The sequence below is a fragment of the Carassius auratus genome, linkage group LG30F, assembly GCF_003368295.1.
Source record: "Carassius auratus strain Wakin linkage group LG30F, ASM336829v1, whole genome shotgun sequence".
NCBI lineage: Eukaryota > Metazoa > Chordata > Actinopteri > Cypriniformes > Cyprinidae > Carassius > Carassius auratus.
Window position 1 is genome coordinate 2,860,696 of NC_039294.1, and position 226,805 is coordinate 3,087,500.

At 36.0% G+C, this 226,805-nt stretch overlaps 7 protein-coding genes across 13 annotated transcripts in view; 4 read left to right on the top strand and 3 right to left on the bottom strand.

The window, feature by feature from the left end:
- Positions 1-974: 974 nt before the first annotated feature.
- Positions 975-16,914, bottom strand: ywhag1 (3-monooxygenase/tryptophan 5-monooxygenase activation protein, gamma polypeptide 1). The gene is made up of 2 exons (XM_026240618.1): positions 16,678-16,914; positions 975-3,505 (listed from the first exon to the last, which is right to left on the bottom strand). Exons 1-2 carry the CDS (start codon positions 16,762-16,764, stop codon positions 2,849-2,851), a joined length of 744 nt encoding a protein of 247 aa, XP_026096403.1. The 5' UTR covers positions 16,765-16,914; the 3' UTR covers positions 975-2,848.
- Positions 16,915-19,280: 2,366 nt separating this feature from the next.
- On the bottom strand, positions 19,281-32,128 carry LOC113067916 (scavenger receptor cysteine-rich domain-containing group B protein). Its single transcript, XM_026240400.1, has 11 exons — positions 31,718-32,128; positions 30,352-30,384; positions 28,956-28,994; positions 27,596-27,898; positions 27,430-27,495; positions 24,693-25,007; positions 23,691-23,768; positions 23,384-23,455; positions 22,545-22,859; positions 21,210-21,308; positions 19,281-19,977 (listed from the first exon to the last, which is right to left on the bottom strand). The coding sequence occupies exons 1-11, from the start codon at positions 31,833-31,835 to the stop codon at positions 19,664-19,666; spliced, it is 1,752 nt and encodes a 583-aa protein (XP_026096185.1). The 5' UTR covers positions 31,836-32,128; the 3' UTR covers positions 19,281-19,663.
- Positions 32,129-46,827: 14,699 nt separating this feature from the next.
- LOC113067917 (peripheral-type benzodiazepine receptor-associated protein 1-like) lies at positions 46,828-111,026 on the top strand. Its single transcript, XM_026240401.1, has 11 exons — positions 46,828-47,039; positions 47,310-47,354; positions 48,986-50,005; positions 98,732-98,839; positions 99,839-99,967; positions 102,212-102,388; positions 103,096-103,248; positions 109,711-109,872; positions 110,655-110,738; positions 110,835-110,924; positions 111,012-111,026. The coding sequence occupies exons 3-11, from the start codon at positions 49,085-49,087 to the stop codon at positions 111,024-111,026; spliced, it is 1,839 nt and encodes a 612-aa protein (XP_026096186.1). The 5' UTR covers positions 46,828-47,039; positions 47,310-47,354; positions 48,986-49,084.
- Positions 109,716-141,775, top strand: LOC113068052 (peripheral-type benzodiazepine receptor-associated protein 1-like). 3 transcript variants are annotated; one of them, XM_026240621.1, is made up of 27 exons: positions 109,716-109,872; positions 110,655-110,738; positions 110,835-110,924; positions 111,644-111,766; positions 111,856-111,960; positions 113,309-113,359; positions 114,197-114,217; positions 116,022-116,175; positions 117,107-117,184; positions 119,337-119,560; positions 120,311-120,417; positions 120,619-120,728; positions 121,629-122,507; positions 123,957-124,108; positions 124,776-125,258; positions 125,859-126,398; positions 126,806-126,961; positions 127,391-128,128; positions 130,422-130,518; positions 133,580-133,710; positions 134,265-134,433; positions 135,739-135,807; positions 136,691-136,744; positions 137,761-137,864; positions 137,947-138,018; positions 139,733-139,852; positions 140,831-141,775. In XM_026240621.1, the coding sequence occupies exons 5-27, from the start codon at positions 111,859-111,861 to the stop codon at positions 141,047-141,049; spliced, it is 4,830 nt and encodes a 1,609-aa protein (XP_026096406.1). In that variant the 5' UTR covers positions 109,716-109,872; positions 110,655-110,738; positions 110,835-110,924; positions 111,644-111,766; positions 111,856-111,858; the 3' UTR covers positions 141,050-141,775. The 3 variants fall into 3 exon arrangements, with proteins under 3 accessions (XP_026096406.1, XP_026096404.1, XP_026096405.1); XM_026240619.1 differs by lacking the exons at positions 109,716-109,872; positions 110,655-110,738; positions 110,835-110,924; positions 114,197-114,217 and having other exon boundaries at positions 111,648-111,766; XM_026240620.1 differs by lacking the exons at positions 109,716-109,872; positions 110,655-110,738; positions 110,835-110,924; ... (2 more) ...; positions 113,309-113,359; positions 114,197-114,217 and adding an exon at positions 113,367-113,540.
- Positions 141,776-158,059: 16,284 nt separating this feature from the next.
- Positions 158,060-159,575, bottom strand: supt4h1 (SPT4 homolog, DSIF elongation factor subunit). Its single transcript, XM_026240414.1, has 5 exons — positions 159,375-159,575; positions 158,884-158,990; positions 158,554-158,609; positions 158,404-158,457; positions 158,060-158,323 (listed from the first exon to the last, which is right to left on the bottom strand). Exons 1-5 carry the CDS (start codon positions 159,441-159,443, stop codon positions 158,256-158,258), a joined length of 354 nt encoding a protein of 117 aa, XP_026096199.1. The 5' UTR covers positions 159,444-159,575; the 3' UTR covers positions 158,060-158,255.
- Positions 159,576-160,058: 483 nt separating this feature from the next.
- On the top strand, positions 160,059-165,361 carry hsf5 (heat shock transcription factor family member 5). Of its 4 annotated transcripts, none has more exons than XM_026240417.1 (7): positions 160,059-160,147; positions 160,357-160,856; positions 162,146-162,415; positions 162,689-162,783; positions 164,588-165,019; positions 165,114-165,188; positions 165,281-165,361. In XM_026240417.1, the coding sequence occupies exons 2-6, from the start codon at positions 160,388-160,390 to the stop codon at positions 165,156-165,158; spliced, it is 1,311 nt and encodes a 436-aa protein (XP_026096202.1). In that variant the 5' UTR covers positions 160,059-160,147; positions 160,357-160,387; the 3' UTR covers positions 165,159-165,188; positions 165,281-165,361. The 4 variants fall into 4 exon arrangements, with proteins under 4 accessions (XP_026096202.1, XP_026096200.1, XP_026096203.1 ...); XM_026240415.1 differs by having other exon boundaries at positions 164,588-164,994; XM_026240418.1 differs by having other exon boundaries at positions 164,588-164,980.
- Positions 165,362-166,643: 1,282 nt separating this feature from the next.
- Positions 166,644-226,805, top strand: part of rnf43 (ring finger protein 43) — an 84,599-nt gene continuing 24,437 nt past the window's right edge. The window contains exons 1-2 of one of the 2 annotated variants that reach the window (XM_026240622.1): positions 166,644-167,726; positions 226,467-226,589. In XM_026240622.1, coding sequence (XP_026096407.1) covers positions 167,487-167,726; positions 226,467-226,589 — 363 coding nt within the window. In that variant the 5' untranslated portion in view covers positions 166,644-167,486. The remainder of the gene's footprint in view (positions 167,727-226,466; positions 226,590-226,805) is intronic. The other variant, XM_026240623.1, reaches the window with a different exon arrangement.

Here is a 226,805-nt window from a genome sequence, read left to right on the forward strand (position 1 = left end):
CAGGTGGTAAAAAAAAAATTGCGCATGCACTGAACACAAAATATGCATGCGTGTAACATCACTATTTTCACTGATTCCAAGTTTTATAAATGGCACACAGTTGGAAATTGTAATTTTTCCAAAAATGTGCACTTTGAAACCCATTTGCAAAAGTTTACATTTCTAGGCCCCCAAAACACAATTTTCATGTAAATAAATGACCAAAAATGCATAAAAAGTTTTTCATTTATAGTTGAAAATGGCTTCGAATATATGCTTCCTTGGTTAGAGTATATCTATAGCTTTCATTAGCACACTTAATCAATATTAACTTTTATGGTTGCAAAGTGTTTGAACATTTCCGGACGTTTCCAAAAAACTTTGAGCCAGTTTGAAACCTTATGAATGTTACATATAAGTGATTATCACTTATCAATACCTTTGCAAAGATGAAGTTAATAGGATACTTCAATCAAAAATTTTAATTCTATCCTCATTTTCAAAGATGTTTTAAAGAATGTGGGTAAACAAATGTTTGTTGGTACCATTGAGTTCCCAAGTATGGAAAAAAATACTATGAAAGTCACTGTACGTATACCCTTCATTTTTCAAAATATCCTCTTTTGTTTTCAGCAGATGAAAGAAATTCATCGTTTTGGAAGAACTTGACAGTGAGGAGCCATGACTGAATTTAAATTTTTGAGTGAACTATCCCTTTAAAGAAAACCAGCTTCACCCGAATGAAATTTAAACTAAATCAGAGCTGTTGGCACTAACTGTGTGGCAGATGCTAGCATTAAGCAAAGCGTTAGCAGAGACAGCTTTTAGCCGTCTAGGAGATGGCACGGGATGGCACCGAATGGGAGGGGAAACATGAGCTCAAACAGTGTTGTTCACTATCATCTGACTACTAGACGATTGGATGTGCACTTATTTATAATAGCACATCATGTTTTCTCTGATGATGTCAACAGGAAAGGACTCAGTCACTGAAATGGTGGTTAGAAGAGCACAGTCATGTTTTATTTTTTTTTAATTATCATTATTATTATCATTATGTTTCTTTTGTGCAACCGCTACATGACTCACATTTAAGATACCAGTAGACGAGAGAAAGAAAGAAAACAGAAATCATAAGAATAGGTAATGTTCCATGAGTGAATCCCATATTCAGAGGAGGGAAAAAACCAAACACTGATATTACAGCAAACCTTAAAAAATCTCACAGTAGAATTTGACAGAAGAAAGCACAGAAAAAAAATATTTTAAGAACAACATTAATCATTTCACAATTTAATGGTTTCTTCTCTCTCTCTCTTTTTTTTGTCTTTTCACTTTTTGTTCTTTTTGTTTTTTAAAAACAGAATACAAGAATCGCATGTCACTAGAGCAACATCCATAACAGATTATTTCATGGTAAACACGCACTGTTTTGGTATAGCGTACTTCAGCAAGGAACAAATATGTAAGAAAAAGTCATAACATTGAAATAATCCAAAAGTAATAAATAGAAAATAATCAGATTAAATTCATGTCATTTTTTGTTCATATGAATACATAACATCTACAAATTTTAAAGTCGAGCTATGGTATATAAATACATCACCAGCATGCACAATATTGTATTATCAAGAATATTGGAGCTGTAATCGTCCTACATTGAGAAACAGTATAATACGCAAGTGCATTTCATGAGAATAAAAAAAAAAAGAGAACAAAAGTGATTTTATGCCAGTGCACTGTCAAAAACTTAAAATAAATTAACTGAACAACAAAAAAATAGTCTATGGTACCAGTAATATTAATTGAGTGTATTAAACCAAGTGATTAGGGATTACTTTAGAGTGCTCGCATTCTTTAGTTTTTTTCAAGCATTGGAATTTTAGTTTTTTTGTTCTTTTTATAACTTTTATTTTTCGCCTGTACCATCATTTGATTGTTTTATCTATAATATTTAGAACTATTCTTCAGTGCATTAAAATCAAATCAAATTTTCTCATACAATGTGGATCAGGCTTGACCATTTTTGAAACGGCATCCATAACAATAATGATAATAATAACGACTGTAAAACGGATTTAGCTTTGGACTGAAAAGGCGATTCGTGTACAAGGGAACTCATAACTGTGTTATTTTTGCACACCTAATCAACGTTACTGTAATACAGTAGTTTCGTGTGGTTCCGTGGTGAGATGCATAATAATGATGATGTGTATCATAAATGGCACAGACAACCAGTCCGATGTAAACGACTTTCTAAACACTAGTGGGTGCAGAATCCCTATAAACTTATATATCAGACAAAAACACGACCGTTTACGCTCAGTGCAGCCTGTTTGCAAATATCTACTTTTGCGAGGCGACAACATTCAAGTTTTCACTTAAAGATTTTTTAGTCATTTAAGCCCACCTTTTTGATGCTTTAAAGTACTCTTTACTTACAATGTAAATGAATATAAGCAGCTCCGCTTCGTATTACGCTACGAGAACAGTCCCTATGCCAGCGGGTTTAGCGTAACCCTTTAGTCATTTAGAAACGACGTATGTACCGACAAGCTTGTGTTGAGTAAACGTCACCGAAAGAAAGATTCAATTTATTCTTTTTAAGCTACTTCTTAATTTTTTTAAACCTACCATTCTTTATAAGTAGCATATTTCTGTCACTTGTAATTTCGTGGGTAATAAAGAAAACTGCGCTGCTTTGCTATCAGCAAACGTGGCTGACACAGTTCCATCATGCCGCCCTTTTGTGAATTTTTCATGTAACTTATACTTTTTTTTGTTTTTCTTTGTTGTGTGAGCACGCGTGTTTTATGTTACGGCTGAGAGGATAAGGGTCTTAAAGATCTTCTCTTTTCATCTTCAGCGCTTAATTGTTGGCTTCGCCTCCCTCGTCGTCTTGTTGGTCGCTCGTCCAGAGCGTTAAGTTGTCTCGCAGGAGCTGCATGATGAGCGTGGAGTCTTTGTAGGAGTCTTCGTTCAGGGTGTCCAGTTCGGCGATCGCGTCGTCGAAAGCCGTCTTGGCCAGATGGCAGGCCTGCTCAGGTGCGTTCTGGATCTCGTAGTAGAAGACGGAGTAATTGAGCGCCAGACCCAGACGAATGGGGTGCGTAGGCTGCATGTGCTCTTTGCTGATCTCATGGGCCTCGCTGTAGGACTTCTCAGAAGACTCCACCACCGTGGCTTTCTTTTCACCCGTGGCCACCTCCGCCAGGTAACGGTAGTAGTCGCCCTTCATCTTCAAGTAGAAGACTTTGCTCTCGTGCTGGGTGTCGTTGCAGTTCTTGATCAGGAAGTTGTCGAGGAGGTTGAGCACGTCTTGGCAAACGGCCTCTAGCTCCTTCTCGATTTTCTCACGGTAAGCGCGGACCATTTCGATTTTCTTCTCGTTGCCGTCAGCGGAGGTCTTCTGCTCGATGCTGGAGATGACGCGCCAGGAGGAGCGGCGCGCGCCCACTACATTCTTGTAGGCCACAGAGAGCAGGTTCCTCTCCTCGTTCGAAAGGGCCTCATTCAGTTCCGTTACCTTAGAGACAGAGAGGAGGTGGTCAAATTTGAACAGGTTACAAAGTGAGAAACAGGCCCAATGATACATGTTCCTCTTCCTCGATGAATAAAATGATCTATTAGCACTACCTTTTAGCCTCACCAAGGCTGAATTTATTTGATCAAAAAAAAAATGTAATACTAATTTAAGAAATAAATATATTGCAAAATGTAATTTAATTTAATAACATAATGTCATTTAGTACTCAAAGTTCAGCATAATTACTCCAGTCTTCAGTGTCACATGACCCTTCTGAACTCATTCTAATATACCGATTTACAATTTACCAAAACATTTCTTATAATTAGTGTTGAAAACCAAGTTTGGGATAAAAATAAAAGATTGTATGCCAAATGTTGTATGTTGATTTAACCATGGACGCATTAAATTGCTCAAAAAAACTGACAGTGGAGACATTTGTAATGTTATAAAACATTTTACATTTTTAGACTGTTCTGTTGAACTTTGTGTTCATCAATGAATTTATCACTGATTTTACAAAAACGTTATGCAACAAAAACTGTTTTCCCGATCGAAAATAAGAAACGTATTTAAGCACAAATAGTAATTGATCATTTTGCACCAAATCGGAATATTAAGACTGATTTCTGAAGAATAATGCATTGCCAACACAACAATAAATTTCTTTATTATTTTACTGTATTTTTAATAAAATAAATGCATCCTTTGGTGAGCACTTCAGAAAAAAATATTATTCCAAACTGTTGATTGGAAGTGTACAGTACATGTATGCTTTAGGCAGGCACTTTTATCCAAAGCGATAAACAGTGCATTCAATGTATACATTTTAACAGTTTACACATTCTTGCAAATACACTCCAGGTTAAAATTTGACAATCTCCAATGGCATTGAAATAGGGTGCAGTGTAGTCTTATTTTATAAACTTGTCTTGTTTTTTCCATCTTGTTTTACTTAAGGAAAAGGAAGAAAGGAAAACCTGCTGTAATGCACTATGCATTTTGATGATGTCTGCTTAAAGCATGGCTTGCAAACCAAAAAAGCACTCTTAACTTGACGTTTAGTAAGAGAGCTGTTTATGCAGCATTAGGGAATCCTTCTTGGGTCACTAATGAAAACCCAAAGGGTGGTGATCGTCTCTACACACTAATCTGTGTCAACTTCAGCACAGAATAACAGCAGAGATGTGGATAAAGCATTGTGTTATGTTTTGAATGGTAGTTCACAATGTCCTTTTGTGAGTCATTCGGTTGAACGGTTCAAGTAAGCTTCAATGTGGTGATTTGCCAAATGCCTATTTATGGGCATCTTCATTGTTGGTTTTCACCAGCACATGCACCACATGTCCTAGTGTAGACTGGAAGCGGTGTAGTAAATCTATTCATAGAAGACTGGCAGCGTTTCAAAATGAAAGATTCGTTTGGACTTACACGCCACTTGCTTTGTTTAAAATCAGCGGATGAGCTGGTGCCTACAGATCTCTTGCTCTCTCTCTTCTACTAGCTTTCAGATGCAATTTCCTGCATCCTTTGGAGAAGCTCCATGATTTACTGCTGTATCATTCACTGTTTGCGTCATCGTCAACCAAAACGCCAGCAAAACCACATAGCATACAGATGCATCATATCAAATTTAATACTGAGAATGGCTTTTCATAACACAAGCTCTCGTCAACAAAGCAGGTTTGATGTTGCAATTATTCATATCCTGTTTATTTTGACCAATATTTACTTGAAATACCCAGAGATTATGTAATTATTTAAATAATTGATCAACACACGCTCACAGTCCTCTGGCAGTTGTTAACCCCCTGGTGCTGTTTAGTCATTTTTTATTAAAACATTTTATGTTTAGTATTTTTTTAAAGATTTTTTTTTACCTCATCGGAATGGTATAAAACTTGGTACAGGTTTTGGCAATTGCCCTTGAGAACACACAAACACTCACACAAATGATTGAATTTAATCTAGTGAAAACATTTGGTATGGCACCCAAACAAAAACAAAAAAAGAAAAAAAAAAGAATTACAAATTAAGTTTTTGACTGGGACTAAGCCATGTCTGTGAAACCTGGGGTTTAAGTTGGAAATTTAATTTTCAGGTCTACACTCAAAAAGTGGTACATATAACACTTTTAACCAGAATATAGTACCTTCATTTCATTTTGACCTCCATGCAAATATCACCAGAGGGTAAATGGGCACATGACATGCATGTAAACTAATAAAATATATTTTTTTATTTAAAGAATTAACTTAAAATTGAATTAATCATAAAAAATATGAATGAATTTATAAATAGGTTCCTCTTCAGGAACTCAAGCTGCGTCAAACGATACGGGGAATGCCCTCTACGGGACCACGCTCTGAATCACATGTGTAATCAGCCCAATGGAAAGGCAAGACGTCATAGGTGGGTGATATCATTGACCAGGAAGCTTAAAAGCACGTGCGGGAGTGCTGGCATTAGTCTTCTCTCATTTCAGCAAGCACTCTGTGTGTTGTCAGTCTCAATCTGTGTTGTGAGTCTTATTTACCATTGTCTATCCAGTTACACAACCGTAATAAGCTCCATCATGCCCAAGGCAAAAGGAAAGAAAACATATAAAAAGGGCGAGACACTGTGTGTTCCTCCCTGCTCACACAACATCACGAGCCCCCTCCGCGTACCAGCTCCTCGTATAGAGAAGTTCAAAAACAGACCATTGACCTGAGGCCGAAGCAACGCTCTGGGTTGGGGACTTCCCAACCTAAGCCAGATCTGAGGACCGTACTTCAGGATAGGAGGTACTCAGCCAAAAAGTCCTGATGCAAGTCGGTCAAGACTTTAGAGTGCGGCCCCTACTGAGGTAGAGCGGCGTACACCACATCACACGGTGCCTTTCTCATCTCATTGCCCTTGGGAAGTCGGTCTGTCAACCCTGCCAGAGTTCTAGGGCACAGCGGCTTCCAGCGAGTGCTGCTCTTAGTTTCTTGTGCCCACGAGCGTAGCGGAGCGGATAGGCAGTTAGTTAAAACAGTTAGCTTGGTTGCCCCAGGCTAGTTCTCCACTTCAGGGCACTGATCTAGCTGGCTCTGTAACACCAGAAGTCAGTCTTGAGAGACTGATTCCCTTAGTAGATTATTTAGCAGCGTAGAAAATACTGCAAAATGTATGTCAATGGGTCCTGCGCACAGTAAAAAAAAAGCTATCATATTCAGTTCGGCTCTCTACCACCGAAATTCAATGGGGTTATTCCGACTGTGGTCGGACCCGAGCAGGCTCTGGATATGGAAGAGGAAGTGAATACCCTATTGAGGAAGGAGGCCATCGAAGTGGTCTCTCCTCGCGAGAGGGAATCTGGGTTTTACAGCCGGTAGATCTGCATCAGTTAAACCACTCAGTCATGCGACTAAAGTTCCAAGATGCTCACCATCAAGCATGTTGTATCTCAAATCAGATCTGAGGACTGGTTTGTCACGATAAATCCCAAAGATGCATACTTCTATGTCTCCATCCTTCCCCAACACACGAACCATACCAATATCGAGTACTTCCATTCAGCCTTGCACTCTCACCCTGCATGTTTACAAAGTGTGTGGATGCTGCTCTGGCTCCACTGTGACTCCAGGGCATCTGCATACTAAATTATATTATAATGATTGGTTGATTTTAGCTCAATCTGAACAAATGGTGGTTCAACAATGAGATCTCGTTCTTGCCCACATGGGGGAGCTGGGTTTGAGACTGAACACCAAGAAAAGTATACTTTCTCCATCTAGGCGTGGTGTGGGATTCAACCACGATACAGGCACATCTGTCCCCTGCTCGTATAGAGTCGATCATCATGTCGGTCAAGAGAGTCAGAGAAGGCCAGTCACTTACTGTCAAGCAGTTTCAGATATTGCTGGGTCTGATGGCAGCTGCATCCAATGTGATACCTCTTGGCCTGCTGTACATGAGGCACCTACAGTGGTGGCTCAAGACCAAGGGATTTCCCCCAAGGGGGAATCCACTTCGAACTATAAAGGTCACTAGGTGATGCATCCGTGCCTTAGACATGTGGAAAAAATCTTGGTTCTAGAATCAGGGCCCGATGCCGGGAGCTCTTTGTTGCCGTGTAACGCTAGAGACGGACACATCCCTCACCAGATGGAGTTTTTGGCCAGGCTCAGGTGGACCTCTTTGGACCCAGGAGACATAGCAATGCCAATACCAGTTCTGATAGTTAGGCTCTCAGATCTGATCTCGCTCCTCGACCACTTTCCATGGCTGATTCCAGTCAGGACAGATCTACTACCCTCCCCCCAGGGTTGTGGAAACTGTGGGTGTGGCTCCTGAGGGGGCACAGCTCATAGCATCCGGTCTCTCAACCGAGGTTGTTGAGACCATCCCCCAATCCAGAGCTCCTTCAATGAGGAAACTGTACGCCATGAGGTGGAACTGTACGCCATGAGGTGCAGAGAGCACCAGCTTGACCTAGCTAAATGCCCAGTTGGTACAGTTCAGGAGTTTCTACAAGCCAGGTTCTCTGCAGGGTTTACCCACTCCACCTTAAAAGTTGATGTGATGGCCATTGTGGCCTAAAATGTCCCCCTCGGTCATGGGCAGACACCCCCTACTGACACATCTCCTCTGTGGTCCACTAAGGCTGAGGCCCCCAGTACAGTCCCCTTGTCCCCCCCTGGGACTTGGTTGTGGTGTTAGAGGCTCTCTGTAAAGCAAGATATCAGATAGTCTTCTGACTATAAAAAAATGCCTTCCTGCTGGCGATTAATTTTCAAAGTAAGAGTTGGAGACCTTCAAGTCCTCTCAGTGGCTCCTACCCATCTTGACTTTGCGCCCGGCATGGCCAAAGCATTTCTTTACCCTGGAGTGGGTTATGTTCCAAAGGTTCCATCTGTCACACCACAACTGATGCAGGCCTCCTGCCATCCTCCCTTCCGGAAGCCCAACCAGAAGAAGCTTAACTGTATGTGTCCAGTTCGAGCGCTGGTTACATACATCCACAGAGTTGCCCTGTGGAGAAGGACGGACCAACTGCTCGTGTACCATGGTCCTCCCAAGAGGGGTCTCCCTGCAACTAAGCAGCTGGTGGGTAGTTGAGGTTATAAACCTCACCTATCTGGTGGGAGTCAAGGCTCACTCCACACAGGGTATGGTGGCCTCCAAGGCCTTCTTAGCAGGTGTATCCATGCAGGACATCTGTAACGCTGCGGGATGGTCAATGCCCTCCACCATTGTGAGGTTCTATGGCCTAGATATGCGAGCCACTCTGGGCTCTTCTGTTTTCTTGCCTTAGCTATGCTCTTCGGATACACACTAGTCAGGGATGTGGAAGTCTGGCAGCATGGGCACCTCATTCCCCATAGCATTCAACACAGCTCAAGTTCCTGAAGAGGAACATTTCAGGTTACATATGTAACCATAGTTCTTCGAGGGAACAAGACGATGTGTCTCGAAGCCATACACCCAGCACCCCTGCCAGCACTTGCTTCATTCCTAGAGGCTAACGCCGGCACTGCCGCACGTGCTTTTAAGCTTCCTGGGCGATGACGTCACCCGCTTATGATGTCTTGCCGTTTCATTGGGCTGATTACACATGTGATTCAGAGCATGGTCACACAAAGAGCATTTCCCATAGCGTTTCCCATAGCATTCGATGCAGCGTCTCATTCTCTCGAGGAACCGTGGTTATAAACATAACCTGAGACAATTTTTATCAACCCCTTGTTCCCTCACAAACCTCAGTTTGGGAAACCCTGTGGGACTGGTTCAGTGCAGACAAAACAGCATTTTAACATGGTCATCTCTCTAAAAAGAGACACGTGATAAAGGTTTGTAGTAAATGTTACAGCTGATTTATTTCAATTAACAACCTGTGCTTCATCAAAAGAACTAAAAGAATCTGAATCAGAAAGATAATTAGGGCTGGACATCGTTTAATTTTGAATAATTCTGATTTTTAATGATTCCAAGTTTGTTGCAAAACATTCTATTACAGCTGAAGCTACGGTTCTTGGAAATGTGTAACCGGTTCTCAAAAATCGATTTCTTTCATCATGTAAGCGACAACATTTTTTTCAAAGCCATGTTTAGTATTTGGTTTTATTAAACATGCACTCGTTTATGAACAGACACACAATCTGTTTCCTGCATCAGACCGCAAATAATTTATAGTATTACTGATCAATTATTCCAAAACAGCCATTAAACACTCTGAGATTTAAAAGAGACAGTCACTGAATCACTGTGTAACACATGTACTGGTATTTGCAGATATAGTTCTGGTTGTGTACAGTGGTTGTGTTGTTATGTTACCATTTACAAGCTGCCTTTAACCTCTTCTGCACATAACCTCCCATCCAGACAGCGGGAGGTAAGTATAGAGCAATCTCCCGTCTCCATAGAAACAAGGCAGTCGTCTTTGTTTGGATGCAATCGAGTATCTCTGCTGCTGCCGTGGCAACAGCAATGATGTCCACGCTACGTGTGTGTGTGTGTGTGTGTGTGTGATGCACGTGCGAGCTTGTGGGTGGATGTGTTGTGCTGTTTTATGTTGTCACACATGGACTAAACTCAAACTGTCAGAAAAATCTGCAGATGAGTGTTAATCAAGCAGTGTAAATAGAATACCCTTACATTATTTACCAAACTAATTTTATTTCCAACAAATAGGGAACATAGTGGGTGCAGCAAGTGTGCTGCAATATATAAGGTGCACTAATGCAAAGCAATTCGAATGACACTTCTGGTGTAGTGTTTATTATGTATCTAGTTCTGTTTCATCACTTATGCCTGGTAGCCTTTCCTCTTGATCTCACTGAAGTAAGTTGCTTAACATCAAAATCAGCTTGAAATCAAAATTTACATCAACCAATGGATTAAACTGTTTATCTAGTTTCTTGTTAAATATCCTATTTCACATACAGTAGTAATATGTTACATTATGTCATCATTTAGCCACAGTAACGTTGTTTGGAACCAATAGGAACTATATCTACAAGTCAAATCCGGCAGCTGCACAAAATGTGTCTACAGCTGGAAAACATGGTACTTTTTGTCTTTTTTGGGGTTGACAATCACAATTACTAGTCACTGTGGTTGTATGAAAAAAACAACTTGGGCATTATGCAGAAAAACAAAACAAAATCACAGGTTTCAAACACGAGTCAGTATATTCGAGAACAAAAAACCTAACACATTCATTATAATTGTAATGGTTTTAATGGAAGGCAAATCTCAAACTACTTTGTTTTTATGATGCCATGTCAATTTCATAGTGCTTTGTTGGCATGTAGCCTTGAGTATATTCCTATTATAGCACAAGCATGGATTATTTGTCCTAAATAATTAGATACAGATGCATTGAGCAGTATTATTCAACAGTGCAATGATACAGCTTTCATAGTGTGCTAATTCTGTCTGTGAGCCCTTTTGTAGTCTCTGTAATCTCGGAGCACTTGCAGTTGGTGTTGCATCATAAGACTCCAATAAAGCCACCAGCTATTTCAGCAGCGAATGTTTGTCAACTTTTAGCCCCAGTTGTAGATTATGACAAATACAAAAGTGTGGAGAAAAGAGAGATGGACATGAGATGGCAGGAAGTAAGAAAAGACAAGTTTATGGCCATCAGAATCTAGTTAATGTGATTTCAGTGTTATTCTAAAACTCTTTTCCACTTCATTGCTTAATAACCAAGAAAGCTCCTTTAATGACCCGCTGTTACTGAGCCATGCAGGCTTTCTCAGTAATGAATATTATTGACATGATGGATGAAAACATTGTGGACTTGACGGATAAGTTCCATATAAAAGAGCGCGCGCTCCCGTATAGCAGAGCACTGAGAGCACAACAGACTTCACTGATCAGAGCCAGAGCGTCGCCAAATGTCACAAAAGAAGTGTGTTTTTGGTTGCCAGGGCAAGACAACCCTGCACAGATTACAAAAGAAAAAACAGCATTAAGGGACCAGAGGATGGAGTTTATTTTTACAGAGCATCAACGGAGTTGTGCAAGTGTTTGTGTTTGTTCCCTGCATTTCTAAAATGCTTGTTTTACGACAGTTTGACGACGGATTTGCGTATCGTTTATTTCTTAAGGGTGATGCAATCCCAACGAAAAAGGGTTTCAGCCTTCACAGCTGTCACAGCTTCCAAACGCTCTCAACGCAAAAGCCTACTCGCGCTCGTGATTCTTTAGCTCCGCCCACACGTCACGCCTCCAGGCGCTCGTGTTTTTCCGTGAAAAATCGGTAAAGACTATCTTTCTCTTATGAATATAATAAAACTAAAGACTTTTTGGAGTTATGAAGGATGCAGTACTACTCTATAGGTACTCAAGATTAACAGGATATTGAGTGAAAACGAGCATTTCACCCCCCCTTTAAGGGACTTCTTCATGAGTGAATCATTACATCATTAAACTATTAAAGGTGGGATTTTTTTTCTAATGAAAGAGTGCATTTCCTGTCTTTGTGATTTTAAAATAACTGAAGGAAACAAACTATTTGTGATCATTTGTTGAATAGTTTCAACAATTAAAATCAGAGATTTCTTAAAATGAAGACATCTTATGAAAAAAAGTCACATTTCAGTTTTATTGTAAAAAGCAAGATCCTTTCTTGCAAACAAAATAAATGAATATTGACATATCAAAAGTAGAAAATAACCAGCATCTCTTGCAAACAAAATAGCCTGCTTTTTAAACATTGTCATGTGAAAAGAAGAAAATAACCTACATGGGAAAATTACGTCGGATCAAGGTTTCTTTTTCTTTCTTCGATTAATCGTACAGCCCTATTATGAACAATAAAACAATATGACAATGGATTGTATAGTATATACTACACTATATTACTATCAACGTCTAAATTCTTCCAGGAAACAGTAACTATATAATCATATATACAGTATCATGATATACAATTACTCATACAGTGAAGTACAAGACATTGGTCTTACTGCCCTCTCCTTTTTATCATATTGGGAAAAAGAAGGTGGTGATTGATATTTATCATAATAAAAGCAGGATCATGTGGCGTATTAAGACTGATTTGACTGACAAGGCGCTATTGTAAGCCTGACTAGTGCTATGGAGTCATCATGAACACAAAGAGGCTCTTTATTCTCTTCTACAACCTGACCGTCTTATACTCCAGCTCATAATTTATCTGCATGTTGTATTCATCATTCATCTTCATGTTAACATTTAGAAGATTATCTGAAAACAACATTTAGGTCTGAGGTTAAAGTCAAATATGCTAGTGCATCTCAAATCAGTCTCTATTTAGTGAATAGGGAGTCGAAACAAAGCTTTGTTTCTGAGTTCTGATCAAGTTGTGGTGTTAAGTTAGGAACTGAATTTAAGGCTAAGTAATACTCATAATTCAAACAGGTAAGTGGAAATGCCCAGTCGACTCTTTGTCAAGCCTGTCGAAGTCTCTTTCAGGAAACTTAATGTGCTATTTTCCATATACAGGTGCATTTGAATAACATATTTCATGTCAGCAATTAAATTAAAGAATATAAAAGCACAGTGCACTGCATACCGCAATACTTTGGTAAAATGAAATCATGGCTATAATTATGACTATTGCTTCAAATCAAAAGTAGCTGTAAAAATGCACAGAAATGAAGTGACTGAAGCATTTCCATGGTGAAAGTGGAGCAGGAAGATGTGTTAACGAGTGGAGGATGGGATGATGGGGATGCTGTAAGGATGGAAGAAAGAGATTCTTACTTAAAGAAGCTCATTGTTGTTATATAACTATCAAGTGATTGCAGATTGTTTTTTTCAAGAAATGTTTTTGCAGCTGCTGCAGGCTTCTAAAAATAAATTGCATAAAAGCTTTATGACCATGCTGTTAGGAAAAAAAAACATGAGTTACTGTCTTAAAGCCACGTCTATGGTAATGCCAGTTGAAAGACAGCAGAAGAAGGTGGATGTGGGTTGAACGCCACACATGTACGATGGATAATTCAGTGCAGAAGCCCAGAAATTTCACAATTGTTTAAAAAATGCAATGCCTCTAAAATTACTTTCCTTTTTTATGCAAATTCCTGGTTTTCAAACTAACTACATTCTGTTACGTAATGCCAAAGACTGTCTAACACACACACACACACACACACACACACACACACACACACATCTATGGGGTTTGGCTGACAAAAAGGTTTGTATAATATGCATGTGCATAAGTATGAGTAAAATAAATAAATAAATATTTTGCATGATTTAAACTTAAGAAATATATTTTGCATGATAAATATATATTATAAATAAATATGTTGCATGATTTGAGCTTAAGAAATCAAATCAATATAATTTGTTGTATGATTTTAAATATATATTTTGAAACTGTTTCAACAGGCAGTTACAGATCTTGGTCTTTCCTTGATCAAGTACAGTTGGAGCTTTACTTACATGACTAAATATTTTGTAAAGGAATGCGAGCTGAATTTGCTTAATAAGCATTTTTCATGTCAACTTTGATGACTGTGATTTAAAATCACTTTTTAACCCACACCTTTTCGTTATACTTTCTGCTTATGAAAGAAAAAACTATTTCTGCTGAATAAATGTATATAGGCTAAGCTACGGTTTATCCAAAGTTTCAAAACTGTGACAGATTGGTTAAAATGTCAGAATAAATATACTATAATTAAATAACTGAATCAATGCATGCTTAGACGTCTACATTAAAAGACACCAGACATATAACCGAACATTTCACAAGAGTCAGAACATTATAGTCTGGAAGCTACTAGCCATCAGCAGAGGAAGTAATTACATAATAACACATTTTTGTATATTTTTTGCATTGAGAATTATTAACTGCACTACATCTCAGTCTCATCATTAGCAAGGTATCTGACTTCTTAATTCCAGGCCTTTATAAACGCAGGCTGCCAACAGTCAGTGAGCATCGCTGCAGTGACTGAACACACACCCCTGAGCTGCTGAGGGACCTTCCAGCTAGCTGAGGAGTAAATCAATACATGGACAAATCAATCTGTCCTCCAGTGTGTCTTAAAAAGAGACGATGCAGAGTAAGTTGCATCAATCCCTTTGCATGCATAAGCAAACTGAATGACACCAAATACAAAAGGTTTAATCAGTCACTTCTGCTTGTGTGTACTGTATGGAAGCCAATTTCTGGCACTTTCATGATTCTGCTTTTGTCTTGTACTTGCAAAAAAAAATTGCAGCTGTTATTAAATTGCAAGATATACATTTGAGTTTACATCTGGCAATTCTGACATTATAACATGCGGTTGAAACTTTCTTGTTTATATCTTGCAAATGCAAGTAGTGCAAGTGGGCTGCCATGCATGTGAGATCAAGTATGGACCTTATAAATATTTCAGATTCACATTTGTGCAGAAGAAAGTGACTCTTGAGAGCCAACATGAGCCCAGACAGGACTGGTTGGTACATGCCATTAATGGCCGGTCGGAATTATTTATTAGTATAGACCATGTAAAAGCAAACAGTTTAGAAAGATGATGGAGATCTGGGGGAGCTAATCATTGCATAATATTTGAAATACAAAGAAGTGGATCCAGTTTGTCAAGCTCATCATCTATGAATGAAAATTGTTTAGTAGAAATCATTAAATGAAGCACACTAATGGCAGACCGGTGTATCAGAGGCACTGTGCAATACACCTTATCATTTCCCTTTAGTAACTACTCATCTACCCAAAGCAGATGTCAAGAGATTAGACGATGACTGAGCGTTTCTCAGTAATGTACAGCATCCAGAGTTAGTGAGTAGCTAAATGGAAATGCACTTTCCTTTTTATTTAAATGGTTGCAAGGAGTTCATTAGTCCAAATCACAGCTTGACATGCAATGATTTGCAAACCATTTTTTTATCTGCTGTTGTATGAAAATGCATACTCTTCTAGTTTTTAAATGTTTTATTGCGTTCTAGTCCACATGTTGTCTTTGCAACATTAATTTAGGCTTAGTTTTTTTCACACATTTATGATGATAAAAAAGATGTATTTCCTACGATATAATATATTTGCATTTAGAAGTCTGTTTCCATCTAAAAACTTATTTATTTCCATTTTTATGACTGAATTGACATGCAAAACTTCCTTGAGTGATAACACTGAAATAGGATTTTTATAACACTGGTTTTAAAAATCTAATGCAGACTATCTAATGCAGAAACCTCTTTGCATTACGGCCCTTTAAACTTTCAATGCAAACCTACGCCCTTGATAGAGAAAGAGAGAGAGAGAGAGAGAGAGAGAGAGAGAGAGAGAGAGAGAGAGAGAGAGAGAGAGGTTGGTGATTGGACCCTGGATGGAGGCTGATGGATCGGATGAAATGGTGCATTACGGACACTGCACCTTGGCACACGTTGCGACACGCCTAGTGCGAGCGAAACTGCAAAGCCACATGCGTAAAAGCAGATGCATTGCTTTGATTTTCACGACATCTTCAAACGCGAATCGATGCACGCAGCTGTCAGCGCTGCGCGTGCAGGAACGGCTTCGGTTTGCCTCGTTATAATAAGGCCAAGAGAACCGCCTCGATTTCTGGGGTTTTGCATCTTTAAATAACCAGCGTTATTGCCCCTAATAATGCTTATAAATCATAAAGCGCTTTACTGTGACACAATTTCAAATTCTGGAGAATTCGGCTCTGAATCTGCAAAGACGCGTACTGGCTAACATCATATGCACACTGATTTTTAAGCAAAACTTGCGTTCCGATCACGTCCATGTGCAATAATTTCGTGTCTTCATGTGGTCATGTTGTCCAGTTCGCTCGGATCTCGTCAAGGCACCGCCCAATGATCCGCTGCCAGTTTCCAGTTCAAATCCGGATTTACATTCAATGTTGCATTTCACTCTAGTTTCAAGAATGACGGACGGTGACATATAATATCAAGAAATAAGCCTCGTCATCATTTCAGCAGGACTGTGACCTGTCAGTCGATCCGGATCAACTAACACGGGCCTTTAAACTGAAGAACGCGCACTGAATCACATAAGAACTGGTAAAGGCGAAAATGAGCGGAATCTCCAAGTGGCAATGCGACATGATAAATGCATATACCTTTAGACAGCTAGAACGTGATTATGAAAGAAAGCACGTGAAGATAACTATCCGAATAGAGGAATCATTCATGAATTATGAATTTTGATAATATAAAGCAAAAGTTGCACGTACCGATTTCATGGCAGCAGCCATATCATCATATCTCTCAGCCTGCTCTGCCAGTCTGGCTTTCTGGACCAGCTGCTCGCGGTCGACCATGTTTAGGTTGGTTCAGGAGCTGTGTATGGGTGTGTGATCGAGGTGTAGTTGGTCAGAATGCAGTCTTGCCGCTGCGCCTGCTCTCTGCTGTCTGCGCGACGCGCGCGTGCCGATGCACACTTTCACTGGATTGCGTCATCAGTTGTGAGGAGGGTACGGTCAGCGCGCCCTCTCCGTTGTGACGTCATTATCATGGGAATCTTGCGCGACAGTGACTTGCACAGAAGCAGTTTTAAATCTCTGGAGTATATTTGTAGCAATAGCCAACATCGTGTGGGTCACAATTATAGATTTTTCGTTTATGCCAAAAGTCATTATGATGTTATGATCATGCTCCATGAAGTACATTTCCTATTGTAGATATATCAAAACTTAATTTTTGATTAGTAATATGCATTGCTAAGAACTTCATTTGGACAACTTTAAAGATGATTTTCTCAATATTTAGATTTTTTTTGTACCCTCAAATGTATTCAGCTGTCAGATGATGTGCAAATCTCAATTTGTATTCAAATCCCAATGTACCCTTGTGAATGGCAAATCTGAAGAGATATCAAAATAGATTGTTCTCTTTGTAAAAGTCATCCTGAGACTGTTGTTTACATTTGTAGAAGCACAGCAATGCTTTATCCATGTGCATCCTTAGGGACATTGTTGACATTTTTATTATGTCTTAATGCAAACAGCATACATTTTGTAAAAAATGTGTATTTTAATTGTAGATTTTACATATGACTTATTTCTCTTCATAAATGTATTTTAGATAAATTGTTAGCCTGCTCTTAGAAACTTAAATATATTATTCATTAAAACCACAATATTTAATGTAATTTAAGCATAAAATAATGCATTCTTAACAGATTTTGATGTTGTTGTTATTTTGTTTTTACTATTATTATTATTATTATTATTATTTTATTTTACTATTTTCCATGTGATTGCACACTTTTCTAAGGTTTGGCTTATGAGCTTTATCCTGTTTACTGCATCTTTTCTGCAACTAAAATAATGACGCACAAAAATAATAATGCATAAATGAATGTTTTTAGTAATCATTGACATATCCAAGATTGTAAGAAAGAAAGAAAGAAAGAAAAGAAAAGAAAAGAGAAATGCACTTAGTATATGGAAAAATAATTAATTTATATACCAAAATTTTATAGTCCAGAAAATATAATTTCATAGATTTATTTCTGCATTCAGATTTTCCATGAAATCATCCCTAACTTTTTCGTTTTTGTGTGCATCTATTGTGATCTTATGATTGCTCTTTTAAAGGATCTTGTGATTTATTTTAAGAGAGCAATTTTAAAAAGTATAGCCACATTTATTTATGTGCTTGTTTATCTATTTTTATTAGAATTTTTTAAATAGGTTTGAATATTAATATTGTTAGCAGTTTGCTAGCCTTTGTATGATAACCGGGGCTTGTTGTCACACGGTACATTTTACTCCAGTGAATTTGTTTATGGTTGATTTAGTCTTCAAAGTCATTTTCTGTAGAGATGCGTACTGTACCGGCTTCTTGGCTACAGAAAAGCTATTGAAGAAAAAAAAAGTCAAAATCCAGACTCCCTTTATTACTAACAACAAATATGCTGATTATAACTAGTAAATTAGTAATATATGTATTGCATATTCATTATTTCATCAAACTTTTTAAAATGCAGATAATTAAACTTTTATTATGTAGACCACCTGCAGTAAGAATAAATAATGTGTAATTTAATAGAAGAGATTTCTATAGATGTTTAAATAAAAAAACAGCTTTAGTCCACCTCTGTTAATAATAAGAGATTCATAGCTTTATTTCCACATATATTGACAAAAACAATGATGTTTCACCCCAATATTTCAGGAAAGTCTGTACAGTAAAAAAGTTGCATCAGAAACATTTGATCAATTGTCTTCTCTTTCTTTACTTCATCCCCTTCTTTTTTATAAAATGTTTAATTATATATTATAAATAAAATACCGTACCATCATTTTTGCCCCAAATTTCTTTCCTAGCTCATAAAATAACCACCTAATACATTAAGAGGTTATGCAATTAGGCCAATGATATGGTTTAATTTCCTCAGTGGAAATGCAAAATTCCTTTTATCCCATTAATTTATTTTTCTTTATTTATATCTACTCAAAAAAATAGACAAAAGAAGAACAGAAGAAAATGAAAACTATTTTTTTTTGTTGCATTAAAGCCATAATTTATCCCAATCAAAATGGACCTGAGAAAATATTTTACTTAACGAGCCAATTTTTTTAAAACTGAATAATGAAGGCTATTTTTCATTGAATAAAATGCAAAGATCTACATTCTTTGAAAAATCTTCTAATATTTAAAATAGAATTATTTTATGTTCTACTTTTAGCATTCAGGAAACAGAAGAATCTAATCTTTATATATATATATATATATATATATATATATATATATATATATATATATATATATATATATATATAAAATCAGAAACGTACTAGATGTACAGTACATAAGTTTTCTTTATGGCATAATAAATTTGGTTCGTGCAATCAAAATGACAGGCTAAAAAGAGTCTAAAACTTTGGTTTCACTGTATATCAATAGTTTAAAATTAATAATATTCACCTATGTATACACATTCTTATAGTTTATAAAGTGCATAATTAGAATGTTCATTCATAATATTTATTACGGTTATTTATATACCAGTATTAGCATAATTTATTTTTTCTTGTTTGACACCCAATTACTATTTCATCCTTAAAATCTCCTCGTCAGGGTTGGCGTGAGGTGTTATGTACAAAATGTATGCAAGTCCTGGAAACGACAAGCAAGTTCCTCTCCCACTGCATTCACTGGACTGGGGTGGTGGGTGTGGCATGTGGTGGGCGTGGCCTGTGGTGGGTGGAGTCATTAAAGTTCACACGTGACACTGGCATCCTCTGAATGGTCACAGTTGTGGACGTTCCATGCTATGTGTGAGCACTGAGTGAGAGCAGCTTCTCTGCCTGTGCACTTCAGATTGTCCATCTGGATTGTGCCACCGCCGGGACCGAAGTAGGCCATCACCTGGGCGGCTCGAGGCAGTCCGCAGCCCATCTGCCTGCACACCACCTTCCCATCCGCCAGATCCCAAGCGTCATCGCACACGGTTCCCCATTCTCCTCTCAGGAATATCTCCACACGGCCCTCGCAGCGGTTTATGCCCCCAATGAGCCTGATGGTACCTTGAGAAGAGAAAGAAAGACTTAAGCTGTGTGCATCCTAAATGTAAGTGAGATTAGACACAGTGTGCACTAAATCACAGTATATAGAAAACAGATGGTCAAAGGTGAAAAATGTGTAGTTTTGTAGAAAGTGGGCATGCATTCAAGCAGGCCTTTTCAGTCTTTATTTCCCACAACCCCTATATTATTTCAAACATTTTCTTGCTTAATATCTTACGTTTTTTTCTTGAAAAGATCCAGACTTCTATAATAGCTAATAACATTCAATACCAAAATCTTATCACGTCTATCCAATCTATCACAGATTCATTATTTCACAAAATGTAAATAAAAATAATGAAACTTTTATTATGTAAAAGTTATTATATGAAAACTAAATAATGTCTTGATTTGTCTTCATATCATATCAGAACATTTAAAAAAAATGTATGTGGTTAAGAATTGGGATGCAAAAAAATGTATCGCGATTAATTGCATTCAGAATAAAAGTTTGTTTACATACTATGTTTGTGTACTACATATATTTATTATGTATATATAAATACACACACATTAATATATAAAAATATATATTTTTGTATACATATTTACACTTGTATATAATTCATTTTATTTTATAATATTTTATATACAAATGTAACATATTTTTCCTTGATAAATACATGCATGTGTGTGTATTTATATATACATAATAAATATACACAGTACACACACCTATAGCATGATATCGTATATAAATATATATAATTTATAAATATCTAAATATATCAACTTTTATTTTGAAATGCTATTATTCGTTTAGCAGCTCTAGAATATATTATAGATTCATAGCATTATTTATTTCTATATTCACTAGCAAATATGTTGCTGTTTTTCTCCAATATTTTATAAAAGACTGTAGACATTAAATATAAAAAACATATAAATTAAAAACATTATGTGGCGTGCAAAAAAAAAAAAGGTTTGTTTTCCAGTACAAATATCTACATATCCTTAAATCAAGACGCATTTACTTCAGATGCCATTTGAACATATGAAGACTTGTTTTCTTAGAAACTGAACAAATTGAAGTGAATCTACGCCTAAAATGAGAACAATCTTCTGTCAGTGTCATTTGAAAACGTTTTCCCTTTAATTAAGCTTGCAACCTGACCCATTATTTTAAAGGGACAGTTCCCTCAAAAAGGAAGTAACGAATGTTTCTGTAATGAATTCGAGTGTGAGGTTCTTACCATCCGCTGGTGTTGGTGTTGTAGTTGGTCTTGCAGTTGTAGGTTTCTCTGTGATTCCTATGCTAAAGTCTCTTCCGGCTATCTCAAAATCCATAGGTGCTAAAAAAAGAAAACGCAAATTAAGTTAGGAAACTTTGATTTACTGTGACTGAACGTAATCTTTTATACACATTAAGCTGTGTTTCTTATTCATGAGGCAAGGGTTGATTGTTTCATTCCTTTATCTGGTGTTTATTTGAGTCTTTCCCTTTTCTCTTCAGTGCTCATCTATTAGACGCATGCATGCATATATTTATGCGTTAGTGGATGCACGTGGCCTGTGTGGAGGACGGCTTTCCCTGCGGCTCTGTGCTGATGATGATTTGCTCCGACGGACCTCTTTTATTTTTCATGTAGATACGGAGACTGACGTACAGAGGATGCTTCTAAAGTTGCTGAAGATTACAAATGCTGATCTGTAATCAGTGTAGCGATTTCTCTAACGATGGCTGAAGAGATTTCGAAAGGAGACCAAGTAAATGTAACGGATGTGAGTCTGTATGTGTTTGAGAGTATTGTTAATTAAAGGAACAGTGAAGGACAGATGTATGTGTGTGTGTGTGTGTGTGTGTGTGTGTGTGTACAAGAGGAAGCATGCATGCAAGAGGAAAAACTGCCCTGGAGACTTGTCTTAATCCAGCAGAACATTGTGTTGCAGTGAGTTTGTGTGTGTGTGTGTGTGTGTGTGTGTGTGTGTGTGTGTGTTTGTGCACGCGCGTGCGCGTGTGTCTCTGTGTGTGTGTGTGTTTGTGTGTATGTGTATGTTCTTTCATAGTGAATAAATGCTGTTGTTGTGAATGACTGGGTGAATTTTATGAATGAAGTACTGAAAGCACATACACATTTTATGAAGTATGTGAGAATATACTGTATATATAATTGCAATATAATGTGAATTATTCACACACATTAAGATTCAGATTCAGATTTAGATTTAGATTTACATACACTGAATTTACATACAAAGGTTGAATTTATTTGATAAAAAATAAAGATTCTTTATTTCATTTAATTTTTTATATATTTTGAAATATTATTGCAATTTAAAATAATAGTTTTCTATATTAATACTCAAAATATAATTTATTCCTTTGATGCATAGCTGATTTATTTTATATATATATATATATTTGTTTTTTTTGTAAAGTGTAAAATTATACAGGATTATTTGATAAAAAGAAAGTGAAAAAGAACATCTCGCATACATACTTAACCCTTGTAAATGTAAAATGCATGGCTTTTCTTTTCTACAGTATGTGATCATTGTATGAGACTGTGATGTCATATTTCTCTTACGTGCACAGATGACTCCAGCGTCTTCGTAATGGCCGCAGTTATGCTGTCCCCAGCCCAGATTGAAGCAGTCAGACAGCTTCTGCTCATTTCCGCGGCAGTCCACGTTATCCAGCAGTATGGGGCCAGAACCGTAGCCGAAGTAAGCCAGAGGTTTGACTGCAATAGGCGGCCCACATCCCACCTGTCTGCAGACCACCTGACCGTTGTCCATATCCCAGTCATCATCACACACTGTTCCCCAGACGGTGAAGTAGAGGATTTCCACTCGGCCCTGACAGCTGTTGAGACCATTCACCAAACGGACGCTCGGCTTCTCTGAAAGAGCCACGGATGAAGAGGGTCAGAGAGAGACAACACACACTACTGGTCAAACACTTGGGGTCAGTGAAAGAGACTCTTCTGCTCATCAAGGCTGCATTATTTTTTTTACTTAAACAGTAATATTGTGAAATATTATTTGCTGATGTGCTGTATAAGAAGCATTTCTGATTATTGTCGTGCTGCTTCATATGGTTGTGGGAAATTTGATACATTTAATTTTTTAAGGATTCTTTGATGAATAGAAACTTCAAAAGAACAGTGTTTAAATGAAACAGAAATAATTGGCAACATTTCATAAATGTTTCATAAAATCTATACATTCATCCATTCTAAATGCATAAGTAAATAAATAAAATAATGGTGTTCAAATAATAAATAAATAAATAAATAAATGTGTATTTAATGTAATTTATCAAATGTAATTGAATGTAAAAGTAGATTTTTGCTATCTATCAATTTAAATGCATAAATACATCCATAACTGATTTAGTATAGATAGATAGATGTGTCTTTACTACCTTTAGTTGTTGAGGCTGTAGTGATCCCTGTGGTTACTGTTTCACGTTGTACTGGCACTGGCATTTCTGTCACTGAAGAAAACAGAGAAAGATGTCATGAAAGAAGGAGGAACAGAGAAAACATGTTCGCTCAGTGTCGCCATCTGCTGGTGCTCGAAGGGGCTTCTAATGCAGGACGATCCTGACCCAAACTGATGGTCAGGCACAGCAGTTAATAACAATGAATTGGCTTTTAAATCAACCGTGCTTTATTGAAAGTAGCAGGTGAAGTCACAGGCCCTATGTACAGTACAGACAGTGTTTATACCTGCTGTGCTTTCAGGAACGATGAAACCTCTGCCTATAGTCTCTGTGTTGATGACTGGGACCATGGTGGAGCTGGCATCTGAAATATACGAGAGAGAGAGAGAGAGAGAGAGAGAGAGAGAGAGAGAGAGAGTTAGAGCTGCTATCAAAGGAGATACAGCAGCACAGAATATGCACATACAGTCAGGTCTGAAAGATCACATTGAAAATGTATGTTTATAAATAAAGTTTCACATAAAAAGCATCTGGTAAATTAATAAAAATGTTTGTTACATTTGTTACAATTACATTTAATTTTAATATTAAATGTAAAAAAAATTAGTGTGTGTGTGTATATATATATATATATATATAATTCAAGTGATTATATTGATCATATTTAATTAAAAAAATCAGTATATTAAATGCAAATGTAAAAAACAACATATATATAATGTTTATTGTTCAAGCAGTTATGATGATGGGAATAAAGTTAAATTAAAAACATTACAAAATATAATATAATATAATATAATGTGTGTGTGTGTGTGTGTGTGTGTGTGTGTGTGTGTGTAGTAATAATTCAAGCAATTATATTTATCATATTTAATAAATGTAAACAACAACAAAACATTTATTCTACACGCGCACACACACCCAGTATATTTATACAGTGTGTATATACTGTATGTATATATATATATATATATATATATATATATATATATATATATATATATATATATATATATATATATATATATATAATTCAAGCAGTTATGATGATCATATAATTACATAAAAAATAAATTATATATATATATATGGTTTGTAGCACAAGTAGCTTTAATATTCTTTAGCTGTTCTTGTAAATATTTACATATGATAGAAAATGTGGATTTTGTGAGCTCCATTCATTTTAGTATAAAAACGAATGAATCAGAAGTCTTGCACATTCACAGAAAACAGCTGACTTCTGTTTTGTGAAATAAGGAGTATCCTGAAGGAGAAGAAAGAAACCCACCTGAGCAGATGACCCCGGCGTCCTCATGATGACCACAGTTATGTATTCCCCAGCCGAGGCTGTAACAGCTGGCCAGGCTGGCCTCCTTCCCTTTACAGTTCACGTTATCCAGCAAAATCTGTCCCGTGCCGTAGCCGAAGTAAGCGTTTGTAGGTGCTCCGACAGCCAGTCCACAGCCGATCTGTTGACACACGACTGCGGCGTCTGCCATGCTCCAGTCATCATCACACACCGTCCCCCAGCTGCCCTGATAGTAGACCTCCACCCGGCCCTGACAGCGGTCCCCGGACCCCGCCAGACGCACCGCTCCGTCTCCTACAGCACAGGAGGGTCAGGTGTGCTTTATATATACAGTACAGGAATATTAAGATATGCATATAGCCAGTATATATATATATATATATATATATATATATATATATATATATATATATATATATATATATATATATATATATATATATATAGATATAGATATATATATATAGATATATATATATTAAGTGAGTATGTGCTGTACTGTTATAAAGTAAACATTGATTTACATAACAAGCATTGGAGTTTCATCATATAAAATCAGCATCTGCACCAAATTCATAGTTTTTGCTCAGATTGAGTCTTTGAATAAAACTGAGCCTCCTTTTTTCCTCCATATTCTCACTACATCAGACTATATGAGCCATAAAAGCCTGACAGATCAAATGTTTCAAATGTAAAAAAAGTGTATGAAATTTTCTCTCTCTCTCTCTCTCTCTCTCTCTCTCTCTCTCTCTCTCTATATATATATATATATAATCTTTATTTATGTATATATAATCTTTATTTATTTTATTAATATTATTATTTTATTTATTTATTTATAAACTGTGGCAATGCACCAGATATCTCTGAAATATTTACTACTCTTAATTTGAAAAACAAAAATATTCAAAAAAAAAATATATATATAAAGAAAATATTCTTGTTTTAAAGAAAGAATTCATCCCTCAAATGATTAACACTGTAAACCCTAACATAAAATAATATGAAATCTACTAATAATCAGAAAAACTGTCAGTGGGAGTTGATTAACCTAATATATTTAAAAATCTCAAAAAGTTTTGTTGTTGTTATTGTTGTTGATATCATATTTGATCCGTCAGGCTTTTATGGCTCATATAGTCTGATGTAGTGAGAATATGGAGGAAAAAGCAGCTCGATCAAAGCAACGTTTGCTTGATAAAAGTCAGTCAAGATTTGACAGAAAAAAGGCATGAAGCATGAACTGAAGCTGGACGACTGTATGTGGCACTAAAAGAGCTTTGACCTGATAAAGAAGAAGAAGAAATCTGACGACAGAAGGCGGTTTGATCATTTAGACGTCTTAGAAAGTCATGTATTCTTTTCACTGTTATCTATTATGTCAAGATTTTTCCAGAAACATTATGAAATCATCAGGAAACGCCTGTTGTTTGTTCAACACAATTATCTACATTGCCTCTAGAAATCATATGGTTTGCTCCATACAGGGTGTGGTCAGATCATCGGTAATATTATTCTGCTAATCATAACTCGCCATTCAATATGAAGCAAACATAGAGCTATGGTTTCCAGAAAACACACACTGAAGTTCCTCGTAGTGTTTTATTGAGTGACGCCATCACAAGGACTCAAAACCCTCTCGTATTGTCAGAGGAACAAAGCCTCGATGGTGATTCCATACTAAAAAATGCCATTCAATTCCCAAGGCGTTGTTACTTTCTTTAGATATCATAACCTCTGAACTAGATATGGGCAGCCAATTCTCACAACTGAAACAAGACATGAGGAACAAAGAGAGGATGAACACGATCCCTCAGAAAGAGTTCGGCTGTGATCTTAAGTTCAGTCCATTACTAAAAAACAAAAATATATATAATACTCAATAACTGTTATAAATTAGAAGTTGAGCTGAAATTAAATTATATAATAAAATAACTAGATAAAAAATGATTAATTCTATGTAGACAAAAAATTATAACTAAAGCAAAAAATTAAATTAATAAAATCTATATAGACATATTTAAAAAATACTAATAATAAAAATGACAACACAACACAAATGCAAATAAAAACAAATTTAAATATAAAAATTTGAGGTTTTATATTATGTGATCTAGGATATTGTGTCACATTTTAAAATATGTACAAAAAGGCCCTAATATTTTATATTTTGGATAATTTGCTATGCATTACATCATGCATTTCTTAATATAATAAAATATTAAAATGCATAAATCTTTATTATGAAATTATTAAAATCGCTAACTCATATAAAATATATTATTTATATAATAAATAAAATATTAAAAAATATTAATATTCAAAGAAGTCAGATTGTTTTCAAATCAAAATATCACAGTGAAGTGGATTAAGTTTAAATGGTTTTAGGATTATCCTTGTTCTAATCAAAATGTTTCAATCAAATATTGTTTCAATTCATTATCAAATGTCCTTAATATAACGTTGTTGTAAAATCCCAAAACACAAAATACAAGTTCCTAAGAATGACATCATCCTCCTCTTCCAGGAAGTGACATCATTTTGGAGGGAAATCAACAGTACAAAATGAATACAATGAATGAATTCTGTGGTGTATTTTGTCTCTCTAAAATCTTGCATCATGTTTAATCAAATTAGCTTGCTGATATTGACATTACATCGAAATGAAGTTCAAGTTGATATCCTCATGTGAGAGTTATTAAACTCTGCAACCTACTTAAAGCAGAGATGGGACCGGGCGGCGTGATGGGCTCCAGGCTTCGAGGTTCTATCACAATATTGCCTGTGAGAAATGAAAAATGGATGATTAATTAATCTTGAAATGAATAATTAGTTGAGCTCAGTCAAGAAAGTCAGCTTTGATGCCTCGGCTTCCTCCATACCTTTACAGGTGACGGCCACGTCTTCATAGTGGTAGCAGTTGTGTACGCCCCATCCCTGATTCCTGCACTGACTCAGTTCCATCTCTCCTCCCTTACAGTCCACGTTGTCCAGCAGGATGGGCCCGGAGCCCTGGCCAAACTTGGAGCTGCTCCCCACGGCCACAGCCACACCGCAGTCCAGCTGACGGCAAACCACGTTGGAGTCCACCATGTCCCAGTCGTCGTCACACACCGTCCCCCACGTCCCGTTATGAAGCACCTCCACGCGCCCCTCGCAGATGTTCCTGCCGTTCACCAGCCGCACTGAAGGACCTGGAGCACCAGATCATTACTTGGTTAGTATTAACCAGACACTATTAGAGTTTTCATTCATTAAATTACAATATAACTCTAGTGTGTTTTTTGTTTTGTTCTTAGACTTTACGAAATAATTTTGCAACTTAACTGAGTTTAATCCTGCCAATATATATTTGACTCAAACTAAACAAATATTTGCATGCATATTTACATGGATTTACAAGAATGCCTTGATATTTCCATTATATATTACCATGATATATTATCTTAAGGAAAAAAAAACATGGTTCATGTCCCAAAAAAGTTATTAATTCAATAATAATAATAATAATAATAATAATAATAATAATAATTGCATATTTATATTTGCATGTATTTACAATAAAGCCATGATATTGCCATTATATATTACCTACCATGGTATCTTATCTAAAAAAAAAAAACAAAAAAAAAAACAAGGTGCATGTCTCAAAAAGGTGAATCATAAAAAAAAAAGTATAATAATAATAATCATATTTGCATATTTATATTTACATGGCTTTACAAGAATGCCATGATATTGCCATTGTATATTGTCATAGTATTATATCTAAAAATAAAATAAAATAAAATAAAAAATGGTACATGTCCCAAAAAAGGTAATCATAAAAAAAAAATACAAATAAAAAAACGATATGATTTTCTGGTCCTTTTTTGCTAGTGTTCATCATGTAGTGCAGATGAAAGCTGTGGGTTTCTGAATAACACAAGCTGAAGCGCAGAGCTGCACGGCTCACATATAATGATATAATGAAGCCTGTAAGAATGTCTCTAATCCCCTTCAACTTAACACACAATAATAAGTCTAAATATGACATATGACTCCAGAAAGAGAGCGAGAGCATAACGCTGGAGAAGGGATTGTGTAAATTGTGCGAGAGGAAGTGTCCTGTCTTTTTTCCTGTGCCTTAGAGGCAATTATGATCCGGTCCTGCCGTGATCCTGCCAATGGGCAAACATATCTTCTCTTAAAAGGCTGTGTTCTTGTGTAAAGGGTGAGAAAGTGAACTGCAAAGACGCTCACCTTGAGACTGTGCTGTCACCGAGGCATTTGTATTGTTGGCTGTGAGAAAAAAAGAAAAAAGCAGGAGAGAAAGTCAGAGAGCAAGAGAGAGAGAGAGCAAACAACGATTGTGGTCAATTATTTGTTGAAAGGAGGTTCTTGGCCCTCCAGAGCTGCAGCTCTCTATATCTACTACATCTATTTTCCTGTAATTTAAGACTGGTGGAACAGGAAGACTGTGACTTCAGCTCGGGCTGTGAAACAGACTCACAGAAGAAAATCACACGCTCTCGTCTAATGCATGATCAGACACTGAGATATGTGCTGTGAATCTGATCAGATCCAGCTGATGAGACAGTGGATACAGAATCTGATCAGTGCTGCTGTCATTATAGTGTGTGTATGTAATGTATAACATATAGTTCCAATCCAAATATATTTAAAAAATCTACATTTTATGACACTTTGCCTGACATTTCACCTAGACTTCACCTAGAATGTTGTGGTGTTTTTCACAAAGCGTTCCTCCTCAGACACACTTTCACTGGGGTCTGTTTGTCCTGTGTTTTGTAGCAGTGTTGAGACGCTAATGCTAGTTCCTATACAAGCTTTTGTGTCAAACTGTGAATCGATGGTGTTTGATTTCAGCGTCTGACAAAGACAGCAGAAAAGAGGCTTTTTTCCCATCACATCTCATTTAGGTCAATTCACAGACTTCTCCTCCTTCTTATTAATGTGCATGTCGCTGAAATGTTAGTCACACTAAAGATAGCACTTCAGACGTGTGGGATAATTCACATGTACACTTTAGGATTCATATAAAGCAGTTGAAAAAAAAGTAACTTGCTGTAGAAATAATTTTCAGTTCGATCATGAGTAAATTTCAGGTTTGATCATAAGTAGAGCTTGAAATATTTTATATCAGTTTTGTTTTATTTACAACTTTGAGAAATCCATTTTTTATGTTGTGAATATGGAAATCCGTTTCTGTTGAATAAAACATTTAAAATGTAATTGTGACTTTTTATCTCACAATTCTGAGTGTATAGAGTATCTCATAATTCAGACTTGAGAGGAAAAAAAGTCTAAATTGCAAGATATAAACTCAAAGCAAAAGCAAAGCCTGAATTGTAACTGAAATAAAAAGCTGTAATTATTATTATTATTGTTTTAATGTTTTTATTCCGTGGCAGAAACAGACTTTCAGAAGTTCCGTAAGTTTTTACATTGTACATTTTTACACTTGCCGCTACAATGTTGCAAGTGATTTAGAATGTTGCTTCATGGTTGCTATGGTGTTCTGAGTTGTTTTTAGAATGTTGTTATGAGGTGGTTGCTATGGCTTTTGTGTGGTTTCTAGGAAATTGTTGATGAAAAGTCACAGGAAATGCAAAGTTTATTTTCAAATGATACTTACTGGAAATGGATCTTCGTTGGAGTTTGAGATCTTCTGCACAGAGAAAAAAAGATCAACACCATTATAAACATTATCTTCAAATAACTTAAATATGATACATACTGTTCACACATTATCTCACATCATTGTTAGTGTTTGCGTCACTGAAGATCATTTGTAAGATCTATTGAAAGTCATGGATCTGCTGGGAGTTGGGTTGTGTTGTGTATAGTGGAGGAAAGCACCCATAAAACTCTGACACACACACACACACACGTCTTCTCAGATGTCCATGTCCTCGTTAAGTCTTTAGTTCAGCTGTCTTTTCACTGGGTATTTCCCGCTGTAGGCTGTCCATCCTGATGAATTACTCTGATCTTTTGGTTCCATTCATTGAGCCTGGAGGCTGTTCACTTTGATTTTAATTATTGTTCTTTTAAAGCAGATGTTTAAAGACAGTGATTTAATACTTTCTGGTGTGGCGCGGTGCTTAAAACTTAATCTTGGTAACCGAAAGGTTCCCGGTCTGATTCCCACGAGGAGTCTTGACCATTGAGTCATCGATAGGGTCTGCATTTGTCATTTCGATTTTTCGATTTTGGTTTCTAGATTGTTCTGTGTGGTTAAGTCCACTCTTTATTCTAAGGGATTTATGCTCTTTTATTGTTGTTGTTGTTTTTTGTTTGTTTGTTTTTGTTTTCTGAACACTTAAATTACACAACATTTGATGTGAAGTTCATTAATGATCTTGGTTGAATTACGCATTAAAGTTTAGTAATGCAGTTATTCAGTGCAGTTTCTCAGTATGAAACCTGCATGTATATTATATTATATTATATTATATTATATTATATTATATTATATTATATTATATTATATTATATTATATTATATTATATTATATTATATTATATTATATTATATTATTAGCTAAATGCAGTTTATATAGTTTTAGATGGAGTGTTTCATACAAACTGCTAACATATATCATACAATAAATCATAAATATCTAAAGATTAATCTCCGAAATCTTCTGCTCACCAAGGCTGCATTTATTTGATCAAAAATACTGTAAAAAAGTATTAAATAGTATTGCAGTTTAAAACAGTTGTTTTCTATGCAAATCTCTGTTAAAGTGTAATTTATTTCTGTGATGCTCCGCTGTATTTTAAGCATCATTCCTCCAGTCTTCAGTGTCACATGATCTTCAGAAATCAGAATAATATGATGATTTACTGCTCAAGAAACATTTCTGATTATTAACAATGTTGAAAACTGCTGTGCTGCTTCATATTTTTGTTGAAACCGTGGTCAAATAAATGCAGCCATGGTGAGGAGAAGAGACTTGATTACTCCAAAAGTCCTTCTTATGTCAGCTCCGACTCACCGTTTGGAAGGAAGCTGGTGACGGCGATCAGTAAGAACGAAGCCAGCAGGCAGGTGAGGATCCAGCCAGCAGATTTCCAGCATCTGCGCAGACCGTCTGACACACGCTGACCGTTCATGATCCAGCTGGACACCTACAGCACACACAAACACCTTCAATGAGTGCTTGAACTTCTCGAGATCCACTTATCTACTTTTACTGCCCTTCTTCTCACTGCAGTTGTCTGACTCCACACAACCAGGTTATTCCAGTAACTAGGCTACTACTGAGTCTGCTGGTCAGTGATTGGACAGCTTCTCCTCGTAGTATGTTATGTAAAACACATACTCTCACAACATCAACAAGCACACATGCTCAGCCTGCAGGCCACAGGCCGATCTGGACAGACACGCATTGATTTACGAGAGCAGACCGATCGTTTGTGTGACCTGCTGCATGTTAATACGCTGTCCAGAGAGGTTTTTATGCTCCAGAGATGGTGTAAAATGGGACTATATGTAAATGAGTGAAGCATTTTTGTATGTGAAAGTCATTTTTAGATGATTTTAGTTTGATTGTACATACAAGTTTGACCTTTTTTCCCAGACACAGATAAACACATTCAAATCACAAGCTACTGTGAGTACACAGACCAGACTTTAAAATCTTCCCTAACTCATATTCATGGTCTGATTGTGAACGATAAGTTTCTGCACAGAATTTCAATGCAAAACATTTTTGGGCTAATCTTCTCCTGTAGCTCAAACAGTAAAGCATGATGCTCGCAATGGCAAGCTCACGTGATCCATTCAATTACTAGAATATGCATGATATATCTATATATAAATGTGTGTGTGTACTGTATACACACACACACACACACACACACACACACACTCCAACACTATTAAATTGTAAACCTTTGCGCTAATTAATAGATTGCTTTGTGAGGTTGCATTTTACAGTTATCTTTGTAGCTCTATAAACTGAATTCAGTTGTTGTCAGGATACATGTGGATTTAGCCTCGTTTATGACACTGAAATATTGAATAAAAAAGTTTATTATTATCAGTTTTATAAACACAACACATTCTATATCTGTTAAATTATTTTATATGATTATATTCAAGTTTCTAACATTTCTTTCTCTTTTTTGTTTTTCCCAAATCCTTCCTGACCTTATGCTGGAATGCGTGTAAATGGTGGGATTGGGCTCAGGATCTCGGCTCTGGGGGAGAATATGATATTCCGCGGCGCAGATAGTGAACATTCCGGGCCTAGGGCGCACAAAAAGACATTTCTGCTGTCTGTGGTCACCATCGTCAGCGGCTAAACGCTGCTTCCTGCGAATCTGTCACTGGGACCGTCCTGAGCGCTGGGGCACCTCTCGGGTGCTGAAGGGGGGCAGATCACGCAGACTGGACAGAAAGCATTTAGCCCTGGTTATACCAGTGAGAACCATGGTTAACTAAAACCATGAAAACGTTTTATTGTTTATTATAAAGATTTGATTTTAATTTAGTTAGTTATTTAAAAAAAATACAAACTGAAATAACATTTGTAAAAAATATATTTTATCTAAGCATAGTTTCCATGCCATTTTAGTTTAACTTGATGTACTAAAATAACTAAAAAAAAAATGAATATAAGTGACAAAAATGCACAACAAAATTACTAAAACTTTAACTGAAATAAACATGAAAGCAGAAAATATAAACAAAATATAATTCAAAATAATAACAAAAACTGTATGTGTCTTTATGATACTAAAATAAAAATGCTGAGAACTAACCATCAGATCAAACCAGAGTTAGTATAAGTAGCTAATACAACTAAACCCATTTTATACAAAAATAAAATGTTAATTAAATAAAATTATTTGATTTTAGCTTGTTGCAAAGTCAAATAACTAAAACCGAAATACAAAATAATACAAGTAATTTATTTAAAAACAGAAACTAATAGAAATTACAAAAGCACAACATAATGATTAAAGCTTTAACTAATATTAAAATGAAAACTGATCATTTCAAAATAATAATAAAAACTATAAAAGTATCTACCAAACTAACACTGCTTCAGCCAGCAGTTGACATTAATAGATGCTCAAAGGAAAACTGTATTGTAAGAGATCTCATTTCATGTTTTTCTCTTCTACAGGTGCCTCAAAAGTTAGAAACCTTGCAACGAGCATATAAAGCAGCCAAAACATAATCTAAATCTGACAGACCACAGAACACACCTCACCAGCCAAGAATAAAATCCCATCCGCATGCACTTTCTTGCATTTTGAAAGCTAAAACCCTGACGCTCAGACTGAGCAGCCAATTAGCTGCTGATGGTGTGGTTGTGAAGGCCTGAAAATGAATCTAGTCACCAATATTGTGGTTTTCAATACTCCATTCATAGCTGGATGCAGCAAGGATCCACGAGGGAATAATGTTGGCTTTTGTGTCGCCAGTGTTTGCCCTCCCTCTCTCTCCTTCTCACGCTGACAGATCCCAGGCGCTCGCGAAATACCCCAAGATGAACCGGGAGAGAACTGTCATCTCGCTTTTAAATCCAAACTGGATTTTGATTCAAATTCCCAGTCAAAAGATCAACTTTGATTGCTTTCTTGTTTCTGATGTCATTTCTTTTCAATTAAGACTTTGAAGAAACAGGTGCAACAGGTGAACCTTAAGTCTAAATAATGGATATTTAAAAGAACCCACTTTTGAGGAGTAACTTAAATATGCAGTATGTGTGATTATATATATATATATATATATATATATATATATATATTGTGAGTTATATATGCATACATATGCACTATTTATTTACTTTAAATTATATAATAATTGTATATATAATTTTACATTAAAAACTTGTATTTTAAAAAAGCAATAACTATAACTTTTTTCCACAATAACAGAATTAAAAAATATTGCTTTTAATTAAAAATATTTTTTTTGCATAAAGCATATTTTGAAAAGTTTTGTTTAAGAAGCAATCATTTCAGAATTTCTAAAACACCAATGCAAGATGTTAATTGCAAAACGATCTTAAATTGTGTCCCATAATGAGAATGGTAAACAGACCTCAGTTGAAAAGCAGTTTTCTTCAGACACAAGAAAAGTCGATTTTTGTTTCCCAATGGAAATGTCCACTGTGTTTTATATTCAGATGGCTTGCAGCTCACAGGACGATTCTCCAGCTCTCAGAGTTAGACCGTGGCATGGAAAAGAGAAAATCCGTAGTGCATCCGGCTGAAGATCAACAAGGTGTTTCATCTCACTAACCTTGTGAGTCTATAAGTACCTGGCTGCTCGAGTACGTGTTACGTAAAAAAAAAAAGACAACAGCATTGTGTGTTAATGCGCTGACACCTAGTCCTGCCTGGTTTATGTGAATGAAGAGGAAAGGGAGGAGGAAAGAAGACAACAGTGAAAGCCGGCCCTTCACAGCTATCTCAGCATCTCTGGTTTCAGCTTGTGCTCACGAAAGCTGCAGTTCATCCGAAGCGCTCTGCAGGTTTGTGCTTATGCATAATTACTGCATAGCATTCACATTTTGCATATTTTATCATTTTGTTGTTTCTAGCCATCAACTGTCCTGCTCCTCTGCTGGATCAATAGTGTTCGGCCGCAGCCACAATATCAGTTCAGTGGCTTTCATGGCGCTTGAGTTTGGACAGCTTCCATAATCATTACAGTCCATGTGTGTTAGTGAAGCGCTTCACCCCAACCAGCCTTTGGCACATTTCTACTTCAATCTATACACCACAAAGACTTCATGGACCAAAAACTACAGATTACTAGTTGTTTTTATTGTATTTTGTATTAACCAAGTTCAGTGTTATAGTAATTTTCTTGTATACATCCAAGATGTTATTTAAAATGAGAGAAATAGTGAATGTAAGATTAATTTGTTTAATACCAGACATTTTAATCTATTTGAAAATGGTATGTTTTAATGCGTTTTATGCCTAAAAAGGATCACAATTAAAATTAAAGCAGTCTGCATGCTCCCAGATGATGAAGGGGTCAAAAGCAAAGTCTGCTGTGTATATAAATGTCTTGTTAAGATATTTATTTCATTCATAAGAGTCAAGAAGGATTTCAGCCAAAATGTTAGTTTAAAAATTCCTTATTGCATTCAAAAACATTCCATTAATTTATAATACAATGTTTTAACATAAACTACTGAACTTAATGTGATGCATAATTCTCAGTCATGTATAAATGAAACAAGAATGAGATTATATAATGTTTTAGATACACAATAAACATCATATATTTATCATCATTCACATAGGCCAATCTAATTTATTTTAATTAATTAAATCCGGTTGTTATAAATCTATCCATATATAAACTTGTTTAGACTTTTTAACTAAATCACATTGTCTGCTCAAGTAAAACATTTATGCTGATTCTATGGAATTTGAATAAATGTGGTTTTGAAATATAATTTAAATAGAGGCAGATTTGGTGAAATGGATCCTCTGCGGTGGATGGGTGCCGTCAGAATGAGAGTCCAAACAGCTGATAAAAACATCACAATAATCCACAAGTAATACAAACCTCTCCAGTCCATCAGTTAACATCTGGAGGAGACAAAAGCTGCGTGTTTGTAAAAAAAAATGAAGTTTGAAGTTGCTGAAGTTTTCTAAATCGCTCACACCATGAATCTGGACTCAGACGGCTCTGAAAGTCACCAATATTTTTTTAAATATATTTTTTACATACTTTTTTTCTTTTTACCTATGAGGTCATGTAATTTGAAGACACTGGAACAAGAAAAAAAGGATGAATTATTATTTCATGCAGAAGTTACGTAATCCAGGAACTAGTTTTTTTGACTTTCTATTTGTGTAGCTATCGGATATGTAGTATATTTTTTTCTTTCCTGATTTGGCATAATCTGATGTTTCATAAACCCTGAAATATAATCAGCCCACATGCAGAGTAGCTTTTACTGTGAAATGACCCTTGGATGGACATCATTTCTATCCATTTGATTGATAGAAATTGATACATTATTGGGTGATTTTGTATTTTGATGTTTTACTGTATATTTTATCATTCTCGTGATGCCAGTGATGGAAACATACCTTGTTAGCCCAGTCCTGGCATTAGATAAAAGTCTAAATGAGAATTTTCTGGCAATCTTTATAATTTCCCTTTATCAGCAATAGACAAAATGTGCACAGAACTAAATTGTGTGTATGTTGTTCACTAATGGACTTCCACAGACCTAAACACTGAAATTCTGACCGAAAAAGAATTTGCACGTTTACAATACAATAAAGTTAATTATGTCTTTTTTTTTATTTCACAATGATTTCTGAATTTTTTTTAATTTAAATGTAACAGTTATATTTTTTTATATAAAGTTATATAAAGGTAACTGATAATTCAGACTTTATTCTTTACAATTCTGAGTTTAAATTTATATTTTTATTTAACAATTAAAACATTTTTTTTTTACTTTTTTCCTTTACAAGGAAAAAGTGTCTGAATTGTAAATAAAAAGTTTTTTTTCATTATTTGGATGTCCTGTGGAATAGATATCTGCCCAGTATTAGAGGATTAGTATTAGAAAAACAAAACAACCTTTGATTGGCCACTCTGCGTGTCAGTCAAACAGTCTCTTCCTGTATAAGTAGGCGGCTCTTGATCTGAATAAGCTGCAGTGTTATCCAGACTTTATGTAGATAAACGTCTGGCTCTGTGACAGATGCACTAAACTCTACAGACATCTAGATACATACAGATCTCACACACGAAACATGTTGATGATATTAAGCTGTGATCTGTAATAGCCTCCTAGCAGCAGGCTAATCCCTCCTGAGCGGGACGGATGGGGCTTTTGTTTGGGCTGTTGGAGAACTTTACTTTCCAGTATATCACCTATTGAAGAATTTAGCAACGTATAAACTAATCCCCGTTCTGCAGGACCTCATTGGCTCTCGCTTTCTGTTTCTGCTAACCGGTTATTCACCAGATGCTCCGGCTGCCAAAGTAGGTTACATAAAAAGAAGAACACAAAAGGAAGTAGGAAATAGTCACACAGCTGATTCACAAATCTCAAAGGTGACACAGAGAATGTCACTGCAAAAAAAAAAAAAAAAAAAAGTTATTTTAACTAAACAGTTTCTCTCCTATTCAAATGTTGACAACTTAGATTAAGTAAATAAAGTTGAAAACCTTTTTGAATTGCAATTTTTAACATATTAAATAATGCAAATACAGAAAAAATATTAAGACCCAATCCAGTTTAAAGTTTAAAGTTAAAATAATTCATATTCTTATTGTCTCAAGTCTTATTGTGCTTCTTTGTTAATTAGACTTTCACAGAAACACTGTTAAATACACTGATTCATACAGTATACAGTATTTATTCTTTTGGAATTTAATAAATAAAACAAAGATAATAAAAGAGTATGTTTTATAGGAAAATACTATTGCTTTTTCAATTTCATGTTTAACTTAATTGCTTTTGCTAGCAATTTTGGAGTGAAGATTTTCCAGTGCAGTGCCAATTATAGTATATTTTGCCACAGTAGTAAAAAAAAATGAATAGCTTGTCAAATAGTTTGTTATTTTGTACTGTTCTGTATTAAATCTGTATTATTCTGCTATGTGAGAATGACCTGACAACAGAAACTGTGACAGATTGATTTTTGTGCTTATTCTTTAGACATGTTTTCTCTGACACTAAAGACTTCTTTACACAAAAGCTTTTATAATACTGAAGGACCATATGTTTTTAATGCTTCGGTGTGTCTGTTGTTTAGTCAGTATTTTGGTTATGGGAACAGTGCTTCAGGGTGACAGGAGAGATTAACATGTGATGAAAGCCATAATATTAAATGTCACAAATGTACTGAATAATCCACGATTTTTTAGAGGATGTGACTATTTTTTCCTGAGATTTTAAGATAAATTACAGGAGGGTAAAAATGACTTTAGAAAGATGGTTGCATCATTATATGATTTTTACACAGAGATTAGCAGCTCTATAAGTAAAACATGTTGACTTTAGCAATCTTTGTTGCATTATGTGCCAATGGTGACTATTCAGATATGGGGAAAAAGCACTCTTCAGGTTTTTTCTCCACTGTTTGCATGCCTCTAACCTGTACGTATCTTAATATCCTTTTAGATTTTGGGTCTTAACAAACTTTCCATTTGCTGCTTCTTTTTTAAGGCCCTGTATGGTCCAGTTCCACAGATATTGGGATCTAAATAAGGCTTCAAGACTAAATTGATAAACTGTACAAATTTTCAGTGGTCAAAAACCGAATGCGAGTCACTTTGCATACAGACGATAATTTTATTATTTACTATATTTTTTAAAGAGGAATGCCTGAAGAACAAATAAAATTGAAATAAAAAATTTCTGCAATCATATTTCCCTCTATTAATAACCATAAATAATCATTTTCCAAAGTTTGCAAGCCTCTACCTCAAAAAGTGTTAAATGTATTCATTTTAAATCCTGATTCTTAAACTGTATTTAAAGAGGAAAAAATATTTTTTTAACTAAAATTTGAGCTTTTTCCTTTTATCAAGAAAACTGCATTGAACAAACATATCTGTGTAAAATATATAATACTTCATCCAGAGAATAGTAATATTTTCTTAATTTGACTTTCTTTCAATGACTTCTTATTTATTTATTTAGTTTTTACTAAATGTATCGCAGTTTCTACTAAATTGTAACTATGATTGTGTTCAGAATATCACACTAATTCTATAACAGTATGTACAGTATGTATCCCAGAATGCATTGTGTTTGACCTTCTATCTCCAGTGTAATGAATAAACCAATTGTAAATTTTAGCAATGCTTTCTTGCATAATTGCTTGTATTAAAAAAATTGTAATTGCAACCTATCAACCTGAGACGATAACTGGATGTTGAATTAAATATGCAACATAATGAAGCCACATGGCAACAGTGTAGAATAATGCAGCATGTAATGCATAATGGTAATGATACATACTCTTTCATTGAATATTTTTAGGCCAATCTCCTATTGTTCTGTTAACCTTGAATATGATATCAGATATCTGTATTTCACAGCATATCCAGTGCACCTGTGATCTTGAAGTGCAGTAGATGTTTCTGTCGGACTCTCTCTGGGTGGTTCACACAAAAAAAGAAGCGGATTAGAAAGGAAGGGACTCAAGTGTCCTGGAATGAAGCCGTGGATGTGAGAACACAGCCTGAAGCTGCAGGATCATCCGTCATGAGGTTTTGTTGGGTTCCATGAATTAATTTATAGCGATTACTGAAGGTGTAGCTGCTCCAGTTTGCCAATGAGGATCATGTTATAGCTTCTGGGGTTTATTATTGAGAATGAAGTATCAAAACAACACAAATACATACAAATATATGCATTGGGCTATGTGAGATGGTAAAGTATTCTGCTGACAGTTTGAAGAAACAGTGTCAAGTATTATTCTGGTAAATCTTTTTCCAGTCATTGGAAACTCTAGCATAACCTGGAGCTATAATATGACAGAAATATATAAACGGATCTGATGAGATAACATATTTTGATCTCTAAAAGAACAAAAATACTGTAAAAATAAACACAGAGTACATTGCTGAACCTAAAAAACATCCAAAAATCATCTTCTGGCTTTTATTTAAAGGATGTTTGGACAAATGATTGTTTTAGGTTAATAGGGATTTGTTTTGTCATCTGACAGTAGTATCATTCATAAATAAAAATGATTACTCTGATAATAATGAGAATAAACAGTATTAATAAATATCTGATTGGAAGGAGTTACACTTATAATTATGGGTAAAAATGAGCATAAATATGATTAAATATTACCTTACCAGAGTATTAGATATAAATATGGATAATAGTGAGAATGCTCATTATTCATAAATAGGGTATTAATTCGGATAATTATGGATAATGAAGAGAAAAAATATTATTAAGCATTTATTTAGATAATTATGTACAACAAAGAGAATAAATATTAGTAATAAGTGTGTCTAATTAGAAGTATTAATTCTGATCATTTTGGATAATGATTTGTCACGGTTCATGAATGCACCTTCTCCTGCTCGTCTCATGTTACGTCATGTTGATTGTTTAATGTTTGTGTAACTGCAGCTCATTCCACCAGCCTACTTAATGCCCTGTCTTTCGTCTCTTGTTTGTCAGATCGTTATTTGAGGTCCTCCGTGATTCATGTCTGTTAGTCCTCCAGTTCTACTGCTTCGTGTCTTGTTTCCTGTTCGGTCTACCTTGGATTACACCATCACCTCGGATCTATCACCATCACCACCTCCACCAGCGCACTCAAGAACCTACTCCCCTGTCTGTGCTACCGTCGAGGTCCCTGCGTCACCTTCCAGCATCTCCTCATCATTCACTCATCTACCAATAAACATTCTTTAATTGCATTTGCCTCCTGTCCTCCATCGTATCGTAACAGAGCGAGTAACCAATCATCCGCCCTGGAAGATTTTCTCAGCGCCAGTGCTCGGAGGATGGACTCCCAGGAGAGGAATCTTAACGACACTGGTCGCGCGGTTCAGGCTTTGGTGGCGCAGGTGTCCAAGCTCACCCAACAACTACAGCTGCTATGAGTTCCCACTGCGCCGCTCACACTGCCTGTTCCTCCCACACCACCGCAAGCCCCCTCCCAGCCGGAACCAAGTTTCCCCATTCCGGAGTCCTACTCAGGTGAGCCTAACTTTTGTAGAGCTTTCTAGAACCCGATGCGATATGCATTTATCTCTCCAACCTAGAACTTTCGCCAACGAACAAGTCAAGGTGGCTTTCGTCTTGACCCTGCTCACTGGGAGGGTGGCATTATGGGGAACAGTGGTGTGGGAGAACCAAGATCCATGCTGCGCCTTGTTCCAGACACTCTCCGCCGAGATGAGGTGGGTCTTTGATCGGGCGGCGAGGATGCTCGCCGAGTTACGTCAGAATGAGAGATCCATCTCGGATTATTCCATCGAGTTCCGTACTCTGGTGGTGGAGTGTCATTGGAATGAGGAGGCGCATCTACGCTCCTCCCGGTAAAAATAAGATGGTCAGCACAGATTCACCACTGTCAAGCACTACTGGACTCAGGGGCGGAGGGTAATTTCATGGACATTACACTTGCATGCAGACATCACATTCCCCTCAGACCCCTCACGCACCACATCACGGTTCACGCCCTTAATGGACAGAAGCTACTGGTCATCTCTCACATCACCGAAGACATCACCCTCATCACATCAGGCAACCACTCTGAAACCATCTACTTCCACATCCTTGGCTCTCCCCTTGCACCCATAGTCCTCGGTTACCCCTGGCTCCTCCTTCACAAACCCAAAATAGACTGGCAATCCAATTCCATTCTGGCTTGGAATAATAAATGTCATGAGTCTTGTCTAGTGTCTGCCTGTCCGTCTGTTTCTATGTCTGTGTTTCAGGAGGAGGCAGTGGATTTGTCTAACGTGCCCGCTGAGTACCTCCACCTGAAGGAAGTGTTCAGTAAGTCTCGTGCTTCTCTTCCTCCGCATCATACCTATGACTCTGCCAAAGAATTACTGTCAGGTAAGTCTCTGCCTAAAGGCAAATTATATTCACTTTCTGTTCCTGAAAGGGAGGCTATGGAGAAATATATTTCTGATTCTCTAGCTTCGAAGTTCATCCGCCCTTCCTCTTCTCCAGCGGGGGCAGGGTTCTTTTTTGTGGGGAAGAAAGACGGATCGCTGTGACCTTGCATTGATTACAGGGGACTGAACAACATCACGGTAAAGAATACTTATCCTTTGCCGTTAATGTCTTCAGCCTTCGAGAGGTTGCAGGGAGCGTTGATTTTCACGAAATTGGACTTACATAATGCTTATCATTTGGTCCGCATCAGGGAGGGGGAAGAATGGAAGACCGCTTTTAACACCCCCAAGGGGCACTTTGAATACTTGGTCATGCCCTTCGGGCTCTCCAACTCCCCAGCGGTCTTCCAGGCATTCTTCAACGACGTGCTGCGAGATATGATTGATCAATTCATATATGTCTACCTGGACGACATATTGATTTTTTCCTCTTCTCTCCAGGAACACGTGCAGCGAGATATGATTGATCAATTCATATATGTCTACCTGGACGACATATTGATTTTTTCCTCTTCTCTCCAGGAACACGTGCAGCACACTCGACGAGTGCTTCAGAGATTGCTAGAGAATGGGCTTTTTGTCAATTTCTGTCAAGAAATGTGAGTTTCATGCACAGTCGGTTCCGTTTCTTGGTTATATTGTGTCGACTGAGGGAATATGCATGGATCCCGAGAAGGTTAAGGCTGTGGTAGAGTGGCCAAGTCCAGATTCCCGTAAGGCCCTACAGAGGTTTCTGGGGTTCGCCAACTTCTACTGGCGTTTTATTCGCAACTTCAGCCTACTAGCCGCACATCTGACTGCCTTGACCTCCCCCAAAACTACGTTCAGGTGGTCAGACACAGCCGAGGCTGTGTTTGCCAAACTGAAGAGCTGCTTTGTTTCAGCCCCTATCCTGATCACCCCGGACCCATCACGTCAGTTTGTGGTGGAGGTCGATGCGTCGGAGGTGGGGGTAGGGGTGGTGTTATCTCAATGTTCTCCCTCAGACGACAAGGTGCATCCATGCGTTTTTCTCTTATCGATTATCCCCTGCCGAACGAAATTATGATATTGGTAACCGAGAATTGTTGGCAGTCAAGATGGCATTGGAGGAATGGCGCCACTGGTTAGAAGGATCGGGGGTTCCTTTTATAGTATGGACCGACAACAAGAATTTAGAATACATTAGTACTGCCAAAAGGTTGAACTCCAGGCAGGCTCGGTGGGCACTTTTTTTCCGGACGTTTTGACTTTACTCTCTCGTACCGCCCAGGTTCCAAAAATATTAAACCCGATTCCTTGTCACGTATTTTTGACCATTCCGAACACCCATCCACTCCCGAGTGCATTTTCCCTGAGACATTAGTGGTCTCCACACTCACATGGGAGATCGAATCGAAGGTCAAGACAGCCTTAGAAGGGGTAACGCCTCTGCCCGGGTGCCCACTGAATCGGTTATTTGTGCCGGAGGGAATACGGTCCAACGTCATCCAGTGGGGGCATTGTTCTAATGTGGCTTGTCATCCAGGAGTTAACCGTACTAAATTCTTAGTCAATCAAAGATTCTGGTGGCCACTTATGGCTCGTTACATTCACAGTTTTGTTTTGGCTTGCTCGGTTTGTGCCACTGGTAAGATTTCCAACCGCCCCCTGATGGTTTACTTCAACCGCTGCCGGTCCCTTCGAGACCCTGGTCCCACATCGCACTAGATTTTATTACCGCCCTCCCACCCTCCCAGGGCAACACGGTAGTTTTGACCGTGGTGGACAGGTTCTCGAGGGCCGCACATTTTATTCCCTTGCCCAAATTACCCTCAGCCAAGGAGACAGCGTTGACCATTGTAGATCACATCTTTGGTTTACATGGCCTCCCGATAGACGTGGTTTCCGACAGGGGACCCCAATTTGTGTCCAAATCTTGGCGAGAATTCTGTAGATTACTGGGAGCGACTTTAAGTCTGCCCTCAGGGTTTCATCCCCAGAGCAATGGTCAAACCGAGAGAGCTAATCAAGATTTGGAAATGGTGTTGCGATGTTTGGTTTGCAAGAAACCTTCCTCATGGAGCCAACAATTGTCAATGGTGGAGTATGCCCACAATACCTTACCAATATGAGCTATGGGCCTATCTCCATTTGAGTGTAGTGTAGGTTACCAGCCACCTATTTTTCCCAGTCTGGAATCCGAAGTCGGGACGCAGATTTCAGTACTTGGTGGACTGGGAGGGTTATGGTCTGGAGGAGAGAAGTTGGGTGCCTGCTAGAGACATCCTGGATCACTCTCTTATTGATGATTACAATCGACAGGTAAGGGAGTCTGGGGACGCCAGTAGGCTTCCTTAGGAGGAGGGGTACTGTCACGGTTCATGAATGCACCGTCTCCTGCTCGTCTCATGTTATGTCATGTTGAGTGTTTCATGTGGGTGTTATCGCTGATCATCTGATCAGCGGCAGCTGCAGCTCATTCCACCAGCCTACTTAATGCCCTGTCTTTCGTCTCTTGTTTGTCAGATTGTTATTTGAGGTCCTCCGTGATTCATGTCTGTTAGCCCTCCAGTTCTACTGCTTCGTGTCTTGTTTCCTGTTCGGTCTACCTTGGATTACAACATCACCTCGGATCTATCACCATCACCACCTCCACCAGCGCACTCAAGAACCTACTCCCCTGTCTGTGCTACCATCGAGGTCCCTGCGTCACCTTCCAGCATCTCCTCATCATTCACTCATCTACCAATAAACATTCTTTACTTGCATTTGCCTCCTGTCCTCAATCGTATCGTAACATGATGAGAATAAATATTTGTAAATGCTTTTAACTAAAAGCATTTATTTATATAATAATGTTAATAAATATTATTACATTTTGTCTAATTAGAAGTATTTATTCTGATAATTATGGGTAATAATGAGAATAAATATTCTGATGACTATTACTATGAATCATTATAATTATTTATTAATCATTCTTTTAGATCACTGTCTCACAGCTGTCCAATAACAATAATGATACCAATATCTGAATACATAACGGAAACAATTCATGGTTCGCAGTCATTCAGTTTTTTTTTTTCCAAGGCCTAATTCTGTCAGTAAACCCTGCAGAATAAAAGAGGTTATAATGTGGGTGAATCCTATAATGTTTCTCCATAGAGGAACAGACAGTCTTTCTATGGACATTGTGTTGTTTCCTGACACATGTGTTCCTGTAGGTCCTGTAATACAGGTTCATTTTCCTGGGAATGCTTGTCTTTCCCAGAAACTCCTCTTTATCTAATAAAGCTTCCTCTTTCATTTTCTTGATTTTTTTTGTGTGTGGCTTTTTTTTTCATATTATTCTCCTAAAGCTGGTTATTATCCATCAGGTTTCTATGCTGTGTTTGTTATTTAGCTCGTCTTCTGTTGTTTTTGGGAACACCTTAATCTTATGACTTATTTACTTAATTGTGTGATTCGTTTTGTGTCCCAAATTAATCGTTTGGGGGGAAAAGGAAGAAGTTATTGTAAAAAAAAATATTATTGTGCAGGATAGTCCCTTCATCTCTACTTTACAAAACTGAAATCTAATGCTCTGGCATCATAATCAACAATAAACATACAATAAACAACTTTTGATTGTTAAAAATGTTCATGATCTTGCAGTGCATTAACTAATAAAACCTCATTATTGTGCACCAAATATCACTGTTTAGAAATAATAATAATAATAATAATAATAATAATAATAATAATAGTAATAATTATAATAATAATAATAAAGATATAGTATTCTGGTGACCAAATTAATTTCAAATATTAGGAAAAATGCTAAAAGGCATTTTCTTTATTAAATATATATTAATTATAGATTAAAAGGTCAGTGTGGAGAACAAGCACAAAAAACAGATCAAATTATATTAAAAATATTAAGGAAAATTGCGAAGCAGAATACTTTCTCTTATACTTATAGCAGAATACTAAGCACTTCAAAAGCTATAATATATAGCTTATATATATATATATATATATATATATATATATATATATATATATATATATATATATATATATATATAAAATTTCTGAATGTGCAAATTCCTGATTTTATTATATAAATTATATATATATATATATATATATATATATATATATATATATATATATATATATATTATTGATTCAAATGTCAGTGTTGAGATTATGACACAAAAATAAAGACTTCTAGTGGCCAAATTAATTTAAAATAAAAAGGGAAAAACTGCAAGATAATGTTTTTAAAGTAATTATATATATATATATTATAGATTAAAATGTCAGTGTATAGCCAAACACAGAGCAAGGTTTGCAGATAACACCTTTAAAAAATAAAAAAATCAGGAAAGTTACACTAAATGATTAAGTATTAAATTATTATTAGTCATTTAAAAAAGAAAAAGTGTTTTTTTTTTCTTAAAAATAAATGAATAAATAAAACATGCCCTAAAGTGATTTAACATTCAGGTAAACTCGAGTGTTGTGCTGTCTGCAGGTGTCCAGCAGCGGGCGCTGTGTCCTCAGTGGATCTCGCAGCCGGACATTGATGTGGTCACTGAAGCAACTGGTGCTTAAGACGCGTTCGCATCGACAACAGCAAACAACGAGTAATATCGAGCTGACGCGCTTTCTAGAGGATTAATGCGAGGCTGAACGCGTCTTTCTGACGTGTCCAGTGAAACTGAGCAGTATATGAAGAACATCTTGAAGTTTCCGTGAGGAGGAAGGTCAGTGTTTACATCCCGCTCGTCTATTCTCTCATTAAAGTCTCTGTGGCGATAATGACACGCGTCCGACTGTAGCATGACACTTAAATGTTTTGTTTCAGGGACACGCGATACATTGTATCGTCTTTGAGTTTGTGTTTCATCGCGCTTTTGTATCTTTGTATCCTCGCGTTTGTGTCATTGTATCATTGTGGCTGTGTGTTACTGTATCATTGTGTTTGTGCGTCGTAAACAATCAAACCAATGATATTTACCGCGCTTTCTCTGCAGGTTTCTGAGGGACAGAGTGGTTTTGGTGTTTTCTGTGATACATAGGTGAGATTCAGCATGCATGTTACATTCTCATGTTTAACCTGTTTTGTTTTCTGTTAAAGGAAATGAATTATTTGTCTTGGCAATATACCTTCATGGCAGCCAGTCAAAAGTTTTGACACACTTAACTGACTGAATTTTTTTTTTCTCAAAAGCATTTAATATACAGGTTTATGCTTAAACATTTGAAATAGGTTTATAAACAAATAAATTTCGCTGCAAATAAATAAAAGTAGTCTATGTTGTCATTTGCCTCACGTTTTTGATCACTAAATAATTACCATGCTTACATTTGTGTTATTTTATAGACTTTATTATTATTATAAAATGTTGAAATCAATTATAACAGGGTGTGTTCAAACTTTTGACTGTCAGAGTTTTAATTGTTTATTTAGCGTTTAGTTTTGCTTGTTCAAACAAGGGCAGTATTGGTGCATTCTTCTTGTAAGTTGGTATTTAGCAGTTGGGAAGTTGTGATAGCAACATCAGGAGCTGTCACTTTGGTCAGAGCTAGATGGAGATTTTTTTCTTATAAATTCATAAAAAAATACTTATGCATTTTTTTTTATATTTTTTATATCAATTTTTTTTAAACATTTATTTTAAATTAAAATGTTTCAGATTTTAACATTTTATTTTTAAATTCAATATAATATCGTAATTGTACAGTACTGTCATATTTTGTACATGCAACTTAGCTAGCTCTATTGTAACTGAAAAAAAAAATCTATAATTTTAATAACTGCATGAAATATACATATGCATGATTGTAAAAATGTTGCATGTGTTCATAACAGCAGTGTTGGGGGCAACACATTACACATCACATGAGTTATGTGTTCCGATTACTTTTTAAGTAGTGAAGTAGTGCATTACTTTTAAATTTACAATAAAGTATTGTAAAGTTACTTCAAATAAGTATTGGCAATTAGGCTACTTTGTAGTCCCATTCATAGCCTGACAGCTATCAGAAATCAGGAGTAAGTGCAGAGGTGTTGTGTACGCGGTGGAAACATGATGTTACTGTAGTTCTAGAATAAACATGAACATGCATTTAATCATCTCACCTGCACAAACACAGATTCAGTATTCCTCAAAATTAATAAAAACTGTCAAAAGCAAACTCAGAGTATGATGTAATAATTAAATGTTAAATGACACAAATATCCTTTAAGTATACAGTTTTATTAACCAATGACTTTGCTTCTAACCTTGGATGATCCATTTCAACCATATTAATCAATCTTATATAAACATTTGCTTACATTTTTTTATTAGTGAAGAGTATTGAGCTCGCTTCTGCTGCGTTCTATATTTCATGCAATCCAGAATTAGGAATGTTGAGCTGCTGTATGAAGAGCTCTACTACAGATGTGAATTTACATTTCCTTCAGCCTGAAATAGAAACTTAATGATTTTTGACTTTTGATGAGAAAAGGCTTTTACTTTTGCAAAAAAAGAGAGAACTTTTTACATTAAAAACAAGCAAGCAAGCACTAATAACTTTTTTAGGGAGTAGCGCAGTATTTGTGATGCATTACTTTTAAAAATAACTTTCCCCAACACTGCAGAAAAGCTTTCTGAATCTTTCTGTCGCCATGCTGATAATCATCTTTCATCTCTGCTCTTTTCAGTTGGCATGTTGGATTGTGTGCGCATGCTGTCTGCTTTATAACGGCGTGATTTCCATCCCACCTGCATGCTACTTCTGTGTGTCCACCTTTAACTCCATCATGGATGAAAACTGTGATAACCCCCCGATTCTTTCCTCCAAGAAGCGCTGCAGCTGCAAGCGGGATTCCGGCTCCGACCCGTGGCGGGATGTGGAGCGTCTCCACGCGGCGTTAGAGGTGGAGCGCAGCCGCAACAAGCAGGCCCACCGGCGCTTCTCTCTGGAGCTGCGGAGGCAACGTGAGGAGGCTCGTGAGGAGCGGGAGCGAGCGCTGAGAGAGCTGACCTACAGACTCCAGCAGCAGAAGACGCTGGAGCTGCTGAGACAGCGGGAGGCTCTGGGCCGAGAGCGTGCGGCGGAGGTCCGGCGTCTGTTACGCTGGCGGAGTCAGGAGTTGAAACGTAGTGAGAACTTGACGCTCAGGCAAACCCAAGAAGTGCATCGTCAGCTGGTGGATGAGATCACAGGTGGATCTACGTTTCAAGGTCTCAAACCTGGATGTAAAGGCAACGGGGCGGCGTATCGCAAACTTGAGGAACTCTTAAAGACTCTGCTTGCTCAGTCAGATGGACGGCAGGTCGCTGTCCTTCAGCGTCTCCAGCAGGAAGTGGAATTAGAGAAGAGCTACTTCCTGTGCCACCTACTGGAAGCCCATAGTGGGACGTCCTGCGTCGTGAAACGATCCAGACCGAGGTCGAAGAGTTGCGTGCATCTGCTGGCGCAAGGCCTAAACCACCCGGAATCCTCTAAGGAAGGAAAACTCGCTCTATTCCGGTCTCGTTCGCTATCCCAGACGTCCCGAAGCAATTCTCCTCAACCTATGAAGAAGAAAAAGAAGCGGGATTGCGAAACAGCTCCTCTCAGCTCATCTCCAACCGAGGATGGAGATCTTCTAGAGGATTTACCTGAGCCGTGTTCATCTGATGAGGCATTGGAGAAGTGCTCACCATCCAGATGTTCAGAGGACAATATGGATGATCTGGTAAGAACTTTGTGGATTTTTTTAATATGTTTTCTACTTCAGGGCTGCTGTGAATGTTCTAAGTATTCAAGCAGGATTTCATGCATTGTATTCAGAAATGTGCCATAATTTGTTACGCAATGCCAAGATGGTTTGCATTTTCTGCATTGCGCTCAGTTTTCTTTTTCACCTGCTGTCATAACGCAAATCAATTCATTTAGGTCAGGGATTGAAAAAGCAGTATTTGTGTAGATTTTTCTGGGTTCACTTGCTTTGTTCCAGGATAAACATGGGTTTTGTTCAATTAACCAAGCTTAAAATTTATCCAGCTAAATTGGATAATCCAATTATTGCAATTCCTGAAAACTAAATATGCTCAGTATTGTTTTGGTTTGGTTTTATACACACACACACACACACACACACACACAAACATTCTCACTCTACCATTTAAAAATTTGAGGTTGGTAAGTTTAAATAACTCTCTCCTGCTCACCAATGCTCCATTTATTTGATCTAATATACAGTAAGATCAGTAATATTGTAAAATATTATTAAAACATTAAATTATATATTATATATGTATTTTTTAAATTCTTTGAATAGAGAGTAAAAAAACTGCATTTAAAAAAGAAATCTTTATATTATAGTTGAAAATGTCTTTACTGTCACTTTTGATCAATTTAATGCATCTTGATTGTAGATATATATATATATAAGTAAAGATGCATTAAATGTTTGATGGCTAGTGTATTTTGTATTTTTGAACCACAAATTGTTTGTGTGCAAGTGAGTTAGTTGATCAGAGCTTGTATGGTTGTGTCGTTCTACAACATTTTTACCAGCTTGCACATCTTGCAAAAAAAAAAAACAACAACAACAAAAAAAAAAGCTTTAATTGATGCAGTTTGGATCTTGCTTGCAGAATCTGGAATTAGATCCAGCGTATACAGGCACCTCTTAAAAAGATCACTTGACACATTTGGGCAGAGCTGCTGAGTCTTTAACCTTCTTTAGATGTGATCGATTGTGACACTGAACGTAATCAGTCAGGAAGTGTTCCCTAAACAGTCACGTCAACTTCACTGCATTTCAACCGACATGCTACTTTTTAGTCACCAGATTTTTTAACATTCCCCTTGGTCTTTAACAAAGTAGTTCACCCAAATGATAATTAGCTGAAAATGTTCTCACCCTCAGGCCATAAAAGATGTAGATGAGTTTGTTTCTTTATCAGATTTGGAGAAATGTATGCATTGCAATGCATGGCTTGCTCATCGATGGATGCTCTGCAGTGAATGGGTGCCGTCAGAATGAGAGTCCAAACAGCTGATAAAAACATCACAATAATCCACAGCACTCCAGTCCATCAGTTAATGTGTTGAGAAGACAAGAGCTGTGTGTTTGTAAAAAGGATATTTTTTAGATCAAACCATTGCATCCATTATCTGTAAAATTGCTTTCTCCATTGATTTTAGCAGAGGAAGAAAAATACATTACATTTTTGTGACACAGATGTTGTTTTCATTAGTAGTTTCTCTGCTAAGGCATGCATCACTGTTGCTTTTACTCGTGCACATTGTTTTAAAGTTCAATTTTAGAGTCTTCAGAATATGTATATATAAAAAAAGGTTTTATTGTCTAATGCAAACCATGAGGAGCGAGTGAGTGAATGTAGTCTGCTGGTGCTATGAATAATTCAGAAGTACTGAGAATAGCAGTCTGCTGCCACTGTGTCCCGCAGACTAAACTCAAACTGTGTTGTTCAGTCCCAGAAGTGATGTTTATGTGCCCTGTGCTTGGAGAGAAACGGATAGTGGCTTAAAGTTGAACGTTTGGACATTGGCCTATAGTGTTTATGCACTGAACAGTTTTGTAAGGGCTCTTATGATGTTTAAGATCTGGATTATGGGAACTTGGTTCAATGAAAGCTCCAATTCTCTCTGGATCTAACTCTCAGATGGCTTGATAACCTCACTCACAGGCTATATAACTATGATTTTAGCTCAATTTATTTGATTTCATCTTATATAATGATGATTATGTGCACATTTCAGGCCTAGAGGTTTGATATCTGCAGTCATTTGAATCAGAAAGACATCTGTTTACCTGACAGTCTGTTTTTAATCAGACAATAGCTCTAATAAACCAAACTATAATTACTGTGAAAAAATATACAGTTTGAGTGCAATTTCAGTGTTTCAGTATCATTTGTATAGTATTGATTAATATTTTGGATTAATTTTTGTTTCTATTTTCAATTAAAGTTTTAGTAATTTAGTCAGTTTAATTAGTTTTATGTAATATTTCTAATTAGCTTTATTTCTATTTCAGTTTTAGTAATTTTATTACTTATTTAATTTCACTTAATTGACAAGGCAACGTTTTTAATTTGTAAAGCTTTTAATGTTTTTTGCCTTAAATATTTGTTAAAAATGAAGTTGTGGTAATTTAGAGAAATATTAAGATGGGATCATAAAAAAAGAGCTGAGAACCCTAACTTATGGAAGTTTGTTTCCATAGGATAAAAGATAATAATTAAAAAAAAAACGTAATTGTGACTTTCGCACTATTCAGACATTTCTATCTCAAATTTCTGTCTTTTTTTCTGAATTGTAAGTCATAAACTCAGATTTGCAAGATATAAACTCAGAATTGTGAGATATAAAGCCAGATATGTGACAAATAAAGTCAGAATTGTGAGATATAACTTTGCATTACTGGGGAAAAAGTTGCGAGATGTAGCAATTAAACTCTTTGTATTTTTATCACGTGGCGTAAAAGTGCTTCCATACCTACTGCATCAGTTTATGAATTATTGTCTGTAAGAGTTTGGCCTGTTAAGCTTTCAGTGTTATATAAATATCTGATGTCCTCTGAACGATGCTGGTTCCTGATCTTTCTGACCTGGGAGCAGACTGCAGTGGCTCCAGTGAGGTGAAACAATAATGACTTACAGTAGTTTAGATATCTGCATGAAAACTGAGGTCAGAAAAGCTTTATCTTATCGTTCTGAGGTCTTTATAGCTTTTGTTTTAGGCTCTGCACAGATCAGACCACTAATTTCTGTTTTTAATCTGTAGGCGACTTCATTTTAGTCCTTCAGTGTTTCTTGCAGTAAACATAATCAGCTACTAATGAATTCATTAGGATAATGTGTATATTCGTGGGAGTGAGCGATCGACTGAACGACTGTTTAAATGAGTTGGAAGTTTATAGTAATTTAATTTGAAACCGTTAATGGTACGTCTGTCAGGGAATCTGAAAAGTGAAACACATTACAGGAGACAGTTAATTAGATCATTTTTGGTCAATAATGTCTCTAATTATATACTGTCTACTGTTTAGAGAAATAGCATGTGAAGTAGCATGCAATAAGCATGATAAACCTTTGATACAGTAGCATGCTTCGTGTTTGTCACTTGACAAACAACATTGCATGATTAATCCAGAATTGTATCCATTTTTTATGGGAAAACGGCAATCAAATTATTGTCTTAAGGTCTAATATCACATCTGGCTCATGAAAATGAAAGGTCGGGTTCAGTGAATGCAGTTGCTCATTTGAATATTTAATATTTTCGTAAAATATGCATGCATAGATTTAATTGTGCATGCTGTAATATTTTCAATATGCAATTGTGCATAAGTATGCGTACTGTATTCTGCTTCTATTAAAAGTAGTGGTGTGTTATTACACATAAGCTATGCAGTGCAGCTGGTGGCATGTAAGAAGCCACTGACATGTGGTATGTGTGTGTGTGTGTTTATTTTAAGAAATATACTTAAATATACTTAATATATATAATTTCTTTTTTCAAATATTTGGTGAGATTTGTAAAAAAATATTTTGGAAGAATCTTTTCCGCACACTAAGGCTGCACAACTTTGATTGAAATGCAGTGAAAACAGGAACATTGTGAAAAATTATTACAGTTTGAAATAACTGTTTTCCATTTGAATATATTGTAAAATATATATATTGCTGTTCAAGAAACATTTCTGATTATTATCAGTGTTGAAATCAGTTGTGCTACTTCATATTTTTATGGAAACGATGATTCATTTTATTTTTCAAGATTCTTTGATGAATAGAAAGTTCAAAAGAGCAGCATTTATTTGAAATAGAAATCTTTTGTAATGTTACAAATGTCTTTACTGTTACTTTAAAAACAAATGAATGCATCCTTGCTGAATAAACGTATTCATTTCCGTAGTTTGTATTAGATTCAGAAATATTTATCCTCTTCCTTGTGTCCTTCATATATCTCTTTGATACAAAAAACATTTGATTAAATATTAATAAACAGATTCCTGTTTAGTTAGGTTTGGAACCTATATATTTGTTATCAATATTTTGGGTCAGTATCGCCCAACCACATAGTATACATTTTGGTTGTCACTGAAATGTAATGACAGAGATCATTGTTTTGAGGTAGTGTGTTGCTTATGTTTTATTTTGTGCCAATAGAGTCGCTGGGGTCTGTTTTTGGCATAACTGGGTCACCCCCTCCTTTCCCTCCCAAAAACTGGTGCGAGGTTACACAGAGCAGCTCTGAATTATTGATATTAGCTTGAGATCAACCCAAAGAGCCGTGTGACAGCGACAGACACACGTTCAGAACATGACAAAGAGCCGATACAGCATTCACGTGTCTCAAGCTTTTTCACGCTGGAGAAAATAAAAGCCACTGTGTGTCTGGAAGACCTGCTTCTGAACTCCGTGTCTCATGTGTGAGTCTGTGTTGTGTAGTTTTTGGTTTCATGGAATCATCACTGGTTCATGAGATCTTACTCTGTTTTTGCCTCATTCTTTCTTATTGTTTTCTCCCCAGTGTAACATTAGGTCTTTTGAAGTAAAGTTTTAAGGATCAAACAAAAAAAAGAAAGTGTACACACACACACACACACACAGAGCTAAACATTAATAAAAACCTTATAGACATAAAACAAAAGCCAATGCAAATGTCAAAAACACACAAAACAATTACTAAAACTTTTACTTAATGAAAACAGAAAATCGAGAAAAAAAAACAGACCAAAATATTAATAAAATCTATATTAGTATCTCAATCATACTAAAGTAAGACAGGTTGTAATCTCATTTCTATTTATTTTATTTTATTTTTCCTTTTTTTTTCCTTTTATTTATTTTAAATTTTTATATACAAGTACTATTTTATTTTACTCCTATTTATTATTTTGTTATATATATGTCCATACCACATAAAAGTTGATTTGTTAAATGCGTTTCACAACAAAAAAAATTTTTCAAAGCAGTTTTACAGAAGATGTCAATGTTTATAAAATCCCAATATCTTCATGCTTTCTTCACATACAACTGATTTTCAACATTTATCAGATTAGAGCTGGGGGATAATGTACATCATGTGATGACACAGGCCATCAAGCAGTTGAGATTTAGTATATTGCCTTATGTGAGTGCACTGTTAGTATGTGGAATAAGTAGGATGTATTATGTCCATATATTTTTATCTCTCTATATGGTACATGAGTCAACTTATTCAGACTATTTGGCAAACATTCCCTGCTGATCTCATTTTCCTCCCTGCTTAAGCCAAGACACTGTTGATAAATTTCATTTATATATTGGAAAGAAAAGCAAACGTCTGCTGCCTGTGCTTTTTCTCTTGGTATTACATTGAAGATCTAAATTAGGACGAGTCCATCCTTCGTGCTGTTCTGTGCCTGAACTTCCAATTAGGAAAACTGTTTCAAAAACTTCAAAGAAGTCTCATTCAGTTGGGATGTCTAATGAATTCCCTCAATGTTTTTTCATTGCATGAGTACGTCCCAAGCAGTTAAATCCATCGGAATAAAAACCCTTAGTAATTGATGAGGCAGCCGTGAGCGCTGTGTCTCTTTTTGTGAAGACCTGACGTCTAATGAGATGTTAATGGAGCGTGTTTTACCTCATACACACACACACGGGGGGTTTTCATCGGTCTGAGTTGGGTTCTCCTCCCTGCGAGGGTTACACTCTATCGCTGTGTGTGTTTGCTCAGTGGAGAGGCAATTAGCGCAGTGTTTTTCCATACGAGAGCGAGCCAGTTGAACTCCACAGAGGTGGATAGCATTGCAGGATAATTCGATTTAAAACCGCTGGGGTTTTCACTGCACTTTATCTGCTTCTGTATGTATTTGTCTGTCTGACATTAGATTGCATGACTTCCGTAATTATAGTTTTTATGAATATTTTGAATCAGTTCTTATTTTTTTATTTTCTGTTCTCATTTTAGATTTAGTTAAATATAATTTAATTAAATATAAGTTTTACTATTTTGTTTTGTGTTTGTGGTGATCTTCTGTGCTGGTAAAACATCTTGGTGTTGAATCACTCAATAATAAAATGTGACATTCTGTAGTTTTGTCTCATGTTCATCTTTTAATCATATTAGCAGATTTGTTGACTCAACAGCAAACAGAACAGTTTTGTCTTTAATGTTCCAATACTTGTGGAGGGCACTATATATATATATATATATATTTTTTTTTTTTTTTTTTTTGCACACACATGGCTATATATAGCTTTTATCTCCATTTCAGTTATTTTAGTACTTAGTTAAAAAAGTATATATAATAATGCTAATGCAACCCTTTTACACTGCAGTACTTTATTTTCTTTTCAGTCTGTGGTGTAAAGAGTTTGTACTAGCAATTAAAGAAAACTTAAGCAAAGCATGATCAGGTCAAAGTGTCTGAATAATGTTTGGTCTGTATCAAGAATTTTTGGCTATAATATGTCAGTTTTTGGGGGGTATTTGGTTATCCCCACTGACATAAACGGTCACATTAGGTGATGTGTTACCTTACATTAACTAACAATAAGCAGTACATTTGTTACAGTATTCATTAATCTTTGACAATAACATTTAACATTAACGTCTAATTTAAGATTTGGAAGACTTGCACTTGATAAATAGTTCACTGTAAGACCAGCAGCATGCATAGAGTAACCAGTGTCAGTGTTGATTTCAGTGACAGAATCACTAGTAATAATGCACTGTGGTTGTGTATTTCTACATCTTCCACACTCTCCTGTTTAATTCCACATTCCAGACACTGTACGTCATCACTACCATTGTCTCTCAATGCTAATATTGGAGAAAGCGCGTGTGGCCGTCCTTTGGTCCTTTCTGTTGAGCAGCGCTCCCTCTTTGATGATCAATAGAGCGACATCATTCCAGCGTCATCTCCATGGAAACCATCCTGCTCCGCCGCGGGGATTGGCTCCCTCCCAGAGCCTGCTTGAGTGTGATTGGAGAACCCCCCCCCCCCCCACTCTCTCTCTCTCTCTCTCTCCCTCGCTCACTCACTCGCTTGCTCAACCACACGCTCTCCTCCTCTTCATCTTAATGTCGTTATCTCACCAAACACACATTTAGGCAGAGCACCGAGATCCAGCGTGACCGCTGAAGCATCACTGAAAACCAGGATCGCTTCTTCATGAACTGGCACATCCGAGCTGAGGAGATGATAAGGATGAGAGGACGGCGCAATGAGCCGAGTGCAAATCCAGTCGGTGGAGAGAGAGGAAATTAAGAGACCTGTTAGAAAATAAGACGTCACCTTCTGCGTTGGCTTCAAACTGGTCTTTAGACAAACCGTTTGTCTCTTTTTCTCAGTCTATGAGTCTTTTGTATCAACAGCAGGAGGAGGTCGACCAATATTTGGATGGGGACTAAACATAATCAGAGCATCGTCTCTTGATCTAGGATTTCATTTTGTACTGGAAATGCATTTTTTACAAAACATTGACATTTCTGCGTTTTATATAATGGGGGTGTTATTTGGAGAGCGATGCACTTGAGCTTGTGGATGTCTCTTTAAGAATTTAAACAGCCGTGCTGCGTTTTTTGCATTTTGATTTGCATTAATGAATTGTTTTTGCTCATTGATAAGCGCGTTATTGCTGTGCATTTACAAGCTGGAGCAGAAGAGCTTTTCGCTCTAGATGAAGCATTTCTTCGAGGATTGGAAGATTTTTAAAAAAGTGTTATTTTTCCTTCATGTCTTTAGTTGCTAAAATACCCTTCTCAAGACATCCTGAAACCTGTCTTTGCACTCATAAACAGAGTAATGTACGACTTGTGTACTAGGCCAGACCCTCCTGAACCAACTCAGCACGGTTCACCCATGCCGGAGATGAGTAGTGGTGGACCCGAGTCTCCGGCTGGACCCGGGCATCCAAACAGAGCGAAGCCAGAAGAGAGAGCGCTAGCATCGGATGCACTGAGTGGGATGAACCTGGGATCCTCCAGCACAACTAATGGAAACGGGAGCGTGACGGTGCCATCCGCTGTTCTGTGCAAACGGCATCATTCGCTCTACGAAGGGCTTAACGGATGTGAGGCGGGAGGCTTCGGAAAGGTGTGTTTTGCTGGTAGAAAATATGGTTACTGTGTGCAGATTTTGAGGGTCTTTCTATTATACAACCAGATGGATCCATTTGATATTACATCTATTCTTTTTTTTAGGCCATTCAGTTATTTTAACCCTTGATTAATGTCGTATTGCATTACCTTGTTTCATATTTCACTCTGTTAATACTTGTATCCTTTTTTCAGCAATTAATCTTGGGTATTTAGTATTAAGATTTCACATTGTGTATCTGTAAACCTTGAGCTGGCATTCTTGACGTTGTGTATTTATAATGTTAATAAGTAATTGTGCAAGTATAATGTGCATTGATTATGCAGTATATGTGGAAATGCCACAATTCAGATCTGAAATTGTGTCTGTGTGAGTCCTTTTAATGGTTTGCATGCATTTTTAACCAAAAGCTGAAACTCAATCCACTGTGTGAAAGTTTCTGCACTGAGCTCATGAATAATTAATGAGGAAAGTATCTATGCAGTTAATGATTGGTTGACTGTTCTGGAACTCTCTGTAGTGCGGCATTGTTTCACACTTTTTCCAAAGCAGTGTGAACCCACTTTTAACATTTAAAATGTGGCTTGACCCAGGGTTAAATCTTTCCATTATTCAGGGTTAACCCAGGTGTGAAAATCCCTGTAGTATTTCACCCGATCGTTCCTGTATTCATTTGCATTCATGTGTCAGAGTTCAAGGTCTAGTCGAATCAGAACACATCCAGAATAGTAAGTGTTTACTGAACTGTCGGTTTGATGCATGCATCTTGTCTGCAATGTGTTTGACAGCAGCTAAATTCAGACGCAGTGAGTGACCTCAACCCATATTCCTGCTGCTGCAGACTCAATGTGGGACAGCGCAGGATTCACTTAATGCGGCATCATTGAAAATCAATAGCAGTGCTGCAGATTGTCTTGTTCCTGTTACTGACCTCAGTGATCATTCTGAAGGTGTGAACGCATGGCTTAAGTGACCTTGACCTGCACACGTGTGCTCTTTTCTCATGTAGGGCAGCAACTAGTTAATCTAGTAGTGCTTAACTGGACTCTTTTAATAGAATAAAAGTGAGTATTATGTTGTTTTTCCAGTAATAAGCAACAATTAGCAGCATAGCATGACAAAACATGACATCACTGACTTTTTTGTCACACGGTATCACTGTATTAAGTGAGCTGAATAATTAAATGATAAATTTTATTGCATTGGTACATTAGTATGATTCATGTACCAATTCAGTTAAAAAATGATTCACACTTAGTATTAGAGCTGCAAATATTGTGAAAATATTTGAAAAGTGAAATACTTAATTTCTGGTATTTGAAGTTTATATGGTTACACTAAAAGCTTTTATGATGCATCATCATATGAAAATGCATCATCATAAAGTGTGTTGTAATGCATTTCATCTTTGCTTAAATAATTTTAACCAAATTAAAAATACAGTTATTCATGTGATCATAAAATGCATTGTAAGGTGCATTACAAGGCACAATTATTGAAACTGCTTCTATAATGCAATATATGTGTGTGTGTATATATATATATATATATATATATATAAGGCTGTATGTAATCTCATAAATGTATTTTCATATTTGCTCATATATTGTCCCATTCTAAAAATTACTTGATAGTTGTTTAACTACTTTTTTTTTTTTAATACAGTTTAAACATGGATATGCACACACATTATGCAGGGTTATTGTTATTCAGCAGAAGTCATACCGATTGTTGTGAACACGTAGTGTGGATTAAATATGGATTATTATGACGTTTTTCTCAGATCCTGACCGAAATGGATTTTTTTGGGGCTGATACCAAATCCGATATTAGGGAGTAGAAAAAAGGTTGACACCGATATATTGGCCGGTATTCTTTGTGTATATTATAGTACATTACTTGTCAAAAGTTTGTACATTTTCCCATTTGTGTGTCCAAACCTTTGACTGTTACTATATATAGAATACAGTATATACATAAATAGAATATATATACATAAACACATTTCTTTTGATGATCAAACACTTATAATAATATGACAGAGATATGATAGGCAGGGTATTTAACAATTTAACAAAATTTAAATGTACTATCCAAAAATAGTCTGACATCAGTGCACTGAACAGTAAATTTGAAGTTTATTCAACTTTAATTAAATTAAATTCTATTCAGCTTTATTCTGTTTAAGTTTATTTCACTTCGGAACATTCATACACGGATTTGCACTACTGTCTTCACAGACGAAACTGTGTGAAGTGTGACATAATCTATCCCAGTAAATAAATACAATATAAATTCACCTTTAATGCCCTTTGAATGTAATGTGTTAGGGATGTTCAAATTAACCGGTTAACCATTAACTGGCCGTTAAGAATTTTTACCAATTAATACAATTAGTTAAACGGTTTAAAAAGTCATTTATTTATGTATTTTCAGTAATTTATCTAAATATTTATAAAGGTTTGGCTGCATGGTTAAAATATGTATGCGTATAAATTAAAATTATTTTTTTTTAAAAGAGATGAAAAAAAAAACAAGTCGCGTAGAAGTCGCATTTTATTATTTGATCCCCCAAATGTGGTGCTGATCCACTGCACTTTATAGAGATACTGTATGGCCATTCAAAGTTTCAGTGGTTTTCCATAGACTTAAGCTTTAAAGCGTATCATCCAGGTCACCAGTAGCAAACAATGAAGCGGGACAAACTAAGTAATTACACCAATTCAAGCATTTTATCTGAATTACATATATATATATATATATATATATATATATATATATATATATATATATATATATATATATATATATATATATATATATATATATATATATATATATATATATATATAAAAAATCATATCGGCTGCATATTTGCCGATATCGATATATTGGCGACAGGCTCATATTGGCCAATAATATCGGCAAACCGATATATCGGTTGGGCTCTAGTTTTATCAGCTGTTTGGACTCTCATTCTGATGGCACCCTTTTACTGCAGAGAATCCATTGTATGCAAGTGATGGAATGCTACATTTCTCTAAATCCGATGAAGAAACAATGTCATCTACATCTCAGATGGCCTGAGAGTATTTTTTCTGCAAATTTTCAACTATTCCTTCAAAACCAGTCACTAGTTATGTGAAAAATCAATGCAATAAAACTAGAAAAGTACAACCAGACACTTTCTCTGTTCTTTGTTAGTGAATGGTGCTGTGTTTTTGGTCAAGTTCTCAAAAGTCTGGAAGCTTAGTTTTTTCCTGTGCATTGAAAAAATTGTAAATGTTTCCAATCGAAGAAATAGTTCCACACATTTTTTTTCTTCTCGAATACAAACCATACAGTGAATAAAAATCATAAAAGCAGTCCAAGTCATATGCATTATTTTGATCATCCTTTTTGTGCCATTTGAAGCTTGACAGATGTAATCGATTTGCAGTGTCATTCTTCAAAAAACCTTTAGTTTTTTTGTGTTCTGACAACATGACAGTGAGTAAATGAATTTTGGTTGAACTATTCCTTTAAAAGACTCGAATTCTAAAGGCTGGAGCTCCAGGGCCAGAAATTGAGATGAGGGTTGAGAGGAAGATTGGGACCCTGAGAGGGAGGAGGGTGAGCTCTGTTAGAGGTGTTCCCATGGGAAGCTGGGATGGATGGATGAATATAAAGATGGATTTTGGCTCATGCATGATTGAATTGCTGGCAGGGATATGGTGTAGTGCCTTTATATCATCCTGACCAATTCGTGACATGCTCTCCAGCCCTGCGGGGGGCAAACACAGTTCAGACACTGTCTGGTATTTAAAAGGCCTTTCTGAGGACGTTCAAATTATCATCTTGTCTCAGTCTAGTTTGGATCTACACCAGATATGTGATGCTGTGTTCTTTGTTATTCTCTTGTGTACCTACTCATTTGGTGATGTTTTCTCTGTAGGGGTTTCCTTCAAATGTTAGTTCCCTTCTTACGGAACACCACTAGTTTCTTGCTCCTCTGATACAGATCTCAGTGAGTTGTATTTGTGTTGTGAGTTGAATAGCTATATCATTTAACTACTCATCCCTGGTGATTTTTATATGCTTAGCAGTTTGTGATTAGCATGTACATGTTGCTTTGCTGGAGTGTCATTTCAAGCTTTGAAAAAGACCAACAGCTTGATTAAAATGTATTCTAAAGCACCGTAATGTTAGGTTTGTCTGTGAGTCACTGAAGTTTATATGCATGTTCTTCTTCTGTGGTATTGTAAAGTTTCTGACTGTATGCAAATAAGTTCAGACATTTTTTATCCTATATTCATTTCGCCTGGATTATTTGCATGTTCATGATTTAAGTCTTCATGTCGCATTTCTCTGCACATTCATAACAGACATCATAACCAGTGTGTCTATTGTCCTTCTGTTGTGTTTTTGAATACATGTAAATACATATGTTTTATGTATGTTTTAAAGGCATCAGATTTCAACAACAAAAACCTGTTTTCATCTAAAGCAATTTTCAGCAAAAGCATGCATTTGGCCCTGTTCTTTGCACAACAGTTTTACATGACGTTAGATGACCATGAGTATAGTAAACAGTTTTATGGTGGATGTGCTGCATCTTTTTTTTTTTTTTGTCATTTTTGGAGCTCGACCATCTGGCTACTATCTGCTTTGTCATGCATTCTGCTTAACATATAGGCACAGAAATGTTAAATGACTTTAACAAAAAATATATCCGAATTATGATTCAATCAAAGGTTGATTCATTGTAGTCATTGACTCGTTAAATATTATATTATTAGTTTATAGGAATGAAGATTCGCTTCCTTGTCATGCTCAAATCACTTTTTGTTGAAAAAGCAGATCAACACTGATATTGTAAGAGTGAACTGATTTAAATGCTTTCTGAATGCACATAGTTTTTCCAATATTTTCCAATATTCACAGTTTAGCGAGTGGCTTTGCTAAATGCGTGAATGTAAACCTGAATCTTTTGCTGTAAAGTGTTCATGGGAAATCACAGAAAAATAATCAATTGATGCAGGGGATTTAGCAGATACAACTGTGTCTCTTGAATGTTTCTGACAGTATGAATAAGCTCATCTTTTGTAGTGAAATGGAGTTTGCTGGTTATTTAAAAGCATTTTTTAAGAGGGTTGCTATGATTTGATGTTATTACGAGGCTGTAAGAATATCTATTATTACGCCCCAGGACACGCATGAACAAAACACATATGTTTTCTCTCTCAACATGTTTTGTTTTGTCTTCAGACTATTAATCATCCTTCTGCACAGATGGGGGGGGTCTCTGCAGAAATCCCCCTCTTCATGTTTGCTGTGTTCTCCTTTAAATCTCTCACTTTATTACATGCTGAGTCTGCTTTTCTCCTTTTGTCGCCCCATCCCTCACATCCTGTTTTATTCCTCTCACTCTTCTTCACTGGATCCGTTTTGCTTTAAAGGCTGCTGTTAACTATGTTATTTTTGGTTGTGTGTCCCGTCTGTCATTGGCTGAATCAGTTTTTGGATGGGAGACAAAGCACTTATCAAATTGATTAGGATGTAGTTCATCTAGCAGATCTAAAGTGAGTGCACTTATTTCAGATACAATACCACTAGAGTAATTTGAAGTTCAGTGAGTTATTCAAAGACGCATTCCTAGTTCAGGACTCTCTTCATATATAAATAAGAGACCATGTGATTTTTGTGGATTACATTTCAGTTAGATTTTAGTAATTGAAAGGCATAAGTATTTAATTAAAATCATGAAATTTATTTTTTTAGTGTATTAAAAGTTTAATAAAAATTTAATTGTTAAGGCCCTATTAAATGCATTAATTTCTTTTTTTTAATCAAACTGTTTTTTTTTTTTTGGATTCCATTTTAATGGTTTAATAAAAAATTTATAATTAAAAAAAACATGTCTTATCAATAAAATTCATAAACATCTAACAATTTAATAATTTATTGTACATTTTACAATAATTAGGCCCTACTTTTTTTTTTTCAATCCAAGTTTTCTGGATTGATGATTTAAAACAAATGTCCTAAAAATCAGTGGTAATCAAATAACATAACAATTTAATTAAAAACATTAGCAATTTAATGAATCTTTTAAAATCTAATTATATTAAAATGTAACAACTCCTTTAATTATTTGGCAAAAAAAGTGCTGCAAAACAGATGCTTACTGTTAAAAACATTGAAGTAAAATTGTGATATTCCTTGAAAAAATTTATTTTGAGAAGTGAATTGTTCTATACAATAGTAGTTCATTTAGTTAAACCGACTAGTTAATTAGCAACTTTATATAGTTAAACCGAACATTCATTTTAAAGGTTTGTAATGAAGAGCATAGTGAAATGTTTATGAAATGAATCTCAGTATTCATCATTCAAAATTTGACATTCCCTGACATTCACGTTATACAGAAAATTATTTTGTTTTAATGACTGGATTCTGCAAATTTTGTATTTATTTTTTCGCATCATGGAACTCCCGTGCCATTCAGAGTGGAACTAGTGATTTTCAGCAGCGCGTGTTATTTGTGCATACAGTAATATGCATCACTGCCAGTCGCTTCTGTTGAGTATCTGTCTGTAGAAGAGGGCTGTGTAGGGCATTTTCTCACGTTAAATGTATGCAGGATCAGACCAGGCATGAAACACACACTCTCACACATCTCACACACACACAGCACCTGTCAGACTTCCAAACACCCGCTGTCTTCACCGGGTGGGCAAGGTGACACTTTAGCACAGTAATCTCTGACTGCGAGCAGATCTGACATCTACAGCCCCGTCTCACACTGCCGTCTCCACAGCGTCACACTTAAAACACATTTATCCTACACTTTTGTAGAGTTTTTTTTGTTGTTGTGGTTTATATGATTATTCAAGGTTTTTTGCATCATACTCAGCCATACTTTAGTCCTTAATTTTCGTTTTCCATCCTCATCCAAGCTGTCTTTGCTGTACGTTCAAAGTGTGTGTGTGTGTGTGTGTGTGTGTAACAATTTAGCCTGAATTTAGCACTGTAAGTCACTTTGGATAAAATCTTCTGCTAAATGCATAAATTTCAATTTAATTTTAATTATATATATATATATATATATATATATATATATATATATATATATATATATATATATATAAATTTAGTATGTTAAAGTAGTAAAATAACAAACTAAATAAACTAGATTTATTGAGAATAAAAAAGACCAAAAGCGCACACACACAAAGAAAGCTAAAAAAAAAAAAAATCTGAATATTGATATGCTAATATGTTAATATGCTATTTTCTTTTTTCGTATTGCATGAATGTGATGTCCTAAAAATAGGCTTTATTTTCTTTATATAGAATATTATTGTTTTGTTTAGTTTTAAAAGTAAAATATGACCTACGCATGTTCTTGGCTGGTTCAATGTTATTCAGTCACATAGTACACACATATCTTTTATTTAAAAAACACACAATCTTGTTTGCAATGATAAAAGCCTGTTATAACCTGTAATTCTGGCAAATCTCCGTTAGTGTCTTTTGCTGTCGTAAAAGATCAATAATATCAGAATGGAAAGAGCTCTTTGAGAACATAAGCATTAAGGTTATCTGATTAATAGCACTGAGCTTTAAGACACCTCTGGGAGACTGTGTGTGTGTGTGTGTGTGTGTGTGTGTGTGTGTGTGAGTGAGTGAGGGGGTTTTGAAGGAGATTCGACCCCTTTATATATTGATCCTCTGTTCTCCTCCATACTGTGCTTTTCTGCTGGAGCTCTCGGAGAAGATTGATTTCAGCTTTTCCAAAACTAGTAGATGCTCCTTCAGTCTGACATGACAAGAAAGAGGTTTTCTTTCAAAGAGCCCTTGAGTGATCTTGACAGCTGGGCATTTTCAGTTCAGTTTAGAGCTACAGAACAAACAATCACTGTAAAACCAGCAAATAGTCCTTTCCTTCTCCATTATCTTCATTTTTACCCTAGATGAGCTGTTTTCTCATGGATCAGGCTGAGTTTAGTTCAGGACAATGTCATCTGACATCTGAACAGGACGGTGGTTGGTAATGAGTCGTGTTTAAGGTCGTACTGAGTTTCTGCTCACATTATTATAGGCAGTTTCTTGCTATTTGGGTCTGTGCTGTGGGACTTTACATGACAGGAGATCCATTACACGGATATTTTAGGCTTGTGTCCTGGTTTTTAGCTAAAACTAATTGGCCTCAGTCTTTAAACCTGACTCTTTTAATGTGATGTAAAAAGTTATGTAAAAAAAAAAAAAAACATACCCTGTTACGAACATAACCTCGGTTCCCTGAGATACAGAATGAGTACTGCGTATGGGGAAAAGCTCCTTTTTCCTCAATACTGAAGACTTTTTTCAATAACACAGTGCAACTGCACTGCCATTGGTATAATCTGTAAACTTTTCTAAAACAATTACAGCACTGCGTAGCTGCGCGAACCTGTGGCAATGCTGCATGCCAAAGCCCGCCAAAATGGGCGGGGCTAATGGCTATATAAGCAGGCAAATCACCAGAGGAAATCAGGTCATACGACTGAAGTGACGACACTGAAGCCGCAGCCTCGTGGCATGACATAAAATGCAGTACTCGTTCCGTATCTCAGGGAACCGAGATTACGTTCGTTACCGAGTATGTTCCTGAGTACGTTCCTTTTCGATACTTCACTCATAATGCGTATGGGGAACGAAGTCAACCGCACCGTGCCACGGTAAGGAACGACAAGACTTATCTTGAACACCTTAGGGTCCAGGGGATAAGTGAGAGGCCGGAGCCATCGAACCCTTGACGCTACACTGCTAAGAAGGAGTTAGCTCCCTGGAGGTGGCATGAAGACGGAGTCTGATAGAGGCCGTCTTTTCAAATCGAAAGAACCAGAGCGTGCAAGGTTGGGATGTCCAGGAATGTGACAAAAGTGGACGGCGATGACCAGCCGGCCGCCTCACAGTTGTCCTTGATATAGAGACACCACTAGACCAGGCCCATGAAGAGGTCATCCCTCTAGTGGAGTGGGCTCTTACTCCTATGGGGCACTCAAGGCCCATAGAGGAGTAGCATAGAGCGACAGCGTCGACTATCCAACGCGAGAGGCATTGCTTTGAGACCGAAGACCCCTTGATGTGGCCATCGAAGCAGACAAAAAGCTGGTCAGACTGCCTGAACGGCTGTGACCATTCAATGTATATCCTCAAAGCCCTCACTGGGCAGAGTAAATCCAGCTCTCGCTCGCCTGACAATGGAGGCAGAGCTGAGAGGGAAATTGCCTGTCGAGGGCACTTAAGGGACGTAGCCATGCCTGGGTTTTAAAATGACCTTCAAGTCATTGGGCCCAAACTCAAGGCATGCAGAGGCTCACTGAGAGGGCCTGCAAATCACCAACACGCTTGACCGATGCTATTGCAAGTAGCAGAGCGGTTTGAGTGTCAGGGGCGAAGGTCAGCTGACCACAGTGGCTCAAAGGAGGTCCTTTGAGTGCTCCAATGACCGTGTGAAGGTCCCAAGTGGGAACTGTGAGGGGACGCAGGGGTTTCAACCACCTAGAATCTCTCAGGAAATGCACAGTGAGGCTGTTTCGACTCACTGATTGGCCAGCGATAGGAGCATGAAATGCTGTGATGGCTGCTACGTACACCTTGAGCTTGGAAGGGGTGAGACCCTTGTCTAGACACCCTGGAGAAATGACAGTATAAGAGATACGTCACACTTAACAGGGTCTTCGTTTTGTGCTGAGCAGCAGTCAACAAAGACTCACCATTTCTGGGCGAAGAGGCATCTTGTAGACGGGGCTCTCGTCTGAGCAATGGTGTGTAGCACGTCCCCGGAGGGACCATACATGCAGAGCCCAGAGTTCTGGCTGCGGATGCCAGATTGTCCTGTTCGCCTGAGAGAGGAGGTCCCGCATCAGGGGGATCGGCCATGGGGCTTTCATGGATAGCCTGAATAGCTCCGAGGACCAAACTTGGGTCCTCCAGAGTGGGGCCATCAGGAGGACTCTGTGCCTTTCTTCCCTGACTGATGACCTGAGGGATCAGATCGATCGGGGGGACCACGTAAAGAAGGAGGCTGGGCCAGTCGTGGGCCAGCACATCTGTGTCCTTTGAAAAATAAGTTGGGCAATGAGAGTTGCTTTCTGAGACGAAGAGGTCAACCTCTGCCATCCCGAAAATCTCCCAGATTTTGAGAACCGTCTGGGGATGGAGCATCCACTCGTCCGAGGGGACATTGCTCCACGAAAGCATGTCTGCTTCCAGATTAGTCTTGCCAGGTATATGCATCGTATTGAGCAATTGCAACCTAGGTAGTGCCAATTCCAAGAGGCGCTTTGCTAGGGGCCGCATTTGTAGGAGGCCAAGCTGCAAAACTGAGGAGGCGGAAGCCATCAGCCCTAGCATCCTCTGAAAGAACTTCAGAGGGAAACAGGTTTTGTTCCTGACAGAGGCCGTGAGCTGCTAAAGTACCAGAGTGATGTGACCGCTCTCATATGGACTGAGTCGAAAACTGCTCCCAGGAAGATAATGCGTTTTTTGGGGAGCAGTGAGCTACTCCTAGTCTTAAGTCAACATGTAGCACTGTTCTCATCCTATTTTACGTTCAAACTTATGTATTTTTTTGGATGATGAAAGTACGCGTTTTATGTCTGAATGTAGGCTGGTTTATTGTTACATCTGTATCTGTGTGGTGTTTTTTTTTTTTTTGTCATCAAGCTCTTCTGCTGCTTTTCTGCTGCAGTGAGGAACTGCATTGACCCAGTTCTCTAGCATGACAGTAGCGAGAAAAGTGGAGCGATGCTTCACACCTCCCTGCTTTCATCCAGGTATGTGTGTGTGTTATTTTCACTCTCTGGTTCTGCTGTGCTGTCAATCAGAGCTGTGTGTTGCTGCAAGTGTGTTCAGTCTGGCAGCAAGCCGTGTCAATCAAAGCTCAGTGGCTTCTACACACACACAAACCCGAAGGACTGCGGTTACCCCTGTTTCTGATCCCCCTCATAGAGGCTTTTGGGACTTTGGGAGCTGAACTGTCAAAGCAGATGTGAGTGTGACCCGGGCGATCACACCCGATGCTCTGATGTGCTTTGAAAGAACGCTTGTGAGCTGATTCTGACTGTAGACCAGTCCATCGCTGTCCCGTTTGGGAACGCACTGGATGACAAATAAAGGAAACATTTCCATCGGATTGAAATGGAATCCAAATATCTCCTCCCAGAATGCTTTAAAAACACATCCAAAGCAAAACAAAGAGAATTCTGATGAACTAGACATGTCAAGAACCAGGGTTGATATAGTTAACTGAAACCGTAAAAAACAGCTTGAATCAAAATAAACTTTAACGGAAATAAAATAAAATACGAAAAAACGGCAATTTAGCTACAATAATTACAACTGAAATAAAAATGTATAATAATAATAAAATAAAAACTATATTGACATTTAAAAAGTAATAAAAGTTTGATAAAACTTTAGCTCAAATTCAAATGAAATTAAAATTAAAATAAAACAATAATTAAAAAAAAACATTTAAATATTCAGAAATAATTAGTGATACTAAAAATATCATATATAATTTATTAATGTTTTGTTTAAAATATAAAATTTTATATAATGGCTTATTTTATTAAATTATCTATTAATTAATCTATTTAACAGTTTTATTTCTTTATTTATTTGCATTATAGGAAAAGTCATGAATATAATTTCACAATGCAAAAAAATAATCATAACTATCCTAAAATAGCCCTCATTTTCTTTATGCAAAATATTGTGGTCACTCTGAGGCTCGCTTACATTTTTGGTTCAGCTCCAGTCATGATCCAATTATGACATTATGATGCATTGATGCATAAGTGTTGCTATGCGTATTGTATCATAACACAGGATAGTTACTGATATCCTAGTGCACACACACACACACACACACACACACACACACACACACACACACACACGCACACACACACTCTCTCACACACACACACACACAAACACACACACAATAAGCTCAGAGTCGTTTCATTCCCTCATGCTGTTCAAAGCATTTCCACCCATCAAATGTGATGTTGCCAACCAAACAAAAATATCTTGTCAGACATTTCAGCCGCCTGGATAACAGAAAAGAGAGAGAGAGAGAGGCAGCACAGCGAGGCATCGTTAATATTCACACAGCTGCATTCTGATGCGACACACAAATAAATAAATAATGCTTCCAGTCTTTTGATCTTTTCTGAAAAGTATTAAGCTGTGTGAATTTTACAATAATGAGATGAGCTCATATTGTATAATGAGTGTGTGTGTGTGTGTGTGTGTGTGTGTGTGTGTGTGTTTTTGTGTGTGTGTGTGTGTGTGTGAGACAGCCATATTGTGAAAATTTCAGGTGATAATGATTGGTTTCTCTTAATATTTGTGTGGTGTGTGTCATAACTATGAAAACTATGAAAGCGTGTTATCCTCTATGGGATGAAAAAGGGGAATGGCGATTTTTTTTTTATCTGCTTCAACAATGACTGAATAGCTGTTTGGCTGTTGCCTAACATTAACTAATATGTTGTGCAGTCAAGATGATGTCAGCTTAAAGAAGATGAAGAAACTTGCACTAAAAATCATGATGACAGTGAGCACATTTAGAATATCATGCACAAATATCATTCACAAAACATGTTCCTGGTTGTATTAAGAATGCAAATAGAGGCAGTTTTGATTTGATATTGAGTGTAGAGCAAGAGAATGTGAACACAGACAAGGCCTGTTATCTGAGTCAGTTGTCTTTTGTAATTTCCAGTATGTTTGCTTCATTCTTTTACTGGGTCGAGGGGATTCATGCAATGACACCTAAGCTCTGACTGATATTCAGCAAAAAATATTGAACAAAACCATATCTAATGATGCTTTAATCTTGTATTTGAAGTGCAATGACTGGAAACTGTCTGTAAGCAATAGTGAGAAGCTACAGCGAGAAGTTTATTTAAATGAGCATTTGGGGTTTCCAACAATTTTATGCTCATGTTGTTCTTAAAGTACGCATTAAATCTATACAAAAATTGTTTTTATCATTAATGTTTCCTAGATCATACTGTTTCTTTCCCATTACAGTAAAATAACTGAACATAAACATAGGAGCATGAGAAAATAATAATTTTCAATCATTTTGAAATCTTCACAAAATTGTAGAGGTCCTCGCACCCCCCTTGCGATGGCCTTGCCTGGACAGTCCCTATAATTATATTCATGGAAGGGGCGTGTCTTATGGTGTGGCTGTGAATGGGGCGTGTCTATGATGGATCAGCTGACCCTTTGTGTTTGTCACTCTCATTTACTTCATTCCTGAACTCTGACCTTCACAGAAGCCTTCAGTATCCTTTCTAGACAGAAGACCTTGACCAGCACTCTTATTTTTATCTAACGATGAATAACATTAGGAAAACAGGCTCAGCGATAGATCTCTTCCTGTCTCTGACCGTCCTTGGATAGTAATTCTGATGTCTCGCTGACTTTCGTGTCAAGGTCTCGCAGCAGCTGCCGTGTCCTTGGGTGTGTTAGAAATACTCCACAACCGTACTGTTATTTTTGTAATGTGTATTCGTGACATACTTCATTTCCAAATATGAAATTACAGCCAATAAGGTTTATGAGGCTTATATCAGTGTAATGTCTGATTGTTTGCTCATAAAGCAATTTTAGGCCTTGTACATGGCCTACTTTTTTTAAAATAGCATTTTATACTTACAGTACAGACGGATTCAAAGCAGTTTAGTAATAAACATGAAACTAAATGTTAATGTTTTAAAAATTATGAAATGGATTAAACTTCATCAATTAAGAATCTCTACAGAAGACACTAGTGTCATTATTCAGCTCGATTTAAATCAGTGTTGCATCAGCTCAGTTTAATAAGAGTGCCAGTGTTGCGAAGTTCATCAATTATGAAAAAACCTCAATTAAGTTTAACGATAAAGTCATTTGACAGAAGACAATTATTCAGCTCAAGTCAGTTTAGATTCAATTCAGTTTAATAACAGCACAATATACTATAATCATAAATTTCTTGACTCCTAATTAATATTCTAGTTAAAAAATTATAAAATTCGAAAACCCAAATGACATATGCACCACAGTGCAATGCAGCACATGAAGTTAAATGCCTACTTTTTTTTTATTCATAGGCTGTATGTAGTATATATCACACAAGTATATAAACAGGTGTGCTGGAGTCTTAAGGCTGATTTATACTTCTGCATTGGATTAATGCCTTAGCCTCTGCGCCGTAGGATGTGTGTCGGTTTTCATTTATACTTCTGCATCGTTGTCCGCGTCGACGTGCAGTACACATGCAAACCACTAGTCAGCAGTGTCCATGGGCATGTCGCTTGTGTAACCCGCAGACCACAGCAAAAGCTGAAGAAGAAGCAGCTTGTCGGAGAAGCATCAGCCGTGATGGTGGCAAATATATATCAAAGAACAGATCATTTATTTAAAACGACAAAAAACAGATGATGACAGAACAACGGCATTCTTTCAATCCTTTCAATCTCCACAAGGATTTGCACCATGGTTTGTCCCAGACAACAAAGTGATGTAATGCTACATTTTATAATAAATCATAAGACGCTTGTTCTTTGCTTTTTTTTTTTTGTAACATTAAAATATATTAAAGTGCAAAACAAAGACAAAACTCAAATATATATGAAGAGAGGGATACTAGCAGACCAATCACATCGCTTGCAGTCCGCATAGATTTGACGCACTGGGACATTTTTGGAGAGGCGCACATTGCATGTACTACGCAAAACCTATGGCTTAGTTTTGATGCAGAAGTATAAATCAGCCTTTAATTTAACATCATAAGATGTCACTGGTCAGCTCCCTTGTGGCTAATTAAAGCTGATTGGTGGGTGATGGGGTGGAAGTTAATGAGGTCTTGCATTGATCTGATCTGTTATGGCCGCAGTGAGATCAAGTGATGGGACTAGAGATCTTACCAGAGCAGACCAGAATCAGATCCGCTGTATCGATTCATATATGTGACCATTTAAATCAGTTGAGATGCTAAACAAATCACGATTTGATATAAGTATCTGAAACTGTTTTAAAAGATCTCATTGATTTACTTCACAGGCGTAACCAGCTGTTACTTTGTTCTTGTTCTTATTTGTTATGGTTCATTTCTGACACTTTACAGCATCTTAGCAAATTTCCAGAGCTGTTTTTAAGAGAAAAATACAGAATATGTGGGAACACCTCATGCCTTTGTCTCATTCTGTCCCTCGCTCTCTGATGTGGCTCATTAGCGGCTCGTTTAACCCCTCATCACTCCAGACTGTGCTGCTGGGACTCCCACAATGCATTAGTATTCTGTAAACATTGCATTGAGAGGGACACACATCTGTATCGACCGCGCTCACTGTGTTAACCCTCGTCCCGCTGGATGTTTGCGTGACAGACACATGCAGGTAATCTCCAATAATCAACATCTCAGTGGGAATTTCACCAGTCAGAGACACGAGGAGGATGCAGATGGTCACTGATTAGGCTGGGATCATTTCTGATGACTCTGTTTAGTGCCTTGGCGACAAAAATATCGGAGTACACCTCTGTCATGATTGTGATCTCTAGCAGAAATGTGGTTAGTGTGTAAGTTGTGAATATTATTAAATGTCAGGGGTGCAAAGTGGTGGAAAATTTCTATTAAAGTTCCAGAAACTTTCCCAAAATCCTGGAAAGTTTTCAGTTTTTGAAATGTTTCAGAAATGTTCCACCTTTATTGCTACCCTAGTAAATGTGTTTGTAAATTGTTTTTTTTTTTTTTTTTGTAGTAAACATCACACGTTGTTTGATGACAGAGTTTAATGTTACATTTAAAATATAAGTATTTTAAATTTTAAACTTTTGAGTTTTTTATTTTTATTTCTAATTACTAATTACCTGGAAAAACATAATTTTGTGTGTGTTAATATTGCCCTGCTGTAATGTTACTCTTGTTACACGCAACACTATTTATACACTTATATACTTATTTATCTAACACACATACTTAGTTTGCATTTCACATTGGCACATAATACACCTGTACATACAAAACTGTCTATTGTAATATTCCTGTTTATATACAATTGTCAAGCTGGATATATTGTTATTCCCTATTTACTTGTTCTATTTATATTCTTTTATTATCTGTGTTTTTGTCTTGTCTCTGTCATTCTGTTGCACTGTGGAAGCTTCTGTCACGAAAACGAGTTCCTCGTATGTGTAAACACACCTGGCGATAAAGCACATGACTCTATTAGAACAGTAGGACTGAACTAGAGGTTGAAGACACGGGTTAGAAACACAGTAATTCACTCCTGACATGATGAAAGAGCCATTGCGAGTTGCACCATGAAATGCATTTGAATTGAACGGATGAATTAATATACTGCTCTCTGATGTACTTCAGCTGAAGAACACAACACATGCCTGTCTGCAGGGAAATAGAAATCACTTTCCCTTGTGTGTGTAATTAAAACTGGCAGTGGAATTTGAAGGCCTCTAGGCTTTTCTCTGTCTCTGTCTCTCTTTTCCGGAGAAGTCCTTTATACTGAGTCTATATTGTTCTTTTACCACATCTACAACAAAGCATCCTTATCTAGTTGTGCACACACAGCATCGTTTTACTTAAAGTTGGAAATTGCCAAAGTCTCCAAATGTTTGCTAAATGGGAGAGAAATTTCCGACATATACCTTCTCCGGAATCTGTCTGCATTTACTTGTCTGTTTGTATTGATATGCTTAAATGCATGAGTTTTATTAAATGATGATGGAGCGGACGGCGTGTGGGTGTTTCAGACACGAGGTCAGCCAGATCCGCTGAGAGCTGATGACACCCCACTGTGTTAATGGAGCTATTTCTGCACGTTTATTTGATTATGGTTCATTTGGGGTCTGCTGCATAAGCGTAATGCACTGAATGTGTTCCTGCACATATTGAGGATCCATGTGTCTGTGGGAATCCCTGACTGGAAGGACTAGATCTTCTAGGGGAAGGCTGCCACTTTATGACTTTGATTAAAAACAAAATAAATATTTGAATATCAGACAAAGATACAAGACTCTGCTGAGTGAAAGAACTATGAAGCAGTACAGAAATATAAAATACAAACTAAATATAGAACTATTCATTTGAGATATTAACAAAATATCTATGTATTTAAATTATAAATGGTTACATTTAATGCTTACGAGAAACTCTTATTTAAAAAATGATGAGATAAAATTCATCTCATGGCAGAAACAAGCTTCCGTAGTTTACTGATGGATTATAATGTGCAGTTTATATTAATGCACAGTATATTTCTTAACATGATTGATTTCAGTTCTCTTTATAGTGAATGTCTGTGTGAATGCAGTTAGGGCTGCCCCTTAATTTTTTATTTTTTTTGTCTAATAGTTGTTTATTAATAAATGTGCAATTAGTCGACTAATGCTTCAAATGAACCAGAAAACTCTTTGGTCGGGGGCAGCCCTACGTACAGTATGTGTGTGTCTCGATGCTTTAGGCCACTTCTATTAATATCCCCTGTATCCTGCTGTGGAAGTGATATTAGCCTCTCGTGGAGTTTGTAGTGCTGTATGAAACACATGATGAGATTAAGGGCTTATGTGCGTTTGAAGCCGTCGGGGTCTGGGCTCTTTTGGGGGTGATGGGATTAGACGGAAAACACAACCCCCATTCTTAAACAAGAAACTAGACACAATTACTGACCCGCTGTGAAATACATGCCATAATCTGAAGACTGTGTCTCTTGCATGCTTGATATGTAACGCAGGAGCCACAGCTGCGCTCTGTAATTGTGTTGATGAAGCAGCAATTATTTGGAGTTAGTCGTTGGAGTTCTTGATTATGATGAAGTCTTGTGATTATGATTTTTGTATGTGTGTGTGTGTGTGTGTGTGTGTGTGTGTGTGTGTTGAACATCTGTGAGAGTGTGAGCATGATGCGTATCCAAGAGGATAAATGACGGGTTTTTGTGGAGCAGAACTGAGAGAGAGATTTCTATTTCAAATAAATGCTGTTATTCTGAATTTCACAGAAAAATGAAATGCATCACAGTTTCCACAAAAATACGAAGCAGCACAATTGATTTCAACATTGATAATAATCAGAAATGTTTCTTGAGCTGTAAACCATATTTTCATGATTTCTGAAGATCATGTGACACTGAAGACTGGAGGAATGATGCTGAAAATTCAGCTGCATATCACAGAAATAAATTAAACTTTAAAATATTTTTATGTTTTAAATTGTAATAATTTTGAATCAAATAAATACAGCCTTTGTGAGCAAAATAAGACTTATTAATATTAAAAAATAAAAAATCTTACCAAACCCAAATGGTAGTGTATGGTGGTGAATGTATGAAAAAAAAGTAAAATATTTATTTTGTAGGTGAAGATGCGTTTCCCATGAGTCTACCCCTTCTGCTCTTTTAAAATGTCAGGGCTAAATTGATTTGCCGTTCGGTTAATTTCTGCACTGAGCGCTTGGCTTGCTAAGGATTTATTACAGCAGCTGTAGATGCATAAATTCCCAGTTTGATGCTGCTAGTCAATAACCGAAACACTTTGTTAGCACCAAAGAGACATTTAGTCCCAAACGGCAGCTTATCATTGATGTGCTGTGGATGCGAGATACAGAAACTAACTTCCCATGCAGAACAGAAGCTGCTGTTGGCTAATTCAGTCAATAAATGTGAGCGAAGGAATGGAATTAGTCTTTCGTTGCTTGTTTTTTCATTCTAACCACATGCAAAATACATTTTTCTTTTTATTGCATGAATGATTAGTCAACTAATCGCTCTTGTATATAAATCTACCAATGCATGTGTACATGGACAGAATGCCTGCAAACTCTCGTGGTCTTCTGTAGATTCAAGTGAGAGATGAGGTTGACCTGCAGCGGAGGTTTTCTGTGAGGACTTATAAAAAATGTCCAGCTATACAGTGACAGCTGAGACCTTTTTTAAGTGTGTGTGTGTCAAAGCAGATAATGCACCTGAGGCCTTGTCCAGTTTATCCTCTTCAATGCAAAGTGCCTGGAGCAGACAACAGTTAGAAGGCATGTGGCTAATGCCAGTGACAGATAGAAATGTTAGCGTGTGTGCTGTAAAAGATGGAGAAACTGCTTGGAGAAACCTGATGTGATTTTTAGTTTTGCTGATGTCTGCATACCTCCTCATGAAACCCCCAACACACACACACACACACACACACACACACCCCAATCCATCACCGTCAGGTATCCGCGACAAATCACATGAGGGAAGCAAACGGCACTTAAGGGGCTCTCTTCATGACTTATATATGAGTTTGGGGGGTTGAGGCTCGTATTATCACCCTCAGTGCTGCCATAACCTCTGCCTCAATATCGCACAGGTTTCATTTTGTTTTTATCTCTCTTTTCCAAAACATAGTGAACTATATATGCAGCATTTTAAGACATTTCAGTTCGGTACGGTTCGGTACGTTTTAGATACAGCAAAAAGAAAAATTTGGCAGATAAATTTCCTTGATTTTTAAAAAAATGTTTTATTTATTTAAACTAAGTATGTTTTTTTTTTTTACATTGAACAATGATGGAGCTATTCTTTACCCATCTTCTATGGTGTTTTCTTAGCAGCATATAAAACAAAAACAGCTCCTTATAAATAAATAAAAATTAAAATTTTATATTGTTGTAGTAGTTATGAACAAATACAAAGATGTAACTCTTTTTATATGGAACTCTATAACTCTTTATATAGTGTGTTTTTACTCAATTGGTTCTCTATAGGGCTTATGTTTTTTGGAACAAAGCAGGAATTACGGTCTGGCTCGTGAAGGAATATTGTAACGGGGCTCAATTACATTAAGCATGTTCTTAACCTGCGTTTTCCACTATAGGCGCTCGCTCACTCAGTACGCGCTGAAGGCTCGTTGCAAAATGACTAAAGTGTCTTTCACACAGGACGCGGTACGCGTGGCGCTGGACCCTGGGCTCAGCGTTGCCCTTCAGATACAACGTGATTTGTGCTGCTTTATGCCAAGAGCAAAGTAGGTGGAGTTTTCAAAACTGCCCGTGCATACGTTCTATTTATAACAGTTCTTCTATCTAATAACGTGCAGGCCTGTTAATTGTATCGTACTGCTCAGGAATTTCCGACACAGTACAGTTCTAGTCCATTTTGATCATTTTGATCGATTGGTAAAGTGCACCCAAACACCAGACCTGTTGGTTATTGGAGGATCTTCTATTTCTGGTCTGTTAAACGCATTGGCCATTTTGCAACGAGCCTTCAGCGCGTACTGAGTGAGCGAGCGCCTGACTGAGTAGCATAACATAAACATTGCAGTTGGTGTTGTTTTTTCTTCTTTGGGGAAATAATTTGCTTCAGGGGCGTTGCCTGTTACGGTTATTGGGCTACCTTGTTGAACATATCATTATATTTCAATTTTTATTATTTATTTTCCAAATTTAATTAATTAGTCCAACGAACCGTTCGGTACATAATGCGTACCGTGTAACGAACCGAAAGCCTCGTACCGAACGGTTCAATACGAATACGCGTATCGTTACACCCCTAATATATATATATATATATATATATATAAGGATTTATTATTATAGGATTTATATATATATAAGGATTTAATATTAATATAACTATATATTATTATTATTATTATTATTATTTTATTTTATTTTATTTTTTTTGCCTGTGTAGTTTTATTTATTTCAGTTTGAGTTATTTTGGTGCATCCAGTTAAAATAAAAATGAGAAAAAATATATTTCTGTATTTGTTCAGTTATTTTTATTTTATTTATATTTTTTTTAAAGTAACAATTTTTTTTTATATTTTCATTTTATTTTTAATTCACTATAATATCCCTTCAATTTAGCAACATTTTAATGTCAAACTGTTGTCAAAGTTAGTTTTGATAAACTGATTAAATTATTTTACATTTAATAAATATCAACATGTTTTATTATTAATAGTAGTAGTAGTAGAAGTAGTAGTGGTACTATTTTATTAGTATTATTAGTATTTTACAGAAATTGTAAAAGTATCAAATATTATAATGCATTCCTACATTTTAATTCATAAATGCTTGCTGCAATCTAGTGATTAAAGTTATATTATATTAAATATTTAGTGGTTATTCTTTTATATATAACGTATTAATTTTGTCTTCTTTAACTATATATAATACACACACACTTTCATATTTATAGAATAAAATATTTAATAATTTGAAAATCAAAAAAAAACTAAAAAATTTGCCGATATTGCTAATATATTCATAGAGGGTTGCTTAGAAGTCAGCTGCCTATAGGCTGTAGACAGCATGCTAGGGAACAGAGTTATTGTGTTTCTCCTTCTTAAGGGATCAGAGAAGACCTAGTCCTCATCCTCAGGGGTTTTTGGGTTGTTTTTTATTCTCTTTTCCGTGTGCTGCTCATTTAGGATTAGATTTGGAGTCGACCACACTAGCCTGGGTTTTCAATTAAATGCAGAGGCATTAATCACGTGGTAAAGCGATCAATATTATAATCTTATTCCTTGTAATATGTGCTGATGTGAAGTTCAGGGAAGCAATAACAGAGACATGCGGTGTGGGAGTGTTTAATCACACCGGCGGCGTGTGTGTGTGTGAGAGAGAGTGTGTGTGTCTGGCTTTGTTCAGCTCCGCAGACAGACTTGATAAAGCTAAATAAAGGTGCAGTTTCTACAAAGACTGTAGATTCACGCTCAATCAAGTAAGCTTGAAGATGTGGGTCATACACTAAAATGATCACATTGTTAATGAAGACAAATTAACAGTTTGTTCCTGTATGACTGACTGACCTCTGTAGGCCAAAACAGTTGTTTTCTTTCCAAAAGATGTTTGCCATGCTGTAGAGTAACACGTTGAACTTAATGACTTTTATTCACTGCTCAAGTGTGGAAAATATGACGGCATGGCTCATTGTGTGGATGTAGGTCACAGGAAGCCAGTTATTCTCCAGCTCTGACTCCGAGAGAACGAGCTCTGGATCAGGCAGCGAGGAAAAAACACCACTTAAACCTCGAAAACTGCAAGAACTTAAAGGACTGCGTTGAGGGGAGCTGAGCAGATACGCGTCTGTTTGAAGTCAGATGAAAGGCAGCACAGAATATTAATGCAGTCGTTTTTACTCCAGGTTGCACGCAGTGAATCTAGGATGATAGTAAGGAGTACTTTTTAACTTAAAATTAGTTCTGGGTGTGTATTGGATTGCCAGTAGTTGTTCATTTTATGTCACAGGCCTGAAAACATGGCGAAAGGCACTTTTATTTCAATTTTTAGTTTTCAATACAAAACAGCTGTTGTCAGGCGACATATCAAAAATAAATATTTTATTTCATTTTATTTATTTATTTAGAATTGACATTTTGGTAATTTATGTTGATAATTTATGTCACAGGCCAGCAAACATGGCAAAAGTCACTAGTTAGCAAACTTATTACATTTTCTGTTTAAAAACCAAGTTGGCATGGGACATATTCATTTTATTTTATTTTATATTTTATCTTTATCCCAAAAAAAAAAATATATATATATATATATATATATATAATAAAAAAAAAAATTTGTAAAAAAAATTGTAAAAAAAAAAATATATATATATATATATATATATATATATATATATATATATATATATTATTTATTTTTTTATTTTTTTATTTTTTTATTTTTTTATTTTTTTTGGATTGCCACTAATTGTTAATTTACATCACTGGCTGGCTAGCATGATTATAAGTTTGACCTTTAACATTGTGCTAATGTTTTGAATGAAACCTTCACTGGAACAATCCCTGTCTGTGAATTCCACAAATCAAACTATGAAATCACATAATAATGTGGCTTCCACTGCTTTTGTAAGCATTCTAGAAATCATGTAACTTTGCTGAACAGAACAGTTTTGAATTCCTTATTTATAAAAAATCAGATTACGCTTTGTGTTACGATTATTAAAGGAGAGAAAACACAGGAAGAGCAGGTTTATTTCTGATGACCATGATTCGGTTATGAGCTTTAGTTTCACTGTATCATCAGGGTGAAGGACTAACAAGATGTGCTTATATTTCTATACAACACTGAAAGGTTTCCAACAGTCGTGGATGTTTCTGGAAGCTCTTCTTACACCAGGTGAAGGTTTCTCCTAAATTAAATTCTTCTCAGTCCAGACAGACGCCATTTCTAAGACGATTATTGCGCAGTGCCAAAGGCTTTTCCCTGCTAGCAATGGAAATCACATCTCGCCCATCACATCCACTCCAGAGCCAGACGACGCAAGTCCAGATCCAATTTAGATGGTGAAATGAAATTTCCCTGCATTCCAAAGCATTCAGACAGCGAGGATATGGAATTCTTAGTACAACAGGAATTCCCTTGAGGGAGAATTTTTGGAATAAAATTCCACGATGGTGGATCAAAACACGAGCAGCATCTCATTGTTATGCAGATGTGGCGATTGTTCACAGAAGCAGGGACGCTAATATCCAATTCTAATTTATATTCTGACACTTTAGACAAATGCATCCCGTTTTGTTTTTAATGGAAACAAATCACAGGATGTTTGATTGAATGAGACGGGAGAAGGGATGAAAATAATGAGCTTTATTGTCTGAGTATATTTTAGGGACGCAGACACTCTTATCACAGCCGTACACCGCATCGTCTCTGAGCTATCAGTCATATTAGTTTATTATTGAATGTTAGGTTAACTAAAGCTCTTTCTCGTGGAGTTAATGGCCCCCGGTGCTTATTTAATGAGCGACCTCTCGTACGCACACATGCGTTTAATGTCGCTCCAGCAGTCTTTAGCTAACGCACCTGACTGTGTTCCTCATGGACCTGCAGAGATGCTGATGTTCAGTTATTTAATAATACACACTGAACTGAATCCAGCATGACCACATCTGATTGCATTTTATACTGTCGTCTCTTTGCATTGCTTCAAGAAAAGGTCAGTAATTTTGTGTAGACGTTTCTGATTGTGAATGTCAAGCACCGTTTCGTCCGAAACACAAGTGTTAGTGAAAACTGAGCTGTGTGACCTTCAGTGTTTGGCTGTGCTTGAAATATCAGTGTCACGCTGCTAATACTAGTGCTGCACAATTTCATCAAAATAACATTTAAATCAGGATATGAAGCGCTTATAAAGCAATTGCTGTTTACACAAGAGGCTTTAAGGGCTTCTTGAAGGTTTCCCTGAAAATAAAAGCTTGATGGTTGAACGTTTGAAAAGATTGAATTTAAGAACAACTAAATAATTCCTATTCTAAGTTTACAATTGTACAGTAAAATTCAGAAAATATATTTTTAATTTTTATTATATTTTTCTACTTTTTTATTTTACAGGAAAATATTACAATTATAATTTAATATATATACTTTTCACTACTAATTAATTAATATTATTGTAATATTTTTTATTATTATAATATTATATTTTTCTTAAATAATTGATTTTTTATATTACAGTAAAATATTGCAGTAGTAATATTTCATACTTTGTACTGAAAATAAATACAAGAATTGCTGTTGTTTTATAAATCTAATTTATTATTATTAATAATAATAATAGTAAAATTAGTAGTAGTTGTAGTAGTATCAATAATATTGTTTTGTATCATAAGTCGTATTGATATATATTAGCCAAACCTGGATTTTTTTTTTCTTACTGCCAAAAGTCAAGTTGTTTTGACATAATTAGATAAAAAATAAAAAATAATAATAATATTTAATAAATTGAAAACTAAAACCTGGATGCCACTAATTGAGTTAATTCAGCATGTATAGTACTGTTTGAAATCTTTAACGCTGCATAGATTTTCACATACTAGTTAAAAAAAACATAGGGGTGACACTTTACTTAAAGTCTTTATGTATAATGCATTATAAAAGTAGTTTTAATACATTACGTATTGTGCACCTTATAATGCATTGTAAAATCTCATGAATAATTGTAACCACAGTTAATACAATATAACACTCATTGTTACACTATGCAGCTGGACTCAAATGAAGGTGTAGAAACATCTCAAGGATGATCAGAAGAAATGGACAGCACCTGAGTTAAATATATGAGTGTCACAGCAAAGGGTCTGTATACTTAGGACCATTTGATATTACAGTTTTTCTGCAAAAATGTCAACAATTCTGTGTTTTTCTGTCAATGTGGGGTGCTGTGTGTACATTTAATGAGGAAAAAAAATTAACTTAAATGATTTTAGCAAATGGCTGCAATATAACAAAGAGTGAAAAATTTAAGGGGGTCTGAATACTTTCCATACCCTCTGTAAAAGCAAAGGAAAGTGAGGAAAACTCAAACACACACACATTTTATTATTGTGTTGTTCATAACAGCCGGTCTGCTCATGGTTTCTCGTCTCTGGGGGTTTGTTGATGGTAAAATGCTGATACCTGTGTTTTCGTTTGACCTGCGAGAGGCAGATTTGGTCATGTGCATCTACACAGTAATTTAAGAAGGGAAGTGCACGCTTATTTTTCAAGAAGTATAGATACATTCATAAAAAAAAAGCTTCTTTATAGGCCTCGATGGTTCTGTGAAGAACCTTTAAAGGTACAGGTTGTAGGACCTGCCACTAGAGGGCGCAGTACCAAAACAATAACAATCGCGTGGTTTGATGACGCTAAGAAAGAGCATGAAATGATGGGATTTGTTGTCTTCTACCCAACCGCTGACGGCCATCAATCAGACGATATGAAAATGATTACCACTTGTTCAACACATATATACACTCGTGTACATTCAAACATTATAATTGGGCATACATAGCAAATGTGAGTTCAACGATTTGCGCGAGTAGATTACATACAAGGTCGCGATCAGACTATGGATCAGACGTGTCCTCGAGCGGGTCTAGCGACGCGATGCCCTGCATTTGGCGTGTATGCCCCATAATACTAATCTGTTGATCGTTATAATAGCATACGTTTTCTGTAAGGATACGAATCAAAACAACTCATCTGTCGAGTAAAACACAAGCGAGATCGGCTTCTCTTTCTAGTTTAAGTTTGTTGTGAAGCTCTCTCCATCTAGAAAATGCATAACCGATAGTGATCTTCGCTCTTTCTCTCCTCTTTTCCAAAACTCTTCTTGGGTCGTTTGGTTGGCCCGTACGCTTACATTTACGGGAGCTGTCCTTGTTGACAGAACCAGCGGCAGACAGTAAACAGTAATTATGTTTCATAAATAAGTAACACAATCCACCATAAAATGTGCAAGAAGAATTAAATAAGGAACTGCTTGAAGCAAGCTAGTGGTTTGCAGGACACTAGACACTACTTCATTTGTCCATGACACTGTTGTCATGTGATGTACCCTTTGACATCCATAGAACCTTTTAGAACAAAGTGAGAAATGTTACTTTGGCAACTTGTAAATAGATACTTTCAAAATATATACTGTAAGTATGTGTATTTATATATACATAATATATATATATATATATATATATATATATATATATATATATATATATATATACAGAGAACACACACAAACTTTTATTTTGTATGCAATAATCGTGATTAATCGTTTGACAGCACTAATCTGTAACCCTAGTTACAGTCAGTCTGTTTTGTTACATGACATTGTGAATTTTTCCTCATATTTTTGTTTTCTGCAGACAAAAATAGACTAGCTTATACTTCTGATAAGTTAGATGTCTAAAGATTCACAACAGATGTTTCTTTCATGCATTCTTTGTATCACTTTTATTTTCAATTTTTAAGAAGTTACAAATTAGCAGGTGCACCTGCCATCCTCATTTGTATCGTTCTATTTATCTCTGCCTTCCCGTTTTCACTCCATTTCTTCAGCTTTCGAGTGTGTGTGTTTGTGTGTGTCAGGATGTTTTTATGCTGCTCTGAAAATGATTAGACATGTCGTCTTGTCTGTCTGTCCATCTCTCACTCTCACCCAAACTGAATATGTTTAAAAATCCCACTCCAGTTCTAGACGGTGTGTCTATTCAAGTGTTTCTGACATGTCACAGTTTGACTGTCGCATCAAAATCGATGCACTGACATATTCTGGACTTATCATTCGCTTCTCACTGCTGGAGTTTAACAGCACTGTAGAGTGACTTTTGAGTTTTTTGATAATTCACCTGAAAATGAAAATCCTGCCATTATTTACTCACCCTCATGTATTTCCAACCCTTTATTTCAGTACTTTTTCAGTAATATTTAAGATTGAATATCTTTTGTAGAGAAGAGCCCTATGAATTCCAAATTCAAATTTATTTAAATAGTTTATTATTATCATTATTATTATCATTATTAATATTATTGGTTTTCATTTTAGTTTTTCTGAACTTAATTTTAATGTTAGTGATCAAAAAAATATATTTAAATTAATTTAAATCATAAAACGTATACAATATAACAACAATTTCTTAAAAGTGTAACAAAAATAAAGTTTTTTAATTTTTTATAATTTTTTTTATTTATAAATAAATAGACAAAACATCAACAATAAATATTTTAATATGCAATAAATTAGAAATAAAAAATGCCTTTTTTTCAAACATATTGCTGCACAACAAAGGTTTGACTTTATAATTATTACTATTATTATTACTACTACTACTTTGAAAAGTACAGTTTCTGTAACAATTTCAACAATTTAAATTTCAGCCAGAGTTAAATTGTTTTAAAGATTCTGTGTGTAAGTGATACAATGATAGATTTTCTCAAATTAAATCATAGGGCTCTAGCAAAGTTTAGTAGAGCTTACATTTTGCAGTTTCTTTTCTGTTTACATTAATGCATTTTAACTGCATTTTTATCTGAAGTTACTTGCAATAGAGGAGCGTAAGCAATTTGTCGCAGAATTGACTCTTCATGCTCCAAAAAGGATGCAAAAGCAACAGAAAAATATGCAATTCATGGCTCTGCGGTAAATTTAATTAGCTGTGTTTGTTTTAATGGAAGAAATGACATTAAGATGAGTAAACGATGACAGAATTCAGGCAAACTATTCCTTTAACTCATTAAAAGTTTTAACAAACCAGTTTTACGGACTTAACGCATTTGTTCACTGCCTAATTTGTAGTGTTTATGTACTGTTCTCCAGTTCAAAATTTATTCCACACATTATAAATTCATGCCATTTATTCATCTTTTTTCTTTCAAGGTCAGTTAGTCACTGACAATATGGCACAATAACGAGCTCAGATTTACTCTGGCAGAGCTTTGTTAGATGGGCTTTTTTCTCTGTGCTGAATTCGGTCTGATTAATTGACTTCCCTTGGAGTTCTTGGCTGAAACAGCCCAATTTGTTAAAGGAGAGTCTTTGTGCTGGTAACCCAGGGGCCGACACACTTCATAAAAGAGCCCTGAAACATTTGTGTGCAGATGATTGTGTCGTCACTGATCTGAGAACAGCTCCACCTGTGTCTCTACTCACACGCAGGGGTCACCACCTGCGTTTCATTCGTTATGTGTTTGTTAATGTTATTTCCCTGGAGTCACAAACTAGGTGGCCTTTAGCAGAAATGGCTGATGGAACGCTGGCTTAAAAGTGGCGTTGCCATGGAAACTGCATCCAGACTTGTCACCGGGTCAGCATGTGTTTGAAAGCGACACCCAGCCTTCAATTATTTCTGTTTGTATCTGCGTTGATTAGAGAGGAAGAGAGAGAGAGAGGCATGATGGGAACTCCAGCAGACAGTCTTTTCTCCGCCTGAATCTTCCCACACCTGCAGTCTGTTTGTCAAATGCGCTAAAAAAACAAACAAAAAAAAACCATGCAGACAGCCAGCAGTCCTCAGGAGCGGTGATTAAAGGAATATTTCACACAAACATGGGAATATGTTTCTAAACAACAACTGTTTTATGTTTTAGAATTATTAAGTTTAAAATAAGTGAAGTTGAATTGAGCATTTCTGAAAAAAATTCTGAGAAATAATTGGAATTGTGATTCATAAACCCGCAGCTGCAAGTTACTTATTGCATCTGTAAGTCAGAATTGTGGGAAATGCACTTGCAATTTCAGATTTTTTTTTTATTATTGCAAGCTATATCTCACAATTGCAAGTTATTAATTGAGAGACGTCAACCTGCTAAGGAAAAAGGACAAAATTATTAAAAAAGTCTGAAATTGCGAGTTCACTTCTCTCTTTTTTCCTCAGAATTCTGACCTTGCAGAATCTGAATCTCACAATTATTAACTTGCAATTGTGAGGTATATACAAATTATACTAATTTGTATGAATCGAAATTGCCAGTTTACATCTAGGACTCCTTTAAATCTGAATTCTGAGTTTACATCTCACAATTAATAACGGAGACGCCACGTCGGTGACCGACGAAAATGGGATATCGCTTCGATAGACCAATCTACTTTGAGTGTAAACTAAACGAGCCAATGCACATTGGAATGCAATTATTGCATCCAGCTGCCGTTGATCACTGCGTGAGTATAAGAAGGCAGCAGGTGCAATTCATACCAGGTTTTTGCTTTGAAGCCGATCCGGTGACCCGGCAGCTCATCGGTGATACAGCAACCATGGAGAAGGGACGTGGCGTCTCCGTTCCCTCCTTCAGGGAATGAGGGTTACAATGGGTAACCGAGATGTTCCCTTTCAGTTGGTCACTCTCGATGCCACTTCGGTGACCGATGAAAATGGGATCCCTACCAAAGCGCCATGGGTGCTGTCCCTTCCAATGTGCGGTGCGGTGCGGACACGCCTGTAAAAACGGGCGCATCGCACCGTGTGCGTGTCGAGACCGCGTCACTTCCATTATGAGCGCGCATACTGCACGCCTACATTGGAAATAACGAACTTGAGCGGGCAAAAGATGTGATATGTGAACGGCCCCTTAAACAGTTCAGTAGTGCAGAGTTTACAGGTTACTCTTCTTTTTTTGAAGGCTCAAAGTAAAGTACTCCCACATCCCGCTGAATGCTGCAGAGATGCTGTTCGGGAAGCACGTGACATAAAACGAGGCCAGCTATTGGTTATTCGCTACTTCTCCTGCTGTACTGGCTGAGTAAAACCTCCGGTGGCTCATTACTGCCACACTTTGGTCACCGCAGATTTGAAAAATGCACGAAATGAGCCGCTTACGGCAAATAAAAGTTATTTAGCAACGAATCGATGACTAAATTAGTTGACAACTATTTTAATAATCGATTTTAATCTATTAAATCGATTCGTTGTTTCAGCTCTAGTTTTCAGTGAAAGAAACTTTAGCTCAACTGAATGTAAAGGCTCAAATGGGCCTTGCTGTAGTGATTTAAGCATTAGAGTCAGGTCCCAGGAGGGTATAGAGGGGGGCCGGAAAGGATTTAACCTGCATTCGGTTTAAATAGTGAAATTACACTTATCTGTCAAGTATTTCTAAAATGTGAAACCTTAACGTTACATTGGAAAAACAAAGATGTGGCCTGGTCAAAGAATAACGTTATAGCTAGCGCCTAGGTAACGTTACATTGCAATGCAGAGTTGCATCCACACATTCAAACCACTCGCGTTAGCGTAAACAATTACTTAAACTTCTGTTCACTAAGAAGGTAATATCTTCCTTTCTTACCTGCTACAATCTCAGAAATGCCAGATGTTGTTGAAGGGGGCAGGTTTGACTCCGATGAGGTGAAAGGCTCCTCTGGTTCCATCTTTTTACATTTGAATACCGTGCAACTTTCTGCCTTCATATTGATCCCGTACATGGTCAAATGCTTCATTAAATTGGTGGTATTGCCGGCTTTGGTTGCAATACTCTTATCGCATATGTTGCACTTTGCTGACTCGGCATCCCCTTTTATAACGTGTAGCCACACTTTAGACCTCTTTGGCATTGTAAAACAGAAATGTTATGAGAAAAAACAACTACACTTGTGTTGTGTGACTGCGAGTATCTTCAGAAATCCTCCCCATCACATGGTGGTGGACAGCCAATCACGGCAAATTTAGGTCCTTACATGCACGTAGCTACAAGCTCACACAGACACAGCCTCTTGGCAAAAAAAAATGTGTGCATTCTCCATCTCCTGAAGAGCAGATCCCTCCATCTCTGGGTCGCCTGTCTCAGGGCTGCTTGATCTTTCGTTTACTGCCAGGTTTGGTGGTGGCCTGGACAGGCGGGTCAGCCTGCCCACGCCCGGCTCCACGGCATCGCCCACGGTGGGGCCCCCCTGAAGGTAGCGGAGCCTGGTTCGCAGCTCTGAGATGGTAATCTTCCCGCAATGAGAACATGACGCTTCCACGAAAGCCACCTTAGCGTGCTTGACGCCCAGACATGTGAGGGAGTGATCATGACCATCACCTGGTGCCAGGTAGCGACCGCATGCAGAAACGCATGTGTGAAACGTCATCCTTAAAAGGTCGATCCATCGTCTTTATAAAGACATACCCGTGGAGGTCTTTTAGAGGAAATTTGCTCTTAGAAAATGCTCTTTTAGTGCTGAGGTGCACTAGGGAAATGGTCGCTTGCTACACGACAGGGGGTTGTGCAGCCTGAAGTGTGAAACCCATTCGACACTGGAACGACCGCCGCTGAAATGCGTCTCACCAACACAGGAATCTACCCAGAGCGTGCAGAACGATAGTGTCACTCGGCTTCGAAGCGAAAAGCTGGTTGCACCTGCTGCCTTCTTATACTCACGCTGTGATCAGCGGCAGCTGGATGCAATAATTATATGCCAATGTGCATTGGCTCATCTAGTTTACTCTCGAAGTAGATTGGTCTATAGAAGCAATATCTAATTTTCATCGGTCACCTACGTGGCGTCGAGAGTGACCGACTGAAAGGGAACTCGGAATTCTGAGAAAAAAGTATAAACTGCACACTGAAAAATGTCTGAATTGTGAAATAAAAAGTTGTAATTTTGTATATTTTTGTTATATAGGTTATTAGATTGTGATAGAAATGCCAATGCGGAATAAATAGAAATATATACAGTACAGACCAAAAGTTTGGACACACCTTCTCATTCAAAGAGTTTTCTTTATTTTCATGACTATGAAAATTGTAGATTCACACTGAAGGCATCAAAACTATGAATTAACAAATGTGGGATTATATATGGAATTATATACATAACAAAAAAGTGTGAAACAACTGAAAATTTGTCATATTGTAGGTTCTTCACAGTAGCCACCTTTTGCTTTGATTACTGCTTTGCACACTCTTGGCATTCTCTTGATGAGCTTCAAGAGGTAGTCACCTGAAATGGTCTTCCAACAGTCTTGAAGGAGTTCCCAGAGAGATGCTTAGCACTTGTTGGCCCTTTTGCCTTCTGTCTGCGGTCCAGCTCACCCCTAAACCATCTCGATTGGGTTCAGGTCCGGTGACTGTGGAGTAGGGCTGCACGATATTGGGAAAAAATTACATTGCGATATTTTATTTTTCTGCGATATATATTGCGATATGAAATCTAATCAAATTTTTTCTTACAAACAAAAATGGGGTAAGCACACTTACATTCTCATTTAAAATGATTTAAACATCAACACCATCATGTCAATTGATTAATATGCGCGAGGGAGAGAGAGCAAGACAGCGCTCTTGTTGTTTGAAGACATTGAGCGTGCTGCCGGGGCTCGCTCTCTCTCTCGTCGCGCTCTTTCTCTCATGCTCTCTCTCGCGCGCGTGCTCGCTCTCTCTTTCTCTCTCACACTCTCTCTCTCTCGCACGTGCTCTCTCTCTCTCTCTCTCTCTCGCGCATGCTCTCTCTCGCGCATGCTCTCTCTCTCTCTCTCGCGCGTGCTCTCTCTCTCTCTCTCTCGCGCGCGCGTGCTCTCTCTCTCTGCCTCTCTCGCGCGCGCGCGTGCTCTCTCTCTCTGCCTCTCTCATGCTCTCTCTCGCGCACACACTCTCGCACTCTCACGCGCACACTCTCACGTGCTCTCTCTCTCTCTCTCGCGCATGCTCTCTCTCGCGCATGCTCTCTCTCGCGCATGCTCTCTCTCTCTCTCTCGCGCGTGCTCTCTCTCTCTCTCTCTCGCGCGCGCGTGCTCTCTCTCTCTGCCTCTCTCGCGCGCGCGCGTGCTCTCTCTCTCTGCCTCTCTCATGCTCTCTCTCGCGCACACACTCTCGCACTCTCACGCGCACACTCTCACGCGCTCTCTCTCTCTCTCTCGCGCACTCTCTCTGGCCCATACAGTTAATGAATAACGGATCAACTACGACAGCCTACATCGCACATCCTGCGATGTGACTATCGTGAATTCTACATCACGATATCGATGCTTAAATGACACATCGTGCAGCCCTACTGTGGAGGCCAGGCCATCTGGCGCAGCACCCCATCACTCTCCTTCTTGGTCAAATAGCCCTTGATGCCTTCAGTGTGACTTCAGTCATGAAAATAAAGAAAACTCTTTGAATGAGAAGGTGTGTCCAAACTTTTGGTCTGTACTGTATTAAAACTTGTGAAATTTAAATTATAAAAATCAATTAACGTATTTTCCGCATTATAAGGCGCACTTAAAAGCCTTTAATTTTCTCAAAAAACGACAGTGCGCCTTATAATCCGGAGCACCTTATATATGCATCAAGGCGCTCTGTCAAAATGTTGACATTCCCTTTAGCACAACTACATCTAGTGGATGCATAACACAAACCCAGTCAAACGTTTGACTTCTATTCTATGCGCCTTATAATTCGGTGCCCCTATATATGAAAACAGTTCTAAAATAAGCCATTCATTGAAGGTGCTCTTTATTATCTGGTGCGCCTTATAGTGCAGAAAATACGGTATATAATAAAAATGATTTAAAAATTATCATTATCTGATTTTAAAATAGTTATAAAATACATTTACATTTAGATGACGCTTTTATCCAAAGCGACTTACAATTGCTATATATGTCAGAGGTTACACGCCTCTGGAGCAACTTGGGGTTAAGTGTCTTGCTCAGGGACACATTGGTGTCTCACAGTGGATTCGAACCCTGGTCTCTCACACCAAAGGCATGTGTCTTATCCACTGCGCCAACACCACCCTTAAAATAATGTAATCAATTTTAACAATCCCATTTTAATTTAATCCATTTAACATCACAGGATGTTAAGTAAACTATTTAATTTAAGAGAAGCGAATCCAACAGCATATGGTGTGTGTCATAGTTAAATGCTAATTAAGACATAAACAAAATATTCTCATAATTAATTGCTCCAACAGGTCGTCAAGAGATATTTACTGGAAAATATTAATGATAGAGTATAATAGTGAGAGTAATACTCGTGTGTGTGTGTGTGTGTGTGTGTGAAAGAGAACGAGAGATGAAAAAGGAATGATATATGAGATCCGTGTAAAATTAATGACACGCAGCTAATGAGTGTTTTCCTTCTCATTTGTGTCTCGTATATCCTGAAAATCCTGTCTCATGGAATGATATGCATTATAAATCATAAATCATTGTGTTTTTAGGGAATTTAGCATTAAATTAGCATTACATTGACATTAAGAACTTATTCATCCTGATCCTAAAGTATACAAAAATATTTTGCATAAAGGAAATAAAGCCTCTTTTATAACCTTAAGTTATTTTTTTGTTTGTTTTCATTTTACATTATTTTAGGACTACTAAGTGCATTTGCCTGATGCATAGACATTTTATATATTCCCTTTTTTGTAACTCTCATTTCTCATTCTTTCTGAATGTGATTCTCATTAGATTAACATGACTTTAATATAGTATTTTAGAATGTGTTGTCATCAAAATAATGTCAAAATGCCGTTGGCTGATGCACATTATAAATCATAAACCACATTCAGTCTGATATTGTAGATGTGACAAAAATAAGAGATTATACTTTGCATAATGAAAATGAAGCCTCTTTAATAACCATTAAAAGGTTTTTTTGCATTTTTGGAACTATTAAACACATTTCCCTAAAGCGTAGATGTTTTACTTATTTATTTTAAAATTTGTATTTTATTTATTTATTAGTTTTTTTGTCATTCTAGCTCTTTCTTGATGTTATTCATGTTAGATTATCATTACTGTAATACAGTATCTTAGAATGAATTGTCATGGAAATAATGTCAAAATGCAAAAGCTTTCATTGTACTAAAATAAGCCTTATATTCATTAATCTCAAAACGTCATTTGTTTTTGTTTTAGGGTGAAATATCTAGACATTTTGTTGAGAATTCACTCTGTGTTTTCTCTTGCTTGGAGCAGAAAGCCCATCTGTGCGCGGGGAACCCCTGTCGACTCCATTATGCTGCTAATGGAGGTTTGTGTTTTAATGGAGATGAGCTTTGCTCCAAGACCTTTCACATCTGAGATGCAGCTATTACTGTAGAGCAGTGCGACTCGTCTATAATCAGGACAAAAGGATGGTCCTGCCGTAACGAGCAGGCATCAATCATCTCCCAACAGCCCCGGCGGGACACACGAGTGCTTGGATAAGAGTCACATGTGAGTGCCTCGACCAATCACAGCGGATTCAGACAGAATCGCTTTCACACCTGATTGACAGCGCTCTTAAACATTACTTAAAGTGTGTTTAAGATAATGTCAGACCTGTATGACTGCAGAACGACTCTCATGAATATTATAATTCAGCAGTGGTGGCTTTTATTGGGGTCTTGTATTGATTCATATTGTTATTTTTTGGTAATAAACCAAAAGAATATGATTTTTTTGGTGATTACTTATTTTGGTGTCACCTTTAATATGCCTTAAGAAGAAATTCAGTGCACTTTAAAGATTTTTTTTCAGTGTAAATACATTAACTACAGCCATGCAGACAAGTACAGTAGAAACAGTTATATTGTGCAAAATTTCTATCAATTAAAATAACAGTTTTTATTTGGATATATTTAAACATTTAATTTATTCATGTGATGCAGTTTATTCCTTTACAGTGTTTTGGAGCTGTAAGATAATAGGGCTGCACAATTGTAAAAAATAAAATAGATTTCATGATAAAAATGTAAATTAAAAAAAAACATTAATTTGATTTAAATAAAAAAATTTATTTATTTTTGATCTTAATAACAATAAACAGAAACAAATACAAGAACTGCCTCGAACTAGACTGAGGAGATAAAATACAAAATCAAATAATGAAATAAATATAAAAGATAATGATTATTATTATTATTATTGTTGTTGTTAATAATAATAATTATTATTATAATTATAAAAATATCAATAAAAAAATAAAATTTTAAATATGGTTGTAAAATACTGTTGTAACCTAACCCTAACCAATAACAACAACTATTATTATTATTATTAGCCATATTGCTTTATCATCATATAATCACAACAATTTGGCTAAATTGAGCAGGCCTTTTTACAAACCTGAATGTTAATTTGTAAATTGCACTAAATTGTAGTTTTTGTTAGAAAAAAATAGTTTATCCACAAATATGCAGACCTAATAGAGAGTAACCAAAAGTCCTGTCACTGTAACTAAAAGTAAGAATTAAGATGTAAGAGTAATTAATCCCTCCATCTGGTGTAGTAAACAGGTCATTCTTTCAAAGCAATTAAAATGATGATCCCAAATGCTGGACGCTGAGCACCTGTCCGCCTGGCATCTGGACGTCCTGGCAGTCTCTGACGTCTGGTTTCGGTTCGGTCATTAGAGGAGAAAGAGAGAGCGGCAGATGCTCAGATGAACAGCATTTATTCCTGGATGGAGAACTGCATTGCTGTCTCATGCATGTTAATGTGTGTGAATTCACAGATCTGTGAGTGGACTGCTTCTAAATGACTTGCGTAGGCCTGCATCGTGGATGAAGAGGGCATCTTTTCTCAGTTTGTTTGTGGAGTCTGTCTCTTTGGCTCTAATCTGATCATGCATATTGACTCTAGAGGGATTGCATCCCAGTTGCACTCAGCAGACGTCTGGATTGGCATCTGTACAGTCAGAATGAGCAGCTTGTTTGTATTTGATCTGATGCAATAGTAACACCCAGTCGACACCAACAAAACAGTGTGTTGTGATTCAACTGAATCAGATCAACTGTGAAGCTGTGTGTATATTGCCAAGGCATCCACATAGAGTGAAGTTGATTGTAATTGGAGCACTGTAATTTTGATGCTCTGTGATATGCCTTTTGCCTTTAGTGATGATAAAATAAGACTTATTTTATGAACTTATTTTAGTAATTATACATTATCTCAGAAGTGGTTCTGCCTAGTGTGATTTTTTTTGTATGTTATATTTACACAATTTAAATTCAAAATTTTGTGTATGTATTGTAATATTAAGCCCATTATTATAAAAAAATCGTATACTGTACAGTTCAAGGTTGGGGGGGAGGGTTAATAATAATTTTTTTTTTATTTAAAGACGTCTCATCTGCTCACCAAGGTTGCATTTATCAAGAATATAGAAAAAAATATAAAATATTATTACAATTTAAAATAGCTGTTTTCTATTTGAATAAATTGTAAAATGTAATTTATTTCTGTGGTGTGCAGCTGTATTTCTAGCATCATTCCTCCAGTCTTCAGTGTCACATGATCTTCAGAAATCATTCTAATATGCTGATTAGGGATGGGTACCGAAACCCGGTATTAATGGCCCCAGGGCTAAATTATGAAAGACCGTAGTATCAGTAAGATCTGACGCTATCGGTTCTGCTTTCGGTACTGGAGGGGAAAAAATGTATGTACTATGTATTTTTGCTTAATAATGTTATCGTGCACATTTTATCTCACCAAACATTTCTAATGTGCGATCATATTAAGACGTTTGTCTGTGAGATCTGCGAGATCTCTCATGCGCGCTGCGGAGGCTGTCTGTCAGTCACACACACACACACACACACACACCACAACGAGCGCGGTGCACGCACAGACATAACAGTATGAAAACTCCCGCTTAATAATAAAGAGTGACGATGGCGAAGAGATTTTCTTAATAATGTTATCGTGCACATTTTATCTTACCAAACATTTCTAATTTGCGATCAAATTAAGATGTTTGTCTGTGAGATCTGCGAGATCTCTCATGCGCGCTGCGGAGGCTGTCTGTCAGTCACACACACACCACAACGAGTGCGGTGCACGCACAGACATAACAGTATGAAAACTCCCGCTTAATAATAAAGAGTGACGATGGCGAAGAGATTTTCTTAATAATGTTATCGTGCACATTTTATCTTACCAAACATTTCTAATTTGCGATCAAATTAAGATGTTTGTCTGTGAAATCTGCGAGATCTCTCATGTGCGTCGCGGAAGCTGTCTGTCACACACACACATCAAGAACGAGCGCGGTGCACACACACGCATAAGGGGCCGTTCACATATGTTGTCTTTTGAGCGCTCAAGTTCGTTATGCGCGCTAATAATGAAATCGACGAAATGGCGCAAGCGCACCGCAGGTCATGTAGCTTCCTCACCTTTTCCGTAACAACGTTGAAAGCTCAGCCAAGATTAAGGAACAGCTGATCGCTGTATGTGGATTTTTTTATTAATTTTGTAGGCCTAGCAGTGCTACTGCAAGCAATTTTTAGTGCTGCAAATCCATTTATCCATTGCTGAAATTTCCTCATCTTCATGGAGAGAGCAGGTCATGGTTGCTTAGCAACGGCAGACTCCTCAGGAGCAGAAAGTGGCGTGCCTAGAGTTTTCCACGCGTTTTTAGAGTTTTTTACTGCCTAACACAACACAAAGTAACACAACACAAAGTAACACAACACAAAGTACCGATAAGAATACCGTTAAAGTACCGGACCGTTAAGCAGTATCGGTAAGAGTAGTAATACCGTTAAAACCTTAATGATACCCATCCCTAATGCTGATTTAATGCTCAAAGACATTTCTGATTATTATCAATGTAAAAGACGTAGTTATGCTAATGAATATTGTTGTGGAAACTGATATGTTTAAAAAAAAAAGTTCAAAAGAACAGCATTTATTTAAAATAGAAATCTTTTGTGACATTAGAAAACCATAATTTCAGATCAACTGAATGTGTCCTTGCTGAATAAAAGGATCAAATTCTTTAACAGAAAGCATTGCATTGCTAAAATCATGGATGTTGTGTACGAGAAGAATCTCACATTGAGGCTTAACATCGCCGACTGTGTGGCTTTATATTCCACCCTGAAGTGACACCAGATCCAGCTGGCGTGACATGCACTAAACACACACGCTCTGCTGAAATCAAAGCTGTCACCCTTCAGATGAGCCAGCTCCAAGATGAGCAATAAAGAGCGCTGATGGAGCATCTCTGACGTTCTGGTCAAACTTCTGATAGTTTGATGCTGAGCTTTTCAATTATTTATTGTTTGTTGGTGTTTTTTAATCATATTATGTAGTGGGTTTTTCAGAGGGAGGACTGAAGCTGTTAATTAGAGAGCTGCTCTATACAGAATTACCACAATATTGTCTATTTGGTTTAGAGGTGACCCCTTTTACAAGATGTCAAATAAGTCTCTGATGTCCCCAGAGAGTGTGTGTGAAGTTTTAGCTCAAAATACCCTACAGATAATTTTTTATAGCTTGTTAAAATTGCCACTTTTAGGATATGAGCGCGGCCGTTTTCATGTTCCCCTTTAAATGCAAATGAGCTGGTGCTCGTTTTCAAGAGCTCAAGCTCCTGCAACACCAGTGCTAGCCTTAGTAAATAAACACTCCACTATTACTACAAGCCTGTTATCTTCACAGAAAACACACTCGCATTTAAAGTTAGTCATCTGATTGTACTGTGCATATAAAATGCACTTTATAAATTACACAGACGGGAGCGTGGCATGGTAAAAAATAACTCATGGTGCCATACAAACTTTTTATAAGCCCCACTTGTGATTATGAGCTCGACTATTTAGCAGCAATGGTGAAAACAGAAGTTGGGAGACGCTGCTTATTACTTGGGGTATGGGAATAAAAAAAAAAAAAAAAGGAGTGGCTGGATTTGTATCATTATAAGGTGGTTGTGTATGCACACTGCCAACACATTTATATCCAAACATGCTAAAGTGAATTATGCATAATAGATCCCCTTTAATACGAACAAACAACCTGTATGCAGGCCTTGAGCGGTTTATTAGTCTGTTTTTCTGTATTTTCTGCTTTTTGCATTGCAGGAAGGATACCGTGTACACATTTCTGACATGCTGGTCAAATTCAGGATGATTTCACATTAGTTCCTGAATTATTTTAAAATCATATTTATTGGGTTCAAGCTGAAACCATTACCCAAAGACCATCATTGTGGCTGTCGTATGCTGATTTACCACAATTAAAGTGTTTTCCACTTGGTTTAGTACCTAAAAACACCATTTTAATACCTAAATGGGTTGAGTTGCTCTGACTCTGTCTGTCCTCCATCAGTTTAGAGGTGTGAAACTGATCTTCTGCTGTGTTTTCTCTCCTCAGAATGGCAGGGACTATGGGTTCCTGGTGCGTCAGAACTCAGAGCTGCTTCGAGCGCTGGAGGAGATGGAGAAATCATGCAACGCTCTCAGAGAGGAGAACAAGATACTGGTGAGGCTTCATCAGCACACAGCCCTGTTCAAACACCTCCTCTCATCGGCCACCTGTGTGGAATTTATTTGCATTTGTATTTTAAGTGATTTTTTTTTTGTCCAGTATATTCATTGAAAAATAGAATGTGTTTTTTTTTTTTAAACAGTTTTTTTTTTTTTTTTGGAACAAATGAAATATTTGAAACATTTTGTTTAGTTCCACATAAGTACTACAATAACTAAAATGAAAAATTAGACAATGATAAAAAAAAAACTATAGGCATAAAAAATTAAAATTACTAAAACAACAAAATGAATTACTTTAAAATACGTGAAAACAAACAAAAAATATTTAGTATAATTCAAAATTATAACAAAAGTTATAATAGTATATCACTGATAAACTAACCTTATACGCCTAATAATGTAAATTTATGATTTCAATTTTCCTTAACATTTTCTATTTTTAAATATTTATCTTTTACAAGCATTTATGGTCAAATCAATATTGCAAACAGAAAATCTATAAAAAACATTATAATTTAAAATAATAGCTTAAACAATAATAGAATATCAGTGATACTTAAATAGCCCTTCCTTATAATGTTAATCATATTATTATTATTTTTTTTGGTGCAAATCAATGTTGCATGTGCTAGTAATTATTTATTTGGAAAAAAGCATTGCAACACTTAATATTCATGTTTGGGATTATTTTGTGGAAATGATTGGTTGGCTGCACATTTATACTTTATGTAGCACATTTGATCTCAAAAGACCATGGAAAAATCTCTTAATATTAGCCCTTTATTTTTTTATCATTTTTTATATTAAATCACATTTTAACTTGCTCGTGGCTCTCAAACGGTCCTGGTGTATATCCAGTTTTTAAATACACATTCTGCATTATTAGGCCTGAATCTGTTGTTTATATCTCACTACTTTGAACATATTTAATGTTGCTATCAGTCTCTCTTTATTCTCTAATACAAATTGTGTAATATTCATGTTTGGTCAGAGGAAGAGCAGTTCTCCAGAGACGGAGGAGAAAGTGAAGAGGTTGAGGAAGAGGAACACCGAACTCGCTGTCATCGCCAAACGTTTGGAGGAGAGAGCGCGGAAACTACAGGAAGCCAACCTAAAAGTGGTGCGTGCACAATTATACACTTCATAAGTGACCCTGGAGCACAAACCCAGTCTTAAGTAGCACGGCTATATTTGTAGCAATAGCCAACGATACATTTTTCTTTTATGCCAAAAATCATCTGGACATTAGGTAAATATCATGTTCCATGAAGATATTTTGTACATATTCTACCATAAGCATGTCTAAAGTTAATTTCTAATTAGTAATATGCATTGCTAAGAACTTCATTTGAACAACTTTAAAGATGATTTTCTCAAAATATAGATTGTTTTGCACCTTCAGATTCCAAATAGTTGTATCTCTGACAAATATTGTCCTCCGAACAAACCACGCATCACTGGTGAGATGATTTATTCAGCTTTCAGATGATGCATACATCTCAATTTCTAAAAATTTACCCTTATGACTGGTTTTGTGGTCTATGGCCACACATGATTTAGTGTCTAGAGTTGATGAGCTTTTGCTTTTTAGGTAAAACACTTAAGGCAAATGTTTTATTTATGTATTTATTTTTATGCATGGGTAAATTTTGAGGATATAAGTACAGTCAGTCTTTTAGGTTTTTCTTTTAAGTCTGACTATAAAGACATTACATTGATTTTATACTTTTAATGCCATAAAAGGTGGGTAAATAATAGCTAAATGTGTTTTTAATGGAACTATTCATTACATTCATTACTGGATTTTTGAATCTGGTATTATCAGCCCTTTTGTCTTGCATCTTTTGAACTGAACAATACAATATAGAGCAGCTGACCTGAGCGACCCGTCCAGTATTTACTGATTCATTCTGTGCTCTCTTTTGTTTGATTGAGCTTTTATTGACTTTTCTTGCTGTTGAATTTGTCCTGAATGACTGTGACTAGTTAAATACATTAACGATCTGTTCTTAAACAAGCTTCTGTTTTACAGTGACTTTGAGCTTTTGTTGTAGAGCAACAATACTGGTTACATAAGACAAGATGAAACTACACACAATACTGCAGTAGAGGGGTGAATGATGACGTGTGTGTGTGTGTGTGTGTGTGTGTGTGAGAGAGAGAGAGAGAGAGAGAGAGAGAGAGAGAGAGAGAGAGTTTGTGTTGTCAGTTTTGTCTTTATTATATTATACTAAAGTTTCCCTTGTTTTATTGTTATTTATTTGCTGTTTAAAATACATTATAAATATTATCATAATTACTATCTTTATTAATTTGTTATTTTAGCTTAAGATATTGTGTCTATGTTTTTTAGCTTTATATTTAAAAAAGGAAAAGTAATAAAATGTAAATAAAATATAAAATAAAATATAAAATAAAATATAAAATAAAAAATACAGAAGTATTAAACTAAGAAACTAAATATAAAGATAGCTATAACTAAAAATAATACTAAAATGATAACTATTTTAGCATCCTCACCAAGTTTAAATGTTAAAATGCTTTTATAATTTTTTTTTCCATTTTTTTTTAATGATTATATATATTTTTTACCTGTTTTTCCAGTTCATTTCCCCCATTTTTACAATCAACGCTATATTTAAGCTCTTTCTCTTTATATATTTTAATTTGCAATTCTATTTGAACCTTGTAGAAACCATAATAATAATAATAATTCGGACTTGCATAATTTTAGCTGTCTGGGTATTAATTATTATAAAATATTTATTTCAATAATATTATTCATTTTTTAACTTATTTTAATTATTAACTTTAAGATTTAACAAAAACAACAACAAAAATAATTATATTATATTATATAATAACAATGCAAAGAATATTAATATTATTTTAGGTTTAATAGTTTTAGCGGTCAAATTTTGTTTTTCTAAACTTTATATTCAAATAATGGAAGTTTGGAAATGTCCTATTGATTTAAAACCCATCAACAACAAAAATTACAAATACTTAAAACCTGTAACAATAGCAATAACTATATTATCATCCATAATAAAATGTTGTTATTGTTATAGTGGTGGTGGATTTTATTGTTGCCGAAGTACTTACCGTTATTATCCTTAGTGTTCGATCAGTGCTTACATCATTTGTGAAATTTACATATTGAGCTGTGATTGGTCTTCATTCTTGCATTTATTCCAAGCAGTTTCCTGAAGATCTAAGAATGGCATGTGATTGGCTGGTTTATCTGAAGGCGTGTCCACAGTGTCCTATCTGATTGGTGGAATGCCGTGATTGACAGCTGGAGTAATTGATAACACTGACAGTAGTTGTAGGCGATTTCTGTATGAACTCCTGCTGTTTCCAGGTCAATACTCCGATGCCGGTGAGAGCGGGCGCTGTGGAGCAGTACAAGCGAGCGTTCGCCCGTCAGAGAGCCAGAGACCTGGCGCAGCACGCAGACACACTGCTGTGTAAAGACAAGCAGATCGCAGCACTGCAGCACGAGTGCAGACAGCTGGAGACACGGCTGGGACAGGGGACGGTACACACACACACACACACACACACACCAGCACATCTCCTCACTGAAACCTTCAAGCATTGCTGAATTGCAACAGAATCTGAGTAGATGTGTGGCCGGTTGGATAAACTGTTTATAACAGTCTTAAAAAGTTTGCCATTTATATAAATACAAATATGTAGATTTTAATCAGAATAGTGAGATGGATTATCTCTTGGCAACTGATAGTTTGTAAAAATAGTTCTTATGTATAAGTTCTAGTTCTCTGTTGTTGGTCCTATTTTTTTATTTGAGTTTAGAATTTTTGTATGGCATAGTCATATGTTTTATTTTTTCATTTTGGCATTTTTTTTTTTATTGTGCATCAGAATCTTTTTTTTTTTTTTTTTTTTTTTTTTAGATCTCATATAGTTTATTTTATCAAGTTCTTAAAATATCTGACCAACTTGTTGACTGTAATATTTACTAAATTTATAACATGTTTTTTTTTATGCAGTTGCTCATGTATTTCAGTTCTCAGTTCCCTCATGCATTTTCCTTATTATGACTTCTGTCGCCATCTGCTGGGGATATCATATACTGCACATAATCGGCATTTACTGAACACATGCTTTTAATACATGCACATGAATTTGAGGTCTAAACCTGGCACAGAAATTCATTTGTCACACTGCAGGACTGTTAATGTGAAGTGCTCTTAAAGCGATGATTGATGGTCTCTCTCTCAGGGTCCTGTGGGCGTCAGTGAGTTCGAGCGTCTCCTGAAGGAGTCTCAGAAGGAGGTGCTGCGTCTGCAGAGACAGCTGTCTGTCACCTCCAGCAGAGACCAGAGCACTGTGACCACAGAAAACCCTTCAGAGAGACAGGAGCGAGACAGCAGGGTGAGCAGGATGTTTCCCAACGCTCAGCAACAGCACCAGCTCTCTGATGCAGCACAGGAATGCTTATATTATACAACACATCATTTATTCCTTATTTAGCAAAAGAAGGGAATTATTCAAATGGACCAATGGCAGTGTTATTTTAGTATTATTGAAGTGTTTTTATTAATATTTAACAGTTTTGTTTTTGTTTTAGTAATTTTGTTGTTTTTGATTTGTTGTTTTTTTTTACAATGTCTATTTAGCCTATTTTAGTTTTAGTTATTTTAGTACATCCGGTTAAACTACATGAAAATGACAAACAAAAAAAAAATATTGAAATAAAAATGTAGCTATTTTTATTTATTTAAATACATACTTCCTCATTTATAGTTTTTTTTATTTCATTATTTATTTTATTTCAATATATATATATATATATATTTAATGATTTTTATGGTTAATTCTTTTGGAAATATTTGTATAAACATTTGTAAATATTAATCTTTTAAATTTGCAGTTCTTGGTTTGCTTTTAAGGGAATTTGTCTTTAATTTTGTGTAGTTTATTTTAGAAAATGAGTTTCGTTTAGTTTATTGCAATTTAGTTTTAGTCAAAAGAGATATCATATAGTTTTCTTTTTTTATGGAGTGCTAAAAATGTCTGACTATTTATACTTATTTGAAAATATAAAATATTTTCTGTACTGTTGCTCATGTTTCAGTTCGGTTACCTCTTCACACTTGATTTTTTTTCCCCAACAAAGGTTTAGTCAGCTGTATTTAATTTAATTTACATATTATTGTTTTACACATGCAGTTCTTGATTTAAATTTAATGACACTTATGTAATTTTCTACAGTATTTTGTCATTTTAGTGGTCGGTCACCTCGTGTCAAATCTGGGTTGTGATTCTTGTGAAGTGAAACCAGTTGAAAAGCGCTGGTCTGCATCGTTCTGACCAGTGTAGTGTAATCCTCTGTTGTAATGCTGCTTCTCTGTGCTCTGAAGTGTCATTGAGATAAAGGGATATCTAGAGGATTCTTCCTGAACCCACACATATCCCCTGTGAAAGCGGCCGGTCAGGAGTCGGATTATATTGTGTGTGTGTGTGTGTGTGTGTTATGTTCCTGTGGGTTTTTTTTAGGGCTTATTCTGTGTTTACACTCAAATGAATGTTGTTTCTGCTCTTATGTAATGGACTACACCATAATCTGTAATACTAGCTAATGAACAACTCAGTGTACTGAAACCAGCGTGTGTGTGTGTGTGTGTGACTGAAAATGCTTTCCATATACCAGTTTAATGCTCAACTCTTACTCGACCAGTGACTTGAGTTTGGGCTAGGACTGACATCTGTTTTGGGAGGAGCAGGTGCAGTAGACATGTTTCATTAGCAAAATCTATGACTGTTTATTCAGTTTTGGTTTTTCCAGTGTTGCAAAAATGATCACCTTTAAAGGAATAGTTCGTCCAAAAATGGATGAAAATGTGCTCACCCTCAGGACATTCGAGATCAGATCAGATTTGGAGAAATGTAGCATTGCATCAGTGTCTCATCAATGGATGCTCTGCAGTGAATGGGTGCCGTCAGAATGAGAGTCCAAACAGCTGATAAAAACATCACAATAATCCACAGCACTCCAGTCCATCAGTGAACATCTGGAGAAGACAACAGCTGAGTGTTTGGAGAAGACAAATCCATCATTATGTTTTTAACTTCAAAATGCTTCCATAATACATAAATAAATAATAATAGTAATAGTTTGTCTGGTCTGAATCAGGAGAGAAATCTGCACAGATCAAGCCCCGTTTACAAGCCGAAACAGCTCTAAACACATATGGCAGGCTGTGAGAGACAACAGCAGATATAGACTCGTATTTTGGCCAGAAGCAATGATTTAAAGTGAGTAAGTCTTACTAATTATTTTGATATTTTTATCAGCTGTTTGGACTCTCATTCTGACGGCACCCATTCACTGCAGAGCATCCATTGATGAGACACTGATGCAATGCTACATTTCTCCAAATCTGATGAAGAAACAGACTCATCTACATCAATTTCAAGTCTTAATCAGGTTGATTGCATCAGTCTTTCTCATCGTTGTGTACGTTGTGTGCATACGGTATGTGTGCGAAAGGCTTCTACCTAAAGGCTTGAGGTTAGTTAATGAAATTAATGAAACTTTTGACTGCTAGTCTAGGTTGCACTCACTTTACTGACCATTTGAAGTTTAAATCTCAGCTGTCCTCGCCGTCTCTGTAAAGCCTGGATGAGAATGGCGGTACAGGGTAATCTGGTCATATGCGACACACACACACACACAGAAAGAAAGGGGCCATGTTGTGTGTGCTCTAATCCCCTTTGACAGCAGAATGGTACGGTCCTATAATCCTCTGGCTGTTGCCGTGGAAGCGTTGAGAGGGTTTTGGATGGTAGGTACAACTTCAGCCCAAAGCAAACCAACGATTCCCGCAGCCGTCCCAAACGCAGACACTTTGCTTTCCGTTGGCTCACAGGACAGGGGTAGGTCACTTTTACCTGTAGTGACATGTTCAGACTCGGAGCTGTTGCAGAGGAGAATGCATCCTGTAGCGTGATCATTGCATGAATGTTGTAATGATGTAACATGCATGTCTTATATGATTCTGAAGAGTCTGCGTCTGTGTGTGTGTGTGTGTGTGTGTGCACGTGTTCCGTCAGCGCAGGAGTAATTATAACACTCACCTGTCCTCATCTGCAGACGAGCTCTGGCATCTCATTACGGCTCTTCCAGCTTCTCAGAACTCACTTGCACAGTCGTGTCTTTGCATGCATGAAGTGTGTGCATAATTGTGCATGAAAGAATAGCTACAGAAGAAGCACTTTTTAGGCCTAGTTTGGATGATGCATAACTCAGTTTGGTGTTTTACAACAATTCAGCTCAGCCAGACGTAACAGTTTGAACATGCAAACAGATTGCAGTAGCAAAATGCATGAAGACAGTCAATGCATTTAATGCATGTGCTATAAAAGCAAACCAGTGCCAAGCAGGCCAATCCATTAAGGTGCTTTTTAAAGAAGTGATCTAGTTACCCGTTTCAGTAGTCCACGGGATTACAGCAATGTGCTTATAGTGAACAGAGGCCGGCGTATGGGGTCGAACAGCCTTAACGCAAATAAAATAAGGCTTAAACCGTAGACTCTGTTTCGGATTGGTTTATTTGACTGAGTTTTCAGTCTTAAAGGTGCGGATGAATAGGACGGTGAGCAAGTGTTAGCTTTAGCCGCCAGCAGGCCTGTGCATGAGGACTCAATATAAGGCAGTTTAACCCTTTATGTCTGTAATTTGAGTGTTAGTTTTCTATTTAATTTAGAATAAAGAAGAAAACTCTCAATATATTGTTTGTCTGTGCAGATTGCATATAATCAGAATGGGAGTTTTGTGCATGTTAGCTTTACAGCTGTGTTAATGCATTATCACTGTTGTATTTGAATATATATATTAACACAGTTCGTGAGAATCGTTCAAACATCAGCTATTCAAGGAAAGATGCCACAAGCAAATCCTTGGTTAACTTTCATGCTCTAGTCAAATGTAAAGCAATTTTGCTTCTGTAGCATGTCTTCTTTTAGACTAGTGAAAACAAAATATCAAAAATACACATTTAAGCGTTCATTTTATTACACTTGGTCTTTTTGCATCTGTATATTTCAGTTCCTTTATATCTTTTTAAAGGCCATGAGCTTTTCTCCACATCAGCAGCACTTTCTTATACCAGCTTTATTCCATCTATATATTATTCATATGTTGTTATACTGGATGTCATTCACCTGAAACATTTTCAACATTTTATTTTTAAAAACAAAAAGAAAACGACCGATGTTGTGTGCAAATAAATCATACAAGTGTTTTTGTTTAAAAATCTTATAAATGTATGAGGTTGCAAGGGGAGCCTTTTAAAAAGCATAGAGCAAAAGGCAAACATTATTGATACAAATACTTTAGATAAAATAATGTTGTTTTTTATCTTGACAATACTCAATACCTGTTCGAAACAATCACTTTAGCAAAGGTTTTCTGCTATATACTGTCATTCAAATTTTCATAAGAAAATATATTTTAATATACAGAAACAAAATCATTTTTTAAAAGTAGGTCAACACACAAAAGTGTAGAAATTCAGCATTGATTTAAAACAGATTGTGCTCTGATCAGATCGGAATCAGCTGATACTCTGAACTGAATATTTATCGGATCAGTTCTAAAGAAAATGGTATTGTTGAATCCCTAGTTTGGTTAAACACATTCTTCAAAATATCCTCTGCTGTTTTCATCCGAATCTATCAAGGTTTGAAACAACTTGAGGATGAGCAAATAATGCCAGAATGTTAATTTTTGGGTGACCTGTCCCTTAAACATGTGCTTTTGAACCTCCACCCAATATTCCCCAACTATTAAAACTGCAGTTGCATGTGTCTGACAGTTTAATTTAATTAGTGCACACACAAATCTGTCATTACACTTGACAAAAAAAAATAAAAAATTCTGATGTATAACTCAAATCTTACATTTTATAAGAAAAGTGCAGCACTCTCTGTACAAACATAGACTTTGCTTTCTTTATATTGTTCAATTGAACTAAATGGATCTGAAAAGTGATACTGTTGTTTTCTTAGAGCTGCCTTACAGCAGAAATCATATTCTTGTTTTTCACTTCAAAGCTGTTATGAAATAATCTGTATTGTATAAAGCGCTATAGAAATAAAAGTGGCTTGACTATAAATAGTGATTATAAACTTTTCAGTCAACTTCATGACCTTCATCAGACATCAACATGATCTCATTAGGTATATAAGGAATATTGGTAACACTTTACTTAAATCCTTTATATATAATGCTTTATAATTGTAATGCACCTTATGATGCATTGTATAATCTCATGAATAACTGTAACCACAGTTATAATACTGACCTATTCATTTTTACACCTTTAGAAATTGTAGCACATTCTAACAGACCTTCAAATTCATTTTAATTTTGGTTACTATTACATATATATATATATATATATATATATAATGCATTACAACATGCTTCATGTAAAGCTTTAAATGTTACCAGAATAATGAAAATCCAATGCTCATTTCTTAGAAAACATTACAAAGACAAGATTCCTGTCTGAATCTGAGCCATATAACAACTATTTGCTCAATTGTAAGTCCATTTTTTAGTCAGAGAAAATACAAATATAATCCAGGTGCATCCACACAGTCACAGAAAATTACAAATTTTATGAAAAAGCAAAGTTTTCAAAAAAATAAATTAACTCCTTTACAGATTATAAGTAAATAATACATTATGAATGCTTCTTTTTGTCATTAACACTGAATTATTGTTATTATTATTATTATGTTAAGTGCATTTAAGCTAAAATAACAAAAATAAAAAGTCATAATAATAACAAAAATATTCATTCTTATTTTGTAAAATATTTATTTTTGAACTCAGCACCTTCAAATGAGGTAATATAAGGCCATTTTTTCCAAATCGGCAGATTATTATTAATTGTTTTTTTTTTTTTAAGCTCCATGGCTATAATAAGTAAAAGAACAATATTTAATTGCGAAAGAAACATGCATTTAAAACTTTAAGCCACTGGCTTGATTTAAATCGCTTGCACCATGGTAGGTTTTTGCTTTATTATTCAGCTTCTCTTTGGTGAGCATGGATGGGATTTGAACTTCCTGAAGCTGACTGCAGCGCTGAATCATTATACTAACAGAATAAAGATTCCTCTCATTATGGATCTCTCTTGGTAGAGTATTCCTCGTATAGCTGCTGAAGTTTGGTCTGTTGGCCAGATAGTGAGAGTGTGTGTGATGTTAATGATCCTGTTACTGGGTCATGGCTTTGGCTGCAGTGGAATCATTCCACTTTGAGCATAAGTAGGTATGGTCACTAAAATTAGCCACTAAGGCATTTGACCCTTAACCTGCTGAGTAAAGACAAACTGCGACCAAATGTCAACTTCTCCCATGACTGGTGCTTTCAACTGAACTAGCTACATGGACTTTATGAATGCAATGATGGTTAAGTTATCTTTCAATAACTGGTAATCGATAACAAGAAAAAATTTAAAGAAATGTCCATGTTTATTTTTTCTTTAAGTAAAAAGGATTGCATATCACATTTTATGTTGACTTTAAGACCATTAAGGCTTTTTTTTTGTGAAGAATTTGACAACACATCCCTGAATTATTACAGAAATATGTACTGAAATGTGAAAAAATCTCATTGGTAGAACCCGTTTTCACTTAAATTTCACTGAAATACAGATTTTTTTAATTTCAGAAATTGATTTGATTTTATCTTTTTGAAAGAAATATTTTTACATAGTAGCTTGTAGTCATTATCTTATATATTATCATATGGTAAAGCATTCGTGACCCTCTGCTGCTGCATGTTTGGATACAGTTTATAAGTGTTTTTTTTTTTTTCAGGTTGCGTCTGAAGCCCCGCCCACAACAGTAGATGAGGCCCCTGTTAAAGGGGAGGAGACTCCTGCAGAGGGGGAGGAGTCAGAGACGCAAGTGAAGCTCGAACAGGGCACAGGCTCCACCCACCAGGAAGAGCAGACCACAGAAGAGCGTCTTGAGTTGCTGGTAAGAGTCACATGATCACAGATATATGTGTGTGTGTGTGTGTGTACATTCACACTGACAAATTAATATGCACTTTCATGAAAAACCTGGAAATCTCAGGAAATTCTAAAAGTTTTGGGACTCTTTAAAAAAATGTAAAACCCTATATAGAAGTAGAATTTTTCTAGTTTTTTTCAGCTGTAAAATATTCAGTTTTATATTTTAGAAATTTATATTTTCTGTAATTTTTTATTTATTTGTTTTCCAAACTTGCAGTCTTTACTATTTAAATCATTATTATTTGTATTAATATTTGTTGCTTATTACATTATTATATTAATTATTTGTTACAAATGTATTTATTAAATATGCTCATTCTTGTTTGTTTTTTTTTGGCACTGTGACACATTGTTTATGTGGGATAAAAGCGTTTGCTGAATGAATGAAAGTAGATGCCAAAAAAGTACAATTTATGACACTGAGCCTATTAATCTAATTGATCATTTAATGACTAATAATAAATAATTAATGTAAATAGTTATTAAAATATTTGTATAAATACATTTTTTAAAGGGAAAATCCCTAATTTGTAATTTTTCTAGTGTTGTTCATCTGTAAAATATATATATATAGTTCTTCTCTGAATTATTAAAAAAATTATTATTTTATAATATTATAATTGTTATTGTATTCTTTTTTTACTTACTCTGACATTATGAATGACTGCAAAAGTCAAAAAAGGTGCTCTTTTCATTTGATGAATATATCCATGTTTCTGATTGTGTTCTCCGATGTTTCTTCAGGAAAGTGAGTTGGGCAAGAAGAGGAAAGAATGTGAAGTTCTTGAGCATGAGGTGCGGAAGAGACAGAAACGATGTCTTGATTTGGTGAGTGTTTTCTCATATTTTAATGCTTTCAGTGCATGTCTCCTGCATGTCAGGCTGAAAAACTGTGTGTGTGTGTGTGTGTGTGTGTGTTCACAGGAGAACCAGCTTGTGGACGAGCGCAGCAGAAATGAGCACTTAGTGGAGGAGGCAGAACTCCTCAGGAGAAAGGCTCAGCTGCTCGACCAGGTGAAACATTGTCAAAAAAAAATAAAAAAAAGTTTGATTAAAAATTATTTTAAAATGAAAATTTGCTGGAAATGTGCTCACCGTCAGGTCATGCAAGATTAGGATGAGTTTGCTTCTTTATCAGATTTGGAGAAATGTAGCATTGCATCACTTGCTCACCACAATGGATGCTCTGCAGTGAATGGGTGCCGTCAGAATGAGTCCAAACAGGCGATAAAAACATCACAATAATCCGCAGCAATCCAGTCCATCAATGTCTTGTGAAACCAAAAGAAACAAATCCATCACTGAGATGTTTTTAGCTTCAAGTCCTCTGTCTATAATACTACTTTCTCCAGTGAAAAAGTCATCTGTTCTGAATCAGGAGAGAAATCTGCTGAGATTAAACACTGTTTATAGGCCAAAACAGCTCTAAACAAATATGTGGCTGGATTTTGATGTGAGACACAACAGAAGATGCTCTTTTTCACCGTATGAAGCATTATGGATTACTAAAACATCTTAATGATGGGTTTGTTTCTTACAAACACTCAGTTTTGTCCTCTCAAGATGGAAACTGATGGACTGGAGTGCTGAGGATTATTGATGTTTTTATCAGCAGTTTGGTCCCTCATTCTGACGGCACCCATTCACTGCAGAGCATCCATTGATGAGACACTGATGGTGTGTTTCTGCTCCCTCTGGGGTTTAAAGGTCAGTGTTTCTCTGTGTTTCTGTAGTCGCAGGCTGAAAATGAGGAGCTGAAGGAACAGCTCTGTGTTTTGAACGCTCAGCATAGTTCAGTTCTGGAGGAGAACCAGCGACTCCGTGCAAAGCTGGAGAACCTAGAGCAGGTCCTAAAGGTGAAACACTCACGTTCAGTGTGTTTCTCAACACGTTCGCATTGCATTCGGTGTGTAATGGGTTTGTGTGTGTGTGTGTGTGACGGCAGCACATGCGAGAGGTCGCCGAGCGCAGGCAGCAGCTGGAACTGGAGCATGAGCAGGCACTGGCTATCCTCAAGTTCAAACAGGATGAGATCAAGCGACTCCAGCGGGTCAGTTGCACACTGTTTGTCATAGTAATTCTGCTTTCGATGGGAATTTATATAGGAATAAGTCTAATGTTGATGCTTCGTATTCCTGAATGCAAACTCTGATGATCTGAAGACAAAGGGTCTAATCAAGGGTTATGTGATGAATCAGAGTTTGCTAAAATTGTATTATCACGTTTCAAATAATTATCGAATTATTATTTATATTGTTGGCTCTGTGACAAATTGCTTATGCTTGTCATTTGGCACTTCAGATAAAAACATCTGTTAAACGAATACATGTAAATGCATCATTTAATTTATTATTATTATTTTAAAATTTTTTATTATTAAAATCTTTTACAAATTTTTTGATGACTCTGTGACAGATTGCTTATTTCCCTCATTAATTCATTTAGATATTATTACATGTTAAAGGTGTAATTTAAATTATTACTTGTCATTTATTAAATTATTATTACTTATTTACTAAAAGTGTTTTTTTAATGAAATGTTTTAATTATTATTTATAGTTGGCTCTGTGATGAATTGTTTACGTTTCTCATTTGTAGATTTAAATATAAGCTCCTGATGAATTAAAACATGTAAAAAATTATAATTTAAATGAATATGATTGAACTTTTATTTTTATTAACTTTATTAAAATAAAATAAAATATTTATTGTTTATTAAGCTTTTATTTTTGAAATATTATTATTAATTGTTGGCTAAATAAATTTTAATTAATCAATTATTATTTATTTTTTATTAAATTCTTATTACTAGTAATTTACTGAAATTCTGTTTATTTAATATTTTATCTATTATTTATTGTTGGCTTTGTGACAAATTGCTTATGTAAATTTAAATGCCAAATTAATTGATTCTCTTCCTCTGAACATGTGAATTGCCATTATAAGAAATGTATTAATTATATTTGTCAGCACTTTGTAGATTTAAATATAAGCTCCTATATTATTGAACTTTTATTTTTATTAACTTTATTAAAATAAAATAAAATATTTATTGTTTATTAAGCTTTTATTTTATTTTTGAAATATTATTATTCATTGTTGGCTAAATGAATAAATGTAAATTTAGAATTAAAATTATTATTTATTTTTTATTAAATTCTTATTACTTGTAATTTACTGAAATTCTGTTTATTAAATATTTTATTTATTATCTATTGTTGGCTAATGTAAATTTAAATGCCAAATTAATTGATTATCTTCCTCTGAACATGTGAATTGCCATTATAAGAAATGTATTCATTATATTTGTCAGCACTTTTGTGACAGCATGCACGTCTTGCACAGCTGAACTGGATGATGAATCAGATAATTAAATATGAGATCTTGTGCTTCCACAGGCTCAGTTATTTGCTAAAAGAGAACATGAAGGTGTCGTGCAGATGCTGGAGGTGAGTTTTTGATATGATAGTTTCTTGTTAAATGAACCATTTAAATGGCATTAACTAAAGAGCTGTGATGAGTGTCAGTGTTCATGATGCTTGGGGTTTTAATGCTTGTATGTTTGTGTGTTGTTTAATTGAGTCGTGTCTTTCTCAGGATCTGGTGCAGCTCGTATTGCACAGAGAGCTGGTAGAGTACAGTGTGTGCACTTCCTGTTTGATGTGTCGCATTTCCTGTTTCTCTCTCTATCACCGATGCTTGTATGTGCGACCTGCAGAGGGCGCTGTTTACCTACTAGTCCAATTGTGATTTCGAGTTGTTTTACATACAACATTGGCAAAACATCCATTTAAATTTTAATAAAATGAAAGAATTGTAAAATAAATAAACAATATGCAACTGATTAAAATGCAATAAAATTAAATATTAATTCAACAAGTTGGGAATGAACATTAAGAGTGCTTAGAGAGCTCAGAATTAGAATTAGCTTTATTTTATCCAAAGTAACTCATATTGATTTGACCTTTACATTATATCAGTATCAATGGGAATCAAACCCTTGATCTTGAGCGTGTGCAGCCCAGATTTCTTGCTTGACTTTCCTTGCAATTATCTAGAAAATAAAATACAGTATGAAACATTTCACTCTTGTTCATCCGAACTGAAAAATACCTCAATACTCTCAGTTTTGGTGCATTTTGAGTCTTTCTACAGTGATGCGGTTCAACAGGTCCTGGACTGCAGCGTTTATCATCTAATCTAATATCTACTCGGACTGTTTTTGAAATGCATGATGTTTCCTCTCTCTCTTTCTCTATACTTTGTGTTTTGTGGCCACTAACCAGAATACACTGGACTGCATGCAGGTATCAGACCCGCTCAAAACACATGCATGTGACCAAACCACCCCCCCACCCTCACGTTTTTCTTCTTTCTTTTTTTGCTTTAGTTTCTAGAGCTTGTGTGTGTGTGTGTGTGTGGTTTGTGCAAGCTGTTTTAGGTTTGCTCAGCTAGACAAGGTTTTAGCACTCAAGTGCAACACTCCTAAAAGTGTAGTTTTATTAGTTGGTGCTGATCAGCTTTTTGTGTTGCAATATGCAAATTAATTGTGCTGACTATTTTCTTGTCTTAAAGTTAAGTGCGACACTTAAACTTTGAATGTGACACATAGACTTTTGAGGTACGACTTTTACAGGAAACTCTTTATTTTTAGAGTTTGAGCATTGACTGAACAAGTGACAGTCAACCAGTTAGTGTGTGTGTGTGTGTGTGTGTGTGTGTGTGTGTGCCTTGTGCTCTCGGTGTGCCAGGAAACTGAACCACAGAGCCGGAAGTGAAACTAGCTCACCGTACTCTCACAAGCACTTGAGTTTTTAATGCTTTTACTACATGTTTGTGTTTTACACTCAGCAAAATGGCTTTAACCCCTTTCCTTTTTTCCTGTTTACCTCCTCATTGCTGTATTTATGAAGCTTTATTGTGTTGCAAGGTGCTTTTTTTTTTATAAAAGACTGTGCATATATCATGTGGTGATTATAGCAGACCCAGTGTGTTGATGTAGTTACCTAGAAAAGCTACACACCAGGTTTTTATGATATTTTCAGTAACACAAATCTTAACATGTAAGAACTATTAAAGTAGCCTGTGTATATAATTAGCACTAATTGTTTGTGATTTGAAAAACTCCAAACATTAAAGGAATAAACTTCAGTGAGTAATTTTCTTTTAACCCTCAAAATTACAATTTTCATCTGTTGAATGATAGATTATATATGCACACATACATACATATATATACTTGTGTGTATATGTATGTCTTGCAAAATACTTTTTTACAAAGACTTTGCATGTTTCATGTAATTACAGCTAACATAATGTATTAAAATTGTTATCTAAACACTAGTTTTTTATGATTTTCTAGGTTTTAAGTTTTATTAACACAAATATTAACATATGTAAGAACCATTCAAATTACTGAAAATTATTCCAAACAGCCATATATTTTGTGGAGGGATGTGCTGTTTCTGATCAGACTTAAGATTTTAATAATACATTTAAATAAAAGTTTATAAATCTTTACCATCTTGCAACGATGCTTTCGTAAAAAAGACTGTGCATGTTGTATATATATATATAGATCATTAATATTATATATGTAGTATTAATATGGTTATCTAGAAAACTTACACACCAGGTTTTTATGATTTTAACTTTCAATAACAGACAAAAAAACTTAAGCCATAAACTTGTGACTTGTGATTTTCATCTGTTGGATAAGTAATAATTATCAGTAAATGTATAAATATGCAATTTAGTTGATTTGTTAAAATGTAATGATTGTTAAAGTTTTTAAGAGCACTTTCCACTGAGATTAATATAGCTTGATAGAAGTTCACAACAATGTCTTGAAAACCAAAATAATTGATAGCTCAGATTGACTTTTCGTTTTGATGATTAAGCTATAATTGACACAAGAGCCTTGTGTTGATGATGTCATCTTGGTCGCATCATCACACGCTCTGATTGGCTGATCCCACATGTGCAGTGCATCATTCATTGCTTTGGCTGACTAACAGTATCTGCATTTCTTCGTCAGACAAGCTGATACGTATTAATGCACCTCATGAATATTAAGTAATATCTGGATATTAATGTCGACCCTGTGTGTAGGCAAAAGTTCGTGAGCTGGAGGAGAAATGCCGCAGTCAGAGCGAGCAGTTCGGGATGCTGTCACAGGAACTGGACAAATTCAGGGTTCAGGCCTCAAAGATCGACCTGTCGGGCCCCGGCCTGACCCAGCTGACCAATGGGGTCGGCCTGTCCGGTGAGACCGAACACTACACGACACATAACAGATGCTTTTGTGTTCTTTCAGATCTAAATGAAGGTTTTTGCATCAAATCAAAGTTTGTAATGTTGATTTGTTTGGGTCGAGGCTTTTTATTGCAGAATTGTGGCGTTCCTTGTCATTCTCTAGCATTGTTGGCGTTTTGTTTCTTTGAGCACATGAAACTGCTCTTTAGGTATTAGTTCTTACCTAATTCTTAGTTCTTGTCTTGTTGATTCCTGTAAATGTTTAGCAGAAACATAAAAAAATCAAGATTATCATTATTTATTTATTTATATTATATTCAAGTCTCAATATAGGGTACAAGTTTGGGGTCAGTATATCTTGTTTATTTATTTATTTATTTATTTTTAGAAATGCTTTTATTCAGCAAGGATGCATTAAATTGATCAAAAGGCACAACTGTTTTCAACATTGATAATAATCAGAAATGTTTCTCAAGCTGCAAATCAGTATATTACATTGATTTCTGAAGATCGTGTGACTGAAGACTGGACAGCATCAATTACATTATTACAATTGAAAACAGTTATTTTAAACTGTATTTTTTCTTGCTATATTTTTTATCAACTAAATGCAGCCTTGGTGAGCAGAAGAGATATCTTTTTAAAAACATTACAAAATCTTACCGACCCCAAACTGTTGAATGGTTGTGCATCCTTAATGATTATATTCTCTTGATTTTTTTTCTGTCTTAATGCATTCTGTGTGTCTGTAAAGTTAGGCCAAAACAAGCTGTGTTTGAAGGTAACATACAGTAGTATTGCTGCTTTTGTGTCGGGTCACACCTCTGATGCTTCATCATGTTGTCAAGGTTGGCAGCTCACTAGGTTTTGGAGCACAGCCTAAGAATGAGTGTCTGAGATCCATAAGTGGATTGCGACTGCATTATCCCCTCTTTTTCCAGGCACAAGTGCCTCATGGGAAGACATCGCGTTCTGGAGTTTGGAGGGTAATGAAGCCCTCTGTGACACCTCTGAGTCTGGTACTATTGAGATCAGTTTGGTTCTAGGTGTCCGCCTGCATGAAGAACACATGGAGTGTGACCGTGTAGTGAGCAGTGGTCACATCCATGAAGATATGTGCTGATATGTGCAGGAGCTAGAGCTGGGCGATATGACGATATATATATATATATATATATATATATATATATATATAGCGTGAGAAACCAGTCGATCATAACGCCCACCGCTAGCCTGAACCATAAAGATGTTCTTTGTGTTGATTGTCAACATTGTTAACATAGGTTTGGTTTGGTTTCTGTCATATGATCACTTATGCAATTGGTAGCATGAGACATTGCATGTCTCTCAGCTTTGTGAGGATATAATTGGCTGCTTTATTCTGATCGTCCAATCAGAATTCACCATGGTGATATGTGCTTAATCACAGCTGCTGCTTGACTATGTTCACAATGGCATATTATTTAATACATTACTTATTATTTTTGCAGTAATGCTTATTTATACATACAGTACACTACTGGCCAACACTTTGTAATAATAATGAATAATGAATTTATTTGATCAAATATACAGAAAAACAGCAAAACATTATTACAATTTAATATAACTCGTTTATATGTGAATATATTGTAAAATGTAATTTATTCCTTTGGTCAAAGCTGAATTATAAATATTATAAATGTCTTTAAATCACTTTAATGCACACATATTAAGCAGCAAAAATTGTTTTTAACATTGATAATAATAAGAACCATTAATAATAATAACTGAGCAGTAACTAATGGTTGCTAAAATTCAGCTTTCTTACATTTTATTGATGTTTTTTATGCTGCATTAAATTGGATTAGAATGTAAAGTAACTGTGGATTTTTTTTTTAAGACGATAATTACTAATTACTGCAGAAACTGAATGCAGTTTGTACTGTGCTATTTTCTGTTTGCTGTTAGTTCTCCATTCTGAACATAGTCCTGATCTTTTGTTGCAGGTCTGAATGCATTATTTTAAATAACAGCATGTTAACATGCACTTTTTAGTTTCTGCTATGCATTTTTTTGTGTTTCTATTTGCTTTTTCTAATTAATCCTCTGCAATATAATGAATTCTTAATATCAGGCAAACCATGTATAATTGTGAGCAGAGGGAGGAGATGAAGGTCAAAGAATGATTTCTACTGGAGTCTCAGTGATGGGGGTCGTGACCTTTATGCAACCAGATGGTTTTCACTTAATCGGCCCTGATTCTGACCTTTAGATCACAGGGGTCGACTAGTCACATGAACACATACTTGTGAACCACAGCTCAAAGCATTATCCCACATCTGTGCATACACACATATGCATGTTTATCTCATTGAGGACATACTAGGGATGCACCGATACTAAATGTCCTAGCTGATACCGATAACCGATTATTCAGAATGATATATGCTGAAACAATATTCAGTTTTCTTAAAGGCAAAAATCTCTCCCAATTGTAAAATGAGCCTTCTCATTTGGTACTGGTACATAATACTATAGGTTAAACTGAACAATAAAACTATTATATTCACTGCTATATATTTTAATATATGTGACTCTGGACCACAAAACCAGTCTTAAGTGTACATTTTTAAAAACTGAGATTTATACATCATCTGAAATCTGAATAAATAAGCTTTCCATTGATGTGTGGTTTATTACGAGGACAATATTTGTCTGAGATACAACTATTTGAAAATCTGGAATCTGAGGGAGCAAAAAAATCGAAATATTGAGAAAATCATCTTTAAATTTGTCCAAATGAGTTCTTAGCAATGCATATTACTAATCAAAAATGAAGTTTTGATATATTTAGACTGTTAGTTTACAAAATATCTTCATGGGACATGATCTTTACTTATTATCCTTATGATTTTTGGCATAAAAGAAAAGTCAATAATTTTGACCCATACAATGTATTTTTGGCTATTCCTACAAATATACCCCAGAGACTTAAGACTGGTTTTGTGCTCCAGGGTCAGATATAATAATCACAATCAAAAAACAATGGCTGATAGTTCTGATAATTGCTTTTAGCAGCCGATACTGATTATCGTCCGATATATCGGCGCATCCTTAATTTTAATATCTTCTCAAATTTATGATCAGCATTATTTTAAGTTGTTCTTCTCTGCAATCGTTGCATGTTAGATGTGGCTGCGGTTTTGCGGACGGGCTCCACTCCACACGCAGCTGAACTGTCCCGTCCCGAACGCTCACCGACCGCCAAACACCGAGAGCTGCCTGCCATCAGCCTGAAGTCCGGCTCCACGTCCAGCCCTACGCCACCCAGATCGCCTGAGACAACTCACCTCTCTCCCAAATCTGCTGGATCTCAGCCGGCCAGCCCCAGAAAGGCCAGCCCTACACATGAGGTGAGAGGAGATACCAGTGTTTACAGGGATGCACAGACGCTAAAAGAACCAATATTTGTAATATACAGTTTCAGGTTTTCAGAGCTGATTGCTTTGCTGCTTTTATGTCGAATCATCTAGAATGCCGGTCATTTGTTGGTTTTGTCTGGGTTAGATTTCATCTATGGGTTTACCTTGAAGCTTTTGAGCTTTAGCTGGGAAGTTTAAAAACTGTTCCTGGGTCACAGCACAGACGCTCTCGGCGCTGGTGCCGCTGTCTAAAGCTGATATTCAGTGAGATAATCCTGAGCAGTGCTGCTGGATTATGAAGGCTGTAGTAGTTGTAAGTGATTATCCATAAAAGGGTTTTACCCTTGAGCTATAAATACTGCCTGCATGCCTCCATTACTTCTTACTCACAGCAGCACTATATTTAGATGATTTCAGCAGCTGACTGTGCAAGTTTATTAAACCACAGACCTGAAAAATTGACATTCTGCATGTGTTGCATGATGTTAGATAAATGAGCACAATGCATGCATAGTTGTTATAGTTTTTGTGGTTTTGCTCATGGCTTGTGAAGATCAGGGGTCATGCAATCTGTCCATGCAGACATCTTAGTAATTAGAATCATACCGTAGTTTGATCGGAAATACAACAACAGAATATCTGGAAAGTGTTTCTCCTTTCCATTTCCAAGTTTTTCAGCCTATTGATTTTACTATGCTATGTCTTCAATATTCTGAGTGTGTGTTGTTGTGTGTGTTTCAGGTGGACACTGCTAGTGAAGTTGAGGAGCTGGATATTGATGTTTCTCAGGCGTCGTATTCAGTCAGTAAAGGAGCAGCGAAACTCCAGGTCTTCATCGCACGGTACAGGTAAACAGCATTTAACTTCATTTATTGATTTCTGCTTACGAGTTTACAGCATGTGCTAAACTGCCATGGCCATCAACAGTGTCGTGGAGAAAACAACCTGTGAATGGTTCACTTGAATGACACAGTTCAAGTGAGAGAGTATCTTAACATTGATCAAATAACACAGTTTAAATGGAGGCTTGTTTTATTTTCTAATTGCAGTTACAATCCCTTTGATGGTCCTAATGAGAACCCAGAGGTCGAGTTGCCCCTCACAGCGGGGGAGTACATTTACGTCTATGGAGACATGGATGATGATGGCTTTTATGAGGGTGAGTTTATTACAATTTGTTTAATTATTTTTTACCATTTTAATTCTTTATTATTCTTTAATAAAAATAAAAAAGGTCATTGTTGCACTCATATGAGACAAGTATATAAAAAAATTAAATTAAAAAAATTCCAGATTTTAACTTGTAACTTTCTTTTGTAGTACTCATTCAGTATGCAGACAGTATCTGCCTGAGATATAAAAAAATCACATTTTCAAATCATTGATTTTTAATAATAATAGTTAATAATAGTTAATAATTTAATAGTTTTTTTGTTGTTGTTTTTTTTATAAAAGCTGATAATATATATTTAAAATATTTTTACAAATTAAAAAAATAATATATTTTTAATTAATAATAAGATTTGCTTTCATAAATGCAAAAAATAAGTATTTATTATATAATTTTTATTAATGCTTTTACTTTTTACATCTTTTTTTTGTAATGAATAATACAATTGTTTTTCATATATGCTAAAAAATATTTAATATTTATAATATATTTTATTAATATTTGTTACAGTTTTTGAAAGCATTGATTTTTGAATAGTAATGAATAGTAAAAAAAAACTAATTATAAATTTCTAATGTTTATATATATATATATATATATATATATATATATATATATATATATATATAGATAGATAGATAGATAGATAGATAGATAGATATAAACATATATCGATATAAACATATATGCTGTATATAATTTAAATTGTGTATGTATGTGTGTGTACGTGTGTGTGTATACTTCTCATCACACTTTTGCCCAGAAAATGTAAAAATCGAATTCAGTTCTCATTTCTAAACTTCTAAAAATCTAGTTTAATTTTCCTTCAACATTACTCCCTATACCTAAGACTATTGTGTTGCACCATCTTTCTGTATTCCCCTGTAGGCGAGCTGATGGATGGCAGAAGAGGCCTCGTTCCCTCCAACTTTGTGGAGCGCGTGTCGGACGATGACTTCATGAACTCACACCCTCACCAGGCTGGCGATATGTCCCATAATTCCTTCCAGGAGAGCAGCTTCCACAGTGGCAGCGAGCGGCTGCACCAACACCACTTACGCTTCGCCCACAGCGCCTCCGAGAGGACAGAGACCTCCACGACAGCATCAGCTCCCGGTGAAAATGCCAAAGCTAACCCTGCCCTGGCCGCCCCGCTCAGTAATGGCTTAGACTTGGATCTAGAGGAGGTTGGGGTGGACACTGTGCCTTACCCCCGCAAGCTAGCACTAATCAAGCAGTTAGCCAAGAGTGTCATCATTGGCTGGGAATCTCCACTGGTCCCGGCTGGCTGGGGTTCTGTATTTAGCTATAATGTCTACGTGGACGACGAGTTGCGACTCAATGTGCCATTTGGTACCCAAACGAAGGCTGTTCTGGAGAGGCTAGATTTGGCGCAGAAGGCATATCGGATTGCAGTGCAGTGCCTGACGGAGCGAGGCAACTCGGATCAGCTGCGTTGCAGTATGCTAGTTGGACGGGACGTGAGCGTAGCGCCGACTCAACTGCGTGTTGAACGCATAACGGCTACCTCAGCCAGTCTAACCTGGCTGCCTAGCAGCAGTAACTATGTGCACATTGTGTCTTTAAACGACGAGGAGTGTGAGCTGGTAAAGGCGGGATGCTATTCACTATGCCTCAGCAACCTCACACCCAACATGCATTACAACGTTAAAGTGGAGGCCAGGCCACACCGCACAGCCTGGGAACTACCGCCGGAGTGCAGAGAACAGAAAACCGCAGTGACCTCTTTCACAACCCTGTCTGCAGGTGAGATGCAAATAAGGTTGAGCAATGTCTATAAATTGGCATCAGCCAATGTCTACAGATAGACGATGACATCGGTGGGTGGGGGGTTGGGTAGGGCTGTGCAATGTAGCTAAATAGCTAAAAATATATCAACGATATAATGTTTCATATCGTTCGGTATCAATAATCATTGACATTTTTTATACCGTATTTTTCGGACTATAAGTCGCACCTGACTATAAGTCGCATCAGTCCAAAAATGTGTCACGATGAGGAAAAAAACATATATAAGTTGCACTGGACTATAAGTCGCATTTATTTAGAACCAAGAACCAAGAGAAAACATTACCGTCTCCAGCCGCGAGAGGGCGCTCTACATTTTCAGTGTTAGCTCAATGAGCTAAATTATGCAGCGCATTAAGTTGTTTATTCAATGCAATGAAACAACTATCTATTAAAAAAAGTGCATAACGTCTAAAGTAACAAATATAAATCAAATATAAAAACTTTCTTCTTCTGCGTCATAGTTTGAGCTGCACCCTCTACTGTACAAACATGAATTTACACTTCCTTCGGCCTTCAAGAACTTATTTTATATTAAAGCGCAAATGTAACGAAACACATTTTTCCATACAAAATAACTAAGTAATGTAAATAGTTACTTTTTTAGGGAGTAACGCGATATTGTAATGCATTACTTTTAAATGCGTTAAGTTACTTTTGCGTTACTTTTTAAATATGAGCAGGGCTTGATTGTTTTTAATATAAGAAGTTCTATTTATAGCAAATGTAAAAGCCCTTTCACACCAAAAAGTGTAATGAATAAACCTCAGGTTTCACGTCTGTACAGTAGAAGGAGAAGAACACAGGAGAAGAAGGTTCAACAGTCTTCAGCAATAAAAAAACAATGAAGCACAATTGTTAGTTTATCTAAAGTCATCTTTGCTTATTAGTATGGTTGAACTGGATGACAAAGGCCAGTAGCAAAGACATTGGTTAATAAAATGGGATTAGATACATTTTTGTTAACATATTTCATTATTGCAGGTTTACGTCATATTCTGAGTTTGCATTTTTGTTTATTTTGATGAATACTAAATCTGTTTTCAGAGTGGGATGAATTGATGCACATTATCATTTAGTCTGTAAGTGCATCACGTTGACACAGCAAACACAATGCCTCTGTACTTCCAATTTCTCCCAAAATGGGGACAGGAGTCTTGGCAGTCAATAAATGGGAAAACAAAGTAACTGACGTTACTTTTTTAAAAAAGCAACTCAGATATTTTCTTATAAATTTAAAAGTAATGCATTACTTTACTAGTAACTTGAAAAAAGTAATCTGATTACGTAACTTGCGTTACTTGTAATGCGTTACCCAGAACACTGCCCAACATTGAGTAATATTCCTTTTTTGATCTAATTGTAACTTCAACTTCCTTTGATTTGACCTTTACCCTTGTCCTCCAGGTCCTCCTGATGCTCCTCTGGATGTGCAGTTGGAGCAGGGCCCATCTCCAGGAATAGCTCAGATCAGTTGGCTGCCTGTTACTATAGATGCTGCTGGGACATCCAATGGTGTACGAGTCACTGGCTACACCATCTATGCTGACAGGAAGAAGGTGAACCAAATAATTCTTCTGAAAAGTCCACTTTATATTATAATTTCTACTAGAGCTCCACAATTAATCTAAATTAAATAGCAGTCACAATTAGGCAAAAGCTGTGTTATTATGTGCAGCTTGTCAGTTGAGCAGGGTGATCAGTAGTAAATACTGCTCTATCCGAAGGCCAGATGGTGCTCTTGCATTGAAACACCAAATATGTCCTACAGAAGAAAGGTGAAGCACCTCATTCCAGGAAATCCCTTAAGTTGTAGCTGAATAAAACTAATAAAATAAAAGATGCATTCATTAATTCAACATGACTAATAAAACACAACTACGAACATATGTGGATTATTTGAGATCTTCGCATTATAATTTTCATTATAATAAAGTATATATATAATGCAATGTTACCTGATATAGCCTTTATCACTGCATAGAATACTATGAAAAAACACGTTGTGTGCCTTATTCTGTGTAAGAAGTCACATCATCTCATCTGGAATGATGTTTTATGCATGTTGATTTTTTAAATGCATGTTATAAGCGACTCAAACTAGCTGTGTTTTCAGATGGAGCAGTATTTACTTCTAAACCAGATGATTTATTTTGATTAATTAATCATGCAGCTTTTATTTCTACAGTAAATGTGCATGTTTAACTCTCTCACCTTTGTCTGCAGGTATTAGAGGTGTCGTCACCCACAGCAGGCAGCGCTCTGATTGGTCCATCTCAGATCCAAACATTACAGGTGGCCCATGAGCTCACCGTGCGGACCATGTCAGCTTTTGGCGAGTCGGCAGACTCATTGCCGGTGAATGTGCCCGCCAAGTTGCCTGCCATCATGTCCGGTGCCTCATTGCCTCAATGCCAGTCTGTGCCAGCCACCGCCAGTGTCCTCACGGCCAGTGCCAACCCAGATCCTGCTGTCTGTGCCACATCTCTCTCATCTGCCAAATTGCCCATTCTGCCACACACTGCTACAATGGATGAACACACCACTGGTCCTGTTCGGGGAGTCTATGTCAGTGCACCCAATGCAACCACCCGTGAGGTGTCTCCATCTCCTGCTTCCTATGTAGAAGCCTGGGCAAACCCAACACCAGCTGCACCCATGCCAGCACAGGAGGCACTGTCGATATGTACCTCATGTACTAACTCAACAGTGAGTTTAAACTAAACATCTACTTGTCTACAGTTTTAGTCACTACTGAATGTGCAAAATAATAAGTAATTAGCTTATACCATATCCTTAAAGAGCAAAAAATAAAAATGTTGTCATTGTGTACCCATGTGCAAAAGGAGATGCTTAGCATCTGTGGAATGTCTGTGCAAAATTACCCTCTGCTTAGAACCCTGGGGCATCTCTTTGTGCCATATTTAATAAAACTCAGACATGAAGGAAATTTTATAACTGAAGTGGATGTTAAATTTTGGTCTGTTCATGGTCTTCATAAAACATGTAATATAACCTTCCCATGTGAGGTTATTGTTAAGAAAACACTCAGGACTTTTCACAAAAATTTAGATCTTTGAATTTTGGCCTAAGACCAATAACCTTCTGCTATAAATTTTATTTACTGCTTTACCCTATCCGCATTCTTAAAATAGAATAATTTTTTCTTAAGTTGGCTGAGATTGATTGTCCATGTGTAGAGATCTGGGATGTATGGGTACTGTTTAATATTGGAAATTGGTTGGGAATAAGTATTGTATCTGTTTGAGTAGTAATTTTTGTAAGCTAATAAAGCATCTCCATCAACAGGTGAGTGTTACACATGCACCCATGGTCGTGCCTGTGCCTCTTGCTACACCAACATCCATGGCCATACCAGCTCCTTTGACCTCACTAGGAACTATGCCCACACCATTGTCCATGACAGTGGCAGGTCCTGTAGTTGTGCCAGCACCTGCTACCATGCCTGTGCCCATGTTTGCGGCCAAACTTGCACCTATACCCGCACCTATTGTTGTACCTGCATCCGTGCCAGAGCAGTCTTGTGTGGCTCCTGCTGTGCAAAACACAAGCAGAGAGACATACAGCCCAGGAGGCCTGCGTCCTGTTGCCTCCCTCTCCGACTTCTTGGAAGATCCACGTGCCAAACTTCACACACCACCACCACCCAGTTCCACCTGCCCCAAAGTCAACATCCCAGGAAAGGACCCTCTGGATATTCCAGATACGCACCCACTGAGACCCCCCAATCCGTCACCCTTTGAATCAGAGCCAGAGGAGGACAGGGAGAACACCAGGCTCGTATCCATAGATGAGTTCCTGCGGCCTGTACCTCAACCTCGAATAAAGGCCAGTTTCCAAACTAAATCTGGAGACCATGTGTGTCCCTGTGCAGTTGTTATCTTTTTGGACTGCACTCATTTTATTATCTTACCATTTTCCTCAGAGCTAATCTTCCTTCCTTTATATACTAATTTAATCCAGCAGAGAAACACCTTAATTATTTGAAACATTGTGTTGTCCTAGTGCAGGGGTGCCCAGACCTGTTCCTGGAGGGCCACTGTTTTACAAAGTGTAGCTCCAGCCCCAGATAAATACATTTGAACCAGCTAATCAATGTGTTTGGAATTACTAGAAACTTCCAGACAAGTGTATTGGGGCAATTGCAACTTAATTCTTCAGGAGCAGGATTGGACACCCCGTCGTATGTCTCAGAAAACTGTGTTGAAGTTATTGTTTTTGTGGTACATTATTAGGTCTATGCTGGTGGTCTTATGGACCCTCCCCCAGACTACCAAGGGGAGAGCAGTCGGTCTGATCTGTCTGACATACTGGAAGAAGAGGAGGAAGATCTGTACTCTGAACCAATTACTGACATCTCCAGAGGTTACAGTACAGCTCCTACGGGCAGGGTATGTACATGCACATGGATGTTGTACTGAATGTTCCTCAGGTAACCTTTCGACAAAACGTTGAGTTCTACTGCAGTGTGTCAAGAATCTTTGTATTGCATCAGATAACCATGATCACAGTGAAATGCCACAGGTTCAATATCCTGCTCAATATAATGATATATTAAACATTAAGCAGGTTCTTATTGTCTGTAATTACTAGTGAAAACTTTTAGCTATAACTCAGTTTTAGCCATACTTGTCATTTACGTTCTTCTGTTCTCATATTTCCTCTGTTGCATTCTAATTTTCTTGTTTCTTTGCTTTGTTTTGTTCAATTTTCCACTTTTGACACCAATCAAACCTTTGCCTCCTCTGTTTGTTCTCGATCTTTCACCTTGCTCGTTTCCTACTCTGGTATATCCCAATGCTCCTCCAAAACAACCCTAGTCTGAAATGTGGGAACCTGACAGCGATGAAGAAATTTTGGAGAGGATTATAAAGCTCCCCCCTCAAGCCTACCACAACAAGCAGCTCTTTAGCATCCCAGAAGTCACAGAAGAAGAAGACAACACTGAATCTGAACCCTACACTAGGCCTTCCCCAGGCCGAACAACTTCTGGCAAGGGCCGCCAAAGTGGACATGATGGTCGTCAACATTCCCCCAATCATCACAATCAGGGACATAAAATGGAATCTGATTCCCCCGTAGTAAGGTACAAAGGGAATGTGCCAGTCAGGACTAGACCCAGAGTGCACTACGCTGAGACGGTGGACACCATCAACTATCTGGATGAGGAGGAGGTGGAGTTGGACTCTGACAGTAGTCTGTACGCTGGGCCTAGTTCTGTTAATGTGGCTGCACGTTGTACACCGCACAAAGGTCATGGCGACCGACTCAGGAGAGAGGCCTTGCTCCGTAGCCAGATGACTTCAGGAAAAGGGCAGGGACCGCATTTACTTAGCAAGACCATTCACCGTGTGAAGTCACCCACTGGACCCTCAACAGAGATTGACGTAGAGTATGGAACCGATAACGACGAGGAGCCTCAGCTGTTTGATCCTGGAGAAGTGGTGTTAGAACAAATGAGCTCGGAGTGGTGGGTTGAAGGCGGTAACAATGAGTACCACCACTTGCCCCTGACATGCAGACCCCAGCCAGAGCTGCCCCAAAGCAGCCGCTCATGGGTGGGTTGTCATCTGTCCATCTGTCTCCTGTTCTACCACAGCCATCTATCCCTTGAGAAGCTCTCTTTGAGAACCTGTCCATCCCTTTAGGAGATGGCTAAAACCTTTTGTGTCCTATAAGCAAAAATTACCAAGTTTGCAACCAAATCAACTGCTATACTCATCGGTTCACTGTAGCTTAATTTGTCCTACTTGTTTTATCATAGTTGAAAGGTTTAGAACTAGGGGGTCCCAACTCTGGCCCTAAATGTCCACTTTCCTGTAGAGTTTAGCTCCAACACTGTTCAAACTCACTTGCCTGTAACCTTAAAGACCTCACCTAATACGTGGTTCAAGTGTGTTTGATTATTGTTGGAACTAAAATCTACAGAAAAGAGGACCTCAAGGGTCAATGTTGAGAACCCCTGGCTTAATGTGTATTGTTGGAATTAATGATGATTGTCTTAAGGAACTGAGCAATTCAGGTTACAGTTTTTATTACTTAGTTATTCCCACCTCTGCATGTACCTAACATTTATTTACCACATACTGTGGCTACTCTGCCATATGGGATTCCACCAAGTGCTCAATGACTCTCCAACTCTAATTTTACTGTGGAAACAAAAGGTTTAAGCCTGTACATCTCGCTTCTTGTGTACCCTACACCCTTTCTCTCAGTCTCTAGTCAAGGCATCTTCGTATTTGTAGTTGCATAGCTGGCAGCACTGCTCTATGCATTTGTCCTACATCTTATTCTTCCCAGTGTTGGACATTGATGTTCTAAGACTGTGGCTGTACATTATCGCTCAATAGGTTTTCTTGCTCTGTTGCATCTCCTTACCTTGACACAAATGGGATGCTTCTTGACCCACATATTGTCAAGGTTGTCCAGAGACTGCTTGAGCAGTAGAGACTGGACCACACCGAAGTGCTGTATGAAACTGTATGTTGTGCTTGCACAGGGATCTCCTCTGTTCCCATAATTGCACTGTTGCAAAGAAGAACAACCCCAAGTGCTGCTTATGTTGATCTGGAATCAGACGTCGCTTGAGCAGTGGCTTTTTTGACTTGTGTGTGTGTTTCAGGGCTCCAGGCTAATTGCTAATTCAGTACAAAAGAGCTTGCAACAGTGATTTCAAATCTATTTGCATTTAGCCTAAGATGTCAGAACTTAATGTGCATATACTGTACCCTAGGAAGGTGCATAAACACAGATATTAATGTCTGGCCAATGCAATCGCAGTTGATTGTACATAGAAGCTCTTGAATATAGTTATTAGGTAGCAAGCTAAGCAAAATAGACTGCACACAGGAACATTGTGTACAGGAAATTTTCCAAATGCTAGCTTGGCAATTTATTTAAAGTTTTAGTTCACCCAAAAAGTAAAATTTGTCCATGTTCTACTCACCCTCGAAGCATCCTAGGTGTATGTGACTTTCTTCTTTTAAAATAATCCATTCTGAGTTATATTAAAAATTTTCCTTGCTCTTCCAAGACTTCCAAGATGGGGGTAATCGGGTGTTTGTTGTCAACAGTTCAGAAGACATTAAATAAAGTGCACACATCTGTAATATAACGTCCCTCACACGGCTCCTGGGGTGAATAAAGGCCCCCTGTAGCTAATCCATGTATTTTTGTAAGATAAATATCCAGATTTCAAATGTAAAAAAAACACTTTTTTTCCTAACATTTCCTGACTGTGGGACGCAGAGATGTTTTTTTTTTTTTTTTTTTTTTTTACAACGATTGGATTATTCTGAAAGAAGAAAGTCATATACACCTAGGATGCTTCAAGGGTGAGTAGAAAATGGAAAAATGTTCATTCTTGGGTGAACCTACCCTTTAATATAGACTGTTCTGATTCTGTAATTTGTCAAAATTACAAAATGTTTTAACAGAAGCAAGTGGCTCCTAAGCGATTGGTCTAGTCTGGGGCCCCTAGTGTCCATTAGTGGTATTACATGCAGATTGTGTGATGTTACAGTTGTACATTAACATGTTAAATTAGGGAACACTATTCACTATTAATTTGTTGCTTATTAGCCTGCATTTTACTTACATATTCACTGTTTATTACTATTTATAAAGGACATATTAATGCCTTATTTTGCATGACAATATTCTAGTTCCCTTAATCCTAAACATACCTACTAGAAACAACTACCTTGCTTACTATCCGTAAGCAGCGAATTAGACGTTTTCTGAGGGAAAACTCTTTGGTTAATAGTGAATACATGTTCACTAATCTGAAGAGCTTGCCATGATGCTGTTTCGCACGTGACATTATCTAACTGTTTGTTTCTCTCAAACCAGGAGGCAGGTGGAAGAGAAGCATCGTTGGGAGATCCAGGTGCAATGTGGTGCGATGTCACTCCAAAATCGCCACGGTCTGAAATTAGACTACATAGAGGTGAGAATCTCTCACTTCTCTCTCTCTCTCTAAATGTGAACAGTGTTTAGCTCTTATTTAGATCACATCCTTTTCTCTCTTTCTCGTTTATCCATTTGAGAGTCCTGTCCACCCACTGAACTTTAAACTAGCCTTAACTGTTCTTCTGCAAACTTAGTTTCAGCCAAAGCAACACATGTATCTAGCCTAGTCTAACTGCTTTTTCTGAGAGTTAGTTACATAATAAAACCTGTGACACAATGTATTAAAGTTTGGCATGTTATACATTCAGAACTAGCTTGTTGAGGAGTGCTGTTACTTTTCTAAGTGATCAGACATGTAATTAATTTAACTGAAAGCCCATAGATTTGCATTTATGGACAGTCAAGTAATATAAAGTATTATGAAGTCACCACAGAAATTTGACCACATCCCAGAATACCTACACTTTGTAGCCTAGAACTTTTACAATTAAAAAGATAATTTGTATATTTTTTAATCGTTTTTGTCTTTGAGGACAAGATGGTTTTCCGAAAGGTAGCCCCTTTTTCTGTATATTTGCACTCAAATATGACCCACAGAGGTAGGTCAAGTTGCTCTGCACTTGATTGTTGCTACAGATGGTCTTGATCCTCACTAATGAGATTAGCACATCTCACTGCTGGAGCTTAACACAAAAATGACAGACACCTGTTAGCACTACTGATTATACATCTCTGTTTTACACTATAGTCCTCATCCAGTCCATCTAGAAACAGGAAATTGATCCTGATGACTTCAGAGTGCTGACCTTTGACCTGATGACCCTGACAGATGTTTGAGCGTTGCTTTCAGACTGCAGTGTACAGCAGAGTTATCTTTCATGCAAATCCAATAAATAGCACAGGAAAATTATAGATTATGTAAAATTATGTAACTTCATCTGTGCAGTTGCATTGACTTATTTAGTAGACACTTTTATCCATTTCTGGCTTACAGTGATGCATTTTTATCAGTTCATATAGTAATTGATTTCTCAGCACAGTTGCTTAATTGTGAGACATGGTGATTTTTAACACATTATGGGAAATATTAGCATGACCAATCAACACTGAGAACCAGAAGTGGGTTGATTTTATTAAATATAATATTGATTTGTTTATATTGTTTGGGTTTACATTTGTGTGTGTTTGTCTCTTCCTGTCATTCTCGCTCTGTACAGATGAATCGTGAGCGCACGTTTCTGTAGCCACTCACGGCGGATTAGGATCAGGAGGTTTTAGTTTGATTACCTCACTTAAGGACACGCCTGGGCCGCACCATTATGCTTTTCAGGCGGGGGAGACCTCAAACATTAGTTTACTGATTGTAACATTTCACATTCGTCATGGAACGTTGCATTGAATGTAACATAACTTTACACAATTCCACCTTCAGCTTTTCAAAATGTGATACAGGTAGGGCTGTGAATCTTTGGCAAGGCAGCGATTCGATTCGATTACGATTACGATTCATAGGTTTTCGATTCGATTCAAGAACGATTTTTGCAAATTATAACGATTCGATTCTGCATTCTTTAAGTGCATTCACAGGATTATTTAAATACTTCTACTAAATTCTTTAAATGCTTAGTCAGGGGGCAAATTACAGTAGCATTTATGTTTAGAGAACCATAGGTTAGAAAAAAAAAACTTTTGTCCTTTGTTAAATGCTAGTTTAATGATGCGACATGATGGCATACGTAAAAATGTATGTAAGCCAAGTTTTAAAAAAAGAGCTTAAAGAGTATTATGTATAAGTTAACATTTTGTCACACCAGGGGCGTAGCCATAATTTCAGAAGTGACAGAAATGTCAAATACAATCATTTTATGTATGTAGCCTATATAATAATAATAATAATTATTATTATTATTATTTTTTTATTTTATTTTTTTTTTACAAGGAATTATCTTCTTTTTTAATTACTTTTAATTAGCTGTAATAAATCAAATACACTGCTGGACAATAATCAATCATTTGTAATCGATATTTTTTTCCTAATGGCAATTTTATGATTGTTTTATATACTAGGCTACATTTAATTAGCAATTTTTTTAATTTTCTGCACAGAATAAGGTAGAAAATATACTTTATAGTTTATGTACTGTAATAAATGTCAATTAGCACTGCATCATTCATAAATTGTTTGTGGGTTTTTTTTTTAGTTTCATCAGTTCATTCTGCTTTTATTCAGTTTAGCTGCAGATATAGCCTGGCACGTCTCTCTTTCAGTGTGAAATCGTCTTCATCTCTATTTAACTTTTCCTCTCCATCAGCGAATGATTCTGAGAGAAAACACGCCAGATGTCTGTTTGCTAATGAAACAAACGCTACTTTGATGCATCTGATTATCAGATAAATCTCGCGCTCTTATTTCAAGGTCGTTGTTAATGCTGTGGTTAATTTTAAAAGTTTCCTTCGTATATTCGGTTCATCCGCATTGTTTAAAAACATTTATCATTCAATGAATCTGTGCGTTTGATTTAGACACTTACATTTCTGCTCCGTCCATGCAATAAATACAGCTGTCGACGGCTCCGGTAACTCCGTCGGTAAGATGCAGAGAGCCATTGACAAACTACAGAAAAATAAAACTAATTCACGTTAGCATTACTGGCCACGAGTCCTATAGATCACACGTCAGCTGCGTCAGAGACGAACGGAGCGCGAGCGCAATCCTGCGACAGTCACAGGCGTTAAACAGTGGAGCGCGTGAAGGACAGATAAGAGGCACGATTCACGAACACTCTTCAATGTCTCCATTAATTAGTGTGTGTAGTAATTTACATTTTGAAAGCATTGAATCGCTATAGAAATCGCGATTCATTCGAATCTTAGCATTTTGAATCGATTACTATCCAAGATCGGCGATTCACGATTCAAAAATCATGTTTCAAGATCGATGCATATGAATCGATAGGGTTTGTAATCGATGCATCGAGAAAACGAGTGAATCGTTACACCCATAGATACAGGCATGACATGTCCAGATTACCCACCAATGTGTAAGTCTCATAATATATCCTGTGAAATAATTTTGCGTTTGCTCTTTGGTGTTGCAGAGCCCAGAGCATCTGGAGAAAATGAGGTGAGAGTCTTCGTTGCCCTCTTCCCATATGATCCTGCAGTCATGTCCCCCAATCCTGATGCTGCTGAAGAAGAGCTTCCCTTTAAAGAAGGACAGATTATCAAGGTATGACTCTTAACCCTATAAATAGCAACATATATAATAATAGTAGACATGGAACAGTTTATATTAAGTTTGCATATACTGTATGTTTTGAGACATATTAGATACATTGCTTTTATGGCTCATATAGTCCGATAGTCTGAGGACAAACAGTGTGATATTCTGAGGCATCTATTGTAACTCAATGAGATCTTTATACTGTAACAGTATAGTAGATACTTGCATAAAATGATATAAATATCAGTCATCACTCTGTTATATTAAGATGAGATTTAAATGATCCAAACACATAATACAATGATGCTTGGGAGATGTTCTACAAAAGCCTGAGGATCAGATTTGATACATTTTAACGTGGATTAAAAAAATGAAGATAATCAAATAAATCTAAGATGCAACAGTCCAGTAGGTCTTCATCTTGAAATATTACTAATAATATAAAAGTTATGGAGTAATGCCCACAAAACCTTATTGCTCTCATTATAGATGTCAAAAAATATCTCTTTGCTCTTTCACAGTTCCTGTAGAAAGTTGATTGCAGTGTTTGTTCTCTGCAGGTTTATGGGGACAAGGATGCGGATGGTTTCTTCCGGGGCGAGGCGGGTGGCCGTCGTGGCTATGTGCCGTGTAACATGGTTTCAGAGATCCAGGTTGATGATGAGGAGACCAGAGACCAGCTCCTGAAGCAGGGCTTCCTCTCCACAGAGACCTCATTGGAAAAGATAGGTGCGTTCATCAGCGCATGCATCAGATTCACACATCTACACCTCAATGTCAGCTTTCACACCAACAGATGCCATGTTTGACAAAATATCTGTGTGTGGAGATCTTATTTGATTCCTGCTAGCGTTAATCTCTATATAGATCAGCTGTAATCATTACAACTCATTAGCATAATGTCACTGCTTGGCTTCACACCAGGATCTTAAAGTGCTGTCATTTTAGCACAGCTGGAATCACACTTGCAGACGCGAGATTTAAAATAGGCTTCAAGCTAAAAACTGTGAGGACCTTAAAGGTTCTTGAAGTGATGGTGGTGATATGTGGTGCTTTATTATGTAATCTATTAAGATACATGAAGTAGTCTTTATCTCATTTAAGGCGAGATGCTAAACGTAATACCATTGCTTTTTGAGATTTTGGTTGCATAACATGACTTCTTTCAGACACCTCATCTATTTCATCTTTATGGGCTGTTTTCTTTTCTCCACTTCAGCAGCACATGCATACACCAAACTTCACAGTTTTATTCTTATCTATCTTATCTAGGTATTTACAGGGGATTTGTTAAAACATTATTCACCTGATTTATATAAAATGAGATCTTTTTCTCCAAACATGGTGACAATGTATGTTTTTCTGGCAGAGTGATACAAAGAGATATCAAGAATCTCCTCTGTTAAGAACGTAAAAATGTCAGCAAAATGTGGCAAGAATTTGGAATTCAGATTCCTGTTCTGTTCTTTTTCCGTGTTGTTTATATCTCACAAGATTTTTTAGCGAATTGCAAATTTATCTCACCATTCTGTTTATATTTTGCATTTGCATTTTGCATCTTTTTTTTTTCTTGCCACTGCGAGATAATATCTCATGATTCATGATTGTTTTTTTCAGCATTATGAAAGAAAAGTCTAAATTGTGAGAGAAAAAGTCACAATTATTTAATTTTTTTAACCCATGGCCGAAACAAGCTTTGACTGGTTTATGTTTCCCAGTCTATGTTTCATTCCAGATCTCAAAGCTTTGCCGGTTTTACATTAGTGCCAAAGTGCTGTTGTTGTGCTGTGTTTTTGTGGTCACTGTAAGCCGTTCAAAGAGCGACAGAGGATCTTGTTTCCCAGAATGCTTTGCTGCAGTGGTGGATCAGTTCTTTCTTTCTCACTGCTGTTCCTCATTGCTGATGCTTATTCTTATTCTTGTTTTCAGCTTGATGCTTGTTTGTGAGGTTTTGCTTTTCTTTTGGCTTCTCATTCATTCTTGTCTGCTACTTGTCTTTTTTTCCCCCTCGTATCCTGTTTAAATTTCATAAAGACGCCCGCTCACATGCACAGCTTCCACGCCGCCCCGCTGCACCGCCGAAACCTAGACGCTCCAAGAAAGGTGTGTGTCAGCGCTCGATGTCTCCTCCTGCTCTCTGAGATTTGGTTTGCTGAATTCACTCCCATCAGCTTTCTGCTTCTGCTTCAGGAACTCTGACCAAAGGGGGAGACCAACATTTGATGTTCTTAGTCTCTCTGGTTTAGTTCTCAACCACAGTCAGCATCAAATTAAAACTAACCTTTTTTTCTTTACCAAATAAATGTTCCTGGTCTTATTGTGCATGATTCATTGATTTATTTATTAAAGATTCCTGAAAAAAAATTATCAAAGGTTCCAAAAAATATTAAGCAGCACTTTCCAGTTTCCAGCACTGATAATAAATCATCATATCAGAATGATTTCTGAAGATCATGTGACACTGAAGACTGGAGGAATAATGCTGAAATAATTCAGCTTTGCATCACAGGAATAAATCACAGTTGAATGTATTTTAAAATAAAAAAACGTTATTTTACATCATAATGATATTTCACAATATACATTTTTTCCTGTGTTTTTGGTCAAATAAATGCAGCCTTGATGAGCAGAAGAAACTCTTGTAAAAAACATAAAACATTGTTCTGATCCCAAACTTTTGAGCGGTAGTGTGTAGAAACATGTTTTTGTATTAAGTGAGAGTGCCTCAGATGCTGTCAAACTTAAACCTGGAATGATTCCTGGAGTGTTTTCTAATGTTTGGGCTCACAGCCCCCTTTGGTCAACTCACCATCAGTGTGTGTGTGTGTGGCTCATAACCACTTCACTCATATTCTCAAAGCGATGTGGCTCATTTTGTTTAGTTCAAGTTTTCTTTTTCCCCGTGAGCCCGAGTGTCAATCAAGGTCAGGCAGCCAATCAGATTGTGTCTAACCCTTCCCTCCCCGCCCACTTCTGTCCTTTCCAGTGGAGTCGGCTGCGGTGTTGGACGACACGTCCGCTATGGACTCCTCCAGTCAAGGTTTGATCTCCTCCTGTCCCGTCCTGCGGTTCTCTCTCATGTTTTCTAGCCTCATGTGACTGACAGTTTAACTGCATGCTGATGTACTGATGCAGCGCTGCATGCTGTTACCATGGAGACCTGCATCCACTCGCCCTCATCTCTGAACTAACCACTAATGATCTTTCAGTCTCTCATTGGACAGCTGAGCTCATGTCTTCTGTGATTTGCTTCACTCTGCATGTGATTTCTGTGTGTTTCTCTTGAAGAGTGTTCAGTGTTTATCATGCATGAAGTTTTTTTAAACACAAATGCAGAAAGAGTTGTACATAATTCACATACATTCTTGATAGAGATAGACTGAGTTTCATTCTCTGACACTACTTCTGTTACTGTACACACATCAACCTTTTAATCAGCTGTTTAATTAACTTCCTTGGCTAAACTGTTTTCAAACTAGAATTAAGAAAATTAAGAAATTAAGCTTACACAGCCTGAAGTTTAGTGTTCATAAGCGTGCATAAGGGCATGTATCTGTCTTACAGTTATGATGTGGAATATTAGTTCAGTTTAAACCAGCTGTTTACATTTTCTTTATATTGTGTAATTAATCACTGTGATGCAAGTTTATGAGATTATCAAATTCTACTTGAAAAAAAAAAAGGGCATTTTTGCAGATTGTTTTTCTAACCGTATAGTTCACAGCAAACAAATCAATTAATTGAAACATGCAAGTTCATAAAATCTGCAAATATTAACATGGTTGTAAATAATGCATAAAATGCTAGAATACATCTGAAGTAGTTTTTACTGTCAACCATCACAGTAGATTATGATCTAATTGTCATTTCATGTTTTGAGGTCGTTTCCTTCATATTCAAGCTCAAATCATCACCTGATAAACCCATAATAGAGATTTCAGACATATATCAAATGTTCCATTTCAGATACATATGTATTTTCTGGCATTTCTGTCCCTTTCTGTGTCATTTTCACCCACTGCATCTTTAAAGACGCTCATTGTGTTTGACTTGCAGACCTTAGTCGCTCGGCGGGTCCGATGGGGAGCTCCAGACCTCGCAGGATGGTGGCCATCTTTGACTACGACCCGAGAGAGAGCTCTCCAAATGCAGACATAGAGGTGACCATATTACTGTGACAAAAAAACTCCTTATGCTAGTAAACGGTCTAAAGCATGAGATTTTAATATACTGTTTGTCCAGGCTGAACTGACCTTCAGCGCAGGCGACGTTATCTATGTGTTCGGTGACATGGACGATGACGGCTTCTACTATGTGAGTTTCTTTCGTACCCGTTTCTCTCTCTGTCTGTTAGTGTATTCATAATAAATAGGAGTTTTGTGCAATCACACATTTGTGGCCATGCTACCTTTGAACTTATTTCCAAAGTGAATAATAAAAGTTGTTAATTATTTAATAACAGTATTTCGATGCTGAGCAGATCTGTCAGAGCCAGTGTTGGGGGCAATGCATTACAAGTAACGTAATCAGATTACATTTTCTCAAAAGTAACATATTACAGGGTTCCTATGCTTTTGGTAAAATATGGAATTTGATTTAAGTAATTTCCAGGTCTGGAGGAATATGGAAAAATATTAGCTTTTCTAGACTTTTGCCCCCAATTAGAAATAAAAAAATTTTTTTTTTATAATAGAAAATCAAGAATTTAATAAAAATAAGTTTATTATAAAATAAGTGTTTCCATGTTAGCTGTTTAATGATTGTCAAACACGACTGAATTAATTCAAGGTGCACTTTTAATTATGCAAAATGGTTTGGGCTTCTTCTAATGATATTTGTAGCACCGTATAACGGTCTTGAGGACCTTTGCAAAAATTAAAAATATACAGACGTTTATGTGTGTACAAGAAACCAAGAAACTTAGCGTATAGGACAATGCACACTGAGCCACCTATTGTGACATCAGAGGATGTGCTAATTCGGACATATTAGAGCTACAACTATAAGGAAAGCCGAATTTTGAGCAAGTAGATCTCTATTAATTCAAGTGCATCCATGCTTTCACTTTATTTATAGTAAGATGGTAGTGATGCACAAAAAAATAGGTTAAATAAAACTAGAAATTGTAATGCGTAAGCATGTGAAAAATTCCCATGCACATGTGAATAGTTTGCAAAGGCACAAAAAGTTTATTGTGTGGATGCAAAAGACACTTAGAGAAAATCACTGTAAAAAACCCTGAAAAAATTTAAATATTGACAGATGACTTTGTATATACGATGAGTCCAATGATTAATTGCATCTAAAAATAAAAGTTTTTGTTTACATATGTGTGTGCTTTTTGTATTTATTATTTATATATATAAAGACACATATGTATTTATGTGTATATATTCCTATAAATTCTATCATATAAATATATTCAATATATAAACATGACATATTTTTCTTAAATATATACATGCATGTGTTTGTATTTATATAAACATAATAAATATACACAGTACACACACACATATATTATACAAACAAAAACTTTTACTTTAGATTAATCGCGATTAGTCGTTTGACAGCACTAATATATACCAAATATAAAACTGAAAAAGTGATATGACCATTTATGTTAAATATAGTCTGAAAATCTACTGAGAGGTTTGGAAATTTGAGTCTGGAAAAGTGTGGAATTTTTTTTAATGGAAAATGTGTAGGAACCTTAATATTACTTTTAAATTTAAAATGAAATTACTTACATATTTAAATGTTGTCATTCCAAACCCATTATTATTATATAATGTTTTTCAACATTTTTCTTGTTTACATTTGAAAAAGACGAGTTTTAAAGCTGTTGTTATCTAAGCAATTGTTTTTAAATGGAGGGCAAATGCACATATGTGGATCAGGGGAATAAAAATATATCCCAGAACCTCTCAGTTTTTGTACTTCTGTATTTCTAAACCCTGTGCACCGTCATGAATGACTGAATGACTGAGTAAAGCAGCAGTGCATGATGGGTATGTGTTGTTTTCAGGGGGATCTCAATGGACACAAAGGCCTCGTACCTTCCAACTTCCTGCAAGCTTTTCCAGAGACAGAAGAAGATGCAGCACGGACGGAGAACACAGTGACAGAGAGCCGCAGGGATTCACAGGTGTGTGTGTGTGTGTGTGTTTATTGCATGCATTAATGTTGATCATTGCATGCGTTTTCCATTCTGTTCTGTCCATCAAAGATGAAAAGCAATAGTTTGTCCAGCTGTCTTTTGTTCTGCATGTCGTCTTATGTGTGTTTGTTTTTATTTTTGCATGCTTTTCAGAAGCACAGGAGAGGTGTTCACTTTAAACAGTGACCGTAAGTGTTTCATAGACCTGCAGCAAACCTTCTCTGGCATCTCTAGATAAAATGACTCTGAGTCTGAAGATCAATTATAGAAAACTATAGAAGTACTGGAAAGTTTTAGAGATTCAATCATTTTGAATCCAAAATGCTTGCACCCCAAAAAATATTATTTAAAGAGATAGTTCACCCTTGAAAAATGTTGTTTTGTTTTTGTCATTTTATTTTTGTATTATTTAGATAGTTTCTATTCATATTTTGAATTACCTTTTATTTTAATATTTTCAGGTTTCAATTAATTTTTAATAATTTTACATGCTTCTGTCATTTTTATTTTTTATCATTACTAATATTTGTATTATTTTTCCTAGGATTCATTTATTATTTCAGTTGTAGCTTTTGTTTTATTTTTTATTTATTACCAGTCTGTCCTTTTAGCGCTTTAACAGGATTTGTATTTTTAGGTGAACTGTCCCTTTATTAAACTCATTGTGAAAGCCATGCCTCATAAGTTTGTTTTGTAATGTAAGATTAAGCATTTTATGATCATAAAGTCAGATGTGTGTCAGATGCTCAGATTTGGGACTGCTGCTCGATTTTTTCTTCTGCTACTTTGTATTCCCATTTCGTACATACAGTATTAAATCATTTTAGTCTTTTTATTTTATACTACTATTATACAATTGATTGAACATTAACTCTCTCTTAGCTCTCTTAAAGACTGGACTTTTTTAAATAAGAACTTTAGAATTGTTACCTGTCTACCTTCATCTTTCCTCTGTTTTTCTCCCAGGGGAGTCAGACAGAATCGTCTGAGCGTCTTGATCCTCTGAGCTCCTCTCATCCAGGACTAAACCCTGAGCCGGACTCAGATCAGAAACCGTCCCTGAGCTCGTCTTCACCCGTGACCCCTCCGGCCCCCCAAACCTCCCTGCCTCAGAAGAAGAAGAACGGGTTCTTCTCCAAGGGAAGGAAGCTTTTCAGAAAGCTGGGCTCCAGCAAGAAAGAATAACTGTGAGCCTGAAGATCTGCAGATTGCACTTTTTCTTGTGTGTCGTGATAGTTTAAGTGTGTGTCCATCCAATAGGAGAATCCTTCTCATTCTGTGATTTTTGCCATAATGATGCAGATTTACCAGCGCTTTCGTCTGTCCGACTGTTTCTTCTTTTCAAAAAAAGCTAATAATCGCAATACTTGTGCAAATAGGGAAAGGGTCTGAACCCGTTAAAGCTGTGACTAGAGCTCATGCCTGTTTAAAAGCGATCAAATACTCATTTCAAGAGTAAAAAGATAGCAAAATATTCTAAATAAATGCTCAGCTTTAATATAACAGCATCTAGACATGAATCTGCTAGTGTCTCAAACATCGTCCACTGAAAGGCAGAGCACACTTAGAGGACAGATGTTGAATTCTGGAAAATAAAGCATGAAAATAAAGTGACAAAATAATTTTTTGCACTACATGTAGGGTCCAAGACTGCAGAGCTGTGTTCCTTCACCTGGTGTTATCCAGTTAAAGCTAGAATAATACACCAACTCAAATCATTACACATTCATTCATTCGTTTACACTGGAGAAAATCTGAATGATCGCCGACTGACCGAAAGCTTTTTTATTGTCTATATCACAATATTTCACGGACATTCAGATTATTTGATTAGTAATGTTGTTGTATTGTACTGAAAATAGGGTTTTGTTATATTCTACACACTCCTGTGTGGAAGCCCGTTTCTGCCACTGAATTAAAAAAACAGTTATTGTGACATTTTATTTCACGATTCTGACTTCTTTTCTCACAACTGCGAGTTTACATTTTACAGTTCTGACTTTTTTACCTCAGAATTTTCCAAGATATAAACTTGCAATTTTTAGGTATTAAGTCAGAATTGCAGTATGTCAAATAGAAATTAAGAGAAATAAAGTAAGAATTTTTTTTTTTTTTTTTTTTTGCAATTCTGACTTTTTCCCTTGTAATTGTATGTTTATCTCGCAGTTCTGAATTTCGAGTTCTGCCTTTTCTTACAGTTTATATCTTGCAATTCAGTCTTTATTTACCAAACTCACGACTGCGACTTTACGTCACACAATTCTGACTGTATATCCCAGAAATGTGAGATATAGTCTGAATTACAAATTTATTTCACGCATTTCTGAGAAAAAAAGATCAGAATTGTGAGATAAAAAGTTTATTTATTTATTTGTGTGTGTGTGTGTTGCAGAAAGGGGCTTCCATACCTGATGCTCATTTAGGCAATCGATTGCATTCTTATGCATTTTTTTTTTTCATATAATTGAAGATTATGCTTGCATTTATTCCAATAGCAACAATACATATTTACTATCATTTCCCACTTTTTGATTTAAGTCGTTTGCATGCTAAAACATTATATTGAACCGGAAAATGTTGATCGTTCTTTGTAAATGTAATATTGTGCATCTGATGATGCACTGAAGCTTTTATTGTTCGTAATGAACTTTGTATTTAATTCTGCTTCACCTTTTCTCAAACTCGCCGACCTGGATCTCACTTTACAATAGTGACATTAATAATTCACGAAACAGAGAAACGTTGGCTTCTTTCTGCATGAGCTCTGTCTTCACTCTTCTTGCTTAGTTCCTGATTTCTTTTCCTCCGTTTTAGGAGCGTCGTAATACAGACACAGCATGTGAGCGTAACACCACAAACCCTTCAACTTCACATTGCAGTATAATGCGTTTGTTTTTCTAGCGCCATCTGCTGGTTCTTGCTAACATGAAATCATTTCTCAGGTCGAAGCGCTCATCAGTTTCGCGTCTTAAGTCAGCTCTTGCTCTTCTCAGGCAAGGCTGTCCAAACCACACGATCTTGCCAAAGCTTGAAGTGCTCTGCACGTCACCACAGCGACCAATCACAGAACGCCAGGCATTTACAGGGGCGGAGCTAGAACCCAAAAGCCCTCACAGACAGGAAGTAGGTGAAAGTTTTGACCGTTTCTCAAACTGGCAGAACAGAATATACAAAGAAAATTGTGCTTTAGCATTATTGCAGATTGTGTGTGTCATCAAACAAACACCCTTGATCATTTTTTGGATAGTGATTTGCTGTACAGCCCCTTAATATCAACTAGTCAGGTGATTTTCCCCCTCTCTGCACTATATAATCCAGACGCATGCAGTGATTCCTGCCTCGGTGAAGCTGAGGAACACACAGGCCACAGATCGTACCATCATAACTTCATATCCTAGGCCATAATAAAAGCTAGCCTTATAAGACCTCGTTTAGTCTTAACTTCAAGTTTACCACAGCTGTGTTTGTAATGACTGCATGCATGATGGGTTTCCATCTATACTCGGCCTTATTTATTCTATTTATGTGTCGTAATAGTTGCACGTAACTTTGTTTGGCCGTGCGCGGCATTGAGCTCGCTGTATTTTTGTGATTTGAGGTATGATGTTTTCATACAGCCAGAACGAGACTCTATTTATGTGTCTGTCCTGAACGATGTTTTTTCTACATTTTTGTATTGCATTTTTTGGAAACTCATCTGTAAATACGGCTTCTTTTGGTAAAGTATTTTTCGGGTTTCTCTTGTGCATGCTGTTTTTGGATAGTCACACAGGCTTCTTGCTTTGTGGGGAAAGTCATTGAAGTGAATGACAAGACTTGTTGCAATATGTACTTTTTACAGAAATAAAGTATATTTTCACATAAAATGAGTTTCTGTTGTGATGGAGTATCATTCAGATTTTAGCATATTGTTATATATTTTAGTATATTATTATAAATATTATATGAATTAATTTTTGAGTCATTTTTTATATTTCATTTTTAATTTCAGTTAAAATATTTCGTTTTTTTGTGGTTTTGGGGATTTTTTATGTATGGATTTTTAGTATTTATCAGTTGTAGTTTTAGTTGTGAATGAAACATAAAAATTAAAATAATTAGTAAAAAAAAAAGTATATATTTTTATTTTATTTTCAGCTAGCATTTATTTTGTTTCAAGAAACACATGCCTTTGTGTTAAATAAAACTTGTAATTTTATTTCAGGTTAAAAAATTATTTTCATTTTAGTTTCAGTTTTCATTACCAATAATGAGCCTGATGCAAAGACAAATCTGTTTTATTTGTTTCTGTTTTATTGAAGTTGACATGCATCATACAAGACATTTTCAATGATTTTACAGCAACAGCAATTAGAGAAACCTGGCTTTAGTTTCTGCAAGCATGCGGCCGTCTCACGTGGACGAGCATTGACACTATGAGACGTGCACGGCTTTACGAAACCAAGCCAGTTCCTCTTTTCTCTCTTTCCTGTCATTCTGTGTTGAGTGGCGTGAAGTTTCCCAGCAGCAAACAGTACACTCATCCATAAAGTAGGAAACACTACACTGTGGCGAGGGGTTTAGTAGTGCTTTCTACTTTATGGATGACTGCACTGTACATCCCAATGTCCAGGTGTCTCGGTGTCCTCTGGAGAAACGCTGGTGATCTCAAACTCCTCCTTCACACAAACACACACACATTTCCACTTCTGCACAACTCGTGAACCGCACCCAAACTCTACACAAACTCTTCAAACTCTTAATGTTTGAGGAAATCGAGTTTGACTGATCGCTATTTGAACATACGACATGCAAAACTTTTATTAGGTGCATTGTGCATGACAAATATACTGCAACATGCATTTTGTTGAATTGTGCTTAAGTTTATACAGCAATTTTAGAAAACAAGTTGATTAAAATACTAATTTTATGAAAGAATAATGCGTCATTGGCAAATGCTAGCGGTGGCGACACAAACGTCTTCCTCACATCAGACGGCAGCCATTTTTCTCAACATGAGTAAGCTTTTTTTTTCCAAAGAAGTTGAGCATTTTATTACAGATAATTATTTTTAAAATGCTCACCTTTTTTGTTTTTTGCTGTTGTTTTGGGTTGGAAATAAAGAAACTACAATCATTGAAAAATTTGATTTCTTACGCACTTTTAGCAACTTTTGTTGACCAGGAACTGATGCGAATACATTACTTATAAAAACTTTTCTTCATATAAAATAATAGTGAAATACAACTGACGATCTACTGAATTCCAAAAATTGATCTGAATTATTATTATTTATTTTTTTTGTGCACATGCATCCGAGAGAGTCCGACATAATGCTTTGCTCACAAATGTTACAGTGAAAACATACAAATATTTATGCAGAACATTAATACATAAAGTCGTATATCGTTATGTGCATTGATGACGAAACAAAAAAAGTAAAAATACACAAAATAAATCGCTTCCTGTTTCCTGCGCATCCCAGTAAAACGATAACCATACTTTACCCATCAGAACTTGTATTATATGGCTCGATTACATCCATACCTCTGTAGATCAAGACCAGTAGTGCCATATTTGCCTCTTTCGTCTTCTCCAGTGGTGTTAGCAGAGTTCTTCAGGCGTCTTCCTCTCCAGCCCAAGCAGAAATGGGCCTAAGACAGGAGAAGTGCTCGTATTTAACCCCGCTGCCAACCACGTGGTGCTCAACCACACAGGAAGAGGCATAACAGCCAGTGCCTCATGCCTCTCTTTCATTCGCTGCTCTTTTTGACCCCCGACTCATTTAAGCACATGCTAATTCGTACTACATACAGTATTCGTGGATTCGCATTTCCTTTGCCGTGACGTGTTTTGAATTCTGCGTTTATTTTACAGGTGCCATTGTTTCAATTGAGCCCGACGTCTCAAAAAATAGATATTAAAAACTTACATAAATAAAATATATAATTTGCCAAACCTGTATTAGTTTATGTGGATTCATAAAAATATATTTTGAAGAATGTTGGTAACTAAAAAGTTGTTGGTCCCTAAATACAGTGGAAGTCAATGGGTACCGTCAAGTGTTTGGTTGACCAGCATTCTTCAAAATATCTTATTTTATGTTCAGCAGAAGAAAGAAATGTATACAGGTTTGGAGCAACTTGATGGTCAGTAAATGTAAAAAAATAATTTGGGGGTGAACTGTCCCTTTAAGAGTCTCAGTTCTGGTTAATGCAAGTTTTTATGAATGCATAGTGGGAACAGTAAAAAGCATGGTTTTTCTTGTCAATCACTGAAGCCAGTTCACGAATATATTTGTGCATTTAGCAGACACTTTTATCCAAAGAAAAGAGGAAAACAACAAGTGATTCACCATAAAATATAAGGGATTCATCTAAAAACAAACAAACAAGCGATTCATCTTAAAATACAAGTGATTCAACCTAAAATACAAGTAATTCATCTTAAAATACAGCAATTCATCTTGAAATACAAGTACTTCAACCTAAAATACAAGTGATTCATCTTAAAATACAAGCAATTCATCTTGAAATACAAGTGATTCAACCTAAAATACTGTGGACTCATCTTAAAATACAAGTGATTCAACCTAAAATACTGTGGACTCATCGTAAAATACAAGTGATTCATCTTAAAATACAAGCAATTCATCTTGAAATACAAGTGATTCAACCTAAAATACAAGTGATCCATCTTAAAATACAAGCAATTCATCTTGAAATACAAGTGATTCATCTTGAAATACAAGTGATTCAACCTAAAATACAAGTGATCCATCTTAAAATACAAGCAATTCATCTTGAAATACAAGTGATTCATCTTAAAATACAAGCAATTCATCTCGAAATACAAGTGATTCAACCTAAAATACAAGTGATCCATCTTAAAATACAAGCAATTCATCTTGAAATACAAGTGATTCATCTTAAAATACAAGCAATTCATCTTGAAATACAAGTGATTCAACTTAAAATACAAGTGATCCATCTTAAAATACAAGCAATTCATCTTGAAATACAAGTGATTCATCTTAAAATACAAGCAATTCATCTTGAAATACAAGTGATTCAACCTAAAATACAAGTGATCCATCTTAAAATACAAGCAATTCATCTTGAAATACAAGTGATTCATCTTAAAATACAAGCAATTCATCTTAAAATACAAGCAATTCATCTCGAAATACAAGTGATTCATCTCGAAATACAAGTGATTCAACCTAAAATACAAGTGATCCATCTTAAAATACAAGCAATTCATCTTGAAATACAAGTGATTCATCTTAAAATACAAGCAATTCATCTTAAAATACAAGCAATTCATCTCGAAATACAAGTGATTCATCTCAAAATACAAGTGATTCAACCTAAAATACAAGTGATCCATCTTAAAATACAAGCAATTCATCTCGAAATACAAGTGATTCAACCTAAAATACTGTGGACTCGTCTTAAAATACAAGTGATTCATCTTAAAATACAAGCGATTCATAATAAAATACAAGCGATTCATAATAAAATACAAGAGATGCATCTTAAAATGCAAAAGATGCATCTTGAAATATAAACAACGCATCTTAAAAGACAAGCGATCCATTTAAAAATACAAGTTATTCACGTTTAAATACATGTGAGTCATTTCTAAATACAAATGGTTCATCATTAAATACAAGTGATTCATTTTAAATACAAACGATTCATCTTAAGGATGTAACCAAATATTTAAAACTGGGGCACCAAACGTTCATGCAAAATGGTCGAAATGAACATTTAAATGAAAAGAAATGTGCTTGATGACTATTTCCCCGGTCAGCATTCATTCTTATCTTGCCTTCTGTTCTCCTGAGCTCTTTCAGTTTGATCTCCCATTGCTTAACAGTTGCAACACGAGGGGACACGCCGAAGCATGTCTCTTAAATCCCCATCAGAGGGAAGTGAATTATCAGGCGGTGCAAGATTGTGTGTGCGGGAGTTTGTGTCTAAGCAGAATCCAGATCAGTAGGCTCAGTTTATTAGTGAACCCAGCCGGGTTATTAGTTATGAAAGGGTGCTAAAATGAAGTGAAGTTGACTGAAAGATGAGAAATGCAGATCTGATGTGATCAGGCACAGGAAGGAGACATTAAGCGACTCAAGCGTGTTATTTCCTGTGTGCAGCACCTGCAAAGAACTCGGCATGCATGCATGAGTCTGTTGAGCAGTTGCATGTCGTCTCTAACTTATTTTACAAAGCTTTTAATAACGGCCTATTGCTGTCAGATGTATTTTGATGATTGCATGCTTGCATACGAGTCTAACAGCTGTGGCTGAAGAGATGTCGATTCATGAGGATACAATAAGAGAGATGAATACTGTCTGAATGTGATTTTTAACCCAGAACACTGGAACATTGTGGTTTTAAGAAGGTCTGCTCTCTCGCTTTAGCGGTTTATTGACATGCACATGATGCTGCAGGTTTAAACCAGCATAAACCACATCGCTCTTCTCTTTCTTCTTTGTATCTGAACAAGGGCATCAGATATAGCTCGGGTATGAAGGCTCTGAGCGTTTAATTTCATACAGGGAACACCGGCCAGGTTTCAATTCCCCAGCTCACATTATCAGACCAGCCTTTCAAAGTCTGTTTGCAGCCATGACAACCTGACACGGCCCGAGCCAAGCCGGGGATTTTTTTTTAAAGTGTGTGTGTTTGAGGTCAGAGCCGCATGGTTTTTCAACAATTATAAAAAGCAGAGTGGAAAAAGGTGTGGTGAGAGAGATGTGATCTGAAGTTGACTCTCGTCTCGTTTGGTTTCGCTATGACACATTTACCCGCCTGTTTTAATGCCTTTGTCTTTTAAAAGAGGAAAAAGTCTTGAGAATGTAATGTTTAAAAATTCAATTTGTGTATTGATGCTGTTTTAAGATTAGATATTCGGATTAAAAGTATTTTTATGTTAAAAGTATACATTTTAAACCTCTGAAATGTTTTGAAACTTTACTGTTCATAGGCCTAAGTTTAAGTATGTATTTCTGTATATTCAATGTCTATATAGTTTTAATAAAATGTATGCATTTATTTTAGCTGAGATAGCTTAAGTAAAATTATTTTGTTTATTTTACTTGAGTTTATATTGTCATTTTTAATACAATATTTTATTTTATTTTATTTATTTTTTTATTAATTTTTAGCTAAAATAGATTAAATTATAAAAAAAATATTTTATTTTAATGCATAGACAGTACATTTATTTTAATGTTTTATTTATTAGTTTTAGCTCAAATAGATAGAATTTTATAATTTTATATTTAATTTTGTTTAATAATGTTTTAAAATTTTATAACAAATTATTTTTAATGTTATAATTATACATTTTTAATTATTATTATTATTATTTTTTGTATTTAATTATGGTTTTAGGTTTAGGTAACTGTAATAACCCTGAGGCAAATAGCATTAGTTAAGACTTAATGGAAGTTTACTTAGTCATGTTTAATAGAATTTTACTAACCAGAAATTGGTTAATGGCAAACATAAAAATGTTTGTATGCGATTTAAACTGGGTCACGATTGAATCTAGCAGGAAATGCTCTTTCATACTTGGACACCACACAGCGTGAAGGTCAGTCAGACAGTCATGATGCTAAATAGACTGATGAAAGATGCTCTGAGAAGCAGCTATTTTGTCCTCACATATGTAGAAATATTGAAAAAGAGGAAAACACAAGTCAAGCGAGTGTGAGGAGAGTGAGAGTTCGTTTCTCGTGACTGCTGGAGTCTAACTGTGTCACAGGCGATGGGTTTTGTGCTCTTTTACTCTTCCTGGAGTGAGAAGCACAATATCACCTACAGCAATTAAAAAAAGCTCAACTTTATTCAGTGTCAATATAAAATTAAATCCCTATTTTTAGTGCATTAGTGCAAATGATTATGAAGAATGTATGTTTTTCTCCACTTGTAAAACCGTTTTGGTTAGTGTTAACCGATACTCAGCTAATTATTCACTGTTTTATGTGGCTGTTTTATGTCAAATGCTGTACTAGTTAACTATTCATGATCCATTTAATTCCAGATGGATCAAATATTAGTGTTTTTCCATGCTGAACATTGATTTTCTCTTTAAAACACATCCCATTATGGGAGTAAAATGAATTGCGTGTTGATTTTAATGCATACAGCTGCCTATTTGGATGCATTTGTATAAGTTCCACTTTTTGCTATATATATATATGTATATATCAGATCAAGTATTGAAAGCACAACACACTTGAGTTTGAAATGTTAAATCTATAGATTTATTTTTGTGTTTGTGGTCATGCCGATAGGTAATCTGATTCTCACACCTGTGGTTGCTCATGTAACTGGTTAACGTATAGATCAGTCTGAACAGGAAGTGACCTGTGCTGGTGCTGGAAGCTGATTGGCTGCTCTGTCCAGACTGATAGACCTTATCTGGTTTGGCACCAGCTTCCCCTCCCCTGCTGTCCTCCCGTGTGTCTTTGTTCCCTTCATTGGTCTGAACTGTCCTCAAGACTGACCGCTGACCAGTGTTGTGCAAAGATGGCGTCACTGATTGTTACTTCCTCTGGTTTTAAAATACGACTCCGAGCCGCTGTGTGTGTGAGAAAGAGAAACAGCTATTAAGATCTTCTAATATGCATTAGTGGTCTAGAGATCAGTCAAGTAGTTATAAATGCATCTTTACAGCCTTTTTCTGTTTACAGCAGCTTTACTGAAAATATAAAGATGTATCAACATATCTAAAAATTAATAGTCTGAATATTACAAAATCATTTGCAAGTCTTGTTTTTTAGCCTGAATATAAAAAAATAATAATAATTATATTACAAAATAATTAGCAAATGTCTTGATTTTGTAACCAGAATATTTCAAAATTAATTTAATATTACAAAATATTTTGCAAGTGTCTTGTGTTTTAGCCAGAATATTACATAATCATTTAATATTAAAAAATAAATCGCAAGTGTCTTGTTTATAGCCTGAATATTACATAATCATTTAATATTAGAAAATTTGCAAGTCTTGTTTTCTTAGCTGGAATATATAACAAATATTTTAATATTACAAAATAATTTGCAAGTGCCTTGATTTTTTTAGTCAGAATATTACAAAATCATTTTATGTTACAAAATAATTTGCAAGTGTGTTGTTTTACCCTGTATATTAATATATATATATATATATATATATATATATATATATATATAATTTATTTATTTATTTATTTTTTTTTTTTTGCCTGAATATTTTTTACAAAATATTTGGCAAGTATTTAGATTTTTTTTTTGCCAGATTATTACAAAATCATTTAACATTAGCAAATAATTTTTTTAAAGCCTGAATATTACGGAACAAGTGTCTTGCAAGTGAGCTGTTACTTTGCTAAGTGATCAGATGCACTATTTTCTTCTGCTGGGAACACAAAACAAGTAAGACGCACATTAAAGATCACTTTTTTCATGCAACACCCACTCAGACAACCCACACTGAGATGAGTTTTGTTCGCTCAGATTCATTAAATCATTCATCTGCACTCACTAGTGTGCACGTCTCCAAATATGGTCATAGAAGGAACCGGCCAATAGCAGCTGCTCTGGCAGACATGTCATGATGAGGTCACACACGACAGCCGTCATTCTGACTTTAAACTGAAGATATTGTGACTGAAACTCTCAGAGATCCTGCTGTTGACCAACTGTGTGTGTGTGTGTGTGTGTGTGTGTGTGTGTGTGTGTGTGTGTTTCCTCACCAGAGGATATGATGTAACATAATGTGATTAATAATTTGGTCTGATTTGCTTGATAAGTCATTCAAAGAACATTTTGTATTCCAAATTAAATTCAATGTTACCTGCCATTTCTTTGTAACTTTTGTGAAATTTACTAGCACATTCTGAGAGAAAATTGTTTCAAAATGAATGCTACATCATACATTTCTTTCAATGTAAAGATCAATATAATGCTCCAATGAAGGTTAAAAATACCTATTTTTCAATAAAATGAATGCAATATATTTTGTTTTGATAATATTTTTATTATTATTATTATTTAATGATTTGAAATTTTAGGGGATTTAATAACACTAAGTTATATTTATGAAATAGTGATGATCCATTTTTAACCTCTCCCTTACTATTCAAGTATCAACCTGAAAATTAAATTTCCAAATTAAACAGCACAGACTTAAAGGGTTAAATCATCCAAAAATGAGCATTCTGTCATTAATTACTCACCCTCGTTTCATTCCAAACCCGTTAGACCTTCCTTGATCCTCAGAACACAAATGAAGATGTTTTTCTCCCAGAAACACAGTAAGGACATCGATAAAATCAGTGTAACTTTACGAATCTACGAGAATACTTTTTGTGTGCAAGGAAAACAAAAATCACTAATGTTACACAGGGCTGGGCGATATGGCAAAAAAATGATCACAATATGATTTTTCATATCAGTTGATATCGATAATTATTGTGATACATTTCACATTTTTAATTCTTTCAAGTTTACATGTTTGCTCAATCCAGACAGTCAAATGTGATTTCAAACTACTGTTTATTGTCAGAACACTTCATGTTTTTGAATTCTTTACACTTTTACAGTCATTTTTTTTTTTACAAAATAAATATCTTCATTAAAAAAATCTTATCTTCTGCATGTTCTAATGAGTGATATTGTCTCAAATCTTGAAGCAGGTTTGTGTGAAGCAGGATGATGTTTATCTTCAACACAGTTTGCAGTGCAGGCTGCAATAATGACAAAATGGCAATTTATTTTGTCTCAGAAATGCACATTTTAAATGTATGATCATTTTCAAAACAGTACCATCTGTAAAAATTGGAAAAGCCTTGAATTTAATTATGTCTGGCTGTTTGAGTTTTATATAGGTTATATAAAATTCTTACACAGTTAAAGCCTTAAAACCATGGTAAAAATCTATCTGTATGGTTTCTAGGAATTTGTTTGAAAAACAGTAGTGTACATACATTTACTATTAATACACAACACATGAAAAAATAAAAAATACTGTATATTCCTTAATGTATGCCTACATTAATAACATAATAAAATTCTATATGAATATCCCACATTTCTGCCTCAGTACCATGGTGCATAGTTTTACTACAGTATATCCATGGTACAAGCTATCTGACCGAAGAAGCAAACTCAGTAATACACAAATCATGAGTAATTAAATGTGATGTGTTCTTATTCTTGGCTCATATGCTTGTCTGTGCAAAGTATGATTTATTAATAATGTGTTTGGTCTTAATGCATAAGCCATGTTAAGCATTTTCCTGATACGGTTTTCTATGGGAGGAGAATGGTTAAAGCATAATTAAATACATTGTGTTCTTATTCTGGACTCATCTGCTTGTCTGTACATAGTATACTTTATTATTAATTAGTGCTGTCAATCAATTAAAATTATATATTAATTGCATGTTTGGTTTCATGAAATTAATCGTGATTAATTCCACTTATCATTTAAGTTTTAAAATATACTTTTATATTGCAATAATTCCACGTTCAATCGTCAAATGAATGTACAAACAAATACAGTATATTTTAATATTTGTTTAATGGCATTTTTGTGTGCCTCTATAGTGATGTCTCTATAAAATAGTTTCCCCCTAATATTTAAAGCTGCGGTCTGTAACTTTTTCTGGTTAAAAATAATCTGAAATCAATATTTGAGCAAGAACATAAGCAGCCAGTGTTCAAACCTACGGTCTTACTTTAGCCCGATTCACATAATGTTTTCTAATTGAGTGGCTCGGATAGGTTTTCACGGGAAATTCAAGCATGCTGAAACATGAAGAAGTTGTCCGGCAGTGGAGGATCATTTATAGCCTTTTCTCACAGGAGCTAGAATAATTAAATTGATCGTTTTTATGGCGGATTGTAAATCCAGAAAAATTAAATTATAACCCAGTGTTAAATGTACTTCTGATTACAGATAGCCTGGGTTTACACAAGATGTGTATTTTAAAGACAGCTAGATCGATGGGAGCATAATTAGCGTTTTAGGTTAAATTAAATTCTAATGGTATTATAATTTGATATTAGACTGTACAGAAATTGAAATCTATGCTAATACACACTATACTCATCGTAATGATGTTGTTAAAATTATTAATTTGAGAATAAAGTATAACAATAATAATAATTTGCAGGGTTTGATGTGATATGAGCTAACCGATCTTTAGATTTAATCACCATTGGTAGCGTGATTTATTGTAATGCTTTTTTCCTCAGTTAGTCAGAACAAACGTTGCAGACTTGTTTCTTACTTTTTCAGATGACAATATCCGGTGAAAATTCTTATTTGGGTCATATATTCCAAGACGTAAGCTAGAATCTGTGATTCTGAAGTACAGTAAATATCCACACACACACACACACACACACACACACTCCTAAAAACATCCACGCCGGAGCACAACCCACGCAAGAAGATAATTCCACAAAAAAATGCAATTGCAGGATTTCAAACAGAGGTGGCGACAAATAGGCAAAACTTACAGCTTTAAGTTTATTATAATGAGAAATGCATAAAAATACTCATTTTAAATTCGATATGAAATATGTATTTTCCAAAATATTTAACTCTAAAACTGCATGAAAATCTAAATCTAAACAAGTTGTGTTCCAAATTTTAAGCTGAAATCACAAAAAAGTCAGATTTTGTTTGTGTGTAGTACCAAAAGGTTTCATTAGATAAAATGTATTCCCGTTAATTTTCAATATGGTCATTTTAGACCACAAGGAGTACATTTGTGACTTTTTTTTATAAACTTAGTGTTAGTTTTTGAATATGTCCATTTTATAAATAAATATATGTGTGTGTGTGTGTGTGTGTGTGTATAATGTATGTATTTTGTATAGCAAGTGCCAAAACCATCAGAAATGACTGAACAGCAATGAGGGTTTAATATTTAGACACGTGTGAAGGTTTGGTAGTCTTTGTACAGTAGAAAGTGAGTCGTGTTTTTAATCAGGTCAGTCTGAGCTAGACGAGACTCAACGGTTGATCTTGAAACAGGAAGCTGATGTGGATCTGAGCCTCAAATCTCTTTCATTTGATTATCAATCAAGCTTACAAACTCAACTTTGTTTTTTAACTCATTTTAGTGTATCAAGAGGATTTTCATGCTTGAGCTAGTTTCAGTTAGCTGTTGAATGATAAAAAACAAGTTCTAGTAGCTTGTTACTATGTGCACACAAATTAAACAGAAGAAATGAAGAGCATGTGACCATGAAGACAAGTGCTTTCAATTAATTGTATTTAAGCCAGAATTCAGTCTGCTTAATTAGGCTTTTGTACTATATGTGAGCTGTATGTAACTGGTTTTCGGTTGGAGGCTGACTTGCTGGTTTTGAACTGGATCTTTTACTGAGTGGGTGTGTTTTTGCACCATGTTTTAGGGCGTAGACTCGGGTGCAAACCCGAAACACTTTGAAGTGCACAAATACAGCCTACACAGTGAGCCGCTGTTATGTATCTGTGGTTAAACCCAACAGAACTCAAAACTGAGGAGGGGAGACGAGATCACCTGCTTTCGCGCCCAAATCTAAACGAGATCTTAAAAGACAAAAGTGTTTCTAATATAAGAACCTTCATAAATTCTATAAATAAGTTTTCTAGTTCTTTTGAAAAGCATCTGCTTTAGTGTTTTAAAGAACCCAAAACATTGATTCGAAGTATCTGTAATGATTATGTTTTTATTTAAATCATTAATTCCTGTTTCCATTAATTCAGTCTGTCATTTCTCTTGAGAGCACTGACGTTATTTCTGTCTGTCTTCTAATGAGAAGTTGTACTTTCACTCATAAGTTTCATTTACTACATTTTAAGTCACTTTCTCTTCTTCATTTGTATATGAGCCTCATCATAACTCACTGACATGAGATCAGTTCTGAGGTGGGTGCAACAGCAAATAAAACAGCTTGTTTGTTTGTTTGTTGTAAGTACACTGGCATTACGACACTTACAGTAATATAAAGTGGGACCTTAAAATGTATTTAAAATATACATCCAAATGTTGAAACATATTCACACACATTTTTTGAACTCAAACCTCCATCTATGTAAATGAGCTCTGAAATCATTAGGCGCATTAGTAAGATCACTCTCGAAACGCAATGTCTGATTCAGCTTTGCGTGTCAGTTCATAATGACCTTGATCAAACGTGGTGATAAGCGCAGTGATGCAGGACTGTGACTGGCCGTGTGTCAAAGCCGTACAGATCCCATCACTTACAGAATTACTATGATTCATTCACCAGGGTTCATGCCTCATGTTACGTAGGTGACATTCAAAATGACATTTAGTCCTTTCTCAGACTGTTGTCTGTCTCAAACATGTAACATTTAAAGCTCCAGTTAGAATTTTTACTCCGTTTAAACAAACCTCTTCCTGTCTGCTGCTAGTGTCACTTGTACAGTGATGTTTGTTTACTACAATCGCACTAGATTAGATATGAAATATCACTCAAACGCGCTAAAATTATGTTTTCCCGTCTCTTGTCAAATGGTGTGCTTGTGTTTTCTTGGTTTGATATTTTGTGATCTAAGGCAGTAACATGCAAACATTTGAGGTGTGACTTAAGTGTGTGTGTTTAACATCATGTAACATCAAGAAATGTTCCATGAGAAATGCTTCTGGTAAGAAGTTTGTGAGTGCAGCACTTCTCAGACAGCGTGAAACGACTGAGATGACTGTGAAGACTCATTTGTGAGTCAGTAACTGTTGTTTGCTCGTGTGAAGGAGGTGATGTTTCCCTCTGAAACGTGACAGAGGTGGAGATCTGAAGTGTTTTTCTCAAACATGGAAAAATCAGGCCCACCTGCCTCGCATCCCACATCCATATCGAAAAAAGAAACTTTCAAAAAGCTCATATTCGTTGCAGTAGCAGTATTTATGATGCAAATGATGAACAGTGACACTTTGTTGCATTAGATGACAATTTCCTACAGACACAACGCATTTATGCCTTAATATACATAAGCACTCATGTCCCATCTGCTTGCACTTTCACCAATTCTTTGTGGATATCACAGTAATAAATAAGTATTCTATCACAGATTTTTTTCAGTTGGACCTGCCAAAATAAATGCCTTAACAAAAGATAATTCTGTTTAAAAAAATTTATATATATATATATACATTTCAATCTAATATATTTGAAAAACGGAGAAATTATGCTTAAGGTATTACTCATTCCATGTCAATAATCGTAATGTTAAACACATTTAAAAATTGCATGGAAAGGGGGGAAATCTGAACTTGCCAGCATTCTTTGAAAAGGTCTGTATAATGAAAGTAAATGTTATTCAGTTATTCAGATCTATTTAATCTTGTTCACTTACATTTACTCCGTCCATGAGGAGTATTTCAGCCATTTATCAGCTTTAACCCTCGCTGTACTGAAAGTCCTTTACCTGATTTGATTTTCCTTTGCCATGTCAAGTCTCAAAATGCTCTAAATCTTGAATTCAGTATTTTGAAAAGTTGATAAAACCATTGAATCCAATATTTGGTATTAATACAGCATAAGTAATTTTTCGACATTTGACAGGGGTTAGTGGGGTGTTTAGATCACTAACCATGGCTGCTAGTAAACCCTATTAATGAATCTCTTTAACAGACTCTTGAATGTTTCTCAAGTCAGTGTCAGTTTGAGGAGCGACAGCGTCCTCTCATGGTGTCCTCTCACAATTACACAGGCTTCCTGCTGGTTTCATACACCTCTCCAATACCTTTTAAATATTTGACAGTAACACAAGCTTAAGGTTTGAATAGTTCCTCTATAGTTCTGCTTCCAAACACTAGAATATGGAAATAAGGTTTACTGTAACTTCTGATCACATCAGAAAATGTCTAAAGATTCATAAATAAAAATACATTTACTTGAAAAGCTGAGAAACTGATTAAAATTAAGTGTTTTTGATTACAATGCCAGCGGGGTTAGTTCACAGATATTGGTTTTCTTTTTCTGCACAAGCTCACTTTTGTTCAGTTTCTCAGAAATCAACTCATATCATTGTTTTCTTTCACAAGTAATATCTTTCGATGTTTAGACATTTGTGTCATGAAAAACAAACAGAAATAAATGTCTTCCGCAGGGAAGTCTCTGACTTAATATTTAAAAAATGCCTTCATTTGTGGAAGGGTGAAAACTCTACTGACCATACAACAACAAAAACAGGCTGGGCAGAAACAAAACGCTCTTTTATTCATGTTTAAATCATTTACATGGAATAATCACATCAATCATTTATTCATAATCAAACTATTATCGATCTAAATTCCCAAAAAGTGTTAATCAAAAGAGAAAATCATAAGACATTAAATGAAATAAGAGAAGCCCAGTCACTGAACAGCTGGTTTGATTGATGAAGTGCTGTTCTTATGTTTTAACAGCCGTGTCTCTGGATCTGTAGATGACTCCTCTGCTCTTCAGCTCTCGCACCACACCTGAGACACACAACACAACACAACATCAAGCTCCGAAAATACACCACATCCTTCACTTACAGTCAAAATCAGACACTAACCTGGAGGTAACCGACCCGTTACAGTCACTGCATACACGCCTGGCTTGAAGTTACCTGAGAAAATAAATAAGTAAATGTATAAGGTGGGCACTGAAACTCCAGCTGACTGCTTCTGAACACCTCGCAGGTGAAGTGCACTCAAACACTCACCGATTCTTTGCCATTTTGCCACCCAACTGTCCTCAGAGCTCATCATAGCAATGACTCTATAATGAAGAAACATCAGACCTCAAATGAAATCCAACATCAATGCATGTTTTTTTTTTAAATAAATACTTTACTCAAAATTAATAAATGTTCTGACACACCTAACTTTGAGAACCAGTGTAATTCTCATCCTAAACGCTATGTAATGGTGCTTTTTAAGTGTGAAGAACAGCTCTGTCAAGTATTTCTGTTTTTGTTAGAAAGGGAGCGAGCCATACAGGTCTCATGTCGAGTCTATTATGATCTGAGGGATTTCTCTTTTTAACTACACACCCATCAAAAGAAGAGCTTGTGCATTCATAGACCATCTCTCGATTGCCCTTCATCTGCAGGTATGATTCACAGTTATCACATCCGTCGTACTCGAACTGATCAATGGTCTGAAACCAGAGGAGATGAGAGATCATATCAGTCACACAGATTCCCAAGTATTTACCTTACAAATATTTACCACAGTAAACTATGTTAGTTTTATAAGGTTGTAACTGTAATGCCTGCATCTTAAAATATGATGTACACTGACTGTATATATGTTAGAAATAGAATGATGTTTTCAGATGTGTGTGTGTCTGTGTTATTGAATCATTGTTATATTCATAACAAGGTATTTCAATGTCCGAAAACATTATCGTGATACGATAGAGAAATACTGTCTATAGAACTTTTTGCCAAATTAACATTGTGCTACATTTGTCTGCTCTGAGTATCTAACGTTAAATATGTTAACGATGAAAGCATCTGTTTTGGTTAAAAACGTCGTTTACCTTGACAAGAGAGCACAGCAGACACGCTCTCAAATGACGCAGATCTTTCGGGACAGTCTCCAGAGACATTCCTGTTGCTTTGATACAATATACTTGAAAATAAACACCAAAAAAACAACAATATGTGATAAGAAACACTGAATGTTTCGATGAGCTATTAGCGTTAGCTAGAACCGCACACTGGGCGCAACTTAATGACGTCACTTATACGCGCCGCTCGTCCGTGATATGAAAAAAATAAACATTTGTTATTTGTTTTATTTAACACATAATTGTGTGAAATATTAGTTTATTGAAATTCTGGCGTTAAGTTGCATTAAGATGATTAATCTGTAGGAATTGTTGTTTGTGACTAGTGAGCTCCATTACCTACTACATCCCTATAGAACAAATCACAAAATAAGAGTTTCATAATGGAATGATCGAATTAACAGAAACACGGAGCCTATTAATTCCATTATTCCCCCCCCCCTAAATATTCCATGACAGTTAAAATATTTTTAAAACTAAATTTATTCTAAAGCAATTTTAGAAAGTGAATGTAAATGAACTGTGCAAAATAAGAGTTTCGTAATGAAATGGAAATTATGTAATGAATAAAACTCAAAGCCTAATAATTGTATAATGTTTTCTTGAATACTCCATGACGTTTCAAATTTGACGTTTTTAAATTGAGAGCTGAGAGGTCGCGTGAGCATCATTCTGATGCGGTTTGAATGTGTTCTGTATGTGAACGCGCATAACGGTTCCAGTAACGGCTGCCGTAGACGATGGTAAATACAAAGACGCGTAAAAACACATTAATAGATTTTGATGATATACATGTATTGTGTTATGATCACAACTTTTATATTTATTGAATATTTCTAACGATCTGTTCAATTTAACTACGAACTAATTACTTGTTTAAAAAAAGTAATAATTGTTTTTGAATGTTTATATTGACTTTAAGTGATGTTTATGTCATTTCCATCATCTGCAGGTCATTAAATGGTTGATGATTTGATTTGTTCATGATGGATGTGGAGTTTGACAGGTCTCTTCTCAGAGTCCATGTAAACTACAATAACTTTCCGGCTAAGTTGTGGCGTTTGATAAACGATCCCCAAAATGACTCGGTCTTCTGGAGCCCAAATGGAGAGAGCGTGATGGTAGACCAGCAGCGGTTCGAGGACGAGCTGCTGTCACCGGTCAAACAAGATGCTAAACTGTTCAAGACCACCAACTTCACCAGCTTCATCCGCCAGCTCAACCTCTACGGCTTCCGGAAGGTTTACGACCGGTCCTTCAAGGACAGACGCCGAAACCTGCACCACTTCCACAGTCCCTTCTTCAAACAGGGTCAGCCAGAGCTTCTGGTCCACATGAAGAGGCTGACCATCAGTAACAAGGCCAAGATGCAGGCCGGAGAGGAGGTGACCTGTCGCCCCCCGCGCCGAAACCATCAGCAGTCTCAACACAACACTACTGACGCAAAGAGAGGCCAGTTTAACTCTCATATGCTAGATTGAACATAGTGCATGCACATAACAGCTGTCCTAAAAAAGACACGTGTATGTCAAATGTACATCAATGAGATTTGTGCAGTACAGCAGATGCTTATATAAAATAATACAGATATCAGTCTTCACTCAAATCATATTTCTTAGGTAGATGAGATTAAATGATCCAAACATATAATGCAGTGCAAGCCAACGATTATTGAGAGGTAAAGAAATAAACGTTCCTCAAAAGCATGATGATCATTATTTGATAGGCTACTCACTGATTTTTTTTCTAAAAATGAATAATTAAGTAAAGCTCAGCTGCTTCAGTCCAGTAAGTGTTCATCTGGAAATATTACAGACAGTATCAAAGTATTATTATGTTTACTTTATAAAATCAGTTAAAGATTTCACAGCATGACATGTGCGTGAGGCTGTTTAGGGAAATCTGTCCAAAATTTATAAAAATATTAATTTGTCAATACAACCAATGAGATGAGTATTATATGTGACCCTGGAGCACCCAAGTCTCTGGGGTATATTTGTAGCAACAGCCCAAAAAATACATCGTATGGGTCAAAATGATAGATTTTTCTTTCATGACAAAATTCATTAGGATATTAAATAATGATCATGTTCCATGAAGATATTTTGTAAGTTTCCTACTGTAAAAAGAAAAATAAATTTTGATTAGTAATATGCTTTGCTAAGGACTTCATTTGGACAACTTTAAAGGTGATTTTCTCAATATTTATTTATTTTTATAAAAATTTTTACACTCTCAGATTCCAGATTTTAAAATAGATGTATCTCGGCCAAATATTGTCCTCATAACAAGCATCAATGGAAATATTATTTATTCAGCTTTTGGATAATGTATAAATCACAATTTTATAAAATTGACCCTTTTGACTGGTTTTGTGCTCCAGGATCACAAATATCTATTTAAATTTTAGTCTTTAGTGAAAATGATTTAGTACATTTATAAAGTATTTAATTGGGTCTGAAGACAATTAATATAGTGAACACTTAAGTTTTATTATTAATAGTTATTTTTATCTGGGGTTGTTGTCTTTTAAGTCAATTCCTCTTTTTTAATACACGTCAGGTTCAGCAATTGTGCTTGGTTCATTCTAAAAATCAGGATTTGACCCTGGCCCTCATGCACATTTCTAGACTGTCTTTGGAAGACAGAACCTCACCTAAAAAAACAGGCTTTTTTGTAGCTTTTTAAATCTTTTAATGATCTTTAAACTTCTCAAAAGCTCATTTATACTTGCTTCTCAGGTTTTGGAGAGCCAAATCAGCACTTTGGTTCTGTGTCCCATCATCAGCAGATGGGGTCGGACCGAAGCCCAATCCCTCCACGCTCCTGGATCGTTCCTTACAGTGATGTGCCTCCCTTCTACTCTAACAAAGGCATCCCGGTTTCTGTCATCCGCCTGAATCCGTACAACACTCCTCACAGGATTCAGTCCGGCCCTGGTCCTCTGTTTCCACAGGAGCCTAAATATATTCCTCATCAGCTGTCCTATCCTCCTGGATTTTACTCGCCAGGTACTGACTTACTTTGTCCTTCAGGGCATTAGATAAATTTGTTAAATAAAGCCTTTGTTACAAATGTTGCAAATAGTGTTTTTAGTGTATTACAGTATTTTCCACAGGAAAAGGACTCACTTTGAGAAGAGATCTCTACAGTGTGCTCAGATTTGCAGAGATAGCAACATCCTCCTAATTTCAGGAGAAACTTCTGAGACAGACTGTTACTGTTGCCTTTCTTCTTGCTTATGAAGGTTTTGTTCAACATTTGTTTATTTGTCTTGCTCTCAGTAGTCTGTCAGTGTTGCACTGCTGGTTTTATTGAAGCAGATCGAGCAGGTGCAGATCAATCAGCTCTACCATATTCACATTATGCTTATTACCAGGTGAGAAACATCACACAGTTCAGAGGTTGCATGTGCTTTTTTTAAATGAATCCCACAAACCTGAACACATGTATGTGTGTGTGTATATAGATAGATAGATAGATAGATAGATAGATTACAAAAAGTTATAAAAGAGGAACAAAGCAAACCATCAAGGAGCTTATTATATACAGGTGCTTCTCGGTAAATTAGAATGTCATGAAAAAGTTTATTTATTTCAGTAATTCAACTCAAATTGTGAAACTTGTGTATTAAATCAATTCAGTGCACACAGACTGAAGTAGTTTAAGTCTTTGGTTCTTTTAATTGTGATGATTTTGGCTCACATTTGGCTCACCCACCAATTCATGATCTCAACAAATTAGAATACTTCATAAAACCAATAAAAACAATTTTTTTGTTGGCCTTCTGGGAAGTATGTTCATTTACTGTAAATGTACTCAATACTTGGTAGAGGCTTCTTTTGCTTTAATTACGGTCTCAGTTCAGTGTGTCATGGAGGTGATCAGTTTGTGTCACTGCTGATGTGGTCTGGAAGCACAGGTTTCTTTGACAGTGGTCTTCAGCTCATCTGTATTGTTTGGTCTCTTGTTTCTCATCTTCCTCTTGACAATAGCTCATAGATTCTCTCTGGGGTTCAGGTCTGGTGAGTTTGCTGACCAGTCAAGCACACCAACACCATGGTCATTTAACCAACTTTTGGTTCCTTTGGCAGTGTGGGCAGGTGCCAAATCCTGCTGGAAAATGAAATCAGCTTCTTCAAAAAGCTGGTCAGCAGTAAGAAGCATGAAGTGCTCCAAAATTTCTTGGTAAACGGTTGTAGTGACTTTGGTTTTCAAAAAACACAATGTACCAACACCAGCAGATGACATTGATCCCAAATCATCACAGACTGTGGAAACTTAACACTGGACTTCAAGCAACTTGGGCTACGAGCTTCTCCACCCTTCCCCTAGGCTCTAGGACCTTGGTTTCCAAATTAAATACAAACTTGCTCTCATCTGAAAAGAGGACTTTGGAGCACTGGGCAACAGTCCAGTTCTTCTTCTCTTAGCCCAGGTAAGATGCTTCTGACGTTGTCTGTGGTTCAGTAAATCTCTTGACAAATCTGTGTGTGGTGGCTCTTGATGCCTTGACCCCAGCCTCAGTCCATTCCTTGTGAAGTTCACTCAAATTCTTGAATCATTTCACTTGACAATCCTCATAACAAGGTTTCGGTTCTCTCAGATTGTTGTGCATCTTTTTCTTCCACACTTTTTCCTTCCTCTCAACTTTCTGTTAACATGCTTGGATACAGCACTCTGTGAACAGCCAGCTTCTTTGGCAATGAATGTTTGTGTCTTACCCTCCTTGTGAAGGGTGTCAATGATTGTCTTGTGGACAACTGTCAGATCAGCAGTCTTCCTCATGATTGTGTAGCCTAGTGAACCAAACTGATAGACCCTATTGAAGGCTCAGGAAACCTTTGCAGGTGTTTTGAGTTGATTAGCGGATTGGCATGTCACCATATTCTAATTTGTTGAGATGTACCTGTATATATATATATATATATATATATATATATATATATATATATTCAAAAAGCTCAATATATATATAAATTCAAAAGACAAAATAAAAAGTATTTTTATTCTGTTGCCTTATTTCTGTGGAATACGTAGATATTTTATAATACAACAACAAGTCAAGTCACCTTTATTTATATGGCACTTTTAACAAAATACATTGCTTCAAAGCAACTGAACAACATTAATTAAGAAAACAGTGTAACAACACTTTAAAGATATTATTCTCATTACTCTAGCAAAACTATTCAGTGAGCCACCATCACAACAGCATGCAAACAGCAAACTGGCCTGCACACATTACTCCTGAGTCTCAGCGGGGCGACGTGAACCTCGACAGGGTGTTCCAGATGGTGGATGAGTTCCAGGACTTGCCCAACGTCCACGTAGTCCGAGTGGGCACCCCTGTGAACGGCCAGCACACCTCCAGCCCGTCTCTCTATACTCTACCTGCTGCCTCTAAACCTGAACCTGCCAGTCCTCAGACTGCGGCATCCAGTCCTGTGAGAGACCAGCGTCCCAGTGTGGGAGCTCAGTACATCAAACTGGAGTCTGAGGGACATGATGCTGAGGAGCAAGGAGCCAGCCAACTCAAAGAAGATGACTCAGCATCCCTGGAGACCTCAGAAAAGGTCAAAAGACGCTGGTATCGTCTTAGTTGTTCTTTAAGTGTATGTTGTTTTACCGTACCAAAAAATACAGTATCACAAACTATAAAGACTACTTAAATGAAAATGCTATAACTCTGTAATACTCTGTAATCAGGCTTCTACAGATCAGAAAGGGAGTCAGGGAAGCTTTATATACTGACAGCAGAGCAAGACTCTACAGCTATTCTAGGTAGGACAGTTTCAGATTATATCACACCTTTGAATGAGGATTTTGCATAATCATTCAACTTTTTATGACTTTATGGTTGTTATGATCCACAGATGACTGACAGGATTCATCAGCATATGCAGATGACAAGCATCACAAAGCTATTAATTATTAACTTAAGTATTATTATGAATTATATAATTTATTTACAGTATTTTAAAAATGGTGAAACTTTTGAAGATTTGAAGAAGTGTTAAGTTAATATTGCTTGCTGTTTATTTTTATTTTCTTTTAGCTGTTTTCTCACAGAGTTTCTGACTTAAATGGTATTTATACCATTTAATATACACACTTTAAATATCTACAGTGAATGTGATATTATTTTATCTTATATATTTTTATTTTATTGATCTTATATCCTATATATTTCAGTATTCATAAGCATCAGTATATATATTTTTTTTAATGTAGCACAAGAGTGAAAGTCAGATTTTAATAGCATTGAATGAACTGATTTGTTTTCAGCTTTTCTGAATTTGAATAAATGCAAAGCAAGTGATAAAGACTGAATGTGCTGTTTGTTTTATGTTATTTTGACTGCTCATATAATTACATTGGTTATATTATTTATTATATTATAAACCAGCTCATGAATAAATGTCCAATATAAATCCTAAATTCCTTAAGGACATAATTTGAATGAAAATTTAGTATACCATTAAGTTAGGAGACAATATAATTAGATTTTGCAATTAAAGTATGTTACTCTAATATTTAGGGTTTTTTTGTGCAACAAGTTGTAGTCACTCAATTTGACTAATAGGCCTACTGTAAATTAATCTTCCATTTAATTCTTTCTGTTTGCCTGAAATCAACATCCCTAAAAAGACAAATCCAAAATACTATTTTTCAACATTTAATTTTTAGTTTTATTTTAAAGGAGTAGTTCAATGAAAAATCTAAATTTGCAGAAAATGTATTCACCTTCTCTTGATGAAGGGTTATTATGGACTCGGTTTTATTTGGTTTGAAGTTAAACATGTCTTAATGATGGATTTAATTTTTAAAAACATGGAGTTTATGGTTTATCAAGATGTTAATAGATGGACTGGAGTGCTGTGGATTATTGTAATGTTTTTATCAGCTGTTTGGACTCTCATTCTGACGGCACCCATTCACTGCAGAGCATCCATTGGTGAGACACTGATGGGAATGCCTCATTTCTCCAAATCTGTTCCCATTAACATCTGTTCCCGTTATTATGAAGCTTAACGTTGTTATACTGATGATTATATTCACGCTTAAAAATAAATTTTGGCATCCAGCATAGTTCTGTAATTTTGATTTTTTTCTCCAGTGATGTCAGCTAGAGGGCGCAGTGTGCGTGTGTGTGTGTGTGTGTGCTCGTTTAATGGGTCGGATAAGTTCTGCTCCACCCTCGCTGACAGTCAGCAGGTACACACACGCACGCACGCACGCACGCGCTCGCGTTCAGTCTCAACTTTAAACTTTTCCAGCGTTCTGCTGTCCGGATCAACAGCACTGAAGCTTCGGGACAGCGCGTGCGGATTCTACACTTGAAGTGTCCGGATTTCTCGACATGGATCTGTGGAAATTTAATCGGAGTCCAACATGTTTGTGAAGTTTTAATTCATTTAGGAACATGGAAACGAGTGTTTAGAAAAGGCTCTCCTGACAGTGTTTTCGATCGCTCCCGCAAAGCTCTTGTTTTATCTGGATAATATTGTTTTGTTGGACCTCATGGGAAACGTTTCCAGGCGTTCACTGTGATGCGTGTTTGATCAGAGTGGAATAACTGAGACATTGTTGCACTGAAGGATACAGTGATTCTGCTACAACCTGCTACATTCTGGAATGTTTGGAATCCTTTGAAGTGGACGCGGCGCACCGCACAATAATGGAGCCATTATGACGTCACGTTCTCAATCACGACGCGCGGGAATCCACTTGGGGAGTCTGTAATATTATTGATCCGACCTTTAGGAGATCACGTTAAACTCTTTTTTTTTGTCGTTCAAATCAATGCTCGCGCCGGGATTCTGTCCGCTGTCAATCACCCTGTCACTCTATCCGTCATGTTCTGTCAGTGATACGGGCCAGTCTCCGACTAAAGTTCCATCGAATTGCTTGTAATATTCTTTTATTTCAAATCCCAATCCTGCAGAGCTTCTAAAACTATCCACTTTAAAAGACACCCGGTTTCAGTGACCTCTAAGGATTCTCCTGTCTTTTATCTGAGCTCTGATTGGACGGATAGCGCATAATGTATGGCTGGGGCCCGCCGCTGCAGCCAGGACAATGAGGGTCCCTGTGCGGCGACTGGCCGGGCTCTGGCCGTGGCTGCTCATGGCTGCCTCGCAGGTGGCTCTGGGTCACACGGGCCTGGAACTAGCTGCTGCTGTGGAGTCCGAGCGCTCCGCACCCCGAGCCATGATCAAGGTGTCTCTGCTGAAGCAGGAGCCCACCAGCAGGCCCATCACCCTAGAAGGGGTGTTCGCCGGGGGCAGCGCAGGCTATGCTGAAGGGAAACTGATGCAGGTAAGAGCTGGAAGATGTTTTCAGGGGTTTTTTTCAGTCATGCATTGGACTGATGGAATTTTCCATTCCACAAAAGGTTCTTTACATTATTCAAAGGTTCTTTATGCTGGAAAAACTGAAAGATTCTTGAAATGGAGGTTCTGTTGCATTGCTGCAAACTCCCCTTTTTTTAGAGTCTAGGTAACGAAGTGGGATCTGAAGAGAAAACAGCTGTGTAACTCATGCATCTTCACTCTTGGAGGCTTTAACTGGCTGACGTTGACATCAAAACGTGTTTGGACTCTTAAGCAACACTTAAATCTGTCTGAATGTCAATGCATTAGATGTTAGATCAAAGCAAGGGGTCATTATAAAGAAACAGCACAAGCACACAGTCACATTCTCTTTATTTTGGACTATTGTTTTTCATTTTGGTGCCACTGTAGATGTTTTGTCAAAGTACCAGAAACACTAACAACTTTTCACATGATCATCTTCAGTCTTCAAAGTTTTGACCTCTAGACAGTAACTCTAAAAAGATTTTGGTCACCTCAAACTGTCTGAAGGCCAGTGCGTTAGTGTCATTTATTGTAAAGAAACAGCACAAGCGGAATCACATTGTTAATTTTAGGCTATTATTTTTATTATGATTAAATCAGAAAATGATTCTTTGCATGATACTAGGAGGCTTTAAGTGGCAGACAAATGCTCTAAATGTATTTGGACAGGTAAGCAACACTTAAAACTGTCTGAGTGTTAATGCATTAGATGTTAGATCAAAACAAGTGTCTTTTATTGTCACTCAGTTGACAATAAATGACATTTGACAGCAGTTTGCATTACAAGATGATTGCTTCATTAGACATGGATGCATAAAGGTGTTTCTGGAGTTGTATTTTATTGGCAAAACATTTTGCCCCTCTGTTCTGTTGCAAGTTGCAACTAGATTTTTGCTTTATCTAAAGAAAGTGTGCCTGCATGTGCAAAACGTGCTGTGTTGTGGGTGGTTGCTAGGTGGCTTCTTACAATTTTTAAGTGAAGAAAGTCCACCCTCAAGTGTCTGTGATGTTCTGGTGTCTCTTCAGTCTAAGCCCTGAGAGTTTATCTAGGTTGTTTTATCAAAATCACAAACGTTTTGAGGTGCTATTCACGCCGCAGGTAACTAGTATCTACATGCAGAATGTAATTTGTAATTGCAAGCCCATGCATCAGAACATTGTGGGTTTGTAACTCAAAGGTTTAAGGTTCAAGCCCTGTGAAGGCTGCTCTGTGAACTGTCGAGTCACTGAAGGTTGTTCTTGACAAAGTGCTTTGCGTTGGTTAAGAAACATCTGCTTCTATGAGTAGAGCTAATTATCAGAAAGATAATGCATGCATGTGCGTCTGATTTACAGAAGTGTATCAGTCTCTTGCTTACAGAGAGCGTGTCGCACAGACGGATGCTTTTTGTTGCAGCGCCAACCTGTTGCAACAGGCCTGGCTTGCTTTAACGCATTGTCCTCCTGCATAATGTTCCCTTCCTCTAGGGGACAAAGTGATAGAAGACGGTGGGGGTAGGGGGAAGCTGCTATCTTTTCTTCCCTCACCTTTTCCTTTGGCCAGACAACATGAATTCAACCTTACGGCTTTTATCTGCTTCTGGGAAGAAAGATATCGAGTGATCTGCTGTATAGCGCGTTTGTATGCTCTGCATCGAATCATGGAGTGCACTAGAGCTGGGTGAAAAAGCTTTTATTATTTCTCTATATTTGGCCCTTTTAACAATATTTGTTATGTGGATATTTATATGTATTTGCTTTGAAATTGTGTCCATGTTTGCCATTTAAATCCAAAATGTTCAATAAAAGAAGTAAAATGCAATACAAATCTAGTTAAAATAATCAAGGCATGTTTTGCACCGAATAAACAAAAGACAGAATACTTCCAATATGTTATTTTTATTTTGTCCAATGTTGCTTTTTAAATTCAAAATGTTTAACATGAAAAGAAAAATGTGAAAAAAAAAAACTTTTATTTTTCCTTTCTTTTGTTTTAATAAAAATCTTTCACACCTGTTTTTTTCCCAATTGTTTTCCCAAATAACCTATGTAAAATCTAGACTAATAAAAAACAAAACACATGGAATAATATGTACAATATTTTGTCTAGATATGCATTTTTCTTTTTAAAATTATATACTTTTTTTCTATTTATCTTTTATTAAATGTCTTGAAATTTATATGTATTTGCTTTGAAAATATTAACTATTAACTTTTTGTCTTTTAATAAATAGAAAATTCTTCATGTAGTGGTGATGCTAACAAAAGGTTAAAATCAAGTTCTGAATTCATTTGAGTTTGAACTGATTCCCAGAAACCAATCAATCTTAAATTATGATGTTCACAGTTATATTTCTAGTCAAATGCATGGTCTTTAATGAATCTATACATATCGCCTGGGTTCATTTTCCTCCGTATTAAACCCTGAAGTGAGCGAGGTGAAGCACTAGCCCTCCTCTCTAGTTAAGTGTGCTGAACCAGGCGTGTCTGCCTCGCTGTCCTCGGGCGGCTCTGAATTCACTGCGTTGAGGATGACAGCCAGTTTTCATAACCACCAGTAATTACACATCTCCCGTCCCATTTGATCTTCCTAAGCATGTTGTTTCTCCAGGCCACAGGTTGGCGAGCGGCGCTACCCAAATTCGACTGGCTTTTCTGGGCCGGTCGGCGGATCACAGGCAAAGCAAAACAAGATCAGACATGATGATGGTGGAAATGTTTTATTTAAGGAGAAAAGGCCTCTCGGCACAGCCACCGGTCTTTAATGGAGGCCGATCGTACGTGCTCTGTTTATTTTGCATTGCAAATGTGCAATTTGATTTGACACAAGTGGTACCTTTTCCTGTTTAGACCAAAAATAGATTATATTTTATATATATATATATATATAATATATCATTCTAATATTACAGTACACACAGTTACTATTTGTATGTCAGTAAGACACATGACATGAAGTCCTCTTACCACACGGATTTTCTTTCATAAATATCCAGAGACATAGTGTAAAGCATAAAAACTTCTCAACAAACCACCAAAGTGCCGTTTTCACCAACAAAGCAATACAGCGACCACAAAACGTATTTAAAAATTGAATAAATATTATAAACATGGAAGCTTGTTTTCACTACAGGATTAAAAAAAAAAAAAAAAAAGTTACTGTGACTTTGTCTCACAAATCAGACTTTTCCCCCCTAACTCTGCCATGTTCATATATTACAATTCAGACTTTTTTGAAAACACTTTATTTGAGGAAGCATAGCAATTGTGAGGGGGAAAAAAGTACGTGTAAGATTAAAAAGTCACGATTAACTTTTATTTGTTGTGGAAACAAAGCAATTAAGGAAAAAGTAAAAATTGTCGCATATTTTTTTTGTTTACTCGCCAGACTTATAATACATACAGTATATGTGTGTATCCCTCTCTCTCTCTCTCTCTCTCTCTCTCTCTCTCTCTCTCTCTGAAAAACACCCTGTTTACATTACATCTTTTTTTCTTTTCACAGCATTTGGTTGTCGCCTGGCGTTTTTAAGTCGACGTTTGCGCGTCGAGGAATGCCCAATCTTTTTGATGCTCTCAGCTGCTAACAATGCTTTCTTCGCGCCGCTTTCAATGCCATAATACCACACGAGCGTTTAAGCTCAACTTCCATAAGAATGAATTGAAAACTCTCGCTACGTACCAATGGAAACTCACCGTGCGCATTAATGGCAGGGAAAGCCCTTTATACTTGAGAGCAGCCACATATGAAGTGTTTCTAGGAGGTTATAGCCTAGAACATTGAGGAATGATCACATGATAAAAAAAAATATATATACCACTTTCCTTTTTCGCATTGCCTGGACAAACACCTCGTGTGAGTGTAAACAGCTTTTTGCGTTATATGGCATTTTTGCTCATTTTGACGCAAAAATTAAGAAATCATACCTTTATTTTATTTATTCTTTAATTCTGTGGTGGAAACAAAGATTCATATTTAAATTTCAGAACATCACTGTCAAATTAAAAACCTCAAACCATTTGTTGTAAAGAAGATGCATTAGCACACTTGAAACAAAACTAATGCAAAGTGGCCAGGTATGTTTTGGACCGCCATTGCTGAGGTCAGTTTAACCATGCTAACCTGGTTTAAAGCGTGCACTTTCCTTCTAAGTCTGTTAGATTAGTTTCGTCCTTCTTCCCTCCCGGTTTGTTTGGCGCTTTGTGGCAGAGAGGTCAGCTTAACCTTTGTAAACGCTCACAAAGAGCCATATCAGGTTTTACTGAGCCCCTGACCAAAGCGACTGATCTGAGATCAGATCCTCTTTCCTGCAGAAGTGCTGGGTGGCATGATGGAGAAAAGGGCTCGGGAGAGATTCTGCGCTTCTGCTTATATTGCACTTAATATATACATTTAAAGAAAAATGATGGTGCATTAAGTCGATCAAAAAGGGACAGTAAAGGCATTTCTAATGTTACAAAATATTTCTGTTGACATTCTTTTGAATTTTCTATTCATCAAAGAATCCTGAAAAATAAAATGTGTCACAGTTTTCACAAACATATCGTGCAGCACAACTGTTTTCAACACTGATAATAATCAGAAATGTGTCTTGAGCAGTAAATCATCATATTTTCATGATTTCTGAAGATCATGTGACACTGAAGTCTGGAGGAATGATGCTGAAAATACAGCGGAGCATCACAGAAATAAATTACATGTTATAATATATTCACAAAGAAATAGATATCTTCAGTTGCAGCAATATTTAACACTATTACCGTTTTCACTGTATTTTTAAATAAATGCAGCTTTGCTGAGCAGAAGAGACTTGTTTCAAACCCAAACTTTTGAATGATAATGTGTATTTGTGCGTTTTTGTACAGTATATGCATATGTTTTCATTCCATCTTCAACAAAAGTAACTACTCCTGATTTAAGATCTGATGGAAAGAGCAGTCCTTTACTGACCAAACTGACCTCATTTTTCTGGTGTGACCTCCTCAGAAATGTCTTACTGGATTACGAGGACGTTAGACGTTAGATTTAGTCGAGCAAACGCCCTTTTATCGTTCGTGTAACTCTCCACTTTTCTTCTAAACCGTCTCCTGTCCTGTGTGATCTCTCAGGAGGGAGGCCGGGATGGATGCGTTAATGGAGTACGAGATCAAAGCGTTAGGTTGGAAACGCGAGTCTGGATGATTAAAAAGGAGCTTGTTTACTCTGCGCTTCCGATAGGCCTCCCCTCCCCTCATTCAGACGGGTTTCCTGTCTATATTTCCCTCTTGGAAACTGATAACAGGCCATTCGTCCCAACCTGTTGATGTTTGTCTTCCAGCCTGCGAATTGAAAGCCTTTGCTTAAGTCTCCTGATCTTTCTTTTATATAAAAAAAGACCTCGGGAATCTCTCGTGTGTCTCCTCTTGAGTTTCAGAAGAGATATCGGCATAAATGCAAACGTTTCTCATCACAGTCTCCCAAATTCAGATGATTTTGCTGCATTTCACAATTAATTGGTGGCCAGTAACATGTTGAATTAAATGTAAAGTTTTGAAGTAAAAAAAAAATTTAAACTGTGTTTTCTTGTAAAATGTGCTTTAATAATTGTTATACAAATTCGAAAAATCATCTTGTACAGGGTGGGAAGTGATGTTATTTATAACTAAAACCATTTAAAATAATTTTCTTTAAAATAAAAAATAGATAAGTTTAAGTAAACAAGTAAATTATTGAAACTCGAAAAAAAAAAGACATAATATTTAATGAAATATTTGTAAAATATTTTAATGACATCACAACAAAAATTCGGAAATTGGTTTCACAGTTAAAATAAACATAAATAAAATTTTGTTTGATGAAATATTGAGAAATGTTTCACTTTGAAATGCTGTCTTGGCAGCTAACTGACTAATTTAAACACATAAAATAATGGAAATAAAATCAATTAAAGAAAAAGTATTTTAAAATTGATATTAGAAAATGTAAACATTTAAAAAAAGAAATCAGAAAATTATTAAAAAATATTTTTTTATATTAATAAATTCTGTTATAGTGTCTAAATAATATAGAAAAAGTTTTTAATATTTCTAAACTATATAAATAATGTTAAAATAACACTGAATGCTGTCCACATTAATATTAGCTTTTAATATGAGCTCTTTATATTTACCCTTGGCTCATTTTTGCCTCTTCTCCTCAGGAATTGTTGGAGAATTATACAAGTAGATGTTCTGAGCCTTTAAAGAGCAACATCTGAGCAATTACACTTCCTCTGTATAATCTGAAATTGACCGTTAGTTTGTTTCAGCATTCTGAGCACAGAATCACAATACGAGTTCACATAACAATTACATCAGTAATGTGAGTGAATGCAAACCACGTTCTGTGTGCTTTCTGCAACAACATTCACCCTAAAATTGGCCTCTGTGAGTGCCAGCACATTTGCTAACGGTGTTAGCGATTTGTAGGACGTTGTATTGAAGGCTAGCGGACGTTACAGGCTGCTGTGGGACATGATTGGGGTCACAGTACTGTCACCGCTGCTCAAATCAACCGAGCCAATCAGATCACACGCCTTTATGGCCCACTAACAGCTTGTTGTTTCCTTCGTGTCATTGTAGAATTCTCTGTGATTTGAATGAAGACTAAAGCAACAGGAAGCTTTTTTCTGGAGCGACGGAAGGCACTCTGGATCTGTCATTATGAAGCTGATTAAAGTGTGTGTGTCGTAGCATGCAGTGAGTGGAGATTTCACAATAGATCGGCCTGTGGTGGCTTTGAACTCTTTAAAAGCCTGATTAATCCTCTGTTGACTCTTGCGTAAATCCATATTAAAACTCTATGAACATGATAATCCCTCATTTAACTCTCTAATAGGCTTTTCACTAGTGATGTATATACACTTAACCGTGGGTTCATGTTGGTTTCCTCCAGGTGTTAGAGATGGTCCTCCTGTCACTTCAAAACTCAGAAGGAACACAAAAGACCAATGGTTTGACTTTCAGAGTATGTTAAAAAAATAAGATGGTCAATAAGTTAATGGAAACTGAAACTCTTTGTTTACTGGCATTCTTTAAAGAAAAAATAATGTTTTGTGTCTTATAGAAGAAAGAAACTCGTATAGCTTTGGAATAAGTAAGCAATGACAGAATTTTCATTTTTGGTGGACTGTACCTTTAAGACTACTTTTAACTCTGGTTTAAGTGTTTCACACTTTTACATTTTGGTTTGTTTTTATCTTGCAGTTTCAATAGTGGTTTACCGATGTATTGTCAATGCATATAAATATCGGCGGATATTTGCTGATTTTATTTATTTATTTTACGATCAGCATTGACTGTTTTTTTTTTTTTTTTTTTTGGCTGATGTGTATGAAGCGGGACTTTTATTTTGACAGCACAGAGAAATGTACTGAGTGCACTGTTACAGTGTTTAAATGTTTTATATTTTTAACAAATTATTTATTTTTAAAATACTATTATACTTGTTGCCATCTAAATAGATGTTTTAGAGCTTTATAAAGTTCACATTTTTATATATATATATATTTTTTGATGATTTCTAATATTTAATATAACTTATTATATGTAAGATGTAAAAAGTAGTTTTTTTTTTTTTTTTTTTTTTTTACAGATTCCTTTTGAAATGATTTATTTATAATTATTTGACTAAATGTTAAGCAAAATAAAATGTACATTTCATTTAATTTTGTCTTCTGTATAATGGCCATTGGCCACTCTGCACTGTAAAATATCAACATCGGCCCTCAAAAAAAAATCTATAGTTTATTGACTCCAGGTTAACAGTTTCAACTGTGAAAGCCCATAATAAGCCCTTGATTAATCAAAATCTTTAGCATCTCATATCTGTTTAATTGTATTTACCAGATTCTGCAGTGAAATGTTTTTTGCTGCACTTAAATGAGCAATAAATGTTTTTTTGTTCCCCGTAGACAGGAGCTCAGCGTTTCCATCAGCAGGTGTGTCTGTCTGGTCCTTTACATATTTACCAGTGAGTCTTTGAATCGTTTATGGGGGAATTTCCAATCATGAACCCTTGACTGTGATCTTTGTGCAGATCTTTCCTCATGCACAGGTCTGTTCTCTGTAGTCTTGATGCAGCAGCTTCCACTGAGGTTGTGATCGGTGCTACTTTTGAAGCGGGTGAATGCATGGAAAGATAGAAGTTCACGTCCTTCAAAGCGCCGCGGTCATCAAAGCAGCGCTTCTGTAAAACATTCACCAGCGTCAACAGTAAATTTCTCTCAATTACTGTCAGACTTTCAGTCGTTTTGCTCTGAGCGCTGTTGCGGTTGTTGGGGAGAACTCTGAAATAAAATGTTATTGTTATTCAGCCTCTTTATTTCTTGGAAATATTGAAGGACTGAACTCAGCAGCCGTTTAATTAGTGCTAATAAACACGTCTGATCGTGTCTGGTGGACAAGAAGACACTAATACATGATATATATTGCATTTGGATACATTGCAACAATGTTAGAATACTGTTTATGATTGCTTCGGTGTTCTCATTGGATTTTAGTGCATTGCTATGCAGCTGCAGAGTATTGTGGGTGGCTTTTTACTCATTTGAGCTCCTCTAAAGTTTCTGTAGATGTGATTCTGGTTCCTCCTTCAAATATGCATCTGAGGGATTATTATTATTACTTTATTATTATTAATTTCTGTGATGCTCCGCTGTATTTTCAGCATCATTCCTCCAGTCTTCAGTGTCACATGATCTTCAGAAATCAGAATAATATGATGATTTACTGCTCAACAAACATTTTTGCTGATGCTTACAATTGCTGCCTGAATATTTTTTTGGTAGTTGTTATCCATTTATTTCCAGGATGAATATATATAACAATTATTTAAAATATGAAATATTTGTAACAGTGTAAATGTCATTAATGTACCTTTTTATTCAGCATTAAATTGATCAAAAGCATTTTAAAAATGAACTTGAACAGTAGTGTGTGTGTCCTGGTATAGTTAGCTAGGTGTGTGTGTGTGTGTGTGTGTGTGTGTGTAGAGGAGAGGATGCGTGGCCAAGCTCTTAAAGTCACTGGGCCGCGGTCTCTTGTTTTAGTCATTAGAAGAGAAAGGAATGCTGGGATGTATTTGTGTCTGTCAGTTGCATGTTATACAACACATTCCTCTGGAGTTTTCAGGCAAGCAGTCTCTACGAGAGGCTCCACCAGCCCTGCGTCACCGTACACACACCGTACACACACTCTATACACACCGCACACACACCGTACACACACCGTACACACACCGCATACACACCGCACACACACCGTACACACACCGTACACACACCGCACACACACCGCACACACACCGCACACACACCGCACACACACCGTACATCGTACACACACCGTCTGTACACACACCGCACACACACCGCACACACACCGCACACACACCGCACACACACCGCACACACACCGCACACACACCGTACACACACTGCACACACACCGCACACACACCGCACACACACCGTACACACACCGTACATCGTACACACACCGTCTGTACACACACCGCACACACACCGCACACACACCGCACACACACCGCACACACACCGCACACACACCGTACACACACCGTACACACACTGCACACACACCGTACACACACTCTATGCACACTGCACACACACCGCATACACACCACACACACCGCGTACACACACCGCACACACACCGCACACACACCGTACACACACTGCACACACACCGTACACACACTCTATACACACTGCACACACACCACACACACCGCATACACACCACACACACACCGTACATCGTACACACACCGTACACACACCGCACACACACCGTCTGTACACACACCGCACACACACCGTACACACACCGTACACACACCGCACACACACCGTACACACACCGTACACACACCGCACACACCGTACACACACACTATACACACCGCACACACACCGCATACACACCACATACACACCGTACACACAGCGCACACACACCGTACACACACCATACACACAACGCACACACACCGTACACACTGTGCACACACACCGTACACACACCGCACACGTACACAGTACACACACCGCACACACACACTGTACACACCGTCTGTACACCGTCTGTACACACACTGTACAACACCGTCTGTACACACCGCACACACACCCTACACACTGTACACACACCGCGTACACACACACCGCACTCACAGCAAACATCAGTGTGGACTACACATGCTAATGGTCTTTTGTTTCCCCCGGGTCATTTTTAACTGGACTCATTAATCCCAGATGATCTTTTGTGTCTCACACTCTTTATACTGTATGTTAGTTATTTATTGGCACAGCAATTTCAGGATAGATATGTGTGTGATTTTCAGTTAATTGGGGGTTAAATGAATCATTCAGTTATTATTTGTCGTTCCAAACATGCATGCTTTTATTTTTTCATGCATTTTTTGATTTGATAGAGTGAATTTATAGTGATTGTGTCTGTCAGGCTAATGGGGAAGCGATTAATCTGCAAAAAAGACTCAATACCTAGCTTCTGTTTCTATTGTTTAGAGTTTTTTATTTTACTGCTAGGAAAGATTATTTCTTTAATATCTGTTTGTTTTCTACTTTCACTATCGTTTTTATTTTGCTTGCACTTAGCTGTAATTAAAATATTTGCCATCGGCTAAAAAAAAGCAGCTTATGCAATCTAACCATAAAGTAAGGCAGTAACTTTGGCTGTTAATTATTTCCTGATTTCAACCACAGGATCACTACAACAAATGGAAACACCAGATACATTTGATTCTGATGTTTTTTATACCAATGCACAGCAAAAATGTTAAGAGATTTTTAAAATCTTAAGTAACAGGGTTTTTAATTTGAATATATAGCAAAATGTAATTAATTGCTGTGCTCAAATCTGTATTTTCAGCATAATTCCTCCAGTCTTCAGTGTCACATGATCTTCAGAAATCACAATAATATACTGATTTACAGCTCAAGGCATATTTCTGATGATTAAAATTTTGGAAAACTGTTAATTATAATAATTAAACATTGTTATATTAGAAATATATATTTTTTGTAACATTAAAAAAGCCTTTACTCTCTCTTGCATCCTGAATAAAAATGTCACATTTGTTTCCGAAAGAAAACTAATCTTTTGAATTCTGGTGTACATAAGCAATATTTAGCAGCAGAGCCCAGTATTAGAAACGTCTGCATGTAATATTTCACTTGTTTTCCACAGTCAGGCGGAGATCTCTGGAGTTGATGGTGGTGTTTCAGGATCTGTAATGAATGATAATTGTCAGTCTTCAGCTCATCTGATGAGATTCAGATGTGTGCCGTTGGGTCTTTATTGGTTCAGTCTGTGGGAGGAGATCATGATCTGCACTCAGAGATAAAAACATCAAAATGAACATCATCTGAATGTCAGAGGGGAATTGATTTCTGACACACAGCGTCTGTTCTCCCTGCGCTTGAGGTTTTGTTGGGGAAAAAAATCATATTCTCTGAGCTTGCGTCATTCAGATAGTGTGCGTTCCTGTTGTATATGTCACGAGGTCAGTGCGTTTGTGTATGTCTATAACAAGCACTTTGATCGTGCTCTTCATGATTAATGCTTTTATTGAGAACTGACATCGTTGGCTTCCTCTAACAGAAGTGTGCAATCAGAGTTCTTCGTAAACAATAATAAGCGTCATGTTGCTTCTTCATTAGAATACAGCAAACATAGAGGATGGACACAGGGAGACCGTGATTAGTGAAGGAAGAGATTCATGAAGAATAAAATGCATCATTGTGTCCAAAAAAATATTCATCAGCATGACTGTGTTCAACATTGATGATCATCAGAAATGTTTCTTGAGCAGTAAATCATCATATTATTCTGATTTCTGAAGATCATGTGACACTGAAGACTGGAGGAATGATGCTGGAAACACAGCGGAGCATCACAGAAATACATTACAGTTTACTATATAATCACATGGAAAGCAGTGATTTTATATTGTAAAAATATATATTTTTTTTTGATAAATTAAATAAATGCATCCTTGGTGAGCAGAAGCGACGTCTTTCAAAAACATTAAAAACACTTTTTAAAAAACAACACTGTTATGGAATATTTTTTGGAGTTATTGATTACCGATGTCTATATTTGGCGTCTAGCTGCTGTAAAGCTGTTCGACTGTGAGCAGTTTTTGACGAAAGCGAGCTGTATTGTAGTTCCTGAGATGTTAGTAACGCTCAGTTGTCAGTGGCGCCGTGTTGTTTGTGCTGTTCAAGCTGTTGTTTCTCTCTGATGAAATGCTGTGTTTGGATCTTAGTTAACTGCTGTATTGCATCACTATGCTGCTAAAAAGCACATTTCCTCATTGATATCCTGAAGAAGTACAGTTAATTGTTTTTGTTTTGTGAGCAGCATATAAATCTTATCGTCGTAGATAATGTTTTACCAGGTCGTTTTTTTTTTTTTTTTTTTTCGTGGAGGCTCTAAAAAAATGAATAGCTTTATATTTGCTCAGTTTTGCGGTCTGACGTCATGAATCTCATTACGAGCGGACGCTTAGTCCTTGCTAACACTTTACAATAAGCTTCCATTGGTTTACAATCAATATTTTATATTTCTTACACTGATCTTAATTTAATATATATTGCTTTTTGTAAAGCATTTCAGTATTAATTCATGGACCTAAGTGACCGTATGAACTGAGATTAACAAAGACAGATAGATACTGTAACAAATAGTGTTGTTAGTTTTGGTTAGTAAGTGCATTAACCAGTGGAACCTTATCGTAAAGTGTTACTGTTCAACAGGAAGTGATGATTTGATCGATTTATAAACCAGTTAATCACAGTTTAATTAAGGGCTTGTTTCTCTGAAATTCTTCTGATTATTGCAGAACAGTTTTAGTGCTGAAAACTGGAAGTCAAAGTTCTGCCCGTCAGTATTTGTTTGATTAAGCACCTAAAACACATGATCTAGCAGATAAAGTCATAAAGAATAAGAACACGAGAACAAGTGAATGCTACATGCTTTTTTTACTAAATCAGCTACTTTTACTAAATTGGTGGGTTTTTGTTAAATGTGAGCCAAAATCATCACAATTAAAAGAACCAAACACTTAAACTACTGCAGTCTGTGTGCACTGAATTGATTTAACAATTTGAGTTGAATTACTGAAATAAATGAACTTTTCCACAACATTCTAATTTATTGAGAAGCATCTGTACATTTAGTTTTCTGGTGGTGTGTTAACAATCTGTGCATTTTTTATATTTGCATGAACGCAGTCTTTCAGAGGAGACGTGCTGGTTTTAAGACGGCTCTTGTTGTGTGTGTGTGTGTGTGTGACTGTAGGTGTTTCTGTCTGGCGTTTGCTGTTTTCCTTCATTATTGACTCTGATCTGTTTCTATCACGAGCGGGAATCCTCAGAGAGTAACTTGTGCTTTATATAAATAAATTGTTTTACTATTATTTTACATTACAGCTGTAAAATTACAATACAAAATTTTCTGGCTGTCATTAAATGTATTTTTATGGAAACCTGCAGCATCTTCAAGAAGACAGGTTGTGCATGTTGTGTTCCCGAACTTGTAACATTATAGCAATATGCTGGATCTTCCCTAATTTTAGATTGTCTGCTGAATGATGATGATGATAGTGCTTCTGTTCGAGCGACAGGTGGAAGAGCCTCTCCTCTCCTCTTTTGATTTGACCGAGAGAAACAGGACGGAACATCTCCCTCAAACACTGCTGTGCTGCATGAGCCACATGACTCTCTCTCTCCCTCTCTCTCTCTGAGTCTCTCTCTCTCTCTCTCAGTGTCTCTCTCTCTCTCTCTCTCTCTCTCTCTCTCAGTGTCTCTCTCTCTCCCTCTCTCTCTCCCCCCCCCCCTCTCTCTCTCTCTCTCTCAGTGTATCTCTCTCTCTCTCTCTCAGTGTATCTCTCTCTCTCCCTCTCTCTCTCTCCCCCCCTCTCTCTCTCTCTCTCAGTGTATATCTCTCTCTCTCTCTCTCTCTCTCTCAGTTTCTCTCTCTCTCCCTCTCTCTCTTTCCCCCTCTCTCTCTCTCTCTCTCTCTCTCCCTCTCTCTCAGTGTCTCTCTCCCTCTCTCTCTCTCTGAGTCTCTCTCTCTCTCTCTCTCTCTCTCTCTCTCTCTCTCTCTCTCAGTCTCTCTCTCTCTCTCTCTCTTTGGCTCGCTGCAGGAATGTTTAAGGACTGTTGCTGTGTTGGCCTCTCCTGAAGTTCAGAAGCCAGAGCTGCCCACATTATTAACCCTCTCCTCTCCACTCATTGTTTTGCTTTTAGCTTAATAACTCATAACCATACAGGTACATCTACAACTCATTAAGTTTATTATTTTGGAAGTTGCTATGGAGTCTGACACGAGTTGTTAGTGTGCTGTTCCTGTAGATGCAAAGGACTGATGCAAAGCATGCAGTCTAGCCAGTATAATGTTCATGACAGTTTAATGTGACTTATGCATATGTTTTTGTGTTTAACCCATTTGTTTCAGTTTTGATGCCACATGTCCCTCAGTTGTGCTGTTTTCATGCATTTTATTCTAAAGCAATAGTGCATGGTACTCCAGTTTTTGCAGCGCTGTGCCGTTTGATTTAGTTGGTTGTGGTGTGGGTCTTTAAGTCCAGTGACTGAAGTCACAAAGAGCACTTCACCGAGCCTGTGAAACGTGCAGCTGCCTGCACGTCGTTTTTATCCGTGACTGTAGCTGGCTTTCTTTCAGTCTCTTCCACATCAAGGCCTCGCTTGCATCAGCCTGAGCTTCAGAGTCACGCTGCACTTTGAAACCGCACACACGCACACTCAGAATGAGTGAGAACGGCTCTGGCTTTAATAAAAGCAGATATTTAAAGCAACGGAGGATGAGAACGCAAAGAGGTTTGCTCGAAGTGAGCTCCTCTCTGGATGTATGTCACGAACACAGGTCCATGTCGTATTACACCTAAATATTACTTACAACCATATCATTTCATTTGAACAAACACAATTTATTTTATTTTCTTAATGCATGTAATGGATGGTAATGTAAGCAATTCATACGTGTTTCTTTACATGTTTTACTATATAATGTATATGTGTGTATGTGTTTTTTTTATTTTATTTTATTTGAACAAACATATAATACTAAGAATGCAACTTTTATTATTATTATTTTTTTATCAAACCCATAACCCAATCTTTGAACCTTATCCAGTTAATTTTTAAAATGTAATTTTTTTTTAGTTGTTTTCCATCAAACCCAATTGTAAACATGCACCAAAAAAAAAAGAAAAAATATCAGGGAAACAGTTCTGGGTCATATTACACCTCGCAATCTAAAGAAAAAAATTTATATATATTTTATATAGCATTTTCATCAAAATGTAACAATGCAAAAAATCTTAAACATGCAAAAATAAATAAACTGTTTTTTTTCTTGAATCAAAAAATGCTATTTCATTTTGATCTGGAATTTGATTGGCACATGTTCTTGAGTGGTCTCTCCATTCATATTTCTCTCTCTGGTGTGTTAATAGAGTCTGTGTGTGTGTGCCATGGTCATGCCATGTTAGCGTTTGTTGGGCCGGTTTCCCTTCAGATAATGACATGTCTCCCAGAAGACCTTGGAATATGTCCTCAACGGGACGGTGCTGCATTCCTTACACACGTGCACACCAACACCAGCTCACAGACACACACTCACACACACATGCCACTGATGTTCTGTGCACATTTAATATGATAGAGAGTTCTGTATTAATGCATCAGCAGCCTACAGTTAATGAACCTCTGTCTTACTGGAAGAATCATTAATGCTGCTTGCCATTAATTGGTCAAACTAACTCCGGATTAGTGGTTTAAATAAATCTATAAACATACGAAACTCAAATTGCATTTACATTACATTAAGTTAAATGACATCTTGCCATTGCATTGAATTTCATTACATGCATCAAACCCATAACCCAACACTGAAACTTATCCAGTACTGTATTTGCTACAGACATGTGAGATTCCTCAAATCATTCTACTCAAAACACTATTATTAACTATTATTGTTTCTACCATTATTTACCAATGGGGGCCATGCATAACTGATTTTTACTAAAGTTTAAGGACTTTTAGACACTCCATGTCACTTTAAATCTACATGAAATGAAAATTAGCCCATGCATATTAGATCTAATTATGAACCCTTAATATGTGCATGGGATTTATTCTTCTGAACTCTTTGACATTGGCATGTTTAATCAAAATGAAACCAGCAGACGTCTCTCAGGTGAGGTAAGCCAAACCTACACAGGATCTCTTGCATTCATCCATAAAATTACAGTAGCAGCCCCTTGAGGCTTTATTGCTCTTTCAAACTCTTGTTGTGAGAAATTGCGTTGCGGTTTTATTGTGATGATGCTGAGGCTCTGGTGAGGCCTGTGCAGGTGTGAGAAACACTTTTGGTTTTTATGTTGTCTTCTTTTATTGGAGTCTTCTTGTTGCCTGCAGCCCTAATAAAATCCGGTTCCCGTCCTGGTGTCAGAGAGGGGAGCGGCTCGGAGGATCACACTAATGATGAAACACTCATCTTTTGATGTCAACATTCCACGCTTTTATTTTATTAATGCAGGGGCTCAATTAGTGTTGAGTAGCGCTGGATTTCACATTCCTTCCATTCGACGTGTGTTCGGACATGTTCAGAACGCTGCTTTAACCAGCTCGGCAGAGTTTAGCCACATCTGTCTTATTTTATTTAATTTTATTTAAATAATTTTTATTTAATTTAATTTTATATTTTGTTTTATTTTTCATAATTTATTTTATATTTAAATGTATTGTATTGTATTTTTATAGTTTTTTTTTTTCATATATTATTTTTTTTTTATATTTATATTGAATATTTTATTTTAAAATAAATATTATATTATTTCATGTTTTATTTCATATTTAATTTTATTTAATTTTATTAAATCCTAAAATAGAAATGGGGTTATTATCCAGAATTAATTAAATTTAATAAAAAAAAAAAAATCTTTATTTTTAATCTATGCTCTCATCTCCCACCATGACTTTGATGTCACATCTGTGATGACAAATCAGTATTTTTCAGTGGCTGAATCCATACTGTGTATAAAACAGTAGTTGTTATTTTACGATATATATATTAGTCAGAATTCACCAAAAATGTGACTTTATTCTCGATTTGGCAGACTGTCTGTGCTGTTTTGGCATTGACACAAAGGACGAACACACTTGTTTTTGGCAGAACAGATGATCTGAAAAATCTAAATTAATATTTTTATACCAGTCCATCATACACTGGTGCAAGCAAAAACGTAAAACTAGGTTGCCGTTGCACTTTTTTTTTTTTTTTTGCAGAAGCGAATGAATGGCAGATTGTGTGTGATATGAGGCTTTCTTTCTCTGTGTTTGCCGACTGTTAACTATTACCAAGCCATGTGTGTTTTGGCCGAATCCCAAACTGTTACACACACACGAGCGAATATCAAAAGACTTGCATTACGGCCTGGAGGAGCTCCAAAAACTGCTGCTATTGTGCTGCGCCTCCATCTTCCTCATTCAGCCACTTTCATATCAACACTTATTCACATCTGATATTGTCAGAAGTTCATAAACGCAGGCAGATATTGCTGCTGGTGTGTGACCTGTAACTCTCTGGTTATTAATGGATAGCTGATCAAAGACTCAGACGCCGCCAGCACAACTTTACTCTGTTTACTTGCCCTAATATCTCTTACATTTACTTCAGCCAAACAGTTATTCATTAATTTCTCCTTTCCCTCCTTTTCTTAATGTTCCCTGAGCACTTGATTTAGAGTTTTTTTTCTTTTTTTTTTCTTATGTATATATATATATATATATTTTATTTTTGCATTTAATGTAATTGTTTATGTGTAGTTTTAGTAATTTTTCTTTTAAAATGTGCATATTTTATATAATATTTAATTTTATTAAAAAATTTTTTTCCTATTATTTATATTTTGTTAATTTTAAAATTAAAATAGTATAAAATCTAAAATGAAATCTTAAAAAATAAAAAATAAATAAACATAAATAAAATATAAAAATTGAGCTAAAAATATATAAATATAACACTATATATTAAGTATAAAACAATTCAGATCTATAAAATAAATAATAAACTATTTTTCATTTTTATATTTTATTAGAATTTTATTTTATATTTACAATGCAATTTTACAATTTTATATTTCATTTTAGTGTATTTTTATATTTAGTTTTTTTTTACATTTTAAATTTTAGATTTTGTTTTATTGTTTTCTAATTTATTCGTTTTTTATAGTTTTTTTTTAATTTTATTTTACCTTTTTATATTTGCTTTTTATTTTACACTATCTATCTATCTATCTATCTATCTATCTATCTATCTATCTATCTATCTATCTATCTATCTATCTATCTAATATGTTTAGCTTTATTATGTTTATGCCTCCATTCACTTTGACCGTCATGTCTGGTCGACAGATCAGGGTTTTTCAGTGGCTGAGCAGTTTAATTATATTTTTTCAGCATCATTTTTCTTCATAAAGGGCCGTTTGCTCTGAATGCACTCCTTGATCTGCAGGAGTTTCTCAAATGCTGGTTTCTTCAGCTCTGTGTTTGTGTTGTTGTTCAGAGATTAGTCACCAAGGCGTTCTGGAGTTTGAGTCATGAACAGGAGACGCTCATTTGGCTGGAGTGTGGGTGAGTATGTAGTTGTGTCTTTGAACACTGATTTAACACATCAATCAGTCATAAAGATCCTCCGGGGAAAACCCTTCCTGGAATGGAGCTCTATCTGCTCTCCGCTGCATTCTGTCTCCTGATTGGCCGCCTTCCAACCATCCAGTCACCTTCAGAGCTTCTCATTGGCCGACGCCGTGGCTTTATCTCTTTGATCGGTCTCAATTTCCTGCCGCTATTGCAGAGCCTGTTTTCATGCAAAAGGGGGAAAGAGACGGTGCTTTGGAAAACGTAGCAGTGCCTATCGCTTAAATCTGTGATCTGGAGAAATAATTCACTCTGAATGTGAAGTGAGCTCGAACAGACGCATGTGTCGCCGCAGGCTAGAGGAACCGTTTTACAGCGTTTAACAAGTTTGCATTTTAGTGATGCACTTCTTCTCAATGTGACGCTATGAATGCAGTTTAAACTGCAGGAAAAACAAAAACTAATCAAATGAATGCACCTTGTGTGTGTGTGTAGATAAAAGTCAATATAAATATTCATAGTTATTTATTTTTATTTGTTTTGTTCAGTGAAATATTTATTTGTTTTTAAATATGAATATAAACATATTAGAATCTTTTCATTTTAAATATTTAAATATTTTATTCATTAATTTGTTAATTTAAGTAGAAGTAAATGATTAATATGTAAATATAAATAAATAAAAATTATATTTATTTAAATACAGCCATAATGTAAATATATTTATTTTTGTTTATTTAAATTATTCATTTAAATATAAGTTCATGTACATTTTTGATTTGTTAAATATAAATAAATATGGACATTCATTTACTTGTTTATTGCTTATTTATATGCATGTAAACAAATATAAGAAAACATAAAAATATAAATATATTTATTTTATTTAAATACATATGGAAATATAAAGAATTATAATTTTTTTATATTAATCTTAGTCTTTTATAATATATATAAATATATAAAAATTATCGACTTAACTATGTATGTATGTATTTATGTATGTATTTGTGTATGTGTGTGTGTGTGTGTGTGTGTGTGTGTATATGCACACACACACACACGCACACAGACAAATATGTATATATCTATTAGCTGTCAAATGAATAATTGTGATTAATCGCATCCAAGATAAGTTTTTGTTTACATAATATATGTATGTGTACAGTCTGTATATATATATTGAAAATATTTACATGTACATACATTTATATATTAATATTTGTATATTTTATATTATATAAAAGAGCTAACATTTTTCTTAAATATATGCATGCATGTGTTTGTATTTATATACAGTATACTTAATAAATACACACAGTACACACATACACACATAAACTGCTTTAAATGACTTTTCCCCACATCTGCACTCCATACCATAATGCCAAAGATAAAAGAAAATGGTTTTTAACATCCTTGTAAATTTATTACAAATAAAAAACATCAATGATTCCATAGAATAAGTATTCAAACCCTTATCTGGGACAGTTGAAATGTATCTAGTTGAGCTCCATGATCATACGTGAAGAGAGGAGAAACCTACAGCAGGAAAAACATCACTGCATCACTCCACTGATCTGGACTTTATGGCGCTGTAGCCAACTCAATCCTCTCCTCGGTGAAGACACATGAAAACACACTTGAACATGATTCTCTGGTCTGATGAAGCTTAATTCCAAGCATCATGTTTTGAAGGAAACCAGCTCTGCTCATCACCTTCAGAGTAGCATCCCAAAAAAAGTAAAGTGTGGTGGAGTGTCATGCTGTGGGAGTGTGTTTGAGCGGCTGGGACTGAGGCACTCGTCAGAGGAGAAGAAGAGATCAATGCACCAACATATTGAGATATGCTTAAAGAAATCCCAGTCAAGAGCATTCAGAAGCTGTGCAGAAGAATCACTTTCCAACAGGACAGTGACCCTAAACACACAGCAAGAGTGGCTCATACACCGCTCTGTGAGTGTCCCGTCTCGTTGAGCTTGCTGTGTTTTTGCTGGTAAGCGTGAATGTGAATCTGCTGTATAATGCAGATGTCTGAAGTGGCAGCTGCGACGAGTCTTTGTTACACGCTGGTAAACGGACACCTTGTCACTCAATGCTCTGAGGAGACATCGTTTAACCATCTGCCTTTTGTCCTGCACAGAGACTGGTTGTGGTGCAAGAAAACATGCAACATCTTTAGTCAATGTTAAAATGTCAAAATGTCAAAATTATTTAATTCTGCAAACTGTAAAGTAAAATTATTCATATTAATTATAAACATATTTTTTTTTTCAAATGTTTCTTTTTTTAAACATTGATCTTAAATTTTGCCGGTTTGCATGCATGCAGGCAGATTAAATAATAATTATAATTAAGTATTCTAAATGTATAGCCATCCCACGATAACGATTTATTTAGATTTATTTTGTGCATCACTAATGTTTATAATTCTTTATTATAATGCTCCTAATTTTGTTGTTCCTTTTTAACATTATTTTAACATTTTTTTCTGATGCAGTGCCACGTGCGACAGCAACTTCGGAATGCTTTCATAAAGTATCTGACGTGCATTTTAGTTTGGCATGCGTTGTCATGTGCTTTCAGGGCACATCGAGTCTCTTTTTAAGAGAGGTGAAAGGGGATCCAGCCGGTGGATCTGTTACACCGTCCGTCTCACACAAAGACAGAGATTTCCATCCGTGCAACACAAAAGAAGCCTCATGTATGAAGTGAGACAGACGGCGCGTCCCTGACACCCTGTGTGTGTCTGAGCTCAGATACTGTGTGTTCGGAAGAGGTTACAGTAGTGGAAAGGGTTAAATGTTAACGCTTTGACCTTTTCAACCTCCCTTTAGGAAGAAATCATAAACTAGTGCATCTAACTGACCAAGCCCGGCTTCAGAGCTCACTCTCACAAGCCAACAATCATTGACGTGCCCGAGAGTTTGCAAAGCGGGGAAATCAAAGGCGATTGTAATATAGGCCTCTGTGGGAGAAAATGATGGGCTGGGAAAATAAATAGACGTCGAGCGAGGCTGGCACGCCCTTCGGCGGGGGTTGAGTTTCAGTAGCTGCCTTTGAAAGACGGCACAGGTAACTAGAAACGCATGGAAAGTTTTCTGCATGCACTGGATGCAGTTTAGATCTGCTTGGTGGTTAACGCCTCGCTATTGTGTTTGTGTGCGTGCATGTGCATTTGTGTGCCTCGTGCATTGAGCGTTTGGCTCATTCGTCCGGCCGGAGTGGCATTAATATCAGTATGAATATCACAGGGGCTTTAATGCATTACATGGTTTTCCGTGTCACACGGGCTTCTTTTTCCACGCTGTCATGCCAACTATTTACACCAGTGATTCTCAGCTGGTGCGTCGCAATCCAAAGGTGGGCTGCAGGTCTTTTTGGGTTAATAAAAACTTGATGCAAGTAATAAAATGCATTGCATTCCAGTCTTCAGTGTCACACTATCCTTCAAAAATCATTTTAATAATTGCTTAAGAAACATTTCTGATTATCATCAATGTTGAAAATAGTTGTGCTGCTAATTATATGTTTTGTTTTGAAGAAATTAATACTTTCATTCAGCAAGGATGCATTAAATTGATCAAAAGTGACAATGAAGACATTTATAATGTTACAAAAGATTTTTATATTTAAAAAATGCTTCTCTTTTGTACTGTATATTCATCAGAAATCCTGAAAAATAAAATGCATCACCAGGTTCGTAGCCAGCCTATTGAAAGGGGGGGTTCTTTTTTTCAAAACTTTTTGCAGTTCTTCTCCATCGTTTGTATTTAATTATGAGGTTAAAATACTGAAATATATTGCGTTTTATTATTATAACCATGGCCATAGCCAGGCTTTGAAAATTAGTGAGGTCCAGGGAGTTTCTATAATAACCCCCTTATTATAGAATTGTGATATAATAACCCCTATAAATTCAACTAATTATATTTTTCTAACACTTGAAAAGAGACAGAAATGTAGATGTGTTTGAAGGGATGCTCTTTTTAAATCATGCCCTGTTTATTGCATCAAAGTTTGTTAACATACATATTACCCACCAAACGTGTTTTTTGCATAGTCAAGATTACAAAAGACAATTCTTAACTAAGTTCCAGTGGCGCAGAAGATAAACTGTGTGTCATTGATGTGATCAACACGGGTTCGAATCTGCCTTTTGGCGTTATTTTTTCTCCCTTTTCAAATTTCAAATCACATCAGAAAAGTATGTTTTTTGATAACTGTCAGACTAATGCAGGGCGAAGGAATGTTGCCAGATTTTCTATTAAAATAAACAAAAACCTATAAATAAATAAAATGGACTGAAATTATTTCAGATATTTTGGAAATTATAAAGTTATCGCTGACCCTAAACCTCAACTTCCTACTTTATTAACTTTGTAAAGTGTTAAATTAAGTGGAAAAACAAGTAAAAAAAAAAACCTTATAATAGCTGGATCTGGCAACATAGATGCTGCGTCTCGCGCTCTCGCTCTCAACTCTCTGAAGACTCGTTCACTTCGGAAGCGTCTCGCAGCGATTATTTTCATACCACGGACGCTAAACATTCTGAATTATACATGCAGACATTCATATGAGGAGTTTAGCAGAAAATTAGTCAATCAGAGAACAATTTTTTTTCCGAACATGAACAATTTACCGAGGTCCGGACCTCGGTGACCTCATAGCTGGCTACGGCCATGATTATAACAACAACTGTGTTTAATAATATAATAAAAAATATAATAAATATGTAATATAGAAGGCATACAGATAATTAGCTAATTGGCTAGATAATTGGCTTTCTAGCCAACTAACGTGCTACATATGGTAATTAAATGGCTTTCCTGAGGTAAATGTTGTGACATAATTGTTCTCCAGCAGTTTTATTGACCTCTTTGGGCATTTAAAAAAACTGATTGATCGATATGAGGAGGAATATTAATTTATGTATCTTTCAACATTGTTCATTCGTGTATATTTACTATTATCTAGAGATGATCCTGCCACTATAGGGATCTGTCACGTCACATTTACAAGCGGCAAAACTTATTACTTGAATTTTGTAATAAAATTGACAGAATCTGAGAGCTTAGATTATTTTTTATAACATAAGTAACCTGCTCTGTCTTGTCTGTCGATCTCCGTGTCCTCTATGTTTTGCGATTTTACTGTGCGTGAGAAAATTGTGTGTGGCATAAGAGCGTGTGGAAAGTGTCTCACGGTGAAAGCGTGAGAGCTGGCAAGCATCGCAAATTAATTAATCATTCCAAATAATTTACCTCAAGCGGTCTGCTTCGAAGTTCTCAGAGGAATAAGACGCGCACAGAAGGAGAAGCATTTCCATTGGCTCCAGTCTGCCGGTATTGGCCAATGAAAAAAGTTGATATTGCACAGCCAATATCACTGAATTTCCTACTATGTTTTATTATTATAATTACACTACGCTTATATGGCTATTGTATTGTAGACTATTGAGTGGAAAAAATAGAGAAATCCTTTTAATAATAATAAAAAAAAATACCCCCCCCCCATCATCATCATTCAGAGCCGATGCATGAAAAAAAAAGACTTAAATTCTGGACCTTTGGCAGTGAGGGGGGGTTCGTTCGAACCACCCGAACCCCCCCTGCCTATGGGCATGATCACAGTTCCACAAAAAATGTTTATCATAATAAAAAGAGCCATTACTAATAATTGAGTGCTAATAATAATTAGATTTCTGAAGATCATGTTGACACTGAAGACTGGAGTAATGATGCTTAAATTATAATAATATTTCCCCAAATTATTATATTTTTACTGTATTTTTGATTGATTAAACGCAGCCTTGATGAGAACTACTTTTAATCATGCATAGTAAAATAAAAAGCTATAGGACTGGCAAAATGGCTTAAAAACTTTTTTTATTTACATTTTTTCAAAATGTGAAATATATTTAAATTTAAAATGCATAATTTCGGTAAGGGTGAAGAAAATATTTTTGCTTCTCTCCTGAGACTACAGGGGGCATTGAGCAAAATAATACTAATGCACATTTATTCAAAGCATAAGATGACATGACTCTCTGTGAAAAAAAGTGCACAATGTTTATTAACCAATTATAATTAAGTTGCTTAAATAACTATAAAACAAAACATGATGTATGCATAGTTTAATATAAAGGGCTGAAAGCCAATCACACAGAGTACATTTTAAATTTAAAAGCACGAGTTCCAGTAGAATGGGGAAAACCCACCATAAAGTCTTGAGACATGTTTTTTCAAAGTTGAACTTTCTTTTGTGCGAGATACGAGTGCAATGGTGATACTCGAAAAGTTGGGACACTGTACAAATTCCAAAAAAGTTGGGACAGGTAGCAATAAGAGGCCGGAAAAGTTAAATGTACATATAAGGAACAGCTGGAGGACCAATTTGCAACTTATTTGGTCAGTTGTCAACATGATTGGGTATAAATAGAGCCTCTCAGAGTGACAGTGTCTATCAGAAGTCAAGATGGGCAGAGGATCACCAATTCCACCAATGCTGCGGTGAAAAATAGTGGAGCAATATCAGAAAGGAGTTTCTCAGAGAAAAATTGAAAAGAGTTTGAAGTTATCATCATCTACAGTGCATAATATCATCCAAAGATTCAGAGAGTCTGGAACAATCTCTGTGCGTAAAGGTCAAGACTGGAAAACCATACTGGATGCCCGTGATCTTCATCCATTAGACGGCACTTCATCACATACAGGAATGCTACTGTAATGGAAATCACAACATGGGCTCAGGAATACTTCCAGAAAACATTGTCGGTGAACACAATCCACCATGCCATTCTAAAACTCTATAGGTCAAAAAAGAAGCCATATCTAAACATGATCCAGAAGCGCAGGTGTTTTCTCTGGGCCAAGGCTCATTTAACATGGACTGTGGCAAAGTGGAAAACTGTTCTGTGGTCAGACGAATCAAGTTTTGAAGTTCTTTTTGGAAAACTGGGACGCCATGTCCTCCGGACTAAAGAGGACAAGGACAGCCCAAGTTGTTATCAGTGCTCAGTTCAGAAGCCTGCATCTCTGATGGTATGGGGTTGCATGAGTGTGTGTGGCATGGGCAGCTTACACATCTGGAAAGATGAGCACCATCAATTCTGAAAGGTATATTCAAGTTCTAGAACAACATATGCTCCCATCCAGACGTCGTCTCTTTCAGAGAAGACCTTGCATTTTCCATCATGACAATTCCAGACCACATACTGCATCAATTACAACATCATGGCTGCGTAGAAGAAGGATCTGGGTGCTGATATGGCCAGCCTGCAGTCCAGATCTTTTACCCATAGAAAACATTTGGTGCATCATAAAGAGTAAGATGTGATAAAGAAGACCTAAGACAGTCGAGCAACTAGAAGCCTGTATTAGACAAGAATGGGACAACATTCCTATTCCCAGGGGTGGAGTGGGACCAAAAAATCTACCGGGAAATTTCGTAAACCACCAGCCCTCGTGGTCAAAAAAAAAATGCAAAAAAAATTTTTTTTTTTTTTCTAGAATTTGAGCGCTTTCTCTCTCTCTCTCTCTAGTCTGGCCTGTGCCATTTTTGGGTCATGCCATTAGACGAGGGGGTAGGGGGCGCTCATTATCTCCCTACATTTCTGTAAACAGACTTGACCTGCAATCGGTTCATTGGATAAACGAATTCCCCATTCCCAGGAGGTTTTACTCCATTCTATGTTAATTTAAGAACAAACAAATGAATTAAATACTCGTTTTTTGTTTGTTTTTTTGTGACCATGAAAGTTCTGTATGAAGAATATGACGGGGGAGATGAGATGAGTGTGCAGGGGGGCAACTATGACTGAGTAATACAGTGCCGGCCGCCGCGCTCCCGCCACTCTCACGGCCGTTATGAATAATTTATAATGGGTCGATCATGAAAATTCATCGGAAAAGTTCCGATCGTCCCGATTGCCACTCCGCCCCTGCCTATTCCTAAACTTGATCAACTTGTCTCCTCAGTCCCCAGACGTTTGCAGACTGTTATAAAAAGAAGAGGGGATGCCACACAGAGGTGAACATGGCCTTGTCCCAACTTTTTCGAGATGTTTTGATGCCATGAAATTTAAAATCAACTTATTTTTCCCTTAAAATGATACATTTTCTCAGTTTAAACGTTTGATAAGTCATCTATGTTGTATTCTGAATAAAATAATTAAATTTGAAACCTCCACATCATTGCATTCTGTTTTTGTTCTCAATTTGTACAGTGTCCCAACTTTTTTGTAGATGTCCCTCTAGAAAATGCGTGGAATATGTGTTTTGTGTGAACTTACATTGTCATTGCATCTCATGCGCCACTGATAAGGTTGCCTCCTTAACGCACACCTAAAACTCGAATGCAGCATTTTTGCATTAGAATGTGGATTTTTTTTGTTTAAATTCTAAGAATGTTTGAAAATCTATTTATTTATTGTTTTGGACAGCCCTAAAAAGCGATTATGTTCACATTAGTGTAAAATGCATTTAACCTATTTAAAACCAAAACTGGCAATATTTCAGGCCGATATTAATCATTTTACATGTTGCTGTTTGTTAAAACTTTTAGCTTTTGTGCAAAAAAAAAAAAAAAAAACTTTTGGAGACATGTTGACAATGACGTCCAATGCCAGTCTGGGTTGAGAACCACTGATTTACTCGTTTTCCAGTTTTTAAACAACACTGATGTTTGCTTGTCTGACGCTGACTTTTATGTGCTTATCATGTTGATTTCTGTTCTTTATGGCTGTTATTGCTCCACAGCAGCTGGAGAGCTAGGGTTTGATGTGCTGCCAGCATGTTTATCATGTATGTCGTTCTTTGAGCGTTTGACCTGTATAACGTTCCTCTCTGGCCTTATTTTCATATCCTTCCCCCACACGCTTTTATCTGCGATGTGGCCGCGCACCAGTATCATATAGGAAAACTTTGAACTGTATTGTTCATTGTTGAATTGGGATCTGAAATGCTAATCTAATGTAAATAGAAACGGAGCAAGCCCTTCATTTACAGTGGATATTTTAAGCCTGCGCTCCCTCCTCCGCTGATGGAAATGTGTGAACTTTGACTTTCAGCGAGATATTCGACCATACCGTAGCAATGCTTACCTGTTTACAAATGGTATTTTCCACATTGAAATTCAGGCATTGCAAAAATTCAATTAAAAGGATGTTGTTTAATTTAATATTGCAATTTTCAATTTCAATTTCAATTTATCTTTTTATTAATATTTTTATTTGTCAATTTTAAGATTTTTTGTTTATTTTGCTTCACATTTAAGTGTTTATTTTAATACACATTTTCTATTTTTCATATTTTTTTGTCTGTTTTCTCAAAATGAGTTTCTCCACTTATCATCACTTACATTCACCAAAACTTACAGATTTATTGTTATTTATAGTCTAAAGGTTTTTACTGAGGGATTTGTTTCTAAATAATTTACACTTTATCTGTTTACTTATGTAGATTTTAATTACAGTACATATCTTTATTTATTTAAATGTATCTTTAAGATGGTATGTTCGTTTCTGTTATTTAGCAAGACTTACACCAACATTTACAGATTTATTCCTCTCTATATTCAGAAGTATTTCACTGAGGGGTTTGTACATGCATAATTTGCATCTGTTTACAGTTTTAGTTTTATGTCTATTCTGAAGGTTTTGCACATATATAATTCCCCTGGTTTTAGTATTTAACTTTATCTATTTGCGTCTGTAGATTTCACAGTACATACTTTTAAAGACAATTTAGTCAAATAGAGTTTTTTCTCCACTTCAGCTGCACTTACATAAACCAAAACTTACAGCTTTATTCCTATCTATAATCTGAGGCTTTTTATAGAACGGTTTGTTCACATTTCAATCACTTTGGTTTTTTTTTTAAACATGGTAAAAGTTAGTTTTTCTGGATTTTGACAGTTTTCTGATTCATGGAGTGATGCAAAAAGATGTTCGAAATCCCATTCTGTAAAAACCCTTAACTCTAATGTGTCAACTAAATAAAACAAGACATTTAAACCTGGCTTCATCCAATGTTCTAAAACATTTAGGCAAATTTGTGCATATTTTATTGTATACTGCAGAATTTAGATATTTAAACATTTCCGAGAACTGTTACACAAAATTGTCTTAATATACTTAGAAATGTATGGTGATATCTTTTAAATTAGATTTTTATTCGTTATTTTAGGTATTTTATTAAGCTTTGGATCACGATAACAACTTTTTTTGTTGTGCGATTATATTGCCCCAGAAATAATTGCGATAATCAATAATATTGTCTTTTTAAAAAACATTTTATTCCACTAAATATATAACCATAATGTAACAGCGTAAAAATGCAAGAAGGCCTACACACACTTCCAAATCACAACAATTTTTTTATTTTAAGAAAATTTAGATCATGGAAATTAAGTATCAAAATACTAGACACCTGAATAAATAATAAATAAACATTTTCTAACAAAAAAATGCAAACTAACGAGTAGAAAAAAAGAAACATGCACAAATAACTTGAATGGAGATTTTTCCATCTACAGATTTTACCCTGACCTTCTTTTCTCTGTAAACTTAAGATAATTATTACGACAGGCCTACAACTGATTAAGAAAACGTTTTTTTTTTGCAGTCTGTGAATTTGTCTGATTGAATGCAAAATGAATGCAAATTCAAATCAAAAAAGAAAGTCGTCCATCTTGCATCAGTTGAATATCCAAATAGCTTTGTCATGTTTGAGTTTCCTCTTGTTGGCTTTGTTCCATGCAGCGAAGACACGCATGACGCAGAAGAAATGTGCATGGAAGATCAAGATGAGAAGATGAAAGGCTGCTATCAGAATAAACACAGAAGCTTGTCCTAGTGCAGCTCCATTATAAACAGACAGGATCTGTAATTTGATATGCATGCGTATGGCATGCAGGAATGCAGACAGGTCTTTCCCGTAGCCATCATTCAAACTTCAAAGCTCTCGTAACACTTTGTGGTCGATCTTTACAGATCACGATTATTTTTAGAAGCCACTATCTGAAATCGGCATGACAGGACGGTGCAAACAAACACGTACGGTATGTCTGAACCTGTGTGAAGCTGAGCAACACAGCGTACACAAACATGCTGCCTGACTGAAGCGTGCTTGTCTCTTTCTCTCACTCTCTGTTACAGTATAGCAGACTTCTGTAAAGATATTTCCATGCATGTTCATAAAGGGTTAATACAGGCCATGCAGATGCAGAAAGGATTCACCCTCTTACACAAAACATAAAATGCATGATATTATGTTAAATAAACCACTGCTCAATGGTTTGGGGTAACATGCTGTAATTTTTTATTTTTATAAATTATTATTTATTTGTGTCCCTGGAGCACAAAACCAGTCTTAAATATCACGGGTATATTTGTAGCCATAGCCAACAATACATTGGGGATCAAAATTATCGTTTTTATGCCAAAAATCATTAGGATATTAAGTAAAGATATTTTTTACATTTCTTACTGAAAATATATCAAAACGTAATTTGTTATTAGTATTATGTGTCTAAGAACTTCAGTTGGACAATTTTAAAGGCACTTTTTTTTTTTGCACCCTCAGATTTCAGATTTTAAAATAGTTGTATCTCTGACAAAAATATTATATATATATATATATATATATATATATATATATATATATAAAATACAAATAAAAACATAAATGGAAAGTTTATTCATTCAGCTTTCAGATGATGCATGAATCTACATTTAAAAAAAAAAAGATCCTTATGTAGTTCTGGGTCACATTTGTATAATATTTGAATATATGTTAAAATATAATTTATTTCTGTGATGCACAGCTGTATTTTCAGCATCATTCCTCCAGTCTTCAGTGTCACATGATCTTCAGAAATCAGAATAATATGATGATTTACAGCTCAAGAAACATTTCTGATTATTATCAATGTTGAAAACAGTCGTGCCGCTTCATATTTTTGTGGAAACTGTGATGCATTTTGAAATATGCACCATTTGTTGCTGTTATTCTGTTGCCACTTGGACCTAACAATAGAAGCCTAGTCTGATGTCTGTTGTGTGGATCTGAGAGATCTGGTCACGCCACACATGATGTGTATTATTTAAGTGGGTGAATAGGGGACATTTCTGCAAAGGAGTGTGGGAAACACTGGACACCGTTTGCATGTAATGGAGGGGAGAGTCTTTGTTCGACCCTCTCTCAGTGTGTGTGTGTGTGTGTGTGTGTGTGTGTGTGTGTGTGTGTGTGTGTGGTTGTTTGCTTCACATCAGCATTCTGAAGTCTTTGCTAAGGGGCCTAGTTCTGGCCTAGTTGGACAGACAAAAACTGTGTTACAAAACCCTAGATGGCTCCCTTGCTGTCAGATGTTTGATATCTCTGGTGTTGTTCCACATGCAGTCATATGTGGCTTTATATGCATGTTATTTACAAGATGCTTGTAGGTAATAGTTATTTCCATGCTTGTCACGATTGCAATATTTCAGTGGTTTATACCACAGCAGAAAAAAATAGTCAGTGACCTCCTTTATTTAAAATATTAATATTTATAAATATTAACAAGTAGAATTACTTGAATGAAGTGAAAACACTGGCATGTTGCATGTATGTGCACATTGTGTCAAATTATTATTTAAACCTTTTATTGTCAGCTGATGTACACATACATCCTAAAATACTTACACAAAGTCCTTCTGAGATTGTAAGTGAATACAGCATTTTTTTCTTAGATTAATATTTAATTGAATGGCACATTTGCATGTTCATGGTTCTCTGACTAACAAAAACAAAAACAACAAATATTATCAGTTTTAATTTGAAAGTTTTAGTAATTTTTTGTGCTTCTGTAATAAAGCATTTTATATTTTTTACTTATTATTATTATTTTTTTACTTTTAGGTTCTGGAGCAGTGAGTGATTTTGATATTTCAAACAATAGAGAGCATCTTTTTTACTTTATTAAACCTTCCTCTATTCTCATTGTTGTCCCTTTTTATTTTAGTTTTGGATGAATTTCTCCTAACACACATCAAGTGTGCGATGTGTTGGTCATGTATTAGTTTCTGTGTTTGCATTCTTGTGTAAAGTGTGTTTCTGGACGCTCACAAGAGGAGATGGCAGAGGAATTTGGGAGATGGTGTGTGTGTGTGTGTGTGTGTGTGTTGGGGGTTGGGAACAGCTGGTCTTCCATTGACGAGTTTTGAATACTGGCAGTTAATATTTCACTCTAGAAGTGTATGTGCGTGTGTGTGTGTGCACATGTATGCGTATGTATCCAATGTATGTGAACAAACACACACACACACACACACATATTCTTCTTCTTGACAACAGAGACCAACTGTGTAAAAGCAAAACCGAGGCCATATGGAGCTCAGAAATCACACAGTACACAGCCAGGATCAGTGAGATCTCCTGAAGACTCGTCCCGTGTGAACAGGAGGACAGAATGAATTATGGACACCTGTCCAGAGCTTTGATCACTTCACCATGTGACCTTTTCCATCCTATCAATAAACTCCAGCAGAACAGATCCTCATTCACGTCTGTTGTTCGAAGGTGAAGTGCGTTTCAGCTGATCTACTGCAGTCGTGTGTGAGGACATCAGTTTTATATGATTAGAATTGCTTTTATCATGAACTTGAATTAAGTTACAGAGACATATGTGTTGTCCTCATGTTGAATATCTTTTTTCATATAGCAAAAATAACTTTTTTAATGTTCAAAGTAAACAAATATTTCATAAACAATAAAAAAAAGAAATGAGGTATCCAGATTTATTCATAATTAATATTAAAATCATTTCTTAAGACATCACGTTTGATGAACAAAATCTGAACAATTCATGCTCTATAGTTCATATTAAAATTAATAATAATTATTAGTGTGTCATATATCACACATTCTATAAATGTTTTTTTTTTTTTTTTTTGTATTTCATATATATATATAGTAGGCACCAAAAGATTGGAAACATTACTATTTTTAATGTTTTTGACAGAAGTTTCTGAAAAATTCTCAAAAATACAGAAAAAAATTTAATATTGTGATATATTATTACAATTTAAAATAATAGTTTTCTATTTGAATATTCTTTAAAAAAAAAAAATTATTCCTGTGATGCAAAGCTGAATTTTCAGCATCATTCCTCCAGCCTTCAAAATAAATAAAAAAAAATTACTGACCCCAAATTACTGACCAGTAGTGTTTATTGTTATTACAAAATATTGATATTTTAAAAACATAGCTTCTTTTTCTTTTTACTTTTTATTCATCAAAGTATCCTAAAAAAGTATCCCATGTTCTGAAAAATATTAAGCAGCAGAACTGTTTCCAACTTTGATAATGAATCATCATATTAGAAAATGATTTCTAAAGGATCATGTGATAATGATCCTAAAAATCCAGCTTTGCATCACAGAAATAAATGATCATTTAAAGTATAATACATTTAAAAACAATTATTTTAAATTGTAATAATATATCACAACATTACATTTTTTTCTGTATTTTTGATCAAATAAATGCAGGCTTGATGAGCAGAAGAAACTTCTGTCAAAAACATTAAAAATAGTAATGTTTCCAAACTTTTGGTCTGTACTGTATATATACAAATCATATATTTTATACTTTTTAAATTATATTTCATAGATATTCTAGAATTATTCAGTTAACTAATAATATAATAATAATAATTAATTTTATTATCATAAAATGATTAATAATTATTATCATATCACATTTGATGCAGTTCTGTTTTATATTATTTTATTGTATTTTTATTTGTATTTTCTGTTTGTTTGAAAAGTAATCCATAAAACAGATCTAAATAATTCCTGATATGGTATGTAGAATGATTGGCAGTATTTTAAAGCACCCATGATGATAACTGCATGCGTGTTCACTCCTGTATGACTGTAAAGCATCATTTATCTGCTGTGGTTTCTGCAGCTGAACTGTGTGACGTTCAGGAGGACGTGGACCGTGCTGTTCTAGTCCTGTCTCAAACTCTTTCTGTATCTGTCATCTGTCTTTCTGAATGATAGTTTGTGTAAGCCGTCTATACCGTATGTTTAAGTCCAGACACAGCAGTATAGACGGAGGTTTCTGAAGACTCGACTTTAACTATAGATGGCGGTTTTCTTTTTCCACGAGCCGCTGAGGATTTATTGATCTCTTCATGGAAACCTAGTTATTTGTAGAGGCCAAAAACAGGCTGACATGGGAACAGACAAGTCTGCAGAGGATGCATTTATTGATTTAATGTCTGTATGACTTTTTGATTTCTTTGTGGGTTATTTACTTGGACACTTTCAAAGTATTTTATTTAGTTTTGTTTGACTTCATTTTTTTTATGTATCCTACATATTTGAAGCTGTTTTGTGTTTTATTTTATTTTTATTATATTTTATTTTATTTTTGTATATTTTTATTATATATATATATATATATATATATATATTATTTATATTTGGACACTTTCAAAGTGTTTTGTTTGAAAACATTTTTTTTTATCCTACATATTTGAAGCTGTTTTGTGTTTTGTTTTATTTTATTTTTATTGTATTTTATTTTATTTTTGTATATTTTTCATGTCCTACACATTTGAAGTTTTATTTTTTTTATATATATATATATTTCTTTAACACATTCTACAATTTTAAAACAGTTTCTATTGTATTTTATATTTATACTTTAACACATTTAAAGCAATTTGTTTCTTTATTTTTATTTAGTTTTCTTTTTTAACATCCTATATTTGACACAGATTAATTTTTTTTTACATGTATTTATTTATTATTTATCATATATATATATTTTTATTTATACAAAAAAACTTTATAATTTCTAATAACATTAAACTTATTTTTTTTTTTATTGTTGTTTTATGCTAACAATAGACACACATTTATCGCTCTAGGTTTTGGTGCAGAACTGGGATCCTTTTCATAACCTTTTAAATGGTTAAACTATAGAAATCACTTTTAATTTCCAAACAAACCTAACCAGTTGGAAATGAAACGCCGTCCCCCTCAAAATATATTTGTTTATATGCATCTACTTGTGTTAGTCAGACCATGAAGACAGGACAAGAGTAGGTGATGATGCCTTGATGATGTCATGGATGAAGGAAAGTCGTTTTAGAGGTGGAGGAAGTTTTACTGTGCGTTAGATCCGGAGCATGTGTTAAGATCAGCCCACGGTCTTTCTGAGCTTGTGTCTGTGTTGTGGTGTTTTAGTGTGTTTTCCTTCTCTGACAGCCGGCTCGGTGTCACTAACATCCACTGAGTCTGTTCGCAGCTGTCCAGAAACCCATCTGGATCTGTGGAGAGGGAATGAAAGATGAACGAGCGTACGACCAGGGCTGCTTGTGTTTGCTTCGGAGCCGATCTGCTGATGCTCTGCCGTCATTAACACAGATATTACTGCTCGGCCGGTGACAGACTCATTAGTGTCTCAGAGATCATCAGACACACATGAATTCTGCTTCAGATACCCCTCATCCATAACTATCTCTCTTTCTGGTCCCTCAGGGCAGCTGGTGTAGTTATAAGTTAAGGTTAAAGTTCAAGTTAGTTTGTCTCGCAGGTACTGGGCTTTTTCTTCTGTCTGAAAGAGTCTGAATATAAAAACTTAATATTGGTGTACCTTCAAGACGAGCTAAAGACACGGTTTGGAAAAAATGTATTCATGATGTACTCCCTTATTATGAAAAGTTTGTACATTTTGGACCTCATGCAGTTTTAGTTAATAATATGGTTTTAGATGAATTATAGCATGTCACAGCGCAGAATCACAGTTTTCAGGAAAATATGAAACAGCACAACATTGATAATAATCAGAAATGTTTCTCGAGCAGCATATTAGAGGATGATTTCTGAAGGATCATGTGACACTAAAGACCGTAAAATTCAGCTTTAATCACAGAAATAAATTATATTTTATCATATATTCACATAGAAAACTGCTATTTTAGACCGTAATAATATGTCACTATTTTTACTGTATGTTTGATCAGATAAATGCAGCCTTGTTGAGCAGAAGAGACTTCCAAATGCACTTTTACCAGCAGTGTGTATCTAGCATTCATTGTTAAGTGGTCTCTCTCTCTCACACACACACACACATGTTTGTTTTTGTGAAAAGTGTGTTCATCCCATAGGTGTAATGGTTTTTATACTGTACAAACTGTATATTCTATCTCCCTTCACCAACCCTACACCTAACCCTAACCCTCACAGGAAACTTTGTGCATTTTTACTTTCTCAAAAAAACTCATTCTGTATGATTTATAAGTGTTTTGAAAAATGGGGACATGGGTTATGTCCTCATAAGTCACCCTCTCCTAGTAATACCTGTGTCATACCCATGTCATTATACACACACACACACACACACACACACACTAACCCAGCGCAGCAGCATCAGTGGAGCTGAACCGCTGTAGATTGGACATTCAGACGGTGCTCAGAGAGGAAGTGAAGCCGAACACACTCAGGTGCAGCGCTCTGCTCTTTCTGCGCTCGTGCAGCTGGACTCTCTCTCAGTCCTCTTATCTCGCGCTCATCTGTTGATCTTGGCGCGGTTTTGCAGGTAAAAGTCTTTGTGATTTATCAGCCGTCATCTCTTATCGCCGTCTCGTATGTGCGAGGTCTTTCTTTTTATTCTTCTTTATTTCCCATTCAGCCTTCAACAAGGGTTCAGGAAAACACAACTGAGTTAATTAAAACCTTCAGAAAATCATAACTTCAAGATAATGGCTGAAAAAAAAGAAAAATATAAATAAGTTGATTGTTATATCTATTTTCATTTTAGTTGCCAGGACAAAATTCAGTTTTTGTTTAGTTTAAGTGTAAGTACCACAATAACTAAAAACTAAAACTTAATGAAGACTACAGTAGACACATAAAAAAAAAGAAGAGTTAATTTTATATAAAAATGTAATTAAAATAATTTTAAGATTTTTTTCAGCTAGTTGCCAAGTCAACATTTATTAAACTATATTAAAATATATTAAGTAAGAAACAAAGTATGTGCAATAAAAAGAAACGCACACATATACAAAGCGTTTTTTGTTTCATTTATTTTATTTTTATTCAAAACTTTAAACTTTATAGACGTATTAAAAAAATTATGAAAACACACAAAGAAATTTTGAGGGCAATTAAAAAAACAATAATAATAAAAAAATCTATATAATAACAAAAACTATTACAGTATATGAGATATAGAGAAACAATCAGACAGAGCAATGTCACAGTTTGCTTAATTAACAACATTTAATTGAGAAGAATGTAAATTCTGAATGATGTTTTCTAATAATTGTTTGACTGTTTTGAGTCTTAGTTTTTAACTCTGATTAATGGTAATATGAATTTGCTTTTACACTGATGTAAAACTATTTTTTGGACCTGAATCATCTGCTCTTTTGATTCCTGTCACTCGAAGTGTTTCATTGCAAGAGTGAATCAGTTTTGTATTTCTGATAACAGTAGCAACTGAAGATGTCAATGTGAGAGTGATTTTTATTAAACTGGAGATGCATGCAACTGTATGTCGGTCAGGTTGAGAAGTCATCCGTTTCCAAGCATTTTAAGAATATATTAGATTAGATTCATCTTTATTGTCACTGCACAGAGACCAGAAGGGAAAAACATGATTGAAATATAACATGGTGAAAGTGCAAGAGGTGCAGACAGTCAAAGAGCAGTCAGTGTAAACCAGGGTATAGATAAAGTGCAGAACCTGAGGGTTTAGGACAGTACAGAATGGTGTAGAATATGAGCATTTTGATGTGAGGTTTTATGAGGAAAGCCAAGATTGATTCATAAGTCTAGATTTATTTTGAAACTAACAAAGTGAAAGTAAAGCCATTTATAATATTATAAAAGATTTCGGTTTCAAGTAAATGCTTTTCTTTTGAGCTATCTATTCATTTTCCAGAAAAATATTGGGCTGTTTTCAGCACTGATAATAATAATAGAATGATTTCTGAAGATCATGTGACACTGACGACTGGAGTAATGATGCTGAAAACTCAGCTGCGCATCACAGAAATAAATTACATCTTAACAGATATTCACAGAGAAAACTGTTATTTGGAATTGTAAAAATATTTCACAATTTGACTCTTTCTGCTGTATTTCTCATCAGATAAATGCAGCCTCATTGAGCAGAAGAACCGTAGTCTAAACGTGAGGTATAGCAACGACAAAAACAGCATTTAAACATTGAATTCTTTTGATCTGGAGATGTGCTAATAACAGACGCAGGGCTTGTTTGCATGATTCACATGATAAACGGAGCAATCTAAACAGACGTGGTGTCGTAACATGACCCTCCGATTATAATATAATTATAATATCCGATTCTAAACAACCATTTGTTTGCGCAGGAAGTCGCTGTTATAGTGTTTATGGTGTCCTGATTTAGTCCTCTGAGCGACCACTTCGACCTCTGACCTTCTTGCTTTGATCCGACGGCGTTCCAGTGCAGGGAATCATGGGAAATGAGATAGGAGAGGTCATGTGATAGATGTTCTAGTCCGATATACGGTAACTTTTTATTAGTTTGTCGAATGTTGTTTTATGTAATGTTGTCAAAGGGCTGGTTTTAATGAAAGAGGCGTGGGATTGGTTTGAGTCTCTGCGTGTCAGCTTGAGATGTTTGCTTAGCGCTGTCCACTTTTACCATTAAATGTGGTAAAACGTTTATGTTGTGCGAGGAGGACGTTTATGGACTTTTCTGAGCAGATAGCGGCGTTAAAACCCTCGCCTGTCCACACACACACACACACACACACACACACACACACACACACAGCTGTCTGTCGCAGGTCTGTATCTCAGGAACTGTGAGCGGTCAAAAGTCCAAATACACACATGCATTTTTTTCTCTGGAATTGCTTTTGTGTGGGATTGTTTTGTAAAATGAACAAAACTAGCTATTCTGATTTCTTTTTAATTTTAGCATGTAGCACACTTAACGTTTGCATTTGTGATGGAAACAAAAAGTGTCAAGAGTGTGATAGAATTTGATTGAAAAGTTTGCATTAACGTGAAATTGCACATTTGTGTTTTGGGCCATATTCTCAGCGTTTTGTTGTGATTTTAGTTGTGTATTTTTTAGTTTATATTTGTTTATTATTGTTACTTTTATTGTATTGTTGTTTTGTTTTATATTACTAGGAGTTTGCATCTGTTTGATTTCATTTAAATCACCCTTTTAACACGGTGAAGTCCGAAAATGATATATGCCATTAAAATACATCAAATATAATACATTTTAGGCTTAAACATTTTTCCTTCTGTTTTGTGTCACACTTGATGTGCAGCTGTAGTTTCTGCTGTAAGAGTTGTTTTGTGTGTGTGTGTGTGTGTGTGTGTGTGTATGTTTGTGAGAGAAAGATGGATCATGCAGATGAAGTTTCATATGTGACATCCTCACAGTGGCAGCTGGGATAGTGATCTGCTTTGATGTGTGTGTGTGTGTGTGTGTGTGTGTGTGATGTGGAAAGCACCCTGCTCTACTTCCTCTTCCTCCTCTGATTTTGGGGCTTCACTTTTACATTCCTCAAGACACTGTGTGTTTTTCCATGGGGTTCCAGCAGAACTATGTCAGCTATTTCTGTGTGTCGTGTAGTAATATCCGGAGAGCATCTACTGTAATTAGTTTTGTAAAGCGACAGAAGGCGGGATTCTTCCCATAGACTTGTGTTGTTAACTAGAATTACTCTAAACTCCAACTTAACAGAGAACTTTGGGGCTTGTTGCAGAAAATAAACTGCTTTTGGGGTCAGTAAGTCAGTACTGCTCACCAGGGTGCATTTATTTTATCAAAAAATGCAGTAAAATAGTGAAATATTATTACCATTTCCAATAACTGCTTTCTGTGTGAATCTCTGTTAAAATGTAATTTATTTCTGTGATGCTCCGCTGTATTTTCAGCATCATTCCTCCAGTCTTCAGTGTCACATGATCTTCAGAAATCAGAATAATATGATGATTTACTGCTCAAGAAGTATTTCTGATTATTATCACTATTGAAAACACTTGTGCTGCACAATATAAATATTTTTGTGTGTGTGTGGAAACTGACATGTTATTGTTCTAAAAGTTCAAAATAACAGTGACCCTGAGTTTTTGAACAGTAGCATACTGTGTGTGTATATTTTTATGAAGTAGTTTGTGATGCAGTCGTCCCTCTCCAGCTCCAGGAAGATTTGGAGTGATCTTCAGACACCGAGCGGGTTGGAGGAGGAGGATGTGTGTTAGACGCTAGGCGTGTTTGATTCCCCAGAGGCAGTGCATGCTGGGACACGTCTCTCTCTCGGTCTCCTGTGGTCGTGGAGCTGTTTTAGGACTGCTCTGGTTTGTGTCTCTGTGTCCCTCACAAATCGGAGACATTTGATCTGCTTTACCAAACTGCTTCTGTTTCAGTGAATATATGAACACCAGTGACTGCTGAAGAAACATGACTTCCTTCAGTTCTGTACCACAGCTGTGCTCTAGATGTGACACAAGCAATGCTTTCTTCCACACTTCCTTCATCCTCGTTCTAAACTTCATGTCTTCCTTTCTTCCCTTCCTCCAAACTTCTTTCTTCTTTCTTTCTTTCTTTCTTCACTACTGCTTTTTGTTTGTTTTCTTTCTTCTTTCTTTATTTCTCTCTTTATTCTCTTTATTCTTTCTTTCTTTCTTTCTTTTCTTTCTTCTTTTCTTTCTTCTTTCTTCTTTCTTTTCTTTCTTTCTTTCTTCAGTACTGCTTTTTTGTTTGTTTTCTTTCTTCTTTCTTTCTTTCTCTCTTTATTCTCTTTCTTCTTTCTTTCTTTTCTTTCTTCATTTCTTTCTTTCTTTTCTTTCTTCTTTCTTTCTTTTCTTCATTTCTTTCTTTCTTTTCTTTCTTCTTTCTTTCTTTCTTCAGTACTGCTTTTTTGTTTGTTTTCTTTCTTTCCCTCTTTCTTTTCTTTCTTTTTCTTTCTTTTCTTTCTTCGTTCTTTTCTTTCTTCTTTCTTTCTTTTTTCTCTTTCTTTTCTTTCTTCTTTCTTTTTCTCTTTGTTCTCTTTCTTTTCTTCTTTCTTTTCTTTCTTCTTTCTTTCTTTCTTTCTTTCTTCAGTACTGCTTTTTTGTTTTCTTTCTTTCCCTCTTTCTTTTCTTTCTTTTTTTCTTTCTTTTCTTTCTTCTTTCTTTTCTTTCTTCTTTCTTTCTTTTTTCTCTTTCTTTTCTTTCTTCTTTCTTTTTTCTCTTTGTTCTCTTTCTTTTCTTCTTTCTTTTCTTTTTTCTCTTTATTTCTTTCCTTTTATTTTTTGTTAATTCTTTTTTCTGCATTTTGTTCATTATTTAATTTTTATTTTAGTGCTGTCAAATGATTAATCACATCCAAGTCAAGTCTGTTTTATTATACAAAATAAAAGTTTTTGTTTACATAATATATGTATGTGTACTGTGTATATTTATTATGTTTATATAAATACACACACATACAGTATATATTTCAGAAAAATGTGTTATGTTTATATATTAAATATATTTATAATAAAAATCATATGAATATAAATATTGACATTTAAATACATGTAAATATTTTCACAGTATTGTGTGTACAATATTTATACATAATATAGTACAGTATTTATACATAATAAATATACGTAGAACACACATATATTATGCAAACGAAAACTTTTATTCTTGATGCAATTAATTGGGATTAATCGTTTAGCAGCACTACTTTGTTTGCTTAATTTATTAATTAATTTATTGTGTAGTGCTTTCTTTCTTTTGTTTGGTAGCTTTCTTTTCTTTTCTTTTCTTCCTTTCTTCCATCCTTCCTTCCTTTCAAACGTTTGGTATCAGAGAGAATTGTAAATGTTTTCTCTGTGAATATATTATAATATATAATTTATTTCTGTGATGCTCCGCTGTATTTTCAGCATCATTCCTCCAGTCTTCAGTGTCACATGATCTTCAGAAATCATGAAAATATGATGATTTACTGCTCAAGAAACATTTCTGATTATTATCAGTGTTGATAACAGTTGTGCTGGCCAATATTTTTTCTTTTGATCAATTTAATGCACCTTTGCTGATTAAAATCATTAATATTTTTTCAGTCAGTGTAAATCTTTCCAACCCCAAACTTTTAAACTGGAGTGTGCTTCTCTCTCTCTCTCTTTTCCTTTACTCTCAGATGAGTGTAGTCGTTCACCCTGAACATGCGATCAGAGAGCAGCACGTCTCGTGAGATGAGTTTATTCTGTCTGCGTAAACTGTGGCGTGTTGGTTATGGACAGTAATGCCGCAGGGAGCGCTTCTGTATGTTTTCATAACCTTCTGAATAACATGAGTTTCTGGCACCTCTGCTGCTAAACTCTGTCCAGTTGCCAAAATACACACACACACACATGCAGATGCACACACACCATTTCTCATCGCCTGTAGTCAATCTGAGAAAAGTCATGTGCTGCTAGTCGGATGCATGCACAGCATTAAAGTCATTCAATCAAAACTGAATCTGCTCTTAGTGTGATCAACTCATTAATGCACAAAATATGAAAAATGTGTGTTTGTCTGTGTCTGTAGTGTGCAGTTTGCACGCTTGTTCTGTTTTTGTTGTTAACTGGCATTAATACTGAGTGAATCAGTCCACACAGGACCTTTATAGTCATGAAATATCTTTAAATTCAGTGTTCTTTCCAAATTTGAGGCCAAAAATATATAATTTTAAGAGGTCTTGAATTTGCAAGCAGGAATTGCAATACATGCAAGCGTGCTTATTAAACTTCAGAAGGCTGTGATTGAATTAAATGTGAGTGCTGTGCTTTTAAGGTCAAAAGTTGGCACTTTTGCATGTTTTACAGGGTCACAAGTTTCCACGATTACCGCATATTTGTGCCAATCGATTGCATATGATCTACCGTTGATGAATTATACCAATGTTTATGGTGTTTATATTGTTATACGTTGTTAAGTGAGTATTTTATCTCCCTAATCTGTTTTATATGAGCAGCTAGAAGAAGTAAAGCACAGACATTTCAAAGTAAGAGTCCTTTCTTATAATTAAAAGTCCTGAGTTACACACCAAATCTTTTCTGAATATTATTGGTATTTTAGTGACATGATTGAATTATTATCATTTTTCTAAAACCATAATTCCAAAACCATAACCATCTTTGTTACTATAAATAAAATAAATGTTAACTGAAATAAATTCACATTTAAAAATGAAATATATTTAAACTAAATTAAAACTAATACATAAAGAATTATACAAAAATATATAGGAATATTTTATAATGTTACAAAAAAAAAAAACTATTGCTAAATCTTTATAAAAAATATATATAAAAAAATAAAAATACAATTCAAGATATTAACAAAAATTATCAGTGATACTAAAATAACACTGGAAAGGACAATCTTCTTAATACCTTTAAAAAAAAAAAAGAAGAAATATTTTTGTCAACTAAGTGCCAGCGTAAGTAAGAGAAGCAAGATGCATGATTTATTTTGTAATCATATGGGTTGTTCTATATGGATATGGTGTAATTTATTGATGCATGCTTTAATTTCTTCTTTTTTTAAGTGTGCAGACTGTCAGTCTGTCTGTGTGTAATATTAAAATCACTTTTTGATGTTTTAGGTATTTCCTGTTTGTGCCTGTATTTTGCTGGTTCATGCATCAGTAGTCGGTCATTGTAATGGAGTAATAGGTCATAAGGTCAAATCCCACGAGTGCCTTGTGATCTTAACCTCAGCGTGAGGCACTTAACCCTTAGTTAACCTTGTCTAATAAATCTCCTGTGATCAAGTCATGCATGCCTCTGTCAGCAGCGTGCGCTGGTTTGATCTGCTGCTTGATGAACAAAAAAAAACATTACATTTTTTAGGATTTTTTATATGTTTGTGTAGTTTTTTTCCTCTTTATACATCAAAATAACTATAATATATATTGCATATTTTAAGAACAAATATTTTCTGTTTAGTACATAATTTAATTTAGATTGTTTTGTAAGTTTGTTGTGCTTTTGTCTTTTTTAGTAGTTGTTTGTGTCTGCATAGTTTGTGTTAATTAATTTCAAGTTTTTAAGTTTTAGTACATCAAAATCACTATAGTACATATGAATATAACATATTTTAACATAGTACATATTTTTAATTTTTCATTCATTTTAAAGTTTTAGTAATTTTGTTGTTTTTTGTTAAATGTTTATTTAGTTTTATTTTATTTATTACATACAATATTTAATAGATAAAATAACATCAGTGTGCATATTTTAACATGGTATATATTCAGTTAAAGTTTTAGTAAATTTGCTTTGTACTTTTGTCATTTTTAGTTGTTTACATGTTTTGTTGCACTTTGGAAACAACATGAAAATACTATCTTGAATTGTCTTAGATTTCAAACTAAAACTGAATTAAAATGGCTTAAAATCGCATGGTATTTAATTTTAATGAATTGTATGTGCACTGTTTAGTTTAAATTTCTCTTTCTGAGTCATTGCTGTGTGCTTGTGAACTATTAGTGCATGAGAGATATGCTGTCTGTTCGTTCCCCTATATGAGGAATCAATGGCTTTTCTAAAGTGAACATATATGAGTTCATGAGCGAGATTTGCTAACGAACCCTGACCAGGCATGTGTGGAAGGGTTATGAATCATAAGCTTTGATTTAATATCCATATTTCAGCAGAAAGGGTGTTGTGTTGGAGAGTAACGCTCTGTTTTGTGTGTCAGGGTGAAGTGCTTTTCCAAACATCTCTGCTTTTTATTCAGACTTTGTTTGATGTGATTTATATTTAGTCGTGTGTTTTTTGGATACTTGTACTGTCCCCATCATGATGCCAGTGTGCTTTATAGAAATCTGCCAAGTGCAATATAACATTGAAGTGTATGTATATATGTATATGTATCTATTCATTTATTTGTCATTATGTGCAGTATTGGACAGATATTGATTCAAATGTGAAAAGTGGGCGGTGCCTGTCAGAATGCAGGCAGGTGATTGGTGGAGGCGGAGCAAATCATTTGAATACAAATACTTTTATTTATAATAACATGAAATGATAAGTCGATGACAGTAATAGCAGGAACGTGAATGTAAACCAGGTCTATGGTGATTTCATGATGACTAAGTGACTGTTTTTCATTAGTTGCTGTCTGTCGCTGATGGAGAGTTAACGGTGTGGTTAGCGTATATGTGTGTGTGTGTGTGGGGATCAGTGTTTTGTAGGCCACCCATGTGGCAGTGTGGCTTTTTTCACCGAATATACGCTCCGTTTGACTGCCAGCGTTTCACCTCTGAACTGATTTATTGCATTGACTATAAAGTTTTACTGATCTGAGAGATTTCGCTCTTTCATTCTCTCTATCCTCTGGTGCAGGTGTGTGTGTGTGTGTGTGTGTGTGTGTGTGAGTGATCTGTAGTTGTGTCCTGGCATGTCTACAAAGGCTCAGACATTGAAACGAAGCTGGGTTTTTTTTGTTTTGTGACCCATAACCAAAATCATCCATAAAGCGGGGGATGTTTTTCCAAACGCGTCTGCTTTCGTGCGGTTCCCTCGTCCATCTGATACAAGTGTGTTCAGATTCAGTGTTGTTTTGGGTCAAAAGTGTAACGAATAATTCATCATGTGCAAAAAAAAAACACATGCAGGTCAATCTCATGAAGATTAATGAGCGGCTCATATTTCTAAAAACATTTTCCTAGAGGTTATAACTATTACATTTTGTTATGTCATTGTGATATTTTCTTGTTAATTGAGCTCACTTTTTCTCTAACTGCCTCAAAAAAAAACTAAATAACATATTACTTTAACACAATAATGAAAATCATCCAGTCTCTATTTATTTATTTAACATAAATGACATTCAAATATCTTGTTTTTTAAATCTCTTATTTGTGCCTTTTTTAGTTTTAGCAATTTTATTAAAACTTAACATTTAAAAGATTTTATAATTTATGCATTTGTCACTTTAACACACTAGTTAAAATCATCCTGTGTAGATCTTTGTCATTTATTTATTTATACCTTATTAACTTGATACATGAGAAAACATACATTGTAAATAATAAAAAGTATTAACAAATAAATTAAAAGGAAATTATAATGTATGCCTTTATTGATGCATTTATTATATTTTTTAACCCTTTCACTGTCACCCGTCCCGTATACGGGACGCCTACGTTTAATTCACTATATTACAATCAAATCTAATCTAATCTTGACAAACTATATATCATTGGAAAGGTCTAAGACTATATTTTAGCAATGTTTTTTGTTAAAAATGATGTAGGAAAAGTAATAGATTAATTTATGACGATTGCACCCTGAAAAATCTACATCATAACAGGAGTTTTGACCTTAGTTTAAAAAAAAAAGACTTCTTCGTTGCCTTTTTCTCGATCACACTTTAGAAATCATCAGAAATTATTTATCAACTGAAAACTTAAAATCTCAAAATTCATCCTTTAAAACCCATTTTAAAATCAAACGTTGCATTACCATGTAAATGGTACATCAATATCATGTTACAAAATGTTTTCATTCATGAATTATAAAAATTTAAGTTTGGATCGTGCACTATATAAAGTCTACGTTCAAAACTGTGAGTCAAAGTTTTAATTAAAATTCAAGATTTTAAGATTTGTATTATTTTAATGCGCTAATGAAAAACAAAAACTAACTAAATATTTTTATTTATTATTATTTAATTTGTTCGTAAATCAAATTAAACTAAAATATCTAATTTTATAAATCATAAAATTCTTATTACTTTAATACCGTAGTGAAAAATCATTCTGTCTAGACTTTTTTTATTTAGTTTAGTTATTCCTTCCTTTATTTCTTTCTTTATTTATTTCCTTTTAATTTGTTTTTGTAGAACACGACCTGGCCATCTGTATCTATCGTTCGAGTGATACACACACAGTTAGGCTTCATCTCAGTCTCTTGGTAAAATCCCATTGTCCTCCTTCACCATCGGTCGTGCCTCTGTCGTCCGTCCCCTCAGGACAGGAAACTGCTGTCCGTGGAGGAAGTGATGCGTGCCTCTGCAGGTCAGAGGTCAGAGGTCAGAGTCACTGGACCCCTCATCTCTAGTGCTGGTGCTGTTGCTTCACTGAGGTTTGGGTCAGGTTTGACGCTGTGGGACGGGGCTTGTTTTGTAAATGAAACGGGTTAGGGTTAGGGTTAGGGTCGCTCTCATCCCTTTGATCTGGAATGGAACAGAAAGGATGCTGTGACACCGAGCCTGGTTCTGGAGGAGCGATTACACACACGGTTTCTCCTCTGGCTCGAGCGACAGGCCGTTCCTCCTGCGGTTTCTTCAAACACGCTGCTAGTGGAAAGAGCTCAGAGCGAGTCGCACGTGATCCACAGCGACAGAAACATCAGGCATCTGTAAGCTTTAAACCGTCAGACATATATATAAAATAAGTGCATTGATTCTGTTATTGTCCCCACTTCAGTGGTGAAAATCATCCCGTGTCATTTATTTAGTTTGTCATTTATAGCTTTTGTATTTTTGTTTGTTGTCTTTGTTATTTATGCTCATTCCTTTTATTCATTTATTATTGATTTGTCATTTTATTTATTATCCTGATTTTATTTTCACTTTATTTGTCTTTTATTTGACTTTTGTCATTTATTTTATTTTGTTTTTATTTATTTTGTCTGTTTTCATTTATGAAATGTTTTGTTTATTTATTTATTTGTCTTTTGTTTATTCTAAGTAATTATTTGTGGTTTATTTATTTGATGTGTGCATTAAGTTTAGTTTAATTAGTTGTTTATTTTTCTTTATTTCATTAGGAACCATATTAATTTATTTTCTCTTTTTATCTTTTGTCCTTTATTTGTCTATTAGACTTTTATTTTATTTATTATGTCTATTTATTTATTTAGTTTTTTGTTTATTGATTTATTTTATTTGTTTATTCTAACTAATTCTTTGTATTTTATTTATTTGACGTGTGCATTAAGTCAGTTTAATTAGTTATGTTTTTTTATTTTATGTTTTCATTAGGAACCATATTTATTTATTTTCTCTTTTTTTTGTTAAGCAGAATATTTTTGGAGCTCAAGAGAAAATAAATGGGAAATAAATGGTAATGGTGCTCAGAAGAGTGACTCGTTCTGTGCTTCTCGGCGGAACGGAAATCCTCCGGGTTTGGAATGACATGAGAGTGAGTGAATGATGACAGATAAGTCACTGCTCCTTTAAGATCTGCCAAGACGTTTCCATTAGGCTTTTCATTTTTCAGGGCATTTCCCAGTAAGAGTTCATGAGTGATTTATCCTTAAGTCACTCGTGTTTGACAGTGAAGATCCTTGTTGATTTTAAGTTTGCTTGTGTTCATAAGAAGAAAGGTTCTGTGGTGGTCTTCAGGCTGAACGTGTGACCTGGAACGACCTCGAGTGATAAATCTCTAATGGGCTCATGAGCAGTAATGGAAATCCAGAGCGAGGACGCTGGAGAAGCTCTTTGAAGACGTGGAGAGTGAAATACAGATGCCAGAAGGAAATGAGTTAAGGAGCCCCTTGGAACACGTCCTGGCCTGGTTTTGTCATATGTCTGAGCTTTTTATAGTCATATAATCATGTAGTCACTCTGGCCTATTCCAGAGTATAGGAGGAGAAAGATATGTTGAGTGCCTTGTGTATGATAATGCATTTCCTCATTTACACTCCTTACGTCTACTAGGAAGAATAAGATGTTGTTAAAAAGAGTGAGTGAAAAGTGTGAAAAGTGATGTGACGTACAGCCAAGTATGGTGACTATACTCAGAATTCATTCATATGTTCGTGTATATACAGTACAGACCAAAAGTTTGGAAACATTACTACTGTATTTTTAATGTTTTTGAAAGAAGTTTCTTCTGCTCATCAAGCCTGCATTTATTTGATCAAAAATACAGAAAAATTGTAAAATATTATTAGAACTTAAAATAATAGTTTTCTGTTTGAATATACGTTTAAAAAATAATTTATTCCTGTGATGCAGCGCTGAATTTTCAGCATCATTCCTCCAGCCTTCAGTGTCACATGTAACATCAGTCGATCACATGATCCTTTAGAAATCATTCTAATATTCTGATTTATTATGAGTGTTGGAAACAGTTCTGCTGTCTCATATATTTGATCAATAAAAGGTTAAAAAGAACTGCATTTATAAAAAAAAAAAAAAGAAATTCTAATAATATATTTTTTATTAGATTTAACACATCCTTGCTGAATAAAAGAATTGATTTTATAAAAAAAAGAAAGAAAAAAAATTACTGACCCCAAATTACTGACCAGTAGTGTATATTGTTATTACAAAATATTTATATTTTAAAACATAGCTTCTTTATTTTCCTTTTTATTCATCAAAGTATCATAAAAAAGTATCACGTTCTGAAAAATATTAAGCAGCAGAACTGTTTCCAACTTTGATAATGAATCATCATATTAGAATGATTTCTAAAGGATCATGTGATAATGATCCTAAAAATCCAGCTTTGCATCACAGAAATAAATGATCATTTAAAGTATAATACATTTAAAAACAATTATTTTAAATTGTAATAATATATCACAATATTACTGTTTTTTCTGTATTTTTGATCAAATAAATGCAGGCTTGATGAGCAGAAGAAACTTCTGTCAAAAACATTAAAAATAGTAATGTTTCCAAACTTTTGGTCTGTACTGTATATATATATATATATATTTTACATAAATGCCTTTACTCTCACTTTTGATCAATTTAATGAGTAAAAGCATTAATTTCTTTAAAAAAAATGCAATCTTACTAATTGCTAGTGCATGTAAGACATAAATATATTTTTGTTGTTGTTGTGTTTGATTGTTAAAGCCTCAGGAGGCTGTTACGATTATTATTTTTTACCACATGCAGAATGTTTAATCACTGCAGTGCAGTTATGTTTTTTCACTTGTCAGTCACGATTTACATCATGCTAAATTGTCAACCAGTCGTCCTGTGAACTAGCCAAAGATGTTTTCCTCTCAACTTGGTGCCGGAATGACCAGATTTGATGTTTCGGTCCTAATTCAAATGTTTGTTTTGACGTCAGCCGAACGGGAGGCCCGTTAAATGACCGCTTTCCTCGCTCCGAGAGGGGGAGGAAAGGAAAAGCGAGGGATGAAAAACATCAAGCGTCTGGATCTGGAGCAGAAGGCGGTGGTGGTATGCTTGAGGGAGGCAGGCCTGTGTTTATGTGTTCGTAGCCGGCGAGGACGATGGTCATAACTCAAGACGCTTCGCCCTCTTCTGTAATTATGTCAAAAATACACTTTAAAGCGGGATGATGTGGAGCTGTGGGTGCGGAGGGGATTTTCATGCTGATGACTTTCCCCTCCGCCTCTGATGAGGTTTGGGAACGCCGGCCAGAGCGGCCCGTGACACAAATGAAGATGGAGCGATGCTTTATTTTCTGCCGTCTCTGTTTGGAGCGAGGTGGCCCTGTTGATGCCTGAGTTGTGTGGCACTGAACAAAGAAGCTTTTCAATCCAAATACCATAAGTGAGAATTAGAAATGTTAAGTGTGCAGGAATACCCTAGTTGTTATTTTAACAATGTACGAGCTGACATTATCGAGTGTTTCACTCACTTTGACTGCGTCATGAAGCTCCTTAGACTTCCCCTATAATGCAAGACAAAAATATCCCTGACTGTATGGGTTTTGTTTTTATATTTGTACAGTAAGTTATATAACATGTAAATAGCATCACTGTTTTGTTGTGTTTCTGTCACACACACACACACACACACACACACACACACACACTCTTCTGTTTACCTGAATCAAGCTCTGGAATGTTCCAGCATAGATGGCGTGTTGATGATTATTATGGGATGGTTCTGGCAGGTGCGACTGTGTCACAGATTGTTACTGTGGGGAGAATGAATTCTGTGTTTCTCCTGTTGTCTGTCGGGATCCCAGCAGCGATGAAGAGGATTTAGTTCTGGAGAGACTGCAGACATCAAAGCTCTGGGAGAGCATTCCTGACACTAGCTTCTCCATGAGCCTGTGTGTGTGTGTGTGTGTGTGTGTGTGTGTGTGTGATTTGATATCTCTGCTGCTGTATCCAATGATGCATTCGTATGTTTACAAAAGAAAGATGTTTCATACTAGTGCTTGAACCCATGCACTTTAAAATGTCGGAATGTGTTTGCGTTAAAAAATGAAAGCAAGCATGATTTATTGTAAAGAAAAATGCACAAACAGTTTGTGCAGTGAAGAAAATGAAGAAGTAAGGGGGCGTTCCCACAGAATGTGCGTTTGCGTCTAAAAACTGTTCATGCTTCATGTTTCTTTCTGCAGCCCAGAATGCAAGGATCTTGAGACATACTTTTCAGACGTGAAGCAATGCCAACCTGCTACTGTAAACAAAAGCTCACAGCACTTGCCCCGCCTCTGGGATCTTCTGATTGGTCCACTGTTTTGGAACTGACATTGACGAGCTGCGCTGCATGTAATAGTTGAAGTTCTTTAAACTTGAGTCCATTTAGCGTGTTTACTAGGGGTGTCCCCGACTAAGGATTTTCATAGTCGAATCAGAATTTTCTTATCTTGCCGAAATTCATGTTTGGGGGCAGGGCAAAATACATTATCAAGAGTCAAGTCAGAAATTCGATTAACATAATTACTGATGTTAACACACAGGGAAAATGCGTAACGAACACCTTGCAGATATAAACAGATAAAAACAAAAAAATAAACTGAAATAAAAGCTAATAAAAAATATAAAACACAGAAGTAATAAAAACTATAATAGTATCTGAAAGATGCTTAAATAACACTGACTTGCGGTCAGTAATTTGGACAAACTTTAAACCCAGGAGTTAAAGTGATGGTTGTCTTGGCAAGTTAAAGTTGGTTTGCTGCTGTTTGCTTCAAGAAACACTTTCCTTTTTTCTTCTTTTCAGGAATTTCCATGAGGATAACACAAAAGTCAGTCTAGCTGTTCAAGCTGTTAATTGTCCGCTTGTTGAAGCTCCAGTAATTGATCGGTCGTCAGAGGTCAGGTGGTTGCCATAGAGTCTGTTTGTGCGAGCGAGTCGTGTTTACACTCCAAAATAAAACAACAATAAAAGAGCGGGCCTTGATGTGGCCGTTTGTGTACAGACGCACTTTACCATCATTCCAGAGTCTGATTATGAGTCCCAGGAGAGATCTGCTGTAACTCTCACACGTCAATACAGTGACACGCCGCCTTCAGCTCGCATACACACTTATTAGAACTGCAGAGTAGTTTATTTCTCATTCTATTTTTTGTTTTTTTTGTGCATATTAAAAATCATGCAATTTGACAAAATTGCTTGTTTAATTTTAAGTGAAAATTGTTGGCTCAATGGAAAGGTCTTGGCATGTTTAATAAATATTAATTCTATTTATTTAGCATATGATTTTTAATTTAAATTCAGATAGATTAAATAAAACTACTAATTTATTAAATAATTAAAAATTCTTTATAATTAATTAATTAATTAATTAAATTTATATATTTAAATTAGTGCTGTCAAACGATTAATCGCATCCAAAATAAACGTTTTTGTTTACATAATAATATATGTGTATACTGTGTGTATTTATTATGTGCATGTAAATACAAACACATGCATGTATATTTTTAAGAAAAATATCTTATGTTTATATATTAAATGTATTTATATATATACGAATATTAATGTATAAATGTATATACATGAAAATATTTTCTTAATATATACTGTATGTGTATTTATATATCCATAATAAATATACTGCAGTGCATATACATATATTACTTAAAAACTTATTTTGGATGTGATTAATCGCAATTAATCATTAGACAGCACTAATTTAAATATTAAATATTTAATACTACTTAATAATCAATTCTAAATAACATGCAATTTATTTATTTATTATTATTATTTTTCTTTTTTTTTCTTTTTTTTTTACTTAATACAGTTAATACAGGTATCATATGGATCCCAAGTCATGTGACGAAAAAAAAGCGATTTTTTTTTAGAGAAAATTTAATTGTAAATTTAACTTAATTATTAAAATATTTTGAAAACTTAGATCAGAATTTTTTTTTTTTTTTTTTTTTCAGTTGTCCGTTATGGAGGTTATACACATGCAGAGCAATAAAACAAGACCATATAATTAAAATAATGATTTGAAGATGTCTAAAGATCTAGATCTTGAGATCTATGTCAGTATTTGATGCTGATCGGCTGCTGTCTCCGTTTCATCTGTCGTGTCTCTTATCGTCAGGTTTTCTGTGTCTCTCTGATTGTACAGAGAGGAAAAGATGGATGAAAGTGAATCTGAGAGGAAACTGTGACCGCATGGGCTTTGTGACCAACGGAGGGAGAAATCAGTGCAAGAAAAACAAACAAGACGGGAACAGGAGGAATTCCTCTGTTTCTCCTCAGCTGTGCGAGTGTGATAGGACTACACTGTTAGACATCAGCTTACATATGAACCCTGAGATTGATCTTTAAAAGCAGTTTTCCTAGCCATCTTTACAGCAATTATGGCTAATACAAACTTAGAATTGCTTTTTTTATGTGCTGTTTTTTATTTGCCAAAATGCTCAAAATTAGTAAAATAATACAAAATTATTTAAAGGAATTCGAATTGTTCTAAAGTTTTGTTTTTAGAACAGTCTTACAAATTCTTATCTTTATTCATTCTTTTTTATTTATTTTTATCAAAACAAGGTACACAGAAATTGTTTAGTGACAAAAAGCACTTCCAAAGCCATTCCTTTTTTGTCTTTTTCTATTAATTTCCATCCCAACACAAAATATAAAATAATAATAAAAAAATAAAATAAAATAAAATATAAAATGAAAATATTTAATGATGATACTTACAGTACAATGATACAAAAAATAATATAAACAAAAATGTAAATGTAAATTTGGGAAAGAAAGAGAGGATATATATATATATAACTATAAAAAGATTAATATAAAGGTTATTACTTTTTGTGCCTTCAAAGAGGGAGGACAACTTTTTTCTCAACATAAATTTATTTTAAGGTTCCCATTGTAAAATGTTGATACCCTAAGGAAATATATTTTTTTTTTTTGTTTGTTTGAAATCTTTTGTTGTGATGAACCCAATGAACTAGAAAAAAGTTTTTTATTTTTATTATAATTTTTTTTTTGAGCTCTTGTGTATCTGCATTGGCTGTAATGATCGTTTGGTGCAGGTGTGTGTGTGTGTGTTTGTGTGTGTGTGCGTTTGCGTGCGCGTGTGCGTGCGTGCGTGCACCCCCTCTGCTGGATGATTTGTGTGTGACAGTGTTAAACTTTGACCCTGTGTTATCACACACTCATCTGACACTGTGCCCTGATTCATCATCACTCATGATCTTTGTCTACTAGTCTAATGTCTGCAATGACAACGGCTCTGTTCCAAACCCTAGCGATTCTAACGGATCAGTTCACCCCAAACTGAAAGTGTGCTGGAATGTGCTCACCCTCAGGCCATCCGAAATATAGAAGAGTTTGTTTCTTCATCAGGTTTGGAGAAATGTCATTGCATCACTTCCTCAGCAGTGGAGAAAGCGATATAATGGATAGAAAACTCATATTTTAGTCAGAAAGTGCTGTGGATTATTATGATGATTTTATCAGCTGTTTAGACTCTCATTCTGACGGCACCCATTCACTGCAGAGCATCCATTGATGAGACACTGATGCAATGCTACATTTCTCAGAATCTGATGAAGAAACAAACTTATCCATATATTAATCCAGCTATTAATAATGTGAATTATTGTGCATAATCACCCTTTACCTGTGGTCAAATCCCTGTAATGCTCTCATGTTATTGCTCTAGTTTGACTACAGCTTGTCTGTTATCTAGTCTGTGATCGTGAGTCGTGTTTCATCCACCTGACGATTTCTCCCGGTGAAGTTACCCAGTCTCCTCTATCGTCTCCTCTCCTTTCCTCTTCTCAGAAAGCTCCACAATACCTTCTAATCCCTTTCATTGAGTCAGCAGACTATGCGACTGTCATTATGGTGTGGGTTTCTGTGCGTCTCAATGGGAGCCGGAGCCGGCTGTAATCTGAGCTCGCTCCTGTTTCGACAGTGCTGTAGCTCTAACATCTCCCAGCTCACTTTTCCAGACTTCATCCTGTTCGCTTCTCAGTTTGGAGGCACAGAAAGCAGGGGAAATCAGATGCACATTAGCGTGTAATTATGCATGAAACGTCCACTTCACATCTCCCTCGTTTCGATCGCTACAGTACCATTCAAAAGTTTGCGATCAGTAAAATAAAGAAATGAATATTTTTATCCAGCCAAGATTCCACGATACAGCAGTAGACACTTGACTTAATTTATACAGCAGACGTCTATTTGCAAAAGCTAGAATCTCTCTCTCTTGTGTCTGAGTCCTTGAGCAGATGTTCTCTGTGGTTCATGTTGTAAACTTTACGCCGGAAGTCCATGGATCCTCTACATCTGCAGATGAAGACACTGATATCCAAACACATGCACAAAACAAAGCAGCACAGCCCAATCACTGGACTGAGATCAAGCACATGCGTCTTAATAAAGCACATGTGCATGCATCCATGATAACGATAATCACACAGACATACTACAGTACAGTGTTTGTTTGATTTGGGTTCAATAATTGAGCTTTTGATACATTTTAAATGCAAAAGATTGAAGTTGTTTTCCAGGACAAATATCTGAACATTCTTAGATCAAGATTTACTTGAGAAGCAAAGTGAGTTAAGATAATAGGGATTCTGAGAAATTGATCAAAATGAAGTGAGTTTATGCTTAAAACAAGAAAAAATAAATATATATATATATAATATACCAGTTTTAAAGAAATAAAGAGTGACTGAATTCTATATTTTTTTTTTATTTCTGTTATATAGTTAGAAAATATTTACATATATACATTTATATTCTTATATTTTATATTATGTACAAATGTATTTAATATGTAAATAGTATATTAAAATATATGCATGCATGTGTTTGTATTTATACTGCATATATATATATATATATATATATATATAATAAATATACACAGTATACAAACATATATTATATAAACAAAAAATTTTATTTTGGATGCGATGAATCATTTGGTGGCCCTAATGTATGTATATGTGTGTATGTATAATATGCATAATGTATATCTACTCTGAAGCTAATAAAGAAAATAGTGTATATATTTAGCCTTTTATATTTATTTGGCAGTACAGGAAAATAAATAAATAAATAGTGATTATAGAGAAAGTGAGAGCGAGAGAGAGACTGATGCTGATATACAGTAGTGTTAAATGAGAGAGAGAGAGAATGAAGGAAAGCGAGAACGAAAGAACTAAAAAGAAAAGTGTAACACTATATATATATATGTTTCGGCTGAAGTGCTGCTTTGGCATTAAAGAGTAAATAAATAAGATAGAAAAGAGCGTCTGGAGCTCAGCTGGCAAAACATGAACAAACTGCGTCGCTGGCAGAAGAAGAAAGAAGCTCCACAGGGCAAGAATAGTTTCTCACCGCAGCAGCTCTTTATTATCTCTCCTCTCCTGTGTTTGTTTTGAAGGCCGTTTGATTTATGAGTATTTTTAGACGTCTGTCTGTGGTGGAGATGACGCTGGAATGTCTTTATATGCCACTACAAAGCGATGGAAGGGCCGTCTCATCCCCAGACGGTCTGTGGTTCAGACAGACGGACGGACGGCTCGGACTATTGTCAATAATCTGTTTGTGTGTGCCACCGTTTCTCCAAAAACCAAATGAAGATGTGTCTTTTGGGGTCGGAACCGATGCCGTTTTTAGCTCTCTGCCCCTTTGTGAGATAAAAATACCCGGCGGAGATGCTAGACCGCGCCGGACGGTCTCTCGATGGTTAACAGAGCTGGTTTACGCCGGTCAGAGATAATGATTAGCTTTACGCCGAGAGAACTGATGAGAGCGACTCGTTCAGAGAGGATTCGTGAGAGCAGCTTCGTGGGATTTCAGAGCTGCTTTCCTCTTTTCTCTTTCTCCTCAGACCTCTGGCAGACATATAAAACTTGATATTAGATAAGATATTACAACTTTTATTCATCGAGGATGCATTATAATGGTCGAAAGTCACAGTAAAGACATTTATAATGTTTCAAATGATTTCAAATAAATGCTGTTCTTTTAAACGTTGTATTCATCTGTGTATCCTAAATAATAAAATGTGTCACGGTTTCCATAAAAATATCGAGCAGTACAAGAGTTTTCAATCCTGATAATAATCAGAAATGTTTATTATTCTGATTTGTGAAGATCATGTGACACTAGACTGGAGTAATGATGCTGGAAATACAGCTGTGCATCACAGAAATAAATTAAATTTTACTATATATTCGCATAGAAAATAGCTGTTTGAAATTGTAATAATAGTTCACAATATTCCTGTTTTTACTGTATTTTTTGTCTAATAAATGCTGCCCTGGTGGGTTATTTTTATTAAAATGTAAAACATTTTTCTGTTATTTTTTTTATCAATTAAATGCATTTTTTTATAACAATGGGAGATTTAAAAACTTTATTGAATTGACTCCTTTGAAGTCCATGTCTGTCTCAAAAAAAAAAAAAAAAAAATTGTATTTTTTTATTCTGTGGAGGAAACAGGATTCATTGAATATACATGAGGCACTCAAAACTAAACTGTAATCATGCCTGTATATGATAACTTGCCTCTATTGTAAGTGCTCACTCGGAGCATCCTAAAGTGACCTCTGACCCTTAGTGCAGGATTCAGTTTTTTCTCCCTCATCTCTGGGTTTGATTGACACACACAGCCCTTCTGCACCGATGACATCACTGTCTCTCTGCTGATCTGCCAGCTGCTGAAGTCACGGCTCAGTTTCACGCTGGGATTTCCGAAGGGATGCTGGCGGGTCACGGTCTCCAGCATCCCGCTGCTGCTGGAGGATTATTTGGGGAAGGGTCCAGTGCATCCATGGTTCTGTTCCAATATGCATACTTTCACAACCCACCAGAAGTTCACTCTTTGTTTTAGGTCAGGTCATGAAATTCCACCTGGACACTACAGACCCATTTATCTCATGCTTCTTCTATAACAAACTTAAAAATAATTTCTATAAAAACATTAATGTCCTGGCAGTGTCAAATGGCTTGTTTTGTATTTAATTTAATTACATTAATGTTATAAGTTTAGATTTAGGCAGACAATAATGCAATTAATCATGATTAAAAAAAAACATTTTATAATAATATATTATAATTAATCAGTTTAAATATTAATTCATTATAATGTTTGTATGTACGTATAATGTGATATTACACTATATAATATATCATTTAAATATTTAAATAATTCAGTTATTTTAATTAGTTTTTATATGTATATTTATGCATACATTTTATGTGCAAAATAGTATTATATTATAATTATTTAAATATATATTAATTTAAATAACACACACACACACACACACACACGTATAGTGAATATGCTGGACAAATCACCTAATTAATTAATATTCATGAGCTTGCCTTGTAGCACACCCCCCCCCCCCCCCCCCTTTCAACTTTCTCTCTCCTCTCTCTCTCTCTCTCTCTCTCTCTCTCTCTCTCTTTCTCCTAACCCTAACCTCTATTTTTTTTGGGGTTTTAATGGATATTGGGACTATTAGTCAAATGTTCACCGATGTGTGTAGGAAAAGGAAGCTGTTTCTTGAGCATCAAACAGCCGTTGCGCGCTGAAGTTTCATCTTCATGGACTCGTGTATTTGTGTCACTTGAATGTGATGCTGCTGCTGTATTCAGAAAGAAGAAGAGTGCACTAAATGTGTTTACATTTCTAAAAGGATGTCATCATATTCTGAGAGGAGGGAAATCATGACGTAAATATCAATGAAATCACCTGTGTGGAGGTTTACTTAACCTGTCTCTCTCTCTCTCTCTCTGTGTGTGTGTGTGTGTGTGTGTGTGTGTGTGTCTGCAGTCTCATCCACTGTCTCTGTGTAACACCAGTGAAGATGACCGTCAGGAGACCTTCTTCATCAGCATCGTCAAACTCGAGAGTCCAGAGAGCAAAGTGCCGCAGTGCCTGCCGCTGCTGGATAAAGTAAGACCGATGGGAAACACACACACACACACACACACACACACACTCTGGAGTTACAGGAGTTTTAAGCTCACGTATCATGTTTGTCCAGGTTTCGTGCACCAGAAACCACACATCATATGCTGTTTTTCTTGGTCATTGTCTGTCCTCTCTGTCCTTGAATGAAGCGGGCTAAATGAGTCATGAATTATTTATGTTAATGAGCTCTGTTGTTAT

Bases quoted from the DNA above. Each gene is read 5' to 3' on its own strand.
- ywhag1 (XM_026240618.1), bottom strand. From the start codon at position 16,764: ATGGTCGACCGCGAGCAGCTGGTCCAGAAAGCCAGACTGGCAGAGCAG. The intron at 3,506-16,677 runs GTACGTGCAACT...TCTGTCTCTAAG, and splicing joins TGGCTGCTGCCATGAAATCG to GTAACGGAACTGAATGAGGC.
- LOC113067916 (XM_026240400.1), bottom strand. From the start codon at position 31,835: ATGAACGGTCAGCGTGTGTCAGACGGTCTGCGCAGATGCTGGAAATCT. The intron at 25,008-27,429 runs GTAGGTTGCAGA...CCTGTGCTGTAG, and splicing joins CGGTCCCATCTCTGCTTTAA to GAGACGGAGCGGTGCGTCTG. The intron at 23,769-24,692 runs GTGGGTTTCTTT...CGTATATTTCAG, and splicing joins CGCCGGGGTCATCTGCTCAG to ATGCCAGCTCCACCATGGTC.
- LOC113067917 (XM_026240401.1), top strand. From the start codon at position 49,085: ATGGATGAAAACTGTGATAACCCCCCGATTCTTTCCTCCAAGAAGCGC. The intron at 102,389-103,095 runs GTACACACACAC...TCTCTCTCTCAG, and splicing joins CACGGCTGGGACAGGGGACG to GGTCCTGTGGGCGTCAGTGA. The intron at 109,873-110,654 runs GTAAGAGTCACA...ATGTTTCTTCAG, and splicing joins AAGAGCGTCTTGAGTTGCTG to GAAAGTGAGTTGGGCAAGAA.
- LOC113068052 (XM_026240621.1), top strand. From the start codon at position 111,859: ATGCGAGAGGTCGCCGAGCGCAGGCAGCAGCTGGAACTGGAGCATGAG. The intron at 116,176-117,106 runs GTGAGACCGAAC...CTCTTTTTCCAG, and splicing joins CAATGGGGTCGGCCTGTCCG to GCACAAGTGCCTCATGGGAA. The intron at 135,808-136,690 runs GTGTGTGTCAGC...TGTCCTTTCCAG, and splicing joins ACCTAGACGCTCCAAGAAAG to TGGAGTCGGCTGCGGTGTTG.
- supt4h1 (XM_026240414.1), bottom strand. From the start codon at position 159,443: ATGTCTCTGGAGACTGTCCCGAAAGATCTGCGTCATTTGAGAGCGTGT. The intron at 158,610-158,883 runs GTGTGTAGTTAA...TCTTCATTATAG, and splicing joins ACAAGCTCTTCTTTTGATGG to AGTCATTGCTATGATGAGCT. The intron at 158,458-158,553 runs GTGAGTGTTTGA...TTATTTTCTCAG, and splicing joins GGCAAAATGGCAAAGAATCG to GTAACTTCAAGCCAGGCGTG.
- hsf5 (XM_026240415.1), top strand. From the start codon at position 160,388: ATGATGGATGTGGAGTTTGACAGGTCTCTTCTCAGAGTCCATGTAAAC. The intron at 162,416-162,688 runs GTACTGACTTAC...TCTTGCTCTCAG, and splicing joins TCCTGGATTTTACTCGCCAG to TAGTCTGTCAGTGTTGCACT. The intron at 162,784-164,587 runs GTGAGAAACATC...TCATTACTCTAG, and splicing joins CACATTATGCTTATTACCAG to CAAAACTATTCAGTGAGCCA.